The sequence below is a fragment of the Sciurus vulgaris genome, assembly GCF_902686455.1.
Source record: "Sciurus vulgaris genome assembly, chromosome: 11".
NCBI classification, from domain to species: domain Eukaryota; kingdom Metazoa; phylum Chordata; class Mammalia; order Rodentia; family Sciuridae; genus Sciurus; species Sciurus vulgaris.
In genome coordinates, this window is record NC_136472.1 from 7,609,763 (window position 1) to 7,895,396 (window position 285,634).

At 44.2% G+C, this 285,634-nt stretch overlaps 7 protein-coding genes, 2 long non-coding RNA genes and 4 pseudogenes across 22 annotated transcripts; 8 read left to right on the plus strand and 5 right to left on the minus strand.

Moving 5' to 3' along the window:
- Nucleotides 1–4,630: 4,630 nt before the first annotated feature.
- Nucleotides 4,631–196,385, minus strand: PACS1 (phosphofurin acidic cluster sorting protein 1). Of its 2 annotated transcripts, XM_079103306.1 has the most exons (24): nucleotides 195,804–196,383; nucleotides 38,910–38,997; nucleotides 31,811–31,900; nucleotides 31,018–31,143; nucleotides 27,619–27,763; nucleotides 27,266–27,357; nucleotides 27,103–27,183; nucleotides 24,557–24,616; nucleotides 23,562–23,722; nucleotides 23,113–23,206; nucleotides 18,318–18,398; nucleotides 16,210–16,325; nucleotides 15,930–16,065; nucleotides 14,887–14,991; nucleotides 14,160–14,266; nucleotides 13,388–13,542; nucleotides 13,092–13,202; nucleotides 12,251–12,353; nucleotides 11,763–11,805; nucleotides 9,592–9,634; nucleotides 9,200–9,335; nucleotides 7,409–7,635; nucleotides 6,084–6,203; nucleotides 4,631–5,998 (listed from the first exon to the last, which is right to left on the minus strand). In XM_079103306.1, the coding sequence occupies exons 1-24, from the start codon at nucleotides 196,151–196,153 to the stop codon at nucleotides 5,883–5,885; spliced, it is 2,886 nt and encodes a 961-aa protein (XP_078959432.1). In that variant the 5' UTR covers nucleotides 196,154–196,383; the 3' UTR covers nucleotides 4,631–5,882. The 2 variants fall into 2 exon arrangements, with proteins under 2 accessions (XP_078959432.1, XP_078959433.1); XM_079103307.1 differs by lacking the exon at nucleotides 6,084–6,203 and having other exon boundaries at nucleotides 195,804–196,385.
- Nucleotides 101,103–105,164, plus strand: LOC306638375 (ubiquitin carboxyl-terminal hydrolase CYLD-like; annotated as a pseudogene). The gene is made up of 2 exons: nucleotides 101,103–101,144; nucleotides 104,472–105,164. The product of its transcript is annotated as a ubiquitin carboxyl-terminal hydrolase CYLD-like (transcript).
- On the plus strand, nucleotides 105,164–105,990 carry LOC306639615 (ubiquitin carboxyl-terminal hydrolase CYLD-like; annotated as a pseudogene). Its single transcript has one exon. The product of its transcript is annotated as a ubiquitin carboxyl-terminal hydrolase CYLD-like (transcript).
- On the plus strand, nucleotides 106,111–106,854 carry LOC306639622 (ubiquitin carboxyl-terminal hydrolase CYLD-like; annotated as a pseudogene). Its single transcript has one exon. The product of its transcript is annotated as a ubiquitin carboxyl-terminal hydrolase CYLD-like (transcript).
- Nucleotides 196,386–197,749: 1,364 nt separating the features above from the next.
- Nucleotides 197,750–213,272, minus strand: SF3B2 (splicing factor 3b subunit 2). 3 transcript variants are annotated; one of them, XM_079103309.1, is made up of 22 exons: nucleotides 213,087–213,272; nucleotides 212,885–212,931; nucleotides 212,506–212,583; nucleotides 211,530–211,769; nucleotides 211,262–211,309; nucleotides 209,998–210,115; nucleotides 208,864–208,973; nucleotides 208,456–208,552; nucleotides 208,196–208,287; nucleotides 207,173–207,388; nucleotides 206,888–207,025; nucleotides 206,647–206,727; nucleotides 206,038–206,265; nucleotides 205,050–205,199; nucleotides 204,185–204,274; nucleotides 203,969–204,076; nucleotides 202,490–202,597; nucleotides 202,069–202,211; nucleotides 201,884–201,985; nucleotides 198,548–198,647; nucleotides 198,260–198,445; nucleotides 197,750–197,966 (listed from the first exon to the last, which is right to left on the minus strand). In XM_079103309.1, exons 1-22 carry the CDS (start codon nucleotides 213,214–213,216, stop codon nucleotides 197,895–197,897), a joined length of 2,682 nt encoding a protein of 893 aa, XP_078959435.1. In that variant the 5' UTR covers nucleotides 213,217–213,272; the 3' UTR covers nucleotides 197,750–197,894. The 3 variants fall into 3 exon arrangements, with proteins under 3 accessions (XP_078959435.1, XP_078959434.1, XP_078959436.1); XM_079103308.1 differs by having other exon boundaries at nucleotides 211,262–211,312; nucleotides 213,087–213,271; XM_079103310.1 differs by lacking the exon at nucleotides 211,262–211,309 and having other exon boundaries at nucleotides 213,087–213,270.
- A 3,410-nt stretch (nucleotides 213,273–216,682) lies between these two features.
- On the plus strand, nucleotides 216,683–224,163 carry GAL3ST3 (galactose-3-O-sulfotransferase 3). Of its 4 annotated transcripts, none has more exons than XM_079103319.1 (3): nucleotides 216,683–216,881; nucleotides 220,189–220,454; nucleotides 222,481–224,163. In XM_079103319.1, the coding sequence occupies exon 3, from the start codon at nucleotides 222,545–222,547 to the stop codon at nucleotides 223,649–223,651; it is 1,107 nt and encodes a 368-aa protein (XP_078959445.1). In that variant the 5' UTR covers nucleotides 216,683–216,881; nucleotides 220,189–220,454; nucleotides 222,481–222,544; the 3' UTR covers nucleotides 223,652–224,163. The 4 variants fall into 4 exon arrangements, with proteins under 4 accessions (XP_078959445.1, XP_078959443.1, XP_078959442.1 ...); XM_079103317.1 differs by having other exon boundaries at nucleotides 216,684–216,881; nucleotides 220,186–220,492; XM_079103316.1 differs by having other exon boundaries at nucleotides 216,685–216,881; nucleotides 220,189–220,492.
- Nucleotides 224,164–244,145: 19,982 nt separating this feature from the next.
- On the plus strand, nucleotides 244,146–245,251 carry LOC306639372 (peptide chain release factor 1-like, mitochondrial; annotated as a pseudogene). The gene is made up of 2 exons: nucleotides 244,146–244,758; nucleotides 244,820–245,251. The product of its transcript is annotated as a peptide chain release factor 1-like, mitochondrial (transcript).
- A 3,064-nt stretch (nucleotides 245,252–248,315) lies between these two features.
- On the plus strand, nucleotides 248,316–256,091 carry CATSPER1 (cation channel sperm associated 1; the record flags this gene model as incomplete). Its single annotated transcript, XM_079101685.1, has 12 exons — nucleotides 248,316–248,436; nucleotides 249,403–249,615; nucleotides 250,308–250,421; nucleotides 250,551–250,704; nucleotides 251,096–251,187; nucleotides 251,298–251,441; nucleotides 251,583–251,646; nucleotides 251,777–251,849; nucleotides 251,950–252,010; nucleotides 253,797–253,872; nucleotides 255,677–255,791; nucleotides 255,929–256,091. The coding sequence occupies 12 exons, from the start codon at nucleotides 248,316–248,318 to the stop codon at nucleotides 255,953–255,955; spliced, it is 1,254 nt and encodes a 417-aa protein (XP_078957811.1). The 3' UTR covers nucleotides 255,956–256,091.
- Nucleotides 256,092–258,558: 2,467 nt separating this feature from the next.
- CST6 (cystatin E/M) lies at nucleotides 258,559–260,144 on the minus strand. The gene is made up of 3 exons (XM_079103329.1): nucleotides 259,813–260,144; nucleotides 259,089–259,214; nucleotides 258,559–258,736 (listed from the first exon to the last, which is right to left on the minus strand). Exons 1-3 carry the CDS (start codon nucleotides 260,050–260,052, stop codon nucleotides 258,653–258,655), a joined length of 450 nt encoding a protein of 149 aa, XP_078959455.1. The 5' UTR covers nucleotides 260,053–260,144; the 3' UTR covers nucleotides 258,559–258,652.
- A 137-nt stretch (nucleotides 260,145–260,281) lies between these two features.
- On the plus strand, nucleotides 260,282–270,044 carry LOC306639623. The gene is made up of 2 exons (XR_013757694.1): nucleotides 260,282–260,532; nucleotides 269,563–270,044. It is a non-coding gene; the product is annotated as an uncharacterized lncRNA (long non-coding RNA).
- LOC306639924 lies at nucleotides 265,784–266,447 on the minus strand. Its single transcript, XR_013757702.1, has 2 exons — nucleotides 266,312–266,447; nucleotides 265,784–265,961 (listed from the first exon to the last, which is right to left on the minus strand). It is a non-coding gene; the product is annotated as an uncharacterized lncRNA (long non-coding RNA).
- Nucleotides 269,837–271,648, minus strand: BANF1 (barrier to autointegration nuclear assembly factor 1). 3 transcript variants are annotated; one of them, XM_079103330.1, is made up of 3 exons: nucleotides 271,550–271,648; nucleotides 270,710–270,848; nucleotides 269,837–270,350 (listed from the first exon to the last, which is right to left on the minus strand). In XM_079103330.1, the coding sequence occupies exons 2-3, from the start codon at nucleotides 270,830–270,832 to the stop codon at nucleotides 270,204–270,206; spliced, it is 270 nt and encodes an 89-aa protein (XP_078959456.1). In that variant the 5' UTR covers nucleotides 270,833–270,848; nucleotides 271,550–271,648; the 3' UTR covers nucleotides 269,837–270,203. The 3 variants fall into 3 exon arrangements, with proteins under 3 accessions (XP_078959456.1, XP_078959457.1, XP_078959458.1); XM_079103331.1 differs by lacking the exon at nucleotides 271,550–271,648 and adding an exon at nucleotides 271,248–271,343; XM_079103332.1 differs by lacking the exon at nucleotides 271,550–271,648 and adding an exon at nucleotides 271,243–271,261.
- Nucleotides 271,649–271,997: 349 nt separating this feature from the next.
- On the plus strand, nucleotides 271,998–274,793 carry EIF1AD (eukaryotic translation initiation factor 1A domain containing). 2 transcript variants are annotated; one of them, XM_079103324.1, is made up of 7 exons: nucleotides 272,230–272,411; nucleotides 272,493–272,509; nucleotides 273,039–273,212; nucleotides 273,354–273,462; nucleotides 273,556–273,664; nucleotides 273,827–273,871; nucleotides 274,476–274,793. In XM_079103324.1, the coding sequence occupies exons 3-7, from the start codon at nucleotides 273,126–273,128 to the stop codon at nucleotides 274,618–274,620; spliced, it is 495 nt and encodes a 164-aa protein (XP_078959450.1). In that variant the 5' UTR covers nucleotides 272,230–272,411; nucleotides 272,493–272,509; nucleotides 273,039–273,125; the 3' UTR covers nucleotides 274,621–274,793. The 2 variants fall into 2 exon arrangements, with proteins under 2 accessions (XP_078959449.1, XP_078959450.1); XM_079103323.1 differs by lacking the exons at nucleotides 272,230–272,411; nucleotides 272,493–272,509 and adding an exon at nucleotides 271,998–272,208.
- The last annotated feature ends 10,841 nt before the right edge of the window (nucleotides 274,794–285,634 follow it).

Below are 285,634 nucleotides of genomic sequence, written 5' to 3' on the forward strand. Positions count from 1 at the left end.
GAGTTGGAGTCTCTGCTTACAGTGTCACCAAAGAGAAAACACATTGAGGATGAAGTGAGCAACAGGCAAGGTGAGACTGAAAGCTGAGTCTGAACAGCAGGGAGTGTTGAGAAGGCGGCGTGCTGGGAGGAGACTACATGGTTGGACAGAGTGGCACAGGGTGATCTGCCCTCTCCCTGGCATTAGCTCTCTGTCTCCAGCAGACCCAGATATTTGGACTCCCTGTGGATCAGCACACATGCCTTTAACACGGCCTTGCCCACCATCTCCTGTCCAAATCCACAGGGACACCTCACCATCTGCTCATCCTGCGGGCAGACAGCCAGTCCCGTCCTTGACTCTCTCAGCCCTGTTTTCTAATCAGCCATGCAAACCTGTCAACTCTGCCTCCGAAGTCACTCTCAGGCCTATGTAACTTTTCTCTCACCCTTCTACCCTTCCTTCAGTCTATTGTCTTTGTCACACTGTTTCTAAATCACTGTTATGGTTTATACACGAGGTGTCCCCAAAAAGCTCATGTGAGACAATGCAAGAATGTTCCAGTGTAACAATTGGATTAAGAGAGCTTTAACTCGATCAGTGGATTAATCCACTGATATGGATTAACTGGGTAGTAAATGTAGGTAGGTAGGGTGTGGTTAGGGGAAGTAGGCCACTGGGGGTATGCCTTTGGGGGTTACATTTTGTTCCTGGTAAGAGCTCTCTGCTTCCTGGCTCTCATGGACTGAGCAGCTTTCCTCTGCCGTGCCCTCTCCCATGTTCCGCTTCACTGCAGGCCCAGTGCGTTGGAGGCCAACTGACCATGGACTGAACCTCTAAAACTGAGCCAAAATAACCTTTTTTTCCTCAAAGTTGTTTTTGTCAGGTCTTTTGGTCGCAGCCGCAAAAAAGTTGACTAAAACATGCTGCAACAGCCCTTGAACTATTGCCTGGTCTGGAGATAGTCCTGTGTCCTCCAGTGGCACAGCCAGCTGAGCTTCCTCAATTCCACTATCTTGTTTCTCTGCCTGAAACCCTTTATCAGCTCCCTGTTATCTCAGAATCAAGAGCCCAGTCTTTGTTCTGGGATAGTAATAAGAAGTAATACTCCTGGGCACGGTGGCACACGCCTATAATCCCAGCAGCTTGGGAGGCTGAGGCAGCCTCAGCAATTTAGCAAGGATTTAGGTAACTCAGCTAGACACTGTCTCTGAATAAAACATAAAAAGAGGCTGGGGAAGTGGCTCAGTGGTTCAGTGCCCCTGAATTCAATCCCTGGTGTCAAAAAAAACAAAAAACAAAAAACAAAAAACAAAAACAAAAACAAAAACCAAGAAAAAGGTAATACTGTTTGTTTTTTCTTTAGGGGCTCCAACCTAGGGCCTTATGCATGCTAGGCATAGTACTCTACCACATGCCTAGGTTTTTGTTTGTTTTCTTGAGACAGGATCTAGTTAAATAGCTGAGGCTGGCCTCACAGGTGTGAGCCACTGCACTCAGCTTAATATCAAGTAATAATGATAGCCTCAAGGTCCTCATGCCCTGGGCTCTTTTCTCTTCTGCATGACACTTACCATCCCCAGAGCCTTTCGGCTTCACTGAACCGTGGGTGGTTCTCAGCGTAGACTTCACTCTCTGTCTCTCTGATTTTTACATGTTGGTTCCTGTGCCAGAACATCTGGCTTGTCAGGCATCTTTAGGACACTGCTCAGGTGTCATTTTTCTTGGGATGGCTTGGATGCCTCCCGGCTGGGTTAGATGCCCTTGCTGAGCCTCCTATGCAACCTGTAGTGCTGTGTCACAGGTGTCCACTTGCCTGCCCTGCTTGCCTTAGAGTTCTTGTGGAGGTGGGGTCCAGCCCTATGTGCATCCTTGTGTCGGCACACCTGGGACAGGAGCTGACCCACAGCAGGAACCTGGTAACTGCTGGGTGTGTGGAGGGTTGAGATGTTCAGGAGTTGGAAGACATGGGTTTGAAATCTGGCTCGGGCTGGGGCTGTTGCTCTTTGGCAGAGTGCTTGCCTAGCATGTGTGATGCACTGGGTTCTATCCTCAGCAACACATTTAAAAAAAAAAAAAAGTAAAACAAAGGCATGCTGTCTATCTACAACTACCAAAAACAAAACAAACAAACAAAAAAAAACTCTGGTTCCTACCAGGGATGGTGGCACATACCTGTAGTTCCAGCATTTGGGAGACGAAGGTGGAGGATCACTTGAGCCCAAGAGTTCAAGTTCAATACTGGCTTGGGCAACATAGTGAAACCCCATTTCAGGAAAAAAAAAGAAAGAAAGAAATCTGAATACTCAGCTGATTTGTGTGTCTAGTAAGAGTTTTAAGGGCCCGCTCTTTCTCAGAGTGGCACAAAAATACTGCAGGTGACAGTGAACTCTGACTGAACAAAGAGCCAAGAGAGAGTGACAACAACTGGGCTTCTGGGAGGTGGGGAAGGCCTCTCTGAGGACCATAGGGAAGCTGCCTAGAGCAGAAGGAAAAGGAGTGGTCCTTCAAGCCAGGAGGAGAAACTAGAGTTTAGGCCAGTGAGAAGGCAGTGATGATGGGCAGGGTCACATGACTCAGGGTAAGTACGGGGGAGGTGACAGCTGTCCACTTGCCTGCCCTGTGGCCTGAAGGACATAGTTGGGCTATATCCCACCCCAGGGCCTGGCATATGAAGCAAATGTTCTGCTACTGAGCTATACCCCAGGGTACCCGAGTTTTGAGGAGTACATACCAGGGTGTGGACTATTCCTCAGCCGGATTTGTCTGCTGTTTTGCTTTTGGTACCAGGGATTGAACCCAGAGGCACTTAACCACTGAGCCACATCCCCAACCCCTTTTCAAAACATTTAGTTAAGAGACAGGGCCTGAGTTGCTTAGCCCCTCGCTGAGTTGCTGAGGTAGGCTTTGAACCCACAATCCTCCTGGCCTCAGCCCCCCAAGCCGCTGGAATTGCAGGCATGTGCCACTGTGCCCAGCCTGATGATTTTCTTATGCCTAGATGAGGTTAGAGGTTTTAGGAAGAAGACCTCAGAGGTGAAGTGCCACACTCAGTGCATAATACTGAGGCACTGCAGGGCTCTAATCCGGGAGAGGTGCTGCTGTTTGGGAACAGAGCCTGGGAGGCAGAATGGATAGGGGTCACTGATGAGTTGGGAGCAGGGGCCCTGCAGGATGAGTTGGTTTCTGGCTTGAATATCAGGATGGATGCTGGTCCCACTCACCAAGATTGGGGAGATAGGGGGAGGAGCACTGGGAGCCAGGAGCCCCACTCTGACCAGATGAGGGTTGAGCTGACTGCGGGCATTCATGTCTTTAAGTGATTAGCCATGGGGACCTAGAGCTGGGAGAGGCAGCTGCAGCATTCGTTAAAGGGCTGGTTGTTGGGTGGAGAATAGAGGGCAGGAAGAGCAGGGCAGAAGCAGAGAGGTAACAGGGCTATTGCAGTATCCAGATGGGGGATAATCCTGACCGTGAGAAGGGTGAGGAGCTGTGGGCTTCTGAGTTCGTCTTGAAGGGAAAGCCCAGGATGGCTGACAGATTGGATGTTGGGAATGGGAAAAAGAGGCGTCAAGCAGGATTCCCAAGTTTTCACCCTTGGCAACTGCAGAGTGGAGTTTCCTTCCACTTGTAGCAGGGAGAGGTCTCCTGGAAGAGAATAGCTCATGCCATGAGGCAGAGCATGCTCCCTCTAGGGCAGGGAATGGAGGCTGGGGTGAGAGGAAAGGCAGAGCCCTGAGCTCTCCGAGTTCCTAGGCTGAAGAGGACGCAGGAGGGGAGGTCCAAAGGCAAAGGCCAGTGAGGTGGGAGGAGAGCAGTCTGAGGCCCAGTGGAGAAAAGTTCAAGGAAGGAATGATTATTTGCATCAAAGGCTGATAGGTCAAAGGATAACACTGTACCTTGGGTTTGGAAACCCAGATTGTGTCTCTGGCAAGGGAATTTTGGCTGGGGTTGAGGAGTAAAGCCTGAGGGGAGTAGGAAGAAGTAGAGACCAGACAGCCTGTTTGAAGAGTTTTGCATGCAGCTGTCCACCCTGCCCTGTGGCACCCTGCCCTGTGGCAGCACCCCTGTCCTCTTCTAGGCTCAGGAAGTTTCCCACAGAACCACACAGCGGGGTCCCAGGGACACTTGAGTTAGGACATGGCCACAGGGCGAGCAACAGCCTGCCCCACCTGGCTGCCACACCCCTGGGCTATACCCTGCAGGGTGAAAGACACTCTGTCCATACTCCTGGGAGCCCTCAGTTTTAGGCACTTCTTTCCAGGAGGCTGTGTGTGCAGGTCTCAGTCCTGGAAGCATGGGGAAGACCCAGGCACCAGGAACAGTGGCTATGAACTCGAAAGATGGATCCCAGCCCCAACCCTGCCACCTGAAGAGGCAGAGACCCCTTTGTAAAGCCTCCGACTTTCAGAGGTAAGAAACTGTCCCTTCACATGCCACTGCCTTGAAGTGGACTGGGGACGGGGAGGGGCAGAGTTTGGTGGGAAATCAGTCCTGTTTCTGACCTTTGCCTGCCCAGGCTGGGCGAGACACCGTCACACCGATTTCCATAATGGAGAAAGTGGGAGTGCACTTCTTTTCCACCCATGGACTGCATCCTTCCGAGGGGGGTGCACGGCCCAGATGACAGTCACGGGCACAGAAGCCCAAGGCAGTTGGTAAGAAATCACCAGTTTATTGAATGAAAAATCCAACATCACCCCATCCTCCCCTCCACCCTCGGGCCCAGGACATGCTCTGGTCAGCAGGGCTGGGCCTGGAGAAGGGCTGGAGGACTTTGGGGAGGCATGGATGGTGAGAAAACACTTTCAAAATGCAGTTCTGTGCCACAACTTCTAGGGAGCAGTGAGGGTGACGGAGAAGCTCTGGAGTGCCAGTGGCGTGGAGGCTGGGTGTGGCTCTGCATCCTTGCCCTCAGCCTCTCCTGAGAACAGCTGGAGGAAACTGAGGAAGGGCTCAGATCTGCCACAGGGACAAGAGGGAGGAAAGGAGGCTGCTGGAGGGGAGACCTGGTGGAGAGGCCTGTGCCCAGTGGCCCTGACAGGGAGGATGGAGCAGGACGAGGGAGACAAGTCAACATGGGAAAGGGAGACACACGGCCGGAGGAGGAAGGGTCTGCCTCCACCTATCATGCCCGGCTGGGCTGTGCTGGGTGGAGGGGTGGGAAGGCTGAGGGAAGAGCATCACCAGCAGGAGGAAGCCACGGGACAGATGGTGCATGGGGGTTACATGAACAACCCAGGGACTGGCCGTGCAGAGAATCAAAGAAACGCTCAGGAAACCTGACATACACAGGGACAGGGCGGGCAGGGGTAGGAAGTCGTGCATGGGGGAGACTGGGAAGGCCCCTCCATTCCAGAAACACACCGCATCACTCAGCTGCCCCTCACGCTCCACTGGGAAGCCATGGGCAGGCGGAGGTCCCTACAGGAGTGGGGAGTGGGGAGTGGCCCCGGCCTGCCCCACGGGGGGGGGGGGGGGGGGCAGGTGGGGTGAGTGGTATTTGGCCTTGGAAAATGAGAGCCCAGTGGCCGGGGTGGGGGCAGGGAGGCCTGGGCTCTCCCATTGTGGACCAGGATTCCACAGTTCCAGGAAGGGAACTGGTGCCACAGGGGGAAAGAGGTGGGGCCAGGAGAAGGAAGGCCTCCAGGGACTATGGGCACCAGAAGACAGAACCCAGCTGCCTGGGGCTGGAGCAGGAGGGAGCAGGGGCTATTAGGGATGGGCAGTGGGGAGGGGAGGGCAGCATCCCCAGTGGCAGTGTCCTTCAGGACTGGGCATGTGAAGGGCTGGCCCCAGTGCCAGGAAAGGGGTGCTGAGCCCGGCCTGCTGGCCTCCCCCTGCCCGCAGGCGGTGAGGCTGGATGGCAGTGCCAGGAGGGAAAGTAACCAGGAGGCAGGGCCTCAGGTGGCCTTGCTGCCACTGAAGAGTCCCACTGGAAAGTGCTTCACATGGGTGGGCCACTGGGCTGCCAGCTGGAAGAACTTGATGTCACTCCATTCGACTCCATCGATGGACACTGGGGGTAAGAGGGAAGTGGGAGGTGACGGGGTAGCTGAGGCCATCTCCCTGTCCCTTGGGGAGGAGCATCAAAATCACTGCACCTCTCAGCATAGTCTGCTGCTGCTTGGCGGAGCAGATGAGGCGGCTGATGCCCTCGATGACTTGGCTCTTAGAATCCACTTCCTTTTCCCGGGGTTTCTTGCTCAGGAAAATGGTGGGAACTGCAAGGCCAGCAGAAACGCTTTCTGTTGCAGCCTGGGAAACAGCCAGCTCTCTGCTCCCCACCCCAGTGCTTCCTCCTTCCTGGGGCAAGGGGAAGTAATTTGGCAAAAGGCCTGCCTTCCTCCCGGCCTGCCTGGCTCAAGCCGTGGGCCAGGACCTGCACATTCCTGCACTCTTCCCTGGGGCTGTCTTCATCTGAACTGTCAGGACCTGGGGCCAGATGGTCTCTGAAGTTCCTTCTAGCTGGAATGTACTATGCACCTTGGGCAGGGGCCTAGCTCCCTATTTGGGGCTTGCTGAGCCCATGGCAAAGGAAGTGATGTGGGGAGGTGTTTGCATTAACTCTACCCTGGCCCCAGGAAGAGGGTAAGGGCACAGAGGGCACTGTTCAGCTGCCGGCCCTCGGCAAGTCCCTGTGCTGCAGTCTGCAGGTTTTGGCTGTGGGCCTGGCACAACTCCTGTCTGAGCCCCTGGGGAACTTGGCAGGGTGGAAAGATGCACAGGAAGAGGCCCATCTGCTCTGCCAGCCCAGGAGGCAGGGTCCTCAGCACTGCAGGTGTGCAGCTGGAGCTGTGGAGTTCCAGCCGGCTAGAAGAGTGGCAAGCTGCCTAGACAGAAGCCTGGTTGTGGAGATTCCTGCCTCACTCTCTAGAGCACAGGACCCAGCCCTACAATTCTGCCTCTAGGGCCTTAAGCCAGGCCTCTTATCTGGAGGGACTATAGTTAGGTCCTTTTGCTCATGAAGCTTCTCTGGAGAGCTGTTCTGTGCTGGATGTGAATGCTCTGCTCAGTGGGTCACGGTGACCATGGGCTGGCGCATGGACACAGCTCTCCTGTCCCACAGTCCAACCCTAAGGGCAAAGGTCAGAAACTCTGCAGCAGCAAGGGTCTCAGCCCCTGAGGTGCTGCTGCTCAGCAGCTGGGACCTCAGTTTCCTGCATTACATAAGGTATGGCACTGTCCCCCAGGGGAGGTGGGGTGTCTCACTGGGCCCCAGGCTGATCACGTGATTTGTGTTCTGCTACATGGACCCCACCCACAGACTTTTTTTTTTTTTTTTTTTTTTTGCCATACTGGGCTTTGCTCACTCTACCACTGAGCTCCCCCAGACCCCAGCTGGAAGCAAAATTGTGTTTCAGACCTTGAAAGAAAGGAGGGAGGCCTGGTGGCCCCTGCACTTCTCTGGCCTCTTATGGCACTTTACCTTTCTTGTTCTTCTCTTTGGTGACCACAGTCATTGCCATGGTGCCAGAAAGCTGGGCTTCCCCACCATGGGGCAGGCGGGAAACCTGTACCGAGCGGAAGACGCTCTTGAGGGTGTTCTTAGAGCTGGCGTCCCTCTTGTCACCTTCCCTCCTCCGCTCCCCAGGGTGGCCCAGCCAGTAGTCCACCTGGAGGCCAATCACATCCCCATATGGGCTATTGGGACTCCTAGAGAAAGGAGATGGAAACAAGAGGTCAGCTTTGCCTTCAGTACCCAGCTACATGGACCAGAAGTGGGGGAGAAGGGCTGCTGGCCTCCTGGAGCAGGACATGGAGAGCAAGGCCAGCTGAGTGGCTCTGTGTTCCCCCCAGTCACACAGAATCAGCTCATGTGGGTGTTGAGAATCAGGCTGTTCTGAGAAGAAAACCAGCAGAGGAGAAAGGCCCAAATCACAGCAAGGAACCAAATAAAACTGTCACAGGTTGAGAGAAGCAGGGCAGGGAGCTTTGTGAAGGAGTGTGTGCAGAGGCATGCACACTCATGCACACGTGTGCCCAGTAAGCAAAGCAAAGTCAGGGCCCAGACCAGGCAGAGGGCCGGAGAGGCCGGGTGGCAGAAGCACCAGGGCGGCTCCAGAGCAGCTCCAGAGCCGGGGGATGCCAGCCTGTGCTTTCGCTTCATGGGGCACTTCTGGCTCAGTGATAATTTTAGCTCCCAGGGAAAGGGCTGATGTTTTCTTAAAATAAGGTGCAGACACAATAGGCACATGGCTGTGAAAATCATCTGATTTCTCTTTCTGCCTCATTTTAGTGGTTCCTTTAAAGAAACAAGCTTATATTGTATGAGAAAGGAGGTCGAGGTAGGGGTTGGACCCAAGGTTCCCCAGACTCATGCTGGACAGAAACCTTCAGGGCTCCCGGAAGCCTGGAACCAGCAGGTCCCTTTCCTACATTGTCCCTTCCAGACAAACCAGAAGTCCATGAAGGACAATGTGAAGAGAGAGAGGGTGGGAGGAAAGCATGGGGATGCCAGCTCCAGGGATGTGCCACTGTCACTGAAGTTTCTGGAAAAAAACTGACCAGTGCATCCTTCTCAGGTGCTTTAGGGAAAGGAAAGAGGTGTAGGCAGAAGAAGGGAAAAGGGAGCTGCTCTCTGCTCCTGGCCACCACCTGAAAGCCTCTTCTCGTCCCCCTGCTCTCCCTCAGGCCTGGCAGGAAAGGGCTCCCTGGCTCTCCAGCCAGGCTTTACATACCTGAGAGTCTTAAGACTTCACCACACCCCACAGTCCCACAGTCATGGGGTCTCTGCTGCCTCTGCAGTGCATGCTGGGCCTGGGAGCCACTGGACCAAGTGACATGAGGCACCACCCCACAGTGTGCCCCAACTGATACTTGGTTCCTATTTAAGCTACACAACAGCCCCCTGAGGTGGCCAGCTCACCTCCACTACATACAGACAAAACTGGAGATCAGTAATCTGCTCACGCCAGCACAGTGGACACAGGACAGAGTCACTCGCACCCAGCCGCGCTTCCCTCCCACAGCCATACTTTTTCTGCCATGCCAGCGAATCCCACAACAAGACACCTGCACCTGCACCTTCCAGCCATAAAGAGCCTGCCAGGCTGGAAATGCCTCCCACTGTACTGAGCTATCCGATGACTTGGGTGACTGGTGACTGGCCTGAGTTCTCTCACCAGTGTGACCTCAGGTCAGTGTGTCTGTGCCTGGGAAGAGTCAGGCTGCTGGGCGGCTTGAAGGACAGGGCCGGACTGGTCTGGCTTGAGCTTACCCCACAATGGCGAGGGCACTGCTCATGGATGGGGAGGAAGGTGGGGTGGCTGTTGCATCTCGGCTCAGGCCTGAGCTGGAGGGTGGAGATGTGGAGGGCACAGTAAGGCTGACCACAGGTGAATCGTCCCCGTCACCTGTCAGGGATGGACACTGTAAGTCGGAGGCAGCCATCCTCACCTGCGGGTGGCAGGAAGGGAGGGGCCGCTTTTCTGAGGGGCGGCCCTGCTTTCCTCCTGGGCCCTGGACTCCTCCTGCCTCCCCTCCCACACAGCCGGGGGCATTGAGGCCCACATCTTCCTGAGCAGGCTGCTTCTTCAGCACACCCAGCACCTCCAATTTCTGACCAGTGAGATGACCTCACCCCAGAGGAGCCCGGGGGCCCAGGCTCACCTGCAGTGGAGGGTGAGTCTTCAACCAGTCCCACCTTCACCACCTGGAGGAGGGAAGCCATGCTTGTTAAGTCCTTCAGGCCAGTCTGATCCACCAGGAAACAGGGCCAGCAACACAGCCATCACACACAATTTTATCATAGGCTTGGAAATTCTTTACAAGCCCGGAGCAGCCCAGAGCTTAAGAGATGAAAAACCCTGTCCAGGGACTGGGGGTGTAGCTCAATGCCCTGACCTCAATTCTAAGATCACACAGAGTCCAAGTCAGCCAGCTCCACCTCTGTCAGGACAGGCGTCATGGTGGCCATGCTGTGTGTGAGCCAACTGAACAGACTGAAGGGCAGACACCAGCCCTCCCCTTTCTGCCTTCCTGGAATCTGGAGTGCCCATGAGGGGGCCATCTCGGAAATTTTAGATTCTCCACGGACAATTCTAGAAAGGACAGAGGGAGCCCTCCAGTGGTCAGAAAAGGACATGGCTAGAGGCAAACTTGGTTACTATCTCCTGTGGTCTGAGCCACAGGTGGGGTCAGAGGAGCAGCTGGGCTTGGGCCACTGAAGTGGAGGGGACTGCAGGTGGCAGCAGTTTTTGCCAGGCTCCTGAGAACACGGCTGCCGTTCACAGACTGAGAAGAACGAAGTCGAGGAACGAGCCAGCACTCCAGGCTTCCTGGACACAGCTCCTGTCTTACCTTGCTCTCCTGGCATTTTGTGAGACTCCCAGCTCCTTTGTTTCGTTTGTACCAGGGACTGAACCCAGGGGCACTTAACCACTGAGCCAAATCCCCAGCCCTTTTTTACATTTTATTTAGAGACAGGGTCTTGCTAAGTTGCTGAGGCTGACTTTGAACTTGTGATCCTCCTGCTTCAGCATCCTGAGCTGCAGGGATTCCAGGCATGCACTGCTCCTCTTTAAAACCTTTATTTGTTGTTGTAGTGCTCAGGATGGAATCTGGGACCTGGCATATCCTGGGCGAGTGCTCTACCATGGAGCTACACCCCCAAGGCATTTTAAAAAATATTTTATCTCTTGCTTGGCTGTGAGACCAGAGCAAGCAGCAACCCCCAGTTCCATGAAGGCATAAGTCAAAATGCTAGCCTGGGCTATGGCCAGGGTCCCAGGGTCTGCATCAGCATGGCTGTGTAAGCAGTCCCAGAAGCCTGAGGAGGGCTGCCCATTCCACCACCTAAGATCACGTAGGACACCCAGAGTCTTGAGCATTCAGTGGTCAGGGACAGTGGGGAGATAAGCATGCCCATCTGCACTGCTCCTTTCCCCAAAGCTATGCAAGATCCTGAAGGAGATTACAGGAAAAAGATATAAGCTGATTTGAAAGAGAAGTCAGAACACTTCAGCAGTAGAAACACAAGTTTCTGGTCCTCTTCTGTGGGATGTTCTGTCTCCTCTGGGCCTCTAACTAGCGAGGTCAGTCTGTGCCTGGGGCCCAACTATCACCAACGAACAGAGCAACAGCTGGTATACCTGACACTGAAGGCATCCAAGAGTTCTTCCTTTACTGCAAAACTCACTAATAAAGGCTTTTCCTGACTAAGCAGAGGAAGAGACCTTCTTCTCAGTGGTCCATCTGAGCCTGGGGACAGAAGTTTCTCATTCCTGGACCTCTGCCCAGAAGACCACACTTCACTATTTCCTGTCCCTGGAGCCTGCAGAAGCCATGTTCTGGATGTCACTCTGGAGGTCCACAGGCTCCAAATTCAGGGCCTGGTCAAATAAGCAGGAGACGCCAGTGATGAATCCAGGGACAGTTCATAATTTGGAGAAAGGAGGACCCTAAAAGGGACAGCCCAAGGCTAGGGTAGCTCAGTGGTAGAATACTTACCTAGCAAGCACAGACCCTTGGTTCCATCCCCAGTATTTAAAATAAATAAATAAAACAGAGAAAAATAAATAAAAAGAACAGCCTAGTATGTGTCCTGGCCCAAGGTTTCTCTACCTTGGCACTACTGACCTTTGGGGCCACATTGTCTCCACTGTGTCCTATGTACTACAGGAGTTTCAGCAGCATCCCTGGCCTCATCCCACTAGATGTGAGGACCACCCACGCTCCCAGCTGTTGTAACAAAAAATGTATCCAGACATTGCCAGATAGTCCCAAGGGGCAAAATCTGTCCCCATGAGAATGGGGTGCAGAGGACGGGAGTCAATACTCACACCAATGAAGGGGATAAACTTCTGATAGGAGTCTTCATCAGGGCTGTTGGGAGAGACAGACAAGCTTTACGGTTAGCGGATGTGACTCAGCGGAGCACTGGGTGCACAGGAGTCCAGAACACTAGGCTACGTCTTTACGTGATATCTCAGTGTCAGGAGGAGGGTCTGTTACTCACTGTACATGTGGAGCACACAGAATTAGGGCAAAGGACCTGACTGTGCAAACTACAGTGCCCGCTCCCCACAGCTGACTTCAGCCCTCGGATGGGCTGCTTTGGTACTGAGAGAGGAGGAACTAACTCAGGCCCAGGCCCACTTGGGGCGCTGAGGAGGGGAGTGCCTGCAAGAGAGGAGGTAAAAGACACGAATGTTCTTGGGCTCCTGTGACAGGAGCAGGGGTGTGGAGAGGGAGAATGTGAACAGCAGGCGCTCTCAGGGCTCCCAGAGCCCACCTGAACTGTTTTTAAGAAACCCCAAGCCAGACTTACAACTTGTGTCTGCAGGTCAGCATGGCTTCGGCTACAGGCAGCTGGTGCGTGGCGGCTGCCCCATTGACATACTGCATCACACGTCCCACCACATCCAGTTGCTCTGCAAAAAAGCCAGGAGGGATGGGCCTGTTCATTTTGGCTGGCAACCCATGAACCCTGGGAAAGTGCCCTCCTGAGACCCAGGAAAGGGCCATGGAATTGAGATGGAGAAGGAGCTCTAAGATCTTCATTTTACTTATTTTCTCCCACCCCCTTAATTTTTTTTCTTTTTTCTTTTTTTGGCACAGGGATTAAACCCAGAGGTGCTTTACCACTGAGCCACATCCCCAGCCCTTTTTATATTTTATTTAGAGACAGGGTCTCACTAAGTCGCTTAGTGCCTTGCTAAGTTGCTGAGGCTGGCTTCAAACTTGCAATCTTCCTGCCTCAGCCTCCTAAGCCGCTGCGACTATAGGAGTGTACCACCACGCCTTGCTACCCCTTTGAATCTGAAGGACTGTGAACCAAAAGGTGGTCCTTTTTGTCTACAGCAACCTTGCTCTGATGCCGTTAATTTCATTGGGTGGCAGGAAAATACCAGCTGGTACAGTGTCACTTACTTATCAAGAGACTGCTCAGTGACTTCTCCTACTTCTTACATTTTGCCCCTAAAAGGGGCTGAGTAGCAGCAGGGTGCAGAGCAGCTGGGAAGGCCCCAAGTGGAGGAGCTGCACTTAATGAACACTCACCAGGGAAGTAGACGGGCAAGCAACAGCGTGCGGGGCCGTGGGGAGGAAAAGCCCCCCTCAGCTGTACTGTCTTGTGACCCAGGTGCCTGCTCTGGTGGAGGCTCCCTTACCTGACACAGGGGGCTCTGAGCGGCTGAACAGGTCTCTCCAGCCAGAATCTAGGAAGGTGCTGCTGTACCTGCTGTCAACTGAGCCCAAGTATTTGGCCACAGGGTGAGAACCTGGTGGATGGAAAACCCGAGAAAGTGAATTGGTTAGCGAATGAAAAGGTAGCAGCAGTTGTCCCCAGCCATGGCCTGGGCCTTTGGTCTCCCTGATGCTCCTGTCCTTGGACCAACCCCCACCCTGCTGTAGGAGATGGAGCTGCTGGTGGCTGACACCCCTCCTGGGTGCTGCCTCACTTTACCGAGGGGGATGATGAGGAAGCGCATGTAGCTCAGCCAGTCAGAGGTCTTGCTGGCCAGGGACTTGACAAAGAACCGAAGGATGGAGCTCAGGTAGCTCTGGCCTCCCACAGCTGCCACCTTGACTGGCCTCGGCATGGAGGAGTTGCAGTTGCAGCTGGGAAGAAAGGGGATCTTCGCATGCTACACTCAGGGAAGGTCCCAAGCTTTGACTTCAATCATCTCAATAAGCCACGGGGAGAAGGAAGCCAATAAGCAAAGCAATACAGGGAGGCAGCAAGCCATAGCGCTGGTCTAGAGGCAGGCAACTGCCAAGGGGACAGGAGAGCTGGGGCTAACAGGGACAAGCTGGCAGTGCCACCTGGAAAGCCTGTGTGGTTCCAGGCCCCAATATCTGGGGTCTCCTCATTCTCTGTACGTGGGAGGGACTCCAGGCCTTTCTAAGGAGGCCCTAGAAAGGGAGAGTGCTGACACTTGGGTGTCAAGCAGATGTTGTGCCAGGGGAACAGAGTAAAAGGTCTCTTTAGAACCTTGGGTTCTTTCTTCTTGCCTCTTGCTGGGGCAAGTCAAGGTGCAGCAGGAGTCTGGGCAGGGAGGCAGGTGGCTCAGGAGTTGATATTCTACCATGATATCAGGCCCAAAAGCTTGCTGCCACTGCCCCAAACACATAGCCCAGAACTGCAGGCCAGGAGGTCCTACCATTGCTTGGTTTATGGGGGAGAATGAGGTGGAAGAACTCCAAAAGCACAGGACAGAGGAAGCTGGAGTCCTTACTAGCGCTGAATCCGGGTGAGCAGGGCGGACAGCACTGCCTGGACCTCCACTGTGGAGCAGGTGCAAACGACAGGTTTCCGCTGGTCCTGGAGCAGCTCAGCCACATACTGGGGAAAGGAAAGGGGCAGGGCTGCAGGTAAGGCCACATCACTCCCCACAGGAGCTGAGAGGGCAAACAAGACCCAGGAAGAGCTGCAGGGCTACTGTCCTCTGTTGTTCTGGTCAAAGCTGGGCAGAGGCAGTTAGGTTTCCTGGTTGTCTTATTAGGAGAGGGTGGGACAGACCCCAAGGAGACAGGCTGACGGTGGAAGACGGGAGGATATAGGGGCTTCAAGCATAGTCCGCACCCCAGACATCCCTGGTACCAGTGTCTCACAGGGCAGACAGGGGCGAGGGGACAGGCAGGGCTGCACTGTCCCTGCTAAATTGCCTTTATGGAAGCCAGGGGCAGCTTTGGCCATCTTGGAGTCCTTGGTGCTTCACAAAGGCTTGCCCCACATAGCCAGCACCTGGGAGGTGGGCCAGACCCAATGCTTGCTTTTTTTTTTTTAGCAGATGAGGAAGCTGAGGTACAGCAAAGTTAGAGCCTGAAGATCCCATAGGTTGGATAATGACAGAAGTAGGGCTTAGCTCCAGGTGGGGGCTGGGAGTGGGGTCACTCCCCTGCTTTCCTGTGTGCTGCTTCAGGTGGCACAAGCTGAGCCCCATGGGGTCCTCAATGCCTTACCTGGCCTTGCCAGTCAGTGGTATTCACCAGGATTACGTTTTCCGGAAGGGCCGCATCTGACACCAGGATCTGATTGAGCTGGTCATAAACCACCTTTCTTGGAATCTGTAGGGACAGGCGTTTGTTAGGCACAGCCAGGACGCCAGAGGCAGCTGAGCCAGAAGTGGGGAGAACCCCTGGCACTGGCATATTCAGAGAGTGCAGATACAAGGGATCTGTGAAAGGGACAGGCTCATGTGGGCTTGACCAAAATGGAGGAGGAGGAGGAGGAAAGACAAGCAGAGTTCTTGGAGGGCACACTTGCAACATACCAGGCACGGAGTCATAGGGGAGGCCTGCAGGCTGGGGACACACTAGCTTCTCATGAAAGGGTGGCAGAAGCAGTGGCAGTTTCAGCACCAGGAGCAGAGGAATGAGTGTGGAGAGGGGTACTTGGGCGAATGGCAAGGAGGGCAGTGGGGAGAGAAATAATGGCAGTGGCAGCAGGCTCTGCAAGGGACCCACTGTCCTGGGAACAAAGGCATTTCAGAGGTGGTGATGAACCCAGAAGGACGAGACCTCACCCCACGGACTGGGCTTTTTTGGTCCCAGGATCATTTGCTGCTATGTAATAGTGTCAAACTCAGGAGGCCCTACTGACACAGACTTTTCATATTTATCAGGGAAATAAACAGGCTGACTGCCTAACTCCAACAGCGAGACTGTGCGGTATGCCAGTTCCCAGCTCTGACACCACTGCTTCAGTGAGAGGACACATGCCCTGAGGTCTGTTTTTTTCCCACTTCTTCTCAGGCTTGGGAGTGGCCTAGGAATAGCTTGCACAACCCTTGCAACAGATGACTGCTTCCCACATGTCAGCACAAAGCCTGGTTCCCTCCTAGCAGTGGATGGAAACATGGTGGCTTCCTCTCACTTAGGTCTTTCATCAAGATTTTCCACTCCTGGCATTTCAAGTTTTCTTTCCTTTCCATCTAGCTGTCCAAGGAGGAGATGAGAATCCAGGTGACCTTGGAGGGCCTGGTCTGACGGGGGACCTGCAATACCTGTGTGCTGTGGCCCAGGTCAGGTGAGCGCTCACTGTCAGAGCTGTTGGTCCTCTCGCTCAGGGGCTTGGAGAGCTGCCGCTCCTTCAAGGGTGTGCTCCTCTTCTGCCGGGGGGTATGTGTCCCTTCCACTTTGCTGAGGGGAAGGGGTGGGAGGGGAGGAGTTAAGCAGCTCCTCCAACCCCCAAGTTACGCCAGCCCTCACCCTCCATAGGTCTCTGAGTCTGTGCCAAGCATGGTCACAGGTCTGGGTCCTCTGCTTCCCTCCAATCTGGTGTACCTGGGGGAGGCAGAACCTTGCAGATCTGTTTTGCTGGACTTCATGGGAGTTTTGACTTTCTCTGGCACAACCAGACTTGTGCCAGTATCTCCAAACATGTCCTGGTCAGTGATTTCCTGCCATGGAGGAAGGGAAACGAAGGTTACCCTTTGTTGTCAATGACGGTCCAGGAGCTCCGCAGAGCCTGCCAGGGCCCATTACCACTACCAGAGCCATTCAACCACTCTCTTCCTGGAAACATGGCTCTAAAACTCTTCCTTCACCAAGGAAGAAACTGCGACTACTCAGTGTAACTGCTCCTTCCACCGTGCTGGGCTTTATCTGCTCCCATACAGCTCTGCCCTCCATGCCCATGAGGGTGTCTGGCACATGGAGGGGTGCCTGACGATGAGCCTTCCTCAGGGAAGTGGAGGAGCCCTGCTCCCAGATGAGGAGGCGGCACCTCGCACCTCGTCGGGGCAGGACCTGAGGTTTATGGACTCTGTGAGGTCTGTGGTCTCCTCATGCTGGTCAGAGTCATCCTGTACCTGCCTGGCAGTCCCCACTTCCTTCTCCACCCAGCCGCCTCCTCCCACCCTGAGTCCAGGCCTCTGTCTTTCCTGGGTCATTTCAACAATCTTCAGGAGCCTCACCTCCCTCTCTGAACCATCCTGTCTGCTCACTCACTCTAAAGCTCAAGGCAGTTCCCCTAGGACACTGCTAACGGCACAAACAGCTCTGCGCTGCTCCCGTGGCCCTCCGGGCATTAAGTCAGTCTCCCATAAGGCCCTGGGATGACAAATTCCCTGATGCCCTGGCCTTGCTGAGGATCAGGTCCTGGAGTCAGGCACATGCTAGGCAAGTGCTCTGCCACTGAGCTACATCCCTATCATAAAATTTGATTTTTATGCAAATATAGCCCCAGGAGTCATTAACTAGACCAAGACAGAATATTCCAGCACACCTGAAGGGTCCCACATGCCCCTTCCCATTCCCTCACAAGTACCCTGACTTCTGCCATCATAGGTTAGTTGGTTAGTTTTGCCTGTTTATGAATTCCACATAAATGAAATCCTATTGCATGCTTCTGTTGACATTTGTTTTTTTTCTCTCAATGCTAAGATTTAGTCTGAGATATTATCAATCATTGGAGAGTTTAAATCAGGAAGTAACATGACTAGAATTTCATTTGAAATGATCACTTGCAGTAGTCACATGCGGTATGGACCACAGTGGGTAAGGGTGGAAGCTGGTGAACTAGCAAGTACAGGTTAGTACAGTGCATTATAAATCTTAAATCAAATCTAATGTTCCTTCATGCATGAGAGGCTCAATGTGGTGTTATTTACAAGACTAAACATAAGTCTAAAATAACTTCTGTGGACTCCATTCAACCACCAGAAGGTCTCGCTTTGAGATTCAGACATGGCACATCAGATGGCATTCTCCTTCCCACCCAGCGTTCAGCCTCCTGTCCCATTAGATGAACTGCACACAGGGTGTCCTGCAAGGCCAGCTCAGATGACTTCTCAGAGTGCAGCCCATTGCACCTCCAGGGTCCTCCACAGAGCTTTGCCCCAGGTGTGCACAGGTGGCAACCCCTGAAAAGGGGGACTTGGTGGCAGAGGCCATGTTCAGGATCTTTGTGTCCTCTGTGCTTAGCACTAGCAGGTACTCGGTGAATGCAGGTGCAATTCAAGGCTCACTTAGGGGTCACCCCAGTCGACTCCACTTCATCTCACTAGGGCTTTGGCTTGACCCTCAGCAGCCCCACGACTCCTAGAGTAGGAGTGATCAATAGCCACTTGGAGATTTAACGCTGTGGGTGGCCTGGCCACTGAAAGAGCAACACCCTAGGGAAAGCGACAGGCTTTCAAGGGAAGATACTGGTCATCATCTTTTGGAAGTAAATGACAGAAATTATCCAACCTGTTCAATCCTTAGATCAGCTCTGATTAAAGGGCAGAACGGGGACATTTCTGGTTTGTTAATGTGGGAAATGAGCTGATCTTAGGGTCGGCTCCATCCCATGCATGAGACTTCAGGAGGAAAAGGGTCTTTCTGCCGTTACTTCCAGAGGTGCAAAGGCTATTCCAAAGAGCTGAAAAGGGAAGGAGAAGCAGACGTACCAAAGTGTCTGTTTCGGTCAAGCTGTCATCTTGGTTTTTAATCCAAGTAGATTTGACTTTTTCTAGAGTAGCCAATTCCATCTGCAAAAAATGACAATAATTAGTTATCCCTGGTCCTAATAACTATCACTCTAACTTGTTTTACTAGGTCCCTAGAGGCTTAAAACACTTTTAGTTAATATTCAACCTCAGAACATCTTTAGGGCTCTTATCTTATGAGGGGTATATTTACGTGAAAATGAAGTTTCAGAGGGGTCAGTTATTTTTTTAATCATTAAGTCAATGACACAGAGAGATGTGGGACTCAGAAATCCTGACTCCCACAAGATGTCACTAGTGAAGAGAGGCTCAAAGTTAGATGGCTTTGCAATTGGATTCATATAGTCTCTGACCCTGGATTCAGAGGACACTTTTGTATAAAAGGGACATATGGGGGCTTCCTCTGCTTAACAGAGAAGGGAGAACCTTATGGGTTGGGTCTGTTGATTTTGAAACTGAAAACAGGGTGCTCTTCCAGCCATTTTTATTTATTTATTTTTTAAATTTTGAGACAGGATCTAGCTAAGTTGCTGAGGCTGGCCTTGAACTTGAGATCCTCTAGCCTCAGTCTCCTGAGTAGCTGGGATTATAGTAGTGACCACTGTACCTGGTGCTCAATGCTCTTTTTTTGGGGGGACTGGGGATTGAACCCAGGGGCACTTAACCACTGAGCCACATTCCCAGCCCTTTTTTGTATTTTATTTAGAGACAGGAGCTCGCTGAACTGCTTAGGCTGGCTTTGAACTTGTGATCCTCCTGCTTCAGCCTCCCAAGTCACTGGGATTAAAGGTATGCACCACCACACCTGGTTGCCCAATGCTTTTTGATTGTTGGAAATACCCAGAAAACTCTCTAACAGAGTATATTAAGCAAAAAGATGCCCAGTGTGAAGCCACGTAGGTGTGAATTAATTCTCCATTCATCCCCAACTCTTATCAGCATTTCTCATAAGTACTGAAGGTTTATTTTGCAGATATGAATAAGTAACCAAATATTTTGTATTAGGTAATATCACTTCTGGCTATGTGGACAGCAGTGCCGCAGACATGAGCAGCATATGCTATGGGTCATGGATGTTGGGAAGGTACTGGCCTCAGTGAATTTCTTTTGTTTCTAAGGAACCAAAGGAGGAAGAAAAATATAAAGGCTATCCTGCTTCCTCTCAATTACTCAAAGTCCTTTCTCTGAGTAAATGACATAAAACCAGGAACATCAGGCCAATACATTCAGGAGGTCACTGGGTAAACTAATGAACGAAGACCACAGGAGCAGGCTTCCTGTGTCACTCTGTAAATTTGGGTTCTCCACCTCAGCTCTGCCAACAGTCTTGGTGGGGTCAGCTGTCCAGTGCACCACAGGATGATTAGCAGCATTCTTGGCATCCGTTCACAGATGTCAGTAGCAGCCCCCCACTGATGACAATCCAGAATGTCTCCAGGCACTGCCAAATGTCCCCTAGCAGGCAAAGTCACTTAGTGGAGAGCTGCTGCTCAAAACCATCTACAAGGTGAATCCCATGCTCGCTAGCCAGACCCCATGACCTCAGGGCTGGAGAGGGTGTGTCTTGGGTAACAGCTCACAGTCATGCGGAACAGGCTGCCCCAGGTTGTACAGCTAGTTTATTTGTATATTATCAACATGACTAGCCATCGTAATAAAGTCTAGAATCCCATAACAGCCTGCTGATGACAGTTCCCATTCACATCAGGATCAGCATGAACTAGGGAGGGAACGCAGTTCCACTGGGGCTTTTAAAGTAGCCTTGTTGTTACCCTGCTATGTTTCCACGGCAAGGTGGCAGCTTTTATTGAGATGTAACCCCCATTAGCTTTTTGCTTTTTTTTTTTTTTTTTTTTTTTTTTAAGGTTAGCAGAGTGAGAGATTTATTATAAAGGAAAAGTTTGCACTTGAGTGAGGGGGATCACAGGGCAAGAATCCCCATTAGCTTCTCCAAGCTTCTGTCCCTGCTCCGATAAAGATAAATCCTAGGGTTTTTTCTTTTTCTTTTTTTTTTTTAACCCAGGACTCAGGAAGCCCAGAAGTACTCCAGCTGTGTCTGCCTAACAGGCACTGGAGTGGGCAAGGTCCCTGCAGACTACAGCATGTGCCCATAGGCAATGGTAGCTATTAAGGAAGTGTGTGTGTTGCAGGTGGGAGTATGAAACACTAGTCTCTAACACCGTTACTGACAGTGCTAGGGAACAGCAGCTCCCAGCAGCAGGCAGTGTGTCTTGGGTCAGCTTCCTGAAGCACTGTCAGGGTCTACTGTTATCAGCATAGAGAACCAAATTATGTTGCTACTGTGTGCTGAGCCTTCAGAAAACTCAACAACTGTAATAATTTGTATCAGTAGAAATTCCTTCTGGTTCTAGTGATAAACAAAAATCCTCTGAGAAGTTGGGAAACAAACAAAACAAAAGAGAATTTTAAAAAATGAATAAATGGGGCTGAGGACACAGCTCAGTGACGGAGCACTTGATTAGTATGTACGAGACTCTGGGTTTGATCCCTGTGCCTCAAAAAACAAAACAAAACAAAACAAAACAAAACAAAACAACCCCCAAAAGATAAACAAGCAAAACCAAAACAGTGACAACGCTCAGCAGTAGGGATGAGAAGCCACCAACGTGAGGCAGCAGCTACCCAGACAGTCCCTACACATGTGCAACTGCATGTTTCTTCTAATCCACCCGGAAGTTCTCCACATAAGAGCACAGGCTTGTTCTGCTGTTCCCAAACTGCCTCCCTACCAGAGGATCCCACAGTTTCACACCCACATCAAGACATATGGGGCTCTTCAAAATAGAACTCTCAGCCGGGGAGCAGCAAAGCAAGGCTGAGGTCTAGCCAAGGAACCAGAGTTTGAAGGACTTATGTAAAAGACATCTAAATTCCATCAAATTTAGGAGTTCAAAACTGAAATGGCTCTAAGGAATTATGATAATAAAAGCAACAGCAGCTTACACTTGCTGCAGGTCCCCATGCAGCAAAGCGACCAATCAGCAGCCCTGGCTAGAGGTCTGACCTGCATAATCTCATTGCATCTCCACGTGGCCTCGCGAGGCATGTTTCTTGACACGCACTTTGTAGATGAGAAAACAGAGGCTTGGGAATTTGACCAAGATTACAGTCAGTGGAGTCATGATTCACACCTAGAAATTCCACCCTGCACAAACGCATCTTTGCCTATATAGGCCGTCACATTGTAGACTGATACTCCATTGCCTTCTGAACCAATGGGCTCTTCTGCCTACAACTCTATCCTACAAATAAGACATCTGGGCTCAGACTATCCAATAATTTTTTTCTCAAAATGTTGTAAACAATGTAACTGAGACTAAAGCAGAACCTACAGTAAAATTCTATCAATCCAGGAACGCTTCTGTTGTTATAAATTAATTCCTCTTAATGACCGAGTGACAGGGAGCACTAGCACCACCACTGAAATGTCAGTGCTGTGCTCAGTCCCCCTGGCATGGGCTGGGTGAGCGCTGGTCCCACATTGCAGAGCACTGTGTAGCAGCCCTCCTCAGCAGGCCCCATGCTTCTTCCCAGAAGAGCTACACCTTCTGTTTAAGATGGAATCTGGCTCTTGTGGCCAAGGGTCTGTCCTCAAGAACAGTGATAATTCAGAAAGGCCATTCAGCAGCTCCCTATGAGGAAAAGGAGCTCTGATCCACATATTACATGCAAGCAGTACAGTAAGTGAGGACCCCTCAGGCCCAGATCACCATGGACCAAAGTTGGGGAGGCACTGGGGACACTGGTGGCCAGGCAGGCCTGAAGCTTGTTGGTAGCAAGAGCATTGGTGTGGACCCCTCCTCTTATCTTCTAAAATCCTGCCAGGCCATTCTTGGTGGGCCAGGTTGTGCCTGGGAAGAGGGATAAGTCAGAATACCGCGCCACCTGGTGGCAGCAGGCAGAACAGCAGCCACGGAAGCCCCAGGAGACACTGGTGGTTGTGCATGTAGGACGAAGCAGCATGCTTTCGGGAGACGGTGCACCTGGCAGCTTCAGATCATCTCCTCATGGTCAATGCCTACTACTTGCAGGGTGAGCTGTGTATTCCCTCTGTGGACAGGTGACCACACCCCTCATCTGCTGCTAAAGCAGCAAGAACTGGAGGACTTACAGGATCTGGCTCCTCTTATCTGCAGAAAAGACACAGCTCTGGTATAGCACCCAGAGCTCTGCTCTGCAACAACAGTGTCACCTGCCTTTAGGTGTGAACCAAGGGTAGAATAGCTTCTCTAGGCCTGAGAGGGCAGCATCACCCTAGGATCCTGCTGGGTCCTGCAGCTGGGTGCTGGAAGCCACAGCAGGACAGCCCTTTTCTCTTGCTCACTACGTTCTACAACCTTTAGGGCTCTGCCCCCCTAAGTTCTCTACCCAGCAGGGTCTAGGTACTGTGTCCTAGACAGACCATGTGACCCTCCACCCCTCAAGACTGGTTCTTTTCCCAGCCTGGAAGGTACAATCACTTCCCCTTGGCCAAATGCCACAAACTCTCAGACATTGCATAAAGGACATGGAGGGAAAGGTTTGGAGATAGAAGGGAAGGTGCCACGTCACAGCAGGAACAGATTAAAAAAACACCTGATGAGACACAGCAACACTCTCAGAGTGCTATGCTCCCAGCCAAGGCTAGCATGAGGAAAACTAAGGCCATTTTCCTGAGGTCTCAAAGGAGCCATGCTCAGAGAAGTAGAGGGCCCAGAGCCCTCTCCCCACCCCTCATTGCCATTGGTCTGCTCACAGGGCTGGTGGTGTCTTTTCCGAGGCTGCCCTTGCTGTTGAGACTGCCGATCTCCGTCTGTGAGCTGGACTGCGACATCCCCTCAAAGAAGGGCCTGCAGCAAAGAAGCACAGGTGGGGTCAGTGGCCATCGTGGCTCAGAACAGAGCTCACGAGAGCCAAGAAGAGCCAGTGCTCAAGGCAGATCAACAGCCTGGGCTTTAGGAAGCCCACCCAGTGAGGAAGGATACCGTGGGGGCAGGGAATGGCACCTGGGTGGAGGGACTTCCTGAGAACCCAATTAGGAATTTTGTTAATTAGAGACAAAAAGTGATCTCTGCCTGGGAGCTGGAGGTTCAGAAAGGATGAAAAGCCAAGATCCCCTGGATGGTAATAGTGAGGCAGGTAGGGGCACTATGGCTACAGGAGGAAAGGTGTCAGGAAGCAGCTGTGCAGGAGCTCTGGCCTCACTTGAGCTTTGGCTTTGGGGTGCTGAGGATGCTCTCTGTCTCCTCCATCTCGGGGCCGCTGTCACTGGGGTTGTACATTTCCAGGCTGTCATACAGCTCATCCAAGTCCTCCTCCACCTCCCGAATCTGCTCCCGGGACACATGCTCCAGTCCAAAGCCCACCTGTGTGTGGAAAAAGGATCTTTGAGTTTGGGGTTTTTCCTTTTAACAATTATGGTAGCAATTCCTTTCTTCTGGGCCACATGTCGACTAGCCTCCCTGATGCGCTCTCTAAAGGGACATGTCAGAATCACACTTGGTAGAATATTCCTGATGTCCAACCCTGAGAGCAGGGATGTGGTAAGGCTACCTGGCCCTCTCAGGTCTCCCTGTCATCTATACTAGAACCCTGCACCAGGAGGAAAATTGAGTGCTAATATGACTTTCCCAAGAAATGGGCCAAGAAAACCCAGAAGCCAGGTTTGCATGGACTAGTTTTGCCTTCCTCTGTGGCCACGGAAGGACAAAGACCCACTCTCCAACAACTTTCATTATTATTCCTTTTTCAGTCCATAGAAGCCTGTGCAGAGCCCTAGGACATCCCAGAACAACCCAGAAGAGATTGGCTTTTCTATCAGCAGTCAATTCCTGGTGGCTCAAGAGCTGACCACTGAGGACATTCTCGCCTCACAGGTTGTTGCTCACTGAGGCTCCCCTTGGGGGATGAGAGAAAATTAAACAGCAGCAGCTGGATTTGTCACTGACATCCCAGGCCAGGGGCCTGGTATTAACAAGTGGCTGGGCACCACTGTGCTACCGTCTTCAGACACCGTGAAGCTGCACAGATGGTGTGAAGCTTTTCCTTCTCTTTTCAGGAGTGGAAAGCTCTCGCTTAGCTTCCCTGTTCCTTAGAGTACTTTACTAGGCAAGCAAGGGGACGGACTCCCAGTGCTACAGGAACAAGGCAGGAACTCCGGGCATTCCACTCACCATCACACGAGGGGCAAGGGGCCGTACCTCATCAGAAACTTTGAACCTCTTCAGGAGGGCCACAAACTTCTGTTTGATGTTAGGTTGCTGTGGAGACAAATTGCACAGTAGTTTTCAAATGACACCTACTGGTGGGTCAATCCCAGGCAACAGACAAGAGCCCATCCTTGCAGGGAACAATGAGAGGACAGGAGAGGGTTCCTGGCCTTGGCACTGAATCCTCCTGGGAAGACAGACCCAAACACAGCCAATCACAGCACAGTTCCCAGCGTCCTGTGCATAGCTGGGAGAGCAGGTTCCATCTGTCCCCAGGTTCTCTGCTGCACCCAGACAACTCCCAAGTGTGCAGTGCCAGCCCATCTCTTGCTCTGGTGACAGTCTTGTCACACACTCAACACTCTAGAACAACGCTTGTCCTCTTCCTGCCTGTGCCATCCCCGCTAGTGACATCTCAACCTGCCCAGTCACTGAGTCCAAACCTGGAGTTCCCCCTCAAGCCCACACGGGCCCACTCCGGCCGTCTGGTCTCCACCTGTGACACTACTGCCTCCATCCAAGCATTTCACCATAGCATTTCCCTGGGGCCACTGCAGCATCCTTCCTCCCACCTGGCCAGTGTCCGGTCTTATTCCTTCCAGAGGCATTACCCCATCTTGGCTGGCCCACTCTCCTCTGGAACAAGGCTTAGGAGTCAGGTCTGTCAGTATCCTAGGCCGGTCCTGCCTGTCTCTAACCTCACTCACCCTTTTGACACCTCGTCCCCAGCCCAGTGGCAGCTTGCTGCTAATGCCTGGAGAAAACTGCACAGTCCCACACTGCCTCTGTGCACCCGGGTCTTCTGCCTTGAACACAAGCAGTCCCCAAATCTACTTGGTGATGGTGCATGTGCCATCTCTTGGCATCTCATTGGAGACACTGTAAGATGTGGCTGCCTTCCCCTTATGTAAAGCTCTGCCTCACACTGCCATCCTGCTGTGTTGTAGCTACATGCAGAGAGGAGTCTGTGTGAGCAGACACTTAAGCTCCCTGACAGCACTGACCAGCCTCCCTGATCTCTGCTTCCTGCTGGGGTTCCAGACTTAGCTTGTGGCGGTAAGTGTTTCTTGCCTGAATGACAGACTCAAACTGGGGATGGATACAACTGACTTGCAAATAAGACTGACAGGCCTTCAAAGAGGGTTCAAAGGGCCTGTGCAGCAGGGAAAAAACTTGAGTTCACAGTGACAGAGAAGCTTAAGACAGTCAGCACAGCACACAGATTAACATCTAGAACATGCTCTTGGTAGAGACAGAAGCCAAGGGCAATTGTCCAGACTCCAGAAACACAACTGGAGAGTGTCTACCACATCCAGAACCATCTTTGAGGGAGGATGTCAACAGGGAAACTGATCTCTGGTTGTATACTGTGGGACGCTATGGCAGGGAACATAAGAAGAGGTGACTTAGAAATCCCAGGGGCCTCCGTGTGGACCTCCTTGTGGCTACAGAGCAGGAAAGAGTAAAGTCCAGACCAAGGAGCCACGGCAAGGAGGGACCCTTCAGCCACTCTACCTTCTCAGAGGGCTATGGAGGGAGGGGCGGGGTTGGGGCTCTGGGTGCCAGGGTGCTTAGCTACATAGGGATAAGGGAGCAATTTTCACGTTCCCCCGTCATTGATGTGGAAGGGAAATCAAGGTCACTGTCTTGAGGGTTTATGTGGAAACACAGGCCCTTGGGACTACTGAGACTGCCTGCAGAGGTGATAGCTTTGTTTTATGGTGGGCTGCCAGGCTTGGACACACCTCTGGAAGGGCTGGTCTATGCTTCACCCCAAAGGGGAAGGGACCCTCACTCTCAGGGTGTCAGTCCCTATGCTGGCTCTGCACTCAAAGAGAACCAGGATGCCTTTGGGGAAAATGAAACTGGGAATTTTTCTCCTAAAATCCCCTGGCATTCCTGACTCCTGCATGCTGGCATAGGGCCTTTGGGTTCAGTCAGAGGTCCCTGGAAAGTTCAGGTCTTAGCTTCTCAGTCTAGAACTTGAATTTCTCAAAAATGAGGGACTCTTGCAGAAACCTTCTGCAGGAGACATAATCCAAAGGAATTTGTTGTCTAGAGTTATAGATCCATGAAGCAGGAACTATAATGTAATCAAACCTTAGTGAACACAGCTCTGGAGTTTGCAGGCAGTTGCTTATTATTTCTGGGCAAGTTCAGTAAAGGACAACCAGCCGCAATCCTAGAGAAAGCTAGCCTTCTCTCTGTAGCACCTTCCTGGAGAGGGGAAGTGAGGGGTCTGAGGCATTCTGCTCCTTGAGGAAGCACTGCATCTGTTCCCAACTCTTGACAAGTGCACTCTGCCTTTCTTCCGTACTGCAACCTGGAGCCTGCATTGCTCTGACTGCCACGGTGGCTTCCTACCAAGCCGACTCTTTGTGGGCAGCGGGGTAGGGACTTAGGGCTGCATGGGAATCTTGATGGAATAACCACGAGCTGACAGATTTTCAAAGCCCCATTAGATCTAAATGTACCACTCCCCTCCCACCCCAGAGGAAAGCCTCAGCTGCAGCATGCCCAGGACCTGGGCGGCTCACCCTCGTGATGGCTGAGGTTGAGGTCAGTTTCCTTCGGGTCTTCTTTACTTTGCGTAGATCTTCATCTTCGTAGAACAGGTCCTAAGTGGACAGGGGATGGAATGAGGCCATGAAATTCCAGAAGCTTTCCAGACACTCCACAGAAAAGGCTGTGGGAAGCTACCTGTCCATGCAAGGGATCATCACTGCCTTCCTGCTCTGATGAGAAGCTTTCCTCCTCCTCCTCAGAATAGTTGTCAATATCAGGAGAACGATCTGGAACAGACAACTTGAGTGAGGCAGCCTTGTCCTGGAACATCCACCTAAGAGACTTGTATGGACAGAAGGCAGCAGAGATGGGCTGCAGAGGAACTGAGGGGAGGCCATGGCCATGGCCATACTGTATTTCCAGGGATCTCCAAGCTCCTCTTGTCTGGACACATTTCAGGAAGGCCTTGCTCAGCTTTCCCAGGACAGAGATCAGGGGACAGGGACCCTTATCTCCTGTGGGGTCCCTAGACACTGCATATATCTCACCAGACAGCTTGGACTTGATTCCTTCATGATCAATGGGCTGACTGGACAGCGAGTAGATCTTTATTTCTGCCACCGGCACTGAGGCGTCCTTCACATTGCTGTGCAGGCCAAGCACCAGAGCGCCTTCGTGAGGGTGCTGCATCACCTGCAAGCAGAGTGGCCATGGAAGCACCTTCACGCGGGTCACAGGGTTGTTGTTTTTATTAGTACAAATGAGCATGCAAACCCGCAACAAGGGCACATTCTCCTTCTCACTTCCAAGTCCACACCTAGTGGACTCCTGCTGCCTTCAAGCTTTTACTTTAAAACTATTGCCAAGCTGGGTACACTGGCATGTGCCTGTAGCCCCAGATACATGAGGCTGAGGAAGGAGGATCTCTTGAGCCCAGGAATTTGATCTTAATGTAGTACTACATTAGGATCTTAATGTAGTAAGATCCTATCTCAAACAAAACAAAACACTCAAACCAAAAAAACTATCTCCAAAAGCCAACCACTGGTCAAGGTCATGTACTTAGAGATACTAATCCAGATCTGAGACTGAAAATGATTGCTAATCCTTAGGACTGCATGTTAGCTTAAGCACTTCACAGAGAAACTAGTTCTCAAGGCTGGTGGGGCCCATCCTACCAGTGGTGGTCATTTGACTCTGGCAATGAGGAATAAGGGCTAAAGAACATAGGGAAATGGCAGGATTTGACATAGTGGGGGAAATGGGAGTGTTGGCTTTAATCTACCGACTCCCAATCTCTCACTCTGGTACAAAACCTGAAAAGGACAGAAAGATGGGTTGGGACTATCTCATATATTCTACTAGGACACAAACTTTTTCCTTATTTAATTTATTAAAGTACAAAATAATTTTTAAAACAACTTGCAGCAGCAGCTCGTGAGGCTGAGGCAGGAGTATCATGAATTCAAAGCTAGCCTCAGCAACTTAGTGAGGCTGTAAGCAACTCAGTGAGACCCTGTCTCTAAATAAAAATATTGAAAAAAGGGTTGGAGATGTGGCTTACTAGTTAAGCATCCCTGGGTTCAATCCCTGGTAATAACAATAATGACAAAAAATTGACTGGAGGCTCCTCAGCCTTTGTTAGGACTGAGAGGATTCTCTGGCACTTAAGAGAACTGCACAAGCAACAAAGTGCTGAGAAAAATGAGCCTGCTTCTTCCTGCTGAAGAAGGGAGTTAGAAATGTGAAAGGGGACAGCTGGGAAAGTTCACAGGTGAGGCTGAAACTGAAGCTACCACTCTGTGCTCACGGTAAGAGGTCAGGTGGAAGGAACATGGCACAGGTGTGTCTGCAAATGCGCGCGCGCACACGTGTACTTCCCAGCTTTCCCTGTGCAGAGGCACAGTGGGAGTAATGAAGGTTACTCAGGGAAGCCAGCATATCTTGGGCTCCTTTTCCTTTTTCCTTTCCTTTCCTTTTCTTTCTTTCTTTCTTCTTCTTCTTCTTTTTTTTTTTTTTTTTTTTTTTTTTTTTTTTTTGTGGTGCTGGGGATGCACCCAGGGCCTTGTGCATGTGAGAAAAGCACTCTACCAACTGAGCTATATCCCCAGCCCACATTTTGGTTTTAAAATACTATTCTCCACTACAAAAAACCCAGGACTTCTCAGAGAATGAACTCATTCCAGGGTTGGGTTAGGGAAAGAACAAGATGAGCATGGAATATTTTGTGCCAGAAAGTAAAGTATGTAAAGAATGAAGGGCCATATCAAAAAGAGCATGGAAGCCAGCTTTCAGGAGCTCCAACTGGCCAGATCTGAGACAACTGGAACATCAAAATAAAAAAGGTAGTAGCATATTAAACCCCATCAAATAAATGTCCTTTTAGGAACCCAGGGTGCATAACTGATACAAATAAGTAAATCAATTAGTAAATAGGGGAGAAGGGAATGCTCCATCTTACGACAGACACAACTGGTAATATAGGAGGAAGGGTGGGACTAGATAGTCACAGTTCAGCAAGCATCAAAGTACCAACCAGTTCAGGCAGGCATTATTAATAGACGCTAAAACTAGTTGGTGAAAAAGATAGTCAGATAGCCTCAAAATAACTCTACATAGAATATTTGTTGTTAATAAGTACAAAGTACTCATTAATTTTATAGTGGAAAATCCTGGCAGATACCATCTTTGCTCAGTGATAAAAGTTATTACCACCAGTCAAGGCACAAAAGAACACTGTGCAGCAACCCTACTTAGGTGGGTAATTCTGCCAAAAAATGCACAAACCGAACCTAATTTTGAGACAATGGCAAGATAAACCTGACCAAGTAATAAGTCTGAACTCTCAAACACAGAAAGATCATGAAACACAAGGAAAATCTGGGGACTCTGCAGACTGAAGGAGGTCACAGAGACATGGCAACAAAACACCACCTGGACTCCTCAATCAGATCCTGGGCCTCTGGAGGCTACTGAGACTTCAGCACCACCTGACTGGGGGCTGGGGCAGGATGGTGTCAGCTCTGATTATTATGGTGGCATGGAGCTTGGGTAGGAGAACATCTTGTTCTTAGGAAATTAACGTAGTACACTACTACTAATGTGCAATGGGGTGCCTTGCCTGCAACTTACTCTCAAATGGTTTGGAAAAGAAAGTGATACACATAAGGGACACAGAGGATAATGAGGTAATGGTGGTAATATGCTAACAAAAGAAGCTGGTGAATTTAGAACACAAAAATTCTTCATATTTTTCTTTCAACTTTTCCATAATGAAATTAATTTATTTTTAAAGTTATAGCTGGATAAAGTGGTACAAGCCTATAGTCCCAGCTACTTTGGAGTCTGAGGTAGGAGAATCACTTGAGCCCAGGAGTTTGGGGCCAGCTTGGGCAACAAGGTGAGACCCCCATCTCAAACAACCACAACCACAACAACAAAACAGTTAAAGAAAAAGTTTTTTATGAAGAAGAAAGTAATTGATAAAAGGAGGTATACCCAGGGTTTGGGGTTGTAGCTCAGTGGTACAGCACTTGCCTAGCACATGTGGGTTTGATCCTCAGCACCACATAAAAATAAATAAGGGGCTGGGGTTGTGGCTCAGTGGCAGAGCGCTTGCCTAGCGTGTAGGAGGCACTGGGTTCAATTCTCAGCATTGCATATGAATAAAAAAAAATAAAAGTCCATCGACAACTAAAATAAATAAATAAATAAATAGATAAATAAAAATAAATAAAAGTTACTGTGTCCATCTACAACTAAGAAAAAAATTTTTTAAAAAAAGAGGTATGCCCTGAATTTTAAACAAAATAATTAACTTACACAGTAAAACTGAACACCTGCTAGCAGGCTGGGGAAATCACATGTTGGGCATGGACAGCTGGGCCCTGCACATCTCCTGGCTCTCTGACCGACAGGTCAGAAGTTTGAGATTGCTCTCTGCTCACCTCTGCCATGTTGATGAGTCCCACAGCTAAGGTCTTATAGCCCAAGATGGTCCGGTTCTTGTACCGCTTCCTCCTTTGCAACATGATCTGCAGTTTGTTGGCATCTCGCTTAAGGAAATGAGGGTACTAGGAGCACAAACAAGAGTCCAGACAGTTGCCAAGCCACCAGCTCTTGCGGGGTTGGGGCCCTGCTAAAGGACACATCCCTTGTGTGCTTCTGTTTCTCCTGTCTGTGCAGGGGGTGGTCAGGGGACAGAGAAGTGATGGAGGGGCTAGCTCTGTCTGGTGCTTGGCTCCCCAACAATTCTGGGCTCCACACAGGTTCAGAACTGCCTCTTCTCTTGCTCCTGGTCAGGTTTCCTCCACGTGTTTTAAAGTGCGCTACTGGGATTACGGTGAGAGATGTGCTGAGGGGATGAGGAGGAGGAGGATGGGAATCACCAAGGGGAGGGTAACAGGAGACTGCTGGGCTGTGTGCTGTGGGTTACTAAGGAGAGTGGTGGGTAGGTAGCAGGGCACAGTAAATGGCTATTGCGGTATCTAAGGGGAGGGAAAAGAAGACTGAGCTGCAGCGCACATCTCAGCAGCCTATCTGGTCTGAGCACCCCCTTGTGGCAGACTGAGTACTTCTCTGGACTCTGCCATAAACCTCTAAGTAGGTACGTGACTTTTGTTCTTTCCTGCCCAAGATGGGCTCTGGTTGCTCTTGGGGAAGACAGTGACCAGGTTCAAGCACTGTTTGGGGAATAGACTGGCTATGGCATGTTAGACTGAAAATCTAGAAGATTCTTACCTGAAGGGAGAAGGTTAACTGGAGCTCGGTCTCTATCAGGCCACTAGCTGGCAGGATGATCTCATTGGAGCGAAGTATTCTTTTTGACCCCTGAAACCAAGAAAAACAACTCCTAAAGACTACAACATCTCACTCCCAACATCTCACCAGTTTTAGCTGTACATATTTGAATCAAGCCTGGCACATCCAAGCCATGCCTGTGCAGGGCTTTCCACTGGCTTTCCGGGCCCCTGGAAAGGATATGCAAAGCTCACTCCCTCCAAGTCTGCGCATCTTCTCCATTCGCACTCCCCAGACCACCACATGCAACTTGCTAAATAACTTCATCCACCCAGCACTCCTCACCCCTTAGCCTACATTTTTTCACACAGGACATCTCACCTTCCAATAGCAACAGCCCTTGTTATTTGGACTTTACCATCCAAACATGTGCCATACACATCTGCAAACATTTCTATTCCAAATGCACTATCTGAACATTTGGGATAATCACCTTGCCACAAGGGACTGGCAAGTGCAGGCGCCAGGGAGCAGCAGTGCATGGGGAGGTAGGTCACAGCAGTCTGGCCCCTTTCAAGCACTATGATTATTCTCATCTTTCCACTATTTCCCAAAGATTTAACTTTCCTTTTGTTTTGGTACTAGGGATTAAAGCCAGGGTGCTTTACTGAGCCTCATCCCCAGCCTTTTTTTGTATTTTATTTTGAGTTAGGGTCTCACTAACGCATAGGGCCTCACAAGTTGCTGAGGTTGGTCTTGAACTTGCAATCTTCCTGCCTCAGCCTCCTGAGCCATTGGGATTATAGGCATGTGCCTGGCACCTGGCAAGATTTAGCTTTCATAGGCTCCAGCATTTGTTTTCTTTCTCCTCTCTCTCCCTCCTTCCCCTCCCCCCGACTTAAAAAAAATTTTTAGTTGTAGATAGACGCAATACCATTTTTTTAAAATTTATTTTTATGTGGTGCTGAGGATTGAAACCAGTGCCTCACACATGCCAGGCAAGTGCTCTACCACTGAGTCACAACCCAGCCCAGTATTTGCTTCTTTAAGGTATCTGGGGCACTACCAATTTGGGTCCAATTTCAAAATTATCTTTGGTATCTTTACATATCATTTATAAAATCTTTTACAGTACAGAACAAAGCCATTTGTATTTAGTACTACAACACCGTTACAGCATAAAAATACCTATTAGCTGGGTACAGTGGCGCATGCCTGTAATCCCAGCAGCTCAGGAGGCTGAGGCAGGACCATCACAAGTTCAAAGCAAACTTCAGCAAAAGCAAGGTGCTAAGCAACTCAGTATGACCCTATCTCTAAATAAAATACAAAATAGAGCTGGGAATGTGGCTCAGTTAGTGATCGAGTGCCCCTGAGTTCAACCAGGGTGCCCCTGGTACCCTGCTAAAAAGAGTATTAATGTATTTAAAATTAAATTACTGGTATTTTAAGTTCTTCTTGATTAAAATAAAAAATTCTTGGTGGGCCGTCATAGAGATATTTAAGAGTGGTGCGGTGATATCTGAGGAAGCTGGCTGAGGTTTTTGGATGTCTGAAAATGCATGGATATTTTTCCCATTTAAAAATGAAATACAGGCTCCTGCTTTCTAACGTACCGTCAAGAAGAGATTAGATTTCAAGGAATGACTATGTATCATCTTCTCACTTACTTTGCTTATTATCTCTTTCCCTTCACTACAATGATTTTCACATTTTTTGGTCTCTGGAATTTTTTACATGCTTAAAAATTATTAAGGATCCCAAACAGCTTTGTTTAGATATCAATATTTACCATACTATGAGTTAAAGCAGATATTTAAAAATATGTATCAGTTCATAATAACATAATGGATTGTGTATTTACAAACATACATTTTAATGAAAAATATATTTTCCAAAACCAAAATATTTTCATGAGATGGCATAGTTTTTCAAATTACATTTTTTATTGGGATATAATTCAAATACCATAAAATTCACCCACTTAAAGTACATAATGCAATGGCTTTTAGCATGTTTGGAGTCATGTAACCATCAGCACTGAATGAGAATGTTCTCACCATGCCACAAAGGCATCCCCAGTTGCCCCAGCTGCCCACCTCTCTTCTCTTGCCCTGTGCAGCTGGTTTACCTACTTTCTGATTGAGGGGCTTTTCATATATTTTATACACACTTTCTGGTTCTGGACATTTCATATAAATGGAATCATACAGTCAGTGGTCATTTGTAACTGGCATCTTTTACTTAGCATAATGTTTTTGTTAACTTGTTTCATTTTTTTGTACTGCAGGGCCTCCTGCATGCCAGGCAAGTACTCTACCTCTGAGCCACACCCACAGGCCTTTTTATTTTTATTTATTTTTTTTAAATTTTGAGACAGGGTCTTGCTAAGTTGCTGAGGCTGGCTTTGAACCTGCCTTCTTCCTGACAGCCTCTCAAGTTGCTGGGATTACAGATATGGACCACTGCATCCAGCCCAGCTAGCATAATGTTTTAAAGGTTCATATTTGTTGAAGCATGGATCTATCTCATTCTTTTTATTGCCAAACAATATTCGACCCTAAGAAGAGACACCATTTTATCTATCTACTCACCAGTTGATGGACTTGAGTTGTTTCCACTTTTTAGCTACTGTGAACAGTGCTACTATGGACAGAGGCATGCTAGACTTTGTATTTTCATGTGCCTTGGGTATAACCCAGAAGTGGAATTCTAGGTTCCTTTTGAGGAACCACCAGAATGTTTTCTCAAGTGGCTATACTACTTAACATTCCTAGTAGCAGTGTATAAAGGAGATGCTATGATTTACATTTCTGTAAATATTTTTTTAAACATTTTTTTAGTTATAGATGGACACAATACTGTAATTTGTTTATTTTCACGTTTTTCTGCTTCATCTTTATTTTTATTTTTATACTGTAGATGCACAAACACCTTTGTTTGTTTGTTTAATGTGGCACTGAGGATCAAACCCAGTGCCTCACACATGCTAGGCAAGCGCTTTAACACTGAGCTACAAATCCCAGACCTCTGCAAATCTTTTTAATGTACGGCCTCAGATGAAGGGTGGGTTCTCATGCCCATTGTGTATTCCATTTATTGAAAAATACTGGTTGGAATAAATTAAAAAAAAATCCAGACTTGTATGTGGAAAAAGGAGAAACATTTTAAGTTTTTTTCTGGTAAGTATAGATTACAGTTTATCTTTCTTTGATATTACACCCAAACCCTACAAGGAATAGCTTTTTTTTTTTTTTTTTAATTAATGAACCCAGGGGCACTCTATCACCAAGTTACACCCCTAGTCCTTTTTATTTTTTTTGAGATAGGGTTTCACTAAGATGCTGAGGCTGGCCTTAAGCTTGTGATCCTCCTGCCTCCTCCTCCCAAATTGCTGGGATTACAGGCACATACCTACATGCCTGGCTCATGGGGTAGCTTCTCCCCCACTCCCCTAAATTTTTTAGTTGCAGATAGACGTAATACCTTTATTTTATTTATTTTTTTTATGTGTGGCTGAGGATTGAATCCTTACACATGCCAGACAAGCACTCTACCAAAGAGCCAAAACCCTAGTCCATGGGGTATCTTTTTTTTTTTTTAATATTTTTTTTAGTTGTAAGTGGACATGATACCATCATTTTATTTTTATGTGGTGCTGAGGATCAAACTCAGGGCCTCACATGTGCTAGGTGAGCGCTCTACCACTGAGCCACAACCCCAACCCCATGGGGTATCTTAAAGGTTAGTTGCAAAGTAGAATTCTAAACCATATCAATAAGGCCTCTACACTCGTATATCAAATCCACTCAATTAATGAAAAAAGGGACATCAATGGAAAAAGCAGGAAATCAGAATGAAATCTGTGATTTTTTTTTTTTTTTTTGTACTGGTGATTGAACCCAGGGGCACTTAAACATTGAGCCACATCCCCAGCCCTTTTTAATATTTTATTTAGAGACAGGATCTCACTGAATTGCTCAGAGCCTCACTAAGTGGCTGAGGCTGGCTTTGAACTCAAGATCCTCCTGCCTCAACCTCCTGAGCCCCTGGGATTACAGGTGTGCACTACTCTGCCCAGTTATGATAATTTCTTAGTTTTGATAAATGTAATATGACAAAGAAAGATAAATATTGGGAGAAACTAGGTGAGGGATATAGGAACTTTTTGTACTAGCCTTGCATTTCTTTTGTACAGTTAAGTTATTTTAAGATAGAAAGTTAATAGTAAAATCCAATTCATTGGTCTGTTCTTTGGATGGATCTTTTATCCAGCTTGGTTTTGTAGCCTCAAGCATTGGTCATTTGGAAAATGATGATTTACTCAGTTATGCAAATCCTTTGCAAGAGACAAATGCCCTTATACAACATTAAAACTCAAGATCATTAATGCCACCTCTTTTCTCTTCAAAAAGTCTTTAAGACTTGGGAAGCTGTTAGACTTACAGGGACTGAGGCAGGTTTTTCCAGAATTCTGATTTTCACTTGAAAGCTCAAGTTTTATTGTTGGCAATGATCCTTGGGCTCTTCCTTGAAGCCGCAGGTCCACCTTGCTGGTAACTGAGATGCCTTGCAAATACCTGAGTCTCAACAACCCATTTGACAATTTTTTTCAAGTAAAAAATGGTGTCCTGTGAAAAAGCAGCATAGTTCATAGGCATGTGTCACTGTGCTTCTCTGTGGACTGCAAATGCCCCATGCACACTGCCCGTTTCATCACAGCATCACACAAATGTGCATAGGGGACGGGTGACAGTAACAGCAGTTTTTACTGCTTCCGTAGGGACATTCTTAAGTGAAGCTGGCTTTCCCTTATGTTTGCATGGGTGTATGATTGGATGAGTGTCCCCCAAAGGCTCGTGAGTGAAAGGCTTGGGTCCCTAGTGGCACTACTGACGTGCTGGCATCTCCTGGGAGGGAGTCAGGCCCCTGTGGCATGCCCTTGCAGGGGATGGGGGCCGCTGGTCTCTTCCTCTCCCACTACTTCATGCTCTTACCTTATCACAGGCACAAAAGCAATAGGGCCAAGTAACCATGGACTGAAACCCCTGAAGTCATGGGATAAAATAAATCTTTGCTCCTTCAAGCTGATTGTCTCAAGTATTTTGTGGCAGTGATGGAAAGCTGGTTAACACATGGGACCCACAGGGTGATGACTGCTGGTGCATTCTGGTGTATTTGGACTGCAATTTCACCCAATTGCTCTTGTGCCTTTAGAGCGAGTGTCAAGACAGGGCAAAGGGCAAACAAAGCAACATTACTGAGAAAACAGCTCCAGCCTCCTATCTCCTTGAAAAGTGTCTTAGGGATCTAAGGGTCTATGGACCTCATTTTGAGCATTGTTTCTCTACTAGAACACAAAACTCTTTTTTTCTTTCCGGTACTGAGAATGGAATGCAGGGCTTCAAGTTCACCAGAGAAGTTCACTGAGCTTTATTCTCAGCCCTAGGCTCCTCAAAGGTGGGGATTTTTGTCTGTTCCTCTCCACCCCCGTATTCCTTGTGCCTAGAACAATATTTGGCACATTTGAGAGGCTCAGCAAGTAATTATTAAATTAAATGAATAAGCAGGTGACTAAATAAATGAACGCAATAATATCTGTAATTACTTTCAGTTGCTTGGAAGTAAAGTAATAAAAGAAAATCCAGAATATTTAGAGTTCTTAGTGTAATTTAAAATTTTATAGAATATTAAATATCTAATTGGGAAATAAATATTGTTTTTTTGGCAAAAGCATTTAACTGCAGAAAAGGCAAAAGCAACAGGGAATGCTGAAAACCATACCAACAGTGTATGTAGGGAAAACAACAGCCTTTAGCAAAGGAAACGACTCCTGAAAACTGGAACACTGCCTGTGACCTAGAAATGGGACAAAATCAGGAAAGGAGGTCAAGATACTAAAAGCTGCCCCTTCACATCATTTCCCACTTTTGTTTTTCCAACACAGTGTCAGGGAATGCGTCACAGATTTGGGAGGAACTATGTACGAAAATAGGGAATCAGAATATAAGGGTCCTGAGGTTGTGGCTCAGTGGCAGGGCACTTGCCTAGTATGGGTGAGGCACTGGGTTAGAATCTCAGCACCGCATATAAAAATAAAAATAAAGGTCCATCAACAACTAAAAAAATATATATATATAAAAGAATATAAAGGTGGGACATGCAGAAATCCACAATGAGCAATGAAAACATTTAAGTTTTGAGGACCAACAGAACCCAAGGACCTCAATGTATGATTCCCACACTGTGAGGGCTATGGATGGGGATTTTAATGGAGGTAGTATTAGTACAACAAACTGCTGCCTAACCATTAAGCCAGCTAATAAAACATTCTGGTTAGTTAGGACCTGCCATATTTAGCTCATCATTTTTCAATAAATGCGATTCAGTAAGTGCACCATCCTCAAGCTGAAGAATGCTTAACGACTGCAGAGGCACTTCGGAATCTCACTAAGCTCCAGGGAGTCATCAATAGAAAGGATCTGTCTATGAAGGAAGACCTGGAAATGGAGTTCAGCGAAACACGAACTGTGCTCTCTGGTTTCCAGTCTAGCTCTGCCACATGGTGACTGGCTGGCAATAGGAAAGCTCCTCCAGGCCGTGATGCTATTTCTCCTCCTTCCTGCCCTGAATTCAGGAATGCTTAGGGGTGCAGTGTTTGAGTTCCTTGAAAATACTGAATTAAGTGTAATTAAGTGTAAGGAGTTAAATGTGACTGTCCAGAAGATAAACATCCCAGCAAATTTTACACCGCCAGTTTCTTAAAACCATATGGAAAAACTCCAACGTGCTGCCCAACCTAAAAGTCCTAGGACTAAGAAACTGGCAACAGCCACTCTAGTCATCGCTGAGCAGTTCAGACAACACTCTGGCCTCTCTCAGGGGCCCTGGCAGAGAGGAAGGGCACTTGTGTTCCTCAGACAGAGAAAGCAAGCTATAAGGAGGTAAGTGCCATGACTAAGGCAGAAGGAGACTCAGAAGGTTTTGAGATTAGCTGAGGAAGAGAGAGAGGCGGCTCCAAGGAACTTTCTGAAGCCCCGGCACTGGGCAGTTGGCCACCCAGCTTCCCTAGACCCCGAGCATACACTGCTCAACTCACCTGCAGCTTCACCGCGATGACCACTGAGTTAAGATCTTTGTCCATTTCTTTTAGCATGACGAGCTTCTTCAGGGTCAAGCTGAATAGCCTGGAAAAACACAGAGAAAGAAGACCCTGTCAAATACAAGGAACTTATAAGGAAGTCTGCTGGGAGGAGGCCACTCTCAGTCTGCGGAGTTCCCCTTCAGCAAAAGTGTGTCCCTTCATTTGACTTGTATACTTGAAAAGTGAACAAAGGCACATCACTCCACGTACCTTTGTGCAAACCCATCTACCTCAAGCTGAAGCCAACATGCTCAGGGTGGCAGAGGACAGGGAGGGGTGGGAGACATTTATTTGCCTAACCAGGTCTTCTTCTACCTACCACCTAAGCATACCTGAAACCTTCAGAGATGATTTTGTTTTGCTTTGTTTTGTTTGTACCAGGGTTGGAACTCAGAGGCACCCAATCACTGAGCCACATCTCCAGCTTTATTTTGTATTTTATTTGTATTTTATTTAGAGACAGGGTCTCACTAAATTGCTTAGTGCCTCACCATTGCTAAGGCTGGGTTTGAACTCATGATGCTCCTGCCTTGGTCTCCTGAGCTTCTGGGATTACAGGTGTCTGCCACCCATACATGTGAGTTTTGACAACATGGTGATAATCCACTGAACACGTCAGATACCACTTGGTGGGACATGATTTACATGGTCACAAATTCACTTTCACCTGAATTTTGCTCCAGAAAACCTTCAGGGCCACATCAGGAAACTGCCTTTGACTAGCAGTGATAGGCCCACCCCCTGCCTGTTGTGGTTGCCTCCTGGCAGGGTCACCCTGTCCTCCTACAGGAGCTGGGAGGCAGATTTGGGCACTCCTTCTCACTTTGAGTCACAGCAGCTAAGGTCTCCCAGACATCTCCTTGGCAAGGTTCCAGAGAACAGGGACACCTGAAGGATGCTGCTGCGGAGTCATAATAAGGCCTGGGAATCACTGTTTATGTTTGCTCTCTCCCCAGCTGTGGTTCTCTGGACCCATCTCTTGCTGTCCGTCCTTGCACCTGAAGCCCAGTCACCTCTTCAGCTAGCAGCCTCCTACCAGCTAACTTTCCCCGGTCAGAGGTGGCATTCTCTCGCCCAGGTTCCTCTGGATCCCTCCCACTGGTTCAGCCAGAGCCACGTGGGTCCATGCACTTGCCTTCCAAATCTCCCCTCTTGCCTGCAGCATCCCAAACTCTCTCTTCTCTTCAGAGCAGAGGTGTGCTGCCCCCTCCCTGCAGGAACTGGGCTCTCCCTATGCCAAGTGGATCAGTACAGTTCACAGAGTTGGTGACTAAGAAACACAGTTGCACCTTCATGGTAGGAAGGAAAGGGAACAAGACTGGGACAGCAAATGGCAACTGCATGTGCCCAGTTTTCTTTCTCCTTTGAGGCAGCTAATTACGAATGCTGCTGATGTGGTTTCGTAAGCAAACATTTTCCACCTCCAGACAGATCTGCTGGTGCTGAATAAACTCACTGCAAGACAAAAGACTCCCAGGAGTGAATCTGGGACACACATCCATTACTTACAGTGCACCCCCTCCACTGCTCTCCTATGTCTCTCAGGGCTCTGGGTCATCCTTCCTCTCACCTGATACATGAAATATTGTAGGATAATATGGCAGAATTATGTTAGGAAGGAAGAACACATGGCAGACCAAACAAACCTTTACACCTCAGCACCTAATGGTAACAAGAACCAGGAAAGATCTAGTACCTTAGGTAAGGCAATAGCAGGACTGGATGTCTTTAGTGTTGGCTTAGAAATGAAACTCAACACAGTGATTGTTTAAAAAAAAAAAGTGTATATATACATATATATGTGTGTGTGTATTTTTTATTTGTAGATAGATACAATACCTTTATTTATTGATTTTTATGATTTTTATGTGTGCTGGGGATGCCTCACACATGCTAGGCAAACGTTCTACCACTGAGCCACAACCCCAGCCCCCAACACAGTGATTTTACTACCATTGCAATCAGTTCGACAAGTTTTTTGTTTGTGTTTAACGTATGACTCAATGAGATCTTAGGCCTCAAATGTCTTAATTCTCCAAAGCATAAGAACAAGTCTGCCACTCATTAAACACCTGCCTTGCCCCAGCAGCTGCCCTGCATTTCACTGACTCATCTAACCTTCACCATGATTCTAAAGGCTAGGTATTGTGTCCATTTTACAGATTAAGGGTGCAGGGAAGAATTAAGAAACTTGTCCAAGGTCACACAAAAAGTAGTTGAGCCAAGATGCAAATGTAGGCCTATCTTGATCTAGAGCCCAATTAAAATTTTCTCTAAAACCTGACATTTACACACAATTGATAGAAAGACTCTTAGCTGTAGTTCTTGTAATGTAATATAAAGCTGCTCCCCTGCCCTTTATGTTGCATCACAACCTAGCTTGTCAGTCTGAAAGCTGCTCTCCCTGCCCTTTCTGCTGCAGCCATTTCCCTGCTTCCCAACTACTTGTCAGTCTGTGAACATCCTAGCTAGCGACTGGTTCATCAGTCAGCTTGCAAGTATCCCCTGTTAGCCTGGCAGAATTCAACTGCTCAAGCATAGCCCTGCCATCTTTTCTCATGCTTTCTCTCTCCTACTCACTTTCCTTCTCTCTCCTCCTTGCTTTTCACACTCGCTCTTATTTGTGCCCTTTCTCTTTTCCTCTCCTTTTCTCTCTTACCCTGCAGAGAGACACTCTGTTTGCTTAATAAACTCCCTTATGTGATTTCCCGTGTCCGGCGTGGTTTTTGTGGGTTTCTTACAGTTCTCAGGCTGAGGAGTCAGGCGAGCTGTTATGACTGAGGTGTCTCAGGGTTAGGAGGCTGAACTAGATGCCCACCCAGGTCTTCTGTCAGTACACATACCACTGGCAGGCTCCTTTCATGCACTTAGAGTGCGGCATTCAAGGTCTGAGGGGTCCTGACACTTGACATTGATGAGATCCTGCTTAGATCAGTTTTTCTGCAGCAGTAAATAATTTTACACAAAAATTATGAAGGCCAATAACTCCAAGTGTGGATGAACATGTGCAGCAACCAGAAATTCCATATGTGGCTGCTAAGGCACAAAATGGTAAAAGAAAGCTGTGTGGAAGTTCACGACTAGATGTTACACACACACACCTCCTCCCACCCAGCCCCCAAGAGGACTCTGGTAAAACCAAGGCACAGACCACAAAGATAGGCACAAGAAGGTTCAAAGTAGTTTCACCATAATAGCTCCCAAATAGAAAGAATCTCCATGTCCATCAGCAGAAAAAAGGGCAAATTAAAATGTGGCATAGAACAAGGAGAGACTACTGAGGAATGTGAGAACACAGATGACTGTCAAAAACAGGGTGCTGAGCCCAGAGTCAGGCACAAGCCTGCGCACTGTAGACTGCATCCACACATTCAGAGCAGGCAAGGTCAACACACAGCGACAGAGTAACTGAAGCAGGTGGAGACACTGACTTCCAAGGGACACAATGGACCTCTGTGTGGTAACTAGTGACACCTGTGTGGTCACGTGGGTATAAACACAAGCAAAAACCCAGAGTTTTGTCTTGAAAACCCATGCACCCACTGTATGCCGACTGTACATGAATTAAAAGAAAGACAGGGAGACAGGCAGGCAGACCAGAATGAGGGCTCTTACTCTGCTTTGCTTGTCTGGCAACCAGTTAGGTACTGTTCTAGTCAATTGTGATCCATCCACAAACAGAACAAAAACTTTTGTCCTTGAATGTTGAATTCACATTCTAGTGAAAGGGCACAGTCAACAACCCATCAGCATAATAATGAAGAAAAGTGTGTAGCAGGAAGACTGAAATCAGAGCTGAGAGGGGCTGCAGGCTGAGGCCTAGGAGGCATGGTGGGCTGGTGGGCCTCCCAGGGAAGCGCCCAGTGAAGGAAGGGGCCATGCTCCAAGGTCTGCCTGCACACCAGGTGTGGCAAGGCCAGAGGGACCCCAGCCACAGAGTAAGGTCACGTGGCTCTATAAGTCAGAATGAGAACTTGACTATCACACTGCAAGAGATGGGGCATCGCTAGCTCTACACTAGAGGCACCTGATGGTGTGTTTTACATTAATTAGATCATTCTATTTTTTTTCTCATTCTGAAAATAATTTTAATTTTACAATTAATCAAGAAAGTTCCTAGGATGCTGTGACCAAGATTCAATCACCACAGAGCAAAGACTGAACAGATCAGTGATCCCTCCAGTCTCTTCTACAGGTGGGTAGAGTAAGCAGGGGACATATCCTGAATGTAATAAGAAAACCACCAACTGATGGGGCTGTGGGAGGAGAGAGAGGTGGTAGGGAACAGGCACAGATGGCTCATTCTAGCTGTGCTACGGGGATAGAAGGAAGGGAGCAGAGCAGGAAGGGGAAAGTTAACAGTGGTCTGGAGGGGACGGTGGTGGAGGCATGGCAGTTTGAACTCTGGGTACATTGTGAAGATATAGGTGAGCACCTGGGTTTTGGCTTGAACACCTGGAAAGGGAGTTATCATGAACTGAGATGGAGAAGGGAGTCAGTCTGGGGAGTTTAAGATCAAGAGTTCAGGTTGAGACATCTTAGGTGTGAAATGTCTCTTAGACTTCTGAGTGGAGCCACTGAGTAGAAAGTCCAGCATGTAAGCCATCTCTAGGTTATATATTTTAAAAGAATAATACATACTGACTAAATAAATTCTTCATTATTATGGGAATGCAAGGTTGGTGTAACATTAGAAAAATCAATTCATTATGTTAAAACACTGAAAAGAATAGACGTAGATCATTGCAATAGGTGCAGAAAAATCGTTTGAAAAATCCAGTATGCATTCCTGATAAACTTGTAGCAAACTAGGAACAGATCTTTCTCAGTCTGACAAAGGGCATCCATGAGAGTACCTAAGGTAGGGCCTTCCTAGTGAAAGATGAAATGTTTTCCCTCTAAGATGAGGATCAAGCTGAGACCATCTACTCTCACCATTTTTATTCAATATTGCAAAGGAGGTTTCTAATTGGGGCATGAAGGCAAGAAACATAAATGGTGTTCAAATTGGAATAAAAGAAGTAAAACTATTTTTATTTTCAAACAATCTGATCATCTATGTAGAGAATGTGATGAAGTCTTAAAAATATTAGAATGAATTTTAAAAAGTAACAGAATACAAGGTCAACATACAAAAATGATGGTAGTTCTGTATAGTAGTAACACATAATTAGAAACTGAAACATAAAGGACCTGTCTCAAGAACATACAAAGAATTCTCAAAATGTGATAGTAGGAAAACAAACATATATCAATGAAAAAAATAAGCAAAGGTTATGATCAGGCACTCCACCAATCAAGGTTCACAGGTAAAAAGAGGGTCACACAATCAGTCATTAGGAAAATGCCAATGAGAATCACAATGGGACACCTCTGCACACTCAGAGGATGTCTAAAACTTAAAAGACTGATTACACCCAGTGTTGGTGAGGATGTGGAACAAATGGAACTCCCACACACACACACAAAACTATATGGTCATATACACATACAAAACATGTGAACTCCCCCATACACATACAAAACTTTGGGAAAAAAGTGTGGCAGTTTTCTAAAACCTTATTTCACTCCTAAGCATTTACCCAAAAGGAAATACATACACCTATACACAGAGCTATACACAAACGTTCATAGCAGCTTCAGTGAGGCCCTAAGCAACTTAGTGAGACCCTGTCTCAAAATAAAAAGGGCTGGGGATGTGGCTCAGTGGTGAAGCACCCCTGGGTTCAATTCTTAGTACTGCAAAACAAACAAACCCTGCAAAACTAGAGATGACCAAATGTCCATCAACAGATGAGAGGATAAACCAACTGTGAACACCCCAGTGAAATACCATTTGGCAATAAGAACTGCTGACAAACCAACATGAGTCTCAAAATAATTTTCTGAGTGAAAAGAGCACACAAAAGGGTACCAACAGGGGCTGAGGTTATGGCTCAGTGGTGGAATGCTTGCCTAGCATGTGTGAGGCACTGGGTTCGATCCTCAGCACCACATTTAAAAAAAAAATAAAAGTCCATTGACAACTAAAAATATGCATAATTTTTTTTAAAAAGGTACCAGCAATATTCTAGACAATGGAAGCTATTCTAGAGAGAGACAGGAGGTTATCTGCGGTGGTCTGAGGATGGGGTGTGTGTGAGTTAACACAGACTGCTAACCATATGACTGGCCCGTGACAGGTATTTGGGCCCCTGAGTTTGGGGAGGGTTGATGCTATTCCAGAATCCATGCAAGCAGCTCACTGCACCTGAACTGCTTTTACCAACGTTTTAGGCAAACACCTGCTTTCTCTGTGCAGTGTGTCATCTTGGCATGTAGAAGGCAGAGGGCAACTCTCTCAGCAGCACCAGGTCTCTCCAGACACCACTTCCCTGTCTGCCGCGTCTCACTGCTAGAGAAACGAGTGTCTGAAGAGTTGCTCAGCAACCCCTGCCTGGTGATCCCAAGAAATAAACCACAACTGAAATAAACCACAACTGTGAGTGTGACTGGATTCCAGGTCCTGTGAGTCCTCCTGGTGAATCCTGAACCTGGGCTGGTCTTAGAGACCCCTGAGACAGGGCTGGGGTGAGAAGGAACACTAATAAAAGAACACTTTGGGGAGTGATGGATATGTCCCCATTGTCTTAAGTGTGTGATGGCTTCATAGGCTGTGTATGTCTCAGTATCAAACTATACACTTGAAATATGTGCAATTTATTGTGTATCAATTATACTTCAACAAAACTGTTTTTTGTTTCCTAAAGGAAGGTTCTATCCAGTGTATTTAGAAGTTAACTGCCTACCTACCATTTCTTCTTCCCTTTCTAATTAATAACAGAGAAGCAAAATTTTGGCTGAGCACATTGCTTTCTGAAATAAAAGACTTCGCTGGACAGCTTCCTTTGCAGGAAGGTGAGATGCTGACTAAAATCTGGCAAACGAAATATAAGTAGAAGGATTAGATGGAACTCCTGGGGAGGTCTTTTTAAAGGGAACTTACTCCCCTGCCAGGGGTCCCTCTTGTCCTTTCTTCTGCTCTGTGATGCAGCTGATGGCTGGAGTTCCAGCAGCTAACTAGGGCCATGAGGAAACCATGATAATTCAAGCCATGTGCCAGGAATGTGAATTAGAAAAGGGGTCAGGATCCCTGGTGACACCACAGGAGCTGCTGGATCAGTCCTGGAGTGTTTACCTTTGGATTTCTCATTTTTATGTAAGAAAGAAATAAAGAGCTATCTTATATAAATCTCTTATTTGGGGCTTTTCTGTTAAAGCAGGACAGCCTATCCTTGAGTAACACACCAGGAAGCGATTTCTGGTTAGTGCAAGATCACAAGCTCCTACACACTTTTAGGAGAATCAATGGCTGAATTATTCCCAGAGTCCACTTAAAGGAAAGGAAGGAAGGAAAGATATCTCAAAATCTGAAGGAAAAAGAGGTCTTCTCCAGGAGAACCAATTGCCTGGCCTTCCACATTTCTAGGAGCTCACCAGAAGCTCATGCTGCCGTGGGAGTCGGTTTCCTGGGACGGCTGGGGAACGGGTGCTGACTGAAGGCTCCTCTGGAATGCCGTTGCAGCCTCCTCAGACAGGCGAGCACTCCTAGCCAAGACTCCCACACAAAGAGGCTTTCCCACAAAAGGTACTGGCTGGGTTCTCCAGCTGACCCACCTCTGGACCTTTGGTGAAAGTGCCCCAGGACTCAAAGAAGCCAATGATCTGCCTTTGAAGTAAAAGAGAAGGCTACAGGATAGCAATTCAGAGGCTTTCAGGATGCATTCCAGGTCATTTGGCTCAAAAATAACTTTCCTCTCTACCAAGGCACTTGGAAAATGATGTCATTCATTATCATCTTTTAAAACTCCACTTTGGAACCAGATGTGGTGGCATAAGCCTGTAATCCCAGCAACTCAGGAGGCTGAGGCAGGAGGACCGCAAGTTTGAGGCTAGCCTGGACAACTTAATGAGACCTTCAGCAATTTAGTGAGACCCTGTCTCAAAATAAAACATAAAAAGGGCTGAGGGTGTGGCTCAGAGGCCCTGGGTTCAATCCCCAGTATTGTAAAAAATAAAAACAAAACCCAACACATCTCTGTTTGGAAACCTGAGTCAGGGTTCACACTAATAAAACCACCACCGAAGAGCAGGTCATGGTCCCCTGATCGCCTGGAGAGGTCCTGACTTCTGAATCTTGGCTGATTCCTGAGCTACCCCTTGCTTCCTTTGTGGGGTATTCTTTGGTTACCCTTGTGCCTCAAATTTTTCGTGTAAAGTAAAACCAACAGAGATCTTATTGGATGGTACTGTGATGGAGGTTGAGAGAGCACCTGGCAGCACAGGCCTGGCACTGGCAGGATGCATAAGCGCTACCCTTAGCGTGGTTCCATCTCCATTTGTTCGCTGTTTTGGCTTTCCTCTGGCTTGCTCTGCTTCATGATCAACCTTCTGGAAGAGTAGTGAGGTAACTGCTAAACAGGCGGGGGGGCCTGGCCTGTCCCCTCTCTTCCTGCACCTAAGTCCCCTTTCCTACCCCAGAGGACTTCCCACTGCCAGCAGGAGGCCAGAGCCAGAGCAACCCTGATGGAGACCCCACAAGCTCCCTCCACTCATTAAGAGGACACTTTCTCTGCTGAGCTTTGTGCCAGGAGCAGAGCAGTGCAGAGGAAAAAAACCACATGTTCTCTGCCTTTGAGCATTTATAACTTAGCTAAGAGGACAGGATCTTAGTCTATTAGTGACTTAGCCAACGAAGGTGACAGAGAATAGGGGGTGCTAACTTACATAAAAGAGGTCACCCAGAAGCTGGCGGAAGCTTTGGGGAGGTATTTGGTCACAAACAGATTCTCTCAAGGAACTGTTTTCTTTAGACCCCATCAGATGAAATCTGAAGCAGTCAGGCTGCCAACTTGATAACTGGGACAAAAATAAAATGACAAGGACCTTGAAACCTCCTAAATTATTCTAGTTTGTGCTTGACTATAAGGTAAAGGAGAAATTGCCTTAAATGACATCTACAAATGATCCTCAGTCTGCATTTTGCCATTGTTTCAAACCCACTTCCGTATAAATCAAAACTAGAGATGCTCTGCAAGAGAGTATGTCCCCATCTCCTTTACCACAGCACATCAATCAACAGTGGAGCGGCCACGACGTGGACATAAAAGAGGGGAAGAAGGACAAAGAAAGATCTGGATGAAATAAAAGATTGGATAGCCAGTTTCTGAATGAAAATGAACATTCTTTTGAGATCAAAGCAGATAAATGCAAGAATAGAAGACAAGTGACCTGGATTATTTCTTTGTCATATCAAAAAATGGCTGTCACATGGGCAAGTCCCTTTTCTCCCCACCTTAGTAGTTTAATCACAAGGTGGGAAGGATAAGCTCTGCTTTCCCTCTGCACAGCAAAGGGCACAGATCAACAGAAAAAAAAAAAAAAAATCACAGGAGAGATTTCCCTTTGTGAAAGCAACACTTTGTTTCCAGAACTTTCTACCTTAAGGTTTTTTGTTTTTTGTTTTTTAGGCTATTGTGAATTCCTAATTTCTCTTGCAGTGAATTTGTCGCTTATGTATAGAAATGCATTTGATGTATAGGTATTGACTTTATATTCTGCTACCTTGCTGAACTCCTTTATGAGTTCTAGAAGTTTTCTGGTGTAGAAATTTCTACCTTAACAGGCACTTTAACAGTCTGAGGCTGTTATTCCACAACAATAGCACAAGCAGGTAAATTTTGGGGCAGTGTGCTTATGAAGTTACCTCAATTCATGGGTATACTGAAACTCATTATTTTACATGAAACAGTATGATTTTGACTGTGTAACAATGAACTAAGGTATGATTATTTTTAAATCAGTAAACCTAAAGATTTTTCAAAAACAAAGCAATTAAATTTTTAATCCCAAAATTGTTCAAATGAGGGAACACCAAAGAATGAGAAAAAAACTTGGAGCCAAACAAAAAACAGAACCAAGAAACATGCTTAGGCATGCTTCAGTCCCAGGCCATTCCATGTGACTTCCCACGAGGTGGAAGGACAGAAGGCTGTACATACACCCTGAATGTTCAGCTACTCGGCATAGGATTATTTTGGGGGTGTCAACACCCGATTACTTACACAGACCAAGAACATTTACAAAACCTCTTTCTCTCTACAGTGCCCTTGATGACAGCCTTCTGGAGGAGAAGACAAGCCTCAAATATGCATGGGGCCTCACCTGGTAAAATCAGACTTGAAAATTCTCAGGCCCAAAGTAGCTCCTTTAGACTGCAGAAGAGACTCAAGTGCAAGCTTCCTTTACTAAAACAAGGAACTGCTGGTGAATGTGAAAAGCTCACATCTGCAGACATGCAGAGGCTGGTGTGTCAGATGTGCTCAAAGATGTCATGAGATCCCTCAGCCTCCGCCTTAGCTGAACAGACCCTCCCTGTTACCAGCCTCTGACAAACCCCAGGCACTGAAATTCCCAACAGTCATTCACCATAACTCCTCAACCCATGTGCTCCAGTGATCCAGGCAGGGGAGGTTGGTGAGAACAAAAACAAGCAAAGAAAACCTTCCTAGATCCAGCACCAAACAAGCAACCAGGACAAGGAAGAATTAAGTATATTAAAACAAAAATATGCCCAAGGGAGATTCCCAAGGCAAGGATGGTTGAATAGTAGGGACTTACTAACACATGTTATTATGTTAATTAGTTCAAAAGAAAACATAGATATACTTATTTTATTAGATACTGAAAAAGGCATTTGATAAAACTGAACATATTCCTAATTTTAAAAAAGGTCTTTAGGAAAAAAGTGATAGAAAAATACATTCTTAACATCAATTTTAAAGTATATATGTTCTGTAAATAGCATAGACAAGAGACCAGAATATTCATTCTGAAGACAGGAAGAATAAAAAGGCCTATCTTGCCAGGTGGGGTGACCACACCAGTAATCCCAATGATTTGGAAGGCTGAGGCAGGAGGATTGCAAGTTCGAGACTAGCCTCGGCAACTAAGCAAGAACCTGTCTCAAAATAAAATATAAAAAGGACTGGGGATGTTGCTCAGTGGTAGAGCATCCTGGAGTTCAATCCCCAGTACTGCCAAAGAAACAAAGAAAAGAAAAGCATAATGATAAGAACCTATCTCCACTACTTAGGTAAAAATTCCCTAGAAAGTCGGCTGGAATATTTGGAAATAAATGGCATAAAAGGTAATATATTACTGTGTACTGGATTTCAAGAAAGTCAACCAAAAAGCTAGTGGAAACATTAAGAAAATATGAAAATACAGAAAAATTAAGATTCTGCAGTGGAAGGGTGACCAATAATAATGGGTAACTGAAAAGCAAGTGGAGGCACACGCTAAAGTACTCAGAGGAGAAATGAATTTGTAACTAACTCCAAAATACTTAAAAAAAAAAAAAAAAAAAAACAGATGATGCAACTAGGACTAGGACAAAATCGGAACAAATCTTCAATCTAGGAGAAACACTACAGGGTTTGTTATACCCTTCTCTAGCCTACTTTTCAGTAGATTTTAAACTTTTCATAGTAACAATAACAAAACCCAAGAAACTTCTGGGTAAGGGAAAGTAAAGAAGGTTCTACTACCTTCTACTCATAGGGTACACGTGCACATGTACTCTAAGGCCAGAGGAATCAAACACCATAGTACTGTGAAAGGAACAGAGAGTGCAGAGCAGGGAGCAGAGCCCAAGACCAGGCCTGAGTACACAAAGAACCTCACTGTGTGAAAAAAAGTGAAAAGAAAAAAGTGCTTGATTAACAGACAGTATGGTACTGGAAAACCAGCTGTCTGAAAAAATAGATGGATCTTTACCTTACTCCTTACACCAAAGTAAACTTCAGACAGATCAAAGTTCTAAGTAGAAAAAAGCAAGTAAAGAAGTCATAAAAGTACCAGAAGAAAATATGGATGGGGATCCAAGATAGCGCACTAGAGGGAGGCTGCATTTCTCGTCCCTCCATAACTCAGGTATAAAACAAAGGATATCTGTTTCTTGGTGAGGCAGTTTTTGCTACTTATCGATCCCCTGCTGTTTACCCCATTTGTTTACTGCAATCACCTGCAGTCTGCCAGCATATCGACGCCTTTTTGAGTGCAGTTTGCTCACTGTCAGGCGCCTATCATCTGCCATTTGCCTGCCTCTTGCCTGTCCATCCCCTGCCTTTCACCTATCCATCGCCAACCGCCAGAGGTTCACTTCCCCATCGTCCAACTGCAAACTAACCGCAGACGGCCAGTGGAGCACCAGCTGCCTGCTGCTGCCTGGGAATTCACTGTCATAGTACCTGCAGGTTTGGTTACGCATGGCTGCCACCATTTTGAGATAACAGCCAGGACCTGTAGGACCCCTGGCCAGACTGCACACTACCTCCAGGATCCCTCAGCCCAACCGATCACTCACTGCCTCCGGGGCCCTCACATTGACTGAATTCTCCCTGCCACCAGGACCCCCAGACCAACTGACTGCACACTAACACCCCTCAGACCGACTGATTACACCCTGCCTCCAGGATCCCACAACCAGACCAACCACACCCCACCTCCAGGACCCCAGCACGACCAATCGCACCACGCCTCCAGGACTCCAGCAAACCAAACCCACACCCTGAGCTGCAGCTCCCCATTTGACAACACATTTAGAAGCCACAGCAGCCATCTTGGATAATCCTGGAAGCCTTAGCTCCGATCTTTAGGTGGGGCAAGTCCCATCCAGAGATGCCTGCTGGAGACTGGAAACTCATTGTCAGCTACCTCTCGTACATCAGGTTACTGAAGACTGGGAGGTTTGACTACTATATGACTGTTATAGTGTAGATTTTTTTTTCTCCTTATTGAAAAAGTTTAAGTTTTTATTCCTTTACTTTTCCCACTCTGTTTTCCTTTTGTTTACCTGTTCCCTCAGAGACTCTTTCTCCCTTTTTGCATGCTAACAACCAACTTCTTTGGATTACACTCCCACTCTTTCTATGAGCTATAACTTCTATATATTCTTTTCTTATCCCATTAACAGCTATATTCTGCACCCCTCCACATCCTCTTTGTCCTCCATTAGAAACTGCAGACCTAATTGCAAATATATTTGTTATACTGAGGTTAATAATTGAACTCATTCTGTTTATTATGACAATATTGTTAACATTCTCATAGGGGCTATTTGGTTTAGGACTGTATATTGTCTGTACTGGGCACTGCTAATATTGATCTCCCCCTTAAAGAAAAAGAATTGGAAAAAGATTAGGGTATAAAGGATTAGCCTATGGGGGGAAACTGCAATACCCCAGATCTGACTGCTAGAGATACATGAACAACATGAAAAAACAAGGGAAGAAAATGATCCAAACAAATCTAGATTTTATATTAATAGAACCCAGTGACAGTATGGTAGAAGAAATGTCAGAAAAGGAGTTCAGAATATACATAATTAAAATGATTTGGGAAGCAGAGGATGCGATGAGAGCAAATGCAGGCAATGAATGATCACACCAATAAGTAGTTGAAAGAGCAACTGCAGGAAGCAAAAGATCATTTCAACAAAGAGACAGAGATTCTCAAAAAAAAAAAAAAAAAAAAAAAAAAAGGAAATCCTTGAAATGAAGGAAGCAATAAACCGAATAAAAAACTCAATGGAAAGCATCACCCACAGACTAAACCACTTGGAAGACAGAACCTCAGACAATGAAGACAAAATATTTAATCTTGAAAAGTTGCCCAGAGAAGATGGTAAGAAATCATGAACAGAACCTCCAAGAACTATGGGACATCATGAAAAGACCAAATTTAAGAATTACTGGGATTGAGGAAGGCACAGAGATACAAACCAAAGGAATGAACAACCTATTCAATGAAATAATATCAGAAAATTTCCCAAACCTGAAGAATGAAACGGAAAATCAAATACAAGAGGCTTACAGAATACCAAATGCACAAACTCACAACAGATCCACACCAAGGCACATTATAATGAAAATGCCTAACATACAAAAATAAAGAGGATATTGAAGGCTGAGAGAGAAAAGCATCAGATTACATACAGGGGGAAACCAATACTGGTATCAGCAGATCTCTCACCCAGACTCTAAAAGCTAGAAGGGCCTGGAACAACATATTTCAAGCTCTGAAAGAACATGGTTGCCAACCAAGAATCCTATACCCAGATTTGAAGATGAAATAAAATCCTTCCATGATAGACAAAAGTTAAAAGAATTTACAAATAGAAAGCCTGTGCTACAGAATATTCCCAACAAAATATTCCATGAGGAGGAAATGAAAAACAACAATGGAGGTCAGCAAAGGGAAGAACTATCTTAAAGGAAAATCCATTCAAAGGAGAAACCAAGCCATGATAAAAACCACAAATAAGCCCAAATGACTGGAAATACAAATCATATCTCAATAATAACCCTGAATGTGAATGGCCTAAACTCATCAATCAAAAGACATAGAATGGCAGAATGGATTAAAAAGAAAGACCCAACAATATGCTGCCTCCAAGAGACTTATGTCATAGAAAAAGACATCCACAGACTAAAGATGAAAGGATTGGGAAAAACCTACCATGCACACGGATTAAGTAAAAAAGTGGGGATTTCCATCCTCATTACAGATAAAGTGGACTTCAAGCCAAAGTTAGTCAGAAGGGATAAAGAAGGACATTTCATACTGCTTAAGAGAATCATAAATAAGGAAGACAAAACGATCGTAAATATTTATGCCCCAAACAATGGTGCATCCCTGTACAGCAAACAAATCCGTCTCAATTCCAGAAATCACCTAGACTTAACAGATATATATATATAGAATATTCCATCCATCAACGAGCCGATTCACTTTCTTCTCAGCAGCACATGGAACCTTCTCGAAAACAGACCATATGTTATGCCACAAAGCATCCCTTAGGAAATGCAAAAAAATAGAGATACTGCCTTGTGTTCTATCAGATCATAATGGACTGAGAGTAGAAATCAATGACAAAATAAAAAACAAATTACTCCAACACCTGGAGACTAAATAACATGCTATTGAATGAAACATGGATAACAGAAAACATCAGGGAGGAGATAAAAAAATTCTTAGAGGTCAATGAGAATGAAGATACAACACATCAAAATCTCTGGGACACTATGAAAGCAGTACTAAGAGGAAATTCATTGCATGGAGTGCATTCCAGAAAAGAATAAAAAGTCAACAACTAAATGACCTAACATTACAGCTCAAAACCCTAGAAAAAGAAGAACAGAATAACAGCAAAAGTAGTAGAAGACAGGAAATAATTAAAATCAGAGCTGAAATCAATGAAATTGAAACTAAAGAAACAATTCAGAAAATTGACAAAACAAAAAGTTGGTTCTTTGAAAAAGTAAACAAAATAGCCACACTAACAAAGAGGAGAGAGAAAACTCAAATTACTAAAATTCGTGATGAAAATGGAAATATCACAACAGACACCACTGGAATACATAACATAATGAGAAGCTACTTTGAAAATCTATATTCCAACAAAATAGAAAATACTGAAGACATCAACAAATTTCTAGAGACATATGCTCCTCCCAAACTGAACCAGGAGGACATACACGATTTAAACAGATCAATATCAAGCAATGAAATAGAAGAAGCCATTAAAAAATCTACCATCCAGGAAAAGCCCAGGACCAGACAGATTCTCAGCCAAGTTCTACAAGACCTTCAAAGAATAACTCATTCCAATACTTCTCAAAGTATTCCAGGAAATAGAAAAGGAGGAAACCCTACCAAACTCATTCTATGAAGCTAATATCACCCTCATATCCAAACCAGGCAAAGACACATCAAGAAAAGAAAATTTTAGACCAATATCCTTGATGAATATAGATTCAAAGATCCTTAACAAAATATTGGCAAACCGTATCCAAAAACATATTAAGAAAATTGTGCACCACGATCAAGTGGGGTTCATCCCTGGAATGCAAGGATGGTTTAACATCCGTAAATCAATAAACGTAATCCATGATGTCAACAGACTTAAGGATAAGAATCATATGGTTATTTCGATTGACGCAGAAAAAGCGTTTGACAAAATACAACACCCCTTCATGCTCAAAACACTAGAAAAAATAGGGATATTAGGAATATACCTGAACAATGTAAAGGCTATTTATGCTAAGCCCATGGCCAACATCATTTTCAATGGAGAAAAACTGAAACCATTCCCTTTAAAAACAGGAACAAGACAGGGATGTCCTCTTGCACACTTCTATTCAACATCATAGTCGAAATACTAGCCAGAGCAATTAGACAGACTAAAGAAATTAAAGGAATACGAATAGGAAAAGAGGAACTTAAGCTGTCACTATTTGCTGAATACATGATTCTCTATTTAGAGGATCCAAAATACTCCTTCAGAAAACTTCTAGACCTCATCAATGAATTCAGCAAAATAGCAAGTTATAAAATCAACACACATAAATCTAAAGCATTTTTCTACATAAGTGATGAAACATCTGAAAGGGAAATGAAAACAACTCCATTCTCAATAGCCTCAAAACAAACAAACAAACAAACAAAAAGCCTTGGAAATCAATCTAACCAAAGAGGTAAAAGATCTCTATAATGAAAACTACAAAACATTGAAGAAAGAAATTAAGGAAGACCTTAGAAGATGGAAAGATCTCCCCTGTTCTTGGATAGGCAGAATTAATATTATCAAAATGGCCATACTTCCAAAGGCGCTATACAGATTTAACGCAATTCCAATTAAAATCCCTATGACATTTCTCACAGAAACAGAAAAAGCAATCATGAAATTCATCTGGAAGAACAAAAGACCCAGAATAGCCAAAGCAATCCTGGGCAGGAAGAGTGATGCAGGAGGTATCACAATACCAGACCTTAAACTCTACTATAGAGCAATAGTAACAAAAAAGGCTTGGGAAAATTGGAAATCCATATGCGGTCAAAATGAAACTAAACCCCTATCTCTCATCCTGTACGAATCTCAACTCAAAATGGATCAAGGATCTAGGAATTAGACCTGAGACCCTTCACCAACTAGAAGAAAAAGTAGGCCCAAATCTCCATTATATTGGCTTAGGACCAGACTTCCTTAACAAGACCCCCATAGCATAAGAAATAAAAGCAAGAATCAATAAATGGAATAGATTCAAACTAAAAAGTTTTTTCTCAGCACAGGAAATTATCAATAATGTGAAAAGAGAGCCTACAGAGTGGGAGAAAATCTTTTCCACACCCACTTCAGACAGAGCAGTAATCTCCAAAGTTTATAAAGAACTTAAAAAACTTTACACCCAAAATACAAACAACCCAATCAATAAATGGGCTAAAGAAATGGGCAGATACTTCACAGAAGAAGATATATAGGTGATCAACAAATATATGAAAACGTGTTCATCATCCCTGGTAATTAGAGAAATGCGAATTAAAAGCACCCTAAGATTTCCTCTAACTCCAATTAGAATGGCTATTATCAAAAACACAAGCAATAAAAAGTGTTGGCGTGGATGTGGGGGAAAAGACACACTCATACATTGCTGGTGTAGTTGCAAATTGGTACAGCCACTCTGGAAAGCTATATGGAGATTCCTCAGAAAGCTTGGAATGGATCCACCATTTGACCCAGCTATCCCACTTCTGTTTATACCCAAAGGACTTAAAATCAGCATACTACAGTGATGCAGCCACACCAATGTTCACAGCAGCCCAATTCACAATAGCTAGATTGTGGAACTAACCTAGATGCCCTTCAGTTGATGAATGGATAAAGAAACTGTGGTACATATACACAATGGAATATTACTCAGACATAAAGAATAGTAAAATTATGGCATTTGCTGGTAAATGGATGATGTTGGAAAATATCATGCTAAGTGAAACAGGCCAAGCCCAAAAAACCAAAGGCCAAATGTTTTCTCTGATAAGTGCATGACAATATATAACAATGGGGGGTGGCAGGGGGGAAGAGAAGAATGAAGGAACTTTGGAGGGTGTAGAGGAAAAAGGGGTGGGAGGGGGTGGGAATGGAAAAACAGTAGAATGAAACATACATATATATATGTATGATTACATGAATGGCGTGAATATACATTGTGTACAACAATAGAAACTAAAAGCTGTACCTCATTTGTGTACAATGAATCAAAATGTGTCTGTAAAAATAAAAAAATATTTTAATTAAAAAAAAGAAAGAAAGAAAATATGGATGGGATTGGAGAGGACTTTCTAGGTATGATGCCAAATCATAACCCACAAAGGAGATGATCAATACATTTGAAACCAAAAATTTCTCTATAGCACAAAAATAATATGATAAACAATGATCACGGTAAGACTTAAAAATCTTAAAAACTGAAAAAAAAAAATCAATAAGAAAAAACAAACATCCCATAATTAAAACTGGCAAAGAATACTGACAAAAGAACAAAAAGAAGTGGTGAAAAAATATAAGCAGATGTTTAACTTCACCAGGTCAAATAAACACAGACAGCCAGACTGGAAATGTGAAGAGCCACAGTGCCCTGGGTGGGCGGGATTCAGGAAGACGCACTTCCGTCTATCACTGGTAGGAATGAAAACCACAAGCAATTTTCATTTTTTTCTTATGAGGTGGAAATATTTTTAATGTTCATACCTTCTTAGCTAGCAATCCACATTTAGGAATTTACCTAAAGAGATAAGCAGAACAGTCCCCAAAGGGAAGTGGTTACTATAAACTATATTCATGTAAGAAACAAGGTGTATTTACAACAAAGAACACAGAGTTTCACATATTAAATGGAAAGGAACACATTATAATGCAATAATTATGGAATTATTCCATTTTTGTTAAATCTCACACTCAATTGTCACACAAATGAAAATTGTTCAAACAATTGGCACAGTGGTCACTGTTGGCCATGGGAGTTTTATCTTATTTCAACATTCTTCCTTAATTTTTTTAAAATTATTTATATTTTTAAAAAATCTCTATTTTCTCATTTTAAAAAATCCCAATTTTCATTTTAGGAGAAGCATTTTTTAAAAAGTGGTACCTCCTGAAGCTGGGTGACAGGGAGGTGGGGGTCACTGTACTATCTTCTTCTTTACTCATTCAAAAATTCGTAAGTTAAAAAATACCCAAAAGAAGAGAGCAAGAGATTCAGAGGGCCAGAATTCATTAAAGGACCAAAGAAAAAGTATCTGCAGTAAAATGACCTTGAAGCCCAATCTTTTTTTTTTTTTTGGGGGGGGGGGTGTCGCTTTGTACTTGATAGGCAAGTGCTAACCACTGGCAACACCCTTGCCCCTCAAAGCCCATTTATACAACTGGAAAGAAACAGAAAGATTAAACAAAGACAATAAGAACTCCAGAAAACTAGAGCTGAAGGTACTACTGCCAGTTCACAAATGGAAACCGTGGGCCAAAGAGATGAGATTTAAATAAACAGAAACTGAGTCTATGAGAAAGGTTCCCTCTCATAAGATAGTTACGTATGCTGATGCTGCACCAGACAGAACACGGTGTGCCTCCACAAAAATGCCTCTTAGTGAAACATACTCTAAAAAAATTAGAGCAGGAGTGGTGGCCCATGCCTATTGACCCAGCCAACCAGAGTATCACTTACAGGGTACATAGCAAGACCACATTAAAATAAATACATAAGATAAATAAAATCGACAAAAGGCCTCACCAATGTTTTTAGTTTCAAACATTTTCTCTTACATGTCAAATTTACTGCTCAAATAAAAACATGTAATGAGAATGGCTGATTTGACCCCCTAACAAGTACTTCAAATAAAAATTTATTTTACAAGATATAACAGGACTTGAGTTGTGGCTGAAAAATACTGGGTAGGTTCTGAAGAGAAAATGAAAGCAAATGGCAAATAAACACATAAATATGTTCAACCTTATTAGTAATAAAGAAAATACAAACAAAAACCACTGCAAGGTAGTATTTCACTCTCACCACACTGGCAAAAGATGATCATTGTGACAACATCAGGTGATAGGATTAGAATAATCAGCAACTGAACCCTGCTGGTGCGAAGGCCTGGCAGAGGTAGTGGAGTGGGAGCAAACACACCCTTGGGCAGTGGTTCCCAGGTGGGTTTTGGCATGGCACTCAGGAGCTCCTGAGACCCCTGCAGGAGGTGCTGGAGACGCTCACCCCAGCCACAAGAGGAGAAGCATGTGACCTTTGAGAGCCATAAGCATACTCCATGACCCCCTGATCACTGGAGCAGATGGGGACTTGGTAAAGTATTAGGTAGATCTGAAGAAATCTCAAAATGTAGCAGAGTGGCAGTGAGGCAGCAAATATTACAGTTAGACCTGGAAAACAGAAGTTAGATACGAAATACAATGATCTTCTAGAAGAAACAGTTTAGGTAAGGGGCATTACTCGAAGAGCTAACAGTAAAAACTTTCCAGAATTTACTCATTCTCAGATTTAGAAAGCCCAACAAATCCAAAAAAAAACAAATCCATATTCAGACATATTACTGGGAATCTGGAACACCAGAGGATTAAAAGCTCCCTAAGAAAAAAAGGCAGATTAGAAGCAATCAGGGCAGCTTAGTTTTGGAGATTTTGTGGGGAGGGCACAGGGGGGCATGCTGGGGATGGAACCCAGCTACATCTCAACCTTGACAGCTGACTTTAAAAAAAACTTTTAATGAGGTTTGATTTACAATTATATTAATCACTTATTTTGAGTGTACAATTCAATAATCTGTAAATTTGCCAGATGGTGCAATCATCATCACAATACAGTTTTAGAATGTTTCCATCACCAAAATAAGATCCCTTGAGCCCATTTACAGCAAATTCCCATTCCAATTCTACCCCAGGAAGCCAACCTGCTGTCTGTCTGTGTGGTTGTCTTTTCTGGACACTTCACATAAATGGAACCCCACAATACATGTTGGGTTTCCTCTATTGAGTAGGTTTTTGAGGTTCATCTATTTGTAGCATATGTCAATATTTTATTCATTTTCTTGCTGAACAGTAGTCTATCATATGTATACACCACACTTTGTTTATGCAGTTGCCAGTTGGTGGACATTTGGGCTGTGCCCACTTTTTAGTTATTTTGAAAAATAATGCTCTCAACACTCACCTCCTAGTCTCTGTGAGAACCTTGCTTCACTTCCTTAGTGTATGTACTTACCAGTGGAACTAACTGTTGGGCCACTGAGTACATTTATGTTTAACTTGTGAAGAAACAGCTGAAGTACTTTCCAAAGCAGCTGTGGTCTTTTAAATTCCTACCAGAAGTGAACAAGGGCCCCTGTTTCTCCACTTCCTCTGGAGGTAGGTGTGTTATTGTCTGCCTCTTTGATTACAGCTATTTTAGTGAATGTGAAGTGGTATCTTATTGTGGTTTTAATTTGCAATTCCCTAATGACTAATTTGCTTTCCTCAAATGACTAAAGATGTTGAGCATCTTTTCGTGTGTTTATTTAGCATATCTTATTTGGTGAAATGTCTATTCAAATCCTTTGCCTGTATTTAAATTGGGTTGTTTATCTTACTGAGTGTTAAGTTTTCTATATAGTCTGGATGCAACAAATCTTTTAGCTAACAATGGACTTTTAACAGCAATAATGAATTTGGAAGAGAATGGAAAAATATATTCAGTGTGCAGAGAGAAAATAATTGTAATACAGAATTCTGTACATAGGTTTAACATTTTATGAATGAGGGTTAATTAAAAACATTTTCAGATAAACAGAAACAGTTTACCACCAAAAGACTCATTAATGTGTATTAGTTGTTGCTACATAACAATATGAATGGTTTAAAATAACACACATTTATCATCTCCCAGCTTCATGTGTCAGAAATTCAGAAGCAGTTGGAACTAAGTGGCCCTGATCAGGGTTTCTCGCAAGGTCACAGTAGAGGTGTTGGCCAGGGCTGCAGAGTCCACATACCAGGTGGCTAACTTACAAGGGTAGTAGGTTAATACTGGGGACAATAGGTGGCTTCCACTCTTCTCCACATGGGACATCTCCTGGGCTGCTAGGTAATCTCATGACTCAGCAGTTGGAGTCCCCCAGTGAATGGTCCAAGAAAAAGGAAGGCAAAAAGTACAGGGTATTTGACAACCCAGCCCTAGAAGTTTCTTTAGTGTTCTAAGGCCTATACAAATCAGTTTACATATTTATGCAATTTGTTAAGGATATACTGTAAAAATAAGAAAATGGTCCAGAAGCTCAAGGATGGAAAAAGAAATGGTGAGTCAGGTGCAGTGGTGCACACCTGTAATCCCAGCTATTCAGGAGGCTGAGGCAGGAGGATGGAAAATCCCAGGCCAGTCTGGGCAACTTAGTAAGACCCTGTTGCAAAATAAAACATACAAAAGGGCTAGGGGCATGGCTCAGTGATTAAGCACTCCTGGGTTCAATCCCTGGAACCAAAACAAAAAAAGAAAGAAGAAGAAAAAGAAAAAGAAAATAATCACCCAGAAACACAGAAGAAGAAAGAAAGAAAAAAAAAAAAGACAGCATGAATTAGGAGGGTAAGGACAAAAATCCAAAACCCTCAAGGTCAAAGACAGATTATATTTAAAAGTCAAATTCTACCCCTATGTTCTTCATTAGAGGTCACCTAAAATAAAAGGCTAATGAGTTATACCAGGTATATCATAATCAATGAAAGCTGTTATAATGCTATCTATACCAGACAAAGTAGCCATACAAGAGACTGAATCACTAGTTTTACCAGATAATTCTAAACCTATACTTAATAAAAATGGCTTAAAAATAAATGCCACAAAAACTGCCAGAAGTATAAGAAGACAGTAGTAACTGTAAGGAGCTCATTATCAGAGGGGCATTTTTTAACATACTTCTCTCAGTAATTAACAGTAAAACAGAAAAATATTGGTGAGATTTCAGTTACTTGACTTGATGAACAATACAGGATCCTGAACCCAACAACTGGAGACCATACCTCCCCCCAAAACATATATGGAATGTTTTTAAAAGTTGATCTTATATTTAGGTATAAAGCAAATCAACAACAAATTTAAAAAAAAATCAGTAAAATGATAACTAGTTTTTCTCATTAAAATGCATCTCAGGGGCTGGGGTTGCAGCAGTGGTAAGAGCACTGGCCTCGCATGTGTGAGGCACGGGTTTGATCCCCAGCACCACATAAAAACAAATGAATAAAATAAGGTACTGTGTCCACCTACAACAAAAAATATTTTTTAAAAATGCAATTTAGTTAGAAAGCAGAAATAAGAAGTGATATGGTATGAATATGCGCCAAAGTTCCTGTGCTGGACTCTTAATTCCCAATGCCACCATGCTGGGAGATGGGACCTTTAGGAGGTGAGGGGGCTGTGAGAACTGTTATTGTGGAGAGTAAGTCTTGAGGAGAGTAGGTGTGTTATAAGAGCCAACTTGGCCCTCTCTTGCCTTGTGATGTCTTCACCACTTCATGATGCAGCAAGAGGGCCTTTACCAGATGTAGCCAGGCAACCTTGGACTTCGCAGTCTCCAGAACTGTTAGCCAAATAAAGTGCTATTGTTAAAAAATTATCCCGTCTGTGGTATTCTGTTATGGCAGAAGATGAAACAGAACATTAGCACACGGGGGGGGGGGGGGGGGAGGAGGAGGAGGAGGAGGAGGAGGAATATAGCTCAGTGTGAAAGGAGGAGGAGGAGGAAGAGAAAAAACAGCCTTTTGCCTTGTTGCACCCTTGAAAGCGACATGGGTCACCAACAGCTCTACTGGAACCACCGGCGAAAATTGGGCCAGGGTTCTCGATCTTGCCGCGTATGCTCAAACCGGCACGGTCTGATCGGGAAATACGGCCCTAACGCGCGAAGGATATAGGCTTCATTTAGTTGGACTAAGTGATCTTCCTCGAATGGATTGCCCAAGACAGCCTCCCAATGAAAGAACATGCTAGTTCTTTGTACATAAAATAAAATTCTAAAAACTTCCAAAAAAAAAGAAATCAGAAAATATTCAGAATTAAAAATTAAAATATTGTGTATCAAAATTGTACTATGTCACTTAAACCAGTTCTTGGAGGGAACTTAATTTTGTTATTTTAAAAAGGAAATAATAGTCTTCAGGGGCTACATCAGAAAAGGTGCTGAAATTAATGAATTAAGCAGTCATTAAAAGTGAAAAATAAAAGGACAATGAAAGAAGCCCCTAAATCTAAATGTAAAAAAGTAGGACAACAGCAAATTTCATAAAATGTGTAGTAAAATTATTCTTAAAGGGGCATACTCCAGATAAGATGAGAGTATGTCACAAACCACTTTATGTAAGTAAAATTGGAAACCTGGATACAAAGGCAAATTCCTAAAAAATGTAACAAATTATTAAGTAAGCCAGAGAACGTCTGAATGACTCTATAACTATTAAAGACACTGATCAGTAATTTAAACTCTTCTGAAGAAGAAAACATCAGAGAAGGGTTTGGTGGTACACACCTATAATCCCTGTGACTCAGGAGGCTGAGGCAGGAAGATCACAAGTTCAAGGCCAGCCTCTGAAACTTAGTGAGACCTTGTCTCAAAATAAAAAATGAAAAGGGCTGCGAATATAGCTCAGCGGTAGAGCACCCCTAGGTTCAATTCCCAGTACTGGGAAGGAAAAAAAAAAAAAAAATGAGAAACATCAGTTCTAGATGATGATTACAGGCAAATTTTACCAAACATTCAACGAGAGAATTTCAACTTAATACACATTCTTCCAGAGGATCAAAAAGGAACAGTTCTCAATTCATTTCATAAAATTAACATAACTTTAATACCCAAAGAAAGAAAAATTACAAAACAATCTCATTAACCATCATAAATACGAATTTTCAAAACAAAATATTAGCAAACTGAATCTAATAATGTATTTTAAAAATGCATCATGACCCAGGTTAGGTTTATTCTAGGGATTTGAAGATGTTTTAATATTAGGAAACTTATGCATGCAATTCTTATTAACAGATAAAAGGACAAAATATGTGATCCTTGCAATAGAGATGCACATCAAGAATCTGGTAAAAGTAAACATCATTTATGCAAAATGCTCTTAGCAAACTTGGAGAGAAAAAGTCTTCCTTAGTACAAAGATAAGCACCTCACATCTACAGCAAACACTGAAGGTAAAATGTTAGGATAACTTGGAATGGAATGGAGGGCTCCTCATTCCCATTTCTACTCAAGGGTATACTGTCATCAAGACCCCAGGCAGCCCTGGAAGAGAATAAAAGGACATGAACATATAAAGACTGAGATGGAAGGGCTGTGGGGCAGCACAGCAGTGGAGTCCTTGCCTAGAATACACCTGGCCCCAGTACCACCACCAAAAAAAAAAAAAAAAAAAAAAAGACTAAAATGAAAGAAACGAAAGTCATTATTTGCAAGTTGATATATAATAGTTCATTTGAGAAATTCAAAAGAATTCTCATTATTAGCATTAAGAAGAGCTTAACAAGATTGCCAGATTTCTCAAATCAACTGCATTTCTAGACACTAGCAACAAAGAATTAGAAAAAAAATTTTTAAATATATATAATTTACAAAGCAGGAAAAATAGCTAACGACTGATTTGTATTCACCACACAGCCCTACAAAGCAGGAACTCTCATCAGCCTGTTTTTCTGACAAGGAAAAGGAGGCACCAGGAGGTAGATCCACCCAAGATGGCACCACTGCACACACCTCAGGCAGGCTGGCCCTGCAGCCTGTGCTCCCAGCCACTACTCTAAGTAGCTTCTCCCACAAGATGTGCAAGACATACATGGCATTATAAGATATGTCACAAATATATAAAAGTCACTGTGAGACAGTAAACAGTGAAAGAGATGCCATGCACACACAAGGGAAACTCTAGCATCAAGAGCTCAATTCTCAGGGCTAGAGTTGTAGCTCAGTGGTATCTACCTAGCATGTGTGAGGCACCCTTAGCATCACATTATAAATAAATAAATAAATAAATAAATAAATAAATAAATAAATGCATTGTGTCTATATACAACTAAAATAAAATATTTTTTAAAAATCTCAACTCTCCTCCAGACAGAGTTACCATGACCCTGCTCAAAATTCTACCAGGATTCTCCATATGTGACACATTTTTAAAATTTATAATGAAGAAAAAAGAACTAAGAAAAACCAAGACATTTTTGAAGAAGAGAAACAGGTATAGAAATCAGTCTATCAGGTGCCTGGATTTACCAGAAGGCAGCAGTAGTTGATGTCAGATGGTGTCTATGAACTACAGTAGGCCAAGGAACAAAAGAAGGTGCCCAGAAACAATTCCACAATTACACAGAACCTTGGTAGAAAAAGACAGTGCTCACTAACCTATAAACAGGACAAACCATGAGATGGAAAAGGAAGCCTGGATTCACCCTCACACCACACAGAAAATATTCTCTAGGTCCATCAAATACTTACGTGTGAAATGCAAATGCTTCCCTGAGAGATATGGGATGACAGTCTTATGATTTGGTAGTAAGGATGGATTTCTAAAAACGACACTGAAAACAAGAAATCCAGCTATATGAAAATCAGGAATTTCTATTCAATAGGAGACACATATGCTGAATCAAAAGACAAGGCTTAACTTGGAAAAGATGTTAAAATCATAATACTGACAAGGGTCTAGGAAGCAAAGAACTATAATTTGATAAGAAAAAGACTGACAAACAATAGAAAGGCAGGCAAGAGACATGAAAAGACGTTTCCTGTTTCCAGAAGAGGAATCACAAATGGCTAATAAATATACAAAAATATGCTCAACCTCATTCAGAATCAGGGAATGGAAACGGAAATCAAAATACCATTTTACACCCACAAAATTGGCAAAATGAAGTGTAGGTGAAGACATGGTACAATGGGAACTCACACACTGTGGTGGGAGTACTGATTGTGTAGTCACTTTAGAAACCATTAGGCTTCATCTGCCCACCCTGCCATCTGTGAAGTCCGTGACCCAGCAAACTCACTCGTCAGCTAGGTGGTGGTGGGTCAGCTACTCCACCTCCCTTTGCCTCCACTTCCTCATCTGCTAAGTGACTGCTGGAATGATACCAACTTACAGGGCTGCCAGGGGGTTGGGATGCACAAAAGCACTGCTGACACTGATGGCACATGTAACCCCCTACCAAGACAGTGCTCGCTTTGTGCTCATCAGAGCCCAAATGCACACCACCAGGGAGCGCTTGATACTCGGGCATGGTCACACCACCGAATGCCCAGCTATGAAAACAAGCAAACTTCGCTTGCACTGCAGTAGAAACTCATCACTAAACATAACATGGGAGGGGGAGTGCAGAAGGCAACACGTTAGACTATACCAAATTCAAAACCACATAAAAATAACCTACCAATTTTGGGTTCTTTTTCTTTGTCTTTTTTTTTTTTTTGCAGTGCTAGGGATGGAACTAGGGCCTGGCACATGCTAGGCAACTGCTCCACCCCTGAGCTACTCCCCAGCCCTTGTCAACCAATTGTGTAAGGACACAGACGTGGGGTAAACTCTAAAGGAGAGGATGGGGCATGATTAAACTGAAGCTGGGCTGTTTGAGGAAGGGAGCAAGCCAGTAGGCCTGGAACCTGGCGAGCAGGACGAGGCAGGAGGTATGAAGCTCCGTGGTCAGGACCTTGATCTTGCTTACCATGGAGGCTTCAGAACTGCAAATGAGTGGACGACACACAGTGACTCCTGGGAGGTCTCTGGGGGGGTACATAGTGCACCCCAGAAAGAGAGGCAGAAGCAGGAGAAGCAGTCAAGAGGTGGTAGCTGTGGCCCAGGTAAGGCAGGAGGCAAGTCTGGCCTGAGGTAGTGAGCTGGATGCAGAGTAGGATTTGGGAACATTCAGGCAGACTCCAAGGGTTTTGCTGGTGGATCAAACGCAGGGTGTAGGGGAAAAAGGACACTTCTCACAATATTTCTGGGTTTCTGGCTTGAGCAACAGGGTGGAGAGAGGATAGTACTGTTTAATGAGATAAGGGAGACTGGGGGAAATTTTGGGGTGGACACGGCCAAAGAGTAAACATTAGAGTAGGTAGCTAACTGTAGGAGTCTTTTTTCTTTTTCTTTCTTTCTTTTTTTTTTTTTTTTTGCGGTGCTGGGGATCGAACCCACGGCCTTGTGCTTGCGAGGCAAGCACTCCACCAACTGAGCTATACCTCCAGCCCTTGTAGGAGTCTTGAGATGAATGGAAAGATCAAGGTAGAGGTGCAGATTGAGTCCTCACAGCAGAAACAGCTAAAGTAATGGGACTGGCTGAGAGGTCCTAGAGCAGAGTTCTAATAAAAAAGGGAAAAGGCCAAGGACAGGACTCAGAAGTCTGGAAGAGAAGACAGACGCCAGTGAAGTAGGAAGACCCAAAGGACAAACCATCGCAAACGCGGAGAAGAAAACACTTAGGAAGGTGGAATGAGATGAGGACAGGAAAGCCCATCGCTGGATTTGATGAAACGGAGAATACTGGCGACCACATTCTAGACCTTTCAGCTTGACTGAAGGGTCCTTTCTCCTCAGAAATACCACTGTGCAGCTGTAGTGAAGGTGAGGTAGAGAATAGGATTTCAAGCTGGAGAAGAGCAGTAGGACAGTGGAGGGAACTGGGTCTGGGAGGACTAGCATGTGGGTCTACCTGTGCACGAGCCCTGCACTCCACTGCCTGCCAAGGTGCTGGGGCTGAGGGTCTCAGGGTCCCCTGGTAAGAGAGAAGTGAAGTTTCACTGGAGGTCACAGGGGAAAGAGGCGATTGGGGATGCGAATGTAATGAATCAACAAAAGATTCATTAAAATGTGTTTAAGAGCAGCTCCGGCGGCGTCTTCAGAACTTACATGACAGAAGACAGTGTACAGCCCTCAAGTAGCCAGAAAGGTCCCACTGTTGCCCTGCGGCACTACCCCAGGGTCCCCAGGCTGCTTTTGAAAGCCTATGGGTGAGGAGCCATCTGCGTTTCTCCTGTAGAGACCTGAATGACGAACCGCATGGACCTACAGAGGGCTTCTTTAAACCTGTGACGCTGGAAAGCAGCACAGTGCAGCAGAGGCCAAGTGCGAAGCTCTTGTCGCTCCACACGTTCTGGAGGCATCACCTCTGGATGTAGCCGCTTCACAGAAACTAGAACTAAAGAGCCAAAACGAAGGCACCAGCCTGTTATTCCAGCACCTTCCCTTTCTGCCTGACTTCCCGCCTTCCTTTAACCCTCCCCAACATTCAGCTGCTGGCATACTCCCACCACATGTAAACAAAGCAGCAAAACAGCGTAATTTGGATTCAAGCATCTTTCTCTACAAAAGACAATTCACATTTTAAAAGGCAGGCCATGTTGGGGGCTAGAACAACTTGCCATTTTACCTTTAAATGGTGCATTTAGAAGTATTGTGTAAGCAACTGGTTTTCTGTCCAGAGGTAATTCCATCTCTCTCTGATCTTGCTGCCCATTTTGCTCCAAGGCAAGATCCATATTTTGCAAGATAAACAAAGATGGTGGGGGAGGGGGGAGGATGTTTCAGATAAAGCACTTCACAGAGAGGAAAAGCCTTTATTCCACTGTTGGAAACAATGGGTTTCAAATTATAGTATGTCTTGAACCTCCCCTCAAGTTGAGGAGGTACCACCTCAAAATATGCCAGATTGGCATACCAATTTTTCAAGGTGGAGTCACTGGAGGAACTGGAACTTCCGAAGGGCCACTTGGCCTGTCTCCCCACATGCAGTCAGCCATTAAGGATTCTTTTAGGAGCAACATCCTTCACATGCCAAGGCAGGAAAATAGCTTTCATTACCAGAGACTGATACTCGGGCTGCAACAAACCTGAATAAGAAAATTCTGAAGTGACCCTTCTCTTTCACTAGCTTCTACATCTGCTCCCCGTCCCCGCCCATATCCTCTTAATGACATTCTCTGAAGTTACTGCCCTAGTCCAGGTACCCATTTTTATTGTCATCCCTTGACAAATTTTTTGCTCTTCAACTAAAATGGAAGAGCATCATACTTTGGCCATTTCTTTGGACTTGGCTCTCTTGTGAACATCTCTATGTGCATGTAAAATTAATAAAACTGCTCTGCTTTTCTCTTGTTGGCCAGCTCCTGTACTGGCTGCCTAGTCCAGTCAAAGAGCCCACCTAAGAACCAAGGAGCTTAGGGGATCTCTCCCCGCTATGGCCTCACACCTGTCTACTCAAAGATCTCCCACCTTGAGAACAAGAATCATGAGTTAGGAACTTCAGAACTCAGATCTGAACAATCATCTAGCTCCGTATCAAAAAGGCTAGAGGCAAAACAAAAATAAACCAGGTGTGGTCTCGAAGTAACTGTTTAATGGCTGGCACCAAATGAGATACTGGGAAGAAAAGCATCAGGTCAGATTCTACCAGATACTTTCAAAGAGGGACGGCAACCAAGTTCTTTTAAATATGAAATAAACCTTACTTGCAAGTATCATTTTTAATTATTTAGTCATTCTTTAATAGTAAATTTAATGACTACCTTTATATATCTATTTAGTGTACTGGGGATTGAACCCAGGGGGGCTCTGCCACAGAGCTACATCCCCAGCCCTTTTTTAAATTTTGAGACAGGGTCTTGCTAAAGTTGCTGAGGCTGGCCATCCTCCTACTTCAGCCTCCCAAGTCAGTGGGATAACAAATGTGTACTACTGTGCCTGGCTGGATATCTTTAAATATCTGCCTGATACACACATCCTTCAACATTATTGGAGTTTCAAATAAAAAGGGTCATTTTATGATACCCGTCAGGACTGTTTTTGTCAAAAGTGATCATTTTATTTTTACTTCTCCCATCCCAAATTTATTCCCTACAGTTTTTGTTGTTGTTGTTGTTGTTGTTGTTGTTGTTGTTGTTTGTGGTTCTCATTACTTTGCTCATACAATTCTCCTGCCTCAGCCTCCTGAGTTGCTGGAATTACAGGCATGTGCCACCATGCCAGGCTGGAACTTACCTTTTTGGGGGCCATTATCCAATTCACTACCTGAAGCGACATCTATCTGTCTGGGCTCCCAAAATAAGTGCTTCTCATGACATTCATCATATTCTTAGAATTCAACTTGACTTGGGAAAAGCTCTTATTTAAAGGAAGTCAATAGTGCATCCCTTGATGCTGTGAATGCTAATTCCCTAACCTATTTATTTTGCAAATCAGAACAAGAGTTTTTCTGTAGGAAGGAAATGCAGCAATTGAATCTCTATTTGGCTGAGTATTAACTGGAAATTTATTCATTGTCCCAATGGAATCAGATTAATAGGATAGTTTTATTATTATTATTATCCACAATAATGACATTCCTATTTCCTACTTGAGGTTTTTGTTCTTTTTTAACACCGGGTCACTCTACCACTAAGCCACATCCCCAACCCTTTTTATTTTTTATTTTGAGACAGAGTCTCCTTAAGTTACTTAGGGTCTCACTAAATTGCTGAGGCTGGTCTTGAACTTGCAATCCTCCTGCCTCAGCCTCCAGAGTCCCTGGGATTACAGGCATGCACCACCATGCCTGCCTTTTAACGTTTCGAAACAGGGTCTCTCTAAACTGTGAGGCTGGCCTCAAATTTGTGATCTTCTTGACTCGTCCTTCTGAGTTGCTCATCACATTTGACTCTAATTGAGTTTTTTAAAATAATGTTATTATATTTTTAATATCTTTATTTTATTTATATTTATGTGGTGCTGAGAATTGAATCAAGTGCCTCACACATACTAGGCAAGTACCCTACCACTAAGCTAAAACTGCAGCCCCCTCTAATTGAGTTTTAAACCATGGCTCTATTAACTTTTTCCCAATTGCCAGGGAAGAACTATTTTCCAATTAGTCAAGGAGAACTTAGACTCCATTCTCATCTAGTTTTAACCTCCTCTGGGCTTGTTGTGACCATTCTTGTTTCTTTTGTCTGCTCTAGTACCTTTTCTAAAGCCAAGCTTTCGGCAGCTCATGCAGATCACCTGTGTGTGATTTTATTCCCTGGGTCACTCCTGGACTGCCTGACACTCTCACTAGTCCTATTAGCATCCTCTATTTCCCTGGTCACGCAAGGGGGAGTAAGAGCAAAGGCAAACACTTAACACACCTCTTAACTTTGCCTGCTTTCTTCTGGATACATGATTCCATTACTCACATCTTAGAGATGGATGGAGATTGGAATCAGGACAGAATACAAAGCCAGCCCATACAAACCTGTAGACTGGTAGGTGGGCCCCAGTCCATGCAGCCACTATACAGGTGAGACTGCAGTGAAGATAATATGACAAATGCTAATGCTGTTCCATCAGAGGAAAGGTTACAGAAACGCGTTTCTACATAGCCCACATTCCCTGCAGCAGTCATACATTAATTTTGTAATAAAAAAATAGTTTTTTGCTGCAGTACTGGAAATTGAACCTGGGCCTCACACATGCTAGACAAGTGGTGTACCTCTGAGCTACATTCCCAGCACTTCTTATTTTTTTATGAGACAGTTGCCCAGGTTGGCCTCAAACTTGCTGTCCCTGCTTAGCCTCCCCAGTAGCTGGGATTACAGGCATGTGCCACCACACCTGGCCTAGAAAAATATTCTTTTGAACAAACAAACAAAGAAAAGTATAAGTCTGTGGCGGTACAACATAATAATAATGCCACCAAATAACAATGACTCAGACTTTGCTATATGCGATTTACCTACATTAACTGAATCCTCTAAATAATTATAATCTTCATTTTGTAGAGGAGAAAACTGAGGCGCAGCGCTGGGTAGCTTGCATGAGGTCTCACAGCTAGTGGTGGCTGCCAGGATGGTAGCATCTGTTCTTAACTGTGTTCGCTGCCTAAATCAGAGACCGTGGGCGTTAGGGCCAGTCACGCCCACGCTAGAGGGCGCTAATGCCAAGAAAGTGCATGTGACAGCGGGGGTGGGTGGGGCCGGGGGAACCTTCCCTCCCCCGCTAGCTCTGCAGCCTGAGCCCTCACCATGCTGGAGGGCAGGGGCTTTCCTCCTCTTATTGAATCTCCCTGTATCCTGCCACAGTGGTTTGAAAGAAAACAGGAAATGTGCAGTTTATTTAATTAAACCATCCAATGTAAATATACTAAAGGATGAAAAAGTATCTGCTTCCCCCATTAAGCATAAAAATCTCAGTATTTTCATCTAACAGCCTTCTTAATTGGACAATACTAGCCCAGATTAAAGGGCATTAAATTACTCTGTTCTAAACAGTGTCACAAATGCAGAATATTCTCTCCCTTTGCCATTGGATGAGCTGGGCATGTTGCCAAGTCTTTTTCTATTTAGGTCCTGTGGTTAATTCCTTAATTGGTCAGCATATTTCCTTGCATCTTTTTCCATTGTTTTTGTAAAAGTAGGGTGATCTTCCACATCAGACTCATCAACATAAAACAACTGCTGTCCTTCACCATCAGGTTAGTAGGTATCCCTCCCTGGAGAGGAGAAAATCCTGCACACTCCCGCAAGGCTGTAGCAAACAGGCAACAGTACATCTCGAGAAGTAATGTAAACTGGTACACACCTAGAGAGAATAATTCGGTAATTTCTACCCACTTCGCAGATCATAAACTCTTTGACTCACTGTTTCTACTCCAGGAATTTATTTTACAGATCGATGTTGCTCATAATAGTAGATTAGAAAACTTAAAATACCCTTCCATGATGAACACGTGCCTGTAAGAGTAAGTGAGGAAGCTCTCTGTCCTGATAAGAAAAGATCTGCAGAATAACAAGTGAAAATGGACACAGCACAGCAGAGGGCATTCACGTGATAGCAGAAGCAAAAGGAGAACTTGTACGCATCCTAGAAGGATTAACACACAAATGGTGGTCACCAGAACCGGCAGGAGTGCTGGCAGGAAACGAAGATGTGGGGGTTTCAGAGATCTGTCATCACAGCTCTATCACAGGCTCATATACGGAGTGGTCAGCTAAGAGGAAGGAGGAAATTTATGGACAGAAACTTCTGGATAAAAACGGGAATTCATGCAATAAGTAGTACAGATGAGAGGTTTAAAAAGAAACTTGAGAATATCATATAGATCTATTATTCTTTTGCGGATAAAAGCAGTTAAAAATCTTGGGGTTTAAAGCAAACAAACAAAAAAAGCCATAATAGAAATCACCTAAACATGAAGGTAAAATATGACATGATTCTAAGTAACTGATAAAACTTATGAAAAAGAAGCCATTTGATCTTTATTCTAAGAACACTCTCCTTTGAATGAAGAAAACGTAGTACTAGAAGTACTCAGATTTAGGGTTATAGCTGTAATAGTTATATGATAAATACATGTTATTTATTGTTTTCAACTTTAAGTAGGGAAGAGAAAAACTAACTAGGTAATAGCATTAGTGGGATGAGAAATGGAAGCTCAACTAAAACACTGAAAATTATAAAAGTTACTACCCACTATCAACAACAACAACAAAAACTCCCTGAAGGTAAAAGTATAGTTTTCATGACAGGGTGGGAAGGAAGAAAATAACGGGCTACACATTAAATTCTCATCTTTCACATGAGAGAATGATCTTTGGGAAATCAACAAAAGGGGTAAAACAAATGTGTGGTCATGTCCCTTGGGGAAGAGCCCTTCCTAGCTGGGGTGGGGGGACTCTTGGCTATTCTAAGTTGAGTGCTGTAGTCTCATTCTAAATGCGAAATATTCTAAGGGCAAAAAGAATTGCAAAGAAATCCTAACCTTTACTGTTAAAATGTATTGTTAGTAATTGATGTCATTTTAAAAGTATGTGTATATGTATCTGTGTATAGGTAGGATAAAGCAAATAATGTGAAGATGTTAATGTCACTTAAGCATGAAATTTTCAGAAAAGAAATTTTTAAAAATAAGCTTACAACTGCAATTTTTAATTTCAATTTTCTTTATCTACATACAAATGGATTTAAAAATAATCCTTAGTTCTAACCACAGAGAATACATAGAAGCAGATCTCAGAAGCAATAAGCACACCCACAACTCTGACTTCTGCCGACCGTTTCTCTAAGAGGATGACTATTTAGTCCGTCTGGGATAGCAAATATAGAAGATGAACCCAGAAAAATTCTGTCATACCAGAATGCAAGGATGATAACAATGATGACTGAGGTCATATCAAACGTGTTATGTGAATGCTCTGAAGGGACTTTAGTGACCAAAGATGTGGTATTTGAATATTCAAAAGAATATCAATGGCAATGGATTAAAAAACATCAAATACTCATGTCAACTTTAAAAGTTAACCATGGAATTTCATTCTGGAAGCAGGTATGTGAAGGTAAGAGTCAGGCCGTTCGTTGTTCCCTGGGCACATTGGCTCATCTCATGCAGAAATACACCAAGATCTCTGCAATTCCTGTCAGCATTACCATCACCCACCACATACCAGCTTCCCCCACCCCCCAGGCAGTAAGTGACTCCCTTCCTCAGGTCTCTCTCTCTCTTTTCAATGTATTTGTTATTTGTATCAAAATAGCAGGTGTATATTCCAGTACTCCCCACTGTAATAAAATCCATGTGACTCTGGTCTCTCTCAAAACATCTTCTTACACTTTTTACCTTTTCACTCAAAGGAAGCATTTTATCTTGGGCATGTCTCAATTGCCAGCATCACTACTTGTGTTTTGGGCCATTATTAAGTAAGATAAAGGTTCCTTGAACACAAGCACTGTGATGCTGCTAAAATCGATCTGAGAGTTCACACAGACACTAAGGGACTAAAATATGGGCAGCATATACAGCTGGATATGTTGGACAAAGGGACGATTCACACTCTGGACAGGATGAACAGGACGCCATGAGATCTGGTTATGCTACTGAGAACAGCATGAAACTTTAAGCTTGTGAACTGTTTGTCTCTGAAATTTTCCATTTACTATGTCTAACTGTGCTTGATAGTAGGTAACTGAAAGCAAAACCGTGGATGAGGGAACACTACTGTAATTAAAAGACCAAATGGTGCCACAAGCCTTCACCTACAAACAACAGTTTCTTTTTCTACCCTTCCCCACTTTTCAGCAGTCACCCCTTTCAACTCTCCTGATATTTACCTTCATCTTTCAAATTAACCTGAACAATAAATAAATAATGACAAACAAATAAAGGTTGTATCCAAGTTTTTCAATTTTAGACATTATCTGTATGCAATGAAGATTTAGCTCTCCCACACCAGAAAAGAGATGCACGCTGCCCTGCATTCCTCCTTCCAATGATCACATGGCAATATTTTGTTAAATTGTTATCCAGTATTTACATGAGTATGCCTATGTAAATGCTATCCTATCTGACCATGTGATATATAGTATTTCTTTATATAACTTTGAAAAACTCTTAGATTTCCTCTTCTAAAAAAATGTTTGAACATATTGAGAAGAACTCTAAGATTCTTCTCAATAAAACATATTATATGATCTCAGTTCCATTTTTTCTGAGAAAATATCCCTCCTGGAACTCTGGGCCACAATCTGGCCTGACAATAACTGCACAGCTGTCACCTTCGGACTTTCCCTCACCAATACCTTGAGCATTCCCCTAGTATCCTGGGTTGAATCCCTTGTTCCATGGATTCTAGGTCTTCTTTTAACTTCCTAGTTTTGGAAGATCTTATCCTCTTGAAGTTCTGAGAAAAATGAGTCAGCAGATAAACTTTCTAAGATGATGCATTTCTGAAAATATCTTTATTTTTCACTGTGGATTGACAGTTTGGCTGGTTACAGAATTATAGATTGGATAATTTCCATTTTAGATTTAAGTGCTGTTGTTGAGTCTAATGACACCTGTTTTAAATCTTTTTTTCTGTGATTTTTCTCTTTGTACATTAAAACTCTGTTACCCTGTTCTAATTCATAATATTTTGTTGAGGATCTTTTTCACTTGCATTTTTCAGTTTTGACACTAAGTGGCCCTTTCAATCTGACACCTTAACTTCTAGGGAGATTTCTTATGTTGTTTCTTTCTTTCTTTTTTCTTTTTCTTGTAAACAAATGGGATACATGTTGTTTCTGATTGTACATGGAGTAACAGCATACCATTTGTGTAATCATACATTTACATAGGGTAATGATGTTTGATTCATTCTGTTATTTTTCCTCCCACCCCACCCCTCCCACCCCTCTTTTCCCTCTGTACAGTCCCTCCTTCCTCCATTCTTGCCCCCCTCCCACCCCTCATTATGTGTCATTATCTGCTTATCAGTGAAATCATTCACCTTTTGGATTTTTTCAGATTGGCTTATCTCACTTAGCATGATACTCTCCAATTTCATCCGTTTGCCTGCAAATGTCATAATTTTATTATTCTTTATAGCTGAGTCATATTCCATTGTATATATATATATATATATACATATATATATATACCACAGTTTCTTTATCCATTCATCAATGGAAGGACATCTAGGTTGGTTCCACAATCTGGCTATTGTGAATTGAGCAGCTATGAACATTGATGTGGCTGTATCGCTGTACTATGCTGATTTTAAGTCCTTTGGGTATAAGCCAAGGAGTGGGATAGCTGGGTCAAATGGTGGGTTCATTCCAAGTTTTCTAAGGAATCTCCACACTGCTTTCCAGAGTGGCTGCACTAATTTGCAGCCCCACCAGCAATGTATGAGTGTACCTTTTTCCCCACATCCTCTGCAACACCTATTGTTGCTTGTTTTCTTGATAATCGCCATTCTAATTGGGGTGAGATGGAATCTTACTGTAGTTTTGATTTGCATTTCTCTTATTACTAAAGGTGGTGAACATTTTTTCATGTTTGTTGATTGCTTGTAGATCTTCTGTGAAGTGTCTGTTCATATCCTTAGCCCATTTGTTGATTGGGTTATTTGTATTCTTGGTGTAGAGTTTTTTGAGTTCTTTATATATTCTGGAAATTAGTGCTCTATCTGAAGTATGAGTGGCAAAGATATTCTCCCACTCTGTAGGCTCTCTCTTCCCATTGCTGATAGTCTCCTTTGCTGAGAGAAAGCTATTTAGTTTGAATCTATCCCAGTTGTTGATTCTTGCTTTTATTTCTTGTGCTATGGGAGTCCTGTTAAGGAAGTCTGATCCTAAGCCAACAAGGTGAAGATTTGGACCTACTTTTTCTTCTATAAGATGCAGGGTCTCTGGTCTGATTTCAAGGTCCTTGATCCATTGTGAGCTGATTTTTGTGCAGGGTGAGAGATAGGGGTTTAGTTTCATTCTATTGCATATGGATTTCCAGTTTTCCCAGCACCATTTGTTGAAGAGGGTGTCTTTTCTCCATTGCATATTTTTGGCACCTTTGTCTAGTATGAGAAAATTGTATTTATTTGGGTTTGTGTCCGTGTCCTCTATTCTGTACCATTGATCTACCTGTCTATTTTGGTGCTGATACCATGCCGTTTTTGTTACCATTTCTTTGTAGTACAGTTGAAGTTCTGGTATTGCGATACCCCCTGTTTCACTCTTCCTGCTAAGGATTGCTTTAGCTATTCTGGGTTTCTTATTATTCCAGATGAATTTCATGATTGCTTGCTCTATTTCTGTAAGGTACACCATTGGGATTTTAATTGGAATTGCATTGAATCTGTATAGCACTTTTGGTAGTATGGCCATTTTGACAATATTAATTCTGCCTATCCAAGAACAGGGGAGATCTTTCCATCTTCTAAGGTCTTCCTCAATTTCTTTCTTCAATGTTTTGTAGTTTTCATTGTAGAGATCTGTTACCTCTTTGGTTAGATTGATTCCCAAGTATTTTATTTTATTTTATTTTTTTGAGGCTTTTGTGAATGGAGTTTGTTTTCCTCATTTCCCTTTCAGATGTTTCATTGCTTGTGTATAAAAATGCTTTAGATTTATGCATGTTGATTTTATAGCCTGCTATTTTGCTGAATTCATTGATGAGGTCTAGAAGTTTTCTGGAGGAGTTTTTTGGATCCTCTAAGTATAGAATCATGTCATCAGCAAACAGTGACAGCTTAAGTTCCTCTTTTCCTATTCGTATCCCTTTAATTTCTTTAGTCTGCCTAATTGCTCTGGCTAGAGTTTTGAGGACAATGTTGAATAGAAGTGGTGAAAGAGGACATCCCTGTCTCGTTCCCGTTTTTAAAGGGAATGGTTTCAGTTTTTCTCCATTAAGAATGATGTTGGCCATGGGCTTAGCATAAATAGCCTTTACAATATTCAGGTATGTTCCTACTATCCCTATTTTTTCTAGTGTTTTGAGCATGAAGGGGTGTTATATTTTGTCAAATGCTTTTTCTGTGTCAATTGAAATAACCATATGATTCTTATCCTTAAGTCTACTGACATCATGGATTATGTTTATTGATTTACGGATGCTAAACCATCCTTGCATTCCAGGGATGAACCCCACTTGATCGTGGAGCACGATTTTCTTACTATGCTTTTGGATACGGTTTGCCAATATTTTGTTAAGGATCTTTGCATCTATATTCATCAAGGATATTGGTCTAAAATTTTCTTTTCTTGATGTGTCTTTGCCTGGTTTGGGTATGAGGGTGATATTAGCTACATAGAATGAGTTTGGTAGGGTTTCCTCCTTTTCTATTTCCTGGAATACTTTGAGAAGTACTGGAATGAGTTATTCTTTGAAGGTCTTGTAGAACTTGGCTGAGAATCTGTCTGGTCCTGGGCTTTTCTTGGATGGTAGGTTTTTAATGGCTTCTTCTATTTCACTGCTTGATATTGATCTGTTTAAATTGTGTATGTCCTCCTGGTTCAGTTTGGGAGGAGCATATGTCTCTAGAAATTTGTCAATGTCTTTGATAGATTCTATTTTGTTGGAATACAGATTTTCAAAGTAGCTTCTCATTATCTCAGTGATGTCTGTCGTGATATTTCCTTTTTCATCATGAATTTTAGTAATTTGAGTTTTCTCTCTCCTTCTCTTTGTTAGTGTGGCTAAGGGTTTGTCTATTTTGTTTACTTTTTCAAAGAACCAACTTTTTGTTTTGTCAATTTTCTGAATTGTTTCTTTTGTTTCAGTTTCATTGATTTCAGCTCTGATTTTAATTATTTCCTGTCTTCTACTACTTTTGCTGTTATTCTGTTCTTCTTTTTCTAGGGTTTTGAGCTGTAATGTTAGGTCATTTAGTTGTTGACTTTTTATTCTTTTCTGGAATGCACTCCATGCAATGAATTGTCCTCTTAGTACTGCTTTCATAGTGTCCCAGAGATTTTGATGTGTTGTATCTTCATTCTCATTGACCTCTAAGAATTTTTTTATCTCCTCCCTGATGTTTTCTGTTATCCATGTTTCATTCAATAGCATGTTATTTAGTCTCCAGGTGTTGGAGTAATTTCTGTTTTTTATTTTGTCATTGATTTCTACTCTCAGTCCATTATGATCTGATAGAACACAAGGCAGTATCTCTATTTTTTTGCATTTCCTAAGGGATGCTTTGTGGCATAACATATGGTCTATTTACGAGAAGGTTCCAAGGGCTGGGGATATAGCTCAGTTGATAGAGTGCTTGCCTCATAAGCACAAGGCCCTGGGTTCAAATCCCCAAAATCCCCACTACCAAAAAAAAAAAAAAAAGAAAGAAAGAAAGAAAAAGAGAAGGTTCCATGTGCTGCTGAGAAGAAAGTGAATTGGCTCGTTGATGGATGGAATATTCTATATAGACTTATTCTATTAAGTCCAGGTTATTGATTGTGTTATTGACTTCTATGGTTTCTTTGGTTGGTTTTTGTTTGGAAGATCTATCTAGTGGTGACAGCGGTGTGTTAAAGTCACCCAGAATTATTGTGTTGTAGTCTATTTGATTCCTGAAATTGAGAAGGATTTGTTTGATGTACAGGGATGCACCATTGTTTAGGGCATAAATATTTACTATCGTTATGTCTTCCTGATTTATGGTTCCCTTAAGCAGTATGAAATGTCCTTCTTTATCCCTTCTGACTAACTTTGGCTTGAAGTCCACTTTATCTAAGGATGGAAACCCCCACTTTTTTACTGAGTCCATGTGCATGGTAGTTTTTTTTCCCATCCTTTCACCTTTAGTCTGTGGATGTCTTTTTCTATGACATGTGTCTCTTGCAGGCAGTATATTGTTGGGCCTTTCTTTTTAATCCATTCTGCCAGTCTTATGTCTTTTGATTGATGAGTTTAGGCCACTAATGTTCAGGGTTATTATTGAGACATGCTTTGTATTCCCAGTCATTTGGCTTATTTTTGGTTTTTAATTTGGCTTGGTTTCTCCTTTGAGTGTTTTTTCTCTAAGGTAGTTCCTCCCTTTGCTGACCTACATGGTTGTTTTTCATTTCCTCCTCATGGAATATTTTGTTGAGAACATTCTGTAGTGCAGGCTTTCTATTTGTAAATTCTTTTAACTTTTGTCTATCATGGAAGGATTTTATTTCATCTTCAAATCTGAAGGTTAGTTTTGCTGGGTATAGAATTCTTGGTTGGCAACCATGTTCTTTCAGAGCTTGAAATATGTTGTTCCAGGCCCTTCTAGCTTTTAGAGTCTGGATTGAGAAGTCTGCTGCTATCCGTCTTGGTCTCCCCCTATATGTAATCTGATGCTTTTCTCCCACGGCCTTCAAAATCCTATCTTTATTTTGAATGTTAGGCATTTTCATTATAATGTGCCTTGGTGTGGATCTGTTGTGAGTTTGTGCATTTGGTGTTCTATAAGCCTCTTGTATTTGATTTTCCATTTCATTCTTCAGGCTTGGGAAATTTTCTGATATTATTTCATTGAATAGGTTGTTCATTCCTTTGGTTTGTATCTCTGTGCCTTCCTCAATCCCAATAATTCTTAAATTCGGTCTGTTCGTGATGTCCCGTAGTTCTTGGAGATTCTGTTCATGATTTCTTACCATCTTCTCTGGGCAACTTTATTTTTGAGATGAAATATTTTGTCTTCATTGTCTGAGGTTCTGTCTTCCAAGTGGTTTAGTCTGTGGGTGATGCTTTCCATTGAGTTTTTTATTTGGTTTATTGCTTCCTTCATTTCAAGGATTTCCTTTTTTTTTTTTTTTTTTTTTTTTTTTTTTTTTTTTTGAGAATCTTTATCTCTGTTGAAATGATCTTTTGCTTCCTGCAGGTGCTCTTTCAGTTTATTGGTATTATCATTCATTGCCTGCATTTGCTCTCTTATCTCATCCTTTGCTCGCGAATCATCTTAATCATGTATAATCTGAAGTCCTTTTCTGACATTTCTTCTAATATACTGTCATTGGATTCTATTAATATAAAATCTAGATTTGTTTGGATCATTTTCTTCCCTTGGTTTTTCATGTTGTTCATGTATGTTCCTTTCTATCAGTGGAGATCTGGGGTATTGCAGATTTCCCCCTATAGGCTTATAGTGGCCCTATAGGTTTCCAAAACCCTTTCTTTAAGGGGAGATCAATATTAGCAGTGCCCAATTCAGACACTATGCAATCCTAGACCAAATAGCTCCTATGAGGACAATAACAAAATTGTCATAATAAACAGAGTGAGTTCAAATATTATCTTCAGTAAAACAAACATTTGCAGTAAGGTCTGCAGTTTCTAATGGAGGACAAAGAGGATGCAGAGGGATGTAGAATGTGGCTGTTTATGGGATAAGAAAAGATTATACAGAAGTTCTAGAAAATAGAAAGGATGAGAGTGTAATCAAAAGAAATTGGATGTTAGCATGCAGAAAAGGGAGAAAGAGACTCTGAAGGAACAGGTAAACAAAAAGAAAAGAGAGCAAGAAAAGTAAAGAAATAAAAACTTAAACTTTTTCTATAAGGAGAAAAAAGAAAATCTATAGTGTAACGGTCGTATACTAATGAAACCTCCCAGTCTTCAGTAGCCTGATGCATGAGAGGTACCTGACAATGAGCTTCAAGCCTCCAGCAGGCGTCTCAGGATGGGATTTGCCCCACCTAAAGATCGGAGCTAGGGCTTCCAGGATTATCCAAGATGGCTACTCTGGCTTCCAAATTTGTTGGCAAATGGGGAGCTGCAGCTCAGGGTGTGGACGTGGTCAGCTGGAGGTCCTGGGGGTGGGATGGGGTTGGTCAGGCAGGGGTCCTGGAGGTCAGGTATGTTTGGTGTGGTTGTGGGATCCTGGAGGCCAGGTGCAATCAGTTGGTCTGGGGTCCCGGTGATAGGGCGCAGTAAGTTGGTCTGGGGGTCCTGGCAGTAGGGAGCAGTCAGTCGACGTAAGGGCCCCAGAGGCAGGGAGTGATCGGTTGGGCTGAGGGATCCTGGAGACAGGGCTCAGTCAGTCTGGCCAGGGGCCCTACGGGGCCTGGCTGTTGTCTCAAAATGGCGGCAGCCACGTGTAATGAAATCTGCAGGTACTATAACAGTGAACTTCCAGGCAACAGCAGGCAGCTGGTGCTCCACTGGCGGTCGGCCATCAGTTTGCTGACTGTTGTCGGATGATCGGGAGGTGAACCTCGTGCGTTGGGTGATGGATAGGTGTAAGGCAGGCGATGGACAAGCGAGAGGCAGGCAAATGGCAGATGATAAGGCGCCTGACAGTGAGCAATCTGCACTCAAAAAAGGCGTCAATATGCTGGCAGACTGCAGGTGATCACAGCAAATGGGGTAAACAGCAGGGGATCGATAAGTAGCAAAAACTGCCTCACAAAGAAACAGATATCCTCTGCTTGAAACTCACTCTTTCTTTTGTAAAATTTTTTTTTAGTTGTCAATGAACACTTATTTATTTACACATATATGTGGTGCTGAGAATTGAACCCAGTGCTTCAGACATTCTAGGCAAGCACTCTACCACTGAGCCACAAACCAGCCCCATGTTGTTTCTTTAATAATGTTCTGCCCTTCATCTTTTCTTTCTTTCTAGAACTTCTATTAGTCAGTTATTGGATTTCTTCTCTCTTGTCCTTTCTTTTAATCAACCGTTTGTTTTACTTTCCATTCTTCAACTTTATCTTTCAACTTTTTTACTGCAATCTTCACTTAGTGATATTTTCAATTCTCAAGAACACCCCTTAATAGCTACTTTATATAACAATCTGCTCTTGTTTCCTAGATGTAATAGCTTACCTTTGTGAGAAATTTGTTTTTTAGGGTGCAGGTTTTTTTCAAATGTCTGGGGTTCCTTACATTTTGCTCATGTAAAAAAAGGGGTGCTGAAGAGCTAACTAGAAATTCTATGTGTATGAGCACAGCTTATTGAATGCTGTACCTCATCAGAACTTGATGGGATAGGAAACTCTAAATGTCATGGGGTTTTCCACAGGCTAGTCAATTTCCCCAGAGAAGAATGTTCCAATCTTGTGCTTAGGGGTTTTATAAACTAGTGCTCTAGGAGCCCAGGAGGGGTCAGTTTCTCTGAGACAAATCTTTCCAAGTCTTGTGGGGGCAGAAATGGTATGAAAAGCCCAACATCCAGGATGCTGGGAGCCAAGAGGAGAAGGTGGTTGGAATGTCTTCTGGTTGAATGTGCAGACTTGTACTCAAGCCTCACTATTTTGGGGTAAGAAAAACAGGCTCCCACTCTCAGTTATAAGAGGGTGCCCCCAGACCTGACTTCCACATACATAATCTCTCTTTTAACTTCTCCTGATATGAAATCTCCCATATGAGGCAGGAATGGAGAAAGGGTAGTGACCTACAAGGGTGGGTGGCCTAGGGTTCTCATTCTTCCATGTTCAAACTTTTAACTGTTTTTAATTCCACGTTCTGAACTTATCCAAGACCACTGCCTTTTTTTTGTTTTTTGTTTTAATCTAAAGTAGCTCACTTCCAACTAGGTTCCTCCACTGAAAAGCCTTGGAGGAGCAGAGAACATTGAATCTAAGTTACTTATCATACATGTACCCACATTTCAGCTTTCAAAAATTTTGTGGGTAAAATTCTAGTCCGTTGCTATCTCCTCTCCCATTCTCTTAATCCTTGGAGATTTTTTGCCTTAAAAAAAAAAAAAATTCCTTTACTGTCATTTTAGTAGAGTCAGAGGCGCAACAATTCAATGTATCATCTTTTCTAAAAGTTCCTCCCAGAAGACTTCTGCTCATCTGTCCTCGGTCACAATGGGGTAACATGCAACAACCTAAGAAACTAAGAAACCAAGAAAAGTCACCAGAATTTGGGATAGGAACATTCCTCCTAAAAGAATAAAGAGGAAATTGATAGTTGAATAACGCAGAGGTTCTGAAAAAGAGAATAAGTAACCTAAGTGGTAATAACTAGTTAATGAATGAATATTCATTGGTCTTCTATAAATAGTGGAAAGTTTTTTTGTGTATCAGTTTTACTGGGGCATATAATCTATAAGTAAACATTAAGTATACCCAAACATACTAGTATAAACATCACCACTATCAAGAAACAGAACATTTCTATCACCCCTAAAAATTAGTTCCTTTGTGCCTTTTTGTGATCAGTTTGCACTGCTCCAAGCCCCAGGCAACCCTGGATCTGCTCTCTGGTCACTATATATTGATTTGTATCTTTCACTTTTTATATAAGTGGAATGACACAATGTATACATCCTTGGGTATATATTCTTTCACGCCATGTATTTTTGGGACTGATCCCTGTTGTAGTATATATCAATAGTTCCTTTTAATTGGTAAGTAGTGTTTCTTTGTATTAGTATACCACAATTTGTCTGTTCATTCACCTGTTGATGAACACCTGGGCTGTTTCCAGTCTTTGCCTAACATGAATAATGCTGCAGTGAATATTCATGCATGTCTCTGCATTTTTCTGTCTCTCAGGTAAATGTCTAGTAGTGGAATTACTAGTAATCTAGTAGTTTTTAGTAAGTGTATGTTTAACTTTTAAAAACACTGCCAATTGTTTTCCAAGTTCCTTGTACCACTTTATGGTCTCAACAGGAGAGTAAGACAGTTCCATTTGGTATGGTAAATACATATATTTGGTATTATCAGTCTTCTAAATTTTAGTCATTTTGGGGGTTTATAGTGGTAGTTAACTATAGTTTTAATTGATTTTTCCTGATGGTTAATATGAAGTATCTTTTTGAGTAGCTCCTGGCCATTTGTTTTATCTTACTTTGTGAATATCCTTTCAAATATTTTGTTCATTTTTAAAAATGAGGTCATCTTTTTAAGTTTTGAGTTCTTTCCAATCCTTGGTCACATGTATAAACTGCAATTATTTTCTCTCATATTGTGGCATGCCTTTTCCTTTCCATTTTAAATTCTGGTAAAATACAATTTAGAATTTATTTATTTTATGGTACATGCTTTTGTATCCTATTTAAGAGAAATTTTCATGCCCAGAGGTCACACCAACATTTTCTCTTAGGCTTTTTTTTCCAAAGAAGTTAAGTCTTAATCCATTTTGAGTAGATTTTCTGGTACAGGATATACAGTAAGGGCTAATATTCATCTTCTTCCCTACAGATATTCGCATGTTTCTGCACCATTTGTTGAAAAGATCTTCCTTTCCCATTGAATTACCTCGGCACCTTTGCTGAAAATCAATTGTCCATAAATGTGTGGGTTTATTTGTGGACTCCGTCATCTTCCATTTTATATGTCTGTTCACCAGTAGCACAGCTTTATGGTTACTGTAAGGCAGTTCTCCAGTTTTTGCTCTTTTAAAAACTATCTTTGCCTATTCTAGGTATTTTACCATTTCCAAGTATATTTAGAACCAGCTTGCCAATTTCTGTAACAAAAATACAGCAGAAATTTTGATTGAGATTGTACCAAATCCAAAGATCAATTTGCAGAAAATTGATGGCTTAGTGATATTATATAGGATTGCACACATTTTATGCAATTCCCCTAAGTACCTCATGTATTTGGATGATATATGGTAAGTGGAACTACACACACAAAAATTTTTATTTTTAGTTGTAGGTAGACACACTACCTTTGTTTTATTTACTTATTTATTTATTTATTTATTTATTCATTCATTCATTCATTCATTCATTCAATATGGCACTGAGGACTGAACCCAGTGCCTCACACATGCTAGACAAGTGCTCTACCACTGAGCCACAACCCCAGCCCGGAACAATATATATATATATATATATATATGTATATATATATATATATATATATATATATAAATGCCCAATCATCTGTTACTGTGGATTTAAATACAAGCTAGTATATTTTTTTAAATTGACTTTGTATTCCACAACATTAATTGTAAACTAACTTATTAATCCTAATAGATTTTTTTTTTTTTTTTTTGCTTCGGGGGTACAGGGAATGAACTCAAGAGGTACTTTACCACCATGCTACACTCCCAGCCCTTGTTATTTTGAGACAGGCTGTTATGGTTTAGATGTAAAGTGTCCCCCAGAAGCTCATGTGTGAGACAATGCAAGATTTGGAGGAGAAATGATTGGGTTATCAGAGTCTTAACCCAATCAGTGAATTGATCTTCTTGATGGGATTTACTGAGTGGTAACTGAAACCAGGTGGCGTGTGGCTGGAGGAGGTGGACACTGGGGGCAAGGCCTTGCAGTGTATGTTTTGAATCTGACGAGTGGAGTCTCTGCTTCCTGATCACCATGTGAGCTGCTTCCCTTTGCCACACTTTTCAACCATCATATTCTGCTTCACCTCAAGCCCCAAGGAATGGAACCGGCTATCTATGGATTGAGACCTCTGAAACCATAAGCCCCAAATAAACTTTTCCTTCTCTAAAATTGTTGTCAGTTTTTTTAGTCACAGCAGTGAGAAAGCTGACTGAAACACAGGGTCTCACTAAGTTGCCGAAGCTGGCCTAGAACTTGCCCATTCTCCTGCCTCAGCCTCCCCAGTAGCTGGGAGTACAGGCATGCACCAACATGCCTAGCTGGTACGGATTTTTATAAATTATTTATAAATTTTTACAAACATGATCATTCAATTGGCAAATAATTCTACTTCCTTATCTATCTTGTGTTATTTTCCTTCTCCTTCTTGCCTTATTGTATGGACTACACAACTCCAGTGCAATGTTGAATAGATGTGGCTAGAGTAGGTATCCTTGCTCTGCTCCCAGTCCTGGGTACAGAGCATGGAGGTGATCACTTGGTTTTTCTCCTCTCTTCTGTCAATATCATGAATTACACTGATGTATTTTCAGATATCTAACCAATCTTGCAATATGTAAAACAGGCTTAACAGGATTAACTTGGTCACAATGTGCTATAGCCTTGTATATTTATATTCCATTTGCTAATATTTGTTTATGATAGTCCAGCTTGTCCATAAAGATTGCAGGTCTGTGGTTTTCTTTTTTGTACTGTCTTTGCTTCATTCTACATCAGATAATACCAGGCTTACAAATATGGTAAGAAGGGCTCCTTCTTCACTTCTTGGGAAACTGATCCTGTGATCAGTGCATGTTCAGCAGAAACCATCGAGTACCAAACTTTTCTTTGTGAAAAGTGTTCTAATTAGAAATTTTTTGTATTTAATACATATGGTGCTATTTAGATTCAGATTCCTGTGTCAGATATGGTCCTTAGTATCTTTCAAGAAATTTGTTCATTTTAACCATTTTAACTATATTTAACATTTTAACTGTTGACATAAATTTTCCTAATATTTTGTATTCAAACATCTGGAAAATCTGTAGTGGTGCTTCCACTTCCAATGCTTGTAATTTATGACTTCTCTTTTGCTTAGATCACTCTAACTAGTGCTTTATTGGTTGCATTTATCTTTTCAAATATCATCTTTTGGTGTCATTGATTTTTTTTCTTCGTATTCTCTGTCAAGGATTTCTGTTCCTATCTACTTTAGGTTTAATTTATTCATTTTTGAGCTTTCTTTTTTTCTTTTCTTTCTTTTTTTTTTTTTTTTATGGTGCTGGGGATCGAACCCAGGGCCTTGTGCTTGCAAGGTAAGCACTCTACCAACTGAGCTATCTCCCCAGCCCCTTTTTTGAGCTTTCTATAGTAGAAATTTATATCATTAATTTTAGGTCTTTTATGCTTTTGTTTTTTCATTAAGTACTTAAACCTGTAAGTTTTCCTTTAGGCAGTACTTTAGGTGCATCCCAAAAGCTTGAATGCTAAATTTTCGTATATTTCAGTTAAAATATTACTTAATTTTCTGGATGATTTCTTCTTTGATCCCTAGGTTAAAAGTGAATTAATTTCCAAAAACTCTGGAGCTTTTCTGGATATCTTAAAATTCATGATTCCTGACTTAGTTTTTTAAAAATATTTTTTTTAGTTGTAGATGGACACAATACCTTTAATTTACTTATTTATTTTTATGCAGTGCTGAAGATTGAATTCAGTGCCTCACATGTGGTAGGCAGGTGCTCTGCCACTGACCCACAACCCCAGTTCCAACTTAATTCTTTATGGGGAAGGGGAACAATAAGATATCATGCTTGTCAGTTCTACTGAGATTAATTTTATGACCCAGCATATGGCTAACATCTCAGTTAATGATTCACATACATTAAAAAATGACAGTGTTCTATACTGTGCTCTACAAGTGACAAAAGGTTAAGTTGGTTATAGTGTCCTCAGATCTTTTATATCCTTACTGATTTTTGTTTCACTTTTTGATCAGTTACTGAAAAAGAAAATATTGCTTGGGGATTTGTCCCCTTGACTTGAGTTTGATTCATTGTTTTAAATCTGTTACTAGGGCCAGACACATTGAAGATTATTACATTTCCCTGAAGCTGAGATTCCCTTATCATTAGAAAGTGTCATTCTTTTTTGGGGGGGTGGGGTATCGGGGATTGAATTCAACCACTGAGCCACATTCCTAGCCATATTTTCTATTTTATTTAGAGACAGGGTCTCACTGAGTTGCTTAGTACCTCGCTAGTTGCTGAGGCCGGCTTTGAACTCGCCATCCTCCTGTCTCAGGCTCCCCAGCCACTGGGGTTACAGGCCTGTGCCACCATGCCTGGCTAAATTTGTCATTCTTTATCACTTGTAATATTTCTTGCCTTGAAGTTGATTTTGATGTCTGTGAATACAGCCACTTCAGCTTTTTTATCATGCTTACATGCTTCATCCTTCGACTCTCAACCTGTGTCTTATATTTAAAGTTTGTCTCTTGGGGGACGTGGGGGCAAAAAGCAGGTAAAATATACAAACTTACAACAAAAAAATTCCATCTACACTGCCTCACGTTAGTGCTATTGCAGTACATCTATATTTACATTACAAACTCAGCACCACAGTGCTTGCTTTAAAGTCATGTCTTACAAACAGAAGAGAGAAGAAAAAATACATAGTCTCTTTTCCTTTTCTTTTTTATGGTGCTGGGAATTGAGCTCAGGGCCTGGAACCTGCTGGGCAAGCAGTACTCCACTGAGCTACACCCCAACTCCTCATATATAGTCTTAATTTACCCATGTTATCTGCCATTTCCAATGCCTTCATATCTTCCAGTAAGTGTGAGTTACAGGTTATTTCCCTTCATCCCCCAAACTTCCTTTAGTCTAAGTAAGCTGGTGATAAAATTTCTGTTTTCATGTATTTGAAAAATTTTAAATTTAGCCTTCGTTTTTGAGAAATGGCTTCTCTGAATCTTGAGTTCTTGGTTGAGACCCACTAATGACCAGTATTTGACTCAATCACTCCGGTGTCTCCAGGTCCTCAAGGATTCAAATGAGATATCAGTCAATGGCTTTGGGATACTGTGTCATCCTCCTCTGCTTTCAAAATTTCCTTTTTACCTTTGGTTTCACCAGTTTTACTATGATGTGCCTGTGAGGGCTTTTTCTTTGTACCTAGATAGACTCCAATGAATATTCTGAATCTGCAAATTAATGTTTTCTACCAAGTTTGAGATGTTTGGGGCTATGATCTCTTCCAATTTGTTTGTTTGTTTGTTCCTATTCTTCAGCTGCCCTGGATATTTGGTATTACCCCTGGGGTCTCAGGATCCATTCACTTTTCTGTAACTGTTTCTCCCCTCTCTTCTTTAGATGGGGCACTTCTCACTGATCTATCTTCAAGCACAGGTTTTTTCCCTGATGCTGAGCACATTTGTGATTTTAAAATTTAGTTACTACTTTATTTCAGCTCTATAACTTTCATGTTCAGTTTCCATGTCTTGGTTACGACTTCTCTAATAACTAATTTTTTTTCTTATTTATCACATTTGCCTAAAATTCACCAGTTCTATATATAATGGTTGCTTAGACGTCAGACTGCAAAATCCAGCATCTACCCACATACACATTAGGAGTCGCTTTCTATTGATCACTTTTCTTCCTCCATATGAGTTACACTTTTCCTGTTTCTTTACATATCTAGCACGTGTAAACTGAAAACTGGACACAAGACACTGCCATATTCTGGATCCTATTGTGTCCTCCCTTCTGAGATCTATCTAGGCAGTTAACTTTTTGCAATGCAAACTGCAAATTGTCTTCTGTGGTATGCAGCTGCGGGTACTACGGCTCAGATCTTGCAGCTTCTAGCTGCTGCTGTTTTAGCCTGGCACCCTGGGGTCTCCCCTGCACCTGTAATTTGGCAGACAGTCATGGATTCAAGCAGCTTATACTCAGATTTAGGGGCTCACACTGTGGTGTGTGTGTGTGTGCGCGTGTGTGTGTGATTTCCCCCTAATTTTCCAGCTGTGCTGCCAGTCTCAGGGTCTGTCCTCTGACACCCCATGTCATTAAGGCTTCAGTTTTCTACTGCCTGAGCTTAAGAACAAAGAACACACAGTGGGGTTTTTTTTGTTTGTTTGTTTGTTTGTTTGTTTTTTAAAGCATTAAACACATATCTCATCTGGTTTAGTTTTTTTCAAGGGTAGATTTCTCTCTTGGCTGTGATCACTTTTTCCTGTTTCTTTAGTTGGTGGGTTGGTTTTTACTTTTGTGTGTTTTGCTGGGCTTCCTGGGGTCTGCCCTGTCTGTCTGGAGTGAGCTTATTAACAGTCAACTAGAGATCTGGGCAGTTTCTACTGGAGAGTTGGGCCTTGGTCCTGCCTTCAGGACTTGAGTTTTCCTCTGCACTTTGAACCCTGACCTCTCTTCTCTGGCCTCTGGCATCTTTACCATGCAGTTTTCCATGGCCATTTCATTCCTGAAGCCACCATGGGGTGGGGGGCACACATTCTGGCAAAAGTCACAGACCTGCAAGTCTTGCTGCACTAGGCTCTGCAGAGAACTTCTGGGTGCTTTCCATTGTTTCTTATGTTTCTGCAGATCTTCTCGTTGTCTGAGCACTTCATTCCATCTTTTTTATTGGAAATCTCTAATCCAGCAGAAGCAATTTACAAGTTCATTTACATTTTTAATTTTTTAAAATAACACCTTACTTTTAAAAGCCTAGTGCTATGTACAAAGCATTTGAAAGCAATAGAAAAATTTAAAGGACAATGCTCAGTGGGCATGGTGGCACATGCCTGTAATCCCAGCAGCTCAGGAGGTTGAGGCAGGAGAATCACAAGTTCAAAGCCAGCCTTAGCAACTTAGCAAGGCCCTAAGCAACTCAGCAAGACCTTATCTCTAATAAAATAGAACCCCTGGGTGCTTAACCAATGAGCCACATCCCCAGCCCTTTTTTTTTTTTTTTTTTTTTTTAAAGACAGGGTAACATTAAGTTGCTGAGGCTGGTCTTGAACTTGTGATCCTCCTGTCTCGAGCTCCGGAGTCACTGGGATTACAGGCCTGCGCCACCAGGCCCAGCTATTGTTGATTTTCCCCTCCTTTTTAATTTTCTTTCTTTCTTTTTTAAAATTTGCTCTTTTTAGATATACATGACAATGGAGTATATTTTGACATACATACAGGGAGTATAACTTCCCATTCTTGTGGTTGTACAGGATGTAAAGTTACACTGGTTGTGTGTTCATATGTGAACATAGGAAAGTTTTGTCCAATTCATTCTACTGTCTTTCCTATTCCCATTCCTCCTTACCTTCATTCCCTTTTGTCTAAACCAATAAACTTCTAACTGTGCTCCCCACCCCCACTGTGTGTTAGTATCTGCATATCAGAGAGAACATTCGGCCTTTGGTTTTTTGGATTGGCTTATTTCACTTAGCACCATCATCTCCAGTTCCTTTCATTTACCAGCAAATGCCATAATTTTATTCTTCTTTATGGCTGAGTAATATTCCATTGTGTACATGTAATACATTCTCTTTATCCATTCTTCTTTTGAAGGGCACCTAGGTTGTTTCTATAGCTTAGCTATTGTGAATTGTGCTGCTACAAACGTTGATGTGGCCACATCACTATAGTATGCTGATTTTAAGTCTTTGAGTATGTGCTGAGGAGTGGGATAGCTGTGTCAAATGGTGGTTCCATTCCAAAATTTCTGAGGAATCTCCATATGCTTTCCAGAGTGGTTGCACCAAATTGCAGTCCCACCAGCAATGCATGAGCATACTTTTTCCTCCACATCCTCGCCGACATTTATTGTTACTTGTATTCTTGATTATTGCCATTCTGACTGACGTGAGATGGAATCTCAGTAAAGTTTTAATTTGCATTCCTCTATCATATTGATTTTTAAGTAGAGATTTGCTGACTTCTTACTAACTACTGAAGTCCTGACTGTCCTTGTCTCCTTTTAAATCCTCTTTCTTCTTCAAGGGCATCACATGATGTTACACTGTAAGTCACCACATGACACTAGAAGTCGAATGTGAGATTAGAAAGGAGAAGGAACATTTTTTACATCCAACTAAGTTGTTATACAGTACACTTGTAGGTCCAAAAATAAGCCAAGCACCTTTATTTGCCTCATGTCTTATCTCAGAACCAGACACAGGTCCTACCTTGAGTCTCATCTGAAAGAAAACTGCTTGAGTGCTTTGTTCTCCTTTTCCCTTTGTCCCAAATTCTCTCCACAGCACCTGAAGTCACACAGGAGCCTCTGAGGGCTGGATACCTGATCTCTCCTATATCCCACGTATATTTGTACATGAGGGAGATCCAAGATGGTGAACTAGAGGGAGGCTGCATTCCTTGTCGCTCCGTAACTCCGGTTTCAAGCAGAGGATATCTGTGATATATTGGTGAGGCAGTTTTTGCTGCTTATCGATCCCCTGCTGTTTACCCCATTTGTCTGCTGTGATCACCTGCAGTCTGCGAGCATATGGACGCCTTTTTTGAGTGCAGATTGCTCACTATCAGGCACCTATCATCCGCCATTTGCCTGCCTCTCGCTTGTCCTTCGCCTGCCTTACACCTATCCATCACCCAACGCACGAGGTTCACCTCCCGATCATCCGACAACAGTCAGCAAACTGATGGCCAACCACCAGTAGAGCACCAGCTGCCTGCTGTTGCCTGGAAGTTCACTGTTATAGTACCTGCAGGTTTCATTACACGTGGCTGCCGCCATTTTGAGACAACAGCCAGGCCCCGTAGGGCCCCTGGCCAGACTGACTGAGCCCTGTCTCCAGGATCCCTCAGCCCAACCGATCACTCCCTGCCTCTGGGGCCCTTACGTCGACTGACTGCTCCCTACTGCCAGGACCCCCAGACCAACTTACTGCACCCTATCACCGGGACCCCAGACCAACTGATTGCACCTGGCCTCCAGGATCCCACAACCACACCAAACACACCTGACCTCCAGGACCCCTGCCTGACCAACCACACCCACCTCCAGGACCTCCAGCTGACCACGTCCACACCCTGAGCTGCAGCTCCCCATTTGCCAACACATTTGGAAGCCAGAGTGGCCATCTTGGATAATCCTGGAAGCCCTAGCTCCGATCTTTAGGTGGGGCAAATCCCATCCTGAGCCGCCTGCTGGAGACCTCTCATGCATCAGGCTACTGAAGACTGGGAGGTTTCATTACTATACGACCGTTACACTGTAGATTTTCTTTTTTCTCCTTATAGAAAAAGTTTAAGTTTTTATTTCTTTACTTTTCTTGCTCTCTTTTCTTTTTGTTTACCTGTTCCCTCAGAATCTCTTTCTCCCTCTTTTGCATGCTAACATCCAATTGCTTTTGATTACACTCTCACCCTTTCCATTTGTACACGATACAAGTCCAGTTTTATTTCCCCCTTCTCTAAAAACCCTTCTTCACTCCTTTGATGTGATAGTTTCTTTGTTATAGAAATGACTCATGCTACTGTGCCTTACCCTACAAAAACTGGAAAATCCCACCTGATTAGCTAGCTAGCTCTTGCCATTCAGCAAACAAGCATTACTGCTACTGTTAGTCTTCGCCTTCTTTGATAAGGACTGGGACCAAGAAAAGGCTAAGTACAGTAAGTTATCAACAAAAGGCAATACTCAAGAATTTCTGACCAAGTTCCCTGATCATGCACCTCACAGAACTGACAGCATTTTCAGCACTGTTGCTATGCTAACACTGTAAGTCTGTGACAAAGCATTTATTCCACATAACCTAAACTAAATTAAATGCAATTTCACTTATCAAACTTCTTAAAATGCTCTTTTTTTTTTTTTCTATCACAAACATCTTCAATAGCAAATGGCTTCCCAAACTAAGTAAACATCATGCCATGTTCCATTTTCCATCCATTTCCTCTCTGGGTTAGTGGTTCATCTGGACAGGCAAGTGCATAAGGAAAGAGCAAGAATTACACTAACAAGGAACTGGAACCAACCAAATCCAATCCAGCTGAGCACACACAGGGTCCTGGCTACAAAACAATCAAACACATCCACAGTGTGTTTGATATTGAGCACCCGCAGTGCTCAGTATCTGTTCCTGAAGGCTTCCTTCCCAAGTCAATTAAGGCCAGTAATACCACAGCTTCTAAAATGCTCAGAGCTGGGTACAGTGATGCACACCCGTCATCCCAACTTCTAAAAAGAAGAGGGATCCTAAGTTTCAGGTTAGCCTGGGCAATTTCATGAGGCCCTGTCTCAAAAAGATTAATTAAAAGGGGGGCTGGGGATATAGCTCAGTTGATAGCGTTTGCCTCATGAGCACAAGGCCCTGGGTTCAATCCCCAGTACCACAAAAAATAAATAAATAGATAGATAAAATTAATTAATTAATTAGTTAATTAAATAAAAGGGCTGGGATGTAGCTCAGTGCCTAGCATGCACAAAGTTCTAGGTTCCATCCTCAGTACTACCAAAAAACAAAAAATAAATAAAAAATAAAGTGCTTGGATAAGAATACCTGAGGAAGGTGAAAATGCAACAGATGAGGTCTCTTCCAGACAGCAAGAGGTTTCAAATAACCCCAAGTCTCCTGGAGCCAGCGGTCCATTACAAGCAGAGTTCACTGATAAGGCGGGACTGATTACAAGATGCAATCCAATTGCAAGACACAACCCTGCTATAATCTAGCACTGCTTGGGAGGGAAATCGCCTTTTTGTTTGGTGTTTTCATTAACAGCACCACCTGATTGCAGTTTAAAAAGCTGCATCAGGAAAAACAGCCTCTTTTACTGTCCCTCCTGGATAGACTGTACATAATGGAAGTGCTACTCAAGCCAGACAGCTGGAATCTTTGCAGGCAAAACTTGGGTTTGTGATTCATTTTTTTTCTCAGTGATGGCATGCCAGATAGAAACATCATTAATGGATTTGGGTATTCTAGTGAAGGTGGTTAACATGTAAGGGGTCAGAATGTAAAACTGTAAAATGATGCAGTATTTGCATATGACCTATGTGCATCCTTAGCACACTATCCTAGTTCTCTTGAGGGACAAACAGAGTTAGATGGCAGCATACCCCCCTGCCCTGTTCCTCAGGAGCAACATTTTGGTTTAAACTAACATCTGTGAATTAGTAAAAGCATCAGGTTTACATGGACAGCAATTATCTCCTTTTTCCCTTTTTAATAAGATGCTGATTTCTTAAGAAATGAACACATTCTACCTAGGTTATGGAAAGGGAACCCCCACACAGCTAGCCCTCCATTCCATAGGTTCCATGCTCATGGATTCAATCAATTGCAATAAAAAATCTTCAGGGAAAGCTGGGTGAGGTAGCATACGCCCATAATTCCAGCTACTCAGGAGGCTGAGGAGGAGGATTTCAAGTTCAAATCAGCCTAGGAAATTTAGTGAGAACCTGTCTTAAAATGAAAAATAAAAAGGGCTAGGGATATAGTTCAGGGGGTGACAGAGCACCTGCCTAGCATGTGCAAGGCTCTGGGCTCAATCCCTAGTAGTGTCACAAAATAAAATTACTTTTTTTTTTCCAAGAAAAAATTATGTCTGTACTACACATATAAAACGTTTTCTCTTGTTATTATTCCCTAACCAATACGGTATTGCAGCTATTTACATAGCATTTATACTGTATTAGGTATTGTAAGTAATCTATAGATGATGTAAAGCATTCAGAGGATACACATAGGTTATATGCAAATACTATATCATTTTATATACTGGACTTAAGCATCCATGGATTTTGGTATACAAAGGAGGTCTTGGAACCAATACCCCAGGGTAAGTGAGGGACAACTGTGGAGCAGATGCTTACTGTTAATGCTACATTAAGAACAAGTAAACACTTGCCAAACCCACCAAGAAAGTACTTAAAGACACAAAAATAATGATGCAGCATTAAACACATCAAAAGTTCAAGGAAAATAAAATGTTAAGACTTAAAAATTATGAGTGAGGTGGTGCATGCCTATGGTCCCAGTGGCTCAGAAGGCTGGGGCAGGAGGATTGCAAGTTTGAGGCAAGTCTCAGTGACTTAGGTTCTAAGTAACTTAACAAGACTGTCTCAAAATGGAAAATAGAAAAGGGCTGGATGTGGTTCAGTGGTTAAGCACACCTGGGTTCAATTCCTGTTACTGGGATGGGGGGACTTAAAAAATTAAATAATGTTGCTGAGTAACGGGTAACAAAATACATAATATACATAAAAATATAAACATGAATATATTCTCTGCAGCACTATAATTGGAAGTTTGGAAACAATCTGAAGTTGATCAGTAAATAAATTTCTAGAAAGAAATTGAAGAAAGTTCTTTATGTTGATATATGGAAAAATTCCCAAGAATTAATTGCTGAATGAAAAAAAGAAAAATCAAGATACAGAGCAACATCCACAGTGTGCTAGCATTAATTTTTAAAGGTAAGATGCAATGTATACAATTAGATACAAATTCATATTTGCTTGTATATACATAAAAATGTCTAGGAAGATACACAAGGAAGTGATCAAGAGCTGTACAATAACTTGACAGGTTGGGGGTGAGAGGAAACTGCGACCCCAGCAGACCTGGGAGTGGAGGTGAGGACACTATTCACCGTGGATCTTTCTGTATCTTTTGATTTGGGGGCATGTAAGTACCACACATTCCCCGGTTCTTAAACACACTGGTATGTCCCTGAGCACTGCTCTCCCAGCCTCAGCTGCAGCTGCAAGATGGGCAGTGCCTGAGTTTGGCCACCAGTAGTTGAGAATGCACTGCTCGCCCTGGTCACTGAAGCAACTGCGTGCTGGGAAAGTCCAAGAACTTCTCCAAACACTCCTAACCAAAATCCTCTAAACTTTAGGAAGACGTTTCAAGTAGAGATCAGTCAAAAATCTCCTTGTTTGTAGGGTACAGCTGAAGACCCCCAGGGCCAGTCAGCCCTGCAGAATCAAGGCCCACCCAGATCCAATGAACGGGGACCTGCAAGGAGATTCTCACATACATCAGAATGGTGTGCCTTCTATTAAGCTTTTTACAACATAAAATAGTTGGATTTTGAGCGAAAACCATGTACATGAGGACAGGGTTGGTTCTGTCAATTTCAAGCAGGCCTACTTCTGTGGTCTGGCACCAACTGCATAACCACTGCTCATATTGGGGTTTAGCCAAATATTAGCTCAAACAAATCATCAAAACTAAAGGTAAGTGTACTATAATATCTTCAGATTGTAAGCTTTGGTTTCACAACATGACATATCTAAGAAACTAACTACAGCAGTCAGAACTCCCCCTTGTGAGTACCTGTCAAGCTCTGGTTCACCAAGGGAACCTGTTTTAACTAGATAGCAGGATCTCAACTCAAGAGTTCTGTTTAGTAGCTCCACCAGTTGTAATTCTAACTCTAAGACACAGACATAGTGGCGGGGATTAGGATGAGGCAAACTGGCCTGTGCACAAGCCTGAGAGTCAGTGCCTCCTTGGATACGGACCCAGGGCCTCTCCAGAGCTACTACCCTGGTCTCAGTCCTGCAAGATTTAGGGTAGCCAATGGTCCAGTAGCATCAGCACAGCCCAGAGACTCATTAGAAATGCAGACCTACTGATGAGGCTCTGGGGTTATTTCTTTTCACATTGAAGTTTGGGAAATAATAAATAAAAGGGACCCTTCTACTCATTCTCTTCATTCTATTAGATGACCAGATTTAGTCTTACAACTGATACAGAGATTTAAAGCACTAGTTCTAATGTTTCATGCTGCATTTCTAATGCAGGAAAGAGGGAGTGAGGGCTCTCCACTAGAATGCAAAGGACAGTCCCACACTGGCCAAAGTTTTTGTCACTCTTTTGGTCAATGGCCTGGTTAATAACATAAAAGATGGGTATTAACCTGCAGGTGGCAAAGGAGGAAGCTTGCCACTGCAAGAAATCAGTTAGGTCACCTTGACAGATCAGGTGGCAGGTTGAACATTTAACTAGATTACACATTTATAAAGTTTTACATTTAGGTTCAAAATGTTAATAGTGAAGGTATAAGGTGTGATGGTTTGCTTGACATCAAAACATATGAAAAATCCTGGGACTAGATCCAAGTATGTCAGAAATTTAATGAAACAGCATTTTGAATCAGTGACAGAAAATGAATAAAAAGAATAACTGGGTAGCTGGTTGGAAAAAAAATTAATTTGAATCCCTATCTCACCACTTTATTCAGATTTTAGATGGATTAAAGATTTAAACATGTACACAATCCCCACACAATCTATGTAAGAACTAGAAGAAAAGATGAATAAAAAATTTTTATGCAGTCAGAAAGTAAGCAAGGCTTTTCTAACTCTGATCAAAATCCAAAAGCATGAATAAAACCCAGAGGTCATTTAAAAAAAAAAAGGATAGATTCTATTACATTATAGAAAAAAATTCTGCATGGCAAACACCACTGTAAAGAATGCCTGAAGACAAATGACAAATGGAAAATTTGCAACTCACTAAGTAATAGGGCTATTTTCAAACACCACCCACCCACCCCCATAAGCCAAGAGAAAAGTGGGCCAAGTTCAGCCAGGAGATACTAGGGAGAGGAGGCTGCCCTTCAATGGCTGAAGAGCAATGTTATGGTTTGGATATAGCTGTCCTCCAAAAACTGTGTTAATGAAGGAATGGTTGGAGGTAAAATTATTAGATTACCAGAATGCTTGATGGGTTAGTGATATGAAAGACTACTCTACTGGGTGGTAACTGTAGGCAAGTAGGATGTGGCTGAAGGACATGGGGCAACTGGGGATGTGTCCTTGGGGATTATATCTTGTTCCTCTGGCTTCTCCTCTCTCTCTGCTTCCTGGCTGCCACAGCCTGAGCCAAGCCCTTCCACCATGATGTTTTGCTTCACCTTGGGCTCAGAGCAATGGAGTTGGTTGACCACAGACTGAACCTCTGACTCCATGAGCCAAAATTAACTTCCTCCTCTAAGTTGTTTTTGTCATGTATTTCGGTCACAAAATGATGGATGAAAAGTTAATACAGGCATCAAGACCGAAAGAGACAACACAGTCATTTGTTGCTACAAATAGATGAATCAGGACTTAAGGTGAAAATTTCCATGAGTTAAATTTCAGTTGAGCACACAGAATTTTCTTAGAATTAGGGCAGTCCATAAATGGAATGGACCTCCTTTTTAAAAAATCCTGAGTTCTTGCTGCATAGAAGAATTGGGCCAAGGCTAGATGGCTAACTTTCAGAGACCATTACCCTGGTCTTGAACTAACTGGGTGGCCTAGCTGAATATTTTACCCATCCCCAATCTTGCCTGTCTTTGAGGACAAGACATAAGATCCTCTTCGGGCGGGCTGGCTAAAACTGCTTAGATTGAAGATGGTCACCACAGTTATTGCCAGACCACCTCTGACTTCATTATAATAAAAGATGTGTCAATCCCTCTCCTTTCTTAGCCAATCTTTCCCTCTCATTTCTTTTACCTTATATCTATAACCTCCTGATCCCCAAGGGGTAGGAAACTTATTTGGGAGTTTATCTCCCACTTCACCGGTTCTTGGTCAAAAATAAAAGTCTCCTTCCTCCTCAACTGGTGCTCAGACTTGATTCTGGTTTCACAATTCAAAGAGGGAAAAATGACCCAGTCTTTGGAGTAAAAATTGGTAACAGGAGTTTTTGGAATGGATAACTATGTCAGACAGGAAACAACTACAAAACCACAGAGGCTTCAAATGGTAAAATGATGTAATTCTATTCCAAAGACTATCTAAGTACTTAGGAAAAGTTGGGAGAATGAAATCAAATGATAGGTGCTCACATCTCTAAAAAGACTGGAAACTATGGCGTTTATTACTCTTAACTTTTTATTTGTAAATACAGTGCTCTTTGAAGGAAAAGATAAAAAGGGGATTTGAATGTTTTGTTGAGCCATGACCACTGTAAGCAGGAGTATGTTGAGCTTTCTTCGTGGCAGTGCAGTTGGGCAGTCTGTTTCATCCATATTCTTCCCCTAAGTTCCTCAGCTTCTGCAAGTAAAAGCTGAATTTTGAAAGAACAAACTAGGGCTGGAGGGCTAAGCAAGGGGTCTCAGTAGTGTGATTCTTTGTTGTAAAACCACATAAGAGATTATATATCTGTGTTGCTTTCACTACAGTCAGATAATGAATTAAAAAGCACAAATAAATAGTATAAGAATTCAATTTACAAATGGACATATTCCAGAAGCTAAGCTGCAGGTTGGCGGGGCAGACCCTGAGCTTGAGGACAGAGTGGCCGGTCCTGCCACCTGTTGGCACACATGGCACCCGTGATGGGTGGGGAGACCCAGAGTCAGCGTACTTTCTGAGTATAAAATACAAAATACACTGGCATTCTAATCACTTAAAAGGAAAAGAAACTTGAAGAACTGTTTTACTTGCCTTGAATTCTAAAGCTTAAGACAAAGCAAATTTAGCTTGAGGAGGTAAGCAACGCTGTAAGGGTTCTGGGGAACCCCTTGCAGATCTCAGAGCTCTCAAGGTCGCAACACTATTTCTTTCTTGGGTCATCTAATTTCTCCTAAAGATCTGGGGTCTCCTTTCTCAGGGCTATGCACATGCTCCTAAACACTGTTCAGCTGTGATTGGGGTACGTTTTTTGCTTAAAAGTATAATGAAAAGAATGAGTGGGAAGGAGAAATGAAGAGCACTGGAGGTATTAGAGGACATGAGAAATTCAAAGAGGGTATAAGAAGGATGATCCCCAACATCGGCACTTGGCCAGCAAGAAGCCCAAGAGTGAGCAAAAGCTGGGGAGGGAAGAGAGTCCCCCACAGTGGGGACAAGAGTATGACAACTGTGACCAAGTTCCACATGGGCCATTGGAGGGCACCCTCAGCCAGGACACCTCAGCTAGTGCTAAGTGTGTGGGGAAAAATACCCACTGGACTTTCATATTTACAGGGTAATTCCAAATCGGAATAAAATATCAAACTACAAACCACTAGAAATGCTTTTAAAGCCACATTAACCAAGAAAAAATTCTACCACAAGCGCACGCATATCCTCATAATCAGTCTGCCATCTGTCCCTATGTTTGCTTATCCAATTCAGAAATGGCATGACAGAGTGTACCATTTGATATCCAGAAGTAAGGAAGGAAGAGCTGAAGGAACCCCTCACAGAATTCCTGCTGCTGAAGTTCAGGGAACGTCAGCAAGGTCCCAGGCGGCAGTACAGAGTTTATATTCTGAAGTTACTATCACAATGAGTCCAGGTTTATGAGCAAAGAAAAAGTTACTTCACACTACTAGGAAGAGTAGATTTTGTTGATTAGCTTCTTTAAGAATGCAGTGTCACAGACAGACACAGAAGTTCCTTAAACAACCAAAGGGGAGCATAGGACAATTATATCCAAGACCATCTGTGGGGCACTTGAGGGTTTCTTCTGCAAAACAAAATAAAAATCAGATGGGGATTAAAAAGGCTAGAACGACCTCACACAGTTCTCTTTGTTAACAAAATGGATACTGTAGAAACAAACAATTCACACAGTTACTGTTGGCAATTATCAATGGTGAAGAGAGGTTCAGACTGCTAAAGAACAAAGCCACTGGGCTGGAATTGTGGCTCAGCGGTAGAGCACTTGCCTAGCATGTTCAAGGCACTGGGTTCAATCCTCAGCACTACATAAAAACAAATAAAAAAATAACTTGACTTGGTTTCTCCTTTGATTGGTTTTTCCTTTAAGGTAGTTCCTCCCTTTGCTGACCTACATTGTTGTTTTTCATTTCCTCCTCATGGAATATTTTGTTGGGAATATTCTGTAGCACAGGCTTTCTATTTGTAAATTCTTTTAACTTTTGTCTATCATGGAAGGATTTTATTTCATCTTCAAATCTGAAGGTTAGTTTTGCTGGGTATAGGATTCTTGGTTGGCAACCATGTTCTTTCAGAGCTTGAAATATGTTGTTCCAGGCCCTTCTAGCTTTTAGAGTCTGGATTGAGAAGTCTGCTGCTATCCGTCTTGGTCTCCCCCTATATGTAATCTGATGCTTTTCTCTCTCAGCCTTCAAAATCCTATCTTTATTTTTGTATGTTAGACATTTTCATTATAATGTGCCTTGGTGTGGATCTGTTGTGAGTTTGTGCATTTGGTGTTCTATAAGCCTCTTGTATTTGATTTTCCATTTCATTCTTCGGGTTTGGGAAATTTTCTGATATTATTTCATTGAATAGGTTGTTCATTCCTTTGGTTTGTATCTCTGTGCCTTCTTCAATCCCAATAATTCTTAAATTTGGTCTTTTCATGATGTCCCATAGTTCTTGGAGATTCTGTTCATGATTTCTTACCATCTTCTCTGGGCAACTTTATTTTCAAGATTAAATATTTTGTCTTCATTGTCTGAGGTTCTGTCTTCCAAGTGGTTTAGTCTGTGGGTGATGCTTTCCATTGAGTTTTTTATTCAGTTTATTGCTTCCTTCATTTCAAGGATTTCCTTTTTTTTTTTTTTTTTTTTGAGAATCTCTATCTCTTTATTGAAATGATCTTTTGCTTCCTGCAGTTGCTCTTTCAACTACTTATTGGTGTAATCATTCATTGCCTGCATTTGCTCTCATCGCATCCTCTGCTTCATGAATCATTTTAATTATGTATATTCTGAACTCCTTTTCTGACATTTCTTCTACCATACTGTCACTGGGTTCTATTAATACAAAATCTAGATTTGTTTGGATCATTTTCTTCCCTTGTTTTTTCATGTTGTTCATGTATCTTCCCCTCTAGCAGTCAGATCTGGACTGATTGCAGTTTCCCCCCATAGGCTAATCTTTTATACTCTAATCTTTTTCCAATTCTTTTTCTTTAAGGGGGAGATCAATATTAGCAGTGCCCAGTACAGACAATATACAGTCCTAAACCAAATAGCCCCTATGAGGACGTTAACAATAATGTCATAATAAACAGAATGGGTTTAATTATTATCTACAGTATAACAAATAGATTTGCAATTAAAGTCTGCAATTTTTAATGGAGGACAAAGAGGATGGGAAAGGGTGTAAGACGTAGTTGTTAATGGGATAAGAAAAGAATATACAGAAGTTCTAGATCATAGAAAGAGTGAGCGTGTAATCCAAAGAAGTTGGTTGTTAGCATGCAAAAAGGGAGAAAGAGTCTCTGAGGGAACAGGTAAACAAAAGGAAAACAGAGGAGAAAAGTAAAGAAATAAAAACTTTTTCAATAAGGAGAAAAAAAAATCTACACTATAACAGTCATATAGTAGTCAAACCTCCCAGTCTTCAGTAAACTGATGTATGAGAGGTACCTTACAATGAATTCCCAGTCTCCAGCAGGCATCTCAGGATAGGACCTGCCCCACCTAAAGATGGGAGATACAGCTTCCAGGACTATCCAAGATGGCTGCTCTGGCTTTCAAATGTGTTGGCAAATAGGGAGCTGCAGTACAGGGTGTGGGTGTGGTCGGCTAGAGGTCCTGGAGGTGGGGTGTGGCTGGTCAGGCAGGTGTCCTGGAGGTGGGGTACAGTCTGTCTGGTTGTGGGATCCTGGAGGCAGGGTGCAGTCAGTCTAGCCAGGGGTCCTACAGGTCCTGGCTGTTATCTCAGAATGGTGGCAGCCATGTGTAACCAAATCCGCAAGTACTGTGACAGTGAATTTCCAGGCAACAGCAGGCAGCTGGCACTCCACTGGTGGTCTACAGTCAGTCTGCTGACTGCTGTTGGACTATCGGCAGGTGAACCTCAGTGGGTGATGGGTAGGTGAGAGGCGGGTGATGGACAAGCAAGAGGCAGGCAAATGGCAGATGGTAGGCGCCAGACAGTGAGCAAGCTGCACTCAAAAAGTAGTCGATATGCGGGCAGACTGCAGGTGACCGCAGTAGACAAATGGGGTAAACAGGAGGGGTTGGATAAGCAGCAAAAACTGCCTCACCAAGAAACAGATATCCTCTGCTTGAAACCTGAGTTATGGAGCGACAAGGAACGTAGCCTCCCTCTAGTCTGCCATCTTGGATCTCCAAATAAATATAAATAAAGATTTTTTTTAAAAAAGAAGAAGAACAAAGTCACTAAGCCAAGGCTTCCAGGTCACACGGGCTGCCATGAGTGCAGCTGAGGTCTGGGGAAGAGAAGGTCCTGGGAGTTGTGAATTTTGAGGACCCTTGCTAGCAGAAAGGGCAATGTCAGGAATACTCTTTGTAGCAGAACCACTGGAGGAAGATCATGGTCAAGGTTTCACTGACAGGAGTGTATGAAAGGACCAGCTCTTTCAGTGTGATGAAGACTGTGGTGTGTTTGTTGCACTGGATAAGCTGGAAATCATAGAAGATGATGACAATGGATTGGCCAGTGTACACCATGCAGGCTGAACTTCCCTCCTTGGGAAACAAACTCCAGAGGTTCTTTAAAGGCTGGAGAACTAAAGAATCTGGAAAAATTATACTCTGTGATGTTTTGCCAGGAAAAGAGAGCTTAGGATATTTTGTTGATCTGGATATGGCAACTGTGATGGAATACAGCTTTGCAGTTTTGCAAGCATAGAAAGTACAATTCTCTTGCACATCAACAGTATTATCCCAGATAGTATGACACAGGAAAGAAGACCTCCAAAACTTGCCTTTATGTCAAGAAGTATAGGGGATAAAGATCCATCAGGCATAATAAACCAAAGGCTACAGGTGCAGAAGACCCTGCAGGTCACTAATGGAGTTATCTCCACACTTAAGACATTCTTCACCACCCCCACAACTTCATTAACTCCTAATCCAAAGAGAACAGATTTCACTCTCAACCATTCAGCCTGACAGAGATACCCAATGCCAATGGAAACACTGGTCACAGTCTGCAATGGGAGAGCTAAACAATTCACCTGTCCAAGACAGTGGGCCCTTGCCTATATCTTCTGGTAACTCACATGGTTTGGAAGTAGGCTTGCTGGCTGAAGTTAAAGAGAATCCTCCCTTCTATGGGGTAACTCACTGGATTGGTCAGTTGGACTGGAACCAGAAGATGAATGTGCAGGCTGTGTTGGTGGAACCTTTAGGGGCACTCAGTATTTCACCTGTACCCTGAAGAAGGCACTAATGGTTAAGCTGAAGAGCTGCAGGCCTGACTCCAGGTTTGCATCCCTGCAGCCAGTTTCCAACCAGATTCAACTCTGTAACTCTCTAGCCTTTGAAGTGAAGCAGTAGAAGAAAATACACCATCAAAAATGGAAAAGGGTTTGGAGATAATGATTGGAAAGAAAAAAAGGTATCCAGGGTCACCAATTCTTGTTAAGTAATTCTCGTTACTTAGACTCAACCTTATTCTGCTTATTTGCTTTTGATTCTATTCTGGACACTTACTTAGACCCAAAGCAAAGAATGATGCAGAATATGATAGTGAATCTCAAGAGCCACTGAGGACAGAAAGTATAAATCTTCTGAAAATATACAGTTTATGTGTGTGCCACAAAAATTACTAAACTGAAGAAAATATTTGAAAAAGTTGAGGCTATTATCAGGATTTACCTCTGAATAAAAAGATCCTGAAGAATTCTTAAATATCTTGTTTCATCTTAAGGGTAGAATCGTTATTAAAAATAAAATTAGCTGGTCTGGAATTGTACCTCAGTGGTAGAGCAGCCTAGCATGTGTTAGGCACTGGGTTTGAGTCTCAGCACTACATATAAATAAGTAAATAAAAAATAAAGGTTCATTGACAATCAAAAAAATATCCATGGAAAATAAATAAATAAAAATTAAAAAAAATTATCAGGTCAAAAAGTAGAAGACTACTATCACATTTTTTATGGGGGAAAAAAAATGAGAAAGTTGGAGTTCCTACAATCCAGCAGCTAATAGAATGGTCTTTTATGACCTGTAACCTGAAATTCACAGAGGCACCATCAGTTCTGATTATCCAGATGCCTCAATTTGGAAAAGACTTAAACTATTTTAAAAATGTTTCCTTCTCTGGAATTAAATAAAACAGATTTACTTGAAGATACTCCCAGGCAGTGCAGGATCTGCAGAAGGCTTAAATGTATGAGCATTGTGTAAAACCCACAACACTCATCTTCATCCCAAGAGGCTGAATCACAAATATAACCCAGTGCCACTTCCCACAAATCTACCTGCCTGGAACTGGAGACAAGGTTACTTCGCCGTCTGAAGATAGAGTCATTTTGCTGCTCTCTGAATAGGAACAAGCCACTTGGCTACTTTAGTGAAGTACAGAAAGGATGATTCTGCCTGGCACTTCTTGGCAATATGGCTGATCAGCATGTGGTCAGACAACTTCAACATTCCCAAGAGATTCCTGCCCAAAGGAGGGAGCATACCTGAAGATGTCTCTGGAGGATCTGCATTCCTTGGACTCCAGGAGAACCCAAGGCTGTGCATGCAGATCTCTCTGTGATATGCACATGTGCATGTGCTAGAGTCCAACCATGAGCCAGTTCAGTAACCAGGGTCACCTCATGAGGTGTGAAGGTGGAGCAGAGACTGCATAGTCATGTCTTCCTCACACTGGTGGTTCTATCCAGTGACTGTTGCTGGCTGTGGGTGTCTTTGTGGGTATGGCCTTCAGAAAAGGATTTCTGTTTCTAAACCAAGTGCTTTTGTGTTACTGAAGTATTAAATAAGAAATATTTTGCCCTCCAGAAAATATGCTCGTGTTGGTTTTTTAAGAAGCCTAAATGAGGTTACTAATACCTGAAGCTTTAAGTGTGTTGATCATATGATATTTTCTTAAAAATAAAATTTTAATCATAACAGTTTAAAACCTCCTTTAGTCCACTGAGAATGTAAATAAATGTTTCTTCTTTTTTTTTTTTTTTTTTTTTTTTTTTTTTTTTTTTTTTTTTTTTTTTTTTTTATTGTAAACAAATGGGATACATGTTGTTTCTCTGTTTGTACATGGCGTAAAGGCATACCATTTGTGTAATCATAAATTTACATAGAGCAATGTTGTTTGATTCATTCTGTTATTTTTTTCCCTTCCCCCCACCCCTCCCACCCCTCTTTACCCTCTATACAGTAGTTCCTTCCTCTATACTTGCCCCCCTCCCTAACCCTAACTCTAACCCTTCCCTCCCCCCCATTATGTGTCAACCTCCACTTATTAGCGATATCATTCGTCCTTTGGCTTTTTGAGATTGGCTTATCTCACTTAGCATGATATTCTCCAATTTCATCCATTTGCCTGCAAATGTCATAATTTTATCATTCTTTATGGCTGAGTAATATTCCATAGTATATATATACCACAGTTTCTTTATCCACTCATCAATTGAAGGGCATCTAGGTTGGTTCCACAGTCTGGCTATTGTGAATTGAGCAGCTATGAACATTGATGTGGCTGTATTTCTGTAGTATGCAGATTTTAAGTCCTTTGGGTATAGGCCAAGGAGTGGGATAGCTGGGTCAAATGGTGGTTCCATTCCAAGTTTTCTAAGGAATCTCCACACTGCTTTCCATAGCGGCTGCACTAATTTGCAGCCCCACCAGCAGTGTATGAGTGTACCTTTCTCCCCACATCCTCGCCAACACCTGTTGTTGCTCGTATTCTTGATAATCGCCATTCTAATTGGGGTGAGATGGAACCTTAGGGTGGTTTTGATTTGCATTTCTCTTATTACTAGAGATGTTGAACATTTTTCCATATGTTTGTTGATTGCTTGTAGATCTTCTTCTGTGAAGTGTCTATTCATTTCCTTAGCCCATTTGTTGACTGGACTGTAAATGTTTCTTCTTTATGGAGGAAAAAAAAGGAAAAGGGCAAAAACTGGTCTAGTCATTTCAGGACTCCAAAGAGTACATCCCACTACCATTGGTGACATTCCTGGTTGCTGGCTGCTTTCACCTCCCTCAGCAGAAGGAACAGTTAGTCATCTGGGAAATTTCAAAAATATTGGCTGATTTTATATAATGTACCCAAACTAATAAACAGAACCTATGTTAGAAATACTGCTCTTACTTCAGATACCTGGGGCTTAGGAGGCAGCCATGGTAGGCAACAAGCTTCAAAACTTAGGGAGGCAACCCTGGTGCTGCTGGAGATCTGCTGTGTTTCAGGGGAGACTTCTTAAGTTACTTTACATAATTCCTCACAAAATGCCAATTCAGTGTTGTTATCTCCATTCTGTAAATGAAAAACACTCCCAGGCAAGAAAAGTGACTATCTTTAAAGTCTCAAAAGTAAGCAGCAGAGCCAGATTCAAACCCAAAACTCTGAAACGATAGTTGCCTTCCTCTCACAGAAGAACCAAAAGTGACCCCTGCATCTGGCAGCAAGTAGGCCACTGAGGTTCTGCCCCTGAAGACCATTCACACTTTCAAAACATAGTTACTAACTGCCACCAGGTGCTAGAGCATGATCACAAAGAGATGCCAAAGCTGGCTGCAAAGCTAGCGAGTGGAGCTGCAACTCAGGAACAACACACACAGCCACAGAAAGGACAACCCAGCTGACCATGCCCGGTGACCACACAGCCTGATGCAGAGCAGGGAGGGGCAATGACACGCTGAGAACTACATGAGAAGAACCAGCTGAGCTCTCAGGGACCAGCAGGGCTGCCTGCTGCACTTAGCCAGAGAAACCTGTGCAAGTCCTTAAGAAGGCTCATGAGGTCGTTGGTAAGAGCACTGTGTGCAGGACAGGGGCCACAACAAACTAGGTATCCCTCAGCAGGGGGACAGATTAATAACATGCTGTGAATACAAGTGACAAATACAATGCCAGTTGTAGCTAAAAGCAACATTTAAACAGAACAACATGGATAAAATTTAGAAATATAGTTTTTAATTTTTTAGTTGTAGATGGACACAATACCTTTATTTATTTATTTATTCCATGGGGTGCTGATAAAACTTCAGTTTTATCTGAAGTTTAACAATACTACTTTTTCACTTGAATGATTTTGTTGTCTGTTAATACTTTTAAAAATTTTTTTCATGACTTTATTTATTTTTTATGTTGCTGAAGATTCATCCCCATGCCTCACACGTGCTAGGCAAGCGCTCTACCACTGAGGTACAGCCCCAGCCCCAGAAATATAGTTTTGAATGAAAATGAATCAGCATGAAAATTACAACATACTACTATTTATATTAACTTAGAAAACACATGAGGATTCAGACATATATACTAAATACATTAGAGCATATGCTGATGGGGACAGGTGGAATGGGAGAAATGAGGGAAAATAACAACAAAAAGTACATGAGAGGGACTTTACAATTCACTATGCTTTATGAACTGAAGAATATCAAAATCTTAACTCTGCACTAGAGATCTGGAAGGAAAAATAACAAATTTACAAGGGCAAAAGGAAGGTTTTGCTCTAACTGCCATTGCCAAACTGTCTGACACTGTCCACTGACTCATGTGATTTGACAGGCAAGGAAGGGAGGCCTGAGGCAGGAAGGGGTCATAATGCAATGTCACTGTGTAAATGTGGCCACCACTGGATTTTGCACCCACCTTTACCATGGCATCTATTACACTGCTGAAATTATGGGTACACACAGTTATCATCCCACTAGAGTGATATGCTTACAGTAAGGCTCTGCACTGCATCATATTCATCCTCATTAAGCCCTGAACTCAACACTATGGCTGGTGTAAAGAACACATTCAATAAACGTTGACTGGTTGGTAAACTAGATGAAAAAAAAAAAAAAATTAAAATCCAAAAGGACTCTTTTCAGCTCAAGTGTATTCTTAGTTCTTGACTATTATAATGCAGTAAACTGAATGTTCAATAAATTATAAATGGGTATGTATCCTTCTCACATCATTTTGTTTGCTTGCAGTGCTGGGGATTGAACCCAGGATCTAACGCATACTAGGCAAGTACTCTTATCACCCAGGCACATCCTCAGTTCATATCATTTCTTTCTTTTTTCTTTCTTTTTTTTTTTTTTTTTTAATTGGTGGGTATGTGTATATGCCAAAGTTGAACCCAGGGGTGCTTTACCACTGAGCCAAATCCCCAGCCCTTTTTTGTATTTTAATTAGAGAAAAGTTCTCACTGAGTTGCTTAGATTCTCACTAAGTTGCTGAGGCTGGCTCTGAACTTTCAATCCTCCTACCTCCACCTCCCAAGCTACTGAGATTATGTGCACAAGCCACCATGATTGGCTCACATCATTTCTTCTAGCATCAAAATGCATGTCCTTTCAGATGACAGGCATGAACAAACATAAAATTCAAGTCTGCTCTATGGCTACAAGGAAACACTGGAGACACTACACAAAGTCAGAGGTTCAAATGATAAAAGTTTATGTTAAGTAGGGAAGGCAACAGAGATGTAGCCCAAATCAGGTCCAGTTGCATCAAGCCTCTGAAATAACTGATTCAACACTGTGTACACAAGACATAAAAACCTTTTATAACTAATTCTTTTTTAGTTGTAGATGGACACAATACCTTTATTTTTATTTACTTTTGTAAGTGGTGCTGAGGATCAAACCCAGTGTCATGCCAGGCAAGAGCTCTACTACTGAGCCACAACCCCAGTTTTTTACTAATTTTCAATTTTTAAACCAACCTAATTACAGAAAAATTAATTTACATACAACAAACCACAAGGGTTGGGGGTGTAGCTCAGTGGTAAAGCACTTGTCTAGCATGAATGAGGCTCTAGGTTCAATATGAAAGAAAGAAAGGAAGAATGAAAGGAAGGAAAGAAGAAAAGAAAGTACCCATTTTTATGAATGGTTTGATGAATTTCAATGTATGTACCACCATATGAAGATATGAGTATTTCTATCCTGCCCTGTGCAGCCAGGTGGCTCCTTTGCCCTGCTCCAGGCAACCATTGATCTTTCTTCTGTCAAGACATCGCCCTCTTTTTGTTTTGCTTTTGTTTGTGTGGTGCTGGGGATGGAACCCAAGGTTCTGTCCCTGCCCAGCAAGCGCTCTGCCACTGAGCCACACTCCAGATGGCTGCATGCTCCTTTCTTCGTTTTGCTTGTCTGCAACAGAGTTGCATGTGATTATTGGTTCATTCACCTCTTAGATCTCTTTTTATCTTTGAGACTTTTCCCCTTATGATTTATTTGATGAAATAACTGGGTGAAGGCTCCTGTAGTTTGGAATTGCTGATTGCATCCCTCCCAAAAAAGTTTCTCTGTCCTTTTCATCCCCTCAGGCTGTATTTTAGTCAGCAAGAAAACTTTACAGGTGGTATCGTGTACACCTATCAGGAGACATGTATGATGTCCCATATTTATTTTTCTTTCTCATTTTTTGAAAAATACTATCTTTTCCCTCAACTAAAAATAAAAGTATTTATTATGCTATATTGGGACCATTTAACCTAGAAAAGTATAATGGGACACCAATCCTGTTTAATAGACTGATTCCACATGATGGTAACCCTACAAAAGGACAAATACCCTGGAATCACTGTCTGAAACACAACTGGCTCTCTGCATCCATGGGTTCTTCAGCCAAGGGCTCTACCAACTTCGGATCAAAAACATTTGGAAGCCTGGGCACAGTGGTCCATGCCTGTAATCCCAGTGACTCAGGGGAGCTGAGGCAGGAGGTTTGCAAATTTGAGGCCAGCCTCAGCAACTCAGCGAGACCCTGTCTCAAAAGAAAAAAATAAAAAGGGCTAGGAATATGGGGAAAAAAAATTAATTAATTTGGGGAAAAAAAAGTCTGACCAAGGTGTGGTGGCAACACCTATAATCTTAGTAACTCAAAAGTCTGAGGCAGGAGGATAGCAAGTTCAAGGTCAGCTAGGCAACTTAGCAAGACCCTGACTCAAATTTTAAAAAGAAATAAAAAGGGCTGGTAATACAGGTCAGCGGTACAGTGCCTCTGGGTTCATCTCCCAGTACTGGGGCGGGGAAGTAAGGAGAATGTGCATAAGCTATATATAAATACAACATCATTTTAAATGAAGCAATTGAACATCCAGGGACTCTGATTTCTGGTGGGGGCCCTGAAACCAACCCCCCACAATCTCCCACAGATACAAAGTGATGACTACACTTTGCTGGTTCTATTCATTATATTACACCTGTCACTTTTGTGAAGTTATATGCAGAACATACACTGACATTCTCAGTTTTTTGTGCTTGTCATCACTCCCCAGCTATATTTTTAGCTCACTGAGAGAGGAAACTCAGTCTTACACTCCTACTCTACCCCTCCCACAAATGCCCTGCACAAGACAACTTGCGGGAACAATGCGAGCCCTGTCTAGAAGAGGCCCTGCTCCACCCTTGGTAGGGTCAGGCACCAACACGGAAGAAAAAGGAGTGGTGGTCTAGTGGAAGGCTCTGCACTCAAAACCCCAGCCATTCGGAAAACCTGCTGAGCCACGTGCATCTCTACAGCCGCCTCCTTCCCTTTGGGGAGGCCTATGCCTCTGAACACTAACAATCTTTGAGAGAAAGGGCTATTGTCATTGCACACAGGGAACCAAAGGGTGTGGTGAAGTGACCTTCCTGTTCTCTGGCAGGACAAGTCCCAGCGTGACAAGAGCCAAGTAATCACTTTACCAGTTAAGGTAAAGCAGCAGCACGTGATGTTTGGGATGGGAAGGGAGAGAAAAGTGGTTTCCATCTCAACCTCACCACGGGTCCATGAAGAGAAGAAGTACAGGTAACATCACTGAGGAGGTCAGTGCCATTAGCAGTAGGAGCCAGGCGTTTCTTCATTCCCACTGACAAGGCATTCTGCACCTGGGGACTGGGCTGCACAAACAACTCCAGGGCCCTGGGGTGCCAGTCACCTCCTACTCATCTCTGTGTTTGGCTGGTTCTTTACTGCCTCCAGAAATAAAAGTTACAACATGGCATTTATCATGTTAATAATCAGTACCTGGTAAAAGAAGTTCCAGAAACACACCCCCTCTGCTTACCAATAAACAGCACACCCTTCCATGCAAAGGCTATGGCTTCTCCCTCACTCCTCCCCACCCAGGACAAGTGCAGATTAAATTAAGAATTCTCAAAATTCCCAATGGTGTCAAAAGCATTTAAAGTCGCTGGGTCAAAGATTCATTTTTGCAGCAGACAACCACAAAGGATTTCAGTGTTACATACAGTGGAAATGATTGCAAGAATTCTAAATATGGATAGACCAGTAATTGAAACCGCTTTCCAATGACTGATGTGTTCTTTTCAGTTCAATATCTCCTTCTAAGATGGCTCCAATTAAAGAAAGTGAGACCCAGCTTTCTGGTTCCACTGGGATTTACCTGTCCAGGGATCACTCGTCGCCAGCTCTGAATCTCTCAAGACTAACACAGGCGTGTTTCAGAGCAAGGAAACACCTGACTACTAGGAATCAAGGGAACAGCAAAGGCCACAAACAGGCTGGCTCACCCAGGTCTGGTGCATTCTCCAAGGGCAAGACCTTGCCTCTTCTCTAACCAGCGGCAATGGTGTGCACTGCTAACAGAAACCAGAAAGCTAGACAAGGAACAGAATTCACTGGAAAGCCCTTAAGAAGCTCCCAGTCTCACCGAGAGACAAGTAAGCAGTTCCTTACAATGCAAGATGGGAAGCAGAGGGGCATGGGATTCCAGGGAGGCACATGGCTGGGCGTGAGGGAAGTTTTCCTGGAAATGTCCCTCAGACTGGGCTCTGAAGGTAGGGGAAAAAGAGGCAAGAAGAAAGCTGTTCTAAGCAGACAGAGCACAGGCGTATGTATAGCGGGTAAGGATGCCATGAAACTTTAGGAGGACTGCTAGTTCACTGTGGCTGGAGCTTGAGAGCATAAAATGAAGCTTGAGAGACATAGGCCTCAGTTATACACCCAAAGGAAGCAATACATTGTACAGATCTAAAATAACCCACCCACAGTGAAAATGATGGAAGCCCTTTCTATGTATCTGGCACCAAGTTCAGTACTTCACAGCGATGACTGCACCTCAAAATGACCTCAGTATTATTATTCCCATGAGAAACCAAAAGGCCAAGATTATAGATAGCTATTAAGTAAACTGCAAAACCAGGTTTTGAATCACAACTATGTTACATGACTACAAAGCCTGTGTTCTTAACTATGATCTATACATGTCCAGCTTACTCTGCATCAATCTGACTTTACACAGTTTCATGTAATTCAAATAATTATGCTCATTCTACTAGGAAGGCTAGCTATTTAAAGGGGCCCCATCTTTTTCATTGAACAAGTCATAAACACAGGTGTTTCATAAATGAGTTTGCTTAAAATGGAGTATATAATTAGTGTTTGGTAGACTTTCAGAAATGAAGATCAATGGAAAACTTTTAAAAAACAAAGTCTTTTGCCTTGCTGTATCCCTAGAAGCAAGATGGGCCACCAATGCCCCTGCCGAGGCTGCTCAACACAGCCTGGTTTGATGCAGAAACACAGACTCAAGGTGTGCTACCAGGGCTTTGCTGCCAAAGATGGGGACTTCACTAAGGCAGGGATGTTCCTTGAATGGACTATCCAAGAAAATGAAATCCAATGAAAGCAACTGTATAGTTCTTTGTATATAAAATGAAAAATTTAAAAACTTCTCTAAAACATAAATAAATACTTTTCTAAAACAATGCAATGTCTTCACTGATGATCTAACACTGTCCCTGGAAGCATGTTTCCTCTAAACTATCAACAATTATGCTAAGCAAACATTAGAACTTCTCTTGTCTTGTCAAAACTAACCTTCCAAGGGAGAATTAAAACTGTTCATTCATTAAACAGTTCAATAAATTATTGAAAACAGGTGGAGCGGAAAGAAAGTAGTCAATACGGAAGGGAGATGACATGACAAATGAAACCTCTTCTTCCCATCATCTTTGAGCACGTAAAATGATAATGTGACTGAACATGTTCGCAGGAAAAGACACTCTTTCCACCCCTGAATTCAAGTTAAAACAGGAGCTAGAATGTCCCAGCCACTGGAGGTCTTGGTTTAAATTACTCAGTGTTTAGGAAGACAGTTTTTAGCAAACACATTAACATTAAATGCAAACACATTAATGCACAATGATGGGCTATCAATCACACATTAAAACAAACTACTGGGATACCTTTACTTTTTAAAGTCTTACAATAAGCCAGGCATGGTGGCTCACACCTGTAATCCCAGCAACTCAGGAGGCTGAGGCAGGAGGATCGCGAGTTCAAAGCCAGTCTCAGCAACAGTGAGGCGCTAAGCAACTCAGTGAGACCCCCTGTCACTAATTAAAATACAAAATAGGGCTGGGGATGTGGCTCAGTGGTCAAGTGCCCCTGAGTTCAATCCCTGATACCAAAAAAAAAAAAAAAGTCTTATAATACAAAGGAAGGGTTCACAGTCACAATAATTTTCATAGTTTACAATAAACACCTACTAGTGGGCTCCAATGTCCCTTAGAGGCAGAGTGCTTGCCTATAATGCACAAAGGCTGAGTTTTGTCTGCAACAACTCCAAGACAAACAGGTACCCAGCAATGCCAGCAGATTTAAGAACATGATCTTATTTCATTTTCATAAGGTCACTATTATAGCCATGTTTTCTGATGAGTTAATAGAGGCTCAGAAAATTTAAATAAGCTATTTAAGGTCACCAGGGTAGAAAGTGACAAAGCCAGGTCACCCCAACCACCTACAGTGATACCTCTACTGAGCTACATAAAGATGATTTAGTGAACTGACTCATCAACCTGCCATCTAAGAGACCTAAAGAGAGGCTAAAGGATGGTTCTAATGTCCTGCAGGTTTACACACACCTAAGAGAGGACCTCATAATTCCTGCTCTTTAGGCAAGTATTCTGGGGTCATTTTGACTCAGGTACCCTCTTTTTTGAGAAGTATTAAAATGTTTCCCATAACCAAAGTGAAAACAGACAAGAATGAGGTCAAAGGCTGTAAGTGCATGAAGGTGTGTGTGTACTGTGCTTTGGTGGGAGGAAGGGAGGGAGAAAAGAAGGAGGGGAGGAAAGAAGGGAGGGAGGGAGGGAGGGAGAAGTTTCAGATATTTCCAATGCACTACTTGCAACAGTTAAGAGCAGAGTACCAGGATGTCTTGCATTCTCCTTGACAGAATACCATCATTTCAGCCTTCTGCATTTCAGTAGGGCATTAAAAAGCATTAAAGCAAGAGTTGGCAAACTTTTTCTACAAAAGGCCTGAATATTTTAGCTTTTGTGGGCCCTACGGTCTCTGACAAAGCTCAACTCTACTGCCTGTAGGGAGAAAGCAGCCACAGACCATCCACAGAGGGATGAGAGTGGCTGTATTGTGATAAACTTAGAACACAGAAATTTGAATTTCACATAATTTTCACATGTGGCATAATATTATCCTTTGGCTCTTTTTCAACATCTTAGAAAAGTATACCTTACAGAATAACCAGCAGTAGGTGGTGGGCTGGAAAGTCCACCTCACTAAATGACAAAGTGCTGCGATCAGAAGAGAACAAAGGAAAAGCAGTGAGCACAGCCCTTCTCAAGCAGTTTGGTGCACGGGTGCAGGAGCTATCCCCTTGAGGGGATCTCGACAACACCTGGGCCTATCTCTATCCTAGCTCTAACCATAACATATTGTGGCTGATTGTTCAACGGTCTACATCTCTCCACTAATAAGGGCAAACGATGTTTTACTTGTTCTTTAGTCTGTGTATTCTTAGCTGACCAAATAAAAAGAAAAACTTGGGGGCTTGGGGGCGAGGGATGCGGCTCAATGGGTAGCACTTCCCTAGCATGGGTAAGGTGCTGGGTTTATGCTGGATCCTGCACCACAAACTGGGAAAAAAGTCTTATCATTTTTATACAGACATTAGCATGGGCTCAAGGTCTTCATACTGGTTCAGTAGCATACACTGAAGGGGTTAAATCAGTGGTTAATCCACTTTCTGCATCTGTCAACAACCTGTTGTTTCTGCCCCATAAACATGCAGCAACCCCTGTCTCTGTTCCTTACTATACATCTTTCAAGGCCGGGCATCTGACTGATTTGTTTAGAGAAAACTAGATGAGAATGATTCAAATATAAATTTAAGATGGCCACAGAGTCCCCAAAAAGGCTCCAGGGTACCCTAGAGTTGTGCAGAACACAAATGGAAAATCTGACCTACAACACCAGTCTCAAAGTGAGTGATGGCTTCAAATAATTAAAGAAAACCTAAAAATCACAATTACCATACAGAATATGAAAATCTACATGGAAAAGTCTACCACATCATTATAACATAAAGCATAAAAAAGAAAATAGACACCTCTTAATCACACTGGGGGGGGTGAAGTGAGGACCCTCCCACGCAGAGTATTTAACCTTTTGCATGCCAAGGTCCCTTGGGTACTCTAGTTCCCTTCACATTTTTGAATGCACAAAATAAAATGTGTAGTTTACGAAGGGAAACCAGCTGTAATAATACCTAAGCCATGTGATGACCCTCAACACTTCCTGTCTGTCTTCCCACTTCATTTTTCCTGCCCAGCACAAGTTACTAACACGTCATACTGTCCTCTATTTGTGTTGTCTAAATATGTCTCCTTAGCTCAAATCTCTGTATCATGAAAGAAGACATTCAAATATTTTGTGTATCACTCTATTCCCAAAATCCAGAAAATGCCTGGTATGTAACAGATGTTCAGTAAGTATTTGTTGAATTATTAAATGAACTTTCTGTCTCCTAAGAGCTTTACTCTAATTAAAGGTACTTCTTACTAGGATCTGTCATCCTTAAGAAAGATAATATGCAATACTTTATCCTGACAAACTCCTTCTGGGAGGAAAATGGAACCTTTTCCATTCATCCACTAAATCCACAGAATCTCACTTATCCACAAATATTTAATATCTAATGACTGAGGGCAAAGGAACAATGTGAAATGCCTCAAGGTTAGTCGATACCCCAAGCCCCTGCTTTGCCCCCAAGAAGATGTCTAATTGCACACGAACAGAGAAGTGGCCACTGGATCCCAGCAGACACGTTCCTAACAGATGGCTACACACTCCTATGAAACAAGGTTCTAGGGTTTCCACCGTCTTGCCAAGTAAGTTTTAAGTAGAGAAAATGGCTTTCTTTTAAAAACCACCTTAATCACAATAAATTAAAAAGTTAACAAGAAATTATACCCTCACACACAACAGGCTGCCTATATTGTTTAAAAGGAAGGAAGCTTAAAGCCTGGACAACTAATACCACCAGAGAACGTAGTACTTTCTGCGGACGGCAACACCCTCACACCGAGGTTTACTGACAATCACAAAGGCAAGTCAAACACCAAAAACAGAAGGGAGGAAGGAAGGTGAGGGTAATGCCGAGGTCAGCCGATGTGAAAGCAAACCGGGTCTGATGGTTTCATAACAAAGAGGCAGTCAAAACCTACCAGAGGGCCACTCTGGCCGTTCTTGTGTGGCTGAAACAGTGTCAGCCTGCCCCCACCCCACCATTTGTGAAACAGCAGAGCTGAGCAAAGGCACTGATGGCACAGGCTTTGGAGAGACCCCAACCTGTCTGCAGAAGTACAACTTTCCAATTCTGCTGAAGCACCACAATCTTTCACACCTGTGCATCTCCATGACTACGGGACAAGAGGATGAAGAAACATCCTTAGCTCTAGTATTCTGAACACTAATAAACTAGCAACAGATGGTCATCCACAGAAGCTGGCAGAAAGTTCCACATCAATGCATGTCCTAATGTCCTAACAGGATTTCAAATTTAAAAAGTGGGAAAGAGAAAGAATATTTTCCACATATTCTTGACTCCAGCTTCACAAGAAAATGCCGACGCAGAGTATCGATTACAACCAACTGGTGATTCCAAATGATACCACCAGAGGCCACGGCTCTAGCTTCAGACCACAGATATATGCTTCTTTTGAACTAAGGAGGTATAATCTGTGAGACGATTTTGTAACAGACTGCAAGCCTGTTGGTTTATAATCATACCTAAAGCGAAGGCCCTGAAACACAACATTAATAAAGCATTGTGCATTGACTAGCCCGTTAAGGGTGGTGCACGCCTATAGTCCCAGCAACTCGGGAGGCTAAGGCAGGAGGATCACAGGCTGGTCTCTGCAACTTAGAAACCCTGGCTCAAAATTAAGTAAGAACAGATGGGATGCAGCTCAGTGGTGGAGTACTTGTCCAACACACACGAGGCCCTGAGTTCAATCCCCAATACCAGAAAAAAAAATTTATCAACAACAATCCACACCCCCAAAGAGTTTACGAAGCAACCTTTTCTTCCAAAGGTTTTCAATATTATAATATCAGTGAGGGACTTGTCACCCCAACAGACTGTTTTAAAAATGTAATACGATTATATAAATGAATAAATGAGTAACGAAAAACTAAAAACAAATTATTTACATTAGTCTAAATTCAGTTTTTGTCTGAAAGAGTGAAAGTGAGAAGTAAACTAACTCTCCATTTAGTGGGATTTGTTAAATATGCTGTTTCATCCATTCTATGTCCTATACAGGCACTAATGAGCATGAGACAGATCTAGAAGTACAGAGAGGGAGAATCCCCAAGATGTGCAGTTATGTGAAAAGAGCAAACTGAAAACTCAGAGTGATTCTGCTTATGTAAGATATATCCATGCATATATATACGCTTTGCATATAAATCCTGAGAAGATCTGAAAGAATATCTGCCAAAACTTTTTTCTTTCTAGGACCAGGGACTGAACCCAAGGGTACTTAACCACTGAGCCACATCCCCAGCCCCTTTTTATTTTTTATTTTGAGACAGGGTCTCATGGAGTTGCTTAGGGCCTCATAAATTGCTGAGGCTGGCTTTAAACTCATGATCCCCCTGCCTCAGCCTCTCAAGCAGCTGGCATTACAGGGTGCACTACCGTGTACAGCTTGCCAAACATTTTTTTTTTTTTTTTGGTAATGAGGATTGAACTCAGGGGCACTCAACCACTGAGTCACATCCCCAACCCTATTTTGTATTTTCTTTAGAAACAGGGTCTCACTGAGTTGCTTAGCACCCTGCTAAATTGCTGAGGCCGGCTTTGAACTTTCGATCCTCCTGACTCAGCCACCCAGTCGCTGGAATTACAGGCATGCACCACTGTGCCTAGCCTTGCCAAACTCTTAATAGTGTTTTTTTGTCTGGAGTGGGGAAAGAAGTGGGGAATTGGGAGGGAATCAATTTTCCCACCACATTCTAAGTATTGCTTCAGCATTTTATGAGGCTGTAGTCATATATCACTTGTTGTAAAATAGTTTTAATAACAGAAGAAAGAACTGGATGATTCTATGAACCAAAGAAAGGAAAATCAAAAGATGAACACAGGTCTGATATTCATCCACACCTCAATGCAGTTTTTGCACAGAGAAGGATTTCTGAGGGGTGAGCATGTGCAGAGCACTCAAATTACCACCGTCTCTAAAGACCTGAGAGTTTAAAATGCATATGCCTGATGTCTTCCTGTCATGCTAAACATGTGGCAAAACTTTTTCATCATCATACTGTGAAACGGCCACATTCAGAATGGAAGTACTTACTCTTTGGTACTGAAACCCAGCCATCCTCGATGGCACATCCAACAGCACATCTGAAGGTAGGCCACACACTGCAAATGGGAAGGTATCCTGCCAATGAGGGACAGAGGACAAGTATCCCAAAGGATGTCAGTACTGATTCAGAAACAGGAATGTAAATGCATCCAGGATGAGCCAGCAGGTAGCCAGGAGACCCTCGAGTAGAAGAGAAGTCACCTGCCCTAGAAGCGGGCAAGCCAACTAGACAAAAGGAATCAAAGTACACCTCCACATCAGGCACTGTGGAATTTTTTTCAGTTTTACTGTGATATAGTTCCTATGCCATAACATGAACCCAGTGTAATTATGTTTTAGTCAGTCTTAACAAATTCATGCACTGTGTAGTCACCACCAATTTCAAGATACAGAATACTTCCATAGCCCTACATATTTTCTTGTATTCTATCCCAGGCCCTAGATAGCATTTTCGCGTCCACATAGACTAAACGTGTGCTCTTTCCAGTCTCCATAGGAGCAGAATGATGATCTGGCTCTTTTGTGCCAGCCCTTCCTTCATGCAGTACAGTGTTTTAAGATTCATCTGTGAGGAGCTATGTGTCCATTTTTCCTTTCTTCCAAGTCCAAGTAATAACTCTACTGCATGGACCACAATCTGTCTATTTATCTATAGACAGACATTTGGGTGGATTCCAGTTTGGGATTATCATGACTAGATTAGTTGTGAATGTGCAAGGCACCCAAGGTTTTTGATAACTTTCATTGCCTAACTGAGGACTGCCCATATAGTCATGTGTGGCAAAACAACACTGGTCAACAAAGGACCACATCTGAGGCAGTGGTCCCACAGGATCATATTGCTAGTAACCCTGCAGCCAGCCACCTTAGTTAGTCTAAGTACACCTGATGTTCATAAAATGACAGAATCACTAAGGACACAGTTCTTAGACATGTTCCCATTGCTAAGTGTTGCGAGACAATGCTCTCAGGTCACCAGAACTCCAACTCTTTTGGTGGCCTTGGGCCCAAGAAGAAAAGAAAGCATTTATTCAACAAATACCTTTTAAGGGCCTACTGTATGCCAGGAGCTGCTCAGGCACTGGTGCTATGGTAATAAACAAAGAAATCCCTCTCCTGTAAAATTTACATTCTTCACTGGGGAGGGGTGTGCAAAAAAAAAAAAAAATGAGGATCATGTCAGGTGCGGTATGTAATGAAAAAAAGTTCAAAAAGAAAGAAAGAGAGTAGTGGCACACATGTCTAACTTAGACACATGGTCAGGAAAAGTCTGCCTGAGCTAAGATCTGAATGAAATGAAGCCAACAGCTTCTGAGAAGCAGCCTTCCAGGCAGAGGAAACTGCAACAGGCACAAAGAAACTGAACTTCTATTCAAGGTGCAGAAAGCAGGCATGGGGTAGAAAAGCAAAGAACTAAGTTGCAGGGTAAGGATGTGGCTGGAGAGGAAGGCAGAGACCTGGCCAAACAGAATCTTGTAGGTCATGATAAGAATTTGGGTTTTATTGGCGGGAATTAAGCGGGAGAGTGAAATCAGACCTGCATTTCTAAAAGATAGCTCAATGGGCTGTGCAGAGAGTTGTAGAGAGAAAGAAGCAGATCAGGCAGGGCCTCCCACCTGAAGCAGGTGAGACGGGACAGCCTGGGTTACAGGGAGAGGAATGTGAGAGACAGGGTAGTTTAGAACCCACAGGTCTTACCAATGGAGTAGATATGGCAGGTATACAAGAGATAGGTTGGGGGGCTTGGGCAATGTTACGATTTAGATGTGAGATGTAAGACAATGCAAGAAGGTTTAGAGATGAAATGATGAGGTTCTGAGCGCCCTGACCCAATCAGTGAATTAATACCCTGATAGTGGTAACTAGGGGCATGCCTTTGGAGTATATATCGTGTCCTTGTTGAGCAGAACTCTCTCTCTCTCTGCTTCCTGGCCACTTTCTTCCACCACACCCTTCTGCCATGATGTGCTGCCTTACCTGAGACCCTGAGGAATGGAGTCAGTCATCTATGTACTAAGACCTCTGCAACTTTGAGCCCCCAAATAAACTTTTCTTCCTCTAATTGCTTTTGTCAGGTCTTTTGGTCACAGCAGTGAAAAAGCTGAATAAAACAGGCAACTAGGCAGATAATAGAGTTTGTTACTGAGAAGGAGACAAGGAGAGGTTTAGAGCCATGAAGAAAATCAAGAGTTCTGTTCAAGTCCTGCTAAGTGAGAGACTAAGTTCATATCCAAGTACAGATGTCAAACAGGTGCTAGAGTGAATCTGGAGTTTAGAGGAAGTCATTGCTGGACATAGCACTAGATAACAGTACCCAAAGCTGAAAAGAAAACTGACACACAATTTGGCTTCTAGAAGTAGTGCACATGCACTCTAACAGTACTCCAGGCTCATACCAGGTCACACAACATACATCAATTTTATTTAGAGTTGAGGGTATGGGTGGGAGAATGAATTTTATATTTTGAATATACACACATATAGAGTAAAATGCTGAAATTCACAAAGTTTTTCAAGATTAAACATAAGATGTTGGGCTGGGGTTGTGACTCAGTGGCACAGTGCTTGCCTAGCACATGTGAGGCACTGGGTTCTATTCTCAGCACCACATAAAAAAAATAAAACTAATAAAATAAAGGTATTGGGTCCATCTATAACTAATGAAAATATTTTTTAAAAAATAAGATGTCAAGGAAAATTTGTGTTTGTAGGAGGCAGAGTTTAGACTATACTCCCCCTGGCGATATATTTCCATTTCTCTCTTACAAAATTTCAGAAAATAAAATGTTGAAGGAGCATCAGCATACACAAAAATTTAACATGCAGACCACATGACTGTGCATTACGGTGCTGCAGACATTACATAAAGATGGACCAATGTAATAGTAAAGGACATCGACTTACAAATGGACCTCAGAATCAACACCACTCTCAGGATTACTCTGAGGATTCAATGAAAGAATATGTGCATACACAGAAGCACAGTCCCTGATTAAACCTGATATTTCCTCTCTCCAGGGTCTCACTGTCTAATGAGAACTTCAAGACTTAAATCTACAAGGAGCTAATATTGCACATTGCATTTTTAATGTGCAACATACAGTGCGACTGGTAGGCTTGGTCAGGAGAGCATGAACATTTGAACTAAGAAGACTGTACACTGAAATAGAAAGGCTTTTAGCTTTTGTTTCTTTCTAGTGTTACTGGAGGGGAATAAAGAAGGAAAATAAAGAGAAAACAATGTGGAAAGGAAGAGAACCAAGATGAGCTTAGAATTTGAAAACTCTGTTTGTTTTGTTTGTGGTGCTGGGGATCAAACCCAGGGTCTTATGCTTACAAGGCAAGCACTCTACCGACTGAGCTATCTCCCCAGCCCTGGTTCTTTTTTAAAAACACCACTCCATTGAGGTAATTCACATGCCAACCAATGCATTCACTAAAATGGTGGACAATTTAATCATTTTTAGTGTATTCACAGTTGTATAACCATCATCACAAGCCATTTTAGAACATTTTTATCATCCCAAAGAGAAATCCCATTAGCTAGCAGTCACTCCCTATTTCCCCTCCCCTACCAGTTGCTGGTCACCACTAATCTGACTCCTGTCTCTAGAGATTGCCTCCTCTGAACATTTCATACAAATAAGTGTGTCTGGCTTCTTTCACTCAGCAAATATCTTCAAGGTTCATCCACGCTGTGGCATGTATCAGTCCTTCATTCTCTTTTACTGCCAGATGATTTTCCACTGTATGGATGCACTACAATTCATCTGCCCATCCATCCACTGATGGAATCTGGGCTGTTCCCACTTTTCAGCAACTATGAATAATGCTGCTAGGAACATTCATGTAGAGGTGTTGTGTGGATGTGTTTCCACTTCTCCTAGGCAAATACCTATGAGCAGAACTGCTGGGTCTTAGGATTAAACTCTGATAAATCTTTTGAGGAACCGCCAGACTGTTTTCCAAAGCAGCTGCCCCACTCACATTCCCACTAAGTCCTGCTTTTATCTATTGTATCATGCCAGATGTAACATATCTGCTTATGTGCTTAGATTACAGCCAACCTAGTGGGTAGGAAGTGGCATCTCATTGTGGGTTTTCACCTGCATCCCCATGATGCTAATGATGTTCAGCATGTTTTCATGTGCTTGGCTCATTTTCTTTGGAGAAATGTCTAGTCAGATCAGTTCACAAAAGCATAATAACATAGGTACTTGTGTTACATTGCTAAGTACCTTATGAGATCGCTATGTGCCATCTCATTTACTCCTCATCTTGGCACTGTGAAGTACAAACTGTTATCTCTGTTTTACCAGTAAGAAAACAGAGGTGTCATATACCTTAATCAAGACAACACAGCTGGAGAGTTGTAGAGGAGCTGTCCATCTTGCCTAGGCATCTCTAAAGTTCCCATTCCTCCACTGGGTCCTGCTGTGCCTGCTAGCAGCACAGGCAGCTTTGTAGGAGAGCTGCTGCAGACAATGCTGATGGCCAAGGAAGAGTGTGCCAAACTGAGTCCTTAAGGCAGCTGGAGTTTCAAGCTCTCAAGGTCCATATTACTCAAATGATTTTTTAAGTGTAATTAAACCAATTCAATGACACAGTTTGGAAGAAGACCAAATAACCTGAACATATTCAGTACTGGTTTTTGACTGAACAGTGACCATATCTTCTGTTCTCCTAAAGAACATGCTTACCAGTTAAATGCATCAGAAGCAAACTGCTAAACTCTTCCTGGAGGCTTCAGATTATAGTCGCTGTCTGCCTTGGCTAAGGGTCTGAACCTTCCAGTCACTCCTGGTAGCTCCAAGTAAGCACTGACTCCAAAGTCTCTGCACAATTGAAAATGCTACCTTCTCATGCTTTCTAATTATTTAATAATTCTTAAACCTGTGATAGAGTCTGGAGGAAAAAGTAGGCCTGCAGAAGACAGAGAGCAGAATATAGAGCAGAAAAAAAGAGAATATGATTCCTTTATTTGCTCTTTGAAAGCACTAAAAAGCTTCATGGGACAAACCAGATACAAAGGGCAAAATTGTGGTACGTAGATGGAATGTGAAAAGGAGGTGCTTAATATCAGGAAGTGCATCCATGTGATAAGGACAGTGTGTATGCAAGCAAAGCTCTCTGCCAACTCCTCTACCCTTTCTGAGTAACTCTGGGGAAGACACTTCTGTATCATGTGTCCCTTCTCTCCCAGTCCAATGCAGAAGAAATAACACTTGGCTCTTAACGATGTCAGCCAAATAATTTTGATTCGTGATCCAACAGAGAAATAGTCATAAACTATCATCCCCAAACAGAAAATATGCATTTCACACATTACCATTTTCTAAGATAGAATTATCTTACAACAAAACTGCCCATCTAGAGCTCTGACAGGGCAGTCACTGGCTGCATGTGGTTACCGAGCATTTAAAAATATGGCTAGTGGGGACTGAGAAACTACATTTTAAATTTTTATTTAATTTTAGTGAACTTAAACTTTAAAACTAAAGCAGCAGAAAATTATTCTACACTGATTACATCTTGAAATCTTTTAAATATATTGTAGTAAATAATTATTGAAATTAATTTCAACAGTACCTGCAGGTTTGATTACACGTGGCTGCCGCCATTTTGAGACAACAGCCAGGCCCCATAGGACCGCTGGCCGGACTGACTGAGCCGTCTCCAGGATCCCTCAGACCGACCGATCACTCCCTGCCTCTGGGGCCCTCACATCGACTGACTGCTCCCTGCCACCAGGACTCCCAGACCAACTGACAGCTCCCTATCACTGGGAACCCAGACCAACTGATTGCACAGGATCCCACAACCACACCAAACACACCCGACCTCCAGGACCCCTGCCTGACCAACCCCATCCCGCCCCCAGGACCTCCAGCTGACCACGTCCACACCCTGAGCTGCAGCTCCCCATTTGCCAACACATTTGGAAGCCAGAGTGGCCATCTTGGATAATCCTGGAAGCCCTAGCTCTGATCTTTAGGTGGGGCAAATCGCATCCTGAGCCGCCTGCTGGAGACCTCTCATGCATCAGGCTACTGAAGACTGGGAGGTTTCATTACTATACGACCGTTATACTGTAGATTTTCTTTTTTCTCCTTATTGAAAAAGTTTGTTTTTATTTCTTTACTTTTCTTGCTCTCTTTTCTTTTTGTTTACCTGTTCCCTCAGAGTCTCTTTCTCCCTTTTTCTGCATGCTAACATCCAATTTCTTTTGATTACACTCTCACCCTTTCTATTATCTAGAACTTCTGTATATTCTTTTCTTATCCCATTAACAGCTACATTCTACATCCCTCTGCATCCTCTTTGTCTTCCATTAGAAACTGCAAACTTTACTGCAAATCTGTTTGTTTTACTGAAGATAATATTTGAACTCATTCTGTTTATTATGACAATTTTGTCCTATAGGGGCTATTTGGTCTAGGATTGCATAGTGTCTGAACTGGGTACTGCTAATATTGATCTCCCCTTAAAAAAAGGGTTTGGAAACCTATAGGTCCACTATTAGCCTATAGGGGGAACTCTGCAATACCCCAGATCTGCACTGCTAGAGGGGAAGATACATGAACAATATGAAAAAATAAGGGAAGAAAACGATCCAAACAAATCTAGATTCTATATTAATAGAATCCAGTGACAGTATGTTAGAAGAAATGTCAGAAAAGGACTTCAGATTATACATGATTAAGATGATTCGCGGGGCTGGGGAGATAGCTCAGTTGGTAGAGCGCTTGCCTTGCAAGCGTGAGGCCCTGGGTTCGATCCCCAGCACCGCCAAAAAAAAAAAAAAAAAAAAAAGATGATTCGCGAAGCAAAGCATGAAAGAAGAGAGCAAATGCAGGCAATGAATGATAATACCAATAAGCGGAAAGAGCAACTGCAGGAAGCAAAAGATCATTTCAACAAAGAGATAGAGATTCTCAAAAAAAAAAAAAAAAAAAAAACAAGCAGAAATCCATGAAATGAAGGAAACTATAAACCAAATAAAAAACTCAATGGAAAGCATCACATCACCCACAGACTAAACCACTTGGAAGTCAGAACCTCAGACAATGAAGACAAAATATTTCATCTCAAAAATAAAGTTGCCCAAACAGAGAAGATGGTAAGAAATCATGAACAGAACCTCCAACAACTATGGGACATCATGAAAAGACCAAATTTAAGAATTATTGGGATTGAGGAAGGCACAGAGATACAAACCAAAGGAATGAACAACCTATTCAATGAAATAATATCAGAAAATTGCCCAAACCTGAAAATGAAATGGAAAATCAAATACAAGAGGCTTACAGAACACCAAATGCACAAATCACAACAGATCCACACCAAGGCACATTATAATGAAAATGCCTAACATACAAAATAAAGATAGGATTTTGAAGGCTGAGAGAGAAAAGCATCAGATTACATATAGGGGGAGACCAAGACGGATAGCAGCAGACTTCTCAATCCAGACTCTAAAGCTAGAAGGGCCTGGAACAACATATTTCAAGCTCTGAAAGAACATGGTTGCCAACCAAGAATCCTATACCCAGCAAAACTAACCTTTCAGATTTGAAGATGAAATAAAATCCTTCCATGATAGACAGAAGTTAAAAGAATTTACAAATAGAAAAGCCTGCACTACAGAATGTTCTCAACAAATATTCCATGAGGAGGAAATGAAAAACAACAATGTAGGTCAGCAAAGGGAGGCACTACCATAGAGAAAAAGCACTCAAAGGAGAAACCAAGCCAAATTAAAACCAAAAATAAGCCAAATGACTGGGACTACAAAGCATATCTCAATAATAACCCTGAACATTAGTGGCCTAAACTCATCAATCAAAAGACATAGACTGGCAGAATGGATTAAAAAGAAAGGCCCAACAATATGCTGCCTGCAAGAGACTCATCTCATAGAAAAAGACATCCACAGACTAAAGGTGAAAGGATGGGAAAAAACCTACCACACATTTGGACTCAGTAAAAAAGCAGGGGTTTCCATCCGTATATCAGATAAAGTGGACTTCAAGTCAAAGTTAGTCAGAAGGGATAAGAAGGACATTTCATACTGCTTAAGGGAACCATAAATCAGGAAGACATAACGATAGTAAATATTTATGCCCTAAACAATGGTGCATCCCTGTACATCAAACAAATCCTTCTCAATTTCAGGAATCAAATAGACCCACAACACAATAATTCTGGGTGACTTTAACACACCGCTGTCACCACTAGATAAATCTTCCAAACAAAAACCAACCAAGAAACCACAGAACTCAATAACACAATCAATAACCTAGACTTCAACAGACATATATAGAATATTCCATCCATCAACGAACAGATTCACTTTCTTCTCAGCAGCACATGGAACCTTCTCGAAAATAGACCATATATTATGCCACAAAGCATCCCTTAGGAAATGCAAAAAACAGAGATACTGCCTTGTGTTCTATTAGATCATAATGGACTGAGACTAGAAATAAATGACAAAATAAAAAACAGAAATTACTCCAACACCTGGAGACTAAATAATATGCTACTGAATGAAACATGTATAACAGAAAACATCAGGGAGGAGATAAAAAAAATTCTTAAGAGGTCAATGAGAACGACGATACAACATATCAAATCTGTGGGACACTATGAAAGCGGTACTAAGAGGAAATTCATTGCATGGAGCGCATTCCAGAAAGAATGAAAAGTCAACAACTAAATGACCTAACATTACAGCTCAAAACCCTAGAAAAAGAAGAACAGAATAATAGCAAAAGTAGTAGAAGACAGGAAATAATTAAAATCAGAGCTGAAATCAATGAAATTGAAACAAAAGAAACAATTTAAAAAATTAACAAAAAAAAAATTAACAAAACAAAAAGTTGGTTCTTTGAAAAAGTAACAAAATAGACAACCCTTAGCCACACTAACAAAGAGAAGGAGAGAGAAAAACTCAAATTACTAAAATTCGTGATGAAAAAGGAAATATTACAACAGACACCACTGAGATACATAACATAATGAGAAGCTACTTCGAAAATCTGTATTGCACAGCCACATCAATGTTCATAGCTGCTCAATTCACAATAGCCAGATTGTGGAACCAACCTAGATGCCCTTCAATTGATGAATGGATAAAGAAACTGTGGTGTATATATATACAATGGAATATTACTCAGCTATAAAGAATAATAAAATTATGGCATTTGCAGGCAGATGGATGAAATTGGAGAATATCATGCTAAGTGAGATAAGCCAATCTCAAAAATCCAAAAGACAAATGATCTCACTGATAAGCGGATGATGGACACATAATGGGGGGTGGGAAGGGGGCAAGAATGGAGGAAGGAGGGGACTGTATAGAGGGAAAAGAGAGGTGAAGGGGTGGGGGGGAAGGAAAAAAAAACGGAATGAATCAAACATCATTACCTATATAAAGGTATGAATGTGCAAATGGTATGCTATTACTCCATGTACAAACAGAAACAACATATCCCATTTGTTTACAATAAAATAAATTTAAAAAAAAAATCTGTATTCCAACAAAATAGAAACTACCGAAGACATTGACGAATTCTAGAGACATTATGCTCCTCCCAAACTGAACCAGGAGGACATACACAATTTAAACAGATCAATATCAAGCAATGAGTAGAAGAAGCCATTAAAAACCTACCATCCAAGAAAAGCCAGGACCAGACAGATTCTTCAAGCCGAGTTCTACAAGACCTTCAAAGAATACACTCATTCAATACTTCTCAAAGTATTCCAGGAAATAGAAAAGGAGGAAACCCTACCAATCTCATTCTATGAAGCTAATATCACCCTCATACACAAATCAGGCAAAGAAACATCAAGAAAAGAAAATTTTAGACCAATATCCTTGATGAATATAGATGCAAAGATCCTTAACAAAATATTGGCAACCCATATCCAAAACATATTAAGAAAATTGTGCACCATGATCAAGTGGGTTCATCCCTGGAATGCAAGGATGGTTTAGCATCCGTAAATCAATAACATAATCCTGATGTCAGTAGACTTAAGATAAGGAATCATATGGGTATTTCAATGACACAGAAAAAAAAGTTTGACAAAATACAACACCCCTTCATGCTCAAAACACTAGAAAAAATAGGGATAGTAGGACATACCTGAATATTGTAAAGGCTATTTATGCTAAGCCCTATGGCCAACATCATTCTTAATGGAGAAAACTGAAACCATTTCCCTTTAAAAATGGGAACCGAGTACAGGGATGTCCTCGTCTCACCACTTCTATTCAACATTGTCCTCAAACTCTAGCCAGAGCAATTAGGCAGACTAAAGAAATTAAAGGGATACCGAATAGGAAAAGAGGAACTTAAGCTGTCACTGTTTTGCTGATGACATATTCTATACTTAGAGGATCCAAAAACTCCTCCAGAAACTTCTAGACCTCATCAATGAATTCAGCAAAATAGCAGGCTATAAAATCAACATGCATAAATCTAAAGCATTTTTATACACAAGCAATGAAACATCTGAAAGGGAATGAGGAAAACAAACTCCATTCACAAAAGCCTCAAAAAATAAAATAAAATAAAATACTTGGGAATCAATCTAACCAAAGAGGTAACAGATCTCTACAATGAAAACTACAAACATTGAAGAAAGAAATTGAGGAAGACCTTAGAAGATGGAAGATCTCCCCTGCTCTTGGATAGGCAGAATTAATATTGTCAAAATGGCCATACTACCAAAAGTGCTATACAGATTCAATGCAATCCAATTAAAATCCCAATGGTGTACCTTACAGAAATAGAGCAAGCAATCATGAAATTCATCTGAATAATAAGAAACCCAGAATAGCTAAAGCAATCCTTAGAGGAAGAGTGAAACAGGGGGTATCGCAATACCAGAACTTCAACTGTACTACAAAGAAATGGTAACAAAAACGGCATGGTATCAGCACCAAAATAGACAGGTTAGATCACATGGTACAGAATAGAGGACACGGACACAAACCAAAATAAATACAATTTTCTCATACTAGACAAAGGTGCCAAAAATATGCAATGGAGAAAAGATAGCCTCTTCAACAAGTGGTGCTGGGAAAACTGGAAATCCATATGCAACAGAATGAAACTAAACCCTTATCTCTCACCCTGCACAAAAATCAGCTCACAATGGATCAAGGACCTTGAAATCAGACCAGAGACCCTGCATCTTATAGAAGAAAAAGTAGGTCCAATTCTTCACCTTGTTGGCTTAGGATCAGACTTCCTTAACAGGACAACAATAGCACAAGAAATAAAAGCAAGAATCAACAACTGGGATAGATTGAAACTAAATAGCTTTCTCTCAGCAAAAGAAACTATCAGCAATGGGAAGAGAGAGCCTACAGAGTGGGAGAATATCTTTGCCACTCATACTTCAGATAGAGCACTAATTTCCAGAATATATAAAGAACTCAAAAAACTCTACACCAAGAATACAAATAACCCAATCAACAAATGGGCTAAGGATATGAACAGACACTTCACAGAAGATCTACAAGCAATCAACAAACATGAAAAAATGTTCACCACCTTTAGTAATAAGAGAAATGCAAATCAAAACTACACTAAGATTCCATCTCACCCCAATTAGAATGGCGATTATCAAGAAAACAAGCAACAATAGGTGTTGCAGAGGATGTGGGGAAAAAGGTACACTCATACATTGCTGGTGGGGCTGCAAATTAGTGCAGCCACTCTGGAAAGCAGTGTGGAGATTCCTTAGAAAACTTGGAATGAACCCACCATTTGACCCAGCTATCCCACTCCTCGGCCTATACCCAAAGGACTTAAAATCAGCATAGTACAGAGATACAGCCACATCAATGTTCATAGCTGCTCAATTCACAATAGCCAGATTGTGGAACCAACCTAGATGTCCTTCAATTGATGAATGGATAAAGAAACTGTGGTGTATATATATACAATGGAATATTACTCAGCTATAAAGAATAATAAAATTATGGCATTTGCAGGCAGATGGATGAAATTGGAGAATATCATGCTAAGTGAGATAAGCCAATCTCAAAAAACCAAAGGACGAATGATCTCACTGATAAGCGGATGATGACACATAATGGGGGGTGGGAAGGGCATAAGAATGGAGGACGAAGGGACTGTATAGAGGGAAAAGAGGGGTAGGAGGGGTGGAGGGGAGGAAAAAATAACAGAATGAATCAAACATCATTACCCTATGTAAATGTATGATTACGCAAATGGTATGCTGTTACTCCATGTACAATCAGAAACAACATGTATCCCATTTGTTTACAATAAAAATAAATTAGAATAAAAAAAGGAGTAAGAAGAGGATGAAAAAAAATTAATTTCACCTGTTCCTTTTCCTTTTTTAATAAAACTATTAAAAATTTAAAGTCTTCATGACCATGGAACTGCACACTTTCTTTTAAAACATTTTGTTCTAAATTTTGTTTTTGGTTGTCAATGGATCTTTTATATGTGATACTGAGTATCAAACCCAGGGCCTCACACATGCCAGGCAAGTACTCTACCACTGAGCCACAACTCCAGCCCAGAACTGCACACTTTTAATGGGTGAACTGCATGGTATAAGTCACATCACAATAAAATTTTTTTTGAAAAGTAAATATGTGGCAATTTTTTTAAAGTAACACTATATTTCTATTTGACAGCACTGTCTGAGATTTTCTCCATTTCTGAAGTTACAATGAGTCAATCATAGTACTGAGAAAGAGGAAAGCATATTTATTTCCTATCTACATAACTGTCTTTGTGATGGACCTATTTATAAAACAGCAGGTAAACCTTGGAAGCTAGTCAGGAAGAGTATATTGCAGAAATTAATTTCAGTAATTGAAATTGAAAGCTCTTAGAGCACAAGAAGTTATTCCACATGAGAATGAAAAAGAAAAACAGTGTAAGAAGACACAGACACACATACACACAGCACAAAAAACAAAAATCCAATTTGTTAAGGTCAGGGCAACTGTCAAGTTGAGACAGTTATGCAAGAATGAACAACTAAGTAAATGCCCAATAAGAGATGGATGGAAGGATGGAGGAACAGAGGGATGAATGCACAAGCAAACTTGGCATAGAAAGTAAAGAGTAACAACAAAGAAAAAAGATTTAAAAACTTCTTTTTAAAAGTTTCTACTATGCAATTACAAACACTATTAAAATGTGTCACTTACATGGCAGGTCACCTATCTGGGAAGTTTACACCCCAAGGATAAGAAACATCATAAACAAATGCTTGGGAAAGAACATGCAGAAGGGAGAAGGATCAGAGAGTATTCACAGACTCCAAGTCTGTTCTGGAGCATGCTGTAAAGTCAAGACACGCCATTAATGCCAGGAGGTATCTGTAAGGTGTCAATAGCTGGCAAACGGGGTCATGGAGCACTAATGCATGCATGGAGCATTTTTTCATTCATTCAGGACCATGGGTCACCAATGATACTCCTTCATACTGTTAGAGACATCATTTACACTCTCATAAACATGCCCAGCACAGGCAGGAAAACCAAACAGGATTAAAGCAACCCAAACAAACTTAATGATATCTGTATCTCCCCCCACTCCAAGGAAAAGGAAATATTGGTTTATTACATAAGGAATTCTCTGGAGTCACAACTTATCAAATCACTTGTACTTTTTACATAGTGTGAGAAATAGCAAGTTTGGTGGTATATTTTTAGAATATAGTATTAACCTTAATTGGGAAGTAAGATCCAATCATAACCACCTCAACTGAGATTCTATTGTAGCCCTTCCCTTTGTTCTCTGCAATTTTAACATCAGCCAGTCACAAAGACTGTAACTCCAAGCTCCTCCTTTCAGAGCAAGGGGTGGTGCTGCATTAGGGATAAAAACAGGCAGACTGATCGCCCAAGTGTGTTTGCTTGCAGAATATCCTTTGGTAGCATGCTCCTTCTGCAGAAGTAAAGTTTGCCTTACTGAGCTATTTCTAAGTTTGATTCCTTCGGGTACCCTGGTATTTCTAACAATAGTAAGAACTTCACAAAATGCTGAATCAGTAATTGCAATTTCATGAAGAGTGCTGACACCCTCTTTTATCAATTATTGATGGAAAATGGTAGGCTCTGCCAGGAACAGCTTTTTTCACTTAGCACCAGGAACTTCTGTGCAGAAAGCTAGGAGACGAGAAGAGGGACTGAAGATTCAGCTTTCAATAAAAGGTGAAGCTACTGTTGGTTGAAATGACATAGTAAATGTTAAGGCAAAGATTGGGGAGGGGGATGAATACCACTGAAGAGTAAGGCCAGGTAAAGACCCAGGAAGAGGCTAAGCTAAGTTGCAGGCTTTGCCTTCTCATGATTGTGTGCATGAAGATGTGACTCATCTGCTACTGTATGGTCAATTACAGACCACAAGAATCCTGCATAGCCTTCTCAAGGAAACTTCCCCTGGCACAGACAACTCTTCCACAGCTCTTACCCCCTCAGTCTCCTCTACTGAGCTGTGAGCTTCACAATGGCTGGGTCCAAGACAGTCCCTGCATCTGCCTGGGAATGTGGCACACAGTTGGTTTTCAATAAATGCTAGTTGAAAAAGTGAATGAAGGTCATCCTACCTGTGTGAGACATCTCACCTGAAACCTAGTTATTTGTTTCGTTCAAAGAAACAGCAGTTTTAGGGACTGAATTGTATCCTCCCAAATTTCATGTGAAGCCCTAATCCCCAATGTGGCAGTATCTGGAGACAGAGCCTTGAGGAGGTAGTTAAGGATAAATGAGGTCCTAAAGTGGACCTGACCTGATGGGCTGGTGTCCCTATAAACAGAAGGGATGCCAAAACTTGCTTTCTCTCATTCTTATTCTCTCTCTCTTCCCCCATTTGTCTTCCCTCACCTGCGTGTGCACAGAGGAACAAACCAAAGGCCACCTGAGGACACAGCAGAAAGGCAGTCATCTTTAAGTTAGGAAGAGCAGCCTTATCATGAACCAACCCTACTGGCACCGATCTTGGTTTTCAGTCTCCAGAACTGTTAGAAAACAAATGTCTGTTGCTTAAGCTACCTGGTCTACAGTCTTTTGTAATAGCAGCCTGGGTAGAATAACAAGGTTCAAACTAGCAAATGGGTGCTGTCTTGGTCCCGTTGACAGTTGCCACATGTACAAGAAAGAGCAGGGTATGAGATGATACACAGGCAAGGTCAGCACTGGCTCACTGAAGGTAGAAATGTGGGTAGGTTAGAATACAATCACGCAAGCACAGATTCAGGAGTCAGACACCACCAGTGGGACTATTTAATATTTGCATACTCTGCACCAGCTGCTCTACTGCTCTTCGTACCTAAAATGTTTCCTTGAAATCTCTATCCTTTCTCAGCTACACCAGAACCCAGAGAAAACATTTTGTTCTTGCTCATTAGAGGGGGAACAAAGCACCACTGAGGTTATTAATGCGACTCAGTGGTAACAATCACGTAAGTTAAGAAAATCCCAAGAGCAAGGGGAGACACGCATTCCAGCCATCTTGTCCATCTATCAAGCACTTATTATGGGTTGGATCCCAATCTAACCACTGGGGATACAACAGTGACAAAACCAGCAAGAATCCTAGCCCTCGTGGAACTTCCATTCCACCTGGAAGTGGGGGAAATGGTAAGCAATACACATGATCTATAAGAAAATTACGAAGCAGTGAGAAGTTGGCAAGTCTGTGATGGAGCAGTAGGGAGGCAGGCAAGGGGAGCTCAAGACTTCATTGGGAAGGCAGCTGGGACTTTGAGAAGAGGCAAGAAAGAACAGTGACTCTATCCTGCAGGGGCAGTTCAAAGGCTGAGGCTATGGGCTGGGGATGTAACTCAGTGGCAGAGCACTTGCCTAGCATTTGTGGGGCACTGGATTCGATTCTCAGCACCACATAAAATATATAAATAAAATAAGGTATTGTGTCCATCTACATCTAAAAAGGAAAGAAAAAAAAAAAAGAAGACTGAGGTCATGACCCCATATCTGAAGATTTCTGAGGAAGAAGACCAGGCACGTGCAGCAGAGCAGGAAGTGGCAAGATCAACCATGGAGTCATTTCACAGAGACTCCTGAGGGCCACTGGGAGGACCTGGGTTTTACTCTCATTTAAATGAGAGCAGGTGCTTGATCATCTTCCCATTTGCTAACCCTGGGAGGTAATACTGCCTTAAGAAGTAGGCTTCTGAAACTGCAGAATTTTCTGTATTCTGTGCTGCAGAATTCCAGCCCCTGGCAAGAATGCTCGTGTGAAGCCTAAGGCAATGTATGTATATCCTAGCAATGCAGTTTGCTAGAAAAAACACAAAGACCTATTCAATATTTAACTAAAAGCATTGTAAACTTACTACATCCTTAGAAGATATTCAAAGAACAATGATTTTGTACTTTGAGAACTGAAGTACAAAGAAAAGATTTATTCACATTTTTAAAGATAGGCTGAACTAAAATAGGAAGAAAACTAAATGACGGGTCCAAATAACTGCATCTGGTAAAAAATGCTGGCTTTGTATGGCACCATGAGAAAGACAGCCAGAAGGAGCACCTTGGGGCTTTTGTTTAAACAAAGCCTATAAACAAATCAGACTCCAACCACACTTCTTGCTGGAAGGGCATGGTAGTTTTATACTGCAGGATGAAGTAAAATGTCTACCCATAATGCTCATCTATCTTTCCAATATTAGATTTAATACAATCTCTAATTATAATAAGTTAGCATATTATATATTGTATTAATATCCAATTTCTCATCCTTGCGTCTTGCTTTTGGCAAGTACCAGGGACTGAATTCAGGGGTGATCTGCCACTGAGTTACATCCCGTCCTTTTATTATTGTTTTATTAGAGATAAGATCTTGCTAAGTTACTAAGGCTGGCCTTGAACCTTCCATCCTCCCCGCCTCAGCCTCCTGAGTCAGTGGAATCTCAAGAGTGCATCACCATGCCAGTGGTCATTGTTGACTGTGCTCCACACTCCAAGTTGTGTTTCTGGACATCATGCAGGAGGGTGTGAACCTGGGGGGAAGCACGGGAAGTTTATATATTTTTTAAAAATCATAACTGAAAGGATGAGTCAGTCTTAGTATTAAAGAAAAATCTTGGAGAGAAAAAAAAAATCACCAAAAGTCCAGTGTCTTAAAACAATGATTTCATTTCTGCTTTGTTTTCCAGGCTTTGTCCATATTCGCCTGTATTTTAGAGAGGTAATGTGCAAAGATTGTGACACACCCTAATCATTTTTCTACAGTCTTCACAGCTTCGAGTTTTCCTTGCTGCTTGATACTCTATTGTATTGATGGAACAGTTTTCTAAACTTTGTTAAGGGAGAACTACCACAGATTTACATAATGGCATCCCTGCCACCTAAAATATATCACCCTTATACCCCCAAGAAGCTCCAAATGGTCTAATGTAGAAGAAAACAAAAAGACTAAAGGATTTCACTTATTATCCAACAATTATTTACTGGGTGTCTACTAACTGTATGGCACTGATCCAATCCCTGATGGATACAGTAGTATACACAAGACACAAAACCCCGACTTCATGGAGCTTTCTTTCCAGCAGAGGAGCAGGACAAAGCACAAATAAAATCAAGTAACAAACTGGCAAAGAGATTCCTAGAGACTCGCTTCCTCAGCTGGAGTGAATGATAAAGACAGAGCAAAACACAACCCCAGGCTTTTGACTCTACACAGTGTTATCACAAACCCATGACTGTTTCTGATCAACAGCTGCAGCGCAGTTACTAAACCAGAGCCCAAGTTCTTCTAGACTGAGGCTTGACAAAATTTTTCTGGAGTAGGCCAGCAGATAGTAAAAATTTTGGACTCTGCACATCATAGGGTCTCTGCTGCAACTACTCAGTTCAGCCACTGTGGGGTGAAAGGTAGCCATACACAATGCATCAACAATGGGTATGGCTGTGTTCCAATGAAACTTTATTTATACAGTGGTAGACAGCAGGACTTGGTCTGAAGCCATACTTGCTGGACCCTGTTCTCTATGATTCAAAATGACCCACTCAAACACTGCTGCCAGAAACAGAAGGAATGCTGTCCTCAATTAGAAAATTCCACTAAGTTTACCTCTGCAGTGACTCATAGTTGCAATTTCCTTTTCATACTCACTGCCACAACCCTAAATCAGACTTTTACTTCCTCTCTTATACACTTTCTCTGATTTTGCACTTGCTGTTCCCTGAATTCCTTCTTCCCAATCACCACCTATTAGAATCTTCTCTTTGAAAAAGTCAGTTTAATTGACTATAAATTAGATAATGAAGAGCTAACTATTAACTTTTTTAGAAGATAAAGGTATTGTGGTTATGTACTTATTTAAAGTGCCCCCATGTTCTGGAGATAGACATTGAAACTGTTATGTCTGGGATTTCCTGGGGAGCCGGGACAAGGGCAGGGGGCAGGGGGCAGGAATGCAGATGAAACACTGACAGAGCTGATGACGAACCTGGGTGATGAGTACACAGGGATTCATTATACATTCTTCTCTATTTTTGCATATTTAAAAAAATCCCCCACAACAAAAACTTGAAAACAAAAAATCTAGTTCAAAAGCCAGATTCTAAGAAGGAATTCAAGTCCCTCTCCCTATAAACTTCAGCATATGATCTGGTCACTATTTTGTCATTGTCAATATGAAGGGCTCTACCAACTTCGGATCAAAACATTTGGAAGCCTGGGCACAGTGGTCCATGCCTGTAATCCCAGTGACTCAGGGGAGCTGAGGCAGGAGGTTTGCAAATTTGGCCAGCCTCAGCAACTCAGCGAGACCCTGTCTCAAAAGAAAAAAATAAAAAGGGCTAGGAATATGGGGAAAAAAATTAATTAATTTGGGGAAAAAAAAGTCTGACCAAGGTGTGGTGGCAACACCTAAATCTTAGTAACTCAAAAGTCTGAGGCAGGAGGATAGCAAGTTCAAGGTCAGCTAGGCAACTTAGCAAGACCCTGACTCAAATTTTAAAAAGAAATAAAAAGGGCTGGTAATACAGGTCAGCGGTACAGTGCCTCTGGGTTCATCCCCAGTACTGGGGCGGGGAAGTAAGGAGAATGTGCATAAGCTATATATAAATACAACATCATTTTAAATGAAGCAATTGAACATCCAGGGACTCTGATTTCTGGTGGGGGCCCTGAAACCAACCCCCCACAATCTCCCACAGATACAAAGTGATGACTACACTTTGCTGGTTCTATTCATTTATTACACCTGTCACTTTTGTGAAGTTATATGCAGAACATACACTGACATTCTCAGTTTTTTGTGCTTGTCATCACTCCCCAGCTATATTTTTAGCTCACTGAGAGAGGAAACTCAGTCTTACACTCCTACTCTACCCCTCCCACAAATGCCCTGCACAAGACAACTTGCGGGAACAATGCGAGCCCTGTCTAGAAGAGGCCCTGCTCCACCCTTGGTAGGGTCAGGCACCAACACGGAAGAAAAAGGAGTGGTGGTCTAGTGGAAGGCTCTGCACTCAAAACCCCAGCCATTCGGAAAACCTGCTGAGCCACGTGCATCTCTACAGCCGCCTCCTTCCCTTTGGGGAGGCCTATGCCTCTGAACACTAACAATCTTTGAGAGAAAGGGCTATTGTCATTGCACACAGGGAACCAAAGGGTGTGGTGAAGTGACCTTCCTGTTCTCTGGCAGGACAAGTCCCAGCGTGACAAGAGCCAAGTAATCACTTTACCAGTTAAGGTAAAGCAGCAGCACGTGATGTTTGGGATGGGAAGGGGAGAGAAAAGTGGTTTCCATCTCAACCTCACCACGGGTCCATGAAGAGAAGAAGTACAGGTAACATCACTGAGGAGGTCAGTGCCATTAGCAGTAGGAGCCAGGCGTTTCTTCATTCCCACTGACAAGGCATTCTGCACCTGGGGACTGGGCTGCACAAACAACTCCAGGGCCCTGGGGTGCCAGTCACCTCCTACTCATCTCTGTGTTTGGCTGGTTCTTTACTGCCTCCAGAAATAAAAGTTACAACATGGCATTTATCATGTTAATAATCAGTACCTGGTAAAAGAAGTTCCAGAACACACCCCCTCTGCTTACCAATAAACAGCACACCCTTCCATGCAAAGGCTATGGCTTCTCCCTCACTCCTCCTCCCACCAGGACAAGTGCAGATTAAATTAAGAATTCTCAAAAATTCCCAATGGTGTCAAAAGCATTTAAAGTCGCTGGGTCAAGATTCATTTTTGCAGCAGACAACCACAAAGGATTTCAGTGTTACATACAGTGGAAATGATTGCAAGAATTCTAAATATGGATAGACCAGTAATTGAAACCGCTTTCCAATGACTGATGTTTCTTTTCAGTTCAATATCTCCTTCTAAGATGGCTCCAATTAAAGAAAGTGAGACCCAGCTTTGGTTCCACTGGGATTTACCTGTCCAGGGATCACTCGTCGCCAGCTCTGATCTCTCAAGACTAACACAGGCGTGTTTCAGAGCAAGGAAACACCTGACTACTAGGATCAAGGGAACAGCAAAGGCCACAACCAGGCTGGCTCACCCAGGTCTGGTGCATTCTCCAGGCAAGACCTTGCCTCTTCTCTACCAGCGGCAATGGTGTGCACTGCTAACAGAAACCAGAAAGCTAGACAAGGAACAGAATTCACTGGAAAGCCCTTAAGAAGCTCCCAGTCTCACCGAGAGACAAGTAAGGCAGTTCCTTACAATGCAAGATGGGAAGCAGAGGGGCATGGGATTCCAGGGAGGCACATGGCTGGGGCGTGAGGGAAGTTTTCCTGGAAATGTCCCTCATGACTGGGCTCTGAAGGTAGGGGAAAAAGAGGCAAGAAGAAAGCTGTTCTAAGCAGACAGAGCACAGGCGTATGTATAGCGGGTAAGGATGCCATGAAACTTTAGGAGGACTGCTAGTTCACTGTGGCTGGAGCTTGAGAGCATAAAAAAATGAAGCTTGAGAGACATAGGCCATCAGTTATACACCCAAAGGAGCAATACATTGTACAGATCTAAAATAACCCACCCACAGTGAAAATGATGGAAGCCCTTTCTATGTATCTGGCACCAAGTTCAGTACTTCACAAGCGATGACTGCACCTCAAAATGACCTCAGTATTATTATTCCCATGAGAAACCAAAAGGCCAAGATTATAGATAGCTATTAAGTAAACTGCAAAACCAGGTTTTGAATCACAACTATGTTACATGACTACAAAGCCTGTGTTCTTAACTATGATCTATACATGTCCAGCTTACTCTGCATCAATCTGACTTTACACAGTTTCATGTAATTCAAATAATTATGCTCATTCTACTAGGAAGGCTAGCTATTTAAAGGGGCCCCATCTTTTTCATTGAACAAGTCATAAACACAGGTGTTTCATAAATGAGTTTGCTTAAAATGGAGTATATAATTAGTGTTTGGTAGACTTTCAGAAATGAAGAGCAATGGAAAACTTTTTAAAAAAACAAAGTCTTTTGCCTTGCTGTATCCCTAGAAGCAAGATGGGCCACCAATGCCCCTGCCGAGGCTGCTCAACACAGCCTGGTTTGATGCAGAAACACAGACTCAAGGTGTGCTACCAGGGCTTGCTGCCAAAGATGGGGACTTCACTAAGGCAGGGATGTTCCTTGAATGGACTATCCAAGAAAATGAAATCCAATGAAAGCAACTGTATAGTTCTTTGTATATAAAATGAAAAATTTAAAAACTTCTCTAAAACATAAATAAATACTTTTCTAAAACATGCAATGTCTTCACTGATGATCTAACACTGTCCCTGGAAGCATGTTTCCTCTAAACTATCAACAATTATGCTAAGCAAACATTAGAACTTCTCTTGTCTTGTCAAAACTAACCTTCCAAGGGAGAATTAAAACTGTTCATTCATTAAACAGTTCAATAAATTATTGAAAACAGGTGGAGCGGAAAGAAAGTAGTCAATACGGAAGGGAGATGACATGACAAAATGAAACCTCTTCTTCCATCATCTTGGAGCACGTAAAATGATAATGTGACTGAACATGTTCGCAGGAAAAGACACTCTTTCCACCCCTGAATTCAAGTTAAAACAGGAGCTAGAATGTCCCAGCCACTGGAGGTCTTGGTTTAAATTACTCAGTGTTTAGGAAGACAGTTTTTAGCAAACACATTAACATTAAATGCAAACACATTAATGCACAATGATGGGCTATCAATCACACATTAAAACAAACTACTGGATACCTTTACTTTTTAAAGTCTTACAATAAGCCAGGCATGGTGGCTCACACCTGTAATCCCAGCAACTCAGGAGGCTGAGGCAAGGAGGATCGCGAGTTCAAAGCCAGTCTCAGCAACAGTGAGGCGCTAAGCAACTCAGTGAGACCCCCTGTCACTAATTAAAATACAAAAATAGGGCTGGGATTTGGCTCAGTGGTCAAGTGCCCCTGAGTTCAATCCCTGGATACCAAAAAAAAAAAAAAAGTCTTATAATACAAAGGAAGGGTTCACAGTCACAATAATTTTCATAGTTTACAATAAACACCTACTAGTGGGCTCCAATGTCCCTTAGAGGCAGAGTGCTTGCCTATAATGCACAAAGGCTGAGTTTTGTCTGCAACAACTCAAGACAAACAGGTACCCAGCAATGCCAGCAGATTTAAGAACATGATCTTATTTCATTTCATAAGGTCACTAGTATAGCCATGTTTTCTGATGAGGTTAATAGAGGCTCAGAAAATTTAAATAAGCTATTTAAGGTCACCAGGGTAGAAAGTGACAAAGGCCAGGTCACCCCAACCACCTACAGTGATACCTCTACTGAGCTACATAAAGATGATTTAGTGAACTGACTCATCAACCTGCCATCTAAGAGACCTAAAGAGAGGCTAAAGGATGGTTCTAATGTCCTGCAGGTTTACACACACCTAAGAGAGGACCTCATAATTCCTGCTCTTTAGGCAAGTATTCTGGGGGTCATTTTGACTCAGGTACCCTCTTTTTTGAGAAGTATTAAAATGTTTCCCATAACCAAAGTGAAAACAGACAAGAATGAGGTCAAAGGCTGTAAGTGCATGAAGGTGTGTGTGTACTGTGCTTTGGTGGGAGGAAGGGAGGGAGAAAAGAAGGAGGGGAGGAAAGAAGGGAGGGAGGGAGGGAGGGAGAAGTTTCAGATATTTCCAATGCACTACTTGCAACAGTTAAGAGCAGAGTACCAGGATGTCTTGCATTCTCCTTGACAGAATACCATCATTTCAGCCTTCTGCATTTCAGTAGGGCATTAAAAAGCATTAAAGGCAAGAGTTGGCAAACTTTTCTACAAAAGGCCTGAATATTTTAGCTTTGTGGGCCCTACCGGTCTCTGACAAGCTCAACTCTACTGCCTGTAGGGAGAAAGCAGCCACAGACCATCCACAGAGGGATGAGAGTGGCTGTATTGTGATAAACTTAGAACACAGAAATTTGAATTTCACATAATTTTCACATGTGGCATAATATTATCCTTTGGCTCTTTTCAACATCTTAGAAAAGTATACCTTACAGAATAACCAGCAGTAGGTGGTGGGCTGGAAAGTCCACCTCACTAAATGACAAAGTGCTGCGATCAGAAGAGAACAAAGGAAAAGCAGTGAGCACAGCCCTTCTCAAGCAGTTTGGTGCACGGGTGCAGGAGCTATCCCCTTGAGGGGATCTCGACAACACCTGGGCCTATCTCTATCCTAGCTCTAACCATAACATATTGTGGCTGATTGTTCAACGGTCTACATCTCTCCACTAATAAGGGCAAACGATGTTTTACTTGTTCTTTAGTCTGTGTATTCTTAGCTGACCAAATAAAAAGAAAAACTTGGGGGCTTGGGGGCGAGGGATGCGGCTCAATGGGTAGCACTTCCCTAGCATGGGTAAGGTGCTGGGTTTATGCTGGATCCTGCACCACAAACTGGGAAAAAAAGTCTTATCATTTTTATACAGACATTAGCATGGGCTCAAGGTCTTCATACTGGTTCAGTAGCATACACTGAAGGGGTTAAATCAGTGGTTAATCCACTTTCTGCATCTGTCAACAACCTGTTGTTTCTGCCCCATAAACATGCAGCAACCCCTGTCTCTGTTCCTTACTATACATCTTTCAAGGCCGGGCATCTGACTGATTTGTTTAGAGAAAACTAGATGAGAATGATTCAAATATAAATTTAAGATGGCCACAGAGTCCCCAAAAAGGCTCCAGGGTACCCTAGAGTTGTGCAGAACACAAATGGAAAATCTGACCTACAACACCAGTCTCAAAGTGAGTGATGGCTTCAAATAATTAAAGAAAACCTAAAAATCACAATTACCATACAGAATATGAAAATCTACATGGAAAAGTCTACCACATCATTATAACATAAAGCATAAAAAAGAAAATAGACACCTCTTAATCACACTGGGGGGGGTGAAGTGAGGACCCTCCCACGCAGAGTATTTAACCTTTTGCATGCCAAGGTCCCTTGGGTACTCTAGTTCCCTTCACATTTTTGAATGCACAAAATAAATGTGTAGTTTACGAAGGGAAACCAGCTGTAATAATACCTAAGCCATGTGATGACCCTCAACACTTCCTGTCTGTCTTCCCACTTCATTTTTCCTGCCCAGCACAAGTTACTAACACGTCATACTGTCCTCTATTTGTGTTGTCTAAATATGTCTCCTTAGCTCAAATCTCTGTATCATGAAAGAAGACATTCAAATATTTTGTGTATCACTCTATTCCCAAAATCCAGAAAATGCCTGGTATGTAACAGATGTTCAGTAAGTATTTGTTGAATTATTAAATGAACTTTCTGTCTCCTAAGAGCTTTACTCTAATTAAAGGTACTTCTTACTAGGATCTGTCATCCTTAAGAAAGATAATATGCAATACTTTATCCTGACAAACTCCTTCTGGGAGGAAAATGGAACCTTTTCCATTCATCCACTAAATCCACAGAATCTCACTTATCCACAAATATTTAATATCTAATGACTGAGGGCAAAGGAACAATGTGAAATGCCTCAAGGTTAGTCGATACCCCAAGCCCCTGCTTTGCCCCCAAGAAGATGTCTAATTGCACACGAACAGAGAAGTGGCCACTGGATCCCAGCAGACACGTTCCTAACAGATGGCTACACACTCCTATGAAACAAGGTTCTAGGGTTTCCACCGTCTTGCCAAGTAAGTTTTAAGTAGAGAAAATGGCTTTCTTTTAAAAACCACCTTAATCACAATAAATTAAAAAGTTAACAAGAAATTATACCCTCACACACAACAGGCTGCCTATATTGTTTAAAAGGAAGGAAGCTTAAAGCCTGGACAACTAATACCACCAGAGAACGTAGTACTTTCTGCGGACGGCAACACCCTCACACCGAGGTTTACTGACAATCACAAAGGCAAGTCAAACACCAAAAACAGAAGGGAGGAAGGAAGGTGAGGGTAATGCCGAGGTCAGCCGATGTGAAAGCAAACCGGGTCTGATGGTTTCATAACAAAGAGGCAGTCAAAACCTACCAGAGGGCCACTCTGGCCGTTCTTGTGTGGCTGAAACAGTGTCAGCCTGCCCCCACCCCACCATTTGTGAAACAGCAGAGCTGAGCAAAGGCACTGATGGCACAGGCTTTGGAGAGACCCCAACCTGTCTGCAGAAGTACAACTTTCCAATTCTGCTGAAGCACCACAATCTTTCACACCTGTGCATCTCCATGACTACGGGACAAGAGGATGAAGAAACATCCTTAGCTCTAGTATTCTGAACACTAATAAACTAGCAACAGATGGTCATCCACAGAAGCTGGCAGAAAGTTCCACATCAATGCATGTCCTAATGTCCTAACAGGATTTCAAATTTAAAAAGTGGGAAAGAGAAAGAATATTTTCCACATATTCTTGACTCCAGCTTCACAAGAAAATGCCGACGCAGAGTATCGATTACAACCAACTGGTGATTCCAAATGATACCACCAGAGGCCACGGCTCTAGCTTCAGACCACAGATATATGCTTCTTTTGAACTAAGGAGGTATAATCTGTGAGACGATTTTGTAACAGACTGCAAGCCTGTTGGTTTATAATCATACCTAAAGCGAAGGCCCTGAAACACAACATTAATAAGGCATTGTGCATTGAACTAGCCCGTTAAGGGTGGTGCACGCCTATAGTCCCAGCAACTCGGGAGGCTAAGGCAGGAGGATCACAGGCTGGTCTCTGCACTTAGAACCCTGGCTCAAAATTAAGTAAGACAGATGGGATGCAGCTCAGTGGTGGAGTACTTGTCCAACACACACGAGGCCCTGAGTTCAATCCCCAATACCAGAAAAAAAAAATTTATCAACAACAATCCACACCCCCAAAGAGTTTACGAAGCAACCTTTCTTCCAAAGGTTTTCAATATTATAATATCAGTGAGGGACTTGTCACCCCAACAGACTGTTTTAAAAATGTAATACGATTATATAAATGAATAAATGAGTAACGAAAAAACTAAAAACAAATTATTTACATTAGTCTAAATTCAGTTTTTGTCTGAAAGAGTGAAAGTGAGAAGTAAACTAACTCTCCATTTAGTGGGATTTGTTAAATATGCTGTTTCATCCATTCTATGTCCTATACAGGCACTAATGAGCATGAGACAGATCTAGAAGTACAGAGAGGGAGAATCCCCAAGATGTGCAGTTATGTGAAAAGAGCAAACTGAAAACTCAGAGTGATTCTGCTTATGTAAGATATATCCATGCATATATATACGCTTTGCATATAAATCCTGAGAAGATCTGAAAGAATATCTGCCAAAACTTTTTTCTTTCTAGGACCAGGGACTGAACCCAAGGGTACTTAACCACTGAGCCACATCCCCAGCCCCTTTTTATTTTTATTTGAGACAGGGTCTCATGGAGTTGCTTAGGGCCTCATAAATTGCTGAGGCTGGCTTTAAACTCATGATCCCCCTGCCTCAGCCTCTCAAGCAGCTGGCATTACAGGGTGCACTACCGTGTACAGCTTGCCAAACATTTTTTTTTTTTTTTTGGTAATGAGGATTGAACTCAGGGGCACTCAACCACTGAGTCACATCCCCAACCCTATTTTGTATTTTCTTTAGAAACAGGGTCTCACTGAGTTGCTTAGCACCCTGCTAAATTGCTGAGGGCCGGCTTTGAACTTTCGATCCTCCTGACTCAGCCACCCAGTCGCTGGAATTACAGGCATGCACCACTGTGCCTAGCCTTGCCAAACTCTTAATAGTGTTTTTTTTGTCTGGAGTGGGGAAAGAAGTGGGGAATTGGGAGGGAATCAATTTTCCCACCACATTCTAAGTATTGCTTCAGCATTTTATGAGGCTGTAGTCATATATCACTTGTTGTAAAATAGTTTTAATAACAGAAGAAAGAACTGGATGATTCTATGAACCAAAGAAAGGAAAATCAAAAGATGAACACAGGTCTGATATTCATCCACACCTCAATGCAGTTTTTGCACAGAGAAGGATTTCTGAGGGGTGAGCATGTGCAGAGCACTCAAATTACCACCGTCTCTAAAGACCTGAGAGTTTAAAATGCATATGCCTGATGTCTTCCTGTCATGCTAAACCTGTGGCAAAACTTTTTCATCATCATACTGTGAAACGGCCACATTCAGAATGGAAGTACTTACTCTTTGGTACTGAAACCCAGCCATCCTCGATGGCACATCCAACAGCACATCTGAAGGTAGGCCACACACTGCAAATGGGAAGGTATCCTGCCAATGAGGGACAGAGGACAAGTATCCCAAAGGATGTCAGTACTGATTCAGAAACAGGAATGTAAATGCATCCAGGATGAGCCAGCAGGTAGCCAGGAGACCCTCGAGTAGAAGAGAAGTCACCTGCCCTAGAAGCGGGCAAGCCAACTAGACAAAAGGAATCAAAGTACACCTCCACATCAGGCACTGTGGAATTTTTTTCAGTTTTACTGTGATATAGTTCCTATGCCATAACATGAACCCAGTGTAATTATGTTTTAGTCAGTCTTAACAAATTCATGCACTGTGTAGTCACCACCAATTTCAAGATACAGAATACTTCCATAGCCCTACATATTTTCTTGTATTCTATCCCAGGCCCTAGATAGCATTTTCGCGTCCACATAGACTAAACGTGTGCTCTTTCCAGTCTCCATAGGAGCAGAATGATGATCTGGCTCTTTTGTGCCAGCCCTTCCTTCATGCAGTACAGTGTTTTAAGATTCATCTGTGAGGAGCTATGTGTCCATTTTTCCTTTCTTCCAAGTCCAAGTAATAACTCTACTGCATGGACCACAATCTGTCTATTTATCTATAGACAGACATTTGGGTGGATTCCAGTTTGGGATTATCATGACTAGATTAGTTGTGAATGTGCAAGGCACCCAAGGTTTTTGATAACTTTCATTGCCTAACTGAGGACTGCCCATATAGTCATGTGTGGCAAAACAACACTGGTCAACAAAGGACCACATCTGAGGCAGTGGTCCCACAGGATCATATTGCTAGTAACCCTGCAGCCAGCCACCTTAGTTAGTCTAAGTACACCTGATGTTCATAAAATGACAGAATCACTAAGGACACAGTTCTTAGACATGTTCCCATTGCTAAGTGTTGCGAGACAATGCTCTCAGGTCACCAGAACTCCAACTCTTTTGGTGGCCTTGGGCCCAAGAAGAAAGAAAGCATTTATTCAACAAATACCTTTTAAGGGCCTACTGTATGCCAGGAGCTGCTCAGGCACTGGTGCTATGGTAATAAACAAAGAAATCCCTCTCCTGTAAAATTTACATTCTTCACTGGGGAGGGGTGTGCAAAAAAAAAAAAAAATGAGGATCATGTCAGGTGCGGTATGTAATGAAAAAAAGTTCAAAAAGAAAGAAAGAGAGTAGTGGCACACATGTCTAACTTAGACACATGGTCAGGAAAAGTCTGCCTGAGCTAAGATCTGAATGAAATGAAGCCAACAGCTTCTGAGAAGCAGCCTTCCAGGCAGAGGAAACTGCAACAGGCACAAAGAAACTGAACTTCTATTCAAGGTGCAGAAAGCAGGCATGGGGTAGAAAAGCAAAGAACTAAGTTGCAGGGTAAGGATGTGGCTGGAGAGGAAGGCAGAGACCTGGCCAAACAGAATCTTGTAGGTCATGATAAGAATTTGGGTTTTATTGGCGGGAATTAAGCGGGAGAGTGAAATCAGACCTGCATTTCTAAAAGATAGCTCAATGGGCTGTGCAGAGAGTTGTAGAGAGAAAGAAGCAGATCAGGCAGGGCCTCCCACCTGAAGCAGGTGAGACGGGACAGCCTGGGTTACAGGGAGAGGAATGTGAGAGACAGGGTAGTTTAGAACCCACAGGTCTTACCAATGGAGTAGATATGGCAGGTATACAAGAGATAGGTTGGGGGGCTTGGGCAATGTTACGATTTAGATGTGAGATGTAAGACAATGCAAGAAGGTTTAGAGATGAAATGATGAGGTTCTGAGCGCCCTGACCCAATCAGTGAATTAATACCCTGATAGTGGTAACTAGGGGCATGCCTTTGGAGTATATATCGTGTCCTTGTTGAGCAGAACTCTCTCTCTCTCTGCTTCCTGGCCACTTTCTTCCACCACACCCTTCTGCCATGATGTGCTGCCTTACCTGAGACCCTGAGGAATGGAGTCAGTCATCTATGTACTAAGACCTCTGCAACTTTGAGCCCCCAAATAAACTTTTCTTCCTCTAATTGCTTTTGTCAGGTCTTTTGGTCACAGCAGTGAAAAAGCTGAATAAAACAGGCAACTAGGCAGATAATAGAGTTTGTTACTGAGAAGGAGACAAGGAGAGGTTTAGAGCCATGAAGAAAATCAAGAGTTCTGTTCAAGTCCTGCTAAGTGAGAGACTAAGTTCATATCCAAGTACAGATGTCAAACAGGTGCTAGAGTGAATCTGGAGTTTAGAGGAAGTCATTGCTGGACATAGCACTAGATAACAGTACCCAAAGCTGAAAAGAAAACTGACACACAATTTGGCTTCTAGAAGTAGTGCACATGCACTCTAACAGTACTCCAGGCTCATACCAGGTCACACAACATACATCAATTTTATTTAGAGTTGAGGGTATGGGTGGGAGAATGAATTTTATATTTTGAATATACACACATATAGAGTAAAATGCTGAAATTCACAAAGTTTTTCAAGATTAAACATAAGATGTTGGGCTGGGGTTGTGACTCAGTGGCACAGTGCTTGCCTAGCACATGTGAGGCACTGGGTTCTATTCTCAGCACCACATAAAAAAAATAAAACTAATAAAATAAAGGTATTGGGTCCATCTATAACTAATGAAAATATTTTTTAAAAAATAAGATGTCAAGGAAAATTTGTGTTTGTAGGAGGCAGAGTTTAGACTATACTCCCCCTGGCGATATATTTCCATTTCTCTCTTACAAAATTTCAGAAAATAAAATGTTGAAGGAGCATCAGCATACACAAAAATTTAACATGCAGACCAGATGACTGTGCATTACGGTGCTGCAGACATTACATAAAGATGGACCAATGTAATAGTAAAGGACATCGACTTACAAATGGACCTCAGAATCAACACCACTCTCAGGATTACTCTGAGGATTCAATGAAAGAATATGTGCATACACAGAAGCACAGTCCCTGATTAAACCTGATATTTCCTCTCTCCAGGGTCTCACTGTCTAATGAGAACTTCAAGACTTAAATCTACAAGGAGCTAATATTGCACATTGCATTTTTAATGTGCAACATACAGTGCGACTGGTAGGCTTGGTCAGGAGAGCATGAACATTTGAACTAAGAAGACTGTACACTGAAATAGAAAGGCTTTTAGCTTTTGTTTCTTTCTAGTGTTACTGGAGGGGAATAAAGAAGGAAAATAAAGAGAAAACAATGTGGAAAGGAAGAGAACCAAGATGAGCTTAGAATTTGAAAACTCTGTTTGTTTTGTTTGTGGTGCTGGGGATCAAACCCAGGGTCTTATGCTTACAAGGCAAGCACTCTACCGACTGAGCTATCTCCCCAGCCCTGGTTCTTTTTTAAAAACACCACTCCATTGAGGTAATTCACATGCCAACCAATGCATTCACTAAAATGGTGGACAATTTAATCATTTTTAGTGTATTCACAGTTGTATAACCATCATCACAAGCCATTTTAGAACATTTTTATCATCCCAAAGAGAAATCCCATTAGCTAGCAGTCACTCCCTATTTCCCCTCCCCTACCAGTTGCTGGTCACCACTAATCTGACTCCTGTCTCTAGAGATTGCCTCCTCTGAACATTTCATACAAATAAGTGTGTCTGGCTTCTTTCACTCAGCAAATATCTTCAAGGTTCATCCACGCTGTGGCATGTATCAGTCCTTCATTCTCTTTTACTGCCAGATGATTTTCCACTGTATGGATGCACACAATTCATCTGCCCATCCATCCACTGATGGAATCTGGGCTGTTCCCACTTTTCAGCAACTATGAATAATGCTGCTAGGAACATTCATGTAGAGGTGTTGTGTGGATGTGTTTCCACTTCTCCTAGGCAAATACCTATGAGCAGAACTGCTGGGTCTTAGGATTAAACTCTGATAAATCTTTTGAGGAACCGCCAGACTGTTTTCCAAAGCAGCTGCCCCACTCACATTCCCACTAAGTCCTGCTTTTATCTATTGTATCATGCCAGATGTAACATATCTGCTTATGTGCTTAGATTACAGCCAACCTAGTGGGTAGGAAGTGGCATCTCATTGTGGGTTTTCACCTGCATCCCCATGATGCTAATGATGTTCAGCATGTTTCATGTGCTTGGCTCATTTTCTTTGGAGAAATGTCTAGTCAGATCAGTTCACAAAAGCATAATAACATAGGTACTTGTGTTACATTGCTAAGTACCTTATGAGATCGCTATGTGCCATCTCATTTACTCCTCATCTTGGCACTGTGAAGTACAAACTGTTATCTCTGTTTTACCAGTAAGAAAACAGAGGTGTCATATACCTTAATCAAGACAACACAGCTGGAGAGTTGTAGAGGAGCTGTCCATCTTGCCTAGGCATCTCTAAAGTTCCCATTCCTCCACTGGGTCCTGCTGTGCCTGCTAGCAGCACAGGCAGCTTTGTAGGAGAGCTGCTGCAGACAATGCTGATGGCCAAGGAAGAGTGTGCCAAACTGAGTCCTTAAGGCAGCTGGAGTTTCAAGCTCTCAAGGTCCATATTACTCAAATGATTTTTTAAGTGTAATTAAACCAATTCAATGACACAGTTTGGAAGAAGACCAAATAACCTGAACATATTCAGTACTGGTTTTGACTGAACAGTGACCATATCTTCTGTTCTCCTAAAGAACATGCTTACCAGTTAAATGCATCAGAAGCAAACTGCTAAACTCTTCCTGGAGGCTTCAGATTATAGTCGCTGTCTGCCTTGGCTAAGGGTCTGAACCTTCCAGTCACTCCTGGTAGCTCCAAGTAAGCACTGACTCCAAAGTCTCTGCACAATTGAAAATGCTACCTTCTCATGCTTTCTAATTATTTAATAATTCTTAAACCTGTGATAGAGTCTGGAGGAAAAAGTAGGCCTGCAGAAGACAGAGAGCAGAATATAGAGCAGAAAAAAAGAGAATATGATTCCTTTATTTGCTCTTTGAAAGCACTAAAAAGCTTCATGGGACAAACCAGATACAAAGGGCAAAATTGTGGTACGTAGATGGAATGTGAAAAGGAGGTGCTTAATATCAGGAAGTGCATCCATGTGATAAGGACAGTGTGTATGCAAGCAAAGCTCTCTGCCAACTCCTCTACCCTTTCTGAGTAACTCTGGGGAAGACACTTCTGTATCATGTGTCCCTTCTCTCCCAGTCCAATGCAGAAGAAATAACACTTGGCTCTTAACGATGTCAGCCAAATAATTTTGATTCGTGATCCAACAGAGAAATAGTCATAAACTATCATCCCCAAACAGAAAATATGCATTTCACACATTACCATTTTCTAAGATAGAATTATCTTACAACAAACTGCCCATCTAGAGCTCTGACAGGGCAGTCACTGGCTGCATGTGGTTACCGAGCATTTAAAAATATGGCTAGTGGGGACTGAGAAACTACATTTTAAATTTTTATTTAATTTTAGTGAACTTAAACTTTAAAACTAAAGCAGCAGAAAATTATTCTACACTGATTACATCTTGAAATCTTTTAAATATATTGTAGTAAATAATTATTGAAATTAATTTCAACAGTACCTGCAGGTTTGATTACACGTGGCTGCCGCCATTTTGAGACAACAGCCAGGCCCCATAGGACCGCTGGCCGGACTGACTGAGCCCGTCTCCAGGATCCCTCAGACCGACCGATCACTCCCTGCCTCTGGGGCCCTCACATCGACTGACTGCTCCCTGCCACCAGGACTCCCAGACCAACTGACAGCTCCCTATCACTGGGAACCCAGACCAACTGATTGCACAGGATCCCACAACCACACCAAACACACCCGACCTCCAGGACCCCTGCCTGACCAACCCCATCCCGCCCCCAGGACCTCCAGCTGACCACGTCCACACCCTGAGCTGCAGCTCCCCATTTGCCAACACATTTGGAAGCCAGAGTGGCCATCTTGGATAATCCTGGAAGCCCTAGCTCTGATCTTTAGGTGGGGCAAATCGCATCCTGAGCCGCCTGCTGGAGACCTCTCATGCATCAGGCTACTGAAGACTGGGAGGTTTCATTACTATACGACCGTTATACTGTAGATTTTCTTTTTTCTCCTTATTGAAAAAGTTTGTTTTTATTTCTTTACTTTTCTTGCTCTCTTTTCTTTTTGTTTACCTGTTCCCTCAGAGTCTCTTTCTCCCTTTTCTGCATGCTAACATCCAATTTCTTTTGATTACACTCTCACCCTTTCTATTATCTAGAACTTCTGTATATTCTTTTCTTATCCCATTAACAGCTACATTCTACATCCCTCTGCATCCTCTTTGTCTTCCATTAGAAACTGCAAACTTTACTGCAAATCTGTTTGTTTTACTGAAGATAATATTTGAACTCATTCTGTTTATTATGACAATTTTGTCCTATAGGGGCTATTTGGTCTAGGATTGCATAGTGTCTGAACTGGGTACTGCTAATATTGATCTCCCCTTAAAAAAAGGGTTTGGAAACCTATAGGTCCACTATTAGCCTATAGGGGGAACTCTGCAATACCCCAGATCTGCACTGCTAGAGGGGAAGATACATGAACAATATGAAAAAATAAGGGAAGAAAACGATCCAAACAAATCTAGATTCTATATTAATAGAATCCAGTGACAGTATGTTAGAAGAAATGTCAGAAAAGGACTTCAGATTATACATGATTAAGATGATTCGCGGGGCTGGGGAGATAGCTCAGTTGGTAGAGCGCTTGCCTTGCAAGCGTGAGGCCCTGGGTTCGATCCCCAGCACCGCCAAAAAAAAAAAAAAAAAAAAAAGATGATTCGCGAAGCAAAGCATGAAAGAAGAGAGCAAATGCAGGCAATGAATGATAATACCAATAAGCGGAAAGAGCAACTGCAGGAAGCAAAAGATCATTTCAACAAAGAGATAGAGATTCTCAAAAAAAAAAAAAAAAAAAAACAAGCAGAAATCCATGAAATGAAGGAAACTATAAACCAAATAAAAAACTCAATGGAAAGCATCACATCACCCACAGACTAAACCACTTGGAAGTCAGAACCTCAGACAATGAAGACAAAATATTTCATCTCAAAAATAAAGTTGCCCAAACAGAGAAGATGGTAAGAAATCATGAACAGAACCTCCAACAACTATGGGACATCATGAAAAGACCAAATTTAAGAATTATTGGGATTGAGGAAGGCACAGAGATACAAACCAAAGGAATGAACAACCTATTCAATGAAATAATATCAGAAAATTGCCCAAACCTGAAAAATGAAATGGAAAATCAAATACAAGAGGCTTACAGAACACCAAATGCACAAAATCACAACAGATCCACACCAAGGCACATTATAATGAAAATGCCTAACATACAAAATAAAGATAGGATTTTGAAGGCTGAGAGAGAAAAGCATCAGATTACATATAGGGGGAGACCAAGACGGATAGCAGCAGACTTCTCAATCCAGACTCTAAAAGCTAGAAGGGCCTGGAACAACATATTTCAAGCTCTGAAAGAACATGGTTGCCAACCAAGAATCCTATACCCAGCAAAACTAACCTTCAGATTTGAAGATGAAATAAAATCCTTCCATGATAGACAGAAGTTAAAAGAATTTACAAATAGAAAGCCTGCACTACAGAATGTTCTCAACAAAATATTCCATGAGGAGGAAATGAAAAACAACAATGTAGGTCAGCAAAGGGAGGCACTACCATAGAGAAAAAGCACTCAAAGGAGAAACCAAGCCAAATTAAAAACCAAAAATAAGCCAAATGACTGGGAATACAAAGCATATCTCAATAATAACCCTGAACATTAGTGGCCTAAACTCATCAATCAAAAGACATAGACTGGCAGAATGGATTAAAAAGAAAGGCCCAACAATATGCTGCCTGCAAGAGACTCATCTCATAGAAAAAGACATCCACAGACTAAAGGTGAAAGGATGGGAAAAAACCTACCACACATTTGGACTCAGTAAAAAAGCAGGGGTTTCCATCCGTATATCAGATAAAGTGGACTTCAAGTCAAAGTTAGTCAGAAGGGATAAAGAAGGACATTTCATACTGCTTAAGGGAACCATAAATCAGGAAGACATAACGATAGTAAATATTTATGCCCTAAACAATGGTGCATCCCTGTACATCAAACAAATCCTTCTCAATTTCAGGAATCAAATAGACCACAACACAATAATTCTGGGTGACTTTAACACACCGCTGTCACCACTAGATAAATCTTCCAAACAAAAACCAACCAAGAAACCACAGAACTCAATAACACAATCAATAACCTAGACTTCACAGACATATATAGAATATTCCATCCATCAACGAACAGATTCACTTTCTTCTCAGCAGCACATGGAACCTTCTCGAAAATAGACCATATATTATGCCACAAAGCATCCCTTAGGAAATGCAAAAAAACAGAGATACTGCCTTGTGTTCTATTAGATCATAATGGACTGAGACTAGAAATAAATGACAAAATAAAAAACAGAAATTACTCCAACACCTGGAGACTAAATAATATGCTACTGAATGAAACATGTATAACAGAAAACATCAGGGAGGAGATAAAAAAAATTCTTAAGAGGTCAATGAGAACGACGATACAACATATCAAAATCTGTGGGACACTATGAAAGCGGTACTAAGAGGAAATTCATTGCATGGAGCGCATTCCAGAAAAGAATGAAAAGTCAACAACTAAATGACCTAACATTACAGCTCAAAACCCTAGAAAAAGAAGAACAGAATAATAGCAAAAGTAGTAGAAGACAGGAAATAATTAAAATCAGAGCTGAAATCAATGAAATTGAAACAAAAGAAACAATTTAAAAAATTAACAAAAAAAAAATTAACAAAACAAAAAGTTGGTTCTTTGAAAAAGTAAACAAAATAGACAAACCCTTAGCCACACTAACAAAGAGAAGGAGAGAGAAAACTCAAATTACTAAAATTCGTGATGAAAAAGGAAATATTACAACAGACACCACTGAGATACATAACATAATGAGAAGCTACTTCGAAAATCTGTATTGCACAGCCACATCAATGTTCATAGCTGCTCAATTTACAATAGCCAGATTGTGGAACCAACCTAGATGCCCTTCAATTGATGAATGGATAAAGAAACTGTGGTGTATATATATACAATGGAATATTACTCAGCTATAAAGAATAATAAAATTATGGCATTTGCAGGCAGATGGATGAAATTGGAGAATATCATGCTAAGTGAGATAAGCCAATCTCAAAAATCCAAAAGACAAATGATCTCACTGATAAGCGGATGATGACACATAATGGGGGGTGGGAAGGGGGCAAGAATGGAGGAAGGAGGGACTGTATAGAGGGAAAAGAGAGGTGGAAGGGGTGGGGGGGAAGGAAAAAAAAACGGAATGAATCAAACATCATTACTCTATATAAAGGTATGAATGTGCAAATGGTATGCTATTACTCCATGTACAAACAGAAACAACATATCCCATTTGTTTACAATAAAAATAAATTTAAAAAAAAAAATCTGTATTCCAACAAAATAGAAACTACCGAAGACATTGACGAATTCTAGAGACATTATGCTCCTCCCAAACTGAACCAGGAGGACATACACAATTTAAACAGATCAATATCAAGCAATGAAGTAGAAGAAGCCATTAAAAACCTACCATCCAAGAAAAGCCCAGGACCAGACAGATTCTCAGCCGAGTTCTACAAGACCTTCAAAGAATAACTCATTCCAATACTTCTCAAAGTATTCCAGGAAATAGAAAAGGAGGAAACCCTACCAATCTCATTCTATGAAGCTAATATCACCCTCATACACAAATCAGGCAAAGAAACATCAAGAAAAGAAAATTTTAGACCAATATCCTTGATGAATATAGATGCAAAGATCCTTAACAAAATATTGGCAAACCATATCCAAAAACATATTAAGAAAATTGTGCACCATGATCAAGTGGGGTTCATCCCTGGAATGCAAGGATGGTTTAGCATCCGTAAATCAATAAACATAATCCATGATGTCAGTAGACTTAAGGATAAGAATCATATGGTTATTTCAATTGACACAGAAAAAAAGTTTGACAAAATACAACACCCCTTCATGCTCAAAACACTAGAAAAAATAGGGATAGTAGGAACATACCTGAATATTGTAAAGGCTATTTATGCTAAGCCCATGGCCAACATCATTCTTAATGGAGAAAAACTGAAACCATTTCCCTTTAAAAATGGGAACGAGACAGGGATGTCCTCTTTCACCACTTCTATTCAACATTGTCCTCAAAACTCTAGCCAGAGCAATTAGGCAGACTAAAGAAATTAAAGGGATACGAATAGGAAAAGAGGAACTTAAGCTGTCACTGTTTGCTGATGACATGATTCTATACTTAGAGGATCCAAAAAACTCCTCCAGAAAACTTCTAGACCTCATCAATGAATTCAGCAAAATAGCAGGCTATAAAATCAACATGCATAAATCTAAAGCATTTTTATACACAAGCAATGAAACATCTGAAAGGGAAATGAGGAAAACAAACTCCATTCACAAAAGCCTCAAAAAAATAAAATAAAATAAAATACTTGGGAATCAATCTAACCAAAGAGGTAACAGATCTCTACAATGAAAACTACAAAACATTGAAGAAAGAAATTGAGGAAGACCTTAGAAGATGGAAAGATCTCCCCTGCTCTTGGATAGGCAGAATTAATATTGTCAAAATGGCCATACTACCAAAAGTGCTATACAGATTCAATGCAATTCCAATTAAAATCCCAATGGTGTACCTTACAGAAATAGAGCAAGCAATCATGAAATTCATCTGGAATAATAAGAAACCCAGAATAGCTAAAGCAATCCTTAGCAGGAAGAGTGAAACAGGGGGTATCGCAATACCAGAACTTCAACTGTACTACAAAGAAATGGTAACAAAAACGGCATGGTATCAGCACCAAAATAGACAGGTAGATCAATGGTACAGAATAGAGGACACGGACACAAACCCAAATAAATACAATTTTCTCATACTAGACAAAGGTGCCAAAAATATGCAATGGAGAAAAGACACCCTCTTCAACAAATGGTGCTGGGAAAACTGGAAATCCATATGCAACAGAATGAAACTAAACCCCTATCTCTCACCCTGCACAAAAATCAGCTCACAATGGATCAAGGACCTTGAAATCAGACCAGAGACCCTGCATCTTATAGAAGAAAAAGTAGGTCCAAATCTTCACCTTGTTGGCTTAGGATCAGACTTCCTTAACAGGACTCCCATAGCACAAGAAATAAAAGCAAGAATCAACAACTGGGATAGATTCAAACTAAATAGCTTTCTCTCAGCAAAGGAGACTATCAGCAATGGGAAGAGAGAGCCTACAGAGTGGGAGAATATCTTTGCCACTCATACTTCAGATAGAGCACTAATTTCCAGAATATATAAAGAACTCAAAAAACTCTACACCAAGAATACAAATAACCCAATCAACAAATGGGCTAAGGATATGAACAGACACTTCACAGAAGATCTACAAGCAATCAACAAACATGAAAAAATGTTCACCACCTTTAGTAATAAGAGAAATGCAAATCAAAACTACACTAAGATTCCATCTCACCCCAATTAGAATGGCGATTATCAAGAAAACAAGCAACAATAGGTGTTGCAGAGGATGTGGGGAAAAAGGTACACTCATACATTGCTGGTGGGGCTGCAAATTAGTGCAGCCACTCTGGAAAGCAGTGTGGAGATTCCTTAGAAAACTTGGAATGAACCCACCATTTGACCCAGCTATCCCACTCCTCGGCCTATACCCAAAGGACTTAAAATCAGCATAGTACAGAGATACAGCCACATCAATGTTCATAGCTGCTCAATTCACAATAGCCAGATTGTGGAACCAACCTAGATGTCCTTCAATTGATGAATGGATAAAGAAACTGTGGTGTATATATATACAATGGAATATTACTCAGCTATAAAGAATAATAAAATTATGGCATTTGCAGGCAGATGGATGAAATTGGAGAATATCATGCTAAGTGAGATAAGCCAATCTCAAAAAACCAAAGGACGAATGATCTCACTGATAAGCGGATGATGACACATAATGGGGGGTGGGAAGGGCATAAGAATGGAGGACGAAGGGACTGTATAGAGGGAAAAGAGGGGTAGGAGGGGTGGAGGGGAGGAAAAAATAACAGAATGAATCAAACATCATTACCCTATGTAAATGTATGATTACGCAAATGGTATGCTGTTACTCCATGTACAATCAGAAACAACATGTATCCCATTTGTTTACAATAAAAATAAATTAGAATAAAAAAAGGAGTAAGAAGAGGATGAAAAAAAATTAATTTCACCTGTTCCTTTTCCTTTTTTAATAAAACTATTAAAAATTTAAAGTCTTCATGACCATGGAACTGCACACTTTCTTTTAAAACATTTTGTTCTAAATTTTGTTTTTTGGTTGTCAATGGATCTTTTATATGTGATACTGAGTATCAAACCCAGGGCCTCACACATGCCAGGCAAGTACTCTACCACTGAGCCACAACTCCAGCCCAGAACTGCACACTTTTAATGGGTGAACTGCATGGTATAAGTCACATCACAATAAAATTTTTTTTGAAAAGTAAATATGTGGCAATTTTTTTAAAGTAACACTATATTTCTATTTGACAGCACTGTCTGAGATTTTCTCCATTTCTGAAGTTACAATGAGTCAATCATAGTACTGAGAAAGAGGAAAGCATATTTATTTCCTATCTACATAACTGTCTTTGTGATGGACCTATTTATAAAACAGCAGGTAAACCTTGGAAGCTAGTCAGGAAGAGTATATTGCAGAAATTAATTTCAGTAATTGAAATTGAAAGCTCTTAGAGCACAAGAAGTTATTCCACATGAGAATGAAAAAGAAAAACAGTGTAAGAAGACACAGACACACATACACACAGCACAAAAAACAAAAATCCAATTTGTTAAGGTCAGGGCAACTGTCAAGTTGAGACAGTTATGCAAGAATGAACAACTAAGTAAATGCCCAATAAGAGATGGATGGAAGGATGGAGGAACAGAGGGATGAATGCACAAGCAAACTTGGCATAGAAAGTAAAGAGTAACAACAAAGAAAAAAGATTTAAAAACTTCTTTTTAAAAGTTTCTACTATGCAATTACAAACACTATTAAAATGTGTCACTTACATGGCAGGTCACCTATCTGGGAAGTTTACACCCCAAGGATAAGAAACATCATAAACAAATGCTTGGGAAAGAACATGCAGAAGGGAGAAGGATCAGAGAGTATTCACAGACTCCAAGTCTGTTCTGGAGCATGCTGTAAAGTCAAGACACGCCATTAATGCCAGGAGGTATCTGTAAGGTGTCAATAGCTGGCAAACGGGGTCATGGAGCACTAATGCATGCATGGAGCATTTTTTCATTCATTCAGGACCATGGGTCACCAATGATACTCCTTCATACTGTTAGAGACATCATTTACACTCTCATAAACATGCCCAGCACAGGCAGGAAAACCAAACAGGATTAAAGCAACCCAAACAAACTTAATGATATCTGTATCTCCCCCACTCCAAGGAAAAGGAAATATTGGTTTATTACATAAGGAATTCTCTGGAGTCACAACTTATCAAATCACTTGTACTTTTTACATAGTGTGAGAAATAGCAAGTTTGGTGGTATATTTTTAGAATATAGTATTAACCTTAATTGGGAAGTAAGATCCAATCATAACCACCTCAACTGAGATTCTATTGTAGCCCTTCCCTTTGTTCTCTGCAATTTTAACATCAGCCAGTCACAAAGACTGTAACTCCAAGCTCCTCCTTTCAGAGCAAGGGGTGGTGCTGCATTAGGGATAAAAACAGGCAGACTGATCGCCCAAGTGTGTTTGCTTGCAGAATATCCTTTGGTAGCATGCTCCTTCTGCAGAAGTAAAGTTTGCCTTACTGAGCTATTTCTAAGTTTGATTCCTTCGGGTACCCTGGTATTTCTAACAATAGTAAGAACTTCACAAAATGCTGAATCAGTAATTGCAATTTCATGAAGAGTGCTGACACCCTCTTTTATCAATTATTGATGGAAAATGGTAGGCTCTGCCAGGAACAGCTTTTTTCACTTAGCACCAGGAACTTCTGTGCAGAAAGCTAGGAGACGAGAAGAGGGACTGAAGATTCAGCTTTCAATAAAAGGTGAAGCTACTGTTGGTTGAAATGACATAGTAAATGTTAAGGCAAAGATTGGGGAGGGGGATGAATACCACTGAAGAGTAAGGCCAGGTAAAGACCCAGGAAGAGGCTAAGCTAAGTTGCAGGCTTTGCCTTCTCATGATTGTGTGCATGAAGATGTGACTCATCTGCTACTGTATGGTCAATTACAGACCACAAGAATCCTGCATAGCCTTCTCAAGGAAACTTCCCCTGGCACAGACAACTCTTCCACAGCTCTTACCCCCTCAGTCTCCTCTACTGAGCTGTGAGCTTCACAATGGCTGGGTCCAAGACAGTCCCTGCATCTGCCTGGGAATGTGGCACACAGTTGGTTTTCAATAAATGCTAGTTGAAAAAGTGAATGAAGGTCATCCTACCTGTGTGAGACATCTCACCTGAAACCTAGTTATTTGTTTCGTTCAAAGAAACAGCAGTTTTAGGGACTGAATTGTATCCTCCCAAATTTCATGTGAAGCCCTAATCCCCAATGTGGCAGTATCTGGAGACAGAGCCTTGAGGAGGTAGTTAAGGATAAATGAGGTCCTAAAGTGGACCTGACCTGATGGGCTGGTGTCCCTATAAACAGAAGGGATGCCAAAACTTGCTTTCTCTCATTCTTATTCTCTCTCTCTTCCCCCATTTGTCTTCCCTCACCTGCGTGTGCACAGAGGAACAAACCAAAGGCCACCTGAGGACACAGCAGAAAGGCAGTCATCTTTAAGTTAGGAAGAGCAGCCTTATCATGAACCAACCCTACTGGCACCGATCTTGGTTTTCAGTCTCCAGAACTGTTAGAAAACAAATGTCTGTTGCTTAAGCTACCTGGTCTACAGTCTTTTGTAATAGCAGCCTGGGTAGAATAACAAGGTTCAAACTAGCAAATGGGTGCTGTCTTGGTCCCGTTGACAGTTGCCACATGTACAAGAAAGAGCAGGGTATGAGATGATACACAGGCAAGGTCAGCACTGGCTCACTGAAGGTAGAAATGTGGGTAGGTTAGAATACAATCACGCAAGCACAGATTCAGGAGTCAGACACCACCAGTGGGACTATTTAATATTTGCATACTCTGCACCAGCTGCTCTACTGCTCTTCGTACCTAAAATGTTTCCTTGAAATCTCTATCCTTTCTCAGCTACACCAAGAACCCAGAGAAAACATTTTGTTCTTGCTCATTAGAGGGGGAACAAAGCACCACTGAGGTTATTAATGCGACTCAGTGGTAACAATCACGTAAGTTAAGAAAATCCCAAGAGCAAGGGGAGACACGCATTCCAGCCATCTTGTCCATCTATCAAGCACTTATTATGGGTTGGATCCCAATCTAACCACTGGGGATACAACAGTGACAAAACCAGCAAGAATCCTAGCCCTCGTGGAACTTCCATTCCACCTGGAAGTGGGGGAAATGGTAAGCAATACACATGATCTATAAGAAAATTACGAAGCAGTGAGAAGTTGGCAAGTCTGTGATGGAGCAGTAGGGAGGCAGGCAAGGGGAGCTCAAGACTTCATTGGGAAGGCAGCTGGGACTTTGAGAAGAGGCAAGAAAGAACAGTGACTCTATCCTGCAGGGGCAGTTCAAAGGCTGAGGCTATGGGCTGGGGATGTAACTCAGTGGCAGAGCACTTGCCTAGCATTTGTGGGGCACTGGATTCGATTCTCAGCACCACATAAAATATATAAATAAAATAAGGTATTGTGTCCATCTACATCTAAAAAAGGAAAGAAAAAAAAAAAAAGAAGACTGAGGTCATGACCCCATATCTGAAGATTTCTGAGGAAGAAGACCAGGCACGTGCAGCAGAGCAGGAAGTGGCAAGATCAACCATGGAGTCATTTCACAGAGACTCCTGAGGGCCACTGGGAGGACCTGGGTTTTACTCTCATTTAAATGAGAGCAGGTGCTTGATCATCTTCCCATTTGCTAACCCTGGGAGGTAATACTGCCTTAAGAAGTAGGCTTCTGAAACTGCAGAATTTTCTGTATTCTGTGCTGCAGAATTCCAGCCCCTGGCAAGAATGCTCGTGTGAAGCCTAAAGGCAATGTATGTATATCCTAGCAATGCAGTTTGCTAGAAAAAACACAAAGACCTATTCAATATTTAACTAAAAGCATTGTAAACTTACTACATCCTTAGAAGATATTCAAAGAACAATGATTTTGTACTTTGAGAAACTGAAGTACAAAGAAAAGATTTATTCACATTTTTAAAGATAGGCTGAACTAAAATAGGAAGAAAACTAAATGACGGGTCCAAATAACTGCATCTGGTAAAAAATGCTGGCTTTGTATGGCACCATGAGAAAGACAGCCAGAAGGAGCACCTTGGGGCTTTTGTTTAAACAAAAGCCTATAAACAAATCAGACTCCAACCACACTTCTTGCTGGGAAGGGCATGGTAGTTTTATACTGCAGGATGAAGTAAAATGTCTACCCATAATGCTCATCTATCTTTCCAATATTAGATTTAATACAATCTCTAATTATAATAAGTTAGCATATTATATATTGTATTAATATCCAATTTCTCATCCTTGCGTCTTGCTTTTGGCAAGTACCAGGGACTGAATTCAGGGGTGATCTGCCACTGAGTTACATCCCGTCCTTTTATTATTGTTTTATTTAGAGATAAGATCTTGCTAAGTTACTAAGGCTGGCCTTGAACCTTCCATCCTCCCCGCCTCAGCCTCCTGAGTCAGTGGAATCTCAAGAGTGCATCACCATGCCCAGTGGTCATTGTTGACTGTGCTCCACACTCCAAGTTGTGTTTCTGGACATCATGCAGGAGGGTGTGAACCTGGGGGGAAGCACGGGAAGTTTATATATTTTTTAAAAATCATAACTGAAAGGATGAGTCAGTCTTAGTATTAAAGAAAATCTTGGAGAGAAAAAAAAAATCACCAAAAAGTCCAGTGTCTTAAAACAATGATTTCATTTCTGCTTTGTTTTCCAGGCTTTGTCCATATTCGCCTGTATTTTAGAGAGGTAATGTGCAAAGATTGTGACACACCATAATCATTTTTCTACAGTCTTCACAGCTTCGAGTTTTCATTGCTGCTTGATACTCTATTGTATTGATGGAACAGTTTTCTAAACTTTGTTAAGGGAGAACTACCACAGATTTACATAATGGCATCCCTGCCACCTAAAAATATATCACCCTTATACCCCCAAGAAGCTCCAAATGGGTCTAATGTAGAAGAAAACAAAAAGACTAAAGGATTTCACTTATTATCCAACAATTATTTACTGGGTGTCTACTAACTGTATGGCACTGATCCAATCCCTGATGATACAGTAGTATACACAAGACACAAAAACCCCGACTTCATGGAGCTTTCTTTCCAGCAGAGGAGCAAGACAAAGCACAAAATAAAATCAAGTAACAAACTGGCAAAGAGATTCCTAGAGACTCGCTTCCTCAGCTGGAGTGAATGATAAAGACAGAGCAAAACACAACCCCAGGCTTTTGACTCCTACACAGTGTTATCACAAAACCATGACTGTTTCTGATCAACAGCTGCAGCGCAGTACTAAACCCAGAGCCCAAGTTCTTCTAGACTGAGGCTTGACAAAATTTTTCTGGAGTAGGCCAGCAGATAGTAAAAATTTTGGACTCTGCACATCATAGGGTCTCTGCTGCAACTACTCAGTTCAGCCACTGTGGGGTGAAAGTAGCCATACACAATGCATCAACAATGGGTATGGCTGTGTTCCAATGAAACTTTATTTATACAGTGGTAGACAGCAGGACTTGGTCTGAAAGCCATACTTTGCTGACCCTGTTCTCTATGATTCAAAATGACCACTCAAACACTGCTGCCAGAAACAGAAGGAATGCTGTCCTCAATTAGAAAATTCCACTAAGTTTACCTCTGCAGTGACTCATAGTTGCAATTTCCTTTTCATACTCACTGCCACAACCCTAAATCAGACTTTTACTTCCTCTCTCTTATACACTTTCTCTGATTTTGCACTTGCTGTTCCCTGAATTCCTTCTTCCCAATCACCACCTATTAGAATCTTCTCTTTGAAAAAGTCAGTTTAATTGACTATAAATTAGATAATGAAGAGCTAACTATTAACTTTTTTAGAAGATAAAGGTATTGTGGTTATGTACTTATTTAAAGTGCCCCCATGTTCTGGAGATAGACATTGAAACTGTTATGTCTGGGATTTCCTGGGGAGCCGGGACAAGGGCAGGGGGCAGGGGGCAGGAATGCAGATGAAACACTGACAGAGCTGATGACGAACCTGGGTGATGAGTACACAGGGATTCATTATACATTCTTCTCTATTTTTGCATATTTAAAAAAATCCCCCACAACAAAAACTTGAAAACAAAAAATCTAGTTCAAAAGCCAGATTCTAAGAAGGAATTCAAGTCCCTCTCCCTATAAACTTCAGCATATGATCTGGTCACTACTTTTGTCAATATGCTCTCCACTGCAGAGCACTGAGCTCGAGAACAGGCTGGGTGGGCCTCATCTCTGCAACTCCCAGTGCACTTCACACGGAATGGACATCTCAAGTTCTGTCCAGATATTTGAAAACAGACCAAAGTCAAACAGACTGGAGGGGAAAACAACAGAAACATCTTCTACTCCACTTCCTGCTCTGATCAAAAGGATATCTTAAGGACTTTATTGACTTCTGTACTATTTATATAGAGCTCCTGGTCATCTCCAGATCTGAGCTTCAGTAATCCAACCTAAAAGTAGAAAAATTATCATTTCCTTCAACTTTTCTGGAGCCAGCAAGGCATGTGGAAAATAAGACTTCTGTTCCTAAAAAGGAGATGGCATAATTTTTCTCCACTATTGATTCTAATGCCACCAGCATTTAAATAATATCCTCCTCTCCACAATGGAATTCAAGTGTCTTAAAGGCTGGCCTTGCTCACAGTTCCATCAGAATCATGTGTCTGAGCTGGGGGTGCGGCTTAGTGGTAAGGTGCATGCCTGGTAGTACAAGACCCTAGGTTCCATCCCTAGCAACACACACACACACACACACACACACACAAGTCTGGAATCACATGTCCATTCTACTTATTTGATATCCATTACTACAAATCCTCCTTCTAACAAAAGAAGAGAAAAAAAGTTCTTCAGTTATTCAGGAGGCTAATTACCACTCTAGCCTCAGTTGGTTTATCTGGAGAAGAGATCATGGAAGTTCCAGTTAGGTAGCTCTGTTTTTGAATTTTAAACCCCTTAAGTACCTTGGAAAGACTAGCAAACTCATGATGTTATTTTTAGCACAAGGATCCCTTAATCCACATTATATAAAATAAGATAAAAGCTGATTCTTAAAATGGATAGCTTTTTAAAGAACAGACCCTAATGCATTCAGTGTAAATACACAGGTCCTTGCCTAGAATGAAGAACTCCATTATTGCTGGGTCCACCACCAAGAGCACCTAATACCAAGCAAGACACAGCTCTCCCTCAGGGCACTCTCTCCCCAGATCCAGTCCCTGCCCTTGACTTGTGACTGTGTCTCCAATGGCCTAGAAGGTAATGTCAATGTATTCAAGCACACTCAATTTCCCCACTAAAACAAACCGATAAACCATCCCACTACCATTTTTTCAACTTCCTGTGATGGGCTGACAGATCTGGCTCCATGAGAATGTTATAGGCCAGATCATAAGGGAAATGACTAAACAGACTCCAATTTGCTCTGAGACTCCAAGTTATGTAGGAAATAAGTTTCTCCCATGGGAACACCCCGCCTCTGTACCCATCATCTACTTAATGTGATATGTTTAACAATACAAAATGACAATTCTTATGTAATAAAAAAATTGCTCTCTTTTGATTCCTATTGCTCCTAACCAATGTACCATGTAAACAGTAATTGTGTGGTTATTAGTAACAATTCTTTAGTTTGTGCCTAGGTGATCCACTTCCCCCTCTGTCAATGATCTCATGATGTTAGTTTGTAATTTAAAATCATAGCAACAGGGCTGGGGAGATAGCTCAGTTGGTAGAGTGCTTACCTTATAAGCACTAAAATCATAGCAACAGACACTTATGATTGATGTGATTTTTGGTAAAGAACCCCTACAACCCTGTGGTTGGGGCTGTTCTCCCAACAGCCATTTTTTGGGGGCATTGTGTGAGACAGCCAGCCAGCCGGCTTAATAAAGACTCTCAAATTTGGACTTCTCAGTGATGATGGGTCTGTTCTTAAGTTGTACCCCATAACACTTCCCTGTCTCCTTGATGGCACACTGGGTCCAGAAACTCAACAATATCTTGTACTACACTCTCCCTCATCTCCTTCATTTCCCCTGAAAGCTGCCCCTCTCTATTCCTATTCACTGAGTCTAGTCTCCCATCCCTTCATGATCTAATAACCAAATTAGAAAATAGAGTTATGTGTGGTCACTAAAAAGAACAAATTAGAAGCCGAATGCAGTGGCACCCGCCTGTACTCCCAGCAGCTGGGGAGGCTGAGGCAGAAAGATTGCAAGTTCAAAGCCAGTTTCAGCAAAAGCGGAGCAAAAGCGAGGTGCTAAGCAACTCAGTGATACCCTGTATAAAATACAAAACAAGGCTGGGAATGTAGTGGTCGAGTGCTCCCCAGTTCAATCCTCAGTACCCCCACCCACCAAAAAGAGAACAAATTAGAACAAACCTCCTTACAGGAATTTCCACAAGGGATTCTGTGAGAAAAGCAAAATGAAAAAAATTATTTTAATGAGATTCCATTTTATAATTGATATCCCTAACCCACTGTGGGTATTCCACACTTTACAAGAATGGAGAAAAATAAGGAAATATACATGCATAAGTTACCGGTGATACAAAAAGGGAAAGTGTCGGAGCAAAGGGGAAGTGACTCAAGCAAAAAAGAAAAACAACAGACTTCACTAAGTGAGCTAAGCAAATAATATATCCTTCATGTCTTTAAGTATGAGTAGACATAAATGTTTTTAAACTTTTAAATAAAATTAATTAAGCCACGCGTGGTGGCATACACTTGTCATCCCATGATTCAGGAGGCTGAGGCAGAAGGAACTCAAGTTCAAGACCACCCTCATCAATTTAGCAAGAGCCTGTCTCAAAAAGTAAAAATAAAAAATAAAAAGACTAGAGATGTAGCTCAGTGGTAGAGTGCCCCTGGGCTCAAACCCCGTATGGCAAAACGTACATATATACATATATCAAATAAAGATACATATATCAAACAAATATATCAAATGAAAACTGAATTAAAAGTACTGAACAAATTCAACTGTATAAATGAAAAGAATCTTCCAGTCATTCAGAAAAAAAAGTTATAACTTGGCAGCAGTTTAAAAATATATATACAAACTTTTAGACAGTCTTCTCATGAACAAGTGGGAGTAAGTCCCCTCTCCTGAACAGGCCTGCCTTACTGGCTGGCACTCAATGAGCAGACCCAGGCCAGGTAAAGAGGTGAGACTCCACCTGGCTCACTCTTGTGATGTTGGCCCTGGGAACTCACCACATGGAAAAACCACCAGCCCCAGGGGAAGTGCCAACTGCTGAATAAGTGAGTATGCAGATGATTACATGGCCCCAGGAACATCTGGGTGAAAGAGAGAACTGACTCTCCTTGCTGAGCAATGCAAAATAGTAATGTGCTTATTTTGGATGAAAATGTATTGCAGTGGCTTTTTTTTAACAACAGTAGATAACAGGAATAAATAATATTTGAGATTAACTGAGTAAACTGGGTTGCTTCTCATCCTGCATCTCTGTTGTCTCAGGAGTCATCAGTAAGCAGTTCACTACCTGTCTGCTCTCCTGCTTCCACCGGCTGTGCTCAAGGATACAGGGTGCTGGGGCAGGGATGCACAGGGTGTGCAGATGTGGCAGATGGAAAGACCAGAGTAGTTAGAAAGCTAGGTACAATGGGCAAGTAAGTAAAAGTATTGAGGATAATGAAAGTCATATTTCTCCCTCTTGGAAAAGGTGTTTGCAAGCACAAAAGGGCAAGATTGGAGAGAACTCTGGGATGTTATACTGGAATTGAAGGCATTAGTTTCAACTCATGGTTTTTAAAGACATACATAAAAAGAAGTGACTCCATGTTGTGGGCATGTGTACTGTACACAGACTTTCACTTCCTGGCTCTACTAAGAGTCCCAGAAGCAATGCCATCCATGGCAATGGGCACAACAAACTCCCCGATACTAGCTTCTTATTACCATCCTCCACTAAAAGACCCAGGACTCTTTAGGGCAAAAGTGGATTCTAGAGTCAGAGAAGAAAAAAACCAAATATGTGTGTGTGTGTGTGTGTGTGTGTGTGTGTGTGTGTGTGTGTGTGTGCAACAAACCTGGAACATCCAGTGCTAGAAAATTAGAAAGTGTTTGAAGAAGGTTAGGACAGATAACAGGTAAACAGCCAGCTCTGCAGTAATTTGGGCATTGAAATAGGTAATGATAGTAATCCATTACAACCCTGCAAATAAGATAAAAATCCATGAGTCCATATTGGAAAGAAGAAGGTCAGTTTATAAATGGAGAAGAAATATGGGAAAACAAAACAAAACAAATCACTGGGCAATGGAACAGTGGCGATGGACTTGGGCAGGACACTCTTGCTGACAGCTGTTAAGCCTCAAATTGTCTGCACACAATTCACTTGTCAGTTATGAAGGGCACAATGACATTATAGTCAAGAAAACATATACCTGACAGATACCAACACCACCAGACAATCAGGAGAACTTCACTAATAACCAGGCTGGTTAGCATTGTGCCTATGGATGTGGTGTTTGGGGAATATCATAGAATCACTTTTATCCCACTTTCTATCAAGAAATCAAGACCTAAGCCTCGTTGTAGGCAACATTAAGGAAGCTATCTTACATATCAACCTGTATATAACACCGTTGAGGACAAAAATGATAGGAAAAGACTAACGATCTTTGTGTTAGTCAGCTTTATGTCACTGTGACCAGTCAACAAAACCAACTTGGAGAACGAAAAGTTTATTTCAGGCTCGCGGTTTAGAGGTTCATTCCATGGTCATCACTTGGGCCTGAGGTGAGGTGGCACACCTTGGTGGAAGGGCAACGCAGAGAGAAACTGCTCCCCTCACGGTGGCCAGGAAACAGAGAGAGTGAGGTGAAGGAGACCAGGGAAGATGTGCCCTTCCATGGCACACCCCTGTGACCCACCTCCTCCAGTCACACCCCACCTGCCTGCAGTTACCACCCAGTTAATTGGTACAAACTAGAATGGACTGTTTAGGTCACAGTTTTCATGATCTAATCATTTTGCCCCCAAATATTCTAGCATTTACAGGAGCTTTTGAAGGACACCTCTTATTCAAAAATTAACACTCTTACATCTGATAAGGAACTTGATCTGTAATATATAAAGAACTTTTACAAATAAATTACAAAAAGACAAACATACCAATTTTTAAAATAGAAAGAAAAATAACTTGAACAGATCTTCACGACAGGTATCCAAATGGTCAACTAGTAGATACTCAATGTCATTAGTCATTTCACCAGGAGCTGAACATTTCATACCCATAAACATGACTAAAATGAAAATGAATGACAAAACTAAATGTTGGTTGAAATGTACAGCAATAGGAACTTTTTGTATATTGCTACTTTTTTTTCAGTACTGGAAATAAACCCAGGGCCTTGCAAGTTATATTACTACTATTACATATTATTATGATTAGCTGTCCACTGTTGCATGACAATATTGCCACAAACTTATTAGTAGCCTAAAACAATACATCAACTATATATCAGACAGGTGTTCCATAAGATCACAACCTGGTGCTAGCTGGGACTGGTCTCAGTCACAACTCGAGCCAGGACAATGTGTCTCCAAGCTCACGTGGGTGTTGGCAGCAGTCAGTCCTTGTGGGCCACAGTTTCCTGCTGGTTGTGGGCCTGAAGCTGCCCAGAACTCCCTGCCACATGGCCCTCTCCATGGACACACAACATGGCAACTTGCTTCTCCAAAGCCAGCAAGATGGGTATTACAATCTGATGTAACATAATCATGCGCAGTAAGGAGCAAGTCACAGGTTCCATCCATACCAGGCAATGTAAATGATAAAACCACTTTTGATAGGCTGGCAGTTTCTTACAAAGTGAAACATGCACCTAACTCTAAGACCCACCATTGAACACCATTCACTCCTATATTCATCCCCAAAGAAACTAAAATATATGCCCACAAAAAGATTTGTAACAAGAATGTGCACAGCAGCAAAAACTCATGTCCATCATGTCCATGAGTTGATACACACAACTCATGTCCATCAACCAGAGAATGCACAAATCTGCTTCCATGAAACACTACTTGGCAATAAAAAAGAAAGAACTGGTAACAATGCAACAACATAGCTGAGTCTGGAAAGAGACCAAAGAATCTACGCTATGTGATTTCACCCACACAAAGTCCAAGAACAGATAAAATCAATCTATAGTGATAGATTTGATAGAACAGGAAAAATAATTGGCTGTGAGGGACTAACTGGCAGCAAAACCAACATTCTCTGTCTTGACTGGTGTGTTGGTTACATGGCTGCATTTGTTTGTTGGAAGTTAAATCTTAAGCCTCAGGTCTGTGGATTTGGCTGCATTTAAATTTCACTTCAATAAAACAAAATGCTATGTACAATTAACAGAAAACAGACAAAGTTTGGCACAGTAGTTAAGGGCATATATTGGGGAGCCAGCTACTGGGGTCTGAACTCCAGCTGTGTTGCCTTCTTGGGCAAGTTTTCTACTCTCTCAGTGCTTCTGTGGCTATCTAATAATTAAATGTGTTAACCAGAGACAGCGATTACAATAGCACAGGGAACGAACTATGTACTTAAGTATAGCTCTTAATAAAGAAAACTAAAAAGGCAATTATTAACACTAGGAAAAATTTAAAGTGGGCCAGAAAGGAAAAAATCACAGTTTATTACATGGCTCAACAATGACTCACCTTTCTATGGTCATAATGATAAAAATTCTGAATAATAATCTAACCAAAATTATAATTTTACTGGGAAAACAGGGCAATGATTTTTAAAAAATCAAACAACTGGGCTTGGTGGTACACACCTGTCCCAAAGACTTGCGAGGCTGAGGCAGGAGGATCACAAATTTGAAGTCAACCTAGGCAACTTAGCAAGTTATTCATCTTGAAATAAGAAACAAAAAAAGTTGGGGATGTAGGCAACTTAGCAAGTTATAATCTTGAAATAAGAAATAAAAAGGGCTGGGGATGTAGCTCAGTAGTAAAGTGCCTCTAGGTTATATCCCTAGTACTGCAAAAATAAATAAAGACTGTTGCTAAACACACCTTGTAGAACCACTTGACTCTCTGAAATATATATATATAACTTTGATTAAAAATATATGCATTATTACCTCACGCACATATATGACTGCATGATGTATGCAATCCTACAACATGTACAATCAGAAAAATGAGAAATTGTACTCCATTTATGTATGATTTATCAAAATGCATAAATGCATTCTACTGTCAGGTATAACTAAGTAGAACAAATTTTAAAATATTAAAAAACAACAACAATGAGAAAAAAAACTATCAGGAGGAGTAAAACAACAAAAAAAGAAAAAAGGGAAATAAATCCTGAAACTTTAAATAAAACCAAAATGCAATTAAAAAGAGCATTTGTGTACAAGAAGCTGCTTTTCAAAGTAACACAGATTATGGAGACTAAGGGCTAGGAGGGAATCACACTGAAACTCAGTCTTATCAGTATTAAGAATATTTCACATTAAAATGCAAAGATATATCCTTCCTTCCTCAAAGCTTACATTCCAAGGTCTATCACTTTTTCATCCATTAATACACCAGGGGTTTCTCAATCTACTGGTTGAAAGGACAGTTAAAGTGAATTCATATGAATGAGAATTTCTTTTACCTTTCTTTTCTCCCCTTTATGCCATCCCTAGTGCTGGGGATAGAACCCAGTGCCCGGTGTATGCTAGGCAAGTGCTCTACCACTGAATCCCTCCCAGCCTGGTAACTTAACTGTAATAATGAACCATCCATATGACTATAGTACATTTCACTGAGGGACATAAAAGTGCTTAGTGATTTTATCTTAACTCTCAAATCACTTCTAAGTAGTAAGACACAAAAGAAATACAAAGTGAGTGAGTTGCATACTTTTCATTTACAAAACTAAAATTAAGTCACAGGAATCCCAACAGACTAGTGCTCCTGTTATCATCCTATAAACCCACACACACTTCTGAAAAATAGATGCCACTTCCCTAAGTTATGGTCATAGTGCCCATACTGAAATAACACCAAACTGGGCAGATCCAAACTCTCAAGTTTTACCTTGGTAACTGTCCTACAGTCCCAGCACAGAACAGTTAGCTAGTACATGAATTTACACCAATGGTATTTCTGCAGCATTCTCAAGACTTGTAACACATGTGTAAGTTGTGTCATCTCTTCTTCCCAACAACTCTTAGTATCTGCCAGATTTTTTTTTCCATTTTGTTTAGAAGATGAAAGCTCAAAGGCAACTGATCCCAAATCACAATTTTTACTGTGACCCCTCAAGACCTGTGTTCTATCTCTTCTACCAGCAGGCCTAGTAACAGAAGTCCCTGAAGATTAATCATTCGCTTATTTTCAAAGTCTAGAAGATTACAGATGGTATAGATTGAAATTACTGACTTGCTTCAGCTCCCTTCCTAAAACAAGCAAGCAAAAGTCTAACACTAGAGGACATTTGACCACACTTACATTAACAGCCCCTAACAGATGTAATAAGGGTAGATGTCTCTAAAACATTGAGTCTCACGGAGTGCTGGTGGTGATAATGTCCCCAAGGTGTTGCCTGGACCATCACCACAAGTTGGGAATTTCACAGACATTCAGAAGCATAAAACCCAATAATACTCATGGGAAACAGGATTACCATTCTTCCCAATCTTAGGCAGATTTACCTGTCCTTGAGCACACACCGACCATAGGAACAAAGTAATTCTGACTTTGGGGATGGCACCAGAAGATCTCAGAAATGACTGTCTCCCAAGTTAACAGGAGAATTACAACTCCAACAGAAAACATATGGAATGTAGCCTTTGAATCACCTCTTTAAAAGCCCCCTGTTCCTGCTGATAGGCAGAATCACAGTCTCTGGGACAGAAGTCCCCTGTGTTTCTCCTTTGCTAGCAAAGCAATAAACCTTACTTATCCTTTTTCTTAAAAAAACAAACTATAATGCCAGACATCCACCCAAATGAGAACATTCAAGTCCACACAATTAGGAGATAGCTTCCCACATTATTTCTCACGTTCATTTAAGTGAAAATATTCCACCCAGGGACAGAACCGGGTTTTGTAGGCCTTAAAGCTTAAGCAAGTTAGAGGGTCCTCAGGAAGAAAAAGCATACAAAAAACAGTTACTAAATTAGCTCTAGGATTTAAAAATACCAAACAGTTGAGGATAGCTCTAAAGAAAGACAGAGAATACTTCATGCTAAAAATGTAAAAAAAAAAAAAAAAAAAAAAAAAAAAAAGATTAAATAAGACCTAAAAAATAAAGGAACACATCTTGTCCATGGATTTAAAGACTCAACATTCTAAAGACTTCAGTTTTCTCCAAATTAATCCATATATACAATGTAACTCTAAATACAATACCCCAACCCCAAAAAATGTTTTAAGGAAATCAAAAAGTTGATTCTAACATTTCTAAGGAAATACGAAAGGTAAAGATAAGTAAAGCTGGATGTGGTGGTAAATATCTGTAAACCTAGTAACTCAAGAGGCTGAGGCAGGAGGATTTAAAGTTCAAAGCCAGCCTCAGCAATTTAGCAAGACCCTGTCTCAAAATAAAAAGCAAAGAGAGCTGGGGATGTGGTTCAGTGGTTAAACACCCCTGGGTTCAATCCCTGGTATTAAAAAAAATAATAATAATAAAAGAGTAATCAAGGCAATTATGAAGAAGCACAGAGCCGGGAGCAGTGGTGCACATGTGTAATCCCAGTGGCTCCAGAGGCTGAGACAGGAGGATTGAGAGTTCAAAACCAGCTTCAGCAATGGTGAAGCACTAAGCAACTCAGTGAGACCCTGTGTCTAAATAAAATACAAAAACAGGGCTTGGGATGTGGCTCAGTGGTTCAGTGTCCCTCAGTTCAATTCCTGGTACCAAAAAAAGAAAAGAAGCACAAAGTTGGAAAACTCATGCCACAAGGTAATGGGGCTGTCATGAGATATAGTAACTGAGATGAAGGGGTAGATATTAGTACAAGAACAGACAGACCGACCAACAGTTCTGAACAGAAAGGCTAAAACTAGAACCACAAGCAAATGTCACAGCATTTATGATTAAAGGGGTAATGTGGTACAGTAGAAAATGGATGATCTCTTAAGTAAATCATGCAGGGTTACCTGACCATCCATACTGGGGGAAATGCCTCTTGACCCCTACTTATAATATACACGCATCAACTTCAAATGAACTGTAACTCTAACTGTGAAGGACAAACAATAAAGCTTTAGGAAAAAAGTATTAGAACACAGCTTCATGATCTTAGAACAGTCAAAGATTTCTTAAACAGAGCATAAGTGGCACCAAACATAAAGGGGAAAGTTGATTAGTTGAACTATACTAAGATGAGAAATTTCTTTTCATCAAAAGACACTACTGATGGGCTGGGGATATAGCTCAGTTGGTAGAGTACTTGCCTCGAAAGCACAAGGCCCTGGGTTCAAAAAAAAAAAGACACCAGTACCAAAAAAAAAAAGACACCACTGAGAGAGTAAAAGAGCCACTCACAGAGCATGAGATGATATGTAAGAAAACTTCTACAAGTAAATAAGAAACAGAGAGATTCAATAAGAAAGTAAGCAAATGACTTAACAGATAATTCATATAAGAGGATATCCAAATGGTTGATGATAAACATGAAAAGGTACTCTAACATCAGTAGGAAAAGAAATGAAAATCACAGGAGAAACCATTCTAAGCAATTCCACAGTCCGAACCCCCAATGGCTAAAAGGAAAAGAGTAAAGATATCAACTACTGGGAGATGTGAACCAAGAGCAACTTTTATTCACTGCTAAGCTGAATGGACTCATAATCTACAATGCAGCAATTCCACTCCTGGTTATGTGTTCAAGAGAAATGAGCACTTAGGTCACCAACAGACCAGGTCCAAGAACTTTCACAGTAGCATTATTTGAAATAGTTCCATGGCCATCAACAGCAGAATGGTTAAAGAAACTGCAATGTATCACAACACAGAATACTATGCAACAACCAGAAGAGACGGATTACAGCAACCAGGACAACATGGATGGATCACACGGACACAATGATAAGCCAAAGAAGTCAGATACAAATGTACAAAGATACACTGAAATACAAAAGCAGGCCAAGTAACTTAGCTGTCAGAAGTTAGGATACTGGATATTGTGGGTGGAGGGAAGGCGGTGATCAGAAGGGCGTGTGGTGATGTTCAGGTGTGCGGGTAACATCCAGTTTCCTGACACGGGTGCTAGATGTGTGTGTATGCTCAGTTTGCAAAACTCTACCAAGCTGTACTCATCGTGTATGTTTTTCTGAGTGCAGGTGACACCTCAATGAGAAGCTGTTGCTTACATCAAGTACAGGGGTGTGGGAGCAACCTTGTCATGTGAAGAGCCCTGAAATTTAAGTCTGGCTTCATAACAAATCTGCCTTTAGCCCCACCAAACATATCTGCAAATGAAGAGACTGCGCAGAGAAACAAGTATTTTCCCACAATTTAACCCAGTGAATTTTCCAGGAATGTAACTGCCATGTTAATAGAGGAGATTTTACTCTGCTTTGTATAGAACTTCATGAAGATTTATTCATCATTTTAGAAAATCAAACCACCCATGGCACTGACACATATCATCTGAGTCAACAATGCAATATACCTGTGTCAATGTCTATTTATAGGTGTCATGTTCACAAAGGTAAAGCTGTTTGTATCTGCAAGCACCAAATGCTATGGTTTCCAATGTTATGTTAGAATTTACATGTCTTCTGAGAATATACATAAAGAAATACATACTTCACTACAAATTACGTCCTGCTATTTTTTCCTATATATTGCAATTACTGCCTTGTAGATGTGTCAGTATACTTTATTATCAAGGAATTCCATTTCAAAAGAGACAGTGCCATAGAATCTGATAGGGTTGAGAACTAGTTACAAACCATCAGCATATCAGTAGAAACTGTAAAAAGAATTCTCATTTCTGAACTTGGTAACTGGTTCTTTTACGCAACTCACATCATCCAAATCAAAAGTACAATTATACACTTATTTAAAATGTAAAAAATAAAAGTAAAAGCCAGCTGCCATTTTCCAGAGCAATTACCTAAGTATATCTATCATAAAATTGATCTAGACATAGTGAGCAGAACAGAATGGAAATAGCAGTTCAAGTTACAAGATCTAAAGGAGTCCTTTTCCTTTTAAATCATTAAGTTCCAGTTTGGAATTCACAAGCAAAGACTCCATTATTTTTCTCTTCTCTTTCAAAAATAGCTCCACCTTCAAGATTACACAAATTAGATCATTCTGCAGCAGGATTTCTCCTTATAGAGCAGCTCCTAGGGAGCACAGACAGAATCTAACAGTGATTCTGCACATAGGCCTGTAGTTCTGCTATAGCAAAGCAGTCCTTTGGGAGTGAGGGCAGGGGACCAACAATGTTTTTTTGACTTTTTAGTTTTACTGAGTTGGTGACAAAAGATTTGAGCCACAAATCAACAGTTTCTGCAATAGATCACCTCTTCAAAAACCATCCAATAAACAAGTATCACAGAGCAGATAGCACACCAGAGCAAATATGACAGCAGAATAATTAGGGATGTCAATTCTCAGCTGCTCCAAAGGCTTCATCTGGTCTAAAGCATAAAAAGAATTTACCTAGATTTTTAACACAATCAGGCATCAACCTATGGATTATTCCATCACCCAATAAATTCTCAAGGAAATTTATTTCCAACTAATTATAAATGGCAAAATGGAAACAAACTTGCAAAAAACTCTGCAGAGCCCTGATAAACAGATCTCATTCTTGTAACATCACTAAGATAAATGACAATATTGCTCTAAGGAAGAAAAACAGAAGACAGACACAAAGAAATTAAATGACATTTTAGAATCATCCTTGAAAATTTGTGCTCTGCCATACCTCAAATCCAATCCACAAAGCAAATCCTTTAGACCTGACAATATATCCTCATCTGCCCCATCCGGCTCCAGGTCCAAGCCCTATCAGCTCCACTCAGACCATCACAACATCTCCCAGCCCGCCCCCATCCTTCTCTAACGGAGATTCTGCAGAGGCCAGTGGTTCTTTTAGGTGGGTATCATCATTATGCCTCTTCTTTGGCTCAAAGTCCCCAGTGGTGGGGGGAATCCCCTAATGATTTTCCATCTCATTCCAGGTCAAAGCCAGAGTTCTACAATTGTCTATAAGATCTATGTACCTGCCTAGCACAGAAAGGCCCCTGGGTTCAGTTCCCAGCAGTGCAAAACCAAAAGCCAGTCTCCTTTACACCTATGATTTTATCTCCTATTACTCAATCCCTCGTTCACTTGGCTCCAGCCACAATGGCCACCTGGATGTTCCTGGAACCCACCAGCATTTCTGTTCCCTCTACTGGGAAGGCTCTTCCCATAAATTCACCTGGCTTGCATTCCTGTGTGATCACCTTCTGAGGTTTTTCTAGGCCACCTTGTTTAACTGCAGTATTCTCCCTCCTGCCCACTTATCCACATTCCCATTTCATTTTTCCCACCGACCCACCCTGTCATTTTCTCACTCACTTATTTACTGTCTGCTATCTACCCTGTCCCTAGCAGGCAACCTTGAGAGCTGGAATTTTTGCATTTGTTCACTGCTCTCTGCTCAGTATATGTATCAGTGACTGGCACAGAATGTATATTCAGTGTCTTTTGACTAAATGAGGAAACCAAGTAGAAGCCAGCAGAGACGAATTAGAGACTTACAGAAATTCAAATGGCAAGATAAAGCCAAATGAAAAATCAAATTTTAAAGTCAAAGCATTTCTGACATAATGGTTTTAAAGACATTTGCTGACATTTCCCCCATATATACTACAATAGGAGAAAATACCTAAATGACAAAAAACAGAGTCACAGTCCTAAGGTCATTCCTCTATAAATATTATCTTAAATGGATTTAAATAAGATGAAACCCCATCACACTGGCATTCATTTATCAGTGATGCTGCATTAGAATGATACCCTTCTGGAGTATAAGTAAACATATCACTTTCCGAAATCCTGAACCTACCAAATTGACCTTATGCCTCATCTTGGATTTAGGAGACCATCTTCATTCCCAGCTCAAGTCTGCTCCCCAGTAAGATATCCTTTCCTTCTTTATGGAGGGAAAAGTCAATCGAGGGAATTAATGGACACTGTTTAATAACATTACAGCTAATCTTCATTATAAGTTTTCTTTTTAAAGGAAAGCTAGAGAGGATACTACCAGTTATGAAAAAAAAAAAAAAGTGGTAATGATATGACACACATTTAATGAGCAATTCTACCCATTAAAGGCAGGGGCATAAACAAATTTATTGCACATTTTGGTGGCAGAGAGGAAATACAATTAAGTCCATTAATAGCCACAAGAGTTTTTATATTCTCAGAGGACCTTGGTTTCCAGAGTTGCTTGTTCATTTTCATCCATAGCAAAAGCAGTGCCTGGCAGGGATGACAGAATGCAGCAGACCACTCTCCACGTGCTTTGAAGTGTCTGAGGAGGTGAGTTTATCAAATAATGTATATTGCACTGTCACATTCCATTGTCCACAAACTGAAAGGACCAACAAAAACCTACCTATGAAGACAACAAAAATGACCACCACCAGAGGTCTACCAGAGGACAAACACTGTACCTCTATGCTCATTGGTCTCACTGACAGCACCCAAGCTGTCCATGGATTTGGATGCCCAAACACTCCACAAGCCTTCTGTTTTTCTTCATAACATATCACTGAAGTGGGGAAAGGCAGCCTCACCTTAAAATAGCAGAACCAAAAGCAAGTGGCCCAGCAGAGACTAGAACTGACTGCACCAAACACACAGGGTTCCATCCACCAGCCCCCACACACCCATCACAAGCACGTGAGACTTGCATCTCTAAACCATCTTCCACCCGGTTGTGGCTCCCTAAGATTTTAGAAGGATGAACACCTCCCCAAATTCATATTCCCACTTCTCTAGAACACAGCCCAAACCAGGAGATAAGCGAAACTGCCTGCTCCTTCTCCCTACAACAACCCCTCCCAATCTCCCATTCTTGGGCTACACTGCTAATTATCCTACCCTCAAACTCAGAGCCTAGTCATTCTTAACATTTTCAACTGTTTGGTTCTTCAGCCCATTAGAAGCAACAAAAGAGAAAGGGCATGATGTTAGCAATAAGGGAAAAGATAACTAAAAAACAAATACAATTCCAAAGTAGTTATGCTCCACGTACCAGTCTACACTACTCATTAGACCCTCATGTCCACCAGGAGGATCCTGTTCATCACGATGACTGAGAATCAGGGAAAGGGTAGTCTGTGTTTTATGTATTCATCATTTGTTTGTTTGTTTGTTTTGAGACAGGGCCTCACCAAGTTGCTGAGGCTGGCCTCCCACTTGTGATCCTCTGCCTCAGTCTCCCAAATGGCTGGGACTGCAGACATGTGTCACCACGTTCAGCTTGTATGTCATTTATTCTTAAGGAAGAACCAGCAACAAACAAATACGTTTGTAGATCTTCACCAAAATTGAGAAATAAAGTCTTGATGTCATTAAAGAGGAAAATTAATATTCATGCAAAGATCCAAATGTTTCAGGAGAGGCCACAAAAGTATTATCAGGTTTCTCATGTAACAGGAAAACAGAGTTTTTCTATAGTTCGAGACATAAAAAGAAAAACTCAAGGAGACAAGAGAAAAAGGCTCCACTTAAATCCTCATTTTCCTAGCAGCTGCTCTACTTTTATGGGCAATAAATAGTGAACTGTAAACTGGTTTAGTTGCTCTTGTGGCTGCCAAACCAGAGCTAAAGAAGTCAGCAGGTAGAATAGGGAAGCTGTCAAGTCAAGCTGCCTCAAAACAAAGTTGTGGTTTGTAGGTGGGGCCTGCACCATCTCTTCCGTTCACATAAACGGGCAGGATGTAGAAACAGGATCCAGACCCAGTCACTGCTTCAGACCAAAATATTTAGCTTTGACTTTCCAGTCTAATAAGCTTGGGGCTTGGCAGTATTTTTGCTTAAGGTGAACCTGAGACCTTGTAATCACCCCACTGAATACATCAGAATGTCACCCTGATTCTAGAAAGACAGCAGATTTTTTTGGTTTTCTTGAAGAGAGGGGGGACAGAAAGACTAAATTGGCAAGACAGCAAGAGCTAATATTAATTGCTTTGTGGGGGGCAGTACTAGGGATTGAACCCACGGATGCTCTATCACTAAGCTACATCACCAGTACTTTTTATTTTTTATCTTGAGAAAGGGTTTCACTACATTGCCCAGGCTGGCTTCAAAATTGTAATCCTCCTGGTTCAACCTCCTAAGTAACTGGAATCACAAAAGTACAAGACTTATTAAGTGTTTTCTATGTGACACACACACAATTAATACATATATTAATTTAACTCTTATGATAATGCTGTGAGATAGGGATAATAGTTAAGCCCATTTTGCAGATGAGAAAATTGAAGCATTAGATTAAATAACTTGCCCAAGGCCACTCACATAATAAACAGTTGGGATTCAAACCCAAGCTGACGGCTCTAGAACACACATTCACAACCTCTATGCCATGCAGCCTCCCACTGCCTGTACTTCCAACTGACAATGGATAAGGCAGTCAACTTGGTACCCCAAGTTTAAGCAGAGAAACACTCTGATGTCAGACAATTCCCAGCTCCACCAACATCTAATCTTTGTAGACTTACAAAAATGCCTTCCCTCCACGGGGCCTGGGTTTCCCTTCTGTGTAGAGATGTGAGCACCTGCCTCTGATGGCTACTGTGGCATACAGAATGTGCTCAGTTCATCAGATTCCCTTCACTTCAGTGTGAGCTCAAACATCACCCAGCAGAGGCCTTTCCTGGCCAGCCCCTCTTAACAGCCTCCCCTGACTCCCCCAACTCCCCGCCTGTTTCACAGTCTATTTCACTCACTATCCAACATTTATTGTAGGTCTGGTTGCTCAAAGGCTTATAATCTGTCTCTCTGCACTGCGAAGTACACTCCAGGAGGGAATAGACTCTTACCAACTTGCTTGATGCTGTCCTCCTCAGCACCTAGATCATTTGCCACTCAGAAATACTTGTAAACATTTGTTGAATAAATTGTTCATAATCAATATCCACTCAAAAAACACTGCAAATCAACAGGCACTATAGGAAAATCAGTGTCATTAACTTGACACATGGTATCTGTTGAGCACATATATAGTAACTAAATAAATAAATGGAATTATTTCATCTAACAGTAAGTTATTGTGAAGAGGTTTCACCAACTCTGAACAGACTGGGCAGGTAAGGCCAGCCTTTCAAGATGGCAGGTCAGCTGAGACCTGACCAGGGCCACCTTACAGGGAATTAAGAACAACAGGTAGAGAGGACAGGAGGGACAAAAGCCCTGAGGAAGGGGTGATCATGCCCAGGTCCAGCTCACCAAAAGCCATGTAAACAACAGAGAATGGCAGAGGTAATGTCAGAGCCACAGGAAGGGCCACATCACAAAAGTGTCTCCTAAGACATAAAAAGGGGTTTTATTCTAAGTATGACAGATGCTATTTGATGGCATCTCTTCTCTTTGCCCACTAGAACATAAACTCCATGAGATCAAGGATTTTCTTTGTGGCACATGCCAGCTGGTCTGTCAGCATCTGCTCAATGAGTAAATTGAAGATTATGGGGAGGGGAATGACATGATTTGATTTTCTTTTTTGGACATCATTCTGAGCATGTGTGGGGCCCAGAGTTCAATCCCCAGCACTGCAAAACAACAAAACAAAAACAAAAACTCCATCACTCTGAACTGCCACTAGTGGTTACCTTCTGGGAGAGACCAGAGTGGCAGAGGAGGGGCAGAACCAGCAGTATAGTGCACTGTGTTGAGAGGAGCCAGCACACAGGAAGGAAAGCTGTTTGCCAAAGCTGGAAGCCTTTCAGTGTTTTTCAGCAAGACACAGGAAAAGGTCAGTAGAGAGGGATAGGTGACGAGTGGTATCCTAAGTCTCTGGTGTGTCCTAGTTTTTTGTTTTTGTTTTTTTTTTTTTTAACAAAGAATGGAAGACTGTCTCAATATGAAAAGAGAAACAAAAGAAACTCAGACAGACACACACACACACACACACACACGCACTGATTTGGAGAGTAACTTGAAAGGAAATATACCTTCCTATACCTAAACACAATAACCATTCTAAAACTCCTCAGAGACAGTCCATGAACCAGTTTAGCAAAAGATGCCATCTGGAAGAATCCTGCTCACAGGAACGTCCTGAGAGATGGACTGTCATGAAGGAGCTGTGCTGTCTACAGAGAGAGGAACGGGTGGTACTGAAGGAAGCAAGTTTTATCATCACCCCTTTCTTATCTCCCATATTCAAACTGGGTTACCAAAAACAGCACCAAGTAATTACCCACAGTGCAATTTCTGAAATGTACACAGTCTAAAAAATATTTTGGCCAAAATAACCTGTTGCTTTACTTGGTGAAGGTCTGTTTACAGAACTAAAACTGAAAGTGCTTAAAAGCCAAATGAAACCCAGGTTTACCTGAAGTTGACAAGGATCACTACTTACGAAGAGAAACAGGAAGTACAACATTCAAGGTTCAGAAAAACTGGTGAAGCTAGAACTAAACTCAAATAGTCTAACCTCTGGTGCATCTTAAATACTTCACCATCTAAAAGGAACTGCACAACATTAAATAAATCAATCCGCCTTCATCAACACTGACTTATCCACCTATACCTCATCTACCCAATGCGAGGAAAGCAGGTAACTGTCTAGAACATTCTCCATTTGCCATTTTGCCATCAATATAAATGAACAAGCTATTCTAGAACAAAGAAAGGAAGGTTAACAAGTGGGGTGAAGCATTACCCCTCCCCCATTTTCTCATCCAATGTTCACTAAATACGTACTTTTCTTTTTTTGATACTTGGGTTTGAACACAGGGTACTTAGCCACTGAACCACATCCCCAGTCCCCCAGTCCTTTTTTATATTTTATTTAGAGACAGGGTCTCGCTGAGTTGTTTAGGACCCCGCTAAGTTGCTGAGGGTGGCTTTAACTCATAATCCCCTGCCTCATCTCCAGGGCCACTGGGATTACAGGCATGTACCACTGTGCCTAGCCCTTTTATTTTTTTTAACAGCTTTAATGTGATACAAAATTCATAAAGTTCACCCTTCTAAAGGGTAGAGTTTGATAATGTTTAGTATACAGTATTCACAAAGTGAATACATATTTTAAAAATATTTACTTACTGATCTTCTCTGTAATACATATTTACTGTAGAATTTTTAGAAATCACCAAAATAATAAAGCCAAAATTAAAATCACGCACAATTCCACCATCTAAAAAACATGTTGAAGCTGGGCGCAGGGGTGCACACTTGTAATTCCAGTAATTCAGGAGGCTGAAGCAGGAGGATTGCAAATTCAAGGCCAGCGTGGGTAACTTAGCAAGGCCCTGTCTTAAAATAAAAAATTTAAAATAATAATAATAATAATAAATTAAAACATTTTAAAAAGGGCTGAGTATGTAGCTCAGTGATAGAGCACCCCTGGGTTCAACTGCTAGTACCTCAAAACAGAACAGAATAGAATCAAACTAAATGAAACCATTTTGGCGTCAATACCTCCAGTCAGTTTTCAATAGATAATGATTAAGACCTAGAACTGTGGGATACAAATAGCAGAGCTGCTATCTGGAAGCAAAGACAGACAGGAAGAAGTAGAGCAAACCAAAAGGTGATGTCTGAGGAGAAAACACAAACAAACCTCAGGGGCCCCCAAAATAGCAAAGAAAAGGGATATTTGGAAGAGGACAAAACTATTCCAATTAATTAAGTGAATAAGAAAAAAACATATTCTTTTGTTTTATTTTATTTTGGTTTTGGTGGTGTAGGGATGGGACCGAGAGTCTCGTGCATGCTAGGCAAATGCTCTGCCACTGAGCTACATTCTCAGTCCATATTTTTAAACAGATGTACTCATAGCTAAGATTAGAACAAAAGAATACAAAGCAAAATTGGTAAAGGAAAAAGGTTCATGGGGCAAAGTTCAGAGGAGACCAGACCAGATACAAGCTTCCTAAAGTCTTTTCCCAGTCTAGTCACAAAGGATTATTAATTTCTTTTTTTTAGTTTTTAAAAATTTTTAATTGACACATATTTATGGTTCATATTTATGGGGTACAGTGTGATGTTTCAATACATGAATATAATGTATAATGATCAGGATAACTGGCATATTCAACACCTTAAACATTTTTTCATTTCCTTGGGAACACTGAAAATCCTCTCTTCTAGATATTTCTCTCTTCTTTCTTTTTACTTATTTTTATTTGTTCTAATTGGTTATATCTGATAGTAGAATGCATTTTGACACATTGTTCACAAATGGAGCATAACTTCTCATTCCTCTGGCTGTACAAGGTGTTGAGTCACAACAGTAATGTAATCATACATGTATATGGGGAATAATGTCTGTCTCATTCTACTGTCCTTCCCATCCCCACTGTCCCACCCCTCCCCTGACTCCCCTCTACATAATCCATAATTCCTTCATTCTTCCCTACCCACCCCACTATGGATCAGCATCCACTTATCAGAGTAAACATTTGGTCTTTGGTTTTTGGGGACTGGCTAATTTCACTTAGCATGATATTCTCTAGTTCCATTCATTTATCTGCAAATACCATAATTTCATTCTTCTTTAAGGCTCAATAATATTCCATTGTGTATATGTACATTTTCTTTATACATTCCTCTGTTGACGGGCATCTAGGTTGGTTCCAGTTTGTGAACTGAGCTGCTATAAACACTGATGTGGCTGTATCACTGTAGTATGCTGATTGAAGTCCTTTGGGTATAAACCAAGAAGTGGGATAGCTGGGTCAAATGGTAGTTCTACTGTGATTTTATTCCAAGTTTGCTGAGGAATCTCCACACTGCTTTCCATAGTGGTTGTACCAATCTGCAGTCCCACCAGCAATGTATGAGTATGCCTTTTTTCCCACATCCTTGTCAACATTTTTTATTGCCTGTATTCTTAATAATTGCCATTTGGACTAGAGTTAGATGATGAACATTTTTTCATATGTTTGTTGATTGATTGTATCCCTTCTTCTGTGAAGTGTTTGTTCAGTTCCTTAGCTCCTTTATTGATTGGGTTATTTGGTGTTAAGGTTTTTTGTTTTTGTTTTTGTTTCTGGTGGTGCTGGAGACTGAACCCAGGGCATTGTGCATACAAGGCAAGCACTCTAACAACTGAGCTATATCCCCAGCCCAGGTGTTAAGTTTTTTGAGTTCTTTATACATCCTGGAGATTAGTTCTCTCTTCACATTATTGTTTCCTTTGTTGAGAAACAAATTAATCCATCCCACTTAGTGATTCTTCATTTTATTTCTTGCACTTCAGGAGTCTTGTTAAGGAAGTAGGTCCTAAGTCAATATGATGCAGATTTGGGCCTACTTTCTCTTCTATTAGGCATAGACTTCTAGCTATTTTTAAATTTATGCTTAATTGTTGTCAACCATAGTTACTCTACTGTGCTACAGAACATTAAAAGCTATTACTCTTGCCAGGCATGATGGCATCTGTAATCTCAGTGACTTGGGAGGCCGAGGCAGAAGGATCTCAAGTTCAAGGTCAGCCTCAGGAACTTAGCCCCTAAACAAATAAGAAGACCCTGTCTCAAAATTAAAAATAAAAAGGACTGGGCATGTGGTTCAGTAGTTAAGCACCCCTAGGTTCAATCCCCAGTACCAAAAAAAAAAAAGTTATCACTCTCACTAACTGCACCCTGTACCCACTAACTATCCTCCCCAATCTCTGGAAACCATTATTCTACTCTCTGCTTCTAAGAGATCAACTTTTTTGGCTCCCACATATAAGTGAGAACATGTGGTATTTGACTTTCTGTGCCCAACTAATTTCACTTCACATTACGTCCTCCAGTCCCATCCATGTTCTCACAGATTCCATTCTTCTTTATGGTTAAATAATTTTTGGTTGTGTATACATACCACATTTTCTTTGACCATTCATCGGTCTATTGGCACCTAGGTTAATTCTGTATCTTGGCTAGTGAAGCCCTCAGCAACTAAGCAAGACTTTGTCTCAAGATAAAAAATAAAAAGGACTGGGGATGTGGCTCACATCCCATGCAAGTAATAAACATGTAAGTACTGATGTCTCTTGCACATAATGACTTCCGTTTCTTTGGATATGTATTCAGTAATGGAATTGCTAGGTCATACAGTAGTTTTACTTCTGGTTTTCTGAGGAACCTCCATACTGTTTTCCATAATGGCTGTACTAATTTATATTCCCACCAACAGCACATGAGAGTTACCCTTTCTCTGCATCCTTACCAGCATTGGTTATTTTTTGTCTTTTTAACACTATCCATTCTAACTGAGGTGAGAGGAAATCTCATGGTTCTGATCTGCATTTCCCTGATGATCAGTGATCTGAGCATTTTTCATATACTTATTGGTCATCTGTATGTCTTCTTTTGAGAAATATCTGTTCAGATCATTTGTCCTCTTTTTAGTCTGATTATTTGTTTTTCTGCTGTTGGACTGTTTGAGTTCCTGATATATTCTGGATATTAATCCCTTGTTAGATGAACACTTTGCAAGAATTTTCTCAAGAAGCCATAAATATTAATACTAGAAATACTCAGGTAGTTTTTTCCTCTGTTATCTAATAGGACCTTATGTGGTGCTAACGTGTTCTAGATCTGCCCTGTCCAATATGGAAGCCACTAGCCACACCTAACCCAGGTGACACGAAAGGGACCTGTGCACTAGGGAAGTGAATTTCGAATTAAGTAGCCACCTATAGTTAATGGCTACTACCCTAGGCAGCACAGCTTTAAAAGATAAAGCAACTCATGATCCTAAGACATAATTGAATGCCTGATGGAATGCTTTAAGAAGCTGTTTTCTAAAAATTATATAAACTACGCAGCAATGTATCGTCATTTATTTGCCTTCTCCACTGCTTCCCAAAGTAAAGATGCCAGAAGAAGGTCTGCCCCTATGGGAGTGCTGACTATAAGCCAGCTTTCATTAAACCCAGGGGTGCTTAACCACTGAGCCACATCCCCAGTCCTTTTTATTTTTGAGACAGGGTCTTGCTAAGTTGCTGAGGGCTTCACTAAGTTGCTGAGGCTGGGTTCGAACTTGCAATCCTCCTGCCTCAGCTTCTCAAGTTGCTTCTCCTGGGTGGGAGCCATATTTCTAAACAGACATCTTCCCCTGAATGTAAGAGGGAATCACTCTAAGGTGGGTGCTGCCACATAGCTCTGGGTTCTCTAAATCCTTCTCACTGTGCTGGTTACTCTTGGGTTGAAGCCTAGAGAAGGAAGGATCCCAGTGGTGCTTGCCAATCTGGAATCCAACCACCGAGCTCAGGGTCCCATAAAAGAAGTGCTAAGGCCAACTTCAAAATCTGCCTTTTCTCAAGAGCCCTCAATCTCACTTCAAACCCTAAGTGGAAAAAGACCAATACTTGAAAATCATTCCCACAGTTACCCTATGTCCCCAAAGTGATTCCAGAATGTGATGACACAGATGCCCCCAGGCCAAGGACCCACCAGACCTGCCTCGTCTGCATCAACACCTTCAGGTCCAGTGTAGGACAAGTCCCCCAGGATAAGGGAGTTAAGACACACAGCCCAAGCATTCTGACTTGCAACTCCCTCTGGCAAGTGCTGACAATGGGAGCCACAACTGGCTGGCTGGCTAAGAAACTGGATAACTAGTTTAAACAGAAATCACATAACCACTGAGGTGTCCCAAAGATCTGTAAATCAATACATGTAAAACCGACTCTGAAAGTCATTCTCTTTCTGACTTAAGGAATCTGATGTTCTACAGGGACAATGGATAATATTACTCTGATAGGAAGGATATTCTATTACTACACTCTCAATGTGAAATTCAAATCTCCTAGGGTACAAACAAGCTTTGAAGACTTTTAATGCCAGGGAAATAATAGACATGGCACCAGCTCTCTCTTATTTGATCAAATACATTTGCTTTATATTTATCATTTAAGTAAGGCTCACTCTCTTGGCTCTAAAAGTCCTATTTTATATTTATTTCACACACATCTTAGAGTGAGTGGTAAGTAAAAGTATTCCCGATCAATGACTGGAAAGACTGAAGCACAGCAGACTTTGTCTTGGTGTACAGTCAGAGCAGTAGCAGGTCTCTCCTAGCCTAGTGCTTATGTGGTTACAAGAGCAACTGGCCCCAAGTGTTTTCATACAAAGAACACTTCTACTGCAGGCCAGGCATGCCAGCTCAGCTGTGGCAGCCACCTCCTCTGGCTCTAACACTTTTGTCCAATAAGTATTAACATCAGTACCATTTTTTTTAAAAGTGATCTCAGAGCAATGTGACTGATAACTACTCAACTCCTTCCCTAAGTACAACATGAAGATAAATATAGGCAAATGTGCCTTGTACTGAAAGACAAAGGTGCTCTGGTTTGAGTGCCATGGCAGAGAACAAATCAGTCTCCTAACTATCACTTTTATGCCACAAAGGAAATATTGTACACTTGTAAAATTTAGCCATTTTTCTGCCTCTCCTTCCCACAGCAAATCAAAGAGAGAAAATAGCACCAGGGGAATCCCACCACACAAAGACTGAAGAGAAGGAATCAATAATGAGACTCTAAAACCCTTCCTTATAACATCGGGCAGCATGCTATCTAGTCTCCATACCACACCACTGTGCAGCACTGGGCCACAGCAGGTGACTTAGCACAGAGGGAAACAATGCCAGCTCCTGACACTATGCATTTCATAGCAGAGTTGCCTTCTTGTAATAAAGTCTTACAAGAAACTTTATTTCATAAGGATTACCTCTGGGGAATGAGAACAGGGAGAGGGGGCTTACCCTCCACACTTGCCATCTTTCTATACTGCTTGAATTTCTAACCATGGACATGTGTTAATCTTCCTGTAAAAAAAAAAATTCTGGTAAAAATGGCAATGCATGGAGCAATTATTATTTTTTTTTTTTTTCGAACTAGGAATTGAATCCAGGATCACTTTTTACCACTGGCCCTTTTTGATATTTGTTTGTTTGTTTGTTTGTTTGTTTGTTTGTTTTGGTACTGGGGATTTAACCCAGAGGTACTGAACCACCGAGCCACATCTCCAACCCTTTTTATTTTTCTCCCCAGCCCCTTTATTTTTTATTTTGAGATAAGGTCTCACTAAGTTGAGAAGGCTGGCCTCAAACTTGTGATCCTCCTGCCTCAGCCTCCCTAGCAGCTGGGATTACAGGCATGCATCACTATACCTTTGATTAAGTCATTTTAAAGTCAACTATTAAGAATGCTTTTCATCTATAAGAAGTTAAAAATCTGGGGCTGGGGAGATAGCTCAGTCGGTAAAGTGCTTGCTTTGTAAGCACAAGGCCCTGGGTTCGATCCCCAGCAACCCCCCCCCCCCCAAAAAAAAGAAGAAGTTAAAAATTGGGGATGGGGTTGTGGCTCAGCAGTAGAGTGCCTGCCTATCATACATGAGGCCCTGGGTTCAATCCTCAGTGCCACATAAAAATAAAATAAAGGCATTGTGTCCACCTACAACTAAGAAATATTTTTTTTTAAAAAGTTAAAAATTCTGAGAGAATTTAGTAGATATTAGAAAAGAGCACACACATACGTGAGAAACAACTACAATGCTCATCTTTTATTTATTTTTTTAGTTGTAAATGGACACAGTACCTTTATTTTATTTATTTATTTTTATGTGGTGCTCAGGATCAAACCAGTGCTTCACATGTGCTAGGCAAGGACTCTACTACTGAGTTATAACCCCAGCCCCTACAATGCTCATCTTTATTTGAATATCTAATAAAGGAAACTTTTTTTATACTCTCACAGGCATTAAGAAAAGAAATGTGACCTTCTTAACGCTTGACTACTCAACCCCTCTCCTCTGCACCAGGTAGAGACTACTCTCATGTTCTTATGCACACCAAAACTCAGATCCACCATCAGATTTACATTTCTTAAGTGGCTACCAGCTTATATATCTGTGTCTCCATGGAGTTACACAAGAATGTTAGTTACACTCCATATAGACCTGCGCATTGCCGATATATTCTAAACAACATGAACAGGTACACCCAGGAAACCTCAATCCTTGGAAGGGCAATAGCAGGCCATTTTCCTAACCACTGGGTGTTGTTTTCCATCCTGAAGCCAGAGTGGCAGCATGCTCCAAGGAGCACAAGTATTTCACAAGGAGCTGGGAGGCCACAAGGGTCATTGCCCAGAAACAAAGTTGGAGCAGGACAGCGGACAAGTTCAAGGACTGGTCAGTAAACATGACAGAACTGCATGCACCCTGCAGGGGAAAACAAGCCATCTTAAGCCTCTCACAACAAGCTGGCGTTAATCACTGCCTATCTCATTAGGATGCCTGCCTGTTTCTTGGGCTAAAACTCATTACATGTACTTTTTAGTGGCTAAGAAATCTAGAGTCAGACCAAAAATCAACAATGATCACTGAATTTATCTGTCCTCCTCTGTGGCAGTTCCCTATCAGTCAACTCATGCTTTTCAACCTCACAAGCTAAAGGAGGCAGCTGTCCAAATGTCAACAACCATAGTGATAGATGTGAAGGAAGAGTGGGCAAGCATGGCTGACTGACAGTAGGCCTGTGCAGAAAGAGGCACAGAGCTTTTATGTTTAAAGAGGTGAATTCATATACTTGCACAATATAGACAAAGAGTCCTGCTCAAGACAAATAGGCACATCATTCCAGGATAAGCTCTCATTTGGTATGGTGTTGAGCTAAGGCTCTGGCCAAAGCAAATTAAACTTATTTTCCAAAAGGAAGGACAGAGAAAAAAGAAAACGTAATCAGTGCAGTGCTGAGCACAAAGGGCATAAACAGGAGAGGGTCAAGTGGGACAGCCTGGCGTTATCTAAAGTTCCAGATCTATGCCACATAAGCAGCAACTCTACCCTCGGTATAAATATGCCCAAAAGAAATCTGAAGGAGAACACTAGAGGCTTGGACAAAAATATGTATGCATCACTGCTCCTGTTTACAAATAGGACACACTTAAATGTTCATCGGGATAATTATGTTCATTCATACAACATAAAACCCACTATACAATAAAAATGAATTTAAAAAATCCACTAATGAAAATATTTAAGATGAGTTTTCATAAAACATTCATGATTCTTACAAGCTTGAATTAAAAGAAAAACTGTCACAGAATACATAAAGTACGACAGCATTTCTACAAACTTCAAAAACATTCAGAACTATATATATTGTTTAGAGATGCAAATATGTAGTAAAAGTACAAACAAATGAAAGACAAGGGAAATGGTAAACACAATTCAGAAGAGTGCTTACCTTGGAATGCAAAAGGTGGGGATAAGGTTCAGGAGACCCTATGGGCTTTGACAGAAGGGGTAATGCTCTATTTCTTAGCCTGAAATTGTTTTTCACATCCTATATTTATGTGTGCATATGTGCATGTGATAATATTCAAAATAAAGGGATTTTTAAAAAGAAAAAAAATCAGCCAAGCACGGTGGTGCACACTACTAATCCCAGCTACTTGGGAGGCTGAGGCAGGAGGTTTGCAAGTTCAAAGCCAGCTTCAGCAACTTAGTGGACCTAAGCAACTTAGGGAGACCCTGTCTCAAAATAAAAAATAAAAGGGTTGGAGATATGGCTCAGTGGTTGAGTGCCCCTGGGTTCCATCACAGCTATCAAAAAAAAAAAAAAAAAGAAAGAAAGAAAGAAAAATATTAAACAGAGTTGAGGATGGAACCCCATTGTGCTCCCTCTCTTACACATCCATCTGCCACAGTTGGACTAAAGAGTCAGAAGAGAGTCCAACAGAATCAACTTAAGTTTAGAGGTGCCAAAAAGAACACCTCCAGGCACTTCTATGGGCTTGCTGGGTGAAACCAGCTCCACAGGCTGTCTACTCACAGAGTAAGCTTTAAGACGCGGCACACTGTTCCCAAAGAACTGCAGAAAGATCGCCTTGCCAATACCGAAACAGAAAATATTCCCAAATCCAGGCATATTTTGCTGATGGAAGGAGAGTCCCCTGATGGTTCCAACAGAGAGAGGAATGGACTGAATTTAGTAACCAGTCATTTTATGGAGCCCTACAGGGTTGGAAGATTCTGTGACCAGTTTCCAGTGGGGAGGAGAGGATGAAAAACACACCTGGGGACACATTCAATAGAACCCCAAGCTAAAAGCACGGAGTCCCGGCAAAGAAGGGGGTGATCTGGAGGCCGGTGAAACTGTGTACTGAAGACTTCTTAGAAGCCCCAAGGGTTACCATATGGGTTTTACCTGGAAGAGGTGACAACCAAGTTTGGCACATGCCGAGTATATTGGGAAATAAGAATATCAAAAGCCATCTCCACCACATCTGTGTAACATATGTACAGCCCAGGGGCGCCGACGAGGCAGGAAGAGTGACTTGCTCGGGGAAACTGATGGTGGGAAGGCCGGATTCCGGCAGATCCAGCAAGGGAAGGCCCTGGGCTGGGTCCAGAAGGCCCGCTAGCTCGCCGAGGGGAAGAGGGTGGTCCCCGCACAGGCAGAAGGTGGGGAGGGCGGGTCCCCGCGGCAGAGTCCTGGAAGGCCTGGCTGGAGCCAGGCCCGGGCACGGGACAGGTTGGGAGTGGGGGAAGAGTTGGGGGCGATGCTCCCGCTCGGCGACCCCAAGGGATGCGGCGGCAGGGGCCTGTCACAGCCCAGCACGGCGGTCGCGGCCCCCGGCCCCGGATCCCACCGGCTCGCCGCTCACCTGGGCACGCAGCTGGACGAGCTCCGGTCCACCTCCCAGGTGGCGTACAGGTTCATCTGCACCGGGGCGGGGGTGCGGCCTGGCCCCGGGCCGCCGGGAGGCGCGGAGCCAGAGGCTACCGCGACGGCCATGGAGGTGGAGGTGGACGAGGACGAGGAGGAGGCAGCCGCCGCCGAGGTGGACGAGGACGACGAGGTGGCCTGGGCCAGCTTGGGGGGCGTCGGCTGCTGCGGCGGCTGCTGCTGCGGCGGTGGCTGCTGCTGCGGGGACTGGGCGACCCCAGAGCCCCTCTGGCCGCCGCCGCCCCCGGCGGCTCCGGCACCACCGCCGGCCCCTCCGCGTTCCGCCATGGCCGGGCTGGGGGTCGAGGGGCGCGGGGCTCACGCGAACCGAGGCGACGCCGAGCGGCTCCCAGGCTTCCCCTGCGGCGGCGGCGGCGGGGGCTCGGCGCGACTCCTCAGCCCGCGCCGCCGAGCGCGGCCGCCAGCGAGTCTGCACGCACGCGCGGGGCCTCGCGGCGCGCGGTCCTCGCGCTTGCCAGCCGCTGCCTGTTGCGGCCCGCGCGGCCGAGACACTGGGTGGGCGTGTCCGGGGGAGGGGGCGGGGAGTCCCGGCTCGCAGCCCCACCCAGCGCCGAGGGGCGGGGCCCGGGCGCAGGCTCGCACCCGGCGGGCTCTGGGCGCGCGCCCTCGCCACCCCTCGGGGCGGGAGCCTGGGTGGGCGCGCGCTGGGCCTGCCCTCGACGCCCCTGCGCTGACCTGAGGCCGCCGGGCCTTTTCCACTCCCCGCGCTCCGCGGCCGCAGCCCCGCTGGCGGAAACCCCGCTTTTCCGGGGCGCGGTCCGGGCCAGGAGGGGGCTGCCGCCGGAGCGCGCCTGGCCCCGAGGTCTGCAGAGCGTCGAACACAGCTAAGCCTGCCGCAGGTCGCGCGCGGCGCGGAAGCGGCTCGACCCCAACCCCGATCCCAACTTTATGGCCTTGGGGCTTTTTCTCCCAGACCACCCAAAGGGAGCCGTCGGTGGAGACCAGCGGCGGGCCAGCACCTCAGGCGCCAGAGAGCTAGAAGTTCTGCCCTGAGGTAGTAGGCAGGGGCTCAGAGACGTGGAGTGCTAAAGGCCCTCCGGGGTCAAACGCTCGAGCTAAGCCCCGGACTGGCCCGTCTGCCACCACCTTACTCCTTCCTCTACTGCTCCCCTCCCTCCCAGAATCCTCATTACAAAGCCTTAAAATGCCTCGGTATGTTCTCACTCAAATTCTGTTCAAGGCCTAGCTCAATAGCTCAGTGACCCTGTCCTGGGTGGGATCTCCCTACTCCCTGCTCCAGAAACCATCTTGAAGACCAGTATTCTGGTACCTCCCGCGTAATACAACAGAGGCACCTTAACCCAGGGCTCAGCAAATGCCTTTCGATCCAGGGCTGATCCAGGAAGATTTCTCAGGATGGAGGACCTGAGAATGCAGGCTCCCACCCCACATTCACAACACCCCAGCACTAGTGTCAGATGAATTCAGAGGCTGCCAGGGATTCGGGGCAATTTAGATTTTGAGCTATGTTCTCTCACAGGTAAGGGCTTGGACTTTCCTCCACAAGGTCAATTAGGAAGGCCTGGCCTGGCCTACTTCCCAAGCCCACTGTTGCTTCCCCAGCCCAGCCAGGGCGCTAAGCTGGCTATTTTTACTCCCCAAGGGCAAAGTAGTAAGGTCAACCAGACCTAGAGGTGCTTCCCCCAGAGCTTCCCTACCAAAGGGGGTGGGGTATAGGTGGTAAAACAACTACAATTTCAATAAAGGTTTGGCTTTACCACCTGTGCACTGCAGCATCTGAGCCAAGTACCTGCCCCTGGTCTCTGGGGCAGCTCAATGGTTGTAAGAAGTCAATATTTTCAGTCCTTTTGCAGAAGAGGCTAAAAGGAGATGAGGTAGCGTCAGGAGTATTACACAGCCATCTCTTTCCTTGGGAAACAGCTTTATTTACAAAACAGTTCTAAAATAAGTACATGAAATGACTGCAGGGGAACTGGTTCTTAAGGACCCACATATGAGGCCCAGGCATCCAAAGAGCCTAAAAGAAATCTGGCGGTGTGAGGGGGACCTAAAATTTGAACTCCTTATACTTCTTGCTGCCCCCACGGCTGTCCTGGGGCTGAGCTTTTCGTTTCTTTTGCTATAGGAGAGGGGGAAAAAAAAAAATGGTTATAACAGGTTAAACCACCCCAATGCCCACACCCAAACGCGGGGACGGCCTGACAGACATAGAAGTTGTGTGAAAAACACCTCCCCCCTCAGATCCTTTCCCTCCTTGTGCCTCAGTGTCATAGTCCTTAAAGAAGGCAACCAACTGGAGGAACTTTAAGGAAGTGAGGTGACAGGCACTAAGTGTGCCTTAACTTTCACCACAAAGGCAGCCCCTGCTCCCTAGCTCTCCCCTCCCCCACCCAGTCCCCCAGGAATTCCCACCTTCTGTTTGGCAGCATGCTCAGCTACCATGTCACTGAAATCTTCCTTCTCAACTTGTGCCTGCTGCTCTCGCACATGCTCCTCATACTTCTGGGTCATGGCCATAGGGTCCAGCTCCAACTCCTCGGGTGCCAGGGCCACTTCTACACCTTGCAGCTCAGGGGCCGGGCCCTTCCGACTCATAACCTAGAAGAGAGATCAGGGCATTATCATCTCCAAACAGTCTCAGAGGTTCTAACTCCAGCCCCACTTCCCCAGCCCCCAAAGCAGCATCCTCCAAGTGCTCACCGTGGACATGTCATAAATGTGAGTCGATCCCATCATGGCTCCCCCCACAGTGGCTGTTCTCTTCTCCGGCAACACAGTGAACAGCTGAGGTGTCTCACTTCTGCAAAGGACAATGAGGTCAAGCCCAAAAAGAGACAAAGGATCTCCAGAAGGGGAAATAAAAGAAACATAGGTGGCACCTCCACTGAGATCCTTAGATTCTGAGATCCCTGGGTATACAGCCTCTGCCATTCACAGAAGCCTATGAGAAAAGTTTTGGTTGGAGGTGGCATGGGGCACAGCACTGATTTCAAGATACAGCCAGAGGTATAGAGACTGAGCTAAGGGGTCCCCTGAGTCAAGTTAGGAGATCAGAGATAAGGACTCCCACACACAAAGAAGGCTAAAGGCTAAAGAGGCTAAAAGTTTCCTGGAGAGAGTGGTGCCTGGTGTTCTAATGTACACAACTTGCAGCACTTCCCAAGTGTGCAAGGCCATCATCCACCAGGAGGCTAGGGGCTGAGTGGTACAGCGCTTGCCAACCATGTGTGAGGCAGTGGGTTCAATCCTCAGCACCACATAAAAATAAACAAATAAAGGTTTAAAAAAAATGCTTTAAAAAAATTTTTAAGTAAAATTTTAAAAAAGAAGACTATACTCAGAACACAGTAACAAATCTACCACTGTCACCCTAGACCATGTTGTCCTCACCTCTTCTGGAAGGTGACTTTTTCTACACATAGCAACCAGAGTAAACATCAAATTCAGATTCTTTCCCTTCTTTGCTGAAAACCTGAGGCTTCCAGCTGGGCACAGTAAAACACACCTATAATCTCAGACTTGGGAGCCTGGAGCAAGAGGATCCTAAATTCAAGCCTAGCCTCAGCAACTTAATGAGATCCTGTCTCAGAAAATAAAAAGATCTGAGGATGTAGCTCATCAGTAAAGCACCTCTCAGTTCAATCCCCAGTACCAAAAAAAAAAAAAAAAAAAAAAGAACCCTGAGGTTCCTGATCATCATTTGAATAAATCCAAACTTCTTACCAAGACCTAAAGGCCCCCTACCCAATCCCTCCTCAAGACAATTCTGTCCACAGTACCCTTCTTTGTTTTTCTTTCTTGAATATACAAAGCTTGAGACTTCTGCTTCCTGACAAGAAAGAGAAGCAGGGAACAGATTTATCCTCCTACCTGAAATAACCAAAATATATGAAAGTGGTTTTTTAAGACAATAGACATGGGGCAAAGAACAGTGATTTGTGAGACAGAAAACAAACAAGATGGACCCATCGACTGCCCCAGCTTACTGCACTGAAAGAGCTGCCACAAAACAAGGAAGGGAGACCCAAGAAGAGCTAAGACAGTGCCATGAGTTGTGATAAAGTCAAAGGTCCAGGAAGACCAAGGCAGCCAGGGTTTGCATGACACAACTGGAGATTGCAGAAGTCCTACTCAGGTGTTCAGCGGAGTGATGAGGAGCATATGCATGTGAGAACTGGGAAGAGACCATCCAAAAAGATCAGCAGTAACAGTGCCTTTTGTTAATTTAGAATGGGGAATAGTAATGATTCCCACAAGCCAGAGGGAAAAACCTCTGGATTCACAGGGCTTTTGGCATACAGAAGAGTCTTGGGAGTCCTGGGGGAGGACTAAGCATTGCTCCAGACCTGCTAATAAGGTCCCCAAAGCAAGACCTTGAAGGATTCGTCTGTTCACAAATAACTATATGCCTGATCAAAGCTGTAGAAGATTATAGGAATATGGGCCCAACATAGAAAATTACATAAAGCCTAGCAACCATCAGAATTACCAGGCATAGCACGAAAATACAACCTATAATGAGAATGTCAATCAGTTGAAATCAACCCAGAACTGCTAATTAGTAGGCAAATACATTAAAATGTTACTATAAGTACATTCTACATGTTCAAGAAGTTAAATAAGAGACAAGATATATAAAAAAGATCCAAATCAAACTTCTGGAGATTAAAACTACATTTAATGGATTAATGTCAGTATAGAAGTTGCAAAAGAAAATATTAGCAAACATGAAGATACAGCAATAAAAACTTTCTAAAATAAAGGAAAAAGAGAAATTCTTGTAAAGTGAACAGTACCAGTTGCTGGCGATTTCAAGAGACCATTAGATGTACAATTGGAGTTGCTAAAGGAGAGGTGAAAAGAGGGCAACAGGAGAAATAACAGCCAATTTTTTTGCCAAAATTTATAAGAGTTATAAATTCACAGGTCTAAGATACTCTACAAAACCCTAGCAAAGAGACATTTAAAAAAAAAAGCACATCATACTCAAATTGTTCAGAACTAGAGATAAAGATAACACTTTAAAAGCTACCAGAAAGCCAGGCGTGGTGTTGCACGCCTTTAATCCCAGCATCCCATCACCTGAGGCTGAGGCAGGAGGATCTAGAGTTCAGAGTCAGCCTCAGCAAAAGCGAGGTGCTATGCAACTCAATGAGACCCCGTCTCTAAATAAAAATACAAAATAGGGCTGGGGATGTGGCTCAGTGGTCAAGTGCCCCTGAGTTTAATCCCCAGTGTGCCCCTCCCCCAAAATGCCAGAGAGAAATGACAATTTATATACAAAGAACAAACAGTAAGCATGACAGTAGATGTCTCATCAGAAACAATGCATGAAAGATGATGCTGGAACATCTCAAGGTACTGAAAGGGAAAAATGCCCTGTCAACCTAGATTCTTACATGCAATAGAAACTTTCAAAATCAAAATCCACACAAATGAACCTTTTAAGACTACAAAAGCAGAAGGAACTCATGACCAATAGACCCACACCAGAAATGTTAAAGGAAACCTTCACACAGAAGGAAGATGATACCAGACAGAATGCTGAAGAGACAACAAGAAATCCAAGAACACTGGAGATGATAATTACACGGATTCATGTATTAAATCTCTGAAAGACAGTGAACTACTTACACAAAAATAGTAACTATTTAGCACAGGATTTACAACCCAGTAAAAGTAAAATTTATGACCACACAAGGTGGAAAAGATAGGAGAGATATGAGGTACGCTGCTTAAGGTTCTCAATACTATCACTGGCATAATATCCCTTTAAGGTAACCATGTAAAGCTGGATACTATAAACCCTAAAACCACCATTAAAATAACAAAACAAAGACTTACAGTTAATAAGCCAACCAAGGAGGTAAGATGGAATCACAGAAAAAAATGTTCAATTAATCCAAAAGACAGGAGGAAAACAGAAAAGGAGAACAAAGATGATGATGGACCAAGAAGTCATTTCATGTGTCAGCTAGGCAACCCAGAGGCCAAAGGGAAATGAAGGTCCTCTCGTTGCCTGCCTGGTTCCCTCACCCATCCATTGCCTCCTCGATCTTCTTTTTCCTCAGCTCAATGAGTTCAGGGGTCTCCATTCCAGCTGGAACTGACGAGAACCCTCCAGGAGTGATGAGACCACTGTGAAGAAAGAAGCACAAGAGTAAAGAAAATGCCCCCACAGACAGACAGGACCTGGGAAGGCAGATTCCAGGGTCCCCCACCTGTCTGCAGGTGTAATAAAGCCGGTCTCATCTGGTTTGTCTTCATCACTTTCCTCCTCTTCCTCTTCTTCTGAGGACTCTTCATCAGATGGCTCCAGTTCCCCCCAAGGAGTCCGATCAATCTCCTCTTCTTCAGTCTTGGTCTGAAAGAGAACACTCATTCATTCAATGAATGTTTACAAAATAGCTATTATGTGCCAAGTTTTATAAACTGAAGGATTACGAGAGTAAACAGACAATAATCCCTACCTACACAGTGCTCACAGTCTATTGGGCAGCTCTCTTACCCCTCAGGAAAACACATGTACTTTTTTGGACTGAAACTTCAGAATACCCAGTTCCCTGATAATGATGTTTTGGTCAATTCTCTCTAACCTTCTTGGCATTAAGTAAAATGAGCTCATCAGACCATAGCCCATACCTGAAATTCAGCAGCATTGGTTCCAAACACATCACCATACAGCGGTTTCCCAGTCTCATCTACTGGGGGTTTGCCCCAGCCACCAGCATGGTAACCAAAGGAACAGCTCTGCAGGAAAGATAGTATAAATCATTTCCACTCCCATGTTCCAGAGAAACATGGCAAAGCCCTAGAGAAAAGCCACACTGCAAAGTAAGGACTCATACTTGGGAACTCTGAAAATTGTGAATGCTGAATAAAATTAAATGTTATAAAGCATTAGAAAGCAAAATTAAAAGCACCAAAACTCTGAAGGCAAACAATGTGGGGACAGGAGACAGAGTATGCTAAAATCCTCCTCCTTCAGGGTGCTGTCTATGCTGTCTAAAACCAAATGGGGGAATTTAAAAACCAGGACTCCAGGACTGGGAATGTAGCTCACTGGTAGTGTGCTTGCCTAATACGCATGAGGCCCTGGGTTTGATCCCCACCACCACACACACACACACACACACACACACACACACACTGGGTTTGATCCCCACCACCACACACACACACACACACACACACACACACACACACACACACACACACACACACACACACACACACAAACACATAACAAAAACCAGGACCTCAAATTCTTAATAATTTTTCCTAACTCTGAAAAGCTGGTTTGGTTAGCATCTATTTCATTTAGGGGACAGATAGTTTTATCTGAAGTTTAGCAATACCACTTTTTCACTTGAATGACTTTGTTGTCTGTTAATGCTTTTTTAAAAAATTTTCATAACTTTATTTGTTATGTGGTGCTGAGGATCAAACCCAGCACCTCACACATGCTAGGCAAGTGCTCTACCACTGAGCCACAACCCCAGCCCTTTTAATACTTTTTAATTGAAGACTTTTTATTTGAAAATAATAAATGTTATGCCTTTTTTTTTTTTTTTTTTTTTTTTTTTTTTTTTTTTGTTATGCCATTCTTGAGATGAAATTACTTCTGTCTATCCATATATATATCAGAGAGCTATCTGGAAACCTGTTCACCAAATATTAGCAAATCTGGTTATTTTACACTGGTGAAATTGTCATTTATCTATTTTCATCTTTTTATCTGTCGACTTTGACCAATTTTTTTTTGGTACAAGGGACTGAACTACTCAGGGGCACTCCACCACTGAGCCACATCCCCAGCCCTATTTTGTATTTTATTTAGAGACAGGGTCTCACTGAGTTGCTGAGCACTTCACTGTTGCTGAGGCTGGCTTTGAACTCACAATCCGCCTGCCTCAGCCTCCTGAGCTGCTGGGATTACAGGCATTTGCCACTGCGCCAGGCTTGACTGAATATTTTACAATAAACATGTCACATATTTTTAAAAAATAAAAAACTATTATTGTTATTTTTTTAAACACAGTAGTTAGAGAAGGAAAACAAAACAACCATTGCTCAGTTAAAATTCAGGCAGTCAAGAATGAAAGTAAGCACAATACCCACTTCCGGGATGGGTGAGTTCAGTCCAGGGATTTTCAGGTTAGGGTACGACGGGGGTGGTCCATATCGTTGCATGGCAATCAGCCAAGGGGGAGGGACCTTGTGGGCATTCTGCAGGAAAAAGAGAACAGGCTACTACCCGCCTAACCTATCCTGTCTCTCCTTTCTGCCCCAATTCCCACCCTCTTCCCTGCCTCCCAGCCAGCTAACAACACTCACCGGTCCTACTGGCATCCCCAAGGAAATTCTCAGCTCATCAGACAGATCTCCCGGCTTCTTCTCCTTCAGTCGTGTCTCAAACTCCTTCCCCTGAGGAAAAAGCACAGCATGCTATACTAGGGATGCCAGACACACACTGGGAGCTCGATGGCTCGGGGATGGGAGATGAGAGATGAGAAGTCCTAATCCACATCAGACACAAAATCCCATGAGAGCCGCCTGGCTCCCACGTGGATTCCAGCTACAGTAGGGGAAGGAATGGAGACGTGACTGTCACTAGCCCACTGTGAGCACAGGGCCAACTTCAGGACCTGCTTTCTCATTGGTGAAAGAGGGCATTCAACAGGATGATCTCCAAGATCCTTCTGCCTCAGACATTCTATGAAGTCTGAGGCATATTTCAAGAACCAAAAAAAAAACTTTTCTCACAAGCATCTGCCACTTGGCACCTCTGTTCCTAAACCACCCACCACCAACTATTATTATCACTTCAAAGACATGATAGAGCCAGGTGCAGTGCCACAGACCTGTAATCCAACAACTTGGAGAGTTTGAGGCAGGAGAATTGCAAGTTTGAGGCCAGCCTGGGCAATCTAGTGAAACACTGTTTCAAAATAAAAAAGGTTGTATGGGATGTGGCTCTATGGTCATGCACCCCTGGGTTCAATCCCCTGTACCAAATAAAAAGATATGATCTGCATCTCTTCTTCAAGAAAGATCTCATTATAATCTCAAACTCCACCTCATCGAAGGGTAGTTAGTGGGCAATTTTGAGGCTGGTAAACCAGCTTTGAAAGCCCTTCCAACCAACAGTTACAAAGTCATGACCCCAAGACTGAGCTGTGCATCCATCCCATTCCCGAACCTCATAGTACAGGTCCCCGTGAATGGTCAGCTTTGGCTTGGTCTGCCACTTGAAGAAGGCGTCATGCAGTTTCTGATAGTCAATGTCAATCTTTCCCATCTTGGGCCGAACCTTCTCTCGCATTTTTGACTTCATGGTCTTTTGTTCTTCCTGTGGAGAATGGCAATAGTCATGAGTTGACAGGTAATCAAAAACTTCAATGCTTGGCAGAGATCTGGCTCCCAACTCCCAAAAGAAGTCAAGGGAAACTGATCTCATTTATCTCACTCTTAAACTCCCCAAAATCCTTCCTGCTCAAACCCCTCAAAATTATATAATTTAATGAGCTCAGTGTAGCTCAGTGGTAGAGCATGTGTTTATCAGCATGTTCAAGGCCGAGTTCAATCCCCAGCACCAAAAAAATAAGATCACATAATCCATGCTGAATAAGATTTAGTATATGAAATCAGCCTCCACTTTGTATGTCAGTAACTATTTGTTAAACCATCTGATCAAGAGACAGATCTCATTAGCTGCCCCTGGAGAGGACCAGGAGAGCAGAGGCTAACTGGAAGGCATCTTTACTGTGTACTTTGGCACTTCCTCCAGTTTTGTCCCAGAGGTAATGAGTACTTATTCCAAGTACTTAAAGAAGCTACACAACTACTATGAATCTCTAGCCACAAAGTACATCAGAGAAGGAGTCACCAGGTGAGCCAGTGAAATGAAGGTAGAAGGGAAAAGGCAAACAGCCACTCACAAAGGAGGCCTAGACCAGGGGCAAGGGAAATGTTCTGAATGGGCTTGAGCTCTGCTTCCCGATGTCCCTCCCCTCCTGCTTCCTGCCAGGTGTATACAGTGCACCTATATGATGCTGACTTCTACTGGAGAAAGGATTAGACTAGTAAAAAGTCAGTGTGTTTGGAGAACCTGATCCAGTTCTGAAGCTGACTGCTACGAAGGCCATGGGTGCCTGAGCACAGGTCTGCGCTCCAGCCAGGCCCCTCACCTTCTCCTGGAGGGCCTCCCGCATCTCTTGGATGCCTGTGCGTTTGATGAAGTCTGGCAACTCGAAGGGGGGCTTCTCGATGCCCCGTTTGCCCTGCAAGTACTTGCGCTTAAAACACCAGTGGCGTGGCACAGGCACCGAGTTTCGGGTGGCCTTGAGGTGAACCAAGAGCTTGGGGTCCTGGGCCGTCACATCATGCATCTCCACAACATCAGGCCGAGCCACCAGCTGGAAAACACACAGCAACATATCTCTAGAAAGCCCCATCAAATGTGAGGGCCATCTGTCTGCGACACTGGTCAACCCATTGATAGCCAGGGTTAATCCAGCTCATCGGGTTGGCTAGGTAGGTGCCCCCTTCCTCCTTCTGGAGCTGCACATGCAGTCGATGACCTTCCCTAATGGAGAACTACTCTTGGTTTAATAGTATACGGTAGCTGCTCCCTGGTTAGAACCTCCAAACAAGATCAAAGGAGACCTGGGGCTCTCCTATCTCTTCCTCACAGGACCCAAATCCAGGTCACCCAAACCTCCCCGACAGGGTCAAAGCCATGCCTCACATGGTCTCCAGTCAGGCTCCAGGGCCTGCTAGGCCATCTCAGGTCTCACCTGCTTGAGCTCAGCCACAGTGAAGCGATTCATTCGGCGCAACTTTTTCTTGGACAGCTTGGGGGCTTCTGGCTTCTTTTCCTATGACAGAATGATCCCTTATGAACAAGGAATCCACTGTCCAGCCCCCCATTTTCATAAGCTATGGAAGCCCTGCAGAAGTTCACCATGGTCCCAGAGGAGGACAGATGCCTGCCCCCCACCCCTGTTCCTGTTTCCCACCAGGAAGGGGAGGCCCGACCTGCTCGTCATCACTGCTGTCATCATCGCTGTCCTTGTGCTCCTCCTCGAAGCCCTTCTTCTTGGGGGCTGTAGAGTTCTCCATCTTGTCAAGTTTCTCTGGTTCCTTCTCTTTCTCCTTCTTCACATCATCAGTGAGCTGAGGAGGCAGACGATGTGGAAACCCCAGCCCTGAGAACCAGCCCCAATCCCGTTCCTGAACCCTACACTGCAACACTGCCTCCTTGGCCCTGTCCACCAGCCCATCCTACTGCCCCCCACCCCCAGAGCCTGCTGCTCCACCTACCTTGAAGGCTTCAAAAATCCTCTTGAAGAAGATGAAGTTGGGCTCATAGATTTCCGGTTCTTCAGTAACATACTCAATCTCAACATCAGCAGCAGGGGAGTCAGAGCCTCGGGACCGGGTGGAGTCTTTCTCTCGATCCCCAGAGCTCTCCGAGGATGCTGCCCGCACCCGCTGGGGCTTTTTCTTCTTCTTTCTATTCCGACGCTTCCGATTTTTCTATCAAGACAAGGAAAACCAACTCAGAATTCAAGCACCCTGCCCATCCCCACCCTAAAAATAATTCAATGCTCAGTCTTTCCCCAACAAGGCATGAAGCAGCTGAAAAGAGGCCTTGGGGACAGAATCCGAGGTTCTGCCTCTCAAGCTGTGTGCCTTGGGTAAGTTACTGTACCTCTCAGAACCTCAGCCTAAAATGTAGGCACGCAAGCTCTGAGGACTTAAAGGGATTTATGGCAATGAAATTAAAAATATCTGCAAGATGTTGAGAAAAAGAATTGAGCCAACACGGTGGCACATGCTTATAATCCCAGTGGCTCAGGAGGCTGAGGCAGGAGGACTGTAAGTTCAAAGCCAGCTTTAGCAACTTAAGTGAGACCCTGTCTCAAAATTTAAAACAGGCTTTTTCTCTCCTACTGGCTTGCTTTCTTTCTCCTCCTTGCTTTCCACTCTCTTTAGCGCATGCCCTTTCTCTTTCCTTTCTCTTTTCCTCTCATTTTCTCTCTTACCCTGCAGGGAGACACTTTGTTTGCTTAAAAAACTCCCTTATGTGAAAAAAAAAAAAAAAAAAAAAAAAAAAAAATTTTTTTTTTAAACAATTTTTTAAAAAGGCTGGGATGTGGCTTAATGGCTAAGCACCCCTGGGTTCAATCCCTGGTACCAAAGAACAAAAATAAACAAAAACAAACAACAAACAAAAAACAAAAAAACACCACCAAGAATTGGCACAAAACAACAGAAGATACTATTTACTGAACACTTACAATGAGTTTACTTTGGAATCTGAGCCCCAGTTCCATCGCATACCTCTTTTTTGGATATGGACACTGTGTCCTCCTCAGTCTCTGACGCTGATTGGCCCAGGGATGAGCGAGTGTCTGTTTCCATTTCCTCTTCCTCTGTCAGAGAGGAAGGAGGCAATCAAGTCTTCACAAAGCACCTCTGCCCTGCCCATAGTAACTTCACTCTGCCAAGATCCAGTCACTCTCTAAAACCTTCTCAGGGAAGGGACAAAGGAAGAGGACACAATCATAGGCTGCAGCTTCGGGACCCACCAACACACTCACCCTGCTGAGAGTTCATCTCTTCCTGGCGGCTCTCCTTCAACTGCAGGATCTTTTCCAAAGCCTGGGGGATCTTGGGTCCCACTGAGGGATCATCCATCTGCCAAAGACAAACCAGTCAGAGGGACGGAATCAGTGCCCTTCCTCCTAACTTTCACCTCTGGGCTTATAAAAGCTACCAGCTGGTGACGTAAACAGCAGACAGCGGGCAGCAACTCAGAACTCTGACCAGAAATGCCTCCCAGATCCCTCTGCCCTACCCTAACCATACTCTAACCAAGTGTGGCTTCCCCTCCCACTTAGACCTTAAATCCACCCCTGCAGTCTTCTCACAAAATCGTCTAAAAACTTGAAATAATCTCCTTCCAAACCTACACTCTGCTGTCCCTAGGAAGAAATCATTAGTCTCACCTCTCTGTTTTCATCTCCAGGGGGCGGTGGGGGACCACGAGGCCGGGGAACAGGGGCCCCCATGGGCAAAACAGTGGGAGTGGGACCCACTGGGCCAACTGGAGCAGCCACTGAAAGAAGGAAGAAAAGAAGTCCAATGTCAGAAGAGACAAAACACCTCTTTAAAAAATTACCTCCAGGGCTGGGGATGTGGCCCAGCAATAGAGTGTTGTGTGAGGCCCTGGATTTGAGCCCCAGCATCAACCCCCCTCAAAAAATAATAATGTACTTCCTTCACTAAAAGTCAGGGTGATGCTTACCCTCCAAGGCAGAGAATGACCACAGTGTAGAAGTGCTTTTGGTGTTGCTGGGAATAATTTAGTTCTTGGTCTAGGTATTGGTTGTTATGGGTGTATTGTTTTTGAAAATTCAGTAAACTGTACATTTACTATATGAGTACCTTTTAAATGTGATATATGCAGTTGCCTCTTGGTATTCATAGGGAATTTATTTCTGGACCCCACATGAATACCAAAATACAAGGATGCTCAAGTCCTTCTAAAAAGTGGCACAGTATCTGTGTATGACCTATGCACAACCTTCCCACAAGCATCCTTCCATATGCTTTAAGTCATCTCTAGATTACTTGTAACCCTTAATACAATGTAATGCTATATTGTTTTGAGAATAAAGATAACAAAAAAAGTGGGAACACATTTGGAAATCAAGTTTTTTGGGTTTTGTTTTTGCAGTACTGGGGATTGAACCCAGAGCACTCTGCCACTGAGCTACATCCCCATCTCTCTTATTTCTTATTTTGAGACAGGGTTTTGGCTAAGTTGCCTCAAATCTGCAATCCTCCTGCCTGAGTTTCCCAAGTAGCTGGGATTACAGGTATGTACCATCACAGCAAATTACTTTAAAATATTTTCAATCCCTAGTTTGTTGAATGCTTGGATACAGAACCAGCACATACGGAGGGCCCATTGTACTTAAAAAAAACTTTTTCAGAATCTGGAACAATACCTCAGTTGTACAGCACATATTTAACATGCATAAGGTCTTGGATTCAACTACTAACACCAGAGGGGAAAAATGGTTTTTAAAACTTTTACATTACCTTCCTTGCTCTTCCCCGCCACTCCAGGATCTTACCTCGAGGACCCAGCGGAGTGCGAACACCAATCTGACCCATGTCTTGTGGGGGCCGAGGGACTGGGGTGCCCATCTTAGCAATCTCCTGCTGTCTTTCCTGCTCCAGTAACACAGCTGCCTACAGGAGGGAAGCAGGAATGGAGACACATTTGAAAATGCCAAATGCACTGTTTCAGCCAGGATAGGCCTGAGAAGAACAAGGAGGAAACACCCAGGTTCTGACGACCCCTCCACCCTCACACTTCAAGACTACTGATCAAAATAGAAGCACCCTCTTGTCACAACAGACAATCCCTGAGAATAACACCAAGGAAACCCCCAGGAAGTTTCTGGTTCCTAGAAGAGAATTTACTGTTTAGCTAAATGCAGCCTTATATTTTTCAATGAGAGCTTTCTTTCCCAAAAGTTCTTTAGAAAGAACTATGAATTCTTTTCTTCCTTTTTTTTTAAGTACTCAGGACTGAACTCAGGTGCTTTACCACTGGGCTACATCCCCAGCCATCTTTACTTTTTGAGACAAAGTCTAAGTTAACTGCAGTTGACCTTGCACTTGCCAAGGCTGGCCTCAAACTTGCAATCTTCTTGCCTCAGTTTCCTAAGTAGCTGGATCACAGGCATGTACCATGATACCCGGCTGAATTCTTTCCTTACAGTTACCCCTTAACATTTGCCAAAGTGGGCAAAGCCAGTACTTCATGAGTATTTCCATACCTGCTGCTTTAAATGCTTGTTTTCTAATACTTCTAATTAATCTACTAAATAACAACCAGTATAATGCAATCTGAGTCAGAGCATCTTTTACATCATTCCTAAATTTATGCGTATCACATTTAGTCTAAATTCCATACAAAGAACTAAATTACCCCCAGAATCCTCTCCAAAGTACCTAAAATTATGTCATGTAAGACTAGTAGAAGTCAAAAATTTTTTGTGAAATTGGCCACGGAATAAATATTTTAGGTTTTTGGGCTACTATATGAACTGTGTTATCTATTCTTGGTTTGAGGTTTTTTTTCTTACAACACTTTAAAAATATAAAAATAATTTTTAGCTCATAGACCACTCAAAAGCAAGTCACAGGTTGGTTTGTCAACACCTGGACTATAGGAAAAATGGAATTCTTTGGGAGATACTGGAACATAGTTAGGGATGAGGTAGCCTCCAAGGAAAACTTGAGAGATTTACCTCATTTTTGGACACAAAACAATAATTGACAGCCTACAGACTGGACCATGAGGTCAAAGATTAGGGGGAGGGTTATTACCCGCTTCTGCTGCTCCAAGAGCTCATGTTCCTTCAATGAATGATCTCCCTGCTTAAAAAAGAAAACAAGCTCATACCAGCACCAAGACCCCCCAGGCCAATCTGCCACAACTTTTGCTTCCTATAGTCCTCTTGCAGTCCTGGACCTATGTTCTAATCTTTGGCCCAGATCTTCCCGAAAGCCTTGGCCCCAGGATCCAGCTTTCTGAGGCTCCACTCCCCCTTCAGGGACCTAATGAAGCCAAAGCACAGGCTTCCACCTACCCTACCTGCTTGGCACGCTCCTCTTGCTGCATCAGCAATGCCGCCTGCTGCTGTGCCAGCTTCAGCCTTTCTTCTTCTGATAGTGCCACAGGCTCACCCACGCGGAGAGGAGGCGGGGGCCCCAAATTTGGCGGATGAGCCATAGGAAAGCCAAGGCCAAGGCCTGGTGGAGGTGGTGGGGGTGGTGGAGGGGGCTGCAGAGGAGGAAGTCCCATGGGCGGTGGTGGCATGGGAATCCCAGAGAGCTGTGAAGATAATCAGACCATAAACTAGGAAGCATATACCTATTCATGCTGCAAACATTTGCTGGGAATCTACCATAAGACAGGTACTCATATTCAAATTCTAATAATATATTACCCCATATCAGAATGCTCCATAGCAATCACAAGAAGGTTAACTTTGAGGCATCAACCAAAGAAAACTATCAACTCTTTCCTCAAAAAATATCATGAATTCAGATTTTGCATGTAATTTCAGAAGGCTCAGGAACTCCTCATTCCACACACAGAGATCAAAGGATCCCCCAGATCAGAGCCACTGCTTTGGAGGGAACCAAATCCTGGCTTCAAAGGGACATGGAAGGAAATAAATAAATAGAAACCAGTGCATTAGGGCATCACAAACCCCATAATTTACTAAAGCAGAAAGTATATAATCAAATCAAAGAGTTATCTCTCAACGTCTCATTGAATAACATGGAAGTTGTCCCTGAGGGAGCAAAAAAGGTGACTGCTTCTGTCTGGGGGAGAATCAAGTCAGGCTTACAGACATTCAAGTTGAATTCTGAATGACAGAATTTGGAGGAGCAGGTACTGAAGGAGGAGGCAAATATCAGCTCCAAGGTGAGAAAAAAAGCTCCCAGTTTTGTCATCACAGGACCTCCCTGCCCAATCTGCAAGTTGCATACCCACCATGATGCAAGAGAGGAGGGGTTACCCTGAGCAAAAAAGATCCTATAAAGTGGAACAATGCCCTTACCTGTGCTGACATAGGAGGGGGAGCAGCTTTGTCCCCATCCTCCCCTCGCAAAACCGGCCGATTCAGCACGATGCCAGTCTGCAAAAGATAAAGGAGAGCTCTAGATCAGCTCAGAAGAAATATTACACTAAATGGCATTCTCTCCCAGTCACTCAGCAAAATTCACCCAGCGCCTGTCCACCAGATTTTGGGCAGGGCACTGGTGAGAACCAATACAGATAAAAGTGATTACGACAAAGTAGGCAAGGCAAGCGCTGGCAAAAATGTCAAGACCCTGCTCGCTGTGCCCAAGTACATCAAGAAAGAAGACCCAGCGCTGAGGGGTCTTGAAGGCCTCCAGAGGCTCAACCTACCCTGAAGTCCCGCTTCTAACACTTACCTGGCGGGTGTAAGTCTGTAGCCGCTCCACCAGCTCCTCCCGACTCCCTGCAAGGCAAAGTGCAGGATCAGCGAAGCAGCCGGTCCCCGCAGGGCCCCAGCGGCCCGCCTCTGCCCCTCGCCCGCGCGTCTCCCGGGTAACCGGCTAACCCGCTTCCCCGCAGGCCCACAAAACCCCCTTCAGGCCTTCCCACGCTTCTCACCCTGGATCGGAGCTCCGATCTCTGCCAATTTGGCCTGAAGCTCCTGGGCAGCCCAGGCACCATAGTGCCCTGGAGGTGGTGGCGGCAGCTGTAATTCCCCTTTGGGAGGCTCGGGATGCTCAGCCGCCATCTTAGCTACAGGAAGGCGCGCGACCAACCCGGAAGCTTGGGCCAGCCTCGGGCCCTGATCCCCGGAACTTCCGGCAGCGACGTACGCCACGTCCTTTCCGTGGTTGGAAGGCGGTTAGGGTTGAGGCCCACCCCCTGGCCGTCCGCTGTGGGCGGCTCGGTCGTGAAGCCTTTTGGGAATTGTAGTCCAGGGGTTGCTGGCTCCGGGTCCAGCGCCTGCAGAGCCAACCTCCCCTAAGCTCGGGAACACCCGCGCCGGGCGGCGGGGAGGGCTTGCCTCGCTCCCAGCGGGTGCTTTCGGGGTCTCTACTGCCCCAGCAAGGACAGTCTTCCGGCCAGACGCCCGGGTCAGGCGCGAGAGGCCTGGACACTTACGTCCCCAGGGCGTCCCGGAGACACTCGTTCCCCAGCGGGCGCCAGGCGGGAGACTGGAGCCGATGCCTGTGATAAAACAGTGTCTGATTGTCTGCCCGCCCACCCCTGGCGCAGGCAGGGATGAATGGGCTGAAAGGGGATCCGGGCCGGGAGAGGAGCGGGCCTGCTCGGGCTGAGCTCCAGCTGCAGACCCAGAGGAAGCGCGACACTAAAACCCCTTTTTCCACCTTTCAAGCAAGCTCAAACGTCTTCTCCGCCAAACCTTTTTCCCGCTTTACGTTCCTTTCTTGGAGCTCCCATAATACATTTCAGTTTTCCACCGTTCGTTTGGGGGATGTTTTGTTCGGTTGATTTGAACCAAGGGTGCTTTTGGTCCTGGGAATTGAACAGAGGGGCGGCACTTTTTATTGTGAGATAAGGTCTCGCTGAATTGATGAGGTAGTTCTCGGAACTTGCAGTCCTCCTGCCTCGGCCTCCCGAGTTGCAAGGATTACAAGTGCGCGCCACCACCCTGCCTGACCCACCATTCGTTTTAAAATCTTTCTTGTGCTCTTTCTCCCTATCTCCATCTCAAAAACCATAATCAGGGACTTGATCTTTTTCTGTCTCACAATATCTGGTATCCAAAAGGCACCTAATAAATTCTTACTGGGGGGAATACATGTTTTTCTTGAAGAAAAAATAATTATATATGTATGTTTATATATGGATATGTACATATATAACATATAATTTCATATATATTTGTTCAAAAATAAACTCCGGACTTTAGTAGATGACCCTTTGCCTTCCACAGGTGATCCTTGCATGCCCAACTTCCACCTCTCCCTGTCAACATTTTCTCTCCCAAACTCTGCCACTAGCTCTGCCCTCTCCATGACAGCAGGTTTGAGTTTGTGTGTGCAAAGTAAAGGATAGGGAAAACGCAAAATGGTCTCATTTTCCCCAGACCTTATCCTGAAGGTGGGCCCAGTCACTGACCTAACTCCATGTTGCCCCTCTCTAACTTTTTGACTTTTTTCCTTCCGAGTTCTCCTGAGTCGCTCTCTCCTGAACTTACTTTGGATTCCAGGAACAACAGGTGTGACCAATAAACATCTTTATCACGAGGGACTGAAACTACTCACAAGCAAGCTCTCAGACAGGTCACCCCATGATGAGATCCCTGTCCAACCAGGAGCAATTACCGGGGACAGAACTGAGACTGCCCCTCTAAGCAAGAGCTGTCATCTCATGATATGAACTGAATTGTCCCCTTCGTCCCCTTATAACTTTGCAGAGCCAGTCCTGAGATAATGATCAACCAGACCAAGTTTTTCTGCTTTGCCTACTATGCAAATCCCCCAGCTGTGCAACCCCCTACGCTTGCCTTTGTTTCCCTTTTCTAAAACCTCAAAAATCCTGTTAGCCCCCACTAAAACATCTTAGTTCTCTAGACCTTCTGTCCTTCCTACTGTTGCCACACTTCACTGCAGTTAATATCTTTTGTTGGCATTTTGGTATGGGTGGCTGAATCTAGTCTAGAATCCCAGAGCCCTAAAATTCTGGTAATATAGCTCCATTTCACCAGCTGTCCCTGAAAGAGAAATAGCTGGAAGCAAGGGAGAGAAAATGAAGCAACAGATGCAGGGAAGGCAAGGTTTGAGAGACAGAGGAAAGGACTGAGCTAGGAAAGGTTGGCCCCTGTCTTATCCCTGACCGGGAAATTCTCTTCATCCCTACCCAAACCTTGACCCTTCCCTCTTGCCTCACCATAACTTGCCTAGGCTCCTGCTGCCACTCCCAAAGGGGAAGACAAAGCCAGAAAGGACAGAAGAACAGTGATGGCCTTCCCTTCAGTTTGTCAGTTCATTGAGGTGGAACATTCCTTGCCCAAAGGAAGGCTCTTTCTGCTTCCTGTAACCAGAGCACACAGGGAAGGTCATCTGAGGCTGGAGGCCCCAGGAATGGGAATGGGGGGTGTCTCTAAGGCAGAATATCTAAGAGCTGATGGATGAGAAATTAAAGTAGCTAGAGCAGAAAGGGACCCACCAAGTGGGGCCTCATTTTATCACAATAGTACTGGCATGCAGACAGGATGGCAGAACTCCCCAAAATTGTGCAGAGGACAAGATTGAGGGACAGAAAGAAACTGACATGTCCAAGGGCCAAATCGGGGCAATGAGTCCCCATTCCCTTCTCTTCCTTAACAGGCATTCTTACATGACACCTACCTATTGCCTGAGCGGGTTGGAAGTGGGTAACCAAACCCTTCTGGTTCCAGCTTTAGGTGGCTGCCCCTGCTCTAGGGTCCCTGCCCAGAACATAAAGTAAAGCAAAGGTTTATGCCAGTCACAGAACCAAAAAGAAGACCCTTGGGGTCTGGTATGGCTGTGGGAGGTGCTACTGCCCAGGTTGCACAAGTAGGAGCAAAAAACCAAAGTCCCCAAGGAGCTTTCACATGTAAAGCAGATCCAAGGACAGCTCCTCATTTTAGAACCGGAAGCAAAAGGACTCAAGGAGTTGCCTCTTAATTCTGGGACATAATAGAAGAACCAGGATTAAACTGGGGCTCTTGGATTCCTACTGATGCTGCCTGGGCACGGGCCCCAGTCTGAATAAAACCATGGTCAGGAGTGAGGGGGTCTTGAGTCTTGGCTGCCTCAGTTGGTTGGAAGGCAGGCTGGAAGGGAAGAGGAGAGGGCACAGGGACCAGATAGGAATGGAGTTTTCTCTACTAGAGGTGGAAAGAAGAGGGAGAAGGTAGGAAGGGAGCCGGTGGGTGCCTGTGAGTATACCTGCTCCCTAATTCACAATGGATAAAAGTTCCACCAGCCCAAGGATGACCAGTGGTGCCCAGGAAAGCCAGAGTATACAGACACCTTCTGAGCCTCAGTTTCCCCTTCTGGAGAGTGAGAAAAGGAAGCTGAACATGTCGGTGTCCAGCTCTGCATGGTTGTCAGTGAAAGATGCCCGCATTCAAAGATGCCAGCCAGAGTGTGTGTGCTCCGTCTGGCACCCAGCCAGCCAGGAGTCCCCCTCCCCTCCCCGCTCCTTCTCTTCTCCCCTTCCCCTGGCCCGCCAGGCCCTCCCCTGCCCCGCCTCCGGTGTGAGATGGGGGGCGGTGGCGGGCAGAGCCGAGAAGAGCCGAGCGGCAGACTCCGCCACCTGATCCCATCCAGTTGCAACGAGGCGAGCTACCGGCACTCTGAGCTCAGGGCCCCCAGCGCCCTGGGATCGTGCAGATTTTGGGACAAGGGGCTGGTGCGAACAGAGCCATCCCCAGTCGGAGACCCGGCCAACCCACACGGCGTGAGTACTGCAGTGGCCGACCTGGGGTTGGGGGCGACAGCGGAGTGGACCACACTGGATGGGGAGAAAGGGGAGGCGGAGTGTCCTGGGGGCCTAGTACCCGGGAAGCCTATGGAGGAGCTGCTTTACCCTCGCTCTACCCGGTGCAAGGACCGGGTGGGAAGGCAAATCTGGCCTTTTCATACGGTGACCAGATCTCGTTGTCCTGGTCTCTGGGAGAGGTTGGGATGAAATTGAGGGAATGGGAGTGGGGTGGGGGTGGGGAGTGATGGAGAAAGGAGGATGAAGGGAATTCAGAGGCAGGGATGCAGCGGGGGTGGATGACAGGGAGAGGGGGCTGGGGGGACCTGGTGCAGGCTGGAGGGGAAGAGGAAAAGGAGGGAGGGGAAAAGATACTCTATCTCCTGGGCCACTAATGTGCTACCCCTCTGCTGCCTTTTCCCCTTCCTCTCTGGGGCCCCGGGTCACTTTCCCTCCCGACTGGGCTGTGCCAGTTCCCCAAGCCAGGATGGAGTTGTTTCCAGGTCTTTGGGAGGTCAGATCCAAACGGTCCAGTTCAGAGCACCCCTTCCTCTCAGTGTGTCAGTATCAACTCTGGAGCTTGGAGGGGACAGAGCAGAAAGGGCTCATTTGGGAGTGGGTGGGCATCTAGGCCAGTTTTCAAAGCTCTGGCAGGCTATACCATCTCTTCTTCGGTTCTCTGGAGGAAAGAAAGCAATTTGCAAAACTGGGCAGCAGCCTGAAGTAGACTGTTCTGACTAAAATTAGCACTGATATTCTGATGAGGTTGGCACCCTGACCTGCCTGGGATGGTGGAGGGAATCTCTCCCCCTGAAGAAGACACCCAGGAGACTGGGGAGTCATCTGAAGCATCTGTGAGCAGAAGCCAAGGCCGCTCACCCACTGCTCTAAAGCCTGGTCCAGCAGCACCACCACCCACCTGCACCCACCACCCTCAAGACCAGAAGGAAAGACAACCCAGGTGGCCCCTCCTGGCTCTCACTGCCCCGAACCCATCTCCAAAAGAGGCATCTTGCAGTGATTGGCAGAGCAAAGGCAGGCCTCCTCCAGTGTCCAAGTGGACACTCTCTCCGGACATGGAATGTTTTGCCTGGCCAAGTGCCCACCCAGATACAGGGTTCCTGCTTTCAAATACCTGAAGGTCTGTCACCGAGAAAAATGTGCCATGCACTCTGGGAGGGCAGCACAAATCACAGCACAGGAGGGGGAGGGGCGAGCTGAGGAACATACTGGTGCCAGGGTGATCCCACTGTCCCAGGAAGAACTCTGGAACTGCAGGGTGGGGGTGGGTGCTCAGGAACAGATCAGGCTGTATCTGGAGGTGAAGAGCTGTCATTGACAGAAGCCAAACAGACCCTGGCACCCATCACTGGGGGCTGGTGTCCAGGGAATTCCTGCACTGACGATGTCCCATCCCCAGGAAGGCCTCAATCCGGGGTCTGGCTGGTTTTCCAGAGCTTAGATGGAGGGAGTGTGGAAAGGCACAGGGGTGGAGTGGAAGGGGCACCAGACACCCCTGTCGTTCTTTCTGTGTGGCCAGGGAAAGGCCTGCTATAGTTCCCTATAGATTTGACCTCCTTGGCAGGCACAGATTCCCTTGAAAAATAAGAATGGTTTCAGTGAGTTTAGCAAAGGTAGAAATAGACTTACCCCCTCCCTTTTACTCCTTCGGAAACTCCCATTTGGTCACCAAGTCCTCCTAGCAGGGATATAACATCGAGAAGAAGGTGTGCACCTGAGATGGCCAAGAGCTCTGGCTTCCTCCTCCAGGCTGCCCGACCCAGCTGCACCAGCCCTCCTCTGCCCCAGCAATCCCTAAAAAGTTAAAGAAGGCCTTGGGTTGCCCTCTGTGGCTAGACCTTTCACCCCCTGGGCTCCAGGCAGATTAGTCTGTCTGCAGGCTGGTGGAAGAAAGCAAGTGTTGGGGCCTAGAGAGGAGAGGAAGCATAACCAGGACATCTTTTCACCCAAACAGGTTTAAATGTAATCCGGGATTAATGGGGGCCAGGGAGGGAAAAAAGAGAGATTGGAAGACAAGCCCAGAGACCTGGAGGTCAGTGATGATCAAAAGGGTTTTCTCATTACCTCACCCCTCCTGGGACCCAGGTGTCCTAGATCCACACACATGCACATGCCCATAACGCTTCAGGCTGCCCCTCCCCTTTACAAAGGGGTGTGTGTGAGGGTTGAAGCTGAACCTGAACCCGGACACAGGCCTGTGGGGTGAGACAGAGACCCACCCTAGCCTGGGGACAGGCATGACTGCTGAAGCTGACTTTCCACCTGGGCTGCCAAGAGCTGTGCTGCCCTTGAGCCAAAGCATTTGTGCGGGGAAAGTAGACTGGGCAGAAATCAGGTCCTTTTACTGCCTCTCACTCCTGTGGCTCACCTGGGATGAAGGCTCACCTCCTGCTGAAAATTATCAGCAGAGGGACAAGGAGGAGCCACTTCTGAGCTCCCCATCCCCCTACCCATTCCCAGGCTGCCACCCTATTGCCTTTGCTGGGCACCTCCACTGCAGACAGCTGATAGGGCCACCTGGGTTTCAGGTGTCTGGGGATGGAATCCAGATAGGGTTCCAGGATTCAAGTCCCACTTTCCCTTGTCAGGAGCCCAGCCAGGAGGGCTTAGAAGTGTACAGAAATGCCAGAACCAGAGCAGGGATGGAAAAATCAGTTTTTATGGAAAGAGCACACAATTGCGTTGAAGGACATGGACTTTGAAGCCAGAAAGAGTAGGTTAGAGTCCAAGTTCTGCTGTTACCAGCTATGTGACCACACACAAGTGACATCACCTCTCAGAGCCTCACTTTCCTCATCCATAAAGCTTAATACGTATGTTAGCACAGTTGTGAGAATTAAATGAGCATATGTAACGGATAGAGCAGAGAGTAAGCCTGCAGTACTGACTGAGGCTCGAGGAGGAGGAGGTAAGTGGCTTGGTCTTTGGGGAGGCCAGGCCCATCCCTCAGCTGAAGCAATCAAGCTAGGAGTCCTGGAGGAAGGCAGAACTTGAGCTGAGACTTCTGGGTTCTGAGCCACATGCTGTAGAGACAGAAACAAATGGCCATGAGACAAAGAAAAGTTAGGGACAGGTGGAGAGGGAGAGACAAGGGCTAAGGAGTGCCTATAGTCTGAAGGGCTGGCCACACACCAGAGCCTGTAATTCCACCCAAGACCAAGTCACCTGCCACAGTGAGGGAGCTGGTCTTGTTAACGGGAGGCAGGAACTTGATCTGCCCTGGCTGCCTGCTCACCCCACTCACTGGAGCTCTCTTTTGCAGCAGTCCTGCTAGGGCCTGGAGCCCATCTCCTCTGCGCATTGCAAACCTGTCTGCCTCCTTCTCCTGCCAGGCTTCTTGGGAACACTGGCCCTGCTACCAGAGCCCCATGAGCCCCCATGAGTGCCAGTGAAGGGAGTCCCGGATAGCAAGGCCCTAGCTGGTCCAGGGCTGAGGACTCCAACATGCCACCCATCCTGCAGCGCCTGCAGCAGGCCACCAAGACGATGAGCCGCAGGAAAATCCTGCTGCTGGTGCTGGGGTGCAGCACTGTAAGTCTTCTCATCCACCAGGGGGCGCAGCTTAGCTGGTAAGTGGGCGGGGCCTCGTGAGAGGCAGGGCCCCAAGGGTGTGGGGAAGGGGGTGCTGGTCAGTGATGCCAGCTATGCTGAGTCAGGATTGCAAGTTCAAGGCTAGCCTTGGCAACCCAGCAAGACCCTGTCTGAAAATAAAAATAAAATAACTGGGCCTCCGCTTCCCATTCTTCTACCTGCCCAAAGAGTCCTGTTAATCTTTGCTCCTTTCTTCTACTCTGGAAGTGCTTTCCATATATGTCCTCTATAGCCACAAAGGCAGGGACTGGAGTTCCCTGAAAGGATTGAGTTACTTGTTCAAAGTCAGAGTCAGAGTTAGCTACAATATGAATTCAGCCCAAACCCTTCCCACAGCATGGTAGCTGAGTGCTGCCCCAGTGAACAGCACATAACTTCTCGTTACTTCTCTTGTTCTGGGTAAAGCTACTCACTTCTCTGAGCCCTAGTTTCCTCACCTATAAAATGGGAATGATGATATGTGCAACCCTAGTCACCCTGATACAAGGTACCATGTAGTGACTGATGGGAACCCTGTCTCTGCTCCTGACTTACTGTGAACTCAACAAGTCCCTGTACCTCTCCAGACCTCAATTTCCCATTTTCTACATGGCCTGCCCCTAAGAGTAGCATAAGCAGTGTGAACCAAATGATTTGCTGTTCTTATGTGTGTGGAGCCAGTACCCTGAGCCCAAAGCAGCCACAGATAGGAAATCTCAATGGTGTTCTCTAAGCTGCTTCACACTGCCCTCATTACATGATCTTAGAATGGCAGAGGAGAAACAGGTGAGTGAATCAAAACCTGCAGCAACCTTATAGGTCACCAGTCATCCCAAACACCCTTGTTTCAGGAAGGAGGAACAGAAATAAATACATCATGAAGGGCTGGAGTATCGTATGTTTTGTAGACTGTTATATCTCCTGAGCATAGAAGAGCACCTGGCATATAGTAGATGCTCGAAAAATTTGCTGAATGTACAATTGAGGCTCCAGAGATCTTAACAGAACCCTGTGGGCTGGGGAGATAGCTCAGTTGGTAAAATGCTTGCCTTGCAAGCACAGGGCCCTGGGTTCCATCCCCAGCATGGCAAAAAAAAAACCTGTAACAAATGGATTGCTACAAAGCCTTAGTGTCTCCCACCTGAAAGGTGAGGAACCAGTTAAAGAGTAAAATGAGCAAGACAGCAAGAGGATTTAGATTTAGTGACTGAGTTGTCTTCTGGTCTTCAGTTTCTACATCTATAAGGGGGATTCCTCAGGATCTCAAGGGCCCTTTGTCCCTTCCATTTGCTGCTTCTGCATAAACAAATACCTTAAAACTTGGCAGATGAAAACATCATTTATTCTCTCAGTTTCTGTGGGTCAGGAGTCCAGGTGTAGCTTACTGGGTACCTCTGAGGGTTCAGGTCTTCCATGAGTGTTCAATCAGGGAGTTTGCCAGGGCTGCTCCTCATCTGAAGGCTTGACTGGAAGAGATCCCCTTCCCACGCTCATTCACGTGGTTTGGCAGGCTTCAATTCTTTGGGCAGTCTGATGAACTGAGGGCCTCAGTTTCTTGGACTGTTGCCACATGTACTTCCCTGTAAGGCTGCACACAATGTGGTAGCTTGCTACCCCCAAAATGAGTTATCCTAGAGAGAGTGGGAGGGGGAATATAATCCACCAAGATAGAAGCCATAGCCTTTTTCTGATATAACCTGAAGTGACATCCGATAATCTCTGCCCTGTTCTATTCCTTATGTGCGTGAATGAGTCCGGTCACCTTAAGAGGAGGAGAGTACACTAGGGTGTCGCTATCAGGACCAGCTGGGATCATGGGGCCGATCTTAGAGGCAGCCCTCCCCTCTACTGTTCCAGGGAACTGTTCCGCACGTGCTGGCCAGCCCAGACTGGGGCCCCTTGGTGGCACATCCATCAACCTCAGGGAGAGGCTGGGGGCAAGCTGTGACCCCTCAACTCTCCTCTCACACATTCTCGGACCCTGCAGGTACCCCAAGCTATTCCCTCTGAGCTGCCCGCCCCTGCGGGAGTCGCCGCCGCGCCCCAAGCATATGACGGTGGCCTTCCTGAAGACGCACAAAACGGCGGGCACCACGGTCCAGAACATCCTGTTCCGCTTCGCAGAGCGCCACAACCTGACCGTGGCCCTGCCACACCCGAGCTGCGAGCACCAGTTCTGCTACCCACGCAACTTCTCGGCGCACTTCGTGCATCCGGCCACGCGGCCGCCGCACGTGCTGGCCAGCCACCTGCGCTTCGACCGCGCGGAGCTGGAGCGGCTCATGCCGCCGGGCACCGTCTACGTCACCATCCTGCGCGAGCCGGCCGCCATGTTCGAGTCGCTCTTCAGCTACTACAACCAGTACTGCCCGGCCTTCCGGCGCGTGCCCAACGCGTCGCTCGAGGCCTTCCTGCGCGCGCCCGAGGCCTACTACCGCGCGGGCGAGCACTTCGCCATGTTCGCGCATAACACGCTGGCCTACGACCTGGGCGGCGACAACGAGCGCAGCCCGCGTGACGACGCCGCCTACCTGGCGGGCCTCATCCGCCAGGTGGAGGAGGTCTTCTCACTGGTCATGATCGCGGAGTACTTCGATGAGTCACTTGTGCTGCTGCGGCGCCTGCTGGCCTGGGACCTGGACGACGTGCTCTATGCCAAGCTCAACGCACGCGCTGCCAGCTCGCGCTTGGCTGCCATCCCTGCAGCACTGGCGCGGGCTGCCCGCGCCTGGAACGCGCTCGACGCAGGTCTCTACGACTACTTCAATGCCACCTTCTGGCGCCGCGTGGCGCACGCAGGCCGCGCATGCGTGGAGCGCGAGGCGCGTGAGCTGCGCCAGGCCAGACAGCGCCTGCTGCGCCGTTGCTTCGGTGATGACCCGGTGCTGCGACCGGCTGCCCAGATCCGCACCAAGCAGCTGCAGCCGTGGCAGCCCAGCCGCAAGGTGGACATCATGGGCTACGACCTGCCCGGCGGCGGTGCCGGCCCAGCCACTGAGGCCTGCCTCAAGCTGGCCATGCCGGAGGTGCAGTACTCGAACTACCTGCTGCGCAAGCAGAAGCGCCGTGGTGGTGCACGGGCCCGGCCTGAACCCGTCCTGGACAATCCCCCACCACGGCCCATCCGAGCACTACCCCGTGGTCCCCAGGGCTCCTGAGCTGTGAGCTGTCTCCCAGAGCCCGCATCCTGCCCCATCAGGGCCCTTTCTTTCCCAGGAGTTTGAGCCCCACGCTGAATTTAGGGGTGCATCTCCCCACCTGAGCCCATCTTCCTATCTGAGCCGGCCTCCCTGGCGTGGGCTGAGCCCGATCGAGCCCAGGGCCACCCTCTTCTTCCCAACTGGTTGGTGACTTTAACAAGAGGTGTAAGTTCCGTCCCAAAGCACTCGCCCTGCCTTTTTTTCTGGGGGCTGAGCCCCCCACCACCTGTCTTTTCCTAGTGGATGAGTGCAAGCCCCAGAGTGGGGCTGAGCCCCTGGCAAAGGCTGTGCTGTTTCTCAGTGTGGTTGGGCTCTGGCTCTTCCCAGGGCTGCAGAGGCCCCTGTGCTGTCTGTCTTCCAGGCTCTACCCTCCCCACAAACCTAAGCTGCTCCCAGACTCCCAGAACCAAGAGTTCCTGGGTTGGGCTTTTGTTCGTTTGATTTTTCTTTTTCCTTTTTTTTTTTTTTTTTTTTTTTTAATAAAACATCTTTAAAATGTGAAGGCAGTATATCATTCATTGAAAGCCATATTCCCCATAATTGAGTACGAGACAGATGTCTAGTAGGCACTGTGACTAACCTTGAAAATGGGGACCCAGACTTAGTCAAGCTCCCAGTTGTCCCTCCCAAAGGCCCACAACTTTCCTCAAACCTTTTTTTTTAAGTTTCTTAAAAATATTTTTTAATTGTAGTTGTCGATGAATCTTTACTTATTTTTATGTGGTGCTGAGGACTGAACCCAGTGCCTCACACATGCGAGGCAAGCACTATACCACTGAGCTACATTCCCAGCCCCTCCTCAAACTTTTGATTGACTGGGCTCATCAGTACAGACCACCACCACTTCAGTGCCTCTCATGTTTCAAATCAACCCTTTCCATTTATTAGGCATCAGTTACTGAACATCACTCGTAACTTGAAGATCATGGTGAACAGGGTAGATAGGGCCTTTATCTTCCTGGAGATCACCAGAGAAAACGAAATGGGAGCAACCATGGAAGCAAAGATTAAAGACTAAGGGTTAAAGCACACAGCACTGCCTGAGGCAGAACAGAGGCTGGAAGGAGGATCATTTTCAGATAAGGAGGTGTTCACCTCCGATTTTACCTCTCCCCGTGAGTCCCTGACTCTAAGGAGGACCGTTCCTCCCTCAGTTTTCTTCAGCGCAAAAAGATATCCAGATCTGCTGGGTGCTGTGGCATATCCTGTAATGCCAGCAGCTCAGGAGACTGAGATAGGGGGATCACAAGTTCAAGGCCATCCTCAGCAATTTAGTAAGACCCTGTCTCAAAATAAAAAAATGAAGGGGCTAGGGATGTAGCCCAGTGGTAAATTGCCCTCTGGTTAAACCCCCAGTATCCCACCCCCTGACAAAAAAAAAAATATATCCAGATCCAGCACTCTTTTCTTTTTGGGTGGGGAAGGCGGTACTGGGGATTGAACTCAGGGACAGTCAACCACTGAGCCACATCCCCAGCCCTAGTTTGTATTTTATTTAGAAATAGGGTCTCACCAAGTTACTTTAGCGCTTTGCCTTTTTTTTTTTTTTTTTTGTAAACAAATGGGATACATGTTGTTTCTGTTTGTACATGGAGTAACAGCATACCATTTGCGTAATCATACATTTACATAGGGTAATGGTGTTTGATTCATTCTGTTAAGCGCTTTGCTTTTTTACCAAGGCTGGCTTTGAACTCACCATCCTCGTGCCTCAGCCTCCCAAGCCACTGGGACTAAGGGAGTGTACCATTGCACCCGGCCTGGATTTAGCACTTTCAAATGAAACTTCCCTTAAAACTAGTAGAGAATCAGAACTTCTATTAACTTTCTTCAGGGCTACCTTGACATATCTGGATAAGAAATAAAAATGGTAGCTAGCATGGTCCACTGTATGCCCACCATTGTTTAAGGGCTTTGCATGTATTGATTTGTGAGATAGACACCATTTTTTCAGGTGGAAAATGGATTTTAAGTGACATCAGGGTCACACAGCTAGAAAGTAGCCACTAGAATTTGAACCCAGACAGCGTAACTTCAGAGTCTGTGCTTGTAAGTGCTGTGCATAGTGCCATTCAAATAGTCACATGGCACAGGCTAGGCTGACTCCCAGGACCTCCTGAAAGAATGTAAAGTGAAGAACTGAGATGTTGCTATCAGCTTTTTCCCCCACACAGAAAATATAGTTGACCTGCTTGGACAATGAAGATTGCAATGGTTGGTTGACAAGCAGGCCATATGACACTGTAGCTTAGTCAATTTCTGTTGCCTCAATAAAAAACCTGAGACTGGGGAATTTATAAGGAAAGAAATTTATTGTGGCTCAGGATTCTGGATGCTGGGACCATGGCACCAGCATCTGCTTGGCTTCTACAGTGGCCTTAATGGCAGAGGACAAGTGGGTGCAGGCAGAAGAGAAAGAGACAAAACACAAGGCTGACCTCACTTTAATAACATCCTCTCACAGTAACTAAGCTAGTCCCCAAGAGCAAGAACACATACCCATGAGTGAGGCATTTATCCCTCTTAATAACCTAGTCACCTCTTAAAAGTACCCACCTCTTCTCAGCACTGTTACATTGGGTACCAAGTTTCAACATGAGTTTTGGAGAGGGTAAACCACATCCAAACCATAGCACACTTCCTGAGCTTGAAAGGAGTATTTCGTATAGCACACAACTTTTTTACCAGTAAAGCTCTGGAAAAGGCAATAATTAGAGGTGTATAAGGCCATAACTGGTTTTCTGATGCTCAGCAGAAATAAAAGATTGTCCTAGACAGGTGTCCTCTGGCCCCCAAGCACAGAAGGTGTCTACTACTATATCCCTCTTCCACCAGCCCTAGCCTCTGGTGGCATCTCTGGCAAGAACATCCTTCACCCTGCCTTGGTCTGCCTGGAAGACTCAAACGTGCCTGTGTGATCTGCTTTGATGGCACCCCGACCCTCCCAGGTGCTCAGGCAGGCAGGTCCTCCTTTACATTGCTCCACTTTTGTAGCAATCACTACTATGAACGCAGAAATATCTGCATTCAGAAACTTAATCAAAGGAGAGAACTTCTTTGTCTGATGTGGGGGCAAGGGTAGACCCCAAGGTGAACAGGGGCTCTGGGACTCCTTGGTCCAAACATCTCCAGTGTCAGCTGCAACCCAGGGAACAGGCCCAGCCCCTGGGGCCCCAATGCCCTGCAACAAAGCTCCTTCCACCAACACACATCTGGTGCCGGCCCCTCTGGGCCTACCCTGCAAGGTTCTAGAGCTTTAGAGCCAAGGTGGAATGTGGACCCTGCCTCAAGGAGCTGACGCTAAGGTCTGGAACAGTTGTAGGAACAGCCAGCTGGGAGGCAATGACTGCATGGATATGATTTTGCCTAGTAATGAAGCATCGGTGCTTAATTACTTATTAAGTTCAAATCCTGGCTCCACCACTAGTAGCTACATTCTTTGAACTCAGCATTTGAGCCTCACCCCGCCAATCTCCATGAAATAAAAGTTTCCCCCAGGGCATTCTGGGGACAGTATTTGATAAGGCACTTAGCACCGTGCCTGGCACATTGGTTGCCACCTCAGGGTTCCTCCAGTTTTAATACGTGGTAGATGTTACAGGTTGGCACATCTGTTATAAGAGTTTCCCAGCAGTTGGAAGACAGCATTTTGAGGAAGGGGTGCATTTTTCCACTTTGCCCAAAGGCATAATATGGGCCAGCAATAACTTGATTTTTGAATGGGGCCAGGGGACTTGGGTGCATACCTATACTCCCAGCAATTCAGGAATCAGAAGTAGAAGGATGACAAGTTTGAGGCTGGCCTCAGCAACTTAGCAAGGTTGTTTCAAAATAAAATAAAATGGAAGTCTGGGAATATAACTCAGTGATAAAGTACTCCTGGGTTCAATCACCAGTCTCCCTGAAAAAAAGTGTGGGGGACAACAACAGGAGGATGGAAGGACAGGAATGTCTGTCCGAGGTCAGGAGAGGCTCCCTGGAGGAAGGCCGATCCAGCTGAGCACACTGTGGCAGAAGCTGCTCCAGACAGAAGAAACAGTCTATGCAGAGGTCACGGTGTGGGAAAGACAGCACTGTGAGACAGAGATGTGGGTGCTGTAGTTTGGACCTGAAATGCCCCCCAAATCCCAAGTGCTATTTGAAGATGGTGGAAGACCTTTTAAGAGATGAGGCCTACTGAGCCATCTTCCAGTCCCTGGGGGTGTGCCATCAAAGGAGACATTGGTCCTTCCTCTCTGTATTCATGTCCCAGGTGTGAGGTCAACAGCTCTGTTCCACCACACACTCCTGTCATGACATGCTGCCTCACCACAGGCCCCAAACAATGGGACCACTCACTCAACAGCTGAAACTCCACCACTGTTGAGCCAAAATAAATGTTTCTTTTTTATAAATTGATTATTTCAGGTAGCTGTTACAGCACCTTTGTTACAGACAGTTAACTTACACACTGGGCCCTCTAAGTGACCAGTACCAGCTTATGAGAGACCTTGAATGACATGCTTGAAAGTTAAGATTAACTACTTTGGTCTTGCTATGTTGCCCAGGTTGGTCTCAAACTCCTGGCTCAAATGATCCTTCCACCTCTGCTTCTGGGTGCTGAGACTACAGGTGCATGTCACCATGCCTGGAAAGATTTCTAAGGGTCATGTCAGCCAGACAAGATTCCCAGCCCAGAGATGATGGCCCTGTTCCAGTGGAACCTGAAGGCATCATCGAGAGAATAACTGGAATGAGCTCTTGACTGATTTAATGACGTGAACCTCTCGCCGCCTCCCTGCCATCTCTGCCTATGGTTTGTTGGGATGGAACCCAGGGCCTGTAAATGCTGGCCAAGTACTCTACCACTGAGCTGCATCCCCAGCCTTTTTTATTTTATTTTGAGACAGGATCTCACTAAATTGCCCAGGTTGGCCTTGAACTTGCAATCCTCCCACCTCAGGCTTCCAAGTGGGATCACAGGCAGGCGCCACTGCACCCGGCCTCAGCAGTTTTCTTTAGTCAGGAAATAATCTATACCTATAGAATTGGGTAGTGGACATTTGGGCCATAAGCATGCTGCTACTAATATGGTGACAGAAAACGAGGGGACTCTTAGGGACACATTGAGACCTTCTACAACACCTCCATTGAGGACATGTCCCTCGCTGTCGCCGGCTTACCTGACGGGGCTGTCCTGCACTACTTTGCCTAGCCAGGGTTTAATCCTGTGGGCTAAGGAGCTACAGGAAGTGGGAGGAGACAAGGTTTGAACTTTTTTTTTTACCTTTTATTTGTTCTTTAGGTTTGGACATCTTGTCATTTCTTTTTTATTTTCAAATTCTTTGAATAAATGTCATGTTTTGAGGTAAAATAAGGAACCATGAACATTTTAGACATTCTTTACTTTGGGGTAGGTTCTTGCCACAGGTACCATCTCTTCTTGTAAAACACACTAATCCATCTCCCTCATCTAGTCAATTACCTCCTGATCCCAGAGGCTCTCCCCACCCCAGATGAACTCCTCTGAAAATTATTCAGTTATTATTTCAGACCTAGCGTCAGCTCCTTGAGGCAGGGTCCACATTCCACCTTGGCTCTAAAGCTCTAGAACCTTGCAGGGTAGGCCCAGAGGGGCCGGCACCAGATGTGTGTTGGTGGAAGGAGCTTTGTTGCAGGGCATTGGGGCCCCAGGGGCTGGGCCTGTTCCCTGGGTTGCAGCTGACACTGGAGATGTTTGGACCAAGGAGTCCCAGAGCCCCTGTTCATCTTGGGGTCTACCCTTGCCCCCACATCAGACGAAGAAGCTCCCTCCTGATAGTGTCTGAATACATGTCCGTATTATTCATCTGGCCATCATATGTCACTCAACTTCATTTGCTGGGCCAAATCTGAAGGTAGATTTTAAAGACTTGAGGAAGAAGAAGGAGAAGGAGGGACAGGAGGAAGTTCAGATTGTTCTGGAATAAGTGGAATGACCAGAGATGAGCAGCAAGGGAGGCTGCACCAGAGCTGAGCTGGTCACTATCTCAGCCAGCAGCAGCGGTTTTTAGCATGGCAGTGTGCCCGGAGGCCCTCTGTTACAGATAAGGAGAAGTCGCTGAGGCAGGCAGGGGAAGGGCCTTAAATGAGAAACTGCACACACTGCCAGAAGAAGGTCCTTTAAGAAGAACAAAGAAGTTGTTGATGGGAAAAAAAAATAAGAACAATGAGGGCTGGGGCCGTGACTCAGTCAGTGGTGGAGCGCCTGCCTAGCACATAGAGGCACTGGGTTTGATCCTCAGCACCACATAAAAATAAATAAGTAGAATAGATGTATTGTGTCCACCTATAATTTAGAAATATTTTTAAAAATAAAGAACAATGATATTAGCTAACATTTATTGAGCACTTAGTATGTACTGGGTGCTTTTCTCTATGGTCATGTATTTTAATATATTAGAATCTTACAACAACATGTGAGTTAGGTGTTACTCTTTAACCCTCCAACACTTACCAAAAAGGAAACTGAGACGCTAAAAGACAATGTGCCCTGGCCCACCCAGGAGGGGAAAAGACTGAGCCAAAGCAGAAACCAGAGTGCTCAGATGCCCAGCCCAGCTGCTGCTGGCAGTTCTTACCATCAGAATACACTGCATGGCCTCCATACAACCAGCCGTCCCCATGGCATCCTTATTAAAGAGCAGTCCTCTAAAGGCCTCCTGAGAGTGGCCCTGAGTGGGAGGGGAGCAGAGTGCATTGGGAGCCTGGGGCAGGGCAGGGCACAGAGAGAAGCTGGTGATCTGCCAACACAATTGGGCAGCTTCCCAGAATGGGCCGGAGGAGTGAAAGGGACTACAGGGCAGGGCCCTGAGGAAAGGGCTACCTGTGGCCCCGTCCAGATGAGGGAGTGAGGGGGAGAAAGAGACAGGAAGGGAGAGCAGCCGCCCTTTCTCAACCCCCAGACCCAACATTAGCTCCTCTGACCCAGCAGGGCTGCCAGAATCTGAGAAGCCCAGCTGCCATGTCTCTCCTCCCCAAGGGTTGTGCCGGCACCTCCAGGGGCAAAGGGCAGAACAGAACTGGCCTCTCCTACCCCCACGCTCCACTCCCATTCCAATCTCACAGGATTTCTCATGACATGGGGCACAGGATTCAAAATTAAATACCCACAAGGCCCAACCTGATCTGACCCCCAAAGACCTTTCACCTGTAGCTCTCGTTACCCCCAGACCATAGCCACACAGGATTCCGCCACCATTCCCTGAATGCTGCAATGTCAGGTGTGACTCTTATTGACTTTTTTTTTTTTTTTTTCCGAGAATCGAACCCAGTGCCTCATACATGCTAGGCAAGCACTTTTCCTGACTCTTTAAAGCTGAATCTTGCAAGCCGGTTGTTGAATACAACCATTATTAAAAATTAAATTATATAATCTTAAAATAAATTATATTGTAAACAAAAATAGCTGGCCATGGTGGCCAGACTCTCCTGTAATCCCAGAGATTCTGGAGGCTGAGGCAGGAGGATCACAAGTTTCGGGCCAGCCTCAGCAAGTTAGTAAGGCCCTAAGCAACTTAGTGAGACTCTGTCGCAAAAAGTAAATAAATAAAAAGGGCTGGGATGTGACTCAGTGGTTAAGTGTCCCTGGGTTCAATCCAGTAACAAGACCAAAAAAAAAAAAGAATAAAGAACAAAGAACTAAAGTGGCCCCAACCATGGCCGGTCAGTCACAGGGGATCCAGCAGCTGCTACAGGCTGAGAAGCAGGGGCAGAAGTGTCCAAGACCAGCAAGCTGAAGAACACATGCTGAAGCAGGCCAAAGAAACTCGGGCTAAAATTGAACAGTGCCATCTGCTCCAGGCCAAGGAGGTGTGGCCCTGGGATCCCATGGCAGCTAATGATGGAGACCTAGGAGAAGGTGACCATCCTGAGACCTGCTTGCAGCAGAACAGGGATGAGGTCTTGGACAACCTCTTGTCCCTGGTCAGTGCCATCAGCCAGAAGTTCAGCTACCATATCAAAGGACAGGAGTAGAAAAAAGCACCTGTTCTGTGATTGGCATTTTAAATGCTCTGGTGGGCAAGCTAAGGTCCACTTTTATGAAAGGCACCAAATTCATTCTGTGTATTATAGTTTCCTTCACTTTCTACAGAGTAGCACATTTAACTTCTTTGTACTTAGTATTCATCCAAACGTTCATCTTTTTACCTTATATTTCTTAGAAATCTAATGAGTGCTTGTGGTTTGTTTTCCTGTACTTTCTAGCTCAAGCAACATATATGTCAATATTGACTTTTTCTTTCTTGAACCTATGGATTTTTTTTTCCTGGAAGTTTTATTTTTGCAGAGCTGGAGATAGAACCCAGGACTCTGCACTTGCTAAGCAAGTGCTGTACCACTGAGCTCCACCCCCAGCCCTCTTTCTTAGACCTAATAGGAAAAAGTAATTCTTGAAGAAAGGGATTAAAGAATTTTTCTCATAAAAAATTAAATTTTCTCATTAAAGAATTTTTTCAACTCTGTTTGGTTTTGGTTTTGGTTTGTTTTGTTTTTGTTGGTACTAGGAACTGAACCCAATGGACTTTACCACTGAGCACATCCTTAGCTCTTTTTTATTTTTTTTTTTTATTTTGAGACAGGGTCACACTAAGTTGTCAGGGTCTTGCTAAATTGCTGAGGCTGGCCTCACACTTGCGGTCCTCCCACTTCAGCCTCCCAAATCACCAGTATTACAGGCATGTGCCACCACGTCCTGCTATCTCACACTTTCTTGAAGGTCGGGGCTTTACCTATGCAAAGGTAGTAAATAATTATTTGTAATTTGTATGAAGCAAAGCCAGCCTTGAAATCATCTATTCTGGCAAAGGGTTAGAACACTGAATACTAAGTTTACTTGTTTGGGTTGTTTTTAGTTTACCTTAATCAACATTACCAGATAATAGAATTCAAGAACTATTAATTTGGTGAATTGATAATCATTTAAAAATAAAGATTTTTTTTTCACACAGGCAGGTTTGTAGCTCAGAGGTAAAGTACCTAGCATGTGTGAGGGCACCAGGTTCAATCCTCAGCACTGCATAAAAAAAAAAATCAAATCAATCAATCAATCAATAAATGTGTTCATCTACAAAAAAAAAAAAAAAAAGATTTTGTCACACAAAAAAGAAACAAAGGTAATAAATACACAAAACCTATCACTTCCTCCTGTGGGGCCACCAGTGCCTGGTCTCCCAGCCCGCAGGTGTAGACCATGCCCCAGAGAGAGGGGTGGTCTTCAAAACAAAGACTCTGGAGAATTTTAGGTTCTCTATAGGAATCACAAAAATTGAAAGAAAGAAAATTTTCAGAACAAAATTATAATGAAAGTCTGTTTACAATTAACTGCTACTATTGACTTTAAAAAAAATAATAAAACGGTTTGAGAAGATTGTATTTATGGTCGAAGGAAACTGGACTAACAATGAGGCCAAAGATTTTTCCTGACACAGTTTATTCTGGGAATAAATGGCAGTGACTACAAGAGATCCATGTAGAGTAACAGCAGCCATCCAAGTCTTCCGCTCAGGGTCTGCCTGTGGGATCAAGCAGTGACACTTCCCTGGATGACAAAGTCCTGGGGAGCGAGGATGCCACCAGGCAGCAGCAGATCGGAAGCACTAAGGGAAATCAGATACTCCCGTTGCCTTTTGCCAATCGGCACTTCCATGGCTGCAGAAGTAAACCACCAAGTGCTGCAGGAATTGGTGAACACAGGATGTGACCAGGTAGGCACAGACCTCCTCTGGCTTCCTGTGGGGGTGGTTACAATGAGGAGTCCACTTCAAGGACTTTGGGGGCAACCAGAATCCTTTGGCAGCTACTTGAAGGCTTTGAATTGGTTACTGTTCACAGAAGTGTCTCTACATTAAAAAATTCAAGCCTCTTTCATGCACCATTGAACTGTTCTCTACCTTATCTGCAAAATACTCCTTAGATGCTTTTCCTTTTCAGGCAAGATCCAGAAGCTTCTGAACTCTCCCAAAATTGTCTCATGTATACTTTCTATTCTCTTTCTTTCTTTTTTGGTACTGGGGTTTGAACCCGGGGCTTTGTGCATGCTAAGCATGGGCTTTACTACTGAGCTACATCTCCAGTCCAGTTCTGTTCTTAAGATGAGAAGGGCCAGGCCCGGTGGCACATGCTTATAATCCCAGCAGCTCAGGAGGCTGAGGCAGGGGGATCATGAGTTCAAAATCAGCCTCAGCAATTTAGCAAGACCCTAAGCCACTCGACTAGACTCTGTCTCTAAATAAAATGCAAAAAATGCAGTGGGGATGTGGCTTAGTGGTTAAACGCCCTGGAAAAAAGGATGAGAAGGGCTTTCTTACCTAGCTTTTTCTCTAGGGTTTATTTGGGGTTATTCTGAGCTATCATGGGGAAGAGATTAGCTTTCCTTATTTGTTTTTGGTTCATGAATGTTTAAACTCTCTCTAGGAGTGTTGGTTAATATACATTGGCTATTCTCTATTTTCTCCTATTTTAAAAAAATAGTGAATACATTGTTACAGGAGATGTTACTATGCACAGAAAATGAGAAAAATCAAAAAAGTTTTGAGAAATCATAAAAAAAACACTAAAGAAAATGTTGATTATGCAGATTAAATTTAAAAGTATGTGATGCCTGTAGCTGTTATTTTGTGAATAGCACAAAACGAGGGTGGGGGGTGATATTCTTCAATACTCCAAACTATTATTTGATTCAACATTTATTGATGTTCATACCATCAACAAATAAGTGAAGTTCTGACATGCTTCTCTGTCCTATCAACCAAAACAAAAACATCAAACAACTTCTGTAACAATTAGCCACAGAGAGGTAGATGTCAAACATTTGCCAGCATGCTACTGCCAGCAGGCGCCAGGCCCATTCACACTTCTGTTCTTTGCCCCTAATGCCCCTTTGACCCTAAAGCCTTTTCAAAACCCAATTTAATGGAGCATAATCAGCTTGCAGGTCTTCTGGGGCTGACTAGTTCAGGATGGTCCTACCGAGATGACTCAGTAGCAACTGTGCTCCCCGCAATCTGTCTCATTGCCCAAGTGTGGACCCAAGGGAGCTGGGGGAGTAAGCAAGTTCCCTTGAGGCTTAGACTTGGGATTGGCACTCCATCACTTCTGCCACAGCTTATTGGACACTGGAAGTCACAAGGCCAGTCCAAATTTGAGGGGTGGAAAAATAGGTGCTGCAGAGTCACATTACAATGGGCTGATGGACAGAGAAGAGGAAGAACTGTGGTTATTTTTACAATCAATCTACCATCTTGTCTTCCTCTTCTCAAGCAGAGGATCTGCTCTAGATACTGTGCTCATACTGCACCACTAAAAACCAACCAAAGCCCCACCTGTCATAAACACTGTGTTAAGATAAGGCATCTACCACAGACATCTCTTTATTTGCCTTTATGAACAAAGTGGCAAGACATCGATAAGCTGGGCGCAGTGGCGCACACCTGTGATCCCAGCAGCCCCGGAGGCTGAGGCAGGAAGATTGTGAATTCAAAGCCAGCCTCAGCAATTTAGCGAGGCCCTCAGCAACTCAGTGAGATCCCGTCTCTAAATAAAATATAAAAAAGGTCTGGGGATGTGGTTCAGTGGTTAAGTGTTCCTGTGCTCAACCCCCAGTACCAAAAGAGAGAGAGAGCAGGAGGGAGAGAGAGAGAGAGAAAATTCTAAGGCTCTTCAAGAAAGAAAAATGACAATGTATATATTGTTTTATCTTAGATATTAGGTGTCTCCCAAAAGCTCATGTGTGAGACAACACAAGAAGGTTTAGAAGAGAAATGACTGGGTTATGAGAGTCTTGACCCAATAGTGAATTCATCCCCTGATAGGGATTCACAGAGTGGTAACTTGAGTGGTAGGGTATGGCTGGAGGCTGTGGTGGCTGTGGGTCCTGTGGAAGGCATTCTCTCTCTCTCTCTCTCTCTCTCTCTCTCTCTCTCTCTCTCTCTCTCTCTCTCTGCTTCCTGGCCACCATGTCCCAAGCCACTTTGCTGTGCCACAGTTTTCCACCATGATGTTCTGCCTCACCTTGAGCCCTGAGCAATAGAGCCAACTGGCTATGGACTGAGACCTCTGAAACCACGACCCTCAAATAAAATTTTCCTCCTCTAAAATTGCTCTTGTTATTGGCATCAGATCTGCTATTTTGCTGCCGCCATTATTCTGCCTCCCCCACACCACTTTACAACCCAGATTGTTAGCCCACAAACCTCCTCACCAGCCATTGGTCCCTTATTATTAGCGCGCAAAATTCCACTACTTAAGAATGGCTGCAGGTGATATAGCTCAGTTGGTAGAGTGCTTGCCTTGCAAGCACAAGGCCCTGGGTTCAATCCCCAGCACCACAAAAAAAAAAAAAAAAAAAAAAAGAATGGCTCCCCCACCATTCTCTCTCTCTCTCTCCCTTGTGCGCGCTCTCTCTCTCTCACCCTGCAGGGAGACACTGTGCCTGCTGTCCACTTAATAAAATCTCTTGCGTGGGTTCCTATGTCCAGAGTAGTTTCTGGGTGCTTTGTCTTGTCAGTTTTTTAAGTCACAGTGGTGACTGAAACATGTATCTTCTAAAATTACTGTATTAGTTGGGATCTGATTGGAGAAACAAAATTGCTGAGGTGATCATATACGGTAAAAGTTGCATTACCAGGATAATACATAAGTACGAGCACTGAATAAGACTGTTGTCTCTTTATCTGGTACTGGAACCTAAAGACAGCAAGTAAGTGGTTGGGACCAATGTGAGGTGGAACTTGTGAGGACATATTAGGACCCTTGGGTGAACCAGATGCATATCAGTCTCCCTGGGCAGCTGAGTCTCCAGCGTTGATGACGCAAAGACCTGCAGGAGGAGCTGGTACTTTGGCATGGAGCTAAACATGAACCCGTACCAAGAGTCACAGAAGTTGAGGGAGGATCTGGCATAGAACCGAGGACCCACTGCCCTCTGCCAACAAAGTGAGCTGCCAAATAAGGAACACTGTGTAAGAGCCCCATCTGTTGCTGCTGTCTCCACATCAACCTTCTTAGTAGAAAAAGAGACGACTCCTGGTGTTGAGGTGGGCCTTGAACTTGTGATCCTCCTGCCTCAGCTTCCAGAGAGGCTGAAATTACAGGCATGCACCACCACACTCAGCTTCTATGACTGCTGTTTTACTTCCACTTTCCAACCTTGTACAAAATGTCACTTTGACACACACTGACTCAGAACTACACAACAAAGAGAATCCTAAGAAATATAGTTTGAGTTAGTTACCATGACACTGAACAAATTTACTGTAGCTTCAACAATTAATTTCAATATTATTACCCCTAGAAACCAATTAGCACCAAAGACCTTTACAAATTAAATACCAATTCCCAAGGGCCATAGGCTGCTGCTGTATTTCCCTACTCCGAAATTTATTGAGATAAATACTCAGTAGCAGGCAGAATCTCCCACTGACTTCTCAACAATGCAGTGTGGACTATTGTGGTTTAAAAAAGTCCAGGCGGAAATCCCAGAATTGACCTCCCACCCCTGCTAAATTATAAGGAAAAGCAATACTATAACCCTGGAGAAACAGCAGAGATTAATATCATCAAGGACTTCAGAGGTGCACTTGTGGTTATTGCAACTCTATCACTTTATAATTCATCTGATTCAAGGTGAAAAAGTAAACAGTGATTTGATGATGCCATTACAGCTGTAATTCTTGATTTTTAAGAAATTTGTATTGGAAGCTGGGCACTGTGACACACACCTGTAATTCTAGTGACTTGGGAGGCTGAGGCAGGAGGATCACAAATTCAAGGTCAGCCTTAGCAACTTAGTGAGACTCCATTTCAAGATTTAAAACGGAGGATTGGAGGTGTAGATCAGTAGTAAAGTACCCTTAGTTTCAATCCCCAGTACCAAAGAAAAAAGAGAGAGAGAAAAAAATGACCTGAAAAGACAGTTCTCAAAAGAGGATATGCAGCCAGGCGCGGTGGTGTGCATGGTGGTATGTGCTTGGAAGGCTGAGACAGAAGGACCACAAGTTCAAGGCCAGCCTCAGCAACTTAGCCAGGCCCTAAGCAACTCAGGGAAATGCCATATCAAAATAAAAAATAAAAAGGGCTGCAGATATGGCTCAGTGGTTAAGCGCCCCTTGGTTCAATCCCTGGTACCAAAGGAGGAAAAAATTTCCATGAAGTCCAGGGAAGTAGCTTGGTGGTAAAAAATCCCATGGGTCTGGAAAATCATACTGTTTGCATTAAATAGTGGGGATAACAGTACACCTTTGGTATCTTGCCCACCCCGACCCTCACTCATGCCATTCTCCTGCAAATTGCAAGGTGCAAAGGAACCCTGAACTCTGTGAACAGGAAAAAGCAAGTACCCAGGCTGGGGCTGTAACTCAGTGGTAGAGCACTTGCCTAGCACGTGTGAGATACTGGGTTCAATCCTCAGCACCACATAAAAATAAATAAATTAGGGCTGGGGATATAGCTGGGTTTAATCCCTAGCACCACAAAATAAATAAATAAATAAGTTAATTAATTAATTAATTAAAATAAAGGTATTGTGTCTGCCTACAACTGAAGAAAAAATTTTTTTAATCAAGTACCCTTAGATGGTTTAGTTATATGGATGCCAGAGAAGCAGAGATGAATCCAGGGAAAGTTAGGGGCCTGCCATGTCAGGAAACATTCTAGGGGTGCAGAGATCTTGGGGATGTGGAATATCGTTTCTAAAGTGAGGACCAGATGTCCTTCCACCATATACCACAAAGAAAGAGAAGCAATGTGTGGTATCCCTTTTGGATTTTGGAACCAACAGATACCACATTTGGTCATGCTGTTTTTGCTTCTTTGTTTTGCTTTGCTTGTGGTACTAGGGTTGAATCCAGGGGTGTTCTACCACCAAGATACAACCCCAGCCCTTTTTATTTTTAACTTTGAGACAGAGTCTCTCTAAGTTCCTGAGGCTGGTCTTGAATTTGTGATCCTCCTGCTTCGGCTTTCTGAGTTGTTAGACTGCAGGTAGGCACCACCATGCCTGCTGGTCATACTGTTTTGACTCATTTACTGGGTAACCTGTAAATCTGACAGTGTCAGGTTAAGATCTTAAAAAGTCTCTGCAAAAGTCCAGGCTGTGATGCAAGCTGCTGTACCACTTGGATGTTAGAAGGTGCCTGGCCTGATTTAGATTTCAGCCAAAGACATCATGGAGTTCCTTTGGCGAGCCCGCACAGAAACATCACACCAGGACTGCAGGAGTTTGGGTCATACGACCCTCTGCCAAAGACTATTCTATATTCAACAAAAGCAGCTTTGGGGGTTGGGGATATAGCTCATTTGGAAGAGTGCTTGCCTTGCATGCACAAGGCCCTGGGTTCAATCCCCAGCACCACAAAAAAAAAAAAAAAAAAAAAAAAAAGCAGCTTTGGCAGCTGGGCAGCTGGGCAGCCCTTCCTCAGTGGCTAATCTCACCAAGGCCCCTGGAAGCAACTGGATGGCCCTCCATGCCCTCCTGTGACCCCAAGGAGCAACTTAAAAGCCTGTTCTGAGAAGCTGAACACACTGAAGCTGTGGAATTGGACACTTGGCCCCGTCTACCCATGCTCAGCCCTGGGGAGCAGCTGGCAGGCCTCCTGAGTAGGTCGGCACCTTCACCTGCACAGCCTCTGACGTAAACAGGAACCCCACCCTGATTCCAGGCATACCGTGCTGCGCCCACCTGGGCCCAGGGCACTGAGCCTGCCTCACATGACCCATGGAAACAGATGGGTGCCCCACACCTATAGCCAGGTGCACCATACCCTGAGATGCCAGCAAACCTGTCCTGGCTGAAGGAGCTGCATCCCCGCTAGCAGTGCAGTCCCACAACTCCTGTAGCCGAGATCACTGAAGAATTCACAGACATGGCCAACATGGATTACAGCTGAAGAAGCGACCACACTAAAGTGCCCGAATACCAAAGACAAAGCAATGTACCAATCAACACCCTAGGAAACACTGTCAGCAGAAAGTCTTTACTAAGAAAGACACCCTATAAAACTGACAGACACAGCTGACCTACCCAATGCACAAATACAAAAGTGGGGACACAAGAAGCGTGACAAACAAGATAGTGTGATGTGTTCAAAAGGAACATGAGAGCTATCTAGCAAAAGACCACAAAGAAAATGAATTTAACGAACTGCCCAACAAATAATTCAAGTGAATGAAATTCAACAATCTACAAGAAAACACAGGCAGACAATTCAACAAAATTAGGAAGAGAATTCATGATGTGAGTGAGAAATTCAGCAGAGAGAGAGATCATAAAAAAGAAACAATCAGAAGTCTTGGAGCTCAAGAAATCAATAAATGAAATTTAAAAATACAGTCAAGAGCCTCAACAGCAGAATCAATCAGGAAGAAGAAAATTTTGCTGAACTTAGAAATAGGTCTTTTAAAATAATACAGTCAGATAAAAAATAAAAAGAATGAAGGTCTTCAAGACTTATAGGACATCATTAAATGAGCAAACATTTACATTATGCTTTCATTAGAAGGAGAAGAGAAGGGGAAAATCATAGAAAACCTATTTAATTAAATAATTATTTGGAAACTTTCCAAGTCTTGGGTAAGTAACAGACAAGTCACTTTATAGATTCAGGAAACTATAGGCATGCACTGCCTTGCCTGGCTCTAAGAGGGAAGTTCATACCAATTAGTGCCTACACAGAAAGATTTTTCCAGTCGTTGTGGCACATGCCTGTAAGTCCAGTGACCCAGGAGGCTGAGGCAGGAAGATTGCAAGTTCAAGGCCAGCCTCAGCAAATTAGTGAGACCCTAAGCAACTTAGTAAAATTCTGTCTCAAAATAAAAAATAAAAAAGGTCTGGGGGATGTGGGTCAGTGGTTAAACACTGGTGGCTTCAATCCTGGAACCAAAAATAGAGAGAGAGAGAAAGAGAGAGAGAAAGAGAGAGAGAGAATATGACCTGAACAGACATTTTTCAAAAGAGGACATGAAGGACTGGGGTTGTAGATCAGTGGTAGAGCACTTGCCTAGCATGCGTGAGGCACTGGGTTTGATCCTTACCACCACATAAAAATAAGTAAATAAAATAAAGGTTAAAAAGAAATAAAGAAAGAAAGAAAGAAAAAAAAAAAAAAAAAAACAGAGACATACAGCCGGGCGCCGTGGTGCACACCTGTAATCTCAGCGACTCAGGAGGCTGAAACCCGAGGATTATGAGTTCAAAGCCAGCCTCAGCAAAAGCGAGGTGCTAAACAGCGCAGTGAGACCCTGTCTATAAATTAAAAATTACAAAATAGGGCTGGCTCAGTGGTTGAGGGCCCCTAAGTTCAATCCCTGGTACCCGCCTCCCCTCAAAAAAAGAGGATATGCAAATAATCAATAAACATATAGGCAAGTGCTCATATCACTAATCTTCAGGGAAATGCAAATCAACACCACGACAAGATACCATCTGGCCCTCTTTAGAATGGCTAGTATAAAAGAGAAAATAAATAACAAATGCTGGTATATTAGTTAGTTTTTTGTCACTAAGACAAAATATCCGAGAAAAACAATTTAAAGGAGCAAAGAGTTATTTTGGCTCATATTTTCAGAGGTTCCAGTTCTTGGTTAGCTGGCTCCATTGCTCCAGGCCTGTGGACAAACAGAGCACCATGGTAGAGAGGGTGGAGAGGGTGTGCTGGAGCAGACACCTCATGGCAACCAGGAGCAGGGAGAGATAGGAAGTGTCCAGGGACAAGAACTACCTTTCCAGGGCACACCACAGTAACCTACTTTCTCCACAGGGCCCACGTCCTGCGGCAATGCCATCAGTCATGAACCACTGATGAGTTTAGCTGTTGCTGGGGTCAGAGCCCTCCTGAACCAGCCACTTCTCATCTCTGAACACTGCTCACTGGGAACCAAGCCTTCAGCACATGAGCTTTGGGGCACATCCCAAATACAAACTAGAGCAGTTGGCGAGGATCCAGAGGAATGGGAACTGTCACCCGCCGTTCATGGGAATGGAAAGTAGTACAGTCATTATGGAAAATGGTATGGAGTTTACTAAATAACTAGAAATAGAACTACCAGAGGATCCAGCAATCCTGCTACTGAGTATATGTCCAAAGGAATTGAAATCAAAATGTCCAAGAGAAGTGTCAGCTGCGGGTGAAGCTCATGGGTGGAGCTCTTGCCTAGCATGCATGAGGCCCTGGGTTTGATCCCAAGCACAGAGAGAGAAATCTGTTCTCACATGTTTATTATAGCACCATTAACAATAGCCAAGATACAGAATCAACTTAGTTGTCCATCAACAGATGAATGAATTAAAAAATACATATACAACAGAGTATTATTCAGCCATAAAAAGAATGAAATTGTGTCATTTGTAGCAACATTAATGGAACTGGAGGACATGTTAAGTGAAGTAAGTCAGGAATAGAAAAATAAATACCATACATTCTCAGTTATATGTGGAAGCTAAACAGTTGATCTTAAATTAGTAGAAAATAGAAGAGTGGTTACCAGATCTTGGGAGCAGGGCAGGGGATGGAGTGAGCATGGTTGATAGGCAAATGGGTGCAATTGGACAGGAGGAATAATTTCTAATGTTCTATATTATGGCAGGGTAACTATGATTGACAACAACTAATTGAATACTTCAAAATAGCTAGTAGAGAGAATTTGGAATGTTTTCAATGCATTGAAATGATATGTGTCAGCCAGGCATAATGGTGCACACCTGTAATCTCAGTGGCTTGGGAGAGTTGAGGTAGGAGGGTTATAAGGCCTTAGCAAGGCCCTATGCAACTTAATAAGACCCTGTCTCAAAAAAAAAATGAAAAAGGGCTGGGGATGTGGCTCAGTAGTTAAGCAGCACTGGGTTCAACCCCTGACATACACACACACAGGGAAGAAAAGCAAAAAAGAAAAAGAAATGATATAATGATATGTGTTGGAGATGATAGATACACAGATTACCTTGATCTGACCATCATACATTGTATACATGTATTGAAATGTCAGCCTTTACCCATAAACATATACAAAAACTGTGCTCATTTTTTAAAAAGTAACTCCTGCTTCCATTTTACATCTTACATTTTAAAATCACCACATTGAACTGTTAGATCGTTTGGTAAAACAAATGCAAAAAAAAAAAACAAAAACAAAAACAAAAAAAACCTCACAGATACAAAAAGAAAGCCATGACTGAATAAGAAACTTGCAAAAATGATCAAATCATCACAAGAAAATTCACCCATAATGCAGAATCCATGTTTTCTTGTGTTGACATCAACACCAAAGTGGTAGGGAGGCAACTGAGTCACACATGTAAAATCGTTGCTTTAGAAGGAAATTTTCTGCCGATTTTCTCTCACACCAATAGAGTTAGCTTGCTTCCATAAGTCAGTCATCTTCGCATTAGGGAAGATCAGGGAGGAAGTTCAGGAGCGTGAGAATATTTCCTCCCTAGGCAGCACATGTCCACAGATTGCTACCAGATCTGATCTCATGAGAAACCAAGAAAGGACTCAACCAAATGAGACATTCCTACTGTTTCCTGCTGTCAGGGCTGAACCATCCCCAGCAAATAGTTTCTGAGGTAGCTCCATGGCTGTCCATCACCAGAAGTGTTGCTTCTCATGAGTTTGAAAATATTATTTTTTTTTTCTAAGCACAATATAAAACCCTCAGTCTAGAGATGTCTCAGGAAATACTGTGGTTCCTCAGATGCTCAGTTGAAGTCCTGCCCTAGAATGTTGATCCTGCCTCCTTGTTAGACCTGTTCTTGAGCCCATAGGAAGGAAAAGAGAGGTTCACCTGCCCAGTGGTCCAAACCTAAGACCAGGAAGTTGCTCGCATTGCTTCTGCTCTTGCTTGTTAGCCACAGCTGTATATGGCACACATTCTGAGCTGGGTACAGTTCATGGTAGAGCATTTGCCTAGCATGCACAAGACCCTGGGTTCCATCCCAGCAACAAAAATACACATGTGTGTGGCACATGTAAACACTCAAGGTGAAGACTGTGCCCAGGAAGAGGAGGAGAAGGGACTCATGGGTCAGTGATCATTTCTGCCATAAACGTTCCTGGTCTGCTGCTGATACCAGACAGGGAGCTCCCTTAGGAGAGAGGAGTGTCCCTCCATCACACAGAACCCAATACCTGTGCCCACCGTGGACTTGGCTGTGACCAAACACTCAGGAAGCAGATATAGTCAAGAGAATGACCTGGAAACTTCCAGGAGAGCTGTGTTGTGCACAAGTGAATTCAGTGCCTAGGACAAGCTGTGCAGTGGATTTGCAGAAGAAGACAGAACAGGCGGACTTCTGTGGGGCGCTGCCCCTCGTCTGTGGGCTGGGTGGGCTGCAGTAGCCCGCCCCTGGAGGAGCTGTTGGCCCGCGGCGGGCCCTTACGGACCTTCCTCAAGCTCCAGGCAGGGTCAGAAGCCCAGTTACGATTTCGGGGGCCAGAGCTGGTAGAGGCCACCAAACTCCTGAGCGAGAAGGAGCAGGAGCTGCGGGAGACCGAGCCCTTGCTGCACGATGAGAATGAAGATTTAAGGAAGCTTGCAGAGAATGAAATAACTTTGTGTCAAAAAGAAATAGCTCAGTTGAAGCATCAGAAGAAACTGATGAAAATGGTTTGATTCTGGAGGTAACTGCAGGAGTTGGGGGTCAGGAGGCAATGTTATTTACTTCGAGATGTTTGATATGTATCAGCAGTATGCTGCATATGAAAGATGGCATTTTGAAACCCTGGAATACTTTCCAAGTGAAATAGGTGGCCTTAGACATGCATCTGCCAGCATTAGCGGTTCAGAAGCCTATAAACACATGAAATTTGAAGGGGGAGTGCATAGAGTACAGAGAGTGCCAAAGACAGAGAAGCAAGGCCGCATCCATACTAGCACCATGACAGTGGCAATATTACCCCAGCCCACTGAGATTAATCTGGTGATTGATCCTAAAGATTTGAGAATAGATACTAAGCGAGCCAGTGGAGCTGGGGGTCAGCATGTAAATACCACGGACAGTGCTGTCCGGATCGTTCATCTTCCAACAGGAAGAAGAATGAGAAGGAAAAGGAGTGTTCCTTGATAATAAGAAGATTTTTCTATTAAAACTCTAATTCTCATAACACTATTCAGGTGTGGTTTCTAAATGTCAACAAGAAAGGTCTCAACTGAAAAATAGAGAGATGGCTATGAAAAAGTTATGGGCAAAGCTGTACAATATGCGTCTAGAGGAAGAAATAAGCAGAAGATACAGTGCGAGGAAGATTCAGGTTGGAACTAAAGGAAGATCAGAGAAAATAAGAACATATAATTTTCCACAGAACCGAGTTACAGATCACAGAATAAACAAATCACTGCACAATCTTGAGACTTTTATGCAAGGAGATTATCTACTGGATGAACTTATACAGTCACTGAAGGACTATGCAGATTATGAATCTTTACTTGAAATTATTTCCAAAAAAGTTTAGGTTGATTTGTTATTAAAGTATTTTATGAGCTTAGGAAAATTCTATAGCACATCAATTGTGCTTACCAGTATTCTAAAAAAAAAGTTTTTACAATGGGAAGTAATATGCACATTCTTAAGGCATAATTAATGTAGACCTCCCTCAATGTATTAATAAACATACATAATCATGAAAAAAAAAAAGGAAGAAGACAGAACAGCATGATGGTGATGAGAAGAGACGCTGGATTTGGACAGCAAAGAAACTAATTTATACCCTCCGAGCCACTGCACATATCTCTGTAAAAAGGGATGACTAAATTCACCAGGAGGGGTAATTGTGAGGCACAAATTAAATGTGAAGTAGGTCCTCAACAAATGTTGACTGAAAGTTGTATTTTGCTAATAGCCCCAAAGAGTTGTTTCTGTCAACATCAGTGATCAAGGACAGAATATAATACCAATTGTTATGGTTTAGCTCTGAGGTGTCCCCAAAAAGCTCATGGGTAAGACAATGCCAGAAAGTTTAGAGGTGAAATGATTGGGTTATGAGAGCCTTAATCTAATCAGTGGATTAATCCACTGGTATGGATTAACATTCTGGCAACAGTAAACAGGTAGTATGTGGCTGTAAGAGGCGGGTCATGGGGGTAGGACTTTGGAAGTCACATTTTGTCCCTGGTGAGCAGAGCTCTCCTTACTTTCTGATTGCTAAATTCTGAGCTGTTTTCCTCAGCCACACCCGTCTGCCATTATGTTCTGCCTCTCTTCAGGCACAGAGTAATGGAGTTGGCCATCTATGGACTGAGACCCCTGCAGCTGTGAGCCCCCAAATAAACTTTTCCTCCTCTAACTATGCTCGTCAAGTCTTTTGGTTACAGTCATGAAAAAGATGACTAAAACGGCAACTAACTTTCATTATGCTGTTAGCATAAACTTTACATAACTTTTTTTGATCCTGTAAGTAAGTGCTATTATTCCCATTTTATGGAAGAAGAAACTGAGACATTGGGAAATTAAGCAATAGGCCCAAGGTCACACATCTACTTGTAGGGGAGTCAGTCTTAACCCCAGAGCCAATTGGTCTGTAAGTGGGATGAGAACTAGAACACCTCATGAAGTCCATCATGCCAGCAGTTGATCTAAAATGAGTGATGGAGCAATGTCATTGCCTGGTCTTCTTTGGTGTAATTGACTGACTAGGTCACCTTGGATCTGTTTCTTTATTTTACAATGAAGGTATTAGACATAATTCTTTTTTTTTTTTAATTTTTTTTTAGTTGTAGATGACACAATACCTTTAATTAATTAATTTATTTATTTTATGTGGTGCTGAGGATCGAACCCAGTGCCTCACATATGCTAGCCAAGTGCTATAACACTGAGCCACAACCCCAGCCCCATAATAATTATTGATTCTGAACAATAGTCCAGGAAGAGGCTTTTGTAAATGAGGCCCAAACCTGTTAGTGACATCACAGAGAGGGGAGTTCCAAGAGAAGAGTCAGGCTTTCCTAGAAGCCTAGTGCCACAGTTGGCATGAGCTCAGCTTAGGAGAGAAGAGAAATCCAGGGAGGGACATATTGGTTCTGACTCTTTAACTCTCTTCATTCGACGGTCCCCAGCACAGTTTTGGATCAACTCTCAATGACTGAAAAGACTCACAATGACTTGGATCCATTCTCTCGCCACCACTCAACAGTCCCATACCATCGGCCAGGCCATAGTGGAGCCCACCAGCATGAGTCCCATCACCACGAGGGGTCCCACCACCGTGGTGAGTCCCACCATCACAGCGGAGTCCATCATCATGGTGGATCTCACCATCGAGACTCTGAAAATCCCTACTCCTATCCTTCCCACCACCGAGAGGAGGCCCACTCTCACGGCAGGGCTCACCACTATTCACCTCCTGGTGTGGGTCCCCCCCATGGCACCATCCATTCTCAACTTTCTTATGGTGAGGACCAATTTAATGATGAGCACCGCTACAGTGGTAGGATGCATCACGGTGGGACCCAGCACCACGGTGGAACCCAGCATCATGGTGGAACCCACCACCATGGTGCGCCTCCCCACCATCCCCAAGGGGCGCCTCCCCACCATCCCCATGGCGAGCCTCCCCACCATCCCCAAGGCGCGCCTCCCCACCATCCCCAAGGCGCGCCTCCCCACCATCCGCATGCCGAGTCTCCCCACCATCCCCAAGGCGCGCCTCCCCACCATCCGCATGCCGAGTCTCCCCGCCATCCCCATGGCGCGCCTCCCCGACATCCGCATGCCGAGTCTCCCCGCCATCCCCATGGCGAGTCTCCCCGCCATCCCCATGGCGAGTCTCCCCGCCATCCCCATGGCGAGCCTCCCCGCCATCCCCATGGCGAGCCTCCCCGCCATCCCCATGGTGAGCCTCCCCACCATCTCTCTGGTGTGCCTTCCCGCCATCCCCATGGCGAGCCTTCCCACCATCTCTATGGCGTGCCTTCCCGCCATCCCCATGGCGAGCCTTCCCACCATCTCTATGGCGTGCCTTCCCGCCATCCCCATGGCGAGCCTTCCCACCATCTCTATGGCGTGCCTTCCCGCCATCCCCATGGCGAGTCTCCCTTCCATCTCTATGGCGTGCCTTCCCGCCATCCCCATGGCGAGTCTCCCTTCCATCTCTATGGCGTGCCTTCCCGCCATCCCCATGGCGAGCCTTCCCACCATCTCTATGGCGTGCCTTCCCGCCATCCCCATGGCGAGCCTTCCCACCATCTCTATGGTGAGCCTTTCCTCCATCCCCATGTTGTGCCTTCCTACTATCCCCATGGTGTGCCACACCCCTACTATGCTGGTGGCCCCTACCAACACAGTGACGTCTTCTACCCAGAAGAGTACTACCCATATGAACCCCACCACTATGGCAGGCCCCCCCATTCTGACTATTACCACCAGCGAAGATATCCTCATCATGGAGAGAGCCTCTCTGACCACTCCTCTGAGGGGTCCATCTTCTTTGGTTCGCATCATCTTGGTGGTTACCACCACAGGGAGCACCCTGGCGAGCACCACAGGGAGCACAGGTGGAGTGTATCACCAACCACAGAGCCACACAAGTCCCGCAGCTTGGCCAGCACCTCCCTTTCTCATACGGCAGCCCACCCCCTTGGTGCAACACACACCAGAAGCTGGGGACACAGCATGACTCAGTCCCATGTCACATTTTACTCATCTCCTTCTCGGAAGTCCAGCAAAGTTCACCCCGGCAGCGTCAAAGACACAGAGAGCTGGAGTGAAGATGAGCATTTTCAGAAGCGCAAATGTGAGTCTTTTCTGGGTCTCCCCACCTGAGACCCCACCACCCAGCCCAGATCCAGCCAGGTCTGACCTGGCACACCTCAGGAAGCTGGGCCCTTGCCTGCATCTGTTTGTGGCCAGCTAGTCCCCCTTCTCACTGTTCACCATCCCACCCTTTATTACTTGCATTTTGCACCTCTGCGGGCCACGAGGTGTTTCTTCACTCAGTCTCTGCTTTGCTCACTCACATATTTTCTTCTCATATGTTGAACCTCTTGTCAACTATGCCTGGGTCCTGAGAGGATAGGGAAGAATCCAGCATGGTTCCTGCTCTCAAGGGGGCTCCGAGGCTGAGGGTGGTCACCGAGCCCACCAGAGGCCATCCAGTGCTAGGAGCCTGTTATCCTCCATTTCACAACATGTACCTCTGTGGCGTTTGTGTGTCCACTTTTCCCCCACTAAACTATGAGCTGCTGAGACTGGGAACCAGTGCCTGAATGAGGGCCCCATTGGAGGGTAGGGAGGGACCTTATCTGGTAACTCACCATCTCCAGACTTGGTTCCCAGTAGTTCAATAAATATGGCAATAGTCTTACAACAACCCAGCAAAGAGAGGTGAGTATCTTAGTAGACGGGGGCAGTATAAGCAGCCAGGAGGAAGAGATGTTTCAGTAGGATCTCAAAGGGAGAGGGAGGCTCACCAAGAAGATGGGGTGGTAAGAGTCAGGGTTTCCATGCATAAGTTGTAAAGTGGGCAAAGAAAGGTTGGAGGTTTAGCGGCAGGAACCCTCAGGATCCACTCAAGTCACTCCAAATCCAGGTGTGAAGGAAGTCGGGACTTTGGTCCAAGACCAGCACAGGACTACCCTAGAGTGCTACCAGTGAGTGGACAACAGGCCAACGGGCAGGGTTGACAATGACCCCCAACCAGTCTGGGAGGGAACCCCCATACCGCCCCCTGCAGAGACATAACTTTCTGGCTCCCTTACAGTGGGCCGAACCCCGCGGGCCCACAAGAAGATGCACACTGCGGACTTCTTCCAGTGGTTGTGGGATAAATTAAGCTACCTCATTTGGGTCTTCCGGAGACTGATCTTGAGGCTGACCCAGTCCCTGGCCTTTGAAACCTTCATCTTCCTCGTCGTCTGCCTCAACAGCATCATGCTTGTAGCCCAGACCTTTGCTGAAGTGGAGATCCGGGGTGGTAAGAACTTTGGGGCCCTGTTCCCGTGGAGGAAGCCAGTGATGTTGTTCCAGGGCCTCAGGTGGGCCTCATCCAGTGCCAGAAGATTTATATGACTTAGCACACTTGATCCTCTTTCCTTTGAAGTCAGTGATATTGAGGGTGTTAGAGACAGGTGATATATTCAGGTGATATATTCAGAAAGAATGTGTGTGTGTGTGTGTGTGTGTGTGTGTGTGTGTGTGTGTTGCTGAGGTCAGCTGGAGACCCACTGAACTGGAGACTTGCTGTTCACAGATGTAGCCACCAGGTGGCGCATCTGCTCTAAATATGCTGCTGTGGGTGGGCAGAGTGTGGGTGGCCCTGGGAGAAAGAGGTCCAGGAGCAGCCTGTGGAAAGCCTGCGAAGGCTGGCCCCTAAAACTACCTGGAGCAGAAACTACCTGGAGTGGAAAGAAGGATAGAACCCGCCACATGGTCATTGTTCCAGGCTCTACTCTAAGCATTTGTGAAATGCATTTAATGGCCATGACAATTCTGTTAAGCAGCCTGTTATGATCTCCATTTTACAGACAAAAGGAAGGTAGTGTGGTTAAGTTGCAGAGCCAGGAAGAGTCTGGGTATTCGGGCTTGTGTGAGAGCCCTGTGGTGAGGGAGAGGGAGGAAGCTGGGAGTCTGAGGGTGGTCCTGAGGGATCCCCTGGGGTCCCCACAGAATGGTACTTCCTAGTCTTGGACTGCGTTTTCCTCTGCATCTACGTCATGGAAGCCCTGCTCAAGATCATTGCTCTGGGCCTGGCATACTTTTACGACTTTTGGAACAATCTAGGTGGGTGAAGTAGGGGCTGGGGCTGGGCAAGCCAGCACTGAACCGCCTGGGGGAGGTTAAGGAGAAAGGAGGGGCAGTCGCAGGTGTTGGCACGGGGAGGCCACTGCCACGCGGCACCCTCTACCTCAGACTTCTTCATCATGCTCATGGCCGTGCTGGACTTCGTGCTCATGCAGATCAACTCCCTCTCCTTCTCCTTCTACAACCACAGCCTCTTCCGCATCCTCAAGGTCTTCAAGAGCTTGCGGGCCCTGAGGGCCATCCGAGTACTACGGAGGCTCAGGTCTGAGAGAGGAGGGTCACTGAAGGTGGAAGAGGGGACACAGGCCTGGGTCCCCAAGGAATCCACTGTGGGGCTGGGGATGTGGCTCAGAGGTAGTGTGGCCTGGCATGCACCAAGCCCAGTGTTCCACCTCCAGTACTGCAAACACAAAACACTCCAAGGAATCCACTGTGATCTGCTCAAATCGTGGGGCAAGGGCAGCTGCAGATCCCAGCCTGCTTGCGATACCCTCCTGTGGGAGCCATCCCTGGGAGCAATCTCTTCATTTTCCGGGGAAGAGACAGGATTTTCCCAAGTCACCAGTAAATCAGGGACCCTCTCCTTTCAGTGCCAGCAGCCAGAACTCTTCCCACTCCCACTGATTCATCTCCCTCTCGACCTTTGCCCACAGCATCCTGACCAGCCTCCAGGAAGTGACAGGGACGCTGGGCCACTCCTTGCCATCTATCGTGGCCATTCTCACCCTCATGTTTACCTGCCTCTGTATCCTGTGCCCGGGCCTGGGGCAGTGTGTGGAGGGGGCAGGGCCGCGGGGATGAAAGGGGGGACACTGGGGCAGGGAACAGGAGCCTGGTTTGGTCCTAAACGGCCAGTCCTCTTCTCTGTTGTCCTGCGGGCACTGTTCCGAAAATCAGATCCCATGCGCTTCCAGAACATCTTCACCACCATCTTCACCCTCTTCACCATGCTCACCCTGGATGACTGGTCCCTCATCTACATGGACAACAGGGCCCGGGGTAGGCACAGGGCAGGAGATGGGCAGGCAGACCCGGAGGGCTCAGCTACCCCACCTGTGACTTGGGGTGTCTGATTCCTGCTGGTAGGGGTACAGCTGGTGGGAGGGCACTGCTTGATTAACACACCTCCCCCTCCCGTAGGCGCCTGGTACATCATCCCCATTCTCATGGTGTACATCATCATCCAGTACTTCATCTTCCTCAAGTGAGGACCCTGCTCTGTGGCCCCGCCTCACTGCCAAGCTCTCCCAGGCACCCCTACCCCAGCCTCTCACCCTGGTCACACCTCTTTTCTCATGTCCCCCTTGAAAGCATCCCACTGTCCCCCTCCTCAGCCTGGTGATTGCTGTACTCGTGGACAACTTCCAGATAGCACTGCTCAAAGGCCTGGAGAAAGTAAAGCAGGAGGTACCACACGGGGGCAGGTCTCCTGGGACACAGGAGAGGCCCAGGGTGCTGCAGGGATGGGGCAGGGGACTCCCGCAGGACTGAGGACTCTTCTCTCCAGAAGGCTGCCCGAGTACAGGAGAAGCTGCTGGATGACTCATTGACGGAGCTCAGGCAATCAGGTACTGCCCGGCTGCCCAGCCCTGCACTACCTGGGGGCAGAGGCCATCTCTCTATCCACTCTGACTCCTTCCACAGCTGGACACGGAATTACAGACTCAATTTTAGAGTTTTAGAACCTAATGACATGGAAGGACTTTTGGAGTTTGGAACATGGGTTCAAAGGTCTCTGAGACAATTTTCTAAAGCCAATTAAATCTATTGTCCATCCTCGAAAAACCATGTGCAAAACAAATAATAAGACAAATTATGATTCACCAAACTCATTTCTATTAATAACTTAGGAAGTTTATAAAAATCAGTCTTCCATGGATAGTTTCAACTGCCTTTGTGGGTTTCATTAAGGGTTGTACACATTTGTCTGGATTCTCTTGACCAGATTGAGAGCGTACAAAAATGAAGTTTCCATATGTGTTCATTTTTACATACATGACTTCCTGGATGTCTTAGTTTTGAGCCAGATGGTTTGCTTCCTGCTGAAAGAGTCTCAGAACATCTTCATCATTGTTATGATGATGATGATGATGATGATGCTGGGGATTAACTGCTGAGCCACATTCCCAGCACCCCCACATTTTTGGGGGTGTTTTACCAACTGAGCCACATCGCCAGCCATTTTTTTGTATTTTATTTTGAGACAGGGTCTCACTAAGTTACTTAGGGCCTTGCTAAGTTGCTGAGGCTGACCTTGAACATGTGATCCTCCTCAGAACTTTAACATTTGAGCTGTAGCCTCCCAGTCTTAGGATCATTCACAGGGCCACCTCTGCTTTCTATCAAGAATGGATAGTATAGAGTGCTTTAATTAAAAAGAAGGAAAGAGAGGAAAAAAAGGGAGAAGAGAAGAAGAGAAGAGAAATTAACTGGCTCCAATTACTTAACAAGTTGAGAGTGCATGAGTTTTCAAGAATGGCTTGATCCAGCCAGGTGCAGTGTCGCACGCCTATAATCCCAGCAACTCGGGAGGCCGAGGCAGGAGGATGAAAAGTTCAAGGCCAGCTTCAGCAACTTAGCGAGATCCTGTCTCAAAATTTAAAAAGGGCTGGGGATGCAGCTCCATGGTAAAACATCCCTGGGTCCGATTCCCAGTACCAAAAAAAAAAAAAAAAAAAAAAAAAAAAGAAGAAGAAGAAGGGCTTGATCCAGGGTTCAAACCATGATCAGGATTTGGTCTTTTATATCTGCTCTATAGTCATCTGTGTGGGTTTGTTTTTAGAGTGAGACGTCCCTTGTGGTAGCAAAATGGCCACCGACAACTGTAGCACCAAGTCCTCACAGTTTAGACATCCATAGCCCTCCCAGCAGAAAAAGCGGTGGTCTTCTCCTATGAGTCTCAACAAAATCCCAGAAATGAGCATGCTTAATTCCAGTTGACTCTGCCTGGTTTCGAACCAATCATTGCAGGCTGCGACTGGCCAGGCCAGCTCACGTGTCCTTGGAACTGTGGGGAGGACTGATGTCCAGCAAGACAACATGAACCTCCTAGGGGCAGGGTGGTTCCTCAGGAAAACTGGAACATTTAGCAGAGCTGGGGCTGTAGCCCAGTGGTAGAGCACTTGCTTAGCACATGAGAGGCCCTCTTTCCAACCCCAGCACCACAAACCTACATAAGAGGGAGTAGAGCCAGACAGGGACAGGCTCCATGCCTGGAGAAGCAACCTCTTTGGGGCCTCAGGGATGGAAACACCTTCAGTCCTCTCTGTGAACCTCTGTGACCCTGGGTTCCTCCGCCCTGCAGACCCAGGTATCTTCCTACTCACCCCCCCACCCCACTTTCTCTTCCTCCAGAGCCTGAGGAGACAATGAGCGAGACCACCCTGTGGAAGCAGTTTATCGAACGCAAGTTTGGGGCCATGACCGACAAGTGAGAAGATGAGGGAGGGGCGGCCTCGGGTCAACTGGGGCAGTCTGGGGCTGGCAGTAGGTTCGGAGGGAAAGGGACAGTGCCATCTCTTTGCAAGGGAGTGGAACAGAGTTGGGAAGTGCAGACCAGGAGTGGCCCCCAGGCTCCACCAGAGCTGCCTACACCGCGGGACCTTCCTGCACAGGGATTCTGCTCCTCTGTTCACTTAAGCACCATTTGGACCCTTGTCAGGGCCAGGCCCAGTGAGGCTCCAGGGACCCAAAGAAGACACCGATTCCATTCCTGTCCCTGAGGGCCCCATCTCTAAGGACCTATGCTGGGCCCTGGAAGCTGAACAGACCTAAGCCAGGTGGAGGGATTGTGGGCAGAACAGCTTGGGTAAAGTCCTGGCAGTCAGACAGTTGATCTTCATTCCTGTCTCTCTGAGTGGGTAGGTGGGCCAGGCCGGCTGGGGACTTGTGGCTGGGGACTCATGTTTGGAACTAGGGTCCTTGGCACAGGCCCTTGCTTTCTGGCTCTCAGACTTGGCTTCCCTAAGATCACTTTGTCTGAAAGCCAGGTGCTGCCCTGCCCTCTCTCGTCTCTGGGCTCCTCTCACCCAAGAGAAAATCCAAGATCCATGACCTGGCATCTGGGGTCCTGCCTGACCTTGTATCATTGTAGACACCACCACCCACTGGCACAACCTTGCTTCGCCCACACTCTTTCCCATGCATGGCACATACTTCTCTACCTGTAGGCCTTTACCTGTACTGTTCTCTGCCTGGAATGTTCTATGGATTCTGATGCCAGGCTCAGTAGACCAGGAATTGGGAGAGCTGAGTTCCAATCCTAGCTCCAGTCATCTCCTGGGGCACTCTCCTGTTCATCCTTCATGTTCCAGCACCTGATCACCCCGGTTGGCTCTTAGTACCCCTGAGACACTTTCCTTGGGGATACCATCCCCACTGGTCCCTTCCACCAAGGGTGATCTTTGGTGTGATTTTGGCTTTTCCCTCCTCCTCTGGACCCCATTGACATTGCTTTGACACTCCCCAGATGTACCTTCAACTAACTCATCAGCTCCCTGCCATATCTCTCCCTGAAGCCTGCCCCAAGCCCCACAATCATGCTCCCTGCTCCAACCTGGCATACCAACTGTCTTCCAAACTCAGTTTTGTGACAGTCCCTCTGAAGCCTTCAGGACCCTCAGTGCTGGGGGAGGTTTCCCTCTGAGGGCCCTTGGCCCCCCGTATTTACACTTAACCAGAGCAGGTCAGTGCTCTGGCTCTGGGGACAAAGTCTGCTTCTTGTTCATCTCCGTCCTTGGAGTGTCATACAGAGGTGGCTGTTTCCATTGTATTTGATGGATAGATGGGTAAGGTCCAGTGGACCCAGGAATGGGGTAGAAGGGCTGGCGAGTGAACGGGTAGAGGGGTGAGTGTTTAGGTGGATGGCTGACCACGCAGTACGTCGAGGTGTACATGGATGGGCCATCTAGGGAGGACCAGGTCGGGAAGGGGTAGATGAGTGTGGGTGGTTAAGTGGGTCTATGAAGAGGCTTGGGTTAGATGCAGGGGCATCAGATGGGTCAAGGAATGGGTAATCAGATGGTTGGGATGGTGAGCCATTGAATGCCAGCACCCTCCTGGGGCAGGCAGGCCTGGGGCTGTTCGGGGTATTAAAAATGAAGCAAAACAGTGAAGGAGGCCTTGGGTGATGTAAGCTTTGGGGGAGACTGGCGAGAAGAGCCATGTGGAGGCGCTGGGGGCCCAGACCCCTGCTACCAAGCAGGCCAGACCAGCCCTCCCCTTTGTCCCCCCAGGCAGCGGGAGCTCCAGTTTCAATTCCTGCAGCTGGTGGCTGGGGTGGAACATCAGCAGCAGAAGTTCCGTTCCCAGGCGTGTGTCATTGATGAGATTGTCGACACGGCATTTGAGGTGAACGGAGCAGGACAGGGGAGGGGGCACCTAGGACTCTTGCCAGCAGTGATCCCAGAGTAGTTAGTGGTCACACAGATGTAGGGGAAGGCAGGCGCTGGCCCCGACTCATTTGCACTCCATCCTACCCCCAACAGGCTGGAGAGGAGGACTTCAAGAAGTGACCCCAGAGAGTGCCACCAGATACAGACCAGAGCCTCTGGCAAGCTGCCCCCTCTCAGGGTTGGGGTTTTGGGACAAATCTCCAACTTTGCCATAATGATTGTCTGGGCACTGCAGGAGTTGGGTCCCAATAGAGTTTTTAAACCTCAGATGATCTTGTGTCTTCATTGGCTGGGCAAAACACCAGGCAAGGGGACTTGTGTGGTGCCTCAGGGGAGCATGCAGGTGGGCGTGAGTGTTGTACATGCAGGGTGGTGTTAGATACCCTCTCCAAGGCCCAGCATCCCAGCTCAGCCCAGAAGGGCATTGGCAACAGCCAGAGGGTGATGCAGAAAGTGGCCCAGGCCCAGGGACTGCTGGTGCTGATAAGGGGCAGAGGGAGGAGTGGTCCACTTAGGGGAGGAAGGCCCATCTGGTCCATAGGTCAAGAGAAAAAGAACAGGCTGGAACAACCCAACATCATCAAGACCTGCGGGACGAATGGGCTCCAGGAATAAAGCTCAGACCCCAGAAATTCAGACCTAACAGCGCCGTGAGCATTCAGTATAAGGACACCAACCTTGGGGATATTGGGTCAGAGGTCATTGCCATCCCCTCCCCTGCCTGGGGTTAGACTACAGAGCCTCAGTGAGGAGGGTGGAGGAGACTGGGCAGATGGGGGCAGGAGTGTGTGGATGGACCAGCTGCATTGGGAGATTCCCCTACTTATATCCTCAGCCTGGACAGACTGTGGCCATGGCTGGGCTAGCCTGTGCTGGGTACTGCAGACCTAGCACTGAATCTAGTTCAAGCCAAGCCTGAACCTGGGGGCTCCCATCCAGGGTTGGGGTCTTTCACTGTCTACAACTGTCTCACTTTTAGTAGAGGTCAGTCCAGGGTGCTGCAGTTTTGACAACCACCCCTTGCCTCTGGGCTGCACGAGACAGTGGTGGAGCCCCAGTGCCTTAGGACAGAAGCAGCTCACCCTCCCTAGCCTAGCAGAGGGCACAGGCTGGCCCAAGTTTCAGGAATAGATTGCGCAGAGGAATGCCATCTGAGGTTAGGGCACAGATTCCAGGGATGGAGAAGCCACGAAGCAGTCATCCCTGCGCCTTGCCTCACCCCAGGACCTCACAAACTCATTCAACAAGCATTTCCTGTCACCTACCCTGCACTGGTCCCTTGTCGGAACCTCCTACTTGGTGTCACATGGAGCATTTACAAGCCAGACACACACACCCTGGCTGTCTGGGCTGCCACAGCTGGCAGGGTCCAGCAGGAACAGGGCTGATGTTATTCCTCATGTCCCTGTCAAGCCCTCAGCTGCTCAGATCAGGTGGGACTCAGAATCTATTTTTTAACTCTCCATCCTCACCCGTGTGTGGCCCCCATAGCAGCAGGCAAGGAGCTGGCACTGCAGCTCCTAAGGTCCCACCACTGGATGAGGCCCAGGCAGGAACAGGTGGGATATAGGACTTATTTGGAAAGAAGGTTTGTGGGCAGCAGGGAGGGACTGCCAGAGCCCTCTCCATGCCATTCCTGGGCTTGAACATTGCTGACAAAACCCCCAAGGCACCAGGTTACTGCCACCTGTCCTGAGTGTAAGTAAGTTGGCACATCCGAGGAAAAGCCCAGGTGGGGAAATGGGGATCTGGCTAGTGATAGGTCTGTGCACACATCTCTGAGCTGCCTTGGGGCACTGCTTCTGTGATCGGCCTGCTTCTGAGTTGCTAGGTTGCGTTGTTGGGTAGTTGGTTGCCAGGTGGGCACTGGTGCTTTTGGGGACATGTCTGTAGTGTCTGGGAACATCTGAGTGAGTCCTGTGGTTTTATGGGTATGAATGTTTGCAGGTTGGAGGGATGTAGGTGTGTGTGTGTGTGTGAGAGAGAGAGAGAGAGAGAGAGAGAGAGAGAGAATGCATTGCAGCCACAAATTCAATTGTGCAAGAAATGTTGCAACTCTATTTTCTTTAAGTGACATTCAGTCAAACCTATTCCTTCCTGTGGGAATCGTCCCTGCTGTGGGCAGCAGGTCTGAGCCTGCTCTCTCTGGGGCTACACGTCCATTCCCTTGCAGGGGTCTTGCAAGGGAACACAGTGGTGGAGTCCTACCAGTGAAAATGTGAGAGGCCGTGTCCTGACCTCATGGCTTCTTGGCCAGCAGGGGCTGTGCAGGACAGGCAGCCCATGCTGGGCCACACTCAGGCACAGGAACATTCGTGGGCAGGAAGCTCAGGGTCCAGGACCCCCTGGGCTGAACCCCCCACACGCATGCCTGAGCTCCTCCCAGATGCTGAGAGGAACAGGGCACAGGCTGCCCTTCTGAGTGCTCACAGACACTGTCGCCAGGGCTTCTCTTGGGACATGATCTTGCTTCTGTGACTTTGTCTCCCATCCCTCACCTGAGGCTACTGGGAGTCTATGGTTGGGGACTCCAGAGTTTGTTTCCCTGTGTCTGTGATGCTGCAAAGTTGAGGGTCCCCAGATTCAAGGGCTGAGCTGTCTGGGCTGGGACAGTGCCCCCCTGGGGTGCCATGGGTGCCCTGTCAGCTGGGGAATGCCTGGAGCCATCAGGAGTCCGGTGGGAAGTGGGGAGTGGAGCATACAGAAGAAACCAAGGCAAGAAGCAGTGCTAGAGATTTATTGCAGCAGATGTGGCTGGTGACCCTGAGGTGCCCTCCAGCATGTGCCCACTCCCACCCACTCCCACTGGGAGGCAGATTACAGCTGCACACAGTTGTGCTTGAGAAGCTGAGAAGAGTTCTTCCAGGGGACTTCAAGGATCTCAAAGTCACAACGCAGCTTCTGTGGAGAGAGCCAGGCCACGGGGAGGGATGAGGCGAGCCCAGCCAGCCTCCTCCCAGGAGCCAGCCCTCTGCCTGCCTTGTCACTCTGGGGACACAAAGGGGCAACCACTGGCCCCAGGGACACACACAGTTCGATGATGGGATTAGATCCCAGGTCTCTCCAGCAAGCTCCCCACACACAGGGAAGCCCCAACCCTCCTCCCTGCACCTCACACAGGCCTGAAACTGAGTCACCCAAAGGCAGGGCAGGTTCAACTAGGTCTTTGCCTGGCCAGCCAGACCAGCTCTGGATGGACAAGCCCAGGGCCTCAGGTTGTGTGCAGGGCCAGGACTGGGGGCAGTGCTGTTACCTCCTGCTGCACCCCAGTGGCTAGGGGGCAGGTGGTGAGGTCCACGTGGTCTCCAGAGACCCCGGTCTTGCGGCATGCTGTGCTCTCCATCTCCACTGTCAGATAGTACTTGATGCCAGCCACCAGCTGGGGAGAAGGCCAGAGATGGGAGGAGAGCCATGGAAACAGGCCTGGATGCCCCCTCCCTTCCCTCCACTGTCTCCCCCTGCCCCAAGCACAGGCAGGGCTCTGAGCTGGGGACCCAGACCTCGGGTGGGAAAGGGGCTCTGGTGGGATGTGAGGCAGGGGGCAGAGGCCTGGGCCCAGCAGGAGGCTGAGACTCACCAGGCTATACCTTCCCAAAACTGGGGCAGTCATCAGGGAGAGACTGCCTGCTGACTTGTCCCCTCTGCCTCCCCTCTGCCCCCATCTGGCAGGGACCAGGGGGAGATGAATGAAAGGAACTCTGTATTTACTCTTTCTGACTCTGAAATTTGGTTTATGATGGATTTTTCAAAAGAAAAATTTTAAGAGCACTGCATAGTAGGCTGGGGTGCACTCAGTGGTAGAGCACTTGCTTGGCATGCCCAAAGCCCTACCTCAGGTCCCCAGAATCACAAAAAACAAACGAATAAATGAAATATTTAAAAAGTATTGTGTGCAGTATTGGTGTGGCCTTGGCATCCCCTTCATCTAGTGCCTGGGCGGGCGCCTTGCCCTGGCGGGGTTCCTTCACCAAGCTCACCTGGCTCTGCGCCTTGAGGATGTTCGTGTCGCGGAAGTAGTAGAGGCTATTGCTGCCCATGTTGTAGCTGGCCACAGCTGCCTGCGCCGCCTTCTGCACCTGCGGGTCGCTGGGGGCCAGGTCCCTGCGTTCTCCGGTCCTGCGGCCCCGCGGATCGGCGCGGGCGTCGGGGGACAGCGCCAGGAGCCAGAGCGCGAGCAGAGCCAGGCCCATTGTCAGCGGGAGGTGAGGACGTGCCATGGCTGCCAGTGCCGGTGCCCGGCTGAAGCCTGTGCTGCTTTTACCGGCTACGCGGCCCCGCCCGGCCCCGCCCGCCGCCCGCACCGGCTCGCGCCCCCGCGGCTGGGATCCGGGCAGGGTGCCTGGGGACAGCCCGCGCCTTCCCCTCCCCCAGGTCCTGCGGGCAGAGACGAGGGGCAGAGAACCTCCGTGTGCCAGGATGCTACACTGCCCTCCCCTCCAGCAAGGGAGAGCACAACGACAGCCCTCAGAGACAAGTGCCACTGTAGGAACAGTTCACTAGACGGCTGTCCAGTCTGAGCTACCAACAGCACCTACGTTTGAGCTCTTACTGTCCCACCATTTCCTGGCTGTGTGACCTTGGAGATGTTCCTTAACCTCTCACTGCCTCAGTTTCCTTTTTGGGAAAATGGGAATTGTGAGGAATCTTTGAACTGATACAAGTAAATTGGAAGAGGCCAGATGTTATACAAACAGCACGTAAGTTGGAGACATTACCGCCCTGAGCCTGTGTTAATTTAACTCACAATCAGCACCAAGTGGGAATTGCTAGTGTTTCCACTTGCAGAGGAGTTAACAGGAAGGGAGCAGCTGATTTGCCTACAGACAGCAGCTGATCGCCAATAAATGGAGACCCTGGCTTTTGAGCCCTGGAGCTCCAAGATCTCTGTAGTCCTAAACCAGACTGAGTCCTAAGGGTAAGAACTGGTCAGAAGGAGGGGCTGTCATACCTGTTGCCATTTTACTGACTGGGTGAACTTGGACAAGTCACTCAACTTCCCAGAGCCTCATCTTGAAAAAAGGGTGACTTTTTTCTCCTAAGTTTGTTCTGATGCCAGTGTCTCCAGACAGAATCTCCCATAGGCACACTGGGCAAGTGCTACAGGTACCAGCAACATAGGGACCCCACAATTTTTTGAAAGAATTCAGTAATTAATATAGAAAAAACATCACTGAAGCAGTCAACACAGGACAGGCCTGGACTTTGTTGGAATCCTTTGTGCTTTAGGGTCTACTAGTTTATGCTATGATACATGTGGAGAGCTAGGGCATTCGTCCTTGGGACACTGAGCTCTTAGCAGTGGGGCTCAGAGGAGGTGGTCGCTTATGGTACCTGGCAAATGGTTGGTGCTTGGTGAGGGGTAGCTATTATTGTTTTGGTTTTGTTTGCGGTACTGGGGATTGAAGTGGTGGGGGGGTGTTGCTCTGCCATTGATATACATCCAAAACCTTTTTTTATTTTTTATTTTGAGACCAGGTCTTGTTAAATTGTGGAAATTAAGATCTTTGAACTGGCTTTGAACTTAAGATCTTCCTGCCTCGGCCTCCTCCTGAACAACTGGGTTTACAGGTATGTGCCATCCCCCTAGCACTATTACTGTGATGAGTATCATAAGTGGACATCTAGTATCTCCCCCTCCCCAATTCTAGAATCCCAAGGCCATTGAGGAAGTGATTTCTCAGGCCAGAGCATGGTCAATGCCCAGTCCAGCTGTCAGTCTGCTTCCTTCCTCACCTCTGTCCAGCTATGAAAAACAAACTGCTACCTCCCTGGGATTCCAAGGAAAGGGTCACAAGTTTGTCACAGGCTCAGGTTTCAGTCTTAAAGGGAAAGACTTCAGTTTGTGGGAGAGCTGGCCCAAGCTTGGCTTGATGAGGAGGCCTTGGCCAAGCAGGGTCCATGAGTTGAGAGGCATGGGACAACTCACAGGAGAGGTGGGAGGAAGCAGGGAGCCTCCTGGGCTCCCCCAACTCTGCTGTCCCACCAGGAGCTCAGTCATGGTCACACTTACCTCTCACAGCTCCCTTGAAAAGGACACCATCTCTGACCCACCAAGAACCAGTGGGTCCCCCATTACTGTCACCTACCCTATCTATCACTTCTTTGTGCTAATGCCAATGAGTCTTTGGCACTACAGTCTAGCAATTTCCAAGGACCTCTCATTCACTGATTGCTATTCAAACTCTGAGGTAGTATTATCCTCATTTGCAGATGAATTAATCAGAGCTAATCTGAAGTCACTTGACTAGAAATGCTGTCTGGGGAGAAAAGAGGGGGAGGAGAGGGAAACTAACTATCACTGGACTCTTGCCACATGCTAGGCCTTATGCCACATCTTCTTATTCTCAGTGACTCTGCAGAGTAGTGATTATTACCTCTTCCTATAAAGAGGAAAGGAGAGGTCAAAGGAGAAGCGGTAGGACCTGGAGTAGCACCCACATGCCAGGAATGTCCTGTGCTGAGACCAGGCTGCTCTGCAGAGGGGTGCTTCCTGAAGGTGGTCTACCTCATCCAGAAAGGAGCCTGCAGCCCAGACTCCATCCTGTCTGGATCACTCTGGTTTCCAGGAAAAGCCTTGGGCCAAGCATGAGCTTGAGATTGGCTATCCCACTGGCCATGGGACACAGGCTCCAGTTTTTCTGTGGCCCAAGCATCCCAACCCAGGTTGCTCACAGCACCCTTCTCTTGTCCATGGCTTGATGGATCTTGATGACCAGGGAGGCCTCTGACAACCTCTTCACCCTGGGCTCACCCTGGCAACCTTCTTGCTGGCCCCAGATCCCTCTTCCTTGAGGCTTCATCTGGGTGAAGGACATTCCCTCCCCAGGGCTCTGCTCCCCTTGCCTTGTCACAGATATCCTGGAAAGAAGGCTTTCTGGCAAGGACACCTGTGATTCCGTGGAGGCGCTCCCCTCAGGGCCCAGGGCGTTTTGCTCCTCAGCTGGTGGAGCCTTCACAGCCCTTCACTGGCTGGTCCCAGGAGACGGAAGCCAGAGCAGTGGAACAACTGGCTCCAGATCACTGGGTGAGCAAGGGAAGATCTTGTGCAGAACCATGCCTGGCTGGCCCTTCAAGGTTATCATCAGTCGAAGCCAGGAGCGATGGCAGCAGAGAGAGCCCTGGTGCCTACAGGGAGGGGAACCCTGAAAGGGGGCCACAGCCATAAGCACCAACTGAGCATCTTCCACTCCATCTGGGCTGCCTCTGGGCGGGGGGGGGGTTGGTGTCTTGGGCTGTTTGTCCCATCCTTTCTAGGGAGAGCAGGAAGAAGCCCTCAGGACACTGGGGTTCATCCTAAGCTCCAGGCCAGATCTGAGCACTGAGGACTAGAGCAACTGAGGGGTCAAGCTCTGGCTGGATGCAGAGGGTGGGGGTGGCAGGGGGTATATTGGGTAAATATTTGCTGACTTCTGGGCCCACTGACGACCCCAGGCTAGCGGAGCTCAAGCCAACCTGAGCACTGACTGAGAAGTTCTGACTCCTAACCCTCCCCCACCAGGCCTGCTTTCTCCAGCATGCCAGGCCTTGGTCCCTTTGGCCTATTAACTGAGTTGAGCTGAACCTCTGAGAGTCCACTCTGTCACAAGGTATATTCTAGATGCCCTTTGTCCCCTGCTGCCCCAAGACTGATCCAGAAACTTGTGTGAGGGTACAATAAAAAGAGCCCAGATGAAGGGCTCCTGGCCTACCAATCTGTCCTGAGCTCCACCCAAGCCCCAAGGAAGACATGACAAAGCTCATGGGTGAGCCAGGGAAAGGCAAACGATGAGGAAACAAGGCAGACAGACAGCATGTCGCACAGGATCCCACAGGGTCCCAGTGCCAGAGCCAGGGAGGCAACCAGTGTGGGCTAGAGCCACAGAAAGGGCTTTGTGGAACGGGAGAGCGTCTCCATCACCTTCCTGTTCAATGACAACAAGCTGGCTATGTCATGGCTGAGTGTGGAGAGACCGTGGCCCTACCAAACCCCCGCCTCAGCACACCAGGCATGTGACAGTGTCACACGAAGGTTGAGGCTGTGAGTGTGCCTGGACCCATCAGGCACACAGTATGGTCTCAGACTCCAGAGAAGGCTGCTCTACTATCTCAGTGGGCTCCTCCCAGGAAGCAGCAGAACCACAGTAGGCCCTGCTCTGGCCACCTGGAAGCTGCCAGCTGAGCCACACATTGCCCAGACCCAGTCTGAAAGAACCCTCATTCCTACTAGTGACAATCCTGTCCACTTTGTCCCACAATCATTCTATCCCCAGCTCTCTCTTTTTGGCTTTCCTCTTATCCTTCTATTATTCTGAAATGTAGCTAACACAGAAAACAGGGCAGAAGATACACGTTCCTTTAAACAAGTAATTACAGGATGAATGCATGTATTTCCACCACGCAGGTCAAGAAATGGAGATGCCACTCCACCTTCAAGCCCTTCCATTATCACACAAAGATAATCACAATTGATTTTTTCTTCATTATTATTCTTTGCCATACTAGGGATTGAACCCAGGATCTTGCCTGCTGGACAAGCACTGTACCACTGAGACATGCCCCCAGCCTTTTTATTTAGAGACAGGGCCTCACTCAGTTGCTGAGGCTGGCCTTGAACTTGTGATCCTCCAGTTTCAGCTTCCCAAGTAGCTGGTATTATAGGTGTGTGCCACCATGCCAGGCTTACTACTGACTTGCAATAAACATTTCCTTGCTTTTCTTTCTAGTATTACCACCTATATAGAGATCACTAAGCAAGAATTTACTTTTTAACTTTACGTGAACAGAATCATCCCATTGTATATTTTGCTTCATTTGTTCAATATTGTTTGAAACTCACCTATTGTCTGTGGCTGCTGGGGTGCTCCCCACACCACCCCTGTGCTGCCAGCCTGGGCTTCACACTGCAGCACCCAGTGCCTCAAGGCACCAGGTTACTGTCCCCTGTCCTGAGTGTAAGTTGGCACATCCAAGGAACAGCCCAGGTGGGGAAATGGGGCTCTGGCTAGTGATGGGGTCTGTGCACACATCTCTTAAGCTGCCTTAAGGTGCCGCTTCTGTTTAGCCTGCTTGAGTTGCTAGGTTGCGTTGTTGGGTAGTTGGTTGCTAAGTGGGCACTGGTGCATTTTGGGGACATGTCTGTAGTGTCTGGGAACATCTGAAAGTGTGTCCTGTGGTTTTATGGGTGTGAATGTTTGCAGGTTGGGGGGTTATAGGTGCGTGTGTGTGTGTGTGAGAGAGAGAGAGAGAGAGAGAGAGAGAATGCATTACAGCCACAAATTCAATTGTGCAAGAAATGTTGCAACTCTATTTTCTTTAAGTGACATTCAGTCAAACCTATTCCTTCCTGTGGGAATCGTCCCTGCTGTGGGCAGCAGGTCTGAGCCTGCTCTCTCTGGGGCTACATGTCCATTCCCTTGCAGGGGTCTTGCAAGGGAACACAGTGGTGGAGTCCTACCAGTGAAAATGTGAGAGGCCGTGTCCTGACCTCATGGCTTCTTGGCCAGCAGGGGCTGTGCAGGACAGGCAGCCCATGCTGGGCCACACTCAGGCACAGGAACATTCGTGGGCAGGAAGCTCAGGGTCCAGGACCCCCTGGGCTGAACCCCCCACACGCATGCCTGAGCTCCTCCCAGATGCTGAGAGGAACAGGGCACAGGCTGCCCTTCTGAGTGCTCACAGACACTGTCGCCAGGGCTTCTCTTGGGACATGATCTTGCTTCTGTGACTTTGTCTCCCATCCCTCACCTGAGGCTACTGGGAGTCTATGGTTGGGGACTCCAGAGTTTGTTTCCCTGTGTCTGTGATGCTGCAAAGTTGGGGGTCCCCAGATTCAAGGGCTGAGCTGTCTGGGCTGGGACAGTGCCCCCCTGGGGTGCCATGGGTGCCCTGTCAGCTGGGGAATGCCTGGAGCCATCAGGAGTCCGGTGGGAAGTGGGGAGTGGAGCATACAGAAGAAACCAAGGCAAGAAGCAGTGCTAGAGATTTATTGCAGCAGATGTGGCTGGTGGCCCTGAGGTGCCCTCCAGCATGTGCCCACTCCCACCCACTCCCACTGGGAGGCAGATTACAGCTGCACACAGTTGTGCTTGAGAAGCTGAGAAGAGTTCTTCCAGGGGACTTCAAGGATCTCAAAGTCACAACGCAGCTTCTGTGGAGAGCCAGGCCACGGGGAGGGATGAGGCGAGCCCAGCCAGCCTCCTCCCAGGAGCCAGCCCTCTGCCTGCCTTGTCACTCTGGGGACACAAAGGGGCAACCACTGGCCCCAGGGACACACACAGTTCGATGATGGGATTAGATCCCAGGTCTCTCCAGCAAGCTCCCCACACACAGGGAAGCCCCAACCCTCCTCCCTGCACCTCACACAGGCCTGAAACTGAGTCACCCAAAGGCAGGGCAGGTTCAACTAGGTCTTTGCCTGGCCAGCCAGACCAGCTCTGGATGGACAAGCCTAGGGCCTCAGGTTGTGTGCAGGGCCAGGACTGGGGGCAGTGCTGTTACCTCCTGCTGCACCCCAGTGGCTAGGGGGCAGGTGGTGAGGTCCACGTGGTCTCCAGAGACCCCGGTCTTGCGGCATGCTGTGCTCTCCATCTCCACTGTCAGATAGTACTTGATGCCAGCCACCAGCTGGGGAGAAGGCCAGAGATGGGAGGAGAGCCATGGAAACAGGCCTGGATGCCCCCTCCCTTCCCTCCACTGTCTCCCCCTGCCCCAAGCACAGGCAGGGCTCTGAGCTGGGGACCCAGACCTCAGGTGGGAAAGGGGCTCTGGTGGGATGTGAGGCAGGGGGCAGAGGCCTGGGCCAGGCAGGAGGTTGAGACCCACCGGGGCACACCTTCCTGAATCTGGAGCCAATATGAAAGAATGGCTGCTATCCCTTCTGCCCCCGTCTAGCAAGGACTAGGGAGAGGTGGCAGAGGCAAGTTGGTATACAGAGTTGGATCCTCTCTTTGAAATCCAGCTATTTTGTCTGTTATGGATTTTGGCATTCATCTATTTTCAAAACATTGTATAAAAATGTCAACTTGGCTGGGTGCAATGGTGCACACCTGTAATCCCAGTGGCTCAGGAGGTGGAGGCAGGAGGACTGTGAGTTCCACGACCTGCTTCAGCAACTTAGTGAGGCCCTAAGCAACTCGGCGCTGCTGTCTCTAAATAAAATACAAAAATGGGCTGGGGATGTGGCTTAGTTAATTAAGCACCTCTATGTTCAATCCCTGTTTAAAAAAAAAAAAAAAAAAAAGGAGGTGCTTTCGCCACCCCCTTCACCTGGCACCTGGGTAGCACCTCTCTGGCCTGGCCTGCTGCACTTTACTCTGTGCCTTGAGGATGTGCTTCTGCCTGTACTGTTGTTGACTGCAGCCACCTGGTACCTCTTCCACAGTGGGCTATTCATCCTACCCAGATGCAGCCTCGACTGGACCCTCATTCCTATAGACAATAGTGTCCCACTTACGGGATCATTGTTCTATCCTCCGGTCTTTAGTTTTGCTTTTCCTTTTATTCTGTTATTCTGAAATGTAGCTGATACACATTAAGGGCACCAAAGAACACACATGTTCAAGTAAAATAATTTTTTTTGCAGCGCAGTGCTGGGATCAAGACCAGGTCTCACACATACTAGGCAAACGCTACCACTGAGTTACACCTGACCCCTGCTCAATTTAATAGCCAACGTCTACAATACCACCCCACAGGTTGAGATGGAAGAGCCACTCCCACTACCAAGCCCTTCCCCTATCACAACCCCTGCCCCCGCCACTGATTTTTCTTTGTATTGACTCCCCCCCAACCCCCCAACCCCTGTGCTGGGGATGGAACCCAGGGTCTTACACAAGCTAAGCAGGCTCTCCACCACTGAGCTATACTACCAACCTACTACTAACTTTTGCTATAAGCATTCCTTGGTTTTCTTTTCTTTTGTGTGCAGTAATGGCTCTTGATATTTTTGTGACAGGGCCTAAAAGTTGCCAGGTTGACCTTGAACTTGCAATCCTAAAGAGTCAGTCTTCCAAGTAGCTGTGACTCCAGGCCTGCATCACTATACCTAGTTTCTTTATTTTGTGTGTGTGTGTGGTGCTGGGGATTGAACCCAGGGCCTTGTGCATGTGAGGCAAGCACTCTACCAACTGAGCTACTTCCCGAGCCCCCACTACACCTACTTTCTTGATTTTCTTTCTAGCTTTACCATCTATGTAGGGATCCCTAAGCAAGAATTCACTCAACTTCATGAGTGGACTCCATCTCTTTTTTTTTTTTTTTCCTTTTCCCATTTTTGGGATTTGTTGGTTTTTCACCACAGAGCAGCTTTATTTACTTACTTATTGATCTCCCACACTGAGAGCCACAGGTTGTACCCTGTTGGGGGCTCTTGTAATCGACAGTTATGCACATTCATGTATGTCCTGGGGCAGGTGTTCAGGAGCTTCTGAGAAGCAGTACTGGGAGTGGAATTCCTGGCTTACAGGGTGTGTCAGTTTTGCAAAATAATGTCCAAGTGTTTCCCAGAGTGCTCACAGTAATTCACACTGCCACCAACACAGGAGTTCCTGTGGCTCCATTTGCTCAACACTTGTTATTGTCTGGCTTTTAAGATTTTTGTCAATTGGGTGGGTGTTGATGGCATCTGCTTTTCTGATTTCTATGAAATTGAGCCTTATCACATGTTAGGGTATATTTCTTTGGGGCTGCCTTTCATGTCTTTTACCAGTTTTTCTAATGTTTCTACTTTTTTCTTGCCCACAGTTCCATGTGCCCTGGGTAAGGTTCTTCCTTTATAATTTTACAAGTATCCTTTCCACTCTCTTCACTCTACAATTTTAAATGGAATTTCTAACATTAATGTAGTTTTGTCAACTTTCTCTTAATTTTTCACTATCCTGAGATCACTGAAAACTCATATTACCTATTTAAGGCCCATCACTTGGGCCTCCTCAGCCAGTAAAGATTGTGTGGACATTTTATTTATACAGCAAGTAAGTCACTGTTCAATGATGGTCTGTTGAAGAGATGAATGCCAAGCACAAATGGGTGATATATAGCTAGCATTTCATCTGGTCCCTACAACAATCTCATTTCCTAAGTGGAAAAACTGAGACAGAGTGAGTAAGTGACATGACCAAGTTAAGTTTGTATTAGCCTTGCTATTTCCCAGCAACAAGTCTATGGGCAAATTAACTTCTGAGTCCCAAGTCTCTTCACTTCTAAAAAAGAAAACAATGGTTTATTATCATGAAAGGAAAAAACTGTAAGTTTCAGTTTAAGGACCGGTTCATAAGTGTCCCAAGAAAGAACAGGACCAAGCTGGGCGTGATGTTGTCACACAAAGCAACTCAGGAGGCTGAGGCAGAGGACTGCCCATTTGAAGCCGGGACAACTTAGTGAGGTCCTGTCTAAAAATTTAAGAACTTGGAGATGTGCCTCAGCGGTTAAGTGCCTGAGTTCAATTCTTGGTACCGAAAAATAAACTAAAATGGATTAGGGACGTACCTTAGTGGTAAAGTGCTTGCCTAGTGTATGAAAAGTTCTGTATTCAATCCCCAGACAAGAAAACAAGAGAAAAGGACCTAAATATACTGAATTCAAGTGTAACTCCCACACTCCTTTCCCCCTAAGACAGCTGGGCAGATAGCAAGAGCCCTGCCCATGCCTCTGAGGACATGAGAGATGATGTGATGATCAGTAGATGAACTCTTACCCACATCCAGTCCACCCTCTTCCTGGTACCTGACTCCCACTGACTTTTCCACCAGGTGCTGCCTAGCTGTTGACTTGAGTGACATCTGGCACACCACAGCTTACCTGGCTCCCAGGAAGAGATCAACCCACACTCTTTCCCACGTCATCCAGGGATTGGGACACTCCAAGCCACCTGCCCAAGGCCCATGTAGGTAGGGTAGCTACTCTCTAGGAGTGGGAAGCCAATCTGTCAGTTTCGATCTGCACTGATAAGGAGAGTAGCACACAAGTCAGCCCCTGGTGAAGAGGCAATTCTCAGCCCACTTACTTTTCAACACACAACACCAGTCATGAAGGCCACTGACTTTATTGATCTAAAAAACTTTACAAGGACAGTGACTGTTATGCCAAAAAAAGGTGCCAAATGGCATCAAACAGACCAGAGGTGAAGGTGGGGGTGAGGGAAGGGGTCAGGAATCCAATCAGAAAAGCTGGTTAATGGTTTCCATGGAACTGGCAGGGGAAAGGGAAAGGGAGTTGCATGCAAGAGCAAAAATTCCAAAAAGATTGAAATGGTGAGGGGAGAGAACTCCCAAAGACCCTGGAGTACGACAACAGCAATCTTTTCCTTTGTAGAGGACAAGGAGCCCCCACTGAGCTGCAAACTCTGGAGACTTGATAATGGGGCTGGGGATAGACGGCTCCCCAGAGAACATCACAAGAAGGCATCACACCATTCTCGAAGGCACCCAAAGCAGTCCCGGGACTGCTTGGCATTAGCGCCACATGTGTCCTTCAGCCATTCCCGGAAGAGGTCTTCATCTTTCTTTAGCACCAGAAACTGACCAAGAACAACATATGCCTGCAAAACAGGCAAAACAAAGGGCATGCTGCTGAGTGCTGTGGGAATAAGAGCAAGACCGCTGTCTTCCACCTTACCACTCTGACTGTGCCACATCCCCTCTGGCCTCTGAAGCTCAGCAAGGTACCTTGCTGGGTACTTGGATGGGAGAGCAATGCCACTTTTGTGACATTCAGAGCACACAAGCTCATAAAGCAGGGCAGGTTCTGCACCTACTTCATCTCTCCCAGGTGGCCAGTCACTTCAGATTTTCCACCACGGTGTACTCCTCCCCCCCTCGCTTCCCCGACTCCGTTTGCCCTGAGAAATCGCAGTCTCTTGCCCCCAGCTCTCCCCTGGTACATGTAGCCAACCCACACCTTGTCAAATCCCCTTTCCTCCAGCTTCTTGCCCAGGACTTCACCAATCCCAGCCAGGCTCCCCACTGGCTTTTCCCCCATAGGCTCTGCCACGAAGTCTCGATGCTTTTGGGAGGTTGTCATCTTGATCGAGCTTAATCTGGGAATCCCAAGAAAAAGCGAGTTAGGGCTGAGGACCTGAGCTCCCAAAGGTTCGAGAGCAATCTCATATTAAGACGAAGCCAGGCCACTACGGTAGCTTATCAGAATCTCCTCCTTTCACAGAGAGAACTGAGGGCCAGGGACAACCCCCCCACTATTCGGAAAAGAATGTCTTCCACTCCCTGGGGGACCTAGGTTTCGGTACAGTCCCAAAAGAAATACCATCCTGCTCGAACAGGTGGCGCACGCAGGGCAGTAGGAAGACACTCAGAGTCGGGAGCCAGGGCCCGCCCTAAAGCTGTCACCCTCTCGGTGACCTTGGCTGCGGAAAGACGACACTGACCCTGCCCGGGGCAGCCACATGGTGTGAAAAACCAAAGCAGGGTCTCTACCTCACCTACCCGCCACAGGGCACTCAGGGCGAAGGCGCAGGCCCGCAGCGCAGACCCCCGCCCCGGCGGCCCCGCGGGGTTCCCGTCTCGCCCCGCCGGCCTCGCCCCGCCCCCGGCGTGCGCCGCCCCGCCCCCTCCACGCGCCGCCGCTCCCACGCTACACGCGCCGCTCCTCCCCGCGGCGCGGCCGAACCCTCTCCTAAGATGCATTCCCTGGCTCGCCACAGCAACGGGGTCCCTCTCCTTCCCTCCTCCCCGCCCTCCCTCCGGTCTCCCGCTGGGGACCCGCTCGGAAGTTTGCGCTCACAGGCAGCTCCGGCCCCTGTAACGGCTGCTCTCGCCAGTCGGCCGCTCCCGCCGATACCTCAAGCCACTAGAACTTTCTTCGACTTCCGCTTCCGGGTCACCTCAAGACCCGCCTTAAAAAAAACCAATTGGGCACTTCTAGCCGCTGAGGAACCATAGAGTTGGAGCGCCCCAGGTCTAATGTCCACACTAGCCGCTCCTTTTTGATTCCTCCTGTAAAGCACGCTGCCCTCTGTGGTCTTGCTCTCGGGGCTGCTCTTCCAGTCTGAGGGAGAGAAGCTTCCGAACAGGATACTTCCTTTCTCCATTGCCCGGTACTTAGAACTCAAGGACTTAGGTCTGACAGACCTCGCGGTAGGACAAGTTAAAGGAACGGACAAAGCAGGGGAAGGGCGGTCGGAAGGTTTCTGAGAGCGCGCCGGAAGTACACGACAGGGTCCTATTCGGACTAGTGTCCTCCCTGGAGTTGGTCTGGGGGAAATTGGGGACGCCTGAGATCTGGAGTCCAGAACTGCTGTTCCTCGGTGATCACCAGCCAGTCCCATTTCTGTGCTTTCGTCGGCGCGGCTTTGAAATTTCGAGTCATCAATGAGCCATTCTCAGCGTTCAGCCGGAAAACAGGGTTGCTTGTGAAGAGTCCGTGGGACCGAGGACCACCGAGTAAGTGTGGGTCTTTCCTCCGGGTGAAGGGAGCGGAGGACAGGAGATGGCAACTAGAGGCACGTCGGAGTTTTCTTTGGAAACCATTAGTTTTGGGCGGTATCAGCTCTCGTCTTCTGAGTACTCAAATAGGGCCACTGCCGCAGACAAAGCTTGCTCACCTCGACCTTTCACTTCCTTCTGGCTTGGACCGTCGTGGTAGTCGCTGAATTCGGCTCTGCCTGTAGTGTGTTATGAGACTGAGCATTTGTGTTATGTGGCTGTGCTAGATTTGGGTTGTCGAGAAATCATGTCGAGGAAGGTACAATTTATCTCAAATTCTCTGAAACGTGTATAGTTTCTGACCACAACTGTACTTCTGATAACAGAAGTCATCTCGTGTGAGATACACGATGCTGAGAGCATTTTCATTATTTCATTTTATAGCAGTATTGTGTTAGCTATTGTTTTCTCTGGGTCATAGAGAAGTCGAACAGTTTTGTTTGTTAACGAAAAGTTGGCACCCCTTGCTGCAGCAGGCCTGTAATCCCAGCAGCTTCAAAGTCTGAGACAAAAGGATCCCAAATTGGAGGCCAGCGTCTGCAACTTAGCAAGGCCCTGAGCAACTTAGCCAGACCCATCTCAAAAAAAAAAAAAGAGGTGGGGATGTAACTCACTGGTAAAGCACACTTAGATTCAATCCCCAGTATCAAAAATGAATAAATAAAAATTTTTAAAAATGATAAACAGGGAATAGCCAAGTCAGGATTTGAATTCAGGCAGTGAGACCTTGAATCCTTAACCAGGACACTGTCACTCTCCAGTAAAAGGCCCCTCCCATCTTCATACAGTCTGGCTTCTGAAACTGTCATCAAAAGAACTCAGGAAGAGGAGCTGACGGTGTTCTGGTTCCTAATCACCCTGGGACAGGACCCAGCATGTCTCAGGCCACCAAGAGGAAGCATGTGGTGAAGGAGGTGCTGGGGGAGCACATGGTGCCCTCTGACCAGCAACAGATCGTGAGGGTGAGTGGCATTGGGCACAGGATGCTCTGCTCCCAACCTCTCTGCTCAATAGGACCCCTGCGGTGGGAGTAGGGTGCAGTGCAGCTCAGAGGGTGTTTGTGATTGATGAAGCAAACTGTCTCTTGGTCTTTCTTGGACCAGGTACTCAGGACCCCAGGGAACAATCTGCATGAGGTGGAGACGGCCCAAGGGCAGCGCTTCCTGGTGAGCATGCCATCCAAGTACCGCAAGAACATCTGGATTAAGAGAGGTGAGAAAGGCAGCCTTCTGGGAGACAAAACCATTTCTTGTGACCCTGGCTCCCCATTGCAGGCACGACTATTTTGCCTTTTCTCACCTATAGGGGACTTTCTCATTGTTGACCCCATTGAAGAGGGAGAAAAGGTGAAGGCTGAGATCTCCTTTGTTCTCTGCAAGGACCATGTGCGCTCTCTACAGAAGGAGGGCCTTTGGTAGGGTGCCCCTTGGCTTTGTGGTTTCTGGGGGGCACTGACTTCCTAGCTAGGGAATTGGGAGTGGGAAGAACATGGCATCCCTGGCAGGGACAGCTGGAAACAGCTTTTTTGCTGAGAGGTTTCTCTCTCCTCTCTGACCTGGCTCTTCTCTTGGCACAGGCCTGAGGCCTTCTCTGAAGTGGCTGAGAAGCACAACAGGAACAGGTGAGGAGCACGCCCTAGTATAGGAAGAGAAAATAGGGGTTCTCACCCTTGTGTCAGGAGAAAGTGGAGCCTCCCTTTCTCCCTCTGTAAGGTACCTGGTGAGCGTTCTTAAACATGGGGCAGAACATGCGGTTGTGAATATGGCTTGAAAATTAGATGCCCTGGGTTAAATTCCTGTCTTTGCCACTTACAGCTAAATGACTATAGGCACTTAAGACTATAAAGTAGGAGCTTTGTGAGAAGCAAAGTTGCTTAGTATAGTACCTGGTATGGAATGTGGGCCTAGTAAGTATTAGAATTGTTTTCATTCCTAACTGAAGCCAATGGCCATACAAATTTTTGGGGTGGGGGACAGTGTTTGTCTTCTTGGCCAAGTTTTCCCACTGTTGGCTCTGACTCTTCTGACTCTGTCCCTCCTTGTGGTTTTTAAGGAACTTTTGCTCTCTTTTTCTCCTTTTTTTTGGGGGGGTGGGGGCGGGGACTGCTCCCTTTTCAAACACCTATGCGTGTGACTGCATGGCCAAATGGTCCTTTTGGGGGACTCCTTGGTTACAGATCTGATTTTCCCAGAAGGTGTTGGGCTGACTCTGCTTCCTCCATGCAGACAGACTCAGCCAGAACTCCCAGCTGAGCCACAGTCATCAGGAGAAGAGTCTGCCTCTGAAGATGATTCTGACCTCTTTGTTAACACCAATCGCAGACAGTATCATGAGAGTGAGGAGGAGAGTGAAGAGGAAGAAGTGGCCTGAGACTCTGGGACCCACTTTTCTACTTGCTCAGGGACTACTCCCAGGCTTCACTGGGCTTGGGCATTCCCAGGGTGCCCTGCAGATCTTTACCCCTGGATGGGGACAAGGCAGGACCCTCTTGAACTGATCTTTTGTCCTAGGAAAATTAAACCCCTGGTGGGTGGTAACTTGTACTGGTGTCTGAGTGGCTCTCTGTGGGGAGGGAGACTTATGGTAAAGTAAAAACCTGCTTTTTGGTGGAGGCCAGTGGTTAGTGGCCAGAACTGGGGAGGGCATGGGAGCTGACTGAGTCTTTCCCAGGTGATTCAGTCATACACATTCATTGGGCATTTAGAAAGTGCCAGGCCCTGTGCTGTGCCTCCTTGCGTGTTTTTAACAATTAGGAACAGTCCCACTTGCTAGCCTGCTTGCAGTTAACATCGATACAAGCATTCAATGTTGCAGTGAAGGACCTAGTGCCCACCCGCCTGCCTCTGTAGATGCTCTGGATGAATCCCATGGTGCTTTGTCAGCTGCTTCCCCAGCCTTTCTAGTTATTCCTTACCACTGGACTGCTCATCTGCTGTGCATCCCCAGTTAGACCATCTTTCTTGTACCCTTAACTTTTCGTCACCTCCAGAACATCTGCTTTGTGGTCAGCAAACCTCTGCTTTTACCATCTTCCGACACCTCTACCCCAGTATTAGGGATGGAACCCAGGGCCTTGTGTATGCTAGGCAGGTGCTCTAAGCTATATCCCAGCCCTGTATAGTTCTATTTTAAAAGCAGAGTCTTGCTAAATTGCTGGGGTTGTCCTTAAATTTTCAATCCCTTTGCCTCAGGCTCCCTGAGTAACTAGAATTACAGGAATGTGAGACTACACCAGGGTGTCCCAGACTGTCGTATAACTTTTTAAATGGCGGCTGTGTTCTCACCCTCACCCTCACCCTTTGTGCATCAGCACCAAAAAGTAGGGTTGCTGGCTTCCTTCTGACTTCCCCATAACCCTCTTTTCCTTTTTTCTTTTTCTTTCTTTTTTTTTTTTTTGTTTTTTTTTTGAGATGGGCATTGCTATGTTGCCTAGACTGACCTTGGATCTCCTGGACTTGAGCTGTCTTCTTGCCTCCTTCTCCCTAGTAGACATTGACCCTCTTGGAAACCATGTCATCCCACTTCTTAGGTGCTTTTGTCTCTGGCTCTCCTTTCCTCCTTAGGATTGGCATTGACTTAGGCATCAAAGAGTTCACATCCTGGGGCTGGAGTTGTAGCTCAGTGGTGAAGTGCTCTCCTAGCATGCATGAGTCCCTGGGTTCCATCCTCCACACCACATAAAAGTAAAATAAAGGTATTGTGTCTGCCTGCAACTAAAATATACCTATATAAAAGAGTTCACATCCTGACTCAGTCTTCACCCTGTTGAGTCATTTTTTACATCCCACGATGGAGCCCCTGGTTCATGAATGTCCTAGTCTTCTATTCTGGCTTGCTTCCTATCCCCCTACTCCCTGAACCTCTGACATTACTAAATATTACAGTACTTTCAGAATTTAGATACCTGTACATTTACCTGTCTTTACTTTCTCAACTATCTCTATGAAAGTTTTTTATTCTTGTTCTCCAAACCTAATATTCCCGCCATCATTCACCTCTGCTTGAACTGCAGGCACTTGAGCCAGAAAGCAGCCAACCTGGCTCCCTGGTTATGCTTCAAATTCATCATTCCAAGCCTCACTGGACTCTTAGCACTGCCCAGCAGGTCTATTCTGGTGTTCCTTTTTGTGTGTGTGTGTGTGTGTGTGTGTGTGTGTGATGGTGCTGGGGATTGAACTCAGGGCCATTTTCATGCTAGGCAAGCACTCTACCAACTGAGCTATATCCCCAGCCCTACTCTGGGGTTTCTTTCAAAACTTCAGTACCCCTTCCCCTAGTAGATATGGGCTCATGCTTCATGGAGAAGCAGTGGCCTTTGCCAGCTTTGCGAGTGTGCTCCTGTTTCACCTTCTCTTGTAATCCAGTGGACCTTGTGCTCTGGAGTAGTCCTTAAGGACTCTGTTTTGTTTTTGGAAGGTTTTTTGCTCATGACTGGAGGTGTTAGCAACACATGCTATAGAATATCTCATTTCTGAAGCAACCAGGAGAACCCATACTGATCCCAACATTCTCTCCAGCTTCCACCTCATTTATCTGCTTCTTACACACTTTCTGTTTAGTGTTGCTGTAAATACACATGTGTTTACAGGTATAAAATGCACGTACATGTGTATATAAAAACCATATGAGTTAAAGCTATATTTGTGTACACAGATACAGAAATTCATCTGAAGTTTGTGTTTTATAGGCTGTAGAGAGTTAACTTTTTTCCCTGGAAGATTAACTTGTCCCTATAAAATTTATTGAATCATTGATTCCTCATTGGAAGTACTTTTTAAAAAATTTTCTGCAAACTGGGTGCAGTGCACGTGTTTATAATCCCATCCACTCAGGAAGCTGAGGCAAAAGGATTGTGAGTTTGAGGCTCGCCTGGGAAATATAGCGAGACCAAGTCTCCTGCGTGTATATGGGTCTGTCTTTGAAACGCCTGATCTGTGAATCCATGTGTTTGTGTCATGTGTTGCCATGTGCTTGGGACCCTTCCTTGGCCATTTTGCATTTTCTCTTACATAGAACTTCAGAATGAGCTTGCTAATTTTTCATGTAAAATTCTGGTTGGGATTTTCATTGGCGTAGTTTCATGTAGTCTGATTTAGGAAGAAGCAGTTATCTTAGCAGTTTTGAATCTTCCTATCCAGGACTGAGGTGTATGTGTTCTTTTGTAAGGTGTGGGTATTCTCATATGGGCCTTTTACATTTCTAATTTGATTTAGTCTTAAAAATTCTGTAAAATTCTTGGTTACTTGTTATGAATGGAATCTTTTGAAATGACATTTCTGACTATCACTAGAATATAGGAAAGCTTTGTTGCTCACTTCATGAATCTACTTGATCTCATTAGTTCTAGTAGTTCTTCAGTTGGTTCTGTTGGCTTTCTAGGTAGTCAAGTCATATACTGTTAATAGCATTTTTTTTTAAACCCTTTACCTCATCCTTTATCTTCGTTTCCTTTCCTTGTGAGTCACAGACACAGGGCCTCCAAGGTGTCTAATGGCACCTTTAATTGTTTCGTAGTGGGAATGGTGCTCATGTTTCATGATGAGATGGGACCCTTGCTTCAGGCATCTGGTTGATTACCTTCATTAGGCTGAAGGCTTCCTTCTGTTCTATTTTACTGACAAGTTTTTCCCCCACTTTGTCCAACAGTGATGAATTTTGATATCGAGATAATCAAATTATTTTGTTAATGTACTAACTCGTTTAATAGATTTTCTAATGTTGATATCAAGTATTGAACCCAGAGGTCCTTAATCACTGAGCCACATCCCCAGCTCTTTTTTGTGTTTTATTTAGAGATGGGGTCTTGCTGAGTTGATTAGGGCCTAAGTTATAGAGGCTGGCTTTGAACTCAGTCCTCCTGCCTCCTGAGCTGCTAGGGTTACAGCCATGCACCCGTGCCCAGCAACCCTGCTTATTTTTATTTTTTGGTTTGCATTGTTCAGTGCTGGGAATTGAACTCAGGTTCACCCCACCACTGAGCTGTATCCTGAGAGCCCCTTTTATTTGAAACAAGGCCTCACTGAGTTGCTGAGGTTGGCCTCAGCCTCCTGAAGAGTTGGGGCTGAGACAAGTGTATGCCACTACGCCCAGTTACAAAATCTGCTTAGTTTTGCAGTATTCAGTATGTTATTTATTTATTTACTTATTTAAGATTTTTGTGTTCCTGGGCCAATTGCATTTTTTTGGGAGGAGGGATGGGTACTAGGAATTGAACAAGAGTGCTTTATCACTGAGCCACATCCCCAGGCCTTTTTATTTTTTCTTTTGAGACAGGGTCTCACTGAGTTGCTTAGATCCTTGCTCAGGTACTGAGGTTGGCCTTGAACTTGCAGTCCTCCTGCCTCAACCTCTTGCTAGGATTACAGACATATACCACCACACCTGGCTTAATTTCTTCTTCCTTTTTGTTTTTTATATTTGTAGATGAATATGCTATCTTTACTTATTTTTTTATGTGGTGCTGAGTATTGAACCTAGTGCCTCACAGGTGCTAGGCAAGTGCTTTACCACTGAGCCACAACCCACGGCTTAGTTTCACTTTAAAAAAAAAAAAAAATGAGCTCTTTCTTGAATTTTGCTTTCAGCATTATGCTAACTTTATAGAATGAGTTTGGAGACGCTACATCATCTTTAGGCTTAAGTAATTTATGGAACAGAAATTTGTTTCCTGGGAGTTTGGTAGGACTTATTTATGAGGTGTGTCCAGAGTGTCAAATCAGGCTTGATTCCTTAATTTTAGGGGCAGACCTTTGCCTTTTAGTATATTCTGTTGCATTCTTCCCACTGAAGTTTTTCTATCCTGAGTCAGTTTTGGTAATTATGTCATGTTAAGATAGCACATTTCATTAATATTTAGCTTTGGGGAAAAATATGCGTAATATTTGTATTATTTAGGACCTCTTACCTAAACGACAAAATCACATTCATTAGCAGAAGCTAGTGAGGGCTGTTGGTCTGATGTCTGAGGAGTGGTGCTTGGGGCAGAACTCTCTGAGGCCAGTATTTCTCAGGGCCATCTCAGTTGTCTCTGGCTCTTGCTTAATGGATTTCCTTTGCCTCCTGCAGATGTTTTCTGTAGGAAGCTCAAGTTTATACACAGCTCTTGTAGACAGAGGCCCTTGCTTGATGATCCTTGGGAATCAGAGAAGACAGATTGACATTGCTACAGTCACTTGCTGTGGCCAGGACCGGGGAGAGAAGAATGAAACACACCTGACCTGTATAGAGAATAGAGAAGTACGGTTACCAAAAAAGACTGGATGGGGGGTACAGGCATACAGAACCAACAACTGTGTTTCGGATTCTATGTGTTGTTTTTCTTTGGCTTTGCAAGAGGTCTGTTTTTTGTTGGCTTTTTTCTTCTGTTTCTTTGAGTTTCTCTGCTTGTTTCTAGCTTCTCAGGTTATATAGGTAGTGCATTTCAGTTTTCTAACATATTTGAGGCTGTGCCTTTCCCTCTTAATTACTCCGCTGTTCCCCACTTTACAGGCTGTGTCTGTGTGAGATTTTTGCTGTTATATCTATACACTTGATCTTACTTTTTCTCCAGCTTGCTTGGTGATTCCATGATCTACCTGCTAGCCTCTTGTGCACTCTAGGCTAGCACTTGACCACTGAGCTACATTCCCAGCACCCCCTAAACTCTTTTACTATCTACTTCTCCATTTTCTTTTATCAGCCATTTCATTCCTGTAGGCTGTAGCTACAAAATCCTGATGGAGGGAACCTCCTTGAATTCTGGGTGCTACTTTCTCTGTCATTCTCTGAAGCTGAATTCCACCTCTGTTCTCCCAACTTTGTGGTGGGATCCAACCATGTTTGACTAGATCTCCCAGAATGCATTGAGTGACCTAAGAGCCCCTTCCCCCTGAAGCTGTGACCAGTCCCTGCATTGTGGCCTCATGGTACTGGCCCTTCCTGGCATAGTACTTGACACTCTGGGGCCCTCTGGTCCCTGTACCTCTTATCACATCAGGACCAACTTTTACAACCAGGTCACTCCTGGTGGTCTCCCTTACGTAGCAAGCTTACGTTCCTGCTTTGTCACCCAGCTACCTGTGAAGAAGCACCAAGGAGTATAATAGCAGCCAGAGCATACCACATGGGGCTTTTCTTTAATCTGTAAATGTGGTGAAATATCTTGACATTTCTCATGTTAGAGCATTCTTATAAGCAGGTACAGTGGCACACACCTGTAGTTCTAGCTGTTGGAGAGGAAGCTTGAGTCACCAGTTCAAGTCAACCTGAGCAACATAGTGAGACCCCCATCTCAAAAAAACAAGACAAAAAACATTGCTTTCTTGGCAAAAATAGTCATGATTTTTTTTGTTTGTTCTGTATTACTGAATTCAGCTTCCTGATACTTGGGGGAAATGTAATACTCCTAAGTGAAATAGTTTAAGCTTTTCATCATGTGTACGGCCCTTGATTGCTTTTTAACATCCAGTTCATATCAACCTCATGAAAGGAGTTGGAGAGCAGGGTGTGGTGGTACACGCCTGTAACCCTACCAGTTTGGGAGGCCTGCCCCAGCAACTTAACAAGATGATGTCTCAAAAAACAAAAAGGGCTGAGATTGTGGCTCAGTAGTAAAGCACCCCTGGGTCAATCCCCAGCACCAAAGCAAATTAGGTTAAATGATATTAAAAAGACTGGAGATGTAGCTCAGGTACAGTGCATTTGCCTAGCATATACAAGGCTGTGGGTTCAGTCCCTATTACCACCAAACAAAGATTAGAATTCTGCATTTTTAAAATGTTTTGGTAAAACTTTGTAAAACCAACTTGGCATTTCTTAAGACTGTGATTAGGTTTTGACCTAGATTTCTCTTTGTTTTCGTGGTACTAGAATGGAACCCAGGGCCTTGCACGTGCCAGGCAGGTGCCTTTCCACTGAGCTACCTCCCAGCCCTGAACTTTTAGTGGTGATAGATTAGTAAGGTTTCCTGTTTTTGAGTCATTTATATTTTCAAAGAAAAATAGTTTCATATTTTCTTGTTTCAACTCTGGCTTCAAATCCATTGGCACAAAGTTATTTGTAGACTTGCCTTATGTTTTTAATCTTGATTTATACAAAGTTATTTCCTTTTCACATCAAGTATCATTTGTGCTTTCTCTGTTGTCCCTGTCACTCTTGGCAGAAGTTCAGTATTAGTCTCTTCAAGGCACCAACTTTTAGCCTTCATTCTCCTTCATTGGTAGCTTTTCTCTATTTTGTTAGTTTTTGCTCTTGTCGTATTTTCTACTTGCACCCCTTTGGGCTTAATCTGTGGTTATTTTCCCCACACTTATGGTTGTATGCTTAGCTCCTAGATGTTCAGCTTTTCCTCCTCCAAACCAAGGGTGAGGATTTTCAAATCTAAATAAAAGGTGAATTGTAAAATAATGCCTGTATACCTTCAACAGGGTGAACAGCTAGAGCATTTTGCCATGTTCTGTTTGTGCACACAGAGTTGTTACATTTAGTTAACATCTTTTTAGTTGCTTTTAATTGGGAAAAGACCCCTTAACTTTTTTCTTTATAAAATTGGCTATTTTGACAAGTTCAGTCACCCTTCTCAAATATTCTGTGTTGGATTTGTATGGTTGCTTTTGCATACTTAGATTTGAGATAAAAAGTTCTGGCACCAACAGCACAGGATCGAGGTCTTACTGCACCTCTGGGTATAAAAGTGTGGTGTCCAAGATGAGAGGTCTGGTTTTAGGAGAAACTGATTTTAATCACCTGAAAAAAGGGGATGGCTTCTAAACTGTTTCCCTGTTGTTATGGTGGATGTGAGGTATTCCCCCAAAAGCTCCTTTAATGCAGGACTATTCAGAGGTGAAAGGTCGGATTACAAGAACTGTAACCTAATCAGTCCATCCTAGTTTGGACAGACTAGGTGATTACTGTAGACAGGTAGGATGTGGCTGGAGCTACTGGGTCACTGGGGGCATGCCCTGAAAGGGTGCTTCTTCCCTGTGGACCCTTTCTCCTTTTCTCTCTGCTTCTTGGCTGCCTTGAGGGAAGCGCTTCTCTCCACCACACCCTTCCCCCATGATGGTCTGCCTCACCTTGGGCCCAGAGCTATGGAGTTGACCACCTATGGACTGAGACCTCTGATCATGAGCCAAAATAAACGTTTCCTCCTCTTAAGTTGTTCTTGTTGAATATTTTGATCACAGCGACACAAAAGCTGACTAAAACACCTGTAAGGCACTATTATTTTCCCTTTGTAATTACCAAGTAGCCTGTGGGGCTAGGGCAGTCTTAACCTTGTAGGCTAAAAGTCTAGTTTACCTTGATGCCGCTTTTTAAGTGTTGGTTTCTAGTTTTCTTCCTAGGTGTGGTAAAATACTATAATTTGTACCATCTTAGCTATTTTTAAGTGTACAATTCAGTAGTGTTCAGGACATTTGTGTTGTGGCTCAGCCAGTCTTCAGAACTGTTTTATACCCACTGACAACAGTCTTGTCACCCACATTCTGCTTTGCTTCTGAGTGACTAGGTAGTGCAGGTTAGTGACATCACATGCTATTTGTCTTTTTGTGACTGGTTTATTTCACTTAGCACAGTGTCCTCAAGGTTCATCCATGTGTGGCTTGTGTCAGGATGTCCTTTCTTTCTAAGGCTGACTAATCATTATATGTATGGGCCACTGTTGGTTTGTCCACTCCCACATTGGTGGCCATTGGGTTGCTTCCACCTTGTGACTTGTGAAAGGTGCTGCTGTGAACATGGGTCATTAGACATTTCTTCAAGACTGTGCATATTAGAAGTGCAGCTGCTGGGTCAGATGGTAATTGTATTTTAATTTTTCCAAGTCTGCACATTTAGTGATGCCTGCCCAAGTCCCCCAGGTCCGCTAGGCTTCTTAGAGGGAAGGAGGCCCCACCAGGGCAGTGCAAGCTGTAGACAGTGCCACCAAGTCAGTGCCACAGTCAGCTGGTTCAGGATGTTACCCCTTCGAGTGCACCTGGAGGTCACTGTCCACCTGGAAGAGTTGCTGTCCTCTGCCACCTGGTTCTCAAAGTGATTCTGGGCAGTGGAGCTGAAGGAGCATCAGTGCTTGAGTGACTGTGGCCTGGGTTCAGTCTTCCTCTTTGGCCGGAGAAACCTCCCATTCCTATTTTTAATGTTCTGGGGAATCACCACTCTGTTTCCCCCATTTTACATTTACCAGTGAGCACAAGGGTCCCAGTTTCTCCATGTATTTGACAACATGTGCTATTTAAAAAAAAAAAAAAAAAAAAAATGCTTCTGCTGGCCTTTCCTATTTTTTTTTTTTTACGCAGTTCTGAGGGTCAAACCCAGTGCCTCACACATGCTAGGCAAGCACTCTACCAGCTGAGCTACAGCCCCAGCCCCCAACACATGCTATTTTGTTTTGAGTTTTTATTTTGTGTTGGGCTTTTATTTATTCTTGTTGGTGCTTTTTAGTTATACATTGGGGCTTTATTTTGACTTTTTGTTAGAAACAGGGTCTTACTGTGTCTGGCCTTGAACTCCTAGATTCAAATAATCCTGCCTCAGCCTCTAAAGTAGCTGTAATCAAGGCACACACAAACTATCATAAGGACTCCTTTGATGGGTGTGAAGTATCCAGGGTTTTTTGTTTTTGTTTTGTTTTGTTTTCTGAGGTGTTGGGGATGAAACCTAGGGCCTCACACATGCCGGGGAAGTGCTTTACTACTGAGCCACATTCACAGCCCTATTTTGTATTTTTTATTTAGAGACAGGGTCTCACTGAGTTGCTTAGCACCTCGGTTTTGCTGAGACTGGCTTTGAATTTGCGATCCTCTTGCCTCAGCCAATTATAATAATTTTTATTATTTTTTCTAATTACATGATGATTTCCTTTTTATATTTTAAAAATATAACAAGCCAGGTGAGGTGGTGCATGCCTGTAATCCCAGCAGCTCTGGAGCCTGAGACAGGATAAACACAAGTTCAAAGGCTGCCTCAGCAAAAGCAAGGCACTAAGCAACTCACCGAGATGCTGTCTCTAAATAAAAAATAAAATAGGACTGGGGACGTGGCTCAGTGGCGAGTGCCCCTGAGTTCAGTCCCTGACACCCCCCCAAAACCACCAAATATGTGTATACACACACACACACACACACACACATATCTGGGTGTGATGGCACACTCCTATAATCCCAGCATCTTGGGAAGCTGAGGCAGGAAGGCCACAAGTTTGAGGCCAGCCTGGGCAACTTAGTGAGGCCCTAAGCAATTTATCAAGATGCTGTCTCAAAAAAAAAAAAATTTAAAAAGCTGGGAATGTGGCTTAGTGGTTAAGCACCTTTGAGTTCAAACCCTGGTACTAAAATAAATAAGCATTTAAATATAATAAGTTATTATATTTAATTAGTTGGTTATATTTAATGTTGCAATCACCTTCATGAGAATTGGGATTTTAACTAACCCCAACAACATGTCCTCTACCCACCACCTGCCCTACCCATTCCATTCTGTTCCCTTACCTAAGGCCCAAGGTGACCATCTCCTTGAATTCCATCTACCCTCATTTTCTTTTTTATATGTTTTTTTCTGTATCTGTATGTACATATGTATTTGTGTGTGGTGCTGGGGATAGAACTCAGGGCCTCACACACACTAGGCAAGCGCTCTACCACTGAGCCACATCCCAGCCCGATTTTTTAAAAACCTTTAAAAAGAATACACATACACAGGACTGGGGTGTGGCTCAGTTGTAGAGCGTTTGCTCAGCATGCGTGAGGCCCTGGGTTCCACCCTCAGCACCACACACACACACACACACACACACGGTTTTGAAAGATAATTTACTCTCACATTTGAGGGCTGGCTTCTCTCATTAATATATTACTGCAACTTCATATTGCTGTACGTTGCTGAGATTCATTTGTCTTGATGGGATAATGCTGCCTTGGGGGACAGTTTTATGCAGTTTTATGTTTTATCCCTTCACTCTTCTGCTGCCACCTTTGGGTTCTTCCTACACTTCTGCCATTGTGAACATTCTCACACATCTTCCTTTGTAATACAGGAGAGTTTCCCTTAAGACAGTTCCTAAGATTCCTGCCAAATGTTTGATTGCTCCAACTGCAGCCAGGCTAGTGAATACACAGCCATGGATCCTGTGGTGGGTTGACTGAGTTATTCCTGTGGCCTGTCAACTTTGGTTTAATGCAGTTGAATTTTTACTAAGCACAACACGTCAGAGTTGCTGTCTCCTTCAGGTATGGAGGCCTTTGTGATCATGGAGCCGCTCCTCCGCTCCTGGCCTTTTGTTTGGTTATTTCATCAGGTGTTGGTACAGCTACCCCAGCTTTCTTCTGGTTAGTACTTTTTGCCTAACAAGTGTTTTTCTATCCTTTCCCTTTTCATCTGGGCACACCCATGCTTGAGATGGTTCTAGATG

Coding starts and splice junctions, on each gene's coding strand:
- EIF1AD (XM_079103323.1), top strand. CDS start 273,126: ATGTCTCAGGCCACCAAGAGGAAGCATGTGGTGAAGGAGGTGCTGGGG. Junction 273,463..273,555: donor GAACATCTGGATTAAGAGAG/GTGAGAAAGGCA, acceptor TCTCACCTATAG/GGGACTTTCTCATTGTTGAC. Junction 273,665..273,826: donor CTACAGAAGGAGGGCCTTTG/GTAGGGTGCCCC, acceptor CTCTTGGCACAG/GCCTGAGGCCTTCTCTGAAG.
- BANF1 (XM_079103330.1), bottom strand. CDS start 270,832: ATGACAACCTCCCAAAAGCATCGAGACTTCGTGGCAGAGCCTATGGGG. Junction 270,351..270,709: donor AGGAAAGGGGATTTGACAAG/GTGTGGGTTGGC, acceptor CCTGTTTTGCAG/GCATATGTTGTTCTTGGTCA.
- GAL3ST3 (XM_079103317.1), top strand. CDS start 220,368: ATGCCACCCATCCTGCAGCGCCTGCAGCAGGCCACCAAGACGATGAGC. Junction 220,493..222,480: donor CAGGGGGCGCAGCTTAGCTG/GTAAGTGGGCGG, acceptor CGGACCCTGCAG/GTACCCCAAGCTATTCCCTC.
- SF3B2 (XM_079103308.1), bottom strand. CDS start 213,216: ATGGCGGCTGAGCATCCCGAGCCTCCCAAAGGGGAATTACAGCTGCCG. Junction 208,974..209,997: donor CACTCCGCTGGGTCCTCGAG/GTAAGATCCTGG, acceptor TCCTTCTTTCAG/TGGCTGCTCCAGTTGGCCCA. Junction 198,648..201,883: donor ATCGAGGAGGCAATGGATGG/GTGAGGGAACCA, acceptor TGTCCTTTGCAG/AAGTGAGACACCTCAGCTGT.
- PACS1 (XM_079103306.1), bottom strand. CDS start 196,153: ATGGCGGAACGCGGAGGGGCCGGCGGTGGTGCCGGAGCCGCCGGGGGC. Junction 27,358..27,618: donor AATCAAGTCCAAGCTGTCTG/GTGAGATATATG, acceptor TGTCTGTTCCAG/ATCGTTCTCCTGATATTGAC. Junction 6,204..7,408: donor CAAAGAGAAGAACAAGAAAG/GTAAAGTGCCAT, acceptor CTGGCCTTGCAG/TTCCCACCATTTTCCTGAGC.
- CST6 (XM_079103329.1), bottom strand. CDS start 260,052: ATGGCACGTCCTCACCTCCCGCTGACAATGGGCCTGGCTCTGCTCGCG. Junction 259,215..259,812: donor TCCTCAAGGCGCAGAGCCAG/GTGAGCTTGGTG, acceptor CCTTCTCCCCAG/CTGGTGGCTGGCATCAAGTA. Junction 258,737..259,088: donor CCACTGGGGTGCAGCAGGAG/GTAACAGCACTG, acceptor CTCTCTCCACAG/AAGCTGCGTTGTGACTTTGA.